General features: G+C 47.7%; 4 protein-coding genes across 9 annotated transcripts; 2 read left to right on the plus strand and 2 right to left on the minus strand.

Moving 5' to 3' along the window:
- The first annotated feature begins 40,845 nt into the window (after positions 1-40,845).
- PSMB2 (proteasome 20S subunit beta 2) lies at positions 40,846-79,383 on the plus strand. The gene is made up of 6 exons (XM_002720693.5): positions 40,846-41,173; positions 46,013-46,135; positions 48,318-48,388; positions 75,227-75,389; positions 76,848-76,897; positions 79,148-79,383. The coding sequence occupies exons 1-6, from the start codon at positions 41,083-41,085 to the stop codon at positions 79,253-79,255; spliced, it is 606 nt and encodes a 201-aa protein (XP_002720739.1). The 5' UTR covers positions 40,846-41,082; the 3' UTR covers positions 79,256-79,383.
- Positions 79,384-87,918: 8,535 nt separating this feature from the next.
- TFAP2E (transcription factor AP-2 epsilon) lies at positions 87,919-105,009 on the minus strand. Its single transcript, XM_051832042.2, has 7 exons — positions 104,670-105,009; positions 103,922-104,398; positions 103,336-103,387; positions 92,289-92,511; positions 90,908-91,026; positions 90,335-90,476; positions 87,919-88,345 (listed from the first exon to the last, which is right to left on the minus strand). Exons 1-7 carry the CDS (start codon positions 104,694-104,696, stop codon positions 88,063-88,065), a joined length of 1,323 nt encoding a protein of 440 aa, XP_051688002.2. The 5' UTR covers positions 104,697-105,009; the 3' UTR covers positions 87,919-88,062.
- Positions 105,010-110,702: 5,693 nt separating this feature from the next.
- NCDN (neurochondrin) lies at positions 110,703-119,477 on the minus strand. Of its 3 annotated transcripts, none has more exons than XM_051832167.2 (7): positions 119,338-119,477; positions 118,020-118,160; positions 115,955-116,923; positions 114,710-114,951; positions 113,999-114,223; positions 113,484-113,626; positions 110,703-112,230 (listed from the first exon to the last, which is right to left on the minus strand). In XM_051832167.2, exons 2-7 carry the CDS (start codon positions 118,140-118,142, stop codon positions 111,794-111,796), a joined length of 2,139 nt encoding a protein of 712 aa, XP_051688127.1. In that variant the 5' UTR covers positions 118,143-118,160; positions 119,338-119,477; the 3' UTR covers positions 110,703-111,793. The 3 variants fall into 3 exon arrangements, with proteins under 3 accessions (XP_051688127.1, XP_002720740.1, XP_051688128.1); XM_002720694.5 differs by having other exon boundaries at positions 118,997-119,456; XM_051832168.2 differs by lacking the exon at positions 119,338-119,477 and adding an exon at positions 119,172-119,331.
- Positions 119,478-119,536: 59 nt separating this feature from the next.
- Positions 119,537-241,398, plus strand: KIAA0319L (KIAA0319 like). Of its 4 annotated transcripts, none has more exons than XM_051832163.2 (21): positions 119,537-119,673; positions 122,979-123,148; positions 160,818-161,341; positions 194,948-195,194; positions 197,422-197,523; positions 202,869-202,966; positions 206,059-206,146; positions 208,007-208,099; positions 209,846-209,978; positions 214,268-214,496; positions 216,104-216,227; positions 216,798-216,930; positions 218,966-219,114; positions 220,499-220,650; positions 221,300-221,438; positions 222,878-223,037; positions 227,772-227,914; positions 228,570-228,692; positions 229,182-229,272; positions 231,673-231,764; positions 240,369-241,398. In XM_051832163.2, the coding sequence occupies exons 2-21, from the start codon at positions 123,007-123,009 to the stop codon at positions 240,554-240,556; spliced, it is 3,150 nt and encodes a 1,049-aa protein (XP_051688123.1). In that variant the 5' UTR covers positions 119,537-119,673; positions 122,979-123,006; the 3' UTR covers positions 240,557-241,398. The 4 variants fall into 4 exon arrangements, with proteins under 4 accessions (XP_051688123.1, XP_069934876.1, XP_069934875.1 ...); XM_070078775.1 differs by having other exon boundaries at positions 119,549-119,566; XM_070078774.1 differs by lacking the exon at positions 119,537-119,673 and adding an exon at positions 119,781-119,896.
- The last annotated feature ends 2,395 nt before the right edge of the window (positions 241,399-243,793 follow it).

Here is a 243,793-nt window from a genome sequence, read left to right on the forward strand (position 1 = left end):
CTATGCAATGACTGACCAAGATAAGGCTATAAGGGCCGGACCCTCTTGCTGTGTGTCTGGAGGCCATCCAGGTTCCAGAGCTCATCATGGAATTGGTTGAGGCTTTTGGTTTGACCACTCAGTTCCTTAATCTGCCCAATCCTACTTCCTCCTGGTGGCCGCTGCATTGGCCTGTGAACGACCCACCTGCAGATCTCCATGTCAGAGTCTGTTTTCAGAGAGCCAACTGTAGACAGTTGGAAATCCATGTCCAGGTTTGGGAGGGAAGTCTGTTTGGAAAATAGAAATTTTGGGACCATTTGTTCTGGCAAGGATGGTGGGCAGTGGTGGGAGATGAAGGGCCAGAGGGAAGAGGCTGCACCTTAGCAAACAAAGGCCTACATTTGGGGGTTGGGAGAGGGAAGACCAGACAGAAGGCAGCAGAGGCATGGCCGTGCAGGGCTCAGATGGGTGCTTTCAGGAGCAGCGGCCAGTCAGGGCCTCTTAGAGGTTGACACTTTTGTTTACTTGAGGGTCCAAGGTACACTTAAAAATGTCATTTAAGTGTACATTTAAAATGTCAAGGGGCAGGACCGGTGCTGTGGTGTAGCGGGTAAAGCATCCCAAATGGGCACTGGTTTGAGTCCCGGCTGCTCCACTTCCAATCCAGCTCTCTGCTATGGCCTGGGAAAGCAGTGGAAGATGACCTGAGTGCTTAGGCCCCTGCACCCGCATGGGAGACCCGGAAGAATCTCCTGGCTCCTGGCTTCTGATTGGCCCAGCTCTAGCCATTGCGGTCATTTGGGGAATGAACCAGTGGATGGAAGACCTCTCTCTCTCTCTCTCTCTCTCTCTGCTTCTGCCTCTCTGTAACTCTGCCTTTCAAATAAATAAATAAATCTTTTTAAAAAATGTCAAGTGGCTAAAATGCTGGTTAGGACACCCGTGCCCCATATCAGAGTGCCTGGGTTCAATGTCAGGCTCTGATCATGACTCAAGCTTCCTTGGAGGCAGGGTGATGACTCAAGTCCTTGGGTCCTTGCCACCCAAATGGAGAATTGGAATTCTTGGTTCCTGGCTTTGGCCTGGCCCAGTCTTCATCATTGTGGGCATCTGGGAGTAACCCAGCAGAGGGGAACTCTCTCTGTTTCTGTCTTTCAAAGAAATAATTTGTAAAAAGCTCTTTTAAAAAGATAGTATGTATTTAAGAATACCAAAAAAAGTCTAATGCCAACACAGTGTATTTTAAATAAAGTATTAATTTAATTAATTTTTTATTTATTTATTTTCATTTTATTTGAAAGGGTGAGAGAGAGAGCATGAATGAGTGCAAGAGAGATCATTTTTCTTTCTTTTTTTAAATATTTTTTTAAAAAGATTTTAATTAGGGGTCAGCACTGTGGTGCAGTAGGTTTATCCTCTGCCTACTATCTGTAACCCCACCTCTCAAGTAAATAAGAGAGATAAAGTTACAGAGAGAGAGACAGAGAGAGAGAGAGAGAGAGGTCTTCCATCCGCTGGTCCACTCCCCAGATGGCCACAATGGCTGGAGCTGTGCCAATCAGAAGCCAGGAGTCAGGAGCTTCTTCCAGGTCTCCCATGCAGGTGCAGGGTCCCAAGGACTTGGAGCATCCTCCACTGCTTTCCCAGGCCACAGCAGACTTGTATTGGAAGTGGAGCAGCCAGGATTAGAATCGGCACCTGTAAGTGATTCCGGCACAGCAGGCAGAGGATTATCCTACTGTGCCACAGCACTGGTCCCCTAAAGATTTATTTATTTGTTTGAAAGGCAGAGTTATAGAGAGACAGAAGCAGAGAGGTCTTCCATCCACTGGTTCACTCCCCGGATGGCTACAATGGCCACAGCTGGGCGATCCATAGCCAGGAGCCAGGAGGTTCTTCCAGGTCTCCCACACAGGTGCTTGGGCCATCTTTTACTGTTTTCCCAGGCCATAGTAGAGAGAGAGAGGGATTGGAAGTGGATCAGCTGGGACTCGAACCTGTGCCCATATGAGATGCTGGTGCCGCAGGCAGAGGCCTAGCCCACTATGCCACAGCGCCAGCCCTGAAAAATGAATTTCTTGTGGCTGGTGACTGATAAAATTGGTATACACTACAAGCAACAAGGGCAGACTGCTTGAATCAGATGTTGCAAATGATTTTGGATGGATTCACCTCTTTAACCAGAGGAGACTGTGCTTTTTGGAAAGAAAAGAAGAACCTGAACTCTATGTCAGCAACCTGACAGCTGGTGGTGACTTAGTGCAGAACTGGTTATATTATCGTCATGGTTACAAGAATCGTACCTCTACTAGAGTTGTATAGTCTACAACCTATACAAACGAGTGAGCACCTTGATGGTGGTCTGTGGGTTAGGGAAACCTGTATACACCCTGTCCCCAACCAGAGTCCTCAAAAATACCCGGGGGAGGGGATGGGTCTCTGTGGCCCCCCATGATGGGGACTGGTGGTGGTGTTACTTGAACATGTGTGCTTATATAAAGGAGTCTTTGGCTGAATACAGGGCACTGAGTCAGTCTCCTAGCCTGTTCTGGGCTTTCCAGCCATGCTGGGCAGAGCCAGCCGGGTGGGCTGGGTATCCCCCAGGCAAGGGGCAGATAGCTGTAAAGCCCAGGGACGAAAGCAACCCCATTCCTTCACGTTCTTCTCAGGGGTCCTCCGTGGAAATGGAGTGAGAGCCAGAACAGAGGAAGCTTCTGGATCTTTATTAAAGGTCAGTGTGTGTGTGTGTGTGTGTGTGTGAAGGACAGCGAAGTGTGCTGAAAAATGAGTGTGTCCCTTTTCCAACTTCCCCACAGCTCCCTCCTCCCAGCCCTGCTCATCTGTGCAGGGGGACCCTGGGCTTGTCATTAAGTCTTTGTCTCTGACACCTCTGCAGCTTCCACACCTGGGGTGCTCTGCCTCTGCCTCCACCTCCGCTGTCCCTCACAGCTGCAGCTGCACACGGCTGCCCAGCACCCCTGAAGCCGCTCCCTCCCGCCCTGGTGCCAGCCTCAGAACCAGCCCTGCTGGTTCTCTCAGCCTTGGCACTGAGTGCTTAGATAATAGAAGACAGAAAGAGAGGAGGGATGCAGAGAACAGAACCAAGCTATGCTCAAGTTTAGGGAAGGATCAAGGTTAGGGAGGAGGGAGACAACTTCTTTGTCTAGACGTTCTTTTATTCATCAGTTCTCTTCCCTACCTGCCTGCCTTTCTGCTCCGTTTCTCTCTTTTCTGTGTTTTTCTTTGATATGTTTTATCTATAATTGATTCATTTAGTGTTTAAAAAAAATTACTAGAGAGCGAGCCAAAGAGAGCTCCTATCTGCCAGTTCACCTGCTGAATGCCCATTAACAGTGGGAGCCAGGCTGGGGCCAGGTTGTGGCCAAGCCAGGAGCCAAGAACTCAGTCCAGGTCTCCACCTGGGGTAGCAGGAAACAGTCTGAGCTCTCACCTCCTGCCTCCCAGGATCAGACTTATCAGGAAGCTAGAGTCAGGAGCTGGAGCCTGGAATCAAATCCAGCTGCCTCCAGCACTGTGGTGTAGCAGGTAAAGATGTCGCATATGGGCACTAGTTCAAGACCCAGCTGCTCCACTTCTGATCCAGCTCTCTGCTATGGCCTGGGAAAGCAGTAGAAGAAGGCCCAAGTCCTAGGGGCCCCTGAAACCACATTAGAGACCTGGAAGAAGCTCCTGGCTTTGGATCAGCTCAGCTCCTGTCGTTGCGGCCACCTGGAGAGTGAACCAGTGGATGGAAGACCTCTCTCTCTCTCTCTCTCCCTCTCTCTGCCTCTGCCTCTTTGTAACTCTGCCTTTCAAATAAATGAATAAATCTTTTTAAAAAATTCATCTGCCCCAATACACCACTTAGGCATTTAAGGAATCCCATGGGAGAAATTTTCCAGGCGATACATTCAGCAATAAAAATTACAAAACAACCTTTCTCTCTCTCTCCCTCTCCCTCTCCCTCCCTCTCTCTCTCTCTCTCTCTCTCTCTCTCTTTCTCTCTCTCTCTCTCCTTTTCTCTCTCTCTCACTTCTAGCTCTATCTGTCAAATAAATAAAAAATTTAAAAAAGGGGGGGGCCGGCTCCATGGCTCACTTGGTTAATCCTCCGCCTGTGGCACCGGCATCCCATATGGGCGCCGGGTTCTAGTCCCGGTTGCTCCTCTTCCAGTCCAGCTCTCTGCTGTGGCCAGGGAGTGCAGTGGAGGATGGCCCAGTGCTTGGGCCCTGCACCTGCATGGGAGACGAGGAGGAAGCACCTGGCTCCTGGCTTCGGATCAGCGCAGCACGCTGGCCATGGTGACCATTTGGGGAACCAACGAAGGAAGACCTTTCTCTCTGTCTCTTTCTCTCTCACTGTCTAACTCTGCCTGTCAAATAAATAAAAAATTCATAAAAAATCACAAAACAAGAAGCAGGCACTTGGCTTAGTGGTTAAGATGTCAGTTGAGATGCTTTAGTTCTTCATTGTTGTACGCAAGGCTGATACCCAGCTCTGGCTCCTGACCTCACTCTCCTGCTGATGCAGACCCTGGGAGGTGGCAGTGACGGCTCAGGTGGTTGGGTACCTGCCATCAACAGAGGAGACCTAGATTGAGTTCCTAGCTCCCTGGTTCAGCCTGACTCAGCCCTGGTCATTGTAGGTATTCGGGTTTTGAACAAGCAAATGGGAGCTTTTTCTCTCTCTGTCTCTCTGTTTCGTTTTCCCTCTCAAAGAAAAAAAAATACAGAACAAGTAAGGACATCTAATACCATAAGAGCTACTCTGCAAGCATGAGTAATACATAATCTAATGGGCTTTTAAAACATAATTTTTAGGGCCGGCGCCGTGGCTCAATAGGCTAATCCTCCACCTTGCGGCGCTGGCACACCGGGTTCTAGTCCCGGTCGGGGCGCCGGATTCTGTCCCGGTTGCCCCTCTTCCAGGCCAGCTCTCTGCTATGGCCAGGGAGTGCAGTGGAGGATGGCCCAGGTGCTTGGGCCCTGCACCCCATGGGAGACCAGGAAAAGCACCTGGATCCTGGCTCCTGCCATCGGATCAGCGCGGTGTGCCGGCTGCAGCGGCGGCCATTGGAGGGTGAACCAATGGCAAAGGAAGACCTTTCTCTCTCTGTCTCTCTCTCTCACTGTCCACTCTGCCTGTCAAAAAAAAAAAAAAAAACAAAAAAAAACATAATTTTTAAATTTTATTGTGGTAAAAACACAATGTGATCTACTCACTTAAAATTATTTTTAAATTTTATTTATTTATTTGAGAGAGAGAATGCATGAGCACTCCCATACACTGATTCACTTCCCAAATGCCTGCAGTAGTTGGGGCTGCGCTGGGCTGAAGGTGGGAGCTAGCTGGGAACTCAATCCAAGTCCTTCATGTGAGTGGCAAGAACCCAATCACCTGAGCCATCGCTGCTGTACCTTTTTGTTTGAGATTCCATTTGTCTAGTGTTGCTTTTGTCACCTGTACTTTTGGGATCTTAATAAAACAATCTTTGTCTATACCAATCCCTTGAAGTGAAGTGTTTCCTTTACAGTTTTGGGTCTTATGTCTATTTATATTTATTTGGAAGGCGGTGGGGGGAATCTTCCCTCTGCTCATTCTCTCATTCCCTCTCCAAATGGTCCAGGCTGAAGTCAGGAGCTCAGAGCTCCATGTGGGTCTTCTAGGTGGGACTCAGGGGCCCAAACATTTGAGCCACAATCTGCTGCCTTCAGGATGCATTGGCAGGAAGCTAGATCCAAAGCAGAGGAGCTAGTAGTTTGTTGCATAAAGGTGGTGAGAGTGAACATCCTTGCCTTGTTCCTGATTATAGAGATCAGACTAACAGATTTCTCAACAGCAAAAATAGATGCTAGAAGGCAATGGAAGAATATTATCAAAGTTCTGAGAACAGGCTGGCATTTGGCCTAATGGTTAAGTCACTGGTTAAGATGCCTGTGTCCCATATCAGAGTACCTGGGTTTGATACCCCATTCCAGCACCTGACTCCAGGTTCCTGCTAATACAGATCCTGGGAGACAGCAACAGTGACCCAAGTACTTAGGTTCCTGCCACCCATATGGGACACCTGGACTAAGTTCTTGACCCCTGACTTCAGTCTGGCCCAATCCAGGCTGTTGCTTGCACTTGGGAAGTGAATCAGTGGAAGGGAGCACACACACACACTCTCTCAGATAATCATACTTTTAAAAAGGTAAAAAGTACTGAAATAAAATACTCATCTACTTAGAGTTCTATGCCCAGCTGGTTTATCACAGAAAAGTGAGGGTAGGGGCCATTGTTGTGGGGTAGTGGGTTATTTATTTGAAAGGCAGAGCTATAGAGAGGCAGAGGCAGAGAGAGAGAGAGAGAGGGAGGGAGAGTGAGAGAGAGGTCTTTCATGGACTGGTTCACTCCCTAGATGGCTGCAATGGCCGGAGCTGGGCTGAACTGAAGCCAGGAAACAGGAGCCTCTTCCAGGTCTTCCAAGTGAGTGCAGGGGCCCAAGGACTTGGGCCATCCTCCATTGCCTTCCCAGACCATAGCAGAGAGCTGGATTGGAAGTAGAGCAGCCAGGACTAGAACCAGCACCCATATGGGATGCCGGCACAGCAGGTGGTGGCTTTAACTGCTCTGCCACAGCGCCAGCACCATGCTATACTTTTATACATGCACAGCAGTTTTGGTTAAACCGCTGTGGCTTAGCAGGTAAAGCTGCCACCTGCAGTGCCGGCATCCCATATGGGCGCCAGTTCGAGTCCTGGCAGCTCCACTTCTGATTCAGCTCTCTGCAATGGCCTGAGAAAGCAGTAGAAGATGGCCCAAGTCCCTGGGCCCCTGCACCCACATGGGAGACCCAGAAGAAGCTCCTGGCATCTGGCGTCGGATTGTCACAACTCCGGCCATTGTGGTCAATTGAGGAGTGAACCAGAGGATGGAAGACCTCTTTCTCTCTCTCTGCCTCTCCTTCTCTCTCTGTGTAACTCTAACTTTCAAATAAATAAATAACTCTTAAACAAACAAATAAACACTGTCTCCAGAAACAGGTGAGTAATGTGTTTCACTATGACATTATGACACCTATGATATCTCTATGCCATAGGAAGTTTTCAGCTTCATTGTAATCTCATGGGGCCATCTTCATACACATGGTCTGCTGTTGGCCGACATGTGGGGCAGTATGTTATTGTAAAATGTTTCTTAAACAGAAAATCAAGTTATAGCTGGACTGACGGCTGGAATCCCAAAAGAGCACAGCCTCCAAGGGGAGAAAGGAAAATTTCTCTTGTCCTTGGACAAACAGGTCACTGATTGGAACTTCAATTTGTTTATATTCATCTCCAAAATGGAGAACTAGCTTTTGGCAGTGTGCTCGCCAGGGATATGGTGGTGCTGACACAAGAGAAGGGGCAGGAAGGAGCTCAGCATCCCAGCCAAGCAGGGAGCTTCAGGAACAGGCTGTAGGCTCGCAGGGAAGCAAGTCCAAGGCTTGGGCAGAGGCAGTGGGGAAGGAGGAGAGGGTCGTGCCAGTATGCTGCACACCGAGGCAGGCTGACTCAGGACCCTGCCCTGGGACAGAAGGCAGCGACTCCTGACAGACGGCTTGTTGGAGCAGGGGTAGGCAGAGCTGACGGCCAAAGCCCTGGGACCTGGATGGCTTCCTTCTGACTCATCCTGCCCAGTGGAATCTCCTGGCAGAGCTGGACAGTTCCAAGGAGGTTGAAGGCGCCAGGGATCAGTAGCCTAGGATCTGGCTCCAGAGGACAGGGCCTCCCTCTGTACCCGTAGAGGGGGCCAGGCAGGCAGCAGCTCTCAGCCAGAGGGGGAAAGCGGCAGCTCTGGGCTGGAGGCGGTGAGCGCGTCCAGACTGAGCGTTCCTGCGCGCCTGGGCCCTGCTCTGCATTAATTACCCTCCGACATGGTTTGCGCTGTTCTCCCTTTGTGCTGTTTTAATTAACATAGATCTCCTCCGAGCAAACCAGCTGCTCTGTAAGTTGTCAGACTGTCAGCACACACAGGATGGGTGTGGGGACGCCAAGTGTGGCAGCGTCCGATGGGCTCTCATCTCTGTGAATCTACCCCAAACCCGCCCCAAGGTGGCAAAACAGGCTCAGGAAGGTCACGATCCAGAAGAGGGCTTGGGGTCCAAGTGAAGCTCTGAACTTTGACCCTGCCATGTGACTTGGGCAGATCACTTAACCTCTGACCCTTCCTCATTGGCAAGATGGGGTCCCGATGCTGAGCCACAAGCAATGCTGAGCTGCAAGTAGTTAAGCGATGATGTAAGATGCTTCACTCAGTACCTATGGAGCCTAACAAGCATGTAAGTTTCCTGTGCACCATCCTCCTGTGTGTAGTGGAGCCCAGACTTTTTTTTTAAAAAAAGATTTTATTTACTTATTTGAGAGGTAGAGTTATAGACAGAGACATGGAAAGACAGAGAGAAAGGTCTTCCATCTGCTGGTTCACTCCCCAAATGGTCACCATGGCCGGAGCTGTGCCAATCTGAAGCCAGGAGCCAGGAGGTTCTTCCAGGTCTCCCATGCGGGTGCAGGGGCCCAAGTGGTTGGGCCATCCTCTACTGCTTTCCCAAGCCATAACAGAGAGCTGGATCGGAAGTGAAGGAGCCAGGACTTGAACTGGAGCCCATATGGATGCAGAGGCAGCAGCTGATGGCTCAGGCAATTGGGTTATTGACTCCCCTATGGAAGACCCTGATTGAGATCTAGGCTCCCGGCTTCAGTCTAGTCAAGTACCAGTTCTTATGGGTATTTGGGGAGTGAATCAGTAGATGGAAAATTTCTCTTTACCTTTCAAATCAATATAAATAAATTAATTTAAATTTTTCAAAAATGCAGATATTAATATTTATTATCCATTCAAAATGCTTATCATTATTATTGGCAAATACATTCACACATACATAAGCCCTTGAACACATGCAGAGGCCCTCATACATCACACAGGTTCACATGCAAGCTCAGTATTTGGCTAGGGCAACCTAGCCTAATACAAAGGGTCATGAGGGAGCTGGCACTGTGGTGGCATCCCATATGGGTGCCGGCTCGAGTCCCGGCTGCTCCACTTCCAAACCAGCTCTCTGCTATGGTCTGCGAAAGCAGTAGAAGAAGGCTCAAGTCCTTGTAACCACGTGGAAGGCCTAGAAGAAGCTCCTGGCTCCTGGCTCCTGGCTCCTGGCCTTAGATCAGCACAGCTCTGGCCATTGCAGCCAATTGGGGAGTGAACCAGCAGATGGAAGACCTCTCTCTCTCTCTCTCTCTCTCTCTCTCTCTCTCTCTCTCTCCCCCTCTCCTCTCAGTGTAGCTCTTTCAAATGAATAAATAAATATTAAAAAAAATAGTCCATGAAAACCTTCAGACACCTTCACTCCCTTATAGGCCCACACCCAGTCCAGCCATCTAGAGATTCCCATAAAATCTCACACACCTCCAAGTTTTGTTTTGTTTAAGATTTATTTATTTATTCGAAAGGCACAGATACAGAGTTACATTTGTTTCAGCAGAGACTCAGTCTGTCTGGGGCAAGGCGGGGAGGTGTGTGTGAGTGTGTGTGTGTGGGGGGAGGGGTTGGAAGGGCAAACCAGGAGGCAGAAGGGAGAGATCTGCTCTTCTCCCACCTGGCTTGCCCTCCACCCACCCAAGGGCCCAGATACCCAGGGGCCCATACTTCCACGCCCCTGAGCAGAAGCTGGGATCCTCTGAGCTGCAGTTTCTGACCTTGGAGAGCCCTCATCCCCCAAGCTAATGCCACAGTCATCAAACCCCTCTCACGGGGACTTCACAAACTCAGCTGCTCCAGCGCCATTTCTTCCACTGCTGTGACCCCAGCAGGCAAGCTCTGCATAGATGGGTCCCCACTTGGGTGATGAAAAAATTGAGTTCAAGCTAAGAAGGTTTTTTTGTTTTTGTTGTCTCCTGAGGATCTCAACCCACACAAACCCACAATTGGCTGCATCGGTCAGAGCTTCAGTAGGCTGAAGCCAGGAACCATGAACTCCATCTAGGTCTCTCACATGGGTGTCAGGGGCACAAATACTTGAGCCATCATCTACTGCTTTTCCAGATGCATTAGCAAGGAGCAGGATAGGAAGTGGAGCAGCTGGAGCTCCAACCAGTGCTAATGTGGGATGCCCGCATTGTAGGTGGTGGGTTAGCCTGCTGTACCACAATGCCGACTTCTTGACAAGTCTTGATTCTCTTATCTCCCCCTTGGCTCTCTGTCCACCTCTTATTGGCCACTACTTCCTCTCCCCTTTTCCCTCAAGTCCTGTCAACATGAAGTATGTAGTATGTACTTCCTAAAGATCACTAAGAGAAGAGAACTCTACTTCTCCTCTTATCAAATGAGGCTCTCAGCTTAGCCTGAATTCAAGCAACACCCCCACAGCTGATTCCCTGCACTTACTCTCACCTTCCTAACTTACCATCTACACCTCATCTAAAGGGTCTTTGTTATAAAATACGAATCTGAATCTATCATTTCTGTTGCCTGCAACCTTCACTGGCTGAGGTCCAAACTCCCCAGGCCACCTGTGTTCACCCCACTTTCCTCTCTAGACCCGTCTGTCCCACCTACCCCCTTGTCTTCTGTGTGACTTGCTTTCCTCCGATACTGCGTGCTGATTTTGCCTCTGGACACGTGAACGTGGTGTGGTATTGTCTGCCTGGGACACCCTCGACCCCTCCCTCCTTCCCTTTAGCTAATGCCTACTTGTCCTCACCCCAGCCATCTCCTACTCCTTAAAACCACGCCCCCCTCAGCCACCCTTTTATTCGTTTGTGCAGATCTTCAGGAAGGGTTGCAGCACATGAACTTCAAGATCCTCCAAGAGAATGTCCAGTCCACTCAGGGACCTGGCAGTAGAGTGAGGAGACGGGAGATGAGGATTGCCAAGTCCTAATGCCTTGCAGAGCAGAAGCTGAGGGGCAAAGCTACTGAAAAGGCAAAAGTCTGGGCTCTGGGGCCAGCACTGTGCCGTAGTGGGTTAAGCTTCTGGCTGCGGCACCAGGCAAACCTTTCTCTCTGTCTCTCCCTCTCACTGTCTGTAACTCTACCTCTCAAATAAATAAAATCCTTAAAAAAAAAAAAAAAAAAAAAAAACTCCACATCTGTTGATGACGGGTGATCTGTGCAGGCAGTGTGTTGGGAAGGATACGTGTAGGGGTGTTGGGGGGTATATGTGGTTAACCTGAGTGTGGGTGGGGTGGACATGGTGTCATGAACTGAGTAGGACTTGTCATGCAGCTATTTAAATTCTGATGTCTTAATGTAAACAGTTGATTGGTTAAAGGCAGAGACTCGATCTAACAATGGCATCTGATTGGTGGAAAGTCACTGTGAGCATGCCCTTGGAGGGTGGCTCCCTTGAGAAGTTTGAGTATTTCAGTTCAAGTTCAGCTGAGTTTTTTTCTCTACTTCCTGCCTCACAATGTGATCCCGCCTCCACACTTGCCATTAAATGGCTTCCACCAGATGTCAGAATAGAGGGCTGCATGATCCTGTAACTCAGTCTGTGAGCTGAAATAAACCTTTTCTTTCCCAAGAAACTCCTCTCAGGTATTTTGATTAAAGGAACGAGAAGCCAACTAATACATGTGGACACCGACGTACTCCCCTTCACACCGACGTACTCCCCTTCACACCCACGTATGTCCAGGTCAAAGGGCAAGCTTGGGCACCTCTTGTTAGCACCAGTGGAGGCTGAGTTAGTCTGGGCTCTGATTGCATACAGAGAGGAGCATGGGATGCCAGAAGGGAGGCTGGACACAGCTGTCCTTGGACAACCCTCGGCTCTTGTGCACTTCAACCTGTGTCTTCACCCTTCCCCTGATCTACTGGTTTCTTTAGCCTAAAAGGTTTCCTCCACCCCAGACTGGGTTTACCTTTCTTTAAGGAGTTGTTCAAATCCCCTCCTTTCCTTCACTTCCAAAACTCTGCAGCTAGTGGAGACCCGTCCTCACTGCCAGTCTCTCTTCAACACACTTCTGCTTCACTACTCCTGATAAGGCTTCTGGTAGCCACGGACCCCTGCCTCCTCGCCAGGTCCCAGCGGCCTTTCTCCCCACCTGTCTGGAGCATCTGACTCTGGATCCTTGGGAACTGCCCCCTCCCTTAGCTCCTATGGTAGCTCCCTCGGCACCTCTGCTTCCTCCTCCATTCTTTGCCTTCCTGCACTCCTGCTTCTCTCTACCCATCCTTTTTTTTTTTTTTTTTTTGACAGGCAGAGTGGACAGTGAGAGAGAGAGAGAGACAGAGAGAAAGGTCTTCCTTTTGTCGTTGGTTCACCCTCCAATGGCCACCGCGGCCGGCGCGCTGCGGCCAGCGCACCGCGCTGATCTGAAGCCAGGAGCCAGGTGCTTCTCCTGGTCTCCCATGAGAGTGCAGGGCCCAAACACTTGGGCCATCCTCCACTGCACTCCCGGGCCACAGCAGAGAGCTGGACTGGAAGAGGAGCAACCGGGAGAGAGCCAGAGCCCCAGCCGGGACCAGAACCCGGAGTACCAGCGCTGCAGGCGGAGGATTAGCCTAGTGAGCCGCAGCGCCGGCCCTCCTTTTGTTTTAAGGCCTTCGAGATGCGATGCAAGCCTCATGCTCAGCTGCAGTGGAGACCTCAGACAGAGCAGAGTGGGGATCCTCCCAGGGCTCCTATCGTACAAGTTGTCACAAGTTCACCAGACAGAGTCTTTGAGCTTTGGGAGACCTGGCTCTGACCTTCGGACAGGGCCCTCAGAAGGAGAGGGGATGGGAAGTGTGGGCATTTCTAGCACGGAAGAGGGTTTTGTAGGATTTGAGCAGGAGGGTCCTTATGGATTTGTCAGACAGACCAGCAAGATGTTCAGTTGCGTTCCTCGGAAGCAAACTGTTCCAGATGGGATTTAAAAAGGGGGTGGAAGTGGGAGGCAGGAAAACACGGAGTGCTCTGCTGAGGCTGGCACAATTAGGTGCGGGCACAAATGACTGCAGACTCAGGTATGGACCTGCGTGTTAGGAAGTGCAGAGCCCTGTCCCCGGTCCAGAGAAGACCGGGAATCCCAAGCCATCTCAGCTACTGGGGAAGGACTCTCTGTGTCCACTCCCACCCCCATCCTGCCTGCAGAAGGAAGGCACACAGAGGACAGATCACATCACATCAGGACCTGGCACGGCCCGACTCCTGGCATCCTTGTCTTGCCCTGATGGAGGCCATCACAGAAGCCCCCTGGATGTTGCCTGGTGCCTCATTAATCGCACTGCTGAGCTCATTAAGTTAATCTTTTTCCTCTCCCTGGTCTCCTAGATCTGAGCTGTCACCTCACCCACTTGCAGCCTGGGGCTGAATTAACCATGGTTTCTCCTGCACCAAGGATCCTGCAGGATTCTTCAGAGGCTACTGTCAGTCCCTTGACATAGATTCAGAAAGACTGACCATGGGTCGGTGTTTGGTCTGGTGGGCAATATGTTGATTGAGATGCCTGCTTCCCACATGGGAATGCCTGGGTTCTCTTCCTGGCTCTGGTTTTCCATTACCACTTCCTGCCTGTTTGGATCTTGGGGGCAGCAGGGCATGGCTCAAGTAATTGGTTTTTGCCTCCCATGTGGGAGACCTGGATCCTGGCTTTGGCTTAACCTTGGCTCCAGTCATGCAGGCATTTGGGGATTGAATGAGCAAATGGGAGCTCTGTCTGTCTGTTTGTCTGTCTCTTGAATCAAAGAAAGACTGACCAGAGCTCACTGAAGGAATGTCTTAGTTTGCCAGGGCTGCTTCAGTAAAACATAGAGTGGCTTAAAAACCAGACATTTTTTCTTCTCACATTTCTCATGTCTGGAAGCCCAAGATCAAGGTTGGCAGCCCTTCTGAGGGCTTTAAAGGAGGATCTGCCCTGTGCCTCTCCTGAGGTTTCTGGTGTTTATGGGACATCTTTGGTGTTCTTTGCCTTGTAGATGTGTCTTGCTGTCTCTGCCAGATGTTTGCATGGTGCTCTCCCTGTGTGGGTGCAAGTCCAAATCTCCTTTTACAAGGACACTGGTCCCAATGCATTAGGGTCCACCCCAATAACTTCATTTTAACTTGATTACCTCTGCAAGGACAGTAGCTCTAGCTCAGTGAGTTAAGCTGACACTTGGCATCCTTTATCAGAGTGCCTGTTTGAGTCCCAGCTGCTCCACGTCTGGTCCAGCCATCTCCCCAGGTTTATTGGCAAGGAGGCAGCAGATGATGGCTCAGGTACTTGAGTCTCTGCCATCCAGGTGGGAGACCCGGATGGAGTTGCAGGCTCCTGGCTTCAGCCTGGGACCTCACCAGTTGTTTCAGCCATTTGGAGAGAGAACTCTGCTTTTCAGTTGAATCAAAGAAGTAAACGTTTTTAAATTATGAAAAACAACCTATAGAATGGGAAAATTGTTTAAAAAATGAATGAATTAATGAATAAAATAATTTCTTCCTTATTTTTCTTTTCCCCATGGCTCACCCCAGGGTGCTATCCAGTTCTCAGGCTGTTTCCATATTCTCTGTGCTCACAAATGAGAAATCGTACAGATGAAAGCATCTAACATGATGTCCAGCACATAACAGGTACTCAACAAAATTCAGATTCCCATGATGCACCTATGCACATCATATTCTGGGGATACAGAAGAAGTGGTGTCCAGAGATGACCTGAGATCCCTTCCTGTCTCCCAGTCATGGAGCATGAAGCCAGACCATGGGAGGAGAGGGGTGTTCAGGCTTTGGTGGAAAAATAGAAAAAAAAAAAACAACCAAGGACCCCATCCCCAGGAACAGCACACAGCCCAGCAGAAACCCCAAATCATAATTAAAAGATGCCCTGCAACTCCCTTGGCAGCATAAATTTTGAAGATGAAAGTAAATGATTAAAATAATTAAACACTTCAAGCTGACAAGCTGGAGCAGAATCTAGCCAGCGGACGTTTGTCAGTAATTAGCTAATTAATCCTGGCGCAGATTATAAGCCATAACAAACCAGTCAGGCTGAACAGAGCCGGCTGCTCAGAATTAGACTTTCAAAAAAGAAGAGAAGGGTGGGGGGAGGCGAGGGCAGATAAGAGGGGAGGCGTTAAAATAAGAAGCAGACGTGGCGTTTGTGGCCACCTGGCCTTGCCCTACCAGCCAGTGTGGAGCCCAGCCGGTGTGGGGCCTCCTGGAGCATTCTGAGCCAATGTGTAGGCTACAAACCCAGTGTCTGCTGGGACTTAACCAGAAGGGACGCAGGGAGGTGGAGAGGGAGCACTCTGTACCCTTGGCCCCCCACAGAGAAGGAATGGTGGGAAGGTGTCCCACGTCCGGCAGGTGCAGCTTTACTCCATTCAGCCAGGGACCGCCCTAATGACTAGAGTCTCATTTCTGCATCAGGGAATGGCAAGGTGCAGGTGGAAGACCAGGGCCCAGCCAAGCAGTCTGGAATCAGGGCTGGCTTTAGACTGGTGCTGTCTGATAGAAATAGGATGTGCGTCACAAACCTCACAAAATAAAGTGAAAAGAAGCACATGAAATTAATTTTAATAAAATATTTTTGGTGAGCCAGTATATCCAGAATGTTATCATTTCATCATAAAATCAATACAATTTTTCATTCTTTTTCCCTCCATTTCTTTAAGTTCAGTTATGTTTTTATACCTACAGCCTATGTAGACTCAGACTACTTATATCTCAAGTGCTCAAAAGCCACGCAGGACTAGTGACTTCTGAATTGGACAACAGGGCTCCAGGTATAAAAAGAAGTGGGGGAGAGGGAGCCCAAGTCTTTGGACCTCTGCAGCAGAGCGCCACTGTGACCTCCACGTGTCTTTCTCTCCGTCACCATGTTTCCACCTATCTGTTCCTGCTGGCTGTTTCTGGCCAAATAAAGCTTTCTAAAAATGAAAGGTCTGGGAAAGACAGAGAATCCAGAGCCACTGGACTTCTGTCCCGGTGCAAACCCATGGGGCAGGGCAGTGCCACTGCAGCAGCAGAAAGGTTGTACCCTGCAGTCTGGGAGGGCAGTTGTGTTTGCCTGTGCACCTGCTGGTTTCAGAGATGCCTGGGGACTGAGCGTTGGCCTTCAGAGAGTGCCCTGCAGCTGCAGGCAGCAGGAAAAGCTCAGTTTCCTTCATAATGATCACATCAGGCAAGGTGCAGGAGCCAGCACGTTTCCCGCTAATGGAATGTTCTGTAAAGACTGCCAGATAGGTCCAGTGCTGTGGCGCAGCGGGTTAACACCCTGGCCTGAAGCACCGGCATCCCATATGGGCGCTGGTTTGAGACCCGGCTACTCCACTTCCAATCCAGCTCTCTGCTATGGCCTGGGAAAGCAGTAGAAGATGGTCCAAGTCCTTGGGCCCCTGCACCCGCATGGGAGACCAGGAAGAAGCTCCTGGCTCCTGGCTTTGGATCAGTGCATCTCTGGCCGTTGCAGCCAACTGGGGAGTGAACCATCAGATGGAAGACCTCTGTCTCTCTGTCTCTGTCTCTGTCTCTCTCTCTCTCTCTCTCTGCCTCTCCTCCTCTCTCTCTGTGTAATTCTGACTTTCAAATAATAAATATATCTTAAAAAAAAAAAGACTGCCAGATGGACAGTCTTGGAAAATAATCAGATATTTGGGCCAGCGCCGCGGCTCACTAGGCTAATCCTCCGCCTTGTGGCACCAGCACTCCGGGTTCTAGTCCCGGTCGGGGCGCCGGATTCTGTCCCGGTTGCCCCTCTTCCAGGCCAGCTCTCTGCTGTGGCCAGGGAGTGCAGTGGAGGATGGCCCAAGTCCTTGGGCCCTGCACCCCATGGGAGACCAGGAGAAGCACCTGGCTCCTGCCTTCGGATTGGCGCAGTGCGCCAGCCGTGGCGGCTATTGGAGGGTGAACCAACGGCAAAGGAAGACCTTTCTCTCTGTCTCTCTCTCTCTCACTGTCCACTCTGCCTGTCAAAAAAAAAAAAATCAGATATTTGTGAGGTGGATATCAATGGCTTCTAACCAGACACTGATCCACCTTCCACCACAGTCCTGGTCTAACCTCTCTACAAATGTGAGTGGAATGTCTCATAACCCACAACAAAATGCTGGTAACAGAGAAGGTGCAAGGCACGGTCTCTGACAAATGGCACAGATTTGGTGGTGCAGTCACTGCCATCGGCCTCCTTGCCTGGAGGAAGGGAGAGGGTAGGGAAGAGGAGGCTGGAGGGAAAAGTGTGGGATGTGGAGCTCAGCCCACAGGAAGCAGAAGCCACTTTATTTTTTTAAAAGAAAGATTTATTTTACTTATTTGAAAGGTAGAGTGACACACAGAGAGAGGGAGAGACAGAGAAAAAGAGATCTTCTGTCTGCTGGTTCATTCCCCAAATGGCCACAATGATCAGGGCTGGGTCAAGTCGAAGTCAAGGGTCAGGGAATACATCTGGGCCTCCCACATGGGTGGCAGGGGTCCAAAGAAGTTTGGGCATCTTTCCAGGTGCATTAGCAGGGGGTTGGATTGGAAGTGGAGTAACTGAGACAGACATCACAGGGAGCAGCTAACCCTGTTATGCCACAACACTGGCTCCAGTCACTTTCTTTTCCTTTTTTTTAAAAGATTTATTTTATTTATTTGAAAGAGTTACACACAGAGAGAAGGAGAGGCAGAGAGAGAGAGAGAGAGAGAGAGGTCTTGCATCCGCTGGGTCACTCCCCAATTGGCCGCAAAGGCAGGAACTGTGCTGATCTGAAGCCAGGAGCCAGGAGCTTCTTCCAGGTCTCCCATGTGGGTGCAGGGGCCCAAGGACTTGGGCATCCTACATTGCTTTCCCAGGACATAGCAAAGAACTGAAGATCCTCATTTGATTATGCACCTTATCCAGCAGCTCCATGCCTGCAATAGATTAGAGCAGCATTGCACAGGAGCCAAGGGAGATGCAAAGAGGATCTTGTGGTGGTCAGGACTCAGGGACAGCTTTGTGAGCTGGATTGATAGGGAAGACCCCCCAGAAGGAGGTAAGCTTGAGCTGTACCTTGGAGGTGAGGAGGGACCAGAATAGAGGGAAGGAAGGAGGACACTTGGGCAGGGGAATGTGGCACACACCCTCTTGTTCACATAGCTCTTTAGAGCTTACAAAGTATGTTCGTGTGTGTAATCTCATTTCATCCTCGCTGGGCTGTAAGATCCCAGAGGTACTGTCTCATTTGAGAGGCAATATAGCGTAATAGTTAAGAGTGCAGTTTTTTTGTTTCTGGTTAAATGTGGCAGATGGAATACATGCATTTATATCTGGTCCCTCAACAAACCTCACAAAAGTAAAAGAAACATAAAGGAGCCCAGGGTAGACCAAAGATATCAACACATTTTTGGAAGATGGCAAGTGGATGGAGGGGTGGCAGAGCAGAGATAGCTGCATACCAAGTGCCAGAGTAAAGGGCACCGAGCAGAAGTCAGCCAATTGAACCAGGAAAGACTCGGAAACTGGAGGTGCCAGTTACTGCAGAAGGTGGGTGTGAGGTAAGGGCTAAGAACAAGGGAATGTGTTGAAGGTATGTTTCCTGGCATATGCAGACAGCCGACTATGTCTTCCACACCTTGGCAGGGACTGGAGGTTTTATTCTGTTTAATAAAATGAGGGGCCAGTGCCATGGCATAGTGAGTAAACCACTGCCTATAATGTTGGCATCCCATATGGGTGCTGGTTCAAGTCCCAGCTACTCCGCTTCTGATCCAGCCCCCTGCTAAGGTATCTGGGAGGGCAGCAGAAGATGGCCCAAGTGCTTGGGCCCCTGCACCTAAGTGGGAGACCCAGTGGCTTCTGTCTTTGGATGGGCCCAGCTCTTGTTGTTGAGGCCATTTGGGGAGTAAACCAGCAGATGGAAGATTTCTCTCTCTCTCTTTGTAATGCGGCCTTTCAAATAAATAAATAAATCTCTAAAAAAAAGTGAACCAGGGTGGGTGTTTAGTCTAGCAGTCAAGACTTCTGTGTTCCATATCAGAGCACCTGGGTTCGGTGTCAGGTCCTGTTCCTGACTCCAGTTTCTTGCTACTGCAATTCTGTAAAGCAGCAGTGATGGCCCAGTATAACCAGGTTTTTCCTTTTCCTTTGCCCTGCTTTAGATAATTCTCTGCAAGTGTGTTTGGTATACCTGTTTGGTGCTGGCAGATGCAAAATCAAAACTGTCTTCAGAGTGAGTATTTGACACAGTAGTTAAGCCACTACTTGAGACACTCGTATCCCATATTAGAGGACCTGGTTGGAGTCCTGGATACTCCATTTCCAATTCAGCTTCCTGCTAATGCACACCCTGAGAGAAGCAGGTGATGGCTCAAGTACTTGGGTCCCTGCCACCTACATGGGAGACCCAGATTGAGTTTCCACTGCCTGCTTCAGCCCTGTTCAGCCCCAGCTGTTACAGGCATTTGGGGAATAATCCGGAAGATGGGAGATCTCTGTTTGTCTCTCTGTTCTATGTTTCTACCTTCCAAAACAAATAGACATTTTAAATGAAAAACTCAATAAAGGAAAACACACAGGATCCAGCCTAGAAAAATGACAAGGAGAGACCTTGAACAACTTGTATATTGAGAGCCCAGAAGAAGATGGCAGGTTCCAAGCCTCCAGGAAAACCAAACAGGAAGTTAATCAATTACCTAATATGTTCCACCATGTGGAAATTAGCAGTGAGAAGGCATTTACAGTCTATGGAAGAGTTTGGGTTTGGGAAGAATTTCTAATAAGCATATGAAAAACTAAGAAGGGATGGTTCTGTGGCATAGTGAGTAAAGCCACTGCCTGCAATGCCAGCATCCCATATGGACACCGATTCAAATCCAGCTCCCTGCTAATGGCCTCAGAAAAGCAGCAGAAGGTGGCCCAAGTGCTTAGGTCCCTGCACCCATGTGGGAGACCTGGATGAAGATGAAGCTCCTGGCTCCTGGCTTTGGTCTGGCCCAGCCCTGGCTGCTGCAGTTCACCTGGGGAGTGAACCCGTGGATGGAAGATTCTCTGTCTCTCTCTCTCTCTCTCTCACTCTCTCTCTCTCTGTCTCTCCCTCCCTCCCTTCCTCCCTCTATGTCTGTAACTCTTTCAAATAAACAAATAAATCTTAAAAAAAGAAAAGCTAAGAAAGTGAGAGAAAGAAAAAAAATCCAAGACCACTAACATAAAGGAAGACAAAAATCTGTACAAGAAAGATAATGCAAGATTAGCTTCAGCAGCAAATCAGCTGTGTAAAATCAGTTACGCAAATGACAAACATTGGTTCCATAAAAATACTGTGATATAACTACACCGGAATAATAAATAGACGGAGTGTTATGAGTGGGGCGATGTAAGAATATTAAATGATCACATTCTGGGTGAACACCTGGCCTTTTGTTCTGCATTCGAGTGTCTGGGTTTGATTCCTGGCCCCAGCCGCTGATTCCAGCTTTCTGTCAATGCAGCCCCTGAGAGGCAGTGGTGCGCCTTCAAGTAGTTGGGCTCCTATTGCCCACATGGGACCTGGGTGGAGTTCCTGGCTTCAGCCCAGTCCAGTCCTGGCTGGTGTGTGTATTTGGGGAGTGAACCAGGGGATGGGAGTTTCTCTCTCTCTCTCTCTCTCTCTCTCTCTTTCTCTCTTTCCCCCCTCTCTCATAAATTATTAGAAAATTTTTAAAAAATAAATGGAATCTCCATCATTTCAATCTTGGTCTTCAGACTTCAAGTCCAGTGTTCCTCCCCAGCAGAGCAGCAGAAACATAGAGCTGAGAAATCACATATATTTAATGTGAATGACTGGGTTTATGCAGGGGAGGAGCAGGCATTGGCTCTGGAGATGTGACTGCTAGTCACACAGTGGAGGAGGGTGCTGACATGAAATGAAGGGGGCTGGAAATTATCCAGAAGAAATGTGAGCACTGAAAACCCTCAGAGGAAAGAGTCCATTTAGGAAGCTTCAGTGACAGCAGGGTGCAGAGGGCACTGGTGTGGGAACTTGGTCATGAGTCCCATGGAGGAAGCTGCTGCAGTGAAATGGTAATCCTCTGAACTGGGCTGTGGAGGCAATGGTAGGAATGATGGAAAATCAAGAAAACAGAGGAGGCTGGCACCGCGGCTCAATAGGCTAATCCTCCGCCTGCGGCGCTGGCACCCCAGGTTCTAGTCCCGGTCGGGGCGCCAGATTCTGTACCAGTTGCTCCTCTTCCAGTCCAGCTCTCTGCTATGGCCTGGGAGCGCAGTGGAGGATGGCACAAGGGCTTGGGCCCTGCACCCACATAGGAGACCAGGAGAAGCACCTGGCTCCTGGCTTCAGATCAGTGTGGTGCGCCAGCCGCAGCAGCCACTGGGGGGTGAACCAACGGAAAAAGGAAGATCTTTCTCTCTGTCTCTCTCTCTCACTGTCTACTCTGACTGTAAAACAAAAAAGAAAAAAAAGAAAAAAACAGAAAACAGAGGAACTTCTAGATAAACCAATCAGGAAAAAAAGGAGTTGAGATACAAATTACCAATCTCAGTATCAGCAGCCGGAGATAGGTTATCAATACAAAAGTCATAAAAATTAAAAGGATAATAATAGATACTATAAACAATTTTTTGACAACCAGGATAAAAAGATAGTTTCCTAAAGGGGAAGGCAGTTGGTTTAAAGGTTAAGACTCTCATCAATGGGGCTGGTGCTGTGGCATAGTGGGTAAAGCTGTTGTCTGTGGTGCCAGCATCCCATATGTACACCAGTTTGAGTCCCAGCTACTCCACTTCCCATCCAGCTCCCTGATAATGCACTTGGGAAAGCAATAGAGTATGGTCCAAGTGTTTGGGCCCCTGTACCCACATGGGAGACCTGGAAGAAGCTCCTGGCTCTTGCCTTTGGACTGGACCAGCTCCAGCCATTGTGATCACTTATAGAAAAACTGTAAGTTCTGATATAGACCCCCTGGGGCTTTAGAGCTGAAGATTGTAGTCAGGACAATGGACAGATACCATGAGTACCAGTGCCTGAAGTTGAGGATGAATTCAATGATCCTAACTCCATGCTGAAATGGTGTCTAGGGACACATTATCAGCACCATGGACAGATACCACAGGCAGTACTATCCTGAAGGGCAATCTTTAAGAACTTGGTTTAGTCAAAATACTTGTAATTATGAAAAGTAGAAATCTGGGGCCAGCATTGTGGCGGAGTAGGTTAACATGCCACTACGATATACCAGCATCCCATATGAGCGCCGCTGCTTGAGCCCCTGTTACTTATGTGGTAGACTAGATGGAGTTCCAAGCTCCTGACCTTGGCCTGGCCATTGTGACCATTTGGGGAGTGAACCAGTGGGTGGAAGATATCTCTCTGTACCCACCCACTCACATGGAAACCCCCAAGATGACTATGGCTTTCTGAAGGCCATCCACCCTCTACCAGTGTACCTTGTGTGACTGATTGAGGCGGCCACCAGTCATGCCCTTCTCCTCTAGTCAGCAGTGGCTGGAGGAACTCCAGGCACCCACTAGGACTGGGGGCTGGAGGAAGTCTGTAGATGGTTGCGGGAGGTCTGGCAGGGAGGTGGAGGGAACCTCTGTGGAGGGAGGATGCTGGTGGGAATGGGGGTGGGAGACGACTGGCTCCCTGCTGCTCTCAGAACGATTCTCACCTGCCAATCGATGGCTAGAGACTCACGCAAGTGCTAATCAGCTCCATTGACACGCACAGGCTGGGGCTACAATCCATTTTCACATGCAATGGCAGATCGATTCCTCATTCTCCACAGGCCCCAACCAGCCTCATCTGTCCTTGGGAGACCAAAAAGCTGGTTAACTCCCTGCACCTCTGGCCTCCTGCGATCTGTATCCTTCTCTGTATTCTCCCCCAGACACAATCTCTCCCCAGCCCACTTCCAGGCAGTGCAGCTCAGTGGATCTCTGGGCTGGGAGTCCCACAGGCCTGGGGTCTACTCTTAACCACCAGTTAATTATGTGACCCTGGAACAATCACTTTACCCATTCTAACTTCAATTTTCTCAGCTGAGAAATGGGGATACTAATGTCAGCTCTGCAGTTTCTTTTGGAAACTCACAGGCCCAACTAGACATAGTGACTGCTGGGAAGCACTGTGAAATGTAACCAATACAAATCACAGGCTGCAGCTGGAAGAACAGGTTCTTCCCCCAAATTCTGTCCTCCTCCCTGCACCCCAATCTTTGAGGCATGACAATGCTGGGAGGGCACTTCTCCTGACATAGACCTAGGGAAGGTTTTATCCTCACTCATATTATGTTAAATTGCCAAGAATATCTCACGAGCCCTGTTTTCCTTTCCCAATCAGACCTCTTGATGGGGGCTTCTGAGCTCTGGAAACTGAGCTTAGAGGCAGCAGAAACCAAGCAGGCAGGAGCTGGCCCCAGCCAGTCTAGGTATTGTGCCTGGGACACAGGTGTTTCCTGGGTAAATTTTTGAGCATTCTTCCTACTTCAGAAACAAGACCCTTTCCTTGTTGACTGATATTTCATCAGTGCACATCAGTTTTATTTCACTTCAGGAAAGAGGACCATGTCTCTGGACCCCTCGATCCCATGCCCTGGACATAGACACTTGGACAAGAGTAGGGGATATTTGCCCAAGCTGAGTTAGAGTCTCCCTTCCTCCCTCCCTCCCTCCCCCCTTCCTTCCTCCCTCCCTCCCTTTCTTCCTTCCCTTATCTGAGAAGCAGAGTTAAAGACAGACAGAGGGAGAGACATTCCACTGGTTCACTTCCCAAATGGCCGCAACAGCTGGAGCTGGGCTGAACCAAAGCTGGGAGTGCCAGTCTTTCTGGCACAGTTAACAGTGGTGGAGCTGGGATTGGAACCCAGTCTGCTTGGTGCCATCACATCATAATGCCTCTCAGTCTTTCTAACTTCTTCTTCTTCTTTTTTTTTTTTTTTTTTTTTTTTGACAGGCAGAGTGGACAGTGAGAGAGAGAGACAGAGAGAAAGGTCTTCCTTTACCGTTGGTTCACCTTCCAATGGCCGCCGCTGCTGGCGCACCATGCTAATCCAAAGCCAGGAGCCAGGTGCTTCTCCTGGTCTCCCATGCGGGTGCAGGGCCCAAGCACTTGGGCCATCCTCCACTGCACTCCCGGGCCACAGCAGAGAGTTGGCCTGGAAGAGGGGCAACCAGGACAGAATCCGGCACCCCGACCAGGACTAGAACCCGGTGTGCCGGCGCCACAAGGCGGAGGATTAACCTACTGAGCCGCGGCGCCAGCCTCTAACTTCTTGTGTATCTGGGAGAGGAGCTACCATTTGGGGAGAGCTGTACTATCACGAGAGAAAACAGAGAAATCAGTTTGTTGATAGGAGACTGAGAAAATAGGCAGAAAAACATAGAGGCAAGAATTCCCGAGTTCCTGAGAGAGAGTGGTGGGGAAGCTTTCTGCTCCATAATGTTTGAATTTTAGAGTGCAGAGCCTGTACTTGGGAGGGTTCAGCCAGCTCCCCCGTGTCCATCCACTGTCAACAAGCTTTATAAACCTTTTTGAAGCTGGCTTGTGTGCATGTCTGTTCTTTGCAGACCAACAGCCCTCTCTGTAGATCAGTGTGCAACTGCTGCGTTAAGCGTTTTTTTCTTTTTTTTAGCTACCTCGTGTTAATACTGACATGTTAAGTGGGGGTAATTACCAAAGACTGAATTAGAATTTGGCCAAGGCACAGGCCCCGCAAAGTGCTTCTGGATTAGCATTTCCACACTGTGCTGTATCCTGGAGTTAAATTGCTACTCATTTATTCATTTAAAAATATTCAATAAATATCAAGTAATTACTATGTTCCAGGTCCCATACCATGTACTGGACTCACACTGTGTGAGCCGTACAAAGGCTTTGCTCATATGAAGTGTGCTCTCTATTGAGCTAACTTTTCCTCATTATAAACTGAGAATTACAGTAATATTAAATATCCTAAGCACATTTAACTTAAACACATTAATCAAATTATTTAAATATGGGGTAGGCATTGTGGCACAGAGGGTGAAGCTGCCACGGGGGACGCCCACAGCCCATATCTGAGTGCTGGTTTGAGTCCCAGCTATTCTGCTTCTAATCCAGTTCTCTGTTAATGTGCCTAGGAGGCAGCAGATAATAGTTCAAGTGCTTAAGGTCCTGCCGCGCATGTAGGAGACTCAGATGGAGTTCCTGGCTCCTGGCTTTGGCTTGCCTAGCCCAGGCTATTGTGGACTTTTGGGGAGTGAACCAGTGGATGGAATATCTCTCTCTTCCCCCTCCCCGCCTTTCAAATAAATAAGTAAATCTTTAAAAATCTATTTAAACATATGTAGGACCTAATATTTCCTAGAAATTTTATACACTCACTTCACATATTAATTAATTCATCTAATTCTTGTATCACCCTTATGAAGCAGGTGCTACTATCACCTCTTTTCACAGATTAGAACATCAAAGCACCGAGAAGTTATGTAACCTGCTCAAAGTTTCACGGTTAACAGTGGTGGAGCTGGGATTGGAACCCAGTCTGCTTGGCGCCATCACATCATAATGCCTCTCAGTACAAATGAATAACATCCTCTGGTCAGGGATGAACCTGCACTGATCCCCCTGGTCTCTTCTGGGGCCATTTCTCAGAGGAAGGCCAGGAAGCTGAGCACATCTGACCATTTGCTAAGAGTCACTAAGGAAAGGCCCATCAATCACCTTGGGCACCAGAGCAGCACACTGGACTTGGGCCCAGGCTACTGGAAAGGAGTCCTAGCCGCTGCCCAGCCCACCCTGGGCTCTGCACAGCCATCTGAACGTCCTAGATGTACCAGCCTGCTGAGCTCTTCAGAGAGCTGGGGAGGGATGCCAGGTCTCTCCCATGGATAACTGTTGTACCAGTGCCTGCAGCCGGGAGCCTGCCCTGCTCAAGGCCTGCATCTCCTGACTGTGTCATGGTCATGTCTCTCCTAGAGCATCCGCAGCCATCTGCTCTGCTTCAGAAGTCTTCTCACACCCACACTTTCTGCTCCATATCCTGACTGCACCATTGCTCACTGGGATGATGCTAACTGTTCCCCCTGGGTCTGCTGGTGCCAAGTCTCTCGCACTTGCACAGTTTTCTACCCTGCCTGCCTATATCATGCTCTTGCTTTAAAAACCATGACTCTGGGCCGGTGCCATGGCTTACTTGGTTAATCCTCTGCCTGTGGCACTGGCATCCCACATGGGTGCTGGGTTCTAGTCCTGGTTGTTCCTCTTCCGGTCCAGCTCTCTGCTGTGGCCTGGGATGGCAGTGGAGGATGCCCCGGGTGCTTGGGCCCCTGCACCTGCATGGGAGACCAGGAGGAGACTCCTGGCTCCTGGCTTCGGATTGGCACAGCTCCGGCCGTTGCGGCCATTTGGAGAGTGAGCCAACAGAGGGAGGACCTTTCTCTCTGTCTCTCTCTCTCTCTCACAGTCTGTGAGAGACTGTCAAATAAATAAATAAATAAATAAATAAATAAATGTAATGGCTCCTGGGGCTGGTTAATTCAATATACCATATTGGACCCCTGCCCCTCACTGCCTTCCCACCACCATCCCTTGGTGAAACCATCCTTTTGTAAATCTCAATACCATTTAGTATTTAGAAAGCTCTTCTTCATGCCATTTACTTTCCACCCTGTTAGCTTCATGGACTCCTAACCAGTCTTATTTATCTACCAGGCACTTATGTAATATGTAACTGCATACTAGGCACTAAACAAAAAAATCAACTCATGTAGTCTTTACAACAATATCATAAGAAAGCTACTTTTTAAAAGTTTATTTACATGAAATGTAGAGGGAGAGAGGGAGGGAAGGAGAGAGGAAGGGAGAGAGGGAGAGAGGGAGAGAGGGAGAGAGAGGCTGACTTTCATCTACTGGTTTATTCCCCAAGTGCCTACAACAGCTGACATCTGGATCTCTGCATGGATGACAAGGACCCAAGTACTTACTTGGCGCATCATCTGTGGTCTCCGAGGTGCATTAGTAGGAAGATGGATCAGAAGTAGAGGTGGGAACCTGAACCCTGATATGGGATTGCAGACATTCCAAGCCGCAGGTTAACCCACTGTGCCATAAGGCCCACTCTAGGAGTTTCTTACTAACCATCTTTACAGATGCAGAAATCAAAGCACTGCACAGATAAGTTCAATAATGTGCCTCAAACCACATGCAGTTGGCATGCAAACTCAGGCAGTCTGGATCCAGACGCCACACTCTTAACCAGTACATGCTGCTGCCTTTTCAGCTTTCAGAATTCAGCTCCAGTGCCACCTCCTCTGGCAGCTTCCCTCATTTTCTTTCCAGCAAAGTTACTGTCAGATCCTATACTCTCATGTATATTTATTTCTTCTTTCAATATACATCAAAATGGATTTACTGAGCACTCACTATCCTGCTAGTGTTCAAGGCACAGGGAATTCACCTATAAACAGTCTGTATAATCCTATTTGGGAATCATGTGTTGATCTCAATCTCCCCTCTTGAAGAGGTTAACCTTTGTAACTTTGAATCTTGCAGAGTACCTGATATGGAGCTTGACCTAAGTAAATGTGCTTTGCAGGAATAAATAAATAGTTATCAAGAATTGTGATGACAGTAACGATAATGTCAACCAACCAGATGAATCTGATGTGGGAATGTGACAGCGTGGGCTGTGGGCCAGGGGCCAGGGACATCGTCATAATTGAGCCCTAGGCTAGGAGGTTCCTGGGGAGATGACAAGTGCCTTCTGCATGTAGACCAAGCCGCCGTTGTCATTGTAATTATTTCTGCCATTAGTGTTGGTGTTATGCTACAGTATGGCAGGTGCCAGTAGCAAGCTGGCTGGTCACACTTGCTCCTGGCAAGGGAGGCATCAGGGAAGCAGATGCTCCTTGAGGAGGAGCAGCAAGGAGAACCAGACATAGGCTGGGCTCTTAGCCCAGAGTCTCAGCAATCCAGACATCAGTTCTGGGTCACTGAGGCTGGGGCACATTTGCATTTTTCTTCTGTGCCTATAGACCAAAGCCCTAGATATATCAGGAGTGGGATAGAGAGAAAAGTGGGTGTGGTGGGGGCAGAAGTCACCAGATTAAAGTGACCTGAACAAGAGGGCTTATAAACTTGCATTGGATCAGAGCCTCAGTGGCATGATGGAGTAATTGTCAGGGAGCGCCAGATAGAAATTGGATTCGGGAAGGATGGAGAGAGAGAAGTGAGGCAGAGATTAACAGGGCCCTGAATTCCTTTGCAGCCCCAAATCCTGTGAGGAGGCACACCAGTCTTCTTCTTTTTTATTATTTGAGAGGCAGAGAAAGAGAAGACAAATAGACAAAGAAAAAGGCAGACTGTGAAAGAGAACTCCCACCCATTGGTTTACTACTCAGATGCAATGGCAGGGGCTAAATCAGATCAAAGCTGGGAGCCAGTAACTCAATTCAGGTCTCCCATGTGTGTGGCAGGGACTCAACCACTTACAGCATTACCTGGTGCATCCCAGGGTGTGAATTAACAGGAAGCTGGACCTAGGAGCTGGAACTAGGACTTGATATAGGATGCAAACATCCTAGCTGTATCTTAACTGCTAGGACAAAAGCCTGACCCACTAGAATTCTCAACTCTGAATGATCCCTTGGGGACCAGAAGTCAGATGGCATAAATGCTACTTCTGATGTTTATGTAAAATCCAAAGTCCTCTGCGACTTTTCCTAAAGGATACCAGAATCACTGTATTGGATGATTACAGGCTTCCTAAGTGAATGGAATTCTCTACAAGTCATTAGATCCATCTCCCTGCCTCTGGGCAAGAAGTTAAAAACAATTATAGATGGTGAATAACAGTTGATTGCCAGTCGTGTGCTTGGTGCCGTCAGTTTCAGACAGTGCAAGACAGCAACAAGTCTCAGATCATGGACCTGTTCAGTTCCACTGGGGGTGCATCAGCTCCTGTGGGACACACAAGAGGAGTGTTGTGTTTTTGGACATCTGCAGATGTGACTGCTCTGGTCTCTGGGGGTAATGCAAGGAGTTGGAAGGTATCATTTGTCTGAAAGCCCTGGGGATGCAGGAGCCTGCTGTCAAAGACACCAGCGAGCCCTTGTGTTTGATGTACACCTCGAAGGTGATGAAGGTGAAGACGAGATTTTCCAAGGAAATGTTTTCCTTTCCAGGTGGAGAAGTTAAGCCTAGAGTGCAAGACCCAAACACAAAGTTTATCCGATCTCAAGGATGCTGATTCTCAGTTTAACGTCTTCCCTGGGACTGGCCCCATTTCAAAGTCTTCTATCTAAAAGCCAAAGTGTAGGAGCAGAAGCAATGCTTTGACATGAAAGGCTTTTGTCTGCGCTAGCTCTAATTCTCTTGTCTCTGTTTCTATCGCCTTGGGTAACCTGGAACAGGAAACATACTGATTTTTATATTTATTCCACATCTGCACAGTTCACTCATTTATTCTTTAATCATGCTGCAGCAACCTCAAACACATCTCACCCGTCCCTGGCCTTCTTGCTTACCCTGCCTCTCCAGTTTACGCTTTGATGGGCTGCCTTCCCCTGTCCACACTTTGGTTTGGCACTTCCCTACCCTCTAGCCTGATCTCCCTCTGGCCCACCCTCTCTCGTAATGCAGTTCCTTCTGATACAACCCTGGGCCTCCCACACTGAGGTAGCACTCTGATGGGAAGTTTGCATGCGGAACTGCCTGCCTCTTTGCCTTCTAGACAGTGCTGGGTTTTGAATAGTGACCTTTGAAGGTGGTGAATAATAACATCTAATATTTTCTAATTTATTTATTTTTATTTTACATGAAAGGCACAGAGAGAGAGAGAGAGAGAGAGAGAGAGAGAGAGAGAGAGGGCGAGAGGATTTTGAATCTATGGGTTCACTCCCCACATGTCTGTATCAGCCAGGGCTGGGCCAGATCAAAGCTAGGAGCCTGGTACTTGATCTGGTGTTCCCACATGGGTGACAGGATCTCAAGTACTTGAGCCATCCTTTGTTTCTTCCCAGGATGCACATTAGCAGGAAGCTGGATTGGAAGCAAAGTAACCAGAACTTAAACCAGGAACTGTGGCATGGGTTGTGGAAATGCCAAGCTGCCATTTAAGCCACAGTGCCAAATGCCCAATCCAAATAATATCAACAACACTATTGAATGCCTACCAAATATTAGGCACAAAGCTAAGCAATTTGTTTATTTCATTACATTGTTACAACTATCCCATGAGGTTAATACTGTCTGTCATGATCATCTTCCATGCTATTTTAATTGAAACTGAGACTCAAAAAAGTTAAGCATTTTGGCCGATGTCCCCAAGATCATTAGTGGTGGAACCAGGATTCAGACACAGTCTTGTTTTATTCTAAATAGAAATTAGCCACCGAGGTAGACATTTGGCATAGTGGTTAAGACCCTGTTTGCAGGGCCAGTAGTAGGTAAGGCTGCCACCCGAAGTGCCGGCATCCCATATGGGTGCCGGTTCGAGTCCCAGCTGCTCCACTTCCAGTCCAGCTCTCTGATATAGCCCGGGAAAGCAGTAGAAGATGGCCCAAGTTATTGGGCCCCTGCACCCACTAGGGAGACCCAGAAGAAGCTCCTGGCTTCTGGGTTTGGATCAGCACAGCTCTGGCCATTGTGGCCATCTGGGGAGTGAACAGGCGGATGGAAAACCTCTCTCTCTCTCTTTCTCTCTGTGTAATTCTGACTTTCAAATAAATAAACAAATCTTTAAAAGACCCTGTTTGTAATGCCTACATCCCAAATAGGAGTGCCTGATTTGAGTCATGGTTCCGCTACCATTCCAGCTTCCTGCTAATGCACATCCCAGGATACAGCCGCTGATGGTTCAAGCAGTTGCGTCATTCAGAAATGCTGCTTATGACTTCATAAGAATATGGATGACACAAAATGAACTGGTAGTATTCATCAAGACTGAACAGAATGGAACAACTGAGTTGAGTATGGGAGGAAGTGTTGTATGCAAAGTGGGCCTGGTAAGTCCAAAATTTTGGAATACTGGAGCCTCTTCAGTGGGGTATGGCCCTTTAAACAACCATGATTCTGGCAAATGATGCCCTGCTAGCATGAGATTGCTTTTTATCTAGTTGTGGACTGCTCTAAAGTGCTGACTTGCACCTGGAAATGGAAAGACAGACTTATTTGAAATAAATTCACCTAATGGAAGGAGTGAGATGTAAACCATGTGATAAATTTTTGCTGTAATGTGGGTGAATTTGACTCTACCACATTCACAGGTAAGAAGTGGCACATTTTCTTTTCTTTTTAAAAGGGATTTATTTATCTAGTTGAAAGGCAAATAAATACAGGGAAAGAGCTGGGGGGGGAGGAGAAAGAGAGAGAGAGAGAGAGGGAGAGAGAATTTCTTCCATCTGCTGATTCAGGATCTCCCACATGAGCAGCAGGAGCCTAAGGGCTTGGACCATCTTCCACTGCCTTTCCCAGACCATTAGCAGGGAGTGGGATTGGAAGTGGAGCAACCAGGACTTGAACTGGCATCTATATGGGATGTGGGTGCTGCAGGCAGTGGCTTAATTCACTGTGCCATAGCACTTAAGAAGTGGCATATTTTCTACATTAGATAAATATTATTTATCTATGAAATTCAACTTCTGACATGTTTCGGGGCTATCTTTTTCTTAGATGATACGAAAATTCTGAACAAATGTACACTTTGAGTTGGGTTCCTTGGTAACAAAGTGTGAGACAGGGATTTTTGTTCCAGTGATTTATTAGGGGAGTGATTCCAGGAGGGAGGACGTGGGAGAAGCATGATGGGAGTGAAATGCTGGCCAGAACGCGCTCTCAGTTGATTCTCAAGAAAGCTGTGCAGCACAAACTGGACCGCAGAATTAGTTCCCCATTGTGGCAACAGGGCCAGGTTTTCATATCTCTGTTAATTAGTTATTGATCAAGGTAGGGTGCAGCCTCCCAGGTGAGGGGGATGACAATTCTTTAGGAGAGAGAGCAGCTGTGAGCTATTGTCAACCAACATCGCTGGGGGTGGTGCACTAATAGGTCTACTACAGCCCACTCCTTGCATCAACAAGCTCTGCTTGCTTCTCACGTTAAACTTATTGTGTGTAGGCACAGCTTCTCCTGGATCCTGGTCGGTCACAGATTCTGAGCAGAGGTACAACAGGAAGGTTTATGAAATGAAATACAGTACCCGTGGCTGCATTTTGTTTTGAGCCGAACTCCAATTTTAGATGCCCCTCCCTTCCGTTTGCCTGATGAGTTGACCCACACCCTCATTTTAATGTTACTTTTAAGTTGTTTTTCTCTCATTGTTATTTATTTATTTTTTTTTTTGATAGGCAGAGTGGACAGTGAGAGAGAGAGACAGAGAGAGAAAGGTCTTCCTTTGCCGTTGGTTCACCCTCCAATGGCCGCCGCTGCAGCCGGCGCACCGCGCTGATCCGATGGCAGGAGCCAGGATCCAGGTGCTTTTCCTGGTCTCCCATGGGGTGCAGGGCCCAAGCACCTGGGCCATCCTCCACTGCACTCCCTGGCCATAGCAGAGAGCTGGCCTGGAAGAGGGGCAACCGGGACAGAATCCGGTGCCCCGACCGGGACTAGAACCCGGTGTGCCGGCGCCGCAAGGTGGAGGATTAGCCTATTGAGCCACGGCGCCGGCTTCTCATTGTTATTTTTTAAAAAGTTATTTATTTATTTGAAAGGCAGAGTCACAGAGAGGCAGAGGCAGGGGCAGGGGTGTCTTCCACCTGCTGGTTCACTTCGCAAATGGCTACAATGGCGGGAGCTGAGCTGATCCAAAGCTAGGAGCCAGGAGTTTCTTCCGGTCTCTCATGTGGGTGCCAGGGGCCCAGGGACTTGGGCCATCTTCTACTCCTTTCCCAGGCCACAGCAGAGAGCTGGATTGGAAGTGGAGCAGCCGGGACTCGAATTGACACCCATATGCGATGGCGGCATTGCAGGTGGCAGCTTTACCTGCTACACCCCAGAGCTGGCCCCTACACTGTTATTTTTAAGGAGACTCTCATGGTCACCAGACATTTATCAGACTATGGTTGACAAAACTGCCCACTTCAAATGAACATGGGAAGGGCTGGCACTGTGGCATAGCGGGTAAAGCCCCCTCCTGCAGTGCCAGCATCCCATATGGGCGTTGGTTAGAGTCCTGGCTGCTCCACTTCTGATCCAGCTCTCTGCTGTGGCCTGGGAAAGCAGTGGAATATGGACCAAGTCCTTGGGCCCCTGCACCTGCGTGGGAGACCTGGCGGAGGCTCCTGGCTCCTGGCTTCAGATCTATGCAGCTCCAGCCACTGCAGCCAGTTGGGGAGCAAACCAGTGGATGGAAGACCTCTCTCTCTCTGCCTCTCCGTCTCTCTCAATGTAACTCTGACTTTTAAATAAATAAATCAAGCAAGCAAGTAAGCATGCGAGTACCAAGAGAAGTTCCAGTGGGTCAGCTAAATGTTAGATAGAGTCCTCTCTGCCCTCATTATGCATCTTTTGTGATGATTAGGATCAGTTACCCTTGCAGTTTACTTGTGCCTTTCTGGGGCTGCTTGGACTTGATCTCGAATGTACCACTTTGTATATAAATCCTCCATAATGAATACCTACACTTGAAGGTGTTACTGCTGATCCTACTTGATCTTATAATGTGATGAGTTTGATAGAATCAAGCAAAGTGGGAAAATCAAGGCACGTTATCATCCAATACTCTGGTCAGACACTTGTTTTCTATCAGGATGGGATACTCTCGGAGTTTGAACTAGACCTGTTCTATTACGGATTAACAGAAGTGCCATGAAGCACTTTTCCCTACCAAAGGCAATTCTAGTGACATCTGATCAGCTGAGTCAAATGGCCCACGTGGCAGGGCTGCTTACATTGTTGACTGATCACAACCAGAACTAGCAGCTTTCCCAGGGTGGGCATTTGTACAGGGCTTAAGTTGCTGCCTGGGGTACTCGCATTGGTTACTCCAGTTCTGATCTAGCTTCTTGCTAATATTCACTCTGGGAAGCAGCAGCCCTGTGCTATCAGAGAGATCAACCAGAATCATCTGGATATTTACTACTATTATTAATTTTTCTTTCAGATGAAGTTTCATTTGGAAAATATTCATTTTTAGTTTAAATGTCAATCAAGGAGCTGGCATTGTGGCACAGTGGGTTAAGCTGCCACTTGCCACATCAGCATCTCTAATTGGAGTGCCAATTCAAGTCCCAGCTACTCTGCTTCTGATCCAGATTCCTGAGAATGCACCTGGAAGGCAGTGGAAAACGGCCCAAGTACTTGGGTCCCTGCCACCTATGTGGGAAATCTGGATGGGGTTCAGGGCTCCTAACTTTGGCCTGACTCAGCCTTGGCCATTGTAGCCATTTGGGGAGTGAACCAGTGGATGCAAGATCTCTCTCTGTTTCTGTCTCTGTCTCCCTTTCTAACTCTGCCCTTCAAATAAATAATAAATAACTTAAAAAAAAACTATAGTAATATTGGAATAAAGCCCTGCTCACTTATTTATGTATTGTCTTTAGCTGCTTTCACAATCCAACATCATCATTGAACACTTATCACAGAGACAGTATTGTATGCAAAGCCAAAAATTATTTACTTTCAGATCCTTTACAGGAAAAAAATGAAATATATCATGCTGTTTCTGTGAACCTCTGCAGGCTTTTTTCTAACACTAACACTCAGTTATTCCAAGAATTACATTATTACAGGAGGCATTCTCCCTGATTCTTTGTGAGATAGCACAAGTTAGGTCTTTTTTTTTTTTTTTTTTTTTTTGACAGGCAGAGTGGATAGTGAGAGAGAGACAGACAGAGAGAAAGGTCTTCCTTTTGCTGTTGGTTCACCCTCCAATGTCCACCGCGGCCGGTGCACTGCGGCCGGCGCACCGCGCTGATCCGAAGGCAGGAGCCAGGTGCTTCTCCTGGTCTCCCATGGGGTGCAGGGCCCAAGCACTTGAGCCATCCTCCACTGCACTCCCGGCAGAGAGCTGGCCTGGAAGAGGGGCAACTGGAACAGAATCTGGTGCCCCGACCGGGATTAGAACCCGGTGTGCCGGCGCCACAAGGCGGAAGATTAGCCTATTGAGCCACGGCACCGGCTACAAGTTAGGTCTTAAAAATCCACCTTCTCCTATACTGACAAGAAATTGGGGCAGCTCTGGGGTTACCGAGCCAGAGGGTTCTTTCCAAAGTCCTGGGAAGGAAGGAAGAACAGCCAACTTCAAAGATCACTGTGTGTCTGTCTCTCTCTCCTCTTTAAGATTGCAGATCTTTCAGTCTAGAGTTCTGCAGCCTGCATGAATGAACAAAGGAATATTGGTATATACAAAAGGAAAGGTCTGGAAGTGTACAGACCTTTGGTGGGAGGGGGAGAGATACCTAACTTTTCACTCCTGTACTACGTGTGTGTGTGTGTATGTGTGTGTGTGTAATATAACTATGTACTTCTTTCATTAAACACACACACACACACACACAGAGAGAGAGAGAGAGAGAGAGAGCACTTCCCTAGTGGTGTTCAAGAAAAGAGTATCTCCAGGATGATGGATGCAGCTGTTTTCATAGTGAGATTGTTGACTTAATGACCTCACTTGCCTCTAGCACTGGTCCCTTGATAGATGGGCTGGCCCAAACTCCTCAGGCTGTTTGTTCCTTTGTGGACAGAGAGCTGGAAGACACATTCAGAATGAAATAAGTACTACAATTTTTGCAGAGGCAAATGAATTGCATAGCTGTGCTTAGAGATATGATTGCAACATTTTTTTTTCATTTCTCAGGAAGCTGGCATAAAGATTCAGCTGTGGATGTCAGAAACTAGCCATGGAATATTTCAGCTCTTTTCAGAATCACTGCAAGATACAAACATAAAGGGATGACATTTTCTTCCTATTAACAATTATGGGTAATACATGAGGATTGTAAAACATTCAGACAATACAGATGTGTATGATTCAAAAAGCGGAAGTCTTCCCTTCAAATCACATCCTCAGGATAATTACTGCATATAATTTGACACTGGAACATCTATAAATAGTCATTTTTCAACTCATATTCAAGTGTAGGCATTCATTAAAAAATAAAATGGAATAGTGCCACACATAGGAAAGCATTTTCATTTTCATCTGATAATGAGGTCTTCAAAAAGTTCATGAGAAATGCCTGTTGGGAAAAAACTATGTGGGGCCAGCATTGTGGTATAGTAGATAAAGCCACTGCCTGCCATGCTGGCATCCCGTATGGGCGCTGCTTGGAATCCTGGCTGTTCCACTTCTGATCCAGCTCCCTATTAATGTGTCTGGGAAAGCAGCAGAAGATGGACCAAGTGTTTGGGCCCCTGTATCCTTGTGGGAGATTTGGAAGAAGTTCCTGGCTCCTGGCTCTGGTTCTGTTTGTAATTCTTTCAAATAAATAAATAAAATCTTAAAAAAGAAAAAACTATACATATATTTTAAAAAAATTTCACCAAAATAAACTTATTCTCTAATTTCATTTTCTATGAACTTTTGGGAGTACTCTCATATCTTTTTAAAGGTTTACTTATTTGAAAAGAGTGACGAGAGAGAGAGAGAGAGAGAGAGAGAGGGAGAAAGAGAAATCTTCCTACTCCTATTCACTCCCTGATTGGCTGGAAGAATCAGGTGTCCCGCATGGGTGGTAGAAGTTCAAGTTCATGAGCCATCATCTGCTGCTTCAGGCACATTATCAGGGAGCTGCATTGGGAATGGAGTAACCGGGACCCAAACAGGCACTCTGGTACGGAATGTGGGTGTCTCAAGTGGCAGTTTATTCCACTGTAGCACAGTACCTGCTCTCCTCTTACATATTGAGCCATGAAATATATAGATATATTTATTTATTTTTAAAATATAGGTATATTTAGATTCATCCTATAACAGAGCCAGTTTAAGTCCTCGCTTCTCTGCTTCTGATCCAGCTTCCTGCTAATGTACCTGGGAAAGCAGCAGAAGGTGGCCCAAGTGCTTGAGCCCCTGTCAATCATGTTGGAGACCATCAGGGAGTTCTTGGCTCCTGGCTTTGTCCTGGACCAGTCCCGGCTGCTGTGGCCATTTGGGGAGTGAACAAGCAGATGCACCATCTCTGCGTCCAGCTCTTCCTTTCAAATAAACAAGTACATTTAAAAAGCTTATGTACACTGAAATGTTAATATATATCAAATTGTCCTCTTTAAAAGGTCTTACGGGGAAGGCAGTTAAGCTGCTGCTTGGGATACCTGAATCCATATTGGAGTGACTTGTTCAAGTCCAGTGTACTCTATGCTTCTGATCCAGCTTCCTGTTAATGCATCTGGGAGGCAGTGGATGATGGGCTAAGTATTTGGATCCCTGCCACTTCATCCAGACATGGAGTTCCTGACTCCTAGCTTCAGCCTGGCTCAGTTCTGGCTGTTGTGGGTATTTGGGAAGTTAACCAGTAGATGGAAGGTCTCTCTCTCTCTCTGTCATTCTGCCTTTCAAATAAATGAATAAATAAGCAAGTCTTTTTAAAATGTCATGTGATTTATAATATCAGCAATTCATAGCACTTAAAATATGATTTCTTTCAATTGATGCGATCATCAGGGTAGGATATAGACATGTTCTTGCCTCTGGACTCTGCTACCTCTCACATTCTGGGATACAGCCTGCAGAGACACAGACTCAACCTTTGTAGCTTTGATGAGAACACAATGGAAAACCCCACTCCCTTCTTTCAGGCAGAAAGTCCTCGGTATGGGGCTGGGCCAGGACAAAGCCAGGAGCCAGGAATTCCATCTAGGTCTCCATGTGGGTGGAACTTAAATACTCGAATCTCATCTGATGCTGCTTCCCAGGCACATTAACAGGGAACTGGATGGAAAGTGGAGTAGCTGGGACTCAAGTCGGCACTCCAGATATATGATATACACTTGATCTTAGCCAAAAGGCCGAGAAGCAATCATATATGATATCTGATGTGGGCATGGCAAGCAGGTTTATTACACTTCTGAAGTTACTGATTCAGACATCGTTCCCACCCCACTCTCTCCTGACCATACTCCTTTACCACTTAGCTGCTCGCACCTTCACTGGGGCCCCGAATGCACTCTTTCTTCTTGTCTGATTCCCCGTTGCCTTTACTTCCCCTCACTACCCACTTCAAATTCTATGAATTCAGAACTTCAGTGCCTTTCTTTCCAATATTCTCAATTCTCTTTCTATGCTTTTGCTTTTGGACACCTTCTTGAGGAGTTGAGAAGCCTACCTGGTTTAATCTATCTGATTCTCTGGGTGACTGAATGCTAGGGAAAAAATGTCCTATCACCTGTAGGACGGATACTGAATTAGTGGTCTGACCTCAACTCTATTCCAAACAGTACACACAGTACTCAGTATCTCTAAGAAATACTGTTTATCAGAGTGAAAAATTGAGAATAATCCAAATGCTTTAAAAGTATTTAGGGGAGGGTGTTGTGGTGCAGCAGATTAAGCTACTGCTTTGAACACCCACTTCCCATTTTGAGGTGCCAGTTTGAGTTCTGTTTCCTCTACTCTGATCCAGCTTCTTGTTAGTGTATCTGAGAGGCAACTGATGATGCCCTAAGAACTTGGGTTCCTGCCACCCATGTGGGAGACCAGGAGGGAGTTCCCGGTTCTTGATTGTAGCCTGGCTCTGCCCCAGCAATAGCAGGCATTTGAGCTAACCAGCTGATGAAAGATTTCTTTCTCTCTCTTGGTTTTCTCCCTCTCTTCCTGTCATTCTTTTAGAAAATCACATGAATAAACTTTCACAAGGAGGGATTGTCAGCAGATACAACAAAGACCACACTTACACACTCCCCACTAAGTTGCATATAATTTAAGGCAAAAAAGGACTCGGAATTCTAAAACAAGAGCAAAATACTGAAGAGCAGATGGTGAAAAAGGAGCAAAAATATAGAATGAAAAATATGGTCCTTGAAATAAGAGACTGAGTGGGCAAGGTAAACTTCAAATTAGATACTTCTTTCTCAAAGTGGAAACAAGGCATAGTGTTTCATTTGTACTTTAGGTGACACAACTAAGATTATCTGTAGCATTTGCAAGCCTGTTGCCTTAGATCACAATGCAAGATATCATTGCTCCCTACCAATCTTTTCTGAATTTCTGTATCTGGCCTTCTATGATACAAAATGGAGGTAAACCTGCTCTAACTTGCCCTGAGTTTTTCCATCTTTACCTAAACTGTAATAAATATTGGTGAGTTCATGTCCATTATTCTCAGAACAAAGAAATAAAACAAAAGTCCAGATCCAATGACAAAATACACCTAACTCTATTTAAATAACAAACAACATTTTCCTCTGGCTGTTCATTTCTCATTTCCTAATTACCATCAAAGTTGATGTTATTTTTATGCTTATTGGTCATTCATGTTGCTGCTTTTTTTTTAATAATTAAAAAAATTATTTGAAAGGCAGAGTTACAGAGAGAAGGAGAGACAGACAGAGATCTTCCACTTGCTGGTTCACTCCTCAAATGGCCACAACAGCCAGGGCCTGTGCCAGGCCAAAGCCAGGACCAGGAGCTTCTTCCAGATCTCCCATGTAGCTGCAGGGGCCCAAGCACTTGGGCCATCCTCTGCTGCTTTTCCAGGAGCATTAGTAGGGAGCTGCATTGGAAGTGGAGCAGACAGGACACAAACCAGTGCCCAACTGGGATGTTGGCATCGCAGGCAGATGCCAGCTTTACCCCCTAAGCCACAGTGCTAGCCCCTGCTTCTTTTTCTTCCTTTTCTTAAAATTTATTTTATTTATTTGAAAGGCAGAGTTACAAAGACATACACACATACATACACTCACAGATCAATCTTCTATCTGCTGGTTCACTCTTCAAATGCCCACAACAGACAGGGCTGGAAGCCAGGAGCCTGGAACTTCATCTGGGTCTCCCATGTGGATGGCAGGAGCCCAAGCACTTGTGCCATCCTCTGCTTTCCCAAGCACATTAGCTGGCAGCTGGACGGGAAGTGGAGCTGCCCAGACCAGAATTGGTGCTCATAACGACTCTGCTGTGGCAGGTGGCAACTTACAGTGCTGCACCAAAACGCAGGCCCCATGTCGCTTTCTTTGTGGATTGCTTTCCTTAATCTTTGGTCATTTTGAGATTGTGTTATTTTTCCCACATTGATTTATAGGAACATCATTTTAAAGTTACAAATGTCAACTATTTGTATATTGAAACATTCTCAGTTTGCATTTAATTTTGAACTTCAGGATGACTTTCACCGAACGGAGGCTTGTCATTCTGTGTAGTGAAGTTTGTCTACAGATGAGCATATTGCTTCCGGGTTCCCTGTCACGCTTACGATCACGTGCCTTCCAAAGATTCTAAACATACTTTTCTTCCACTATTCATTACTTTTTGCATTTGTGCTGATATCTCTAATACAACCACGTACCATTTCTGTGAGGGACGTAAATAGGGCTCCTCTCGAGTTAATTTTTCTCCAATCTGGCCTGCAGGGAGCGGGATTCTGGAGATTTTAACCGGCAAAAAGGGAAACCGCCACCTGGGAACTCACCCTTTTTTGGAACCCATATGGGCTCGGCATTTACCAGCAGTGATTTTATCCTCAAGCAAGGTCTTGGTTTTTTTTTTTTTCCCCAGGCAGAGTGGACAGTGAGAGAGAGAGACAGAGGTCTTCCTTTGCCATTGGTTCACCCTCCAATGGCCGCCGCGGCCCGCGCGCTGCGGCCGGCGCACCGCGCTGATCCGATGGCAGGAGCCAGGAGCCAGGTGCTTTTCCTGGTCTCCCATGGGGTGCAGGGCCCAAGCACCTGGGCCATCCTCCACTGCACTCCCTGGCCACAGCAGAGAGCTGGCCTGGAAGAGGGGCAACCGGGACAGAATCCGGCGCCCCGACCGGGACTAGAACCTGGTGTGCCGGCGCCGCTAGGCGGAGGATTAGCCTAGCGAGCCGCGGCGCCGGCCCAAGCAAGTTTTTAAATCCCAGTTTCCAGATAAAGAAACTTGGCGTTACGTAAGTAGCACAGTGGAAGAACAGGACAGCCCACTAAATGAGCGCAGAGTGTAACACGCCCAATGCCACGCCCACTTTCTAACCTCTCGCGACATTTTACGTCATCCGAGAGCGCCTGTGGCCGGGGCTGTCGCGCGGCTTACGTCGCGCCAAACTTCGCTCCGGCGGTGCTGTCTCACCGGCGAGGCCTGCGTTCACTCGGACCAGTAGTCCTCGACCTCTTGCCACCATGGAGTACCTCATTGGCATCCAGGGCCCAGACTACGTCCTTGTCGCCTCGGACCGGGTGGCCGCCAGCAATATTGTCCAGATGAAGGACGGTGAGAGGAAGCAGAGGAGGCCTGGCCTGGCCATAGGGGCAGCCGGAGGGTTCGGGGGCGTCCCGGGGAGGCCTGGGAGGTGAAACCCGGCCTGCACTGCCATTCGTGCACCTGTTTTGTAGAACTGAGGACACGGGCGGCGGAGCCTGGGGCCGTGGCGTTCGCTCTCCCCAGGGCTGCTGGGTCAGTGCTCCTGCTCTGGTCTTCGCTAACTGCTTCTTGCCTAAGGACATTGGCTTGGGAAGTGTTAAAGCACCTGCCGGCCTCCAGGTTGCTTGGATCCCCGAACTCCCACGTTTCCTTAGTTCGCTGGGGGCACAAAGCGGGCTCCCGGGGAGAGTGAACCTGTGGGACTCGCAGGTTGGCGTTTCTCTGCTTTTACCCGAGGCTCGGCCTGGATGCTCCTCTTCCGGCTTTCTAAGATATTGGCTGCTAAGCTTCCCTTATAGTTAAGTAGTTAATGAAGTTAGCAGACTGCAGCCCTGTCACCTGTTTGCTTAGTCAAGTTATTTCAAAATGCCCAGGCTTCTTCGTCTGTTACGTTATTACAGTAATGCCAAACTCACAAGCTTGTTGGGAGAATCGAATGAGTTGTATGCAAATACTTAGCACTTGACCGACATTTAGTAGTAAGAATGCCAAGGACTTAGGATGTACGAGGTGCCACGTTAACTCATGTTGAACCTTTTGAGACGGGCACTACTTCATCCCCATTTTACAGGTGTTAGTTTGAGGCCCAGAGGTTAAGTAACTTGCCTAAGTTCAGGTGCCAGAAGCAGTGTTCACACGTGTGCAGTCTGAGTTCAGCTCTTTTGCCCATAACTGCCAAACGGTACGATCTCTTTACAGTGAGTACTAAATGCATAATTTTTTAAAGATTTCAGTTATGGATCTGAAAAATCTAGGGCTATGTTTTCATGACTGATCAGACATGCTGCTATTGAGAAAGCCTGCTTTGACTGAAAGTTCATCTTGACAAGTAGGTTTTGGGCACTGTGTGCACTTGGCTTTGTACTTGCTGAGGATCTGCGAAGATTCAGATGTGACACCTACTTTAAAAGAAGTTACAATTCAATAAGAGATTCAGATATGTGTACAAATCATTATAACACAACTAGAAAGGGGTTTTGTCCTATGAAAAGTACAGTCAAGCTTCTCAGGTGATACAGAGGAAGAAGAAATTCTTGTGGAGATTAGGGAGAGCTGTGAGGGCAGATGAGAGTTCATCTTGGGTTTAAGGAGAGAAAAATTATTAAAGCTGGGGCTTCCCAGAGTACGTGGACAAAGGTGAACTGGTGTCCACCACTGCAGTTGTAAGCCACAGGCGTTTGATCGTGCGGCTGTGGGCCCATCTGGGGCGATGGAAACAACTCTAAGGAACTTTTGTTTTTTAAAAAATACACAGTATATACAGTAACAGGAAATGCAATATACTAGGTATAATCCATTAAAGAGATGAAGATATTAAAGTAAGGAAATAAATACTGCAAGATGATTTTATAGGATGAAAGAAGTTAATAATTGGTTACTTTTAAAATTCATGACTTCATGAGTAAATGCTAAGAGTATTCAGAGAAAAGACAGACCACTGTGGTATGGGAAAGAGAAAAATGAATTTGAGTTCCTGAAGAGTAGCTGGAAATAAGTGTGCTCAGTTCTGATTTTCCCTGTGGTCTTTTGTGGTATAGAAACAATACGAGTGTTAGAATTGTATGAGGACTTTTTACTAACTATTCATTGCGTGAAGGAAGTTGTATAGAGTAGTCAAGAATGCTGAAAAGTGATAAACTCTTAGGACTTATTTTCTCAGAGTATAAAATAATACTTCCATTCAGTTATTCAGATTGTCGCTTTGTGACCTATTTTGATTCTATAGAGAAGACATTTCCCAAAGATTGCTTGTTTATTAAAAAGTGGTGCAACTCTGGCCGGCGCCATGGCTCAGTAGGCTAATCCTCCACCTTGTGGCGCCGGCACACCAGGTTCTAGTCCCGGTCGGGGCGCCGGATTCTTTCCCGGTTGCCCCTCTTTCAGGCCAGCTCTCTGCTATGGCCAGAGAGTGCAGTGGAGGATGGCCCAAGTGCTTGGGCCCTGCACCCCATGGGAGACCAGGAGAAGCACCTGGCTCCTGGCTTTGGATCAGCACGATGTGCTGGCAGCAGCGTGCCGGCTGTGGCGGCCATTGGAGGGTGAACCAACAGCAAAGGAAGACCTTTCTCTCTGTCTCTCTCTCTCTCACTGTCCACTCTGCCTGTCCAAAAAAAAAAAAGTGGTGCAACTTTCAGTTTGGTTATATAGTATGGTACATTTTGTGCCAAGTTTACCCCCTTGGCCTATATAGAATTGCTTTTCTTTTCTTAAGATTTATTTATTTATTTGAAAGACAGAGCTACAGAGAGGCAGAGGCAGAGGCAGAGAGAGAGAGAGAGAGAGAGAGAGGTCTTCTATCCGCTGGTTCATGCCACAGATGGTTGCAATGGCCAGAGCTGTACCGATCCAAAGCTAGGAGCCAGGAGCTTCTTCCGGGTCTCCCACATGGGTGCAGGGGTCCAAGGACTTGGGCCATAGCAGAGAGCTGGATCAGAAGTGGAGCAACCAGGACTTGAACCAGTACCCATATGGGATGCCAGCATTGCAAGCGGTAGCTTTACCCGCTATGCCACAGTGCCCGCCCGTAGAATTGCTTTTAAGTTACTTAGATTACTACAGTGCACACTCAACTTTCTTTTACGAATTCTTCTAACAGTTATGATCTAAACTATATTACCCAACACTAAGAATACTATTGTATATGTATAGAATTTGTTACAGTTTCTCTCACTCGATAGTAAGGCAGTGGTAAGTGATTTTATTTTTTACACATTTGGAAAGTGAAGTATAATGAGACAAGTAATATGCCCAAGTTCAGAGTCTGAAGTCCAGATCCTAATGAAGTCTGTTGGGTATTAGTCTGATTGGCTTCCATGGTATTATACACTGATGCTCAATTCATTGTCTGTTTATTTCATGTATGTGGTTCTTGTAAGTTCTTCACCAAAGGATCAGAAATTCCCTAGAGCTGCAGAGGCTCTCAGGGAACAACTCAGGGAGACATTAGTGTCTATCACTTGTGGTTTTATGTCACCCTCCTTTATTCACTGGATAGGCTCAGTGTTTAAAAAAGATGTTTGACATTTTATGAAGTTTCTTTCCTTTTTTTTTTTTAAAGATTTATTTTATTTATTTGAAAGACAAAGTTACAAAGAGAGGTAGAGACAGATAGAGAGGTCTTCCCTCTGCTGGTTCACTCTCCAGATGGCCGCAATGACCAGAACTGCACCGATCCTAAGCCAGGAGCCAGGTGCTTCCTCTGGGTCTTCCACGGGGGTGCAGGGGCCCAAGAACCTGGGCCATCTTCTACTGTTTTCCCAGGCCATAGCAGAGAGCTGGATCGAAAGCGGAGCAGCCGGGACTCGAACCGGCGCCCATGTGGGATGCGGGCATTGCAGGTGGTGGCTTTACCCGCTATGCCACAGAGCTGGCCCCCAGCCTTTCTTCTAAATATGACAACTAAGCTCCCCTCCAAATAAGTGCAGCTTCTTTTTTCAAACTATAAAAATGATGTATTTTTTTTGTTTTGTTTTTATGAAAGTGGTACATATTAAGTGTAGAAATTTCAGGAAATACTGATAGGCAAAAAAGAAGGAAATAAAAATTGCCCATATGCTTAACACCTCCAAGAACTTGGACTATACCCTTCTGGTCCTTTTCTTTGCATGGATAATATATCTGTAAGTGAATTTTTTTCTTTTATAAACAAGTTTACAAACCCACAGTCTTTAAATCTCCTGTAGCCTGTAACAAATAAAAGTGAGCTTGTTTAGGAGTTTTAAGGCAATTTGATACTATCTGTAGGCACATTTTGTGTAGTTTTTCCCCAAAGTCTAAGAAGCCATATTATTGGTATCTCTAACTCTCAAACACTTGTAAAGTATTTGATAGTAGCATTTTGCTCTTTAATCCTATTAAGGGATTTTGACATTTCAGAAGCTTTCAAACTGGGAAACATGTCTCCCAGGGAAGATTATTCAGCACTATTTGAAAAAATGAAAAGTGAAAGTGAGAATAAGATGGGAAGATACAGGCTGTTTCTGAAGCCGCAGATTGAATATGAAGTTTTATCTTCCTTAGGCAGTAATTGCAATCTGAATATTTATTTATCTATCTAATCTGAGTCTGGTTCAGCTAGATAAGATTAGAGTATTTAGATTTTTGTGAGGTATTCTGTATAGCTTAATGTCAGAATTTCTGTTAGAACTTTTCTTTGGCAATCGTTTTAGGCTTTCTTTTTTGTTTTTTGTTTTTGCTTTGGAGATGGAGTTGGTTTACTTTCTAAGGTGATTTATATCACAGTCGATTTTCTATTTTGTGGAGCAGTTCTTTCTAATTGTAGCACTGGCCCTTTTCAAATACATGCTTTATATGTGTATAAATGTAATAACTACAATTTGTATCTGTAGGAACGTCTGAGGGCTTTGTAATTATGAACCTAAAGATAATCACCATTGGTTAGATTCCTTTAGTTTCCTCTACTGCTCCTTGCTTTCCAAATATCTTTAAATGTTGAAATTGTCATGTCATATCTGTTTTTGAGAATACATATGAAATTGACATTAATAACATGTTGATGTTTTAACATGGAGAGTGAAAGAAATTAATACTGTTGTGTATTAAAATCTGAAGACAATGATTAGTAAAATTATTCAAGATAGCAATTAATAAACCTACTTAGGTTGCATACATAATAGCTGTCTGTTTGTGTTAAGGCAGATTCTAACATAGTTTCTTTTCTTTGAGCAGATCATGACAAGATGTTTAAGATGAGTGAAAAAATATTACTTCTATGTGTTGGAGAAGCTGGAGACACTGTGCAGTTTGCAGAATATATTCAAAAAAATGTGCAACTTTATAAGATGCGAAATGGTGGGTAAGACTTAGAGAATAGCTGTGGTAGATAGGTTTTTCAGTGCTGCTATAACAAAGATTTACTTTAAGATTTATTTTAAAAGCAGAGTTACAGAGGTAAAGAGATCTTCTGTCTGCTGGCCAAGTGACTGCAATGGCTGAGGCAGAGCCAGGCTGAAGCCAAGAGCCTAGAACTCCATCTGGGTCTCCCACGTGGGTGACAGGGGCCAAACTACTTGGGCCATGTTCCACTGCTTTCCCAGATGCGTTAGTAAGAAGGTGGATCAGAATTGAAGCAGACGGAACTGGAACCACTACCTTTATGGATGTGGAAGGTGATGACTTAATCTGCTGTACTGTAATGCCAGCCCCACTTGGGGAGGTCTTAACAGAAATTTTTATTTTTTTTATTTGACAGAGTTATAGACAGTGAGAGACAGAGACAGAGAGAAAGGTCTTGCTTCCATTGGTTCACTTCCCAAGTGGCCGCTACGGCTGGCACTGTGCCGATCTGAAGCCAGGAGCCAGGTGCTTCTTCCTGGTCTCCCACGCGGGTGCAGGAGTCCAAGCACCTAGGCCATCCTCCACTGCCCTCCCGGGTCACAGCAGAGAGCTGGACTGGCAGAGGAGCAACTGGGACTAGAACTTGGCACCCATATGGGATGCTGGCGCCGCAGGCAGAGGATTAACCAAGTGATCCACAGTGCCAGCGTCCAGAAATGAGGTTTTCCCTAGTTCTGGAGACTAGAGGTCTGAGATGAAGGTGTCAGCAGGATAAACTTTTTTTTTTTTTTTTTAAGATTTTATTTATTTATTTAAGAGGTAGAGTTATAGACAGAGAGGGAGAGACAGAGAGAAAGGCCTTCCAACTGCTGGTTCACTTCCCAAGTGACCACAGAGCCTGGAGCTGGGCCTATCCAAAGCCATCAACCAGGAGCTTCTTCTGGATCTCCCACGTGGATGCAGGGGCCCAAACACTTGGGCCATCTTCTACTGCTTACCCAGGCCATAGCAGAGAGCTGGATCAGAAGAGGAGCAGCCGAGACTGGAACTGGTACCCATATAGGATGCTGGTGCCACAGGCAGAGGCTTAGCTTACTACGCCACAGTGCTGGCCCCTAGGATGGACTTCTTCCAAGGCCTGTGCCTTCCCATGATTTTTCCTCTGAACTGTCTGTGTCCAGAATTCTTATAATGACACCTGAATTAGGGCCCACTCTGATGACCTCATTTTAACTTAATTGCATCTTTAATGAATCTATCTCCAAATACAGTCACATTCTGAGGTACTGGGTGTTAAGACTTTAACTTATGAATTTTTGAAAAACACAGTACCACCTATAATTGTTGGTTTGTCTTTAAATGTGAACTAAAAGTTATTCTGTTGCAGTTCTACACATGAGCAGAACCATGTGATCACAAGACATTTGAGTTTTCCTATTTTAAAAAACTTTTCTAGACCCTAAAAATCTAATCCTTCTAATCTTAAAGATTTTCTGCAAAATTCCCAGAGCAGAGAACCATTGTAATACTGCTTCTTGGAAGATAAAACTAAAATAATCTTAGAGATGGGGGTGGTAATACCAGACGTTTTAAGTGTTGCATATTTCAGAGGAAATGGTTTCAGTTCAAGTATATCTGAATCTCAGAGCAAAAAGACATAAGTAAAGCTTGGCTTTACTGTTTTCTATGTGACAAGTTATCTATCCTCTCTAGGCCTTTATTTAATAATATTTATGAAAATGCTTTGTAAAACTCTAATTGTAAGCATTTATGGTACCTTAAAAGGGTTCTACCTTAGTTCTGTGGTAGGTTCCTGTCTAAAGAGATAATTAGGACATTTGTGTTTTGTGGGCTGTCTGCAGTTAAGAGCTTTTATCCACTGGGAAAGGCTCCCTGTTACATGATACTAGTTAACTTCCTGGAGTTTGTGGTGGTACTCTGTCAGAGAGAACCTTGTTTCTAGTTACTTCCTTAGTTCAGTAACACTGCTTCATACTGTACTGGTATAATATGGAGCTATAATAATTGCATGTATAAAATTACTAGATGAGGCCATTTCTATAATTTTTTTAAGGCGGTAGATTAAGCAGGCATAGTGAAGTGATTTGCGGTAGATTAAGCAGGCATAGTGAAGTGATTTGGGATACCGTTATTTCTTCTGCTTTGCTTTAAGTGTGACTCTTTATCTCTTGTCCAGGCTATGAATTGTCTCCCACAGCAGCAGCAAATTTCACACGGCGAAACCTGGCTGACTGTCTTCGGAGTCGGGTAAGCAGTCTAGCAGGTAGCCTTAGATAAGAACAGAAGAATATTCTGTACTTCTTTTACATTCCTGTTAGACATAAGTAGTATTTTTGCTTTTTTTGGCTTTCCTGAACCCTTCCTTGCTATTCCTTTATCCTTCACTCCCCTTAGATTTGTTTTTTTCTCTCTGCACAGTTGCTACTTAAAGCCAGTAGGACAAACACACATTCCCAGAGAATTTGTGGGCTTATGCCCATATGAAGACCTTTGACAGCTTTTTTTTCCTCTCTCTAAAAAGACTTTATTTTTTGGAGCAGTTTTAAGTTTACAGCAAAATTAAGAAGAGAGTACAAATATACTCCATATACTCCCTCCCCCATACCCATTATAACATTCCCTGTTACCAACATTCATGATATGCATCTTATAATTAGTGAACCTACATTGACATATCATAATTGCCAAACTCCATAGTTTATATCACTCAAGGTATTGTACATTCTATGGCTTTGGACAAATGTTTTATAACATGAACTCATCATTGTAGTATCATACAGAGTAGTTTCACTGTTCTGAAAATATTCTGTGCCCCAATCTGTTCATTCATGCCTACCTCTCCAGGTCCTGATATTTTTATTAATTCCATAATTTTACCTTTTCCAGAATGTCATATAGTTGGAATCACACCTTACATATCCTTTTCAGACTGACTTCATTTACTTAGTGGTATGCATTTAAAGTTCCTCCATGTCTTTCTATGGCTTGTTAGCTCATTTCTGTTTAGTGCTGAATAATTTTCCATTATCTGAATGTACCATAGTCTATCCATTCACTTCCTTCTTGTTTGCTTCCAAGTTTTACAATTGTGAATAAAGCTACCAAAAACATCCACATGCAGGTTTTTGTTTGAATGTAAGTTTTTAACTCCTTTGGGTGAATGCCTAGGAATGTGATTGTTGATTGTTGGTTGATATACTAAGAATAGATTTAGTTTTATAAGAAATTGCCAAAATTTTTTCTAAGTGTTTCCATAGGAAATCGTATTTCTTAATTCCTGTGACTAAAGTTTCCTGTATGATGCTGGAGGTGGAACCTTGAAAATAATAATGCAAATTTTCATCTTGAGATTATTTATCTTTGTTTCTCTGTAATTATTTTTGCTGAGCGTACAGAATTGGTCTTCCTTGCTTAATTTTGGCCTTGTTGCTATCTAAGAGCTGTCTTAATTCCATTGACAGCAAGTTAAAAGATGCAGCATTAAGTTCAGGATTGAATGCATTGAAGATTGTGTAGGATGTGCCAAGGTTTATTTGATTGCTAAAGGTGTGTGTTATTCCCTTCCCACAGGGACTAAGTAAATAGAGCCTTCTCTGTGACCTTACCTCCTGTGCCTGTCTACTCATCTATGAAATCGAGATAACTTCCCATCCCCACAGGAGTGCTAGGAAAATTAATGCTTGTAAATCACAATATTTAACATTCATATGACTTTTGCCCAAAGCATTTTGCTTAATAATTTAATCTACTCACTATTCCACTGAGACAGATAGTAGTTAATTCTGTCACTGATATGGAGTAAAAGCCATAAAGTGGCAGCAGGACTAGCTCCAGGTCACGCATCAGGTCAGACAAAGCTACAAATAATGATGGTGCCATCATTGACTGTTGTGCTGTAAGGTCAGTTCCTTGGCTCTTCAGTAGTGTATATGGTGCTGGTCATGGTTTTATTTTAAGCTACACTTTCTTAAACTAAGTTTAAAAAGAATCTACACAGGAGTTATGTTTTTAAAAAGTTACTATAGATCTTTAAAACAGTTTATTTTCTAGTATCTAGCAATACTGGACTGAGGACTTTTTGATAATAAATAGACTGTCAGCGATAACTTTAACCAAGGCATTATGCAGTCTGAAAGACTGAAGTTTAAAGAGAAGCTAGAGATAAGATAGATTGAGGGGAGGAGACAAATTTACTTACATTGTTTTGATCTAAGTGAAAGGTCAGTGATCTTCTCTTGCTCCCTGCTTGAGATGGAAAATGAGTCAAGTATTAGCTTTCATGCCACCTAGAAATTCTTTCAGTATTCAGCAAAGAGTATGCTGTGGCTTGTTCCTCTGACTTACCAGGCAGAAGTCAGCTTTGGACACAAAAAACACTTTGTCATAAATGCTGCAGACATTAAGTGAATTAAACTCCTTTTAAAAATTGAGATAAGAGTGACAATGTGCTTGATGCAATTGCAGTCAATCTAGTTAATCTTCTAGCAGAAATGTTTGATGTCTTAACAAATAAATATCCTTTGTAGACAATGGTATGAGGCTGTAGTAAATATTGACTACCTCTGCCTTATGCTTCTATGATAGGTCCAATCCCTGCTTCCCCAAGCCCCAATCAAAAATGAATTATTAGTTCTAAAATGTGAATTTATAATTTAGTCATTTTATTCTGAGATAGGTGACGATTGCTTGGTCAGTCTTCCTAATAAATATAGAGGAATTAAATTTGGAACATTTACACAGTTATACCAGTTGGCACATAAGACTTATTTTGGGTCAGCCAGATACTATACATAATTGTGTCTACATCTCAAATTATTTAATTTCCAATTTGCAGTGTATATGTGCATGCATTTATGTGTATGTGTTTGGGGGTTATGTTGGGTTAGGAGAACATTTATTTACCAAGGAGTATATAGTAGATCCTAGGTAAATTGGTTCATTAAGATGCAGGGCCAGTATTGTGGCAAAGCTGACATACCATAATGAAGGGCCTGTTCCAGTCCTGGATGCTTCACTTCTATCCAGCTCACTGCTATTGCACCTGGGAAGGCAACAGATGATGGCTGAAGTCTTGCCACTCATGTGGGAGACCTGGATGAAGTTCTGGACTCCTGGCTTTGACCTGGCCAAACCTGGGTGTTGTGGTCTTTTGAAGAGTGAACCGGCAGATGGGAGATCTCTCTGTCTCTCCCTCTGATATTATATCTTTCAAATAAGTACTTAAATAATCTTTTTTTAAATTCAGTACTATTTTCTTTCTTTCTCTCTCTCTCTCTCTCTTTTGAGATTTAATATATTTTATTTGAAAGAGTTACAGAGAGAGAAAGATCGATCTTCCTTCTGCTGGTTTGCTCCCCAAATGGCCACAATGGCTGGAACTGGGTTGATTCAAAGCCAGGAGCCAGGAGCTTCCTTCAGGTCTCCCATGTTGGTGCAGGGGCCCAAGTACCAGGGCCATCCTCTCTTGCTTTCCCAGGCACATCAGCAGGGAGCTGGATCAGAAGTGGAGCAACTGGGACTTCAACTGGCACCCATATGGGATGCTGGCACTGCAGGCTGTGGCCTTACCTGCTGTTGCCACAGCACTGGCGCCCATAAATAAATCTTAAAAAAAAAAAGATGCAGGCAGAGTGAATGTTAAGGTGCAGTGGATTAAGGAATGCCTACATGGGAATGCCTACATCCTATATCAGAGGGCCTGGGACTGAGTCCTGCTCCCAGTTGCAGTCCAGCTTCCTGCTAATGCACATCCTGAGAGGCAGCAGATGATGCCTCAAGTACTGAGCCCCTGCCACCCAAACGGGAAACTCAGATGGAGTTCCTGGCTCCTGGCTTTGGCCTGACCAGCCCTGGCTACACAGGCTTTTAAAGAGTGAACTGACAGTTGAAAGATCTCTCTCTTTGTCTCTTTCCCCCTTTCCCCTTCCTTCCTCCGTCCCTCCCTCTTTCTTGCCTTTCAAATAAATAAAAATAAGTAAATTTTTAAAAAGACATTGTGGTTAAGAGCGGTCTCTAGGATCAGGCTGTTTAAATAGATGTTTATTGACTTGCTAATGGTATGACTTGCTAATTGTATGTCTTTATACAAATTCTAAGTTTAATTTTTCTACTAGCAAAGTAATACCTATTTTATGGAATTATTATAAATATTAGGTAATTTTATAAAACTCTTACCACTGTATGTGGCACATATAACTTAAATCATTTTTGTTTTTATGCTACATTTGCTATTTAATTGAAGAAGCAATTTAATGGCTCTAAGTTAGCTCCCTATGTTGTTGTGCTATTTTTGATTGAACTGATCTGTTCGTAAAGAGAGATAGAGGACAGGGCCAGTACTGTGGTGTAGCGGGTGGGGCCGCCACCTCAGTGCCAGCATCCCATATGGGCACTGGTTTGGGTCCTGGCTGCTCCACTTCCGATCCAGCTCTCTACTGTGGCCTGGGAAGGCAGTGGAGGATGGCCCAAGTCCTTGGGTCCCTGCATCCACGTGATAGACCTGGAAGAAGTTCTTGGCTCCAGATCGGCCCAGTTCCAGCTGTTGCGGCCATTTGGGGAGTGAACCGGCAGATGGGAGACCTCCCTCTCCTCCCCTCCCCTCCCCTCCCCTCCCCTCTCCTCTCCTCTCCTCCCCTCCCCTCCCCTTTCCTCTCCTCTCCGCCTCTACGTTACTCTACTTTTCAAATAAATAAGTCTTGAGAGAGAGAGAGTAGAGCCAACTCCATGGCATAGTAGGTTAAGCCTCCACCTTTGGCACCCATATAGGCACCCGTTTGAGCCCCAGCTGCTTCATTTTTGATATAGCTCCCTGCCGATGCACCTGGGAAAGCAGCAGAGGATGGCCCCAGCTTGGGCCCCTGCACTCACATGGGAGATCTGAAGGAAGCTCCTGGCTCCTGGCTTTGGATCAGCCCAGCTCCAGCCATGCGGCCATTTGCAGAGTGAACCAACAGATGGAAGACCCTTCTCTTTCCCTGTCTCTTTAACTCTGCCTCTCAAATAAAATAATTAATTTTAAAAAGAGAGAAAATTGCCAATATTAATAGGAAAAATAGAAATAAACTAACACTGACCATCTATATTCAGTGGACTGAACAGGGCTATTTCCTTTTGGTTGCTTACTTTTAAAGATTTATTTTTTATTTATTTGAAAGGCAGAGTTACAGAGAGAGGGGTGGACAAAGAGAGAGGTCTTCCATCTGCTGGTGCACTCTCTAAATGGCTGCAACAGCCAGGACTGGGCAGGCTGAAGCCAGGAGCCAGGAACTTCTTCCAGATCTCCCACGAGGGTGCAGGGTCCCAAGTACTTGGGCCATCTGCTGCTTTGTCAGGTGCATTAGCAGGGAGCTGGATTGGAAGTGGAGCAGCTGGGACTTGTACCAGTGCGCATATGAGATGCTGGTGTCACAGGTGGCAGCTTTACCCACTATACCACAACACCGGGAATGGGATATTTCTTACTTGAAATGAATTATGTTGCATATATGGTGTATCCATCTGAATGTTGTAAAATTGTTAGTATCACTGTCCCCCATCTCTCCCCCCCTCCTTTTTTTTTTTTTAAGATTCATTTATTTGAAAGAGTTACATAAGGAGAAGGAGACACAAGAGATATTTTCCATCTGCTGGCTCATTCTCCAAATGGCTGCCGGTCTGGGCCAGGCCAAAGCCAGGAGATAGAGCTTTATCTAGGTCTCCTGCATGGGTGACAGGAGCCCAAGTACTTGGGCCATCATCTGCTGCTTTCCCAAGTACATTAGCAGGGAGCTGGATTGGAAGTGGAGCAGCCAGGACACAAAGTGGCACCCATATGCCCATGTTGTAGGTGGTGACTTTACCTGCTATGCCATAGTGCTGGTCCCTACTGTCTCATTTTACAGATGTGGAGACAGATATGAGCCAGTCAAATTTGATGTCCTAGTGAAATATGGAATTTGCTTAGAATAAAATACTGGCCTTTGTGGTATATAATCTTTAGGGCATTACTACTGATCACCAGCCAAAATATTTTCATTGAGTTTTTTTCTTAATTACTTGATGTCTTTGGTAATATTCTTAAAAGGCTACACTTGTAAGTGCTTAGCAGGCCGGTGCTGTGGCTCAATAGGCTAATCCTCCGCCTGTGGCGCCGGCACACCAGGTTCTAGTCCCGGTCAGGATGCCGGATTCTGTCCCGGTTGTTCCTCTTCCAGGCCAGCTCTCTGCTGTGGCCTGGGAGTGCAGTGGAGGATGGCCCAAGTGCTTGGGCCCTGCACCCACATGGGAGACCAGGAGAAGCACCTGGCTCCTGGCTTCGGATCAGCACGGTGCACCAGCTGCAGTAGCCATTGGAGGGTGAACCAACGGTAAAGGAAGACCTTTCTCTCTGTCTCTCTCTCTCACTGTCTCCTCTGCCTGTCAAAACGAAACAAAACAAAAAACCAAAAGTAAGTGCTTAGCAAATAAAAAGTGGAAATATTGGGAAAATATTCGGTCTGGTATAACGGTTTTCAAACTTAATTCCATGAAGCTGCCTCAGGAGACTAACCAAGGAAGACCAGTGTGGTAAAACGTCAGCTATTGTATACAGATTGAATCAGCTTTTATCTATTTTACATACAGGAATTCTATATTGTGTTTTATTTGAGAAGGTAGCTTCACTTGTTCCCTTCTCGTTTGAAAACTAGTGGGTAGAGTTGAGAAAACACTGCTACAGGAGGTTTAGCGCTACCTCTGCTGTTAGTTGAAAACTTTGGGGGAAAGAGCATTTGATTGAATTATTGTATGGTTTCTTTCTGAAGTGCCCAAATTGGATGACTTAAAGATCTGATGTCAAGACCATAATCATTCTTGAATTTATTTATTTATTATTTATTCTCAGTGAAAAGCAAAGAACATCTAGGAAAGAATTTCAGGGGTTAATCATTTCCAGATGTGACCACTGGTTGTCCTAGGGTTTCAGCCTAAATTAGAGTATGTTTTGTCTGGTTAGTATCAGGCGTATCTAGCATATTGTTGTCCTAGAAGAATATCATTACTTTGAGCCTTCTTCCCTTCACTAGAGTCATTCTCCTCTTGCCTTAGGTTGCTGGCACCAAAGACATCATGTGTTTATTGGTATCAGTACGGTCCTGTGACCTTGTGAACAGATGGCCCAGGTGAAACTTCGATGCGGGTCTTATACTCTAAACACAACCAACCATTTGTTACTTGTGATTAAAATATCACTAGCAAGAGTAATTTCACATGCTTTTTGGCAAAGGTGGTTAGCAGGATATGACATGACGCAGCACTGCCTTCCTCTCCATGTGCCATCTCCCTTGAGGCCTCATCTCTCCTGCTTGCGCCTGCCTCAGCCATGCCCAGGCTTGCCTTCCAGCTCACCTGCTCCAGATGGGCGGCACAGTGGGAGGACACTGGCAGAGGCAGATGTGTTTATTTTCCGGAGACAAAATGTTGTGTTGCTGCAGATGGCAATGCCTTGGAGCAAATGGCAGCCTTTGACACTGCTGCCGCACAGCCTGGGCACTTGACAGACAGGGCTGGCTTACTTTTGGTGATAGGGAAATTGAAAAACAGAAAAATCAAGACGTTTGTCATGTAGCTCCTGGACTTCTAGTGCAAGCGAAAGCTGCCTTAAGCCTGGAAAGCAGTTTTCCTCCTCTTCAGACCTATCAGCTAGCTGGCTAACTGGATTTTCACTGTGGGCCACAAGTTACATGCTTGTGTATTACCTTTGCTGCCTAGTCTTAATAGAAAATGAGGTAAAAACTGAAAACATATGGCTACATTTAGATGGATATTCAGTGGTATTGTAAAACTCATGTGGATCCCAGGTCACATATCACAGGAGTCTCTGAGGATTCAGAGTGGCTCATGTCTGCCCCATGGGAGATATGTTGTTCTGTTTTTAGTGGTCATTTTTACTATCCAAAAGCCCAGTGACAGATGTTCATTGAAATTGAGATGCCTTAATTATTATGACTTTGTGTTCATAGTATTTTCTTGTTTATTTGTTTCATTTTGTTTTTTACCATGAGGAGTAAGAATTTTGACTGCTGGCCATTTAAGCAACTTGTTTATGCAGTTATTGGGGCTTGACTAAGTCTGTTATTAGGAAGACAAAGATTGGCTGCTGACTGATTATACTTACTAGTCTCCCAAGGAAAAAATGGCCTGAGAAGATTCTTTGAAAGTTATTGGCTGTATTGGGAAACGTGTATGTATATATTAAATGTGTATGTGTATATATATTATATATATGTGTGTGTGTGTGTGTGTGTGTGTGTGTGTATATATATATATATATATATATATATATATAGCTGCTGTTTTTCCCAGTCCTAGTGCTGATAGAGTTAGAGATTGCAGGTGTAAAGTCCTCCCCCTCCCCTTTCCCATCTCTCTCCAGGGGGTTGTATGTGAGAAGGTGTTGCTTTCTCACTCTGAGAGCATATATGTGCTACCCTGTTGGATGCCTGCTGTGAGCAGAGAACCCCTGTTCTGGTTGAATGGAATGAGCCTATTGGATGGATGGAATTGTGCAGCCCCATAATGCCACTTTTCACTTAAAACATCTTTACTATCCACATCGGGGTAAAGTAATATAGGAAATTGGCCTAGATTTGTGTTCTTGTGAAACTTGTGTCTTATTAATGTGGTTTCCGATTAAGGTTTGTTTTAAGCCTGGAGCAACACAGCACTGTGCCTGCTTAGTTAGAATATGCTTCTGCTTTAAAAATATTTAACATTAGAAGGGCAAATTTAAGATTACTGTAAGTCAGTGTGTTGGCCTGGGTAGGCATAGTTGTGGACATGCCCTCACACACATTAATAGGTACAAACATACCCTGGCATCTTGGTGCTTCTTTTTATCCGCTCTGACCTAGTCTTGTGCATGGATTTGAATTCAGGGGCTGATCCCCAAACCCATGATGGTTTCTTTACTCTTTTCCAAAATGACTCCAAGAATGAAGGGCATTGGTGAAGGCTTTTCAGGGAAAGAAGGATCAACTGTTCTGTTTCTTGAACAAGAAATGGTTACATGTTACTCATTTAGCTGTGCATGTATATTTTATGCTCTTTTATATCTTTTTGTTATTTAATTAAAAGATGTAAGAAAATAGGCTAAAAAGGCAAGTAAACTTAACTTTTTTTTTTTTTAAGTTAAAAATAGGGGTGGACATTTAGCATAGCAGCTAAGCTACTAACTGGGATGCCTGTGTCCCTTATTGGAATGCCTGGGTTCACATCTCGGCTCCAGCTTCCTACTAGTGTGGATCACTCTGGGAGGCAGTAGGTGATGGCTTGGGTAGTTAGGGCCCTGCCACCCATGTGAGAGACTTGGATTGGGTTCCTGGCTCCCGGCTTTGGACCTGCTCTGTACCAGCTGTTACAGGCATTTGAGGAATAAACCAGTAGTTGAGAGCTGCTGTTGTACATCCTCTCCCTCCCCCTCTCCTCCCTCTCCCTCTCTCTGTCTCTGCCTCTCTCTGTGGGCAACAGAGCAAATAGGATTAACTAAACTGATAACCAGAACTTTCTACTTTCTCTCTCTTTTTTTAAAAAAGATTTATTTAATTGTTTGAAAGTCAGAGTTACACAGAGGAGAGGCAGAGAGAGAGAGAGGTCTTCCATCCGATGGTTCACTCCCATCTGCTTGATCACTTCCCAAATGGCCAGCTGGGGACTGGCATTGTGGTGCAGCAGGCCAAGCCACATTCTGCAGTGCTGGCATCCCATATGAGCGCTGGTTCAAGTCCCGGCTCCTCCACTTCTAAACCAGGTCCCTGCTGGTTTAAAGCATCAGAGGAAGGCCTAAGTGCTTGGGCCTCTGCACCCAGATGAGAGACTCCTAGCTCCTGGCTTCGGTCTGGCCCAGCCTTGGCCGTTGCTCTTATTTGGGGAGTGAACCAGTGGATAGAAGATCTCTCTATGTCTGTCTGTCTGTCTGTCTGTCTGTCTCTCTCTAATTCTGACTTTCAAATAAATAAATAAACCTTTTAAAAAAAATAAGTATGCAACTGGGGCTCAAACTGTTACCCCATATGGGATGCTGGTGCCATGGGTGGCAACTTAACCTACTGTACCACAGCACTAGCCTCAGGAGCAAACACTCTGTTGCACTGAGAGGTGATAAATGCTACCATAGCCATGTACACAGGTGCTCTGGGAACACAGAGCCTAATATGAGCCTTGGAAGAATAGCTGTTGACAAGAGAAAGATGACGAAAAAGGTGAAACTAGAGGTAAAGACCAAGTTGTATGAGAGAGTATGTTAGGTTAGGTGCAGTGTTTGCCAACTTGTTTGGTGCAGGGACAGGTAGTTCTCTTTGCCTCCTTCTGTTTTTACCAGTGGAATGCTGTATATAAACTGATTCTAGCAAGTAAAAAGCAAATATATATATATATATAGTTTATATACTACATATGTGAAACTCATAGTCTAAAATAATTTGTTAAATAAGTCTGAGCATTTTGGGGGAATAATAAGAAAAGGAAACTAGAAAAGTAGTCTAGTTCAAAGATGTTTATGAACGAGGTTTGCTTTAAAATCACTGGGGCTCGGGGACCAGTGCTGTGGCACAGTGGATTAAACCCCTGGCCATAAGCATCAACATCCCATATGGGCACTGCTTCTAGTGCCAGCTGCTCCTCTTCCAATCCCGCTCTCTGCTATGGCCTGGGAAAGCAGTAGAAGATGGCCCAAGTCCTTGGGCCCCTGCACCCACATGGGAGACCCAGAGGAAGCTCCTGGCTCTTGGCTTTGAATCAGCAAAGCTCCGGCTGTTGCAGCCATCTGGGGAGTGAACCATCAGATGGAAGACCTCTCTCTCTCTCTCTGCCTCTCCTCTCTCTGTGTAACTCTGGCTTTCAAATAAATAAATAAAATAAATCATTTTTTTAAAAAAAAGCATTGGGCCTCCCTGGGAACTGTTGACTTAGAGGAGCTTAGCATGATCAGATGAGATTTGGTTAGGTCATTGGCTGTTCTTTGGTGGTGTGTTAGGGGAAAGAATAAAGGAATTAGGGGCCGGCGCTGTGGTGCAGTGGGTTAAAGCCCTGGCCTGAAGTGCTGGCATCCCATACAGGCGCTGGTTCGAGTCCTGGCTGCTCCACTTCTGATCCCGCTCTCTGCTGTGGCCTGAGAAAGCAGTGGAGGATGGCCCAAGTCCTTGGGCTCCTGCACCCACATGGGAGACCCAGATGGAGCTCCTGGCTCCTGGCTTCGGATTGGCGCAGTCCTGGCCATTGCGGCCATCTGGGGAGTGAACCAGCAGATGGAAGACCTCTCTCTCTCTCTGTGTAACTCTGACTTTCAAATAAATAAATAAAAATCTAAAAAAACAAAAAACAAAAAAACAAAAAAAACAAAAAAACAAAAAAAAACAAAAACAAACACAAAACAGCTGGAACCCAGGGGCTTCTCACCACCCTAGCAATCTTTACAAAAAAAAAAAAAAAAAGAATAAAGGAATTAGGAGCACTTTCATATCCATTGAAGCTGTAGGAGTAACTGTGTTGGACTTGGAATACTAAGAAAACACTTTTTTTTTTTTTTTTAAAGATTATTTGAGAGGCAGGCTTACAGAGAGAGAGGTCTTCCATCTGCTGGTTCACTCCCCAGTGGCCACAACGGCTGAAGCTGGTCTGATCCAGAGCCAGGAGCTTCTTCTGGGTCTCATGTGGGTGTGGGGCCCAAGCAGCTGGGCCATCCTCTGCTGCTTTCCTAGGTGCATCATCAGGGAGCTGGGTTGGAAGAGGAGTAGCAGGGACTTGAACTAGCACCCATATGGGATGCTGGCACTGCAGGCGGCGGCGTTACCTGCTGTGCCACAGTGCCAGCCCCAGAACACTGTTTTAATAGAAGGATTCCTAACTAGTCTTTTTCCAGTACTTTCATAGTACTCTGAATGTAGTTGCTGTGGACATCTGAAAGCATGTGAAATCTTATATAGTCCTAAATACTCATCTGTAGCAGACCATCTTGTTTATTAACTCAAAAAGATGAAGGTACTGTGATGTTCAGCATCCATGGATATTCATGGGCATGCATAGCATGTGCAACTTAATAGATGCATTGTGGTAGCAAAGCCTGACTTCTGCATTTGAGCTTGTTAAGAACTGACTTAAAAGTCTATGAAATCTTCAAGTTTTCCTGGGAACTGTCGGCTCATGAAAAAGAATTCAAGTGGCCTCGTTGCAAACATGGTGTTGGTTTTACCATTGCACAATCAGCAATTTTATTTTGATGTTATTTGAAGGAGAGCAGTATTTTTGATTAGCAAGTAAAATTAATGTAGAAAACAAATACCGTGTTAACTAGTTGGTATAATAAGGCATCTGTGCCATGTTGCATTTCAACTCATTAAATTTCTAAACTTCTAATTATAAGAAAGTTACAACTTTAATTGGAGAACCAGTCAAATTTGGGGTTAGCAATGGCTTTAGATAAATAAAATTTAAACACTTTGAAATTATTAAAGGGAATTTTAAAAATTCAGTATTGTTAAAAATTGAAATATATACAATATTTAATGTTTTTTATTCTTAAAATTCAACTTAATAACCATCCTTCCAAGAACTTTATTTTTAAAGATTTATTTATTTATTTGCAAGGCAGAGTTAGAGAGAGATCGATGTTTGAGAGAGACAGAGAGAGAGAGAGAGAGAGATCTTCCGTCCACTGGTTAACTCCCCAAATGGTCATAATGGCCAGGGCTGGGCTAGTCTGAAGCCAGGGCTAGGAGCCAGGAGTTTCTTCCCCATGTGGGTGCAGGGGCCTAAGTACTTGGGCCATCTTCCATTGCTTTCTAGACCATTAGCAGAGAACTGGATTGAAAGTGGAGCAGCAGGGACATGAACTGGTACCCACATGGGATGCCAGCACCACAGGCAGTAGCTTTACCTGCTGTGTCACAGCGCCAGCCCTCTTCCAGGAACTTTAACACAGGTGAGCACTTTAATTCCTCAGAACCCTGTCAGGTAATCAGTACTGTCCCTGGTATTGCTTATGGGACACCAAGGCTCCAAATGTAAGGTATCTGTAATATAATATAACATGTAAGTGTAACATAACAACTCATATCATGTAACCGATCTTCATTGCTTTTTTTTTTTTTTTCACAAAAGCACATGCCTATCTTACATAATTTATAGTGTTTAGAAGCAGTTTTCTTAAATTGTAATTTAAAAGATGTCTTGTTTTTATTTGTTTATTTTAAAAAGATTTATTTATTTGACAGGCAGAGGGACCCAGAGGGAGGGAGAGACAGATCTTCCTTCTGCTAGTTCATTTCCCAGATAGCCACAACAGCTGGAACTGTGCCAGGCCGAAGCTAGAAGTCAGGAACTCCATTGAGGTCTTCTTCATGGGTTTCAGGGACCCAAATACTTGAGCCGTCATCTGCTGTCTCCTAGGGACATTAGTAAGAAGCTGGATTGGAAGTGTAAGAGTGGGATTCAAATCAGACATTCTGAAATGGGATGCAGGTGTCCCAAGTAGACTCTTAACCCATGTTCCCAAATGCCCACCATTGAGACCATTTTTATATTTTGGTTTTGCATTTGCTAGCATCAAACAGGTATACCAATCATACTTTCAGAGAATTATCTTAGGCAGGGAAAGAAAAAAGAAAAACTTAGACTGAGTTCTTTTATTTCATCTTGGGCTTCTGAAAATCAAACATGCCAGTGCCTTTATTTCTCAATTTAGTGTGAGAATTTACAAACATAGGTCAGTTTATTTTTAGTGCTACAAAAGATAAATGTATCTGAAACAGGAGAGAATAGGTCAGGCAGTCGGTTTAATTTCCTGTTAGTGAAGTATTCTGATTCTGATCAGTTTAAAATGTATTTTTTTTTTTCAGTCACAGGAAAAAAGAAACTTTTCCACTGCCAATTCTTTACTGTTTTGTCTTCTGCATGGCAACAGGTGGATAACAGTACCCTAACCTGCCATGTGTTCCATCTTGCATCTCTGTCCTTTCCCACCCACAGCTTTGCTTGTCATTCTTGCCTGAGTGTTCCTATGTCCCCATATGGCTACCTCTTTATTGCTGGTTAAACTCAGTTCAGGAGTTATTAGGGAAGCTTCCTTTGTACTTACCTCTGCCTGCTCTCTTCAACTTGTTTGTGTGCTCATGGCGACCTAGGACTACCTCTGCCATTGTGTCCTGTTGGGGTGGTTTCCTTCATTGTCTTTTGTGTGTATGTTTCATGAAAATAAAACCTAACGGGCTGGCTCTTCTGTCTCATGACTTTGACTGTACATTATTTTCTCTTTTCAGCTGTCTCAGCAGCTCTACTTAAGCTCATTGGGTTCAAATTGAGCTCTTTATGTTTGAATTGAACACTTTATTTTTTTTTTATTATTTTTATTTTTTTTGACAGAGTGGACAGTGAGAGAGAGAGACAGAGAGAAAGGTCTTCCTTTGCCGTTGGTTCACCCTCCAATGGCTGCTGCGACAGGTGTGCTGCGGCTGGCACATTGCGCTGATCCAAAGCCAGGAGCCAGGTGCTTCTCCTGGTCTCCCATGTGGGTGCAGGGCCCAAGCACTTGGGCCATCCTCCACTGCACTCCTGGGCCACAGCAGAGAGCTGGCCTGGAAGAGGGGCAACCGGGACAGAATCCGGCGCCCCGACCGGGACTAGAACCTGGTGTGCTGGTGCCGCAGGTAGAGGATTAGCCTAGTGAGCCGCGGGCACTGGCCTGAGCTCTTTATGTTTGTACTACCACTTTTCCCCTTTCCGAGAGTCCTCTCTGCTCCTTTTCCTCCCTTACTTCTGTTCTACTAGTTACTAAGTCCTGTCAGTTCTGCCTTTTAGATGCCGTGTTCCACGTTTCCCTCTCCTTCTCTTCTGCTTGTGCTTTAGTTTGGCCCTAATCTTCTATCTAGGCTATCTGTGTAGTATACTTTAACTGTTCTCCCTTTCTCTCTGTCCCAATCCCAGGGCTTTCGTGAAACTCAATTATCCTAAAATGGTGATCTGTTTTACTTCTGTATATAAAAAAATTCTACTTAAGAGAAGGGGGAAAATGACTGGGACCAGTGGAGTATCAATCCTGAAACTTCAGGGTTCTTAGGCACCAACTGTGTCCTATGACCTTAAAAAAGGCTTGGGTCAGCAAGGTGTGGAAGTGGTAAATTTTCACTGGTTACATACTGAGGTTTATATTCTTTAGTCTATGAGGCCAATGATAAATCATCCTAGTTTTTCTCTGCTTCCTGCTGAAATCACCTAATTCTCCAGGTACATGTAGCTCATATTTACCAGGACCCAAACATGTTGTGTTCCTCCGTGTTTCTTTACCTTTACATTTGTTGTCTCCTTTGTCTGGAATCCTACCTATCTACATCTACTGTGCTTTTATACTTAAGGCTACAAGAGATTGACTCTATACATGGATTTCCTTCAAAAAGAAGCATAACCAAGAAAATTAAAATCTGGATAATGAATGTTGCTTAGGTGTTAGGGATAGATAGTTCTCCATCCGTAGAACTATAATCTTTCAGAGCTAGAAAAGATGCTTAGATTATGGTAATTGTAAGTTGCTGAAATCTTGGAGTTTTTTGTTTGTTTGTTTGTTTTTTAAGATTTATTTATTTATTTGAAAGAGGTGTCCGGCGCCGCGGCTCAATAGGCTAATCCTCTGCCTGCGGTGCCGGCACACCAGGTTCTGGTCCTGGTCGGGGTGCCGGATTCTGTCCCGGTTGCTCCTCTTCCAGTCCAGCTCTCTGCTGTGGCCCAGGAGTGCAGTGGAGGATGGCCCAAGTGCTTGGGCCCTGCACCCACATGGGAGACCAGGAGAAGCACCTGGCTCCTGGCTTTGGATCAGCGCGGTGTGCCGGCTGAACCAACGGCAAAGGAAGACCTTTCTCTCTGTCTCTCTCTCACTGTCCACTCTGCCTATAAAAAAAAAAAAAAAAAAAAAAAAAAAAGAGGTACAGAGAGAAAGAAAGGGAGATACTGGTTCACTCTCCAAATGGCTACAATGGCCAGAGCTGGGCCAATCCAAATCCAGAAGCCAGGAGCTTCTTCTGAGTCTCTCATGTGGTTGGGCCATCTCCTGCAGCTTTCCCAGGTGCATTAACAGGGAGCTGGATGGGAAGTGGAGCAGCTGAGACTCAAACCAGCACCCATATGGGGTGCCAGTGCTCCAGGCCATGGGTACTATGTCACAGTGCCAGCCCTGAAATCTTGGAGGTTTAAAAAGATGTTTGAAATAGTGAATTCCAATATTTTTAAAATAAACATCATTTTAATTCTATTTTCACAAATTTTCTGAAGAATCTCACATGCTTATAGAGTTTCTTTTTTAAAATTTATTTTATTTATTTGAAAGGCGCAGTTACAGGGATAGAGGGGGAGAGACGGAGAGAGCAATAGAGTGATCTTCCATCTGCTGGTTCACTGCCCAAATGCCTGTGATGGCCAGAGCTGGGCCAGACTGAAGCCAGGAGTCAGGAGCTTCTAGGTCTCCCTTGTGAGTGCAGGGGCCGAAGGACTTGGACCATCTTCTGTGCCTACAGGCACATTAGCAGGGAGCTTGATTGGAAGTGGAGCAGCTGGACTCAAACCAGTGCGCACATGGGATGCTGGCACTGCAGGCAGTGGCTTTACCTACTGTGCCCTAATGCCAACTCCAAAATAGTACATTCTGAAATGTTTGATTGTGAAACTGACATTTACTGACCAAATCATATTATATTAATTTACATCTTGTGGAACTTTAACTGTGGTGTAGCGGGTTAAAGCCCCGGCCTGCAGCACTGGCATCCCATATGGGCGCTAGTTCAAGTCCTGGCTGCTCCATTTCTGATCCAGCTCCCTGCTAATGTGCCTGGGAAAGCAGCAGAGGATGGCCCAAGTGTTTGGGCCCCTGCACCCTTGTGGGAGAGCTGGAAGAAGCTCCTGGCTTCATGTCAGCTTAGCTCTGGCTATTTGGGGAGTGAACTAGTGCATGGAAGACCTCTCTCTCTCTGTCTCTGTCTCTACCTGTATCCATTACTCTGTAATTTAAAGATAATTTTTTTTTTTTTTTTTGACAGGCAGAGTTAGACAGTGAGAGAGAGAGACAGAGAGAAAGGTCTTCCTTTTTCCGTTGGTTCACCCCCCAAGTGGCTGCTACGGCTGGTGCGTTGTGGCTGTGCGCTGCGCCAATCCGAAGCCAGGAGCCAGGTGCTTCCTCCTGGTCTCCCATGCGGGTGCAGGGCCCAAGGACCTGGGCCATCCTCCACTGCACTCCCGGGCCACAGTAGAGAGCTGGCCTGGAAGAGGAGCAACCGGGACAGAATCTGGCGCCCTGACCGGGACTAGAACCTGGTGTGCCGGCGCCGCAGGCAGAGGATTAGCCTAGTGAGCCGTGGCGCCGGCAAACAAAATAAATTTTTAAGAAATTAATTTTTAAAAAAATTTCCATTTTGTAGAGGCGGCATGATTTCCTGGAAAAGAGTAAAAGACTTGGCGCTAGGAAGCCTGAATCCTGGTCCTGACTCTGAGGCTGATTACCTGTGTGATTTAGGGCAAGTTACTGTCTCCTCTTTGAGCTTCAGTCCCACATTTATGAAAGGGAAACTACTGAGTAAGTTAGTTTAGCCTTTAGGTCCCTTCCGATTCTATAAACTATATTTTTGTGAAATACTGTCATGGCGAAGATGGAATTTTAAGCAGCTTTGACAGTCAGCTGGACTAAAAGAAATAGCAGGTATGCTGTTCCTTTCAAAGTCCAGTCTGTGTTTAGTATATTTAAAAGTCTGTTGAAATTTATATTCATTAAATAAAAGTTTAAAAAAAAAGTCTGTTTATTAAAGTACTCATCTCTAGATAAACTCATGTCTCCTTGATGGCTCTGTATATTCTTCCCTAAAATTATTACCCACCACTGCTTAGCATTCTAAGGTGCAGTACATCAAAAGAGAATTTCTGCACCATTCTAAATGGCACCTTGCTCATAGCAGTGTCATCCCATTCAATTAGAGGTGGCAGAGCCTGGCCTGGCTCCAAAGGAAGACTGTCAATTCCTCTCTTTTTCTGTGTCCACGCTCTGCAGGATGCTTCCTCACGCCCACCTCTCTCCCCCACGCTGTGACTTTGGCTTCCGCCAGATGTCACACCGCTGCTTGTCACCGCCCAGACTCTCATCATCGCTGATTTTGTTGTTTCAGTGTATTTATCACAACTGTTCTCTTTAGCTGTAAAATTTATGGAATTTCACACTCTTCTTAATCACTGCAGTGTTTCTTTTTCATGAGAGAAGGAATGTATAAGGAGTGGTATGCTACATGAGAGTTGGGAAGTTTATAAGTCAATTTCAGTCCCAGGAAGAAGTTCTTAGAAGATGTATTTACTGGTTAAATCCTCTAGCGTAAATTTTATCCCTTTTAGCACCCGAAAGGAGGTAATTTTCTTGCCATTCTATGGTATATCATCTTGATCTTATTATTATGTAGTCAAATCTGTTAATAATGCAGTCAAATTCTAAAAATGTTGGTTATGGTGATGTAATAATAGCCATCTGTATCACTGTGTATCAGGCATTGCACAGAGTACTCCTTACATGTATTTATTTAAATCTTACCACAACCTTCATAATAATGAATCCATGTTGTATAGATGAGGAAATCTCAAAATGACTTTAAAGTTCTTCATTTTAAAAATTAGTTTAGCCTGGTTTAGACACCCAAGTCCCATCTGAAAATTCCTGGGTTCAGTATCCAGCTCTGGCTCCTGATTACAGCTTTCTGGTAATGGAACTTATCATCACCTGGGAGGTACCAGGTGCTGGCTCAAGTACTTGGGTGGCTGATCCAGCCCTGGCTGTTGAGGGCATTTAAGGAGTAAACCAGCAGGTGGAAGAACTGTGTCTCTCTGCTTTAAAAAAAAAAAAAATTGGGCCGGCGCCGTGGCTCAATAGGCTAATCCTCCACCTTGTGGCGCCGGCACACCGGGTTCTAGTCCCGGTCGGGGCGCCGGATTCTGTCCCGGTTGCCCCTCTTCCAGGCCAGCTCTCTGCTATGGCCAGGGAGTGCAGTGGAGGATGGCCCAGGTGCTTGGGCCCTGCACCCCATGGGAGACCAGGAAAAGCACCTGGCTCCTGGCTCCTGCCATCGGATCAGCGCCGTGCGCCGGCTGCAGCGGCGGCCATTGGAGGGTGAACCAACGGCAAAGGAAGACCTTTCTCTCTCTGTCTCTCTCTCTCACTGTCCACTCTGCCTGTCAAAAATTAAAAAAAAAAAAAAAAAAAAAAAAATTGGCAGGGAGCAGTGCTGTGGCATGGTATAGGCTAAGCCTCTGCCTGCAGCACTGTGGCATCCCATATGAGAGCTGGTTCGTGTCCAGGCTGTTCCTCTTCCCATCCAGCTCTCTGCTTATGGCCTGGGAAACCAGTGGAAGATGGTCCAAGTGCTTGGGCCCCTGCACCCATGTAGGAGTCCCAGAAGAAGCTCCTGGCCCCTGATGTCAGATCAGCTCAGCTCTGGCTGTTGCAGCCATTTGGGGAGTGAACCAGTGGATGGAAGACCTTTCTTTCTGTCTCTCCTTCTCTCTGTAACTCTACCTCTCAAGTAAATAAATAAAATCTTAAAATTTTTTGTTTTTATTTTTTAAAAGCACATGAAGAGAGCCGGCGCCGTGGCTCAATAGGCTAATCCTCCACCTTGCGGCGCCGGCACACCGGGTTCTAGTCCCGGTCGGGGCGCCGGATTCTGTCCCGGTTGCCCCTCTTCCAGGCCAGCTCTCTGCTATGGCCAGGGAGTGCAGTGGAGGATGGCCCAGGTGCTTGGGCCCTGCACCCCATGGGAGACCAGGAAAAAGCACCTGGATCCTGGCTCCTGCCATCGGATCAGCGCGGTGCGCCGGCTGCAGCGGCGGCCATTGGAGGGTGAACCAACGGCAAGGGAAGACCTTTCTCTCTGTCTCTCTCTCTCACTGTCCACTCTGCCTGTCAAAAAAAAAAAAAAAAAAAAAAAAAAAAAAAGCACATGAAGATACGTATTAAGAAAAAGCTATGGCCGGCGCTGCGGCTCACTAGGCTAATCCTCCACCTTGCGGCGCCAGCACACCGGGTTCTAGTCCCGGTCGGGGCGCTGGATTCTGTCCTGGTTGCCCCTCTTTCAGGCCAGCTCTCTGCTGTGGCCAGGGAGTGCAGTGGAGGATGGTCCAGGTGCTTGGGCCCTGCACCCCATGGGAGACCAGGATAAGTCTGCCATCGAATCAGCGTGGTGCGCCGGCCACAGCGCGCCGGCCGCAGCGGCCGTTGGAGGGTGAACCAATGGCAAAGGAAGACCTCTCTCTTTTTATTTTTTTTTATTTTTTTTGTTTTTTGACAGGCAGAGTGGACAGTGAGAGAGAGAGAGAGAGAGAGAGAGAGAAAGGTCTTCCTTTGCCGTTGGTTCACCCTCCAATGGCCGCCGCGGCCGGTGCACCGCGCTGATCCGATGGCAGGAGCCAGGAGCCAGGTGCTTTTTCCTGGTCTCCCATGGGGTGCAGGGCCCAAGCACCTGGGCCATCCTCCACTGCACTCCCTGGCCACAGCAGAGGGCTGGCCTGGAAGAGGGGCAACTGGGACAGAATCCGGCGCCCCGACCGGGACTAGAACCTGGTGTGCTGGCGCCGCTAGGCGGAGGATTAGCCTAGTGAGCCGCGGCGCCGGCCCTGGAAGACCTCTCTCTCTCTCTCTCTCTCACTGTGCACTCTGCCTGTCAAAAAAAAAAAAAAAAAAAAAAAAAGCTGTGTGTCTGTGTGTGGATTTTAAAAAATTTTTGCAGCAAAATAAACTTATCTTTTAATTCTACTTTTCCATGAACCTTTTTGAAGTGCCCTTGGATTTGTTAGAGAAAAAGATACCACTTTATTCTAATTTCCCATACTCCTATCCCTTATTATAAGAAGCAAAAGTTTGGTTATCCTCTATTTTAGAGGTTAAAATTAATTTTGAGTTTCCAAGACAGTTAATTTAAAAATTTTGGCTTTGTATATCAGTTGGACACAACTTAAACTAGCCTGTTGGGGGCCTACGCTGTGGCATAGCAAGTTAAGCTGCCACCTCTGGTGCCAGCATCCCATATGGGCACTGGTTCAAGCCTCAGCTGCTCTACTTCTGATCCAGCTCTTGGCTATGGCCTGGGAAGGCAGTAGAGGATGGTCTGAGTCCTTGGACCCCTGCATCCATGGGAGACCCAGAAGAGGCTCCTGGCTCCTGGCTTTGGATCATCCCAGCTCTGGCCATTACAGCTGTTTGGGAGTGAACCAGTATATGGAAGACCTCTCTCTCTCTCTGCACCTCTGCCTCTCTGTAACTCTGCCTTTCAAATAAATAAATAAATCTTGGGGTGGGGGGCGGAGCGAGTCTGTTAGTATTTGTACTGCACATTATTGGTAATCCTGAAGACCATTGGATAGAGTATCTTAACTGAATGTTTGGATTAATTACTGAGCATTCAAGGTTAGTTCAGAATTATATATAATATTAACCTTTTGCAGTAGAAGATGCAGTTGCTCTTCCTAGGGACCTCAGACTTTGTCTTATTGCTAGACTTGGTATCTAAATAATTAGAATAGTGCAGGCAACCAAAGGCTAGATTATATCATGCACAGAATAGAGATTTCTTTGTAATCTCTGTTGTGATTGGTGTGTGTGTTTCTTTAGAATAATTAGGCAGATTCTCACGTGTAATGCTGGTCATAGGAAAGAAAGGAACTGATAAAATGTCTAGAAAATGAATCTTAGCAGTCAGGATGGACACATCGATAAGAGAGGAAACAGTGTGAAGGCACGTAATACATGTTAATTTACTTTCCAAATCTGGATGTAGGTGTTTTTTAGGGAACTGGGATGGATTGACTGTGAAGCAGATATGCTCTAACTGCTTAATGTAAGTGCTTTCACTGGGCCACTTTTTTTTTTTTTTTTTTTTTTTTTTGACAGAGTGGACAGTGAGAGAGAGAGACAGAGAGAAAGGTCTTCCTTCGCCATTGGTTCACCCTCCAATGGCCGCTGCGCCGCGGCTGGCGCATTGCGCTGATCCAAAGCCAGGAGCCAGGTGCTTCTCCTGGTCTCCCATGGGGTGCAGGGCCCAAGCACTTGGGGACTGGGCCACTTTTGAAAGGGGTCTCAGGAGGGAGAGAAGAGGAGACTCCTTTACTGCTTTTCTGCCATGTGTCAGGCAGTACACTGGGCACTTTTTTCTGAGCATCCCTTTGTATCCTTTTATGAAGATACATGTGAGGAATTTATCTCGTGTCTCAGAGTGAGCTGTAGCAAGGGCTTCCTTTGAGTACTTGCATTGTTTATTTCATGGACAGTTCACGGATGATTGTATTTCCTTAGTATTTACCATTTATTGAGCCTTCTCTGTGTTTTAGGTATTGTGCTTATCATTTACCTGCGCTGACTCTGAATCGTTAAAGCAGCCTTGTTGCAGTAGGTATCGGAAGTTAGGTCTCTGTGTGACATAGCCCAGCTGTTTTTTCCTGAGATACTTAATTCATGTTGCTAATCTCTCTTATTTTGTTGTTGTTGTTTTTTTTTGAAGATTTATTCATTTATTTGAAAGGCAGAGTTACAGAGAGGCAGAGGCAGAGAGAGAGTGAGGTCTCCCATCTGCTGGTTCACTCCCCAGATGGCTACAACAGCCAAAGCTACTGGATCCAAAGCCGGGAGCTTCTTCTGGGTCTCCCTTGTGGGTCCAGGGGCCCAAGGTCTTGATCCATCTAACACTGCTTTCCCAGGCCACAGGAGAGCTGGATCGGAAGTGGAGCTGCTGGAACTAGAACCAGTGCCCATTATGGGATGGCAGCACTGCAGGCGGCGGCTTTACCTGCTACACCACAGTACTGGCCCCAACTGTTGATCTCTTTATTTGCTTCCAAATGGTTGACCTGTGTCCTAAGCTTTGCTTTTATTTAATAACTCATGTCTAAAGGGAGGTAGAAAGAGAAGGACCCAGAACCAGGCAAAAAATAGCAGTACATATGTATGTGGATTCATAGAAATGCTGGTAGTTAACTGAAACTTGAACTAATTCTCAAAAGTAGGGCCTATCACTTTGTGATATTGGTTTAGTGGTTTTCTTAGTCTTTTCTTGTGATACTAAGCATAAGCCTTATGTATTAAAATCTGTGTAATGCTTTGTGGCATGATTATTAGTACTCATTTATTCAGTATATATTTATTGAACATTTACTGTTTGCTTGTACATCATTGAAGAAGCCAGACATAGTCCTTGTAATTTGTAATTAGCACAGATGTTTGAACATGGATTGTGCCACATATTTTTTCTAAACAAACTACAAGCAGTCACACCTGTGTATGCTGTTAAGACTAGCACAAAATTGGATGTCTTAAAAGTTATCTGATTCCAGGAAAATACTAATGAATCAGGAACATGAGGAAGTGTAATATTCAAGAAACCCATAACCGTGGGTTTGTTGCTTTGGATGTCACAATTTCTAGAGGTGTGAGGGAGTGACAAACACAAGACTTTTTGGAAATAATAATAATTTAAAAAACTAGTGCGGCCAGCGCCGTGGCTCACTAGGCTAATCCTCCACCTTGCGGCGCCGGCACACCGGGTTCTAGTCCCGGTCGGGGCGCCGGATTCTGTCCCAGTTGCCCTTCTTCCAGGCCAGCTCTCTGCTGTGGCCCAGGAGTACAGTGGAGGATGGCCCAAGTGCTTGGGCCCTGCACCCCATGGGAGACCAGGATAAGTACCTGGCTGCTGCCATCGGATCAGTGCGGTGTGCCGGCCGCAGCGCGCCGACCACAGCGGCCATTGGAGGGTGAACCAACGGCAAAGGAAGACCTTTCTCTCTGTCTCTCTCTCTCACTGTCCACTCTGCCTGTCAAAAAAAAAAAAAAAAAAAAAAAAAAAACTAGTGATCTTTGATGGAGCATTGTCAGAATTTCAGAAACTGCAAGCTGTTGCACAGATATGTTGATTTAATTAGTCTGGATAGCATCATTTATTTATGCTTAAGCATCTCACACATGCAAAAGTTGGTAATTTGAAGTCACACAGTATTTGTGAGTTATTTTCTGTACCACAAGTGGTAGCTTCTGAACACCAACTTTGGTGAGTATGTGAATCAAATACTTGAGGATAAATGATGTTATATAGACCAGTTAAGCAAAACAGTTTGCTTCTGAAATTTTGTTGACAAAAGATTTCATGTAATATCTTCTGGCTTTTAAAAGAGCATTAATTATTTTAAGTACAATTTAACCTCATGATATAGGCAAAATGTTCATTAGGGACAGATAGTGGATTCTGCTGGTTAAGGCCTCTTTAGGTATCTGAGTGGATACTTAATATACTGTTGCAATGTGATAAAATTGTATTAGCTAACCTTGCAATGGGTGTTCAGTGGCCAGTGAGTGGAGAATAGAGTTGTACTCTTAGCAAAAGGATTGATTTATCTTGTGATAGGGAAGAGACTATTACTAATCTTTTAGAGAAGGAAACCAGTTGGAATCCATGTGCTATTCTCTCTATTCTAATTTTAACTGTAAGAACACCAAGGTATTTGGTATCTGCCAGATTTTGCAGTACTGTTTTCACACTTTCAAAAATGCTGTTATATATTTTATCTTTAGATAATGTAGACAAAGTTTTTGTTGTTTAAGTGGAAAGCTGTGGAAAGCAGACTAGGATATAGCTAGTATACTAGGAATTTAAGTAATTTTTTTCTTCCAGAGTTTGAAATATTTCACCTCTATTATTTTTTCTCACCCTACTCCCTAGAAGATAGAAAGGGAAAAGATTAATTAACCCAGTTTTACTCATAAGAAAAGAGGAGCTCATAGGGGTTAAGTGTCTTGCCTAAGGTCAGACTTACTAAGAAGGTAGTCAAGAGACTGTGACAGAATTCTAGAGCTTGGCAGAAGGCAGCACACTACCCACTGGGAAATGTGATAGGCAGGTAATTATTTTCTCAGAAGTCTTGACTACTGCTGTTCAATTCCTATTCCTCTGAGACTATCCACTATCTTATCCCCAGGACAGACACTTGTTTGAAGGTTAGGGCTCCTCTGTCATCTTCCAGAGGTGTTAACTCTACCTACTTACTAAGCAGAGCTGGATTGAAATTCCAAGTAAATAAAAAATATTTTCATGTGTTTTTTTAACATGAGTTTCTTCAGAGTGCCACATGCCCATGTTAATCAGTGTTCAAAGAATGCAAAATGCCACTTTTAGGACCATTGATTGTTATTATTTTATGTTCCATGCTAGGGAGTTCCATCTAATGTGCTATATACTAATAATATACCAGTGTGCTGTATGCTAATGTAATGGAATACATAAGTGTAGGGATGGGCACACAAACACAGGCAAGACCTGCCTGCTCACTACCCACTGAAACAAATGCAAGAGGAAAAATACATTCTGCAGAGGAAAATGAAGCCATAGAAAATGGGAGTGCCACTGCGAAGCCTGGGGTCACAGACAGACTGAATTTAATGTGGTAAATGATCCAGCTGATGTAGGAAAAAACCAAAACATCCCTTTGGAGAAGAGAAGAGCAAGGCAGATTTAGTTAAGATTCTCTATGATAACTTCGATTTTTATATTTGCAGGTTGCAATTCAATGGCAGGATACCTATAAGTGCAAGTTGTAATTACTCTATTTGTCTCAGTGACAAAAAAAAAAAAATACTAGGTTGTCTGTCTTAGGGAGCCTTCTTATGTTAGGAAAGTGTTAGCATTTCACCTAAAGCTACTGGCTCGTCTAGAGTTATCATGTATCTTAGTGTCTATGGATTTGCATTACTGTTGTCTTCATTAAAATTCTACCAATTTGACTTAAATACTTGAGGCCTCCTGTCCTTTCCCACCTCAAGAATTGTTTCTTTAATAGTATGGCATCCAGTGTACCATTTGTGGTTTTGGTCTAGATGCCAAGAGTGAGCTTTTATATCTTGGATGATGTGGTGGAACTTGGAACTGCTGCTTTCTTCTTTCTGTAGCATGGCACTTTCAAAATAGTGTTTTGTTGGTCTCACCAGTTAGGAATGGCACAAGAGCGACTATGTTTTGCCTTTGAAATGCTTTTGCAACAGGTTCTTGTTCATGGACTTTGAGAAGTGGGGCTCCCCCCCCCAAGATTTATTTATTTTATGTGAAAGAGTTAGAGAGAGGGAGAGACAGAGAAAGATGGCTGCCTCAGCCTGAGCTTTTTTTTTTTTTTTTTACAAGTATCACAATGTTTGTTGATAGATACAAGTATATAAAATCAGGGCATGAACATGACTTGATAAATTAAGTAGACTTAATTTCAATACTATAATAAGAGGGACCAATTCAAATTCTCACCACAAGAGCTTCTTCCATGTCTCCCATGTGGGTGCAGGGGCCCAAGCACTTGGGCCACCTTCCACTGCTTTCCTAGGTACATTATCAGGGAGCTGGCTCAGAAGTGGAACAGCCAGGACTGATACCAGCACCAAGATGGCAGTGGCTTTACCTGCTAGGCCACAGTGCTAGCCCCAGAAAGCAGCTTTTTCATATGCCTAAAAACTGTTCTTCTGTTCAGAGAAAACAAGTCTACCTCTCTACCTCTTAACACATCCCAGGTCCTCTAGATTTCTGGCTTTTTGTTTTGTTTTTGTTTTTTTCCTACTGTATTTCCTCATCTGGTGCTTATGTTTTCTTATTCATCAAGAGTTGAAAACTCCAGCCGGCGCCGTGGCTCAATAGGCTAATCCTCCACCTTGCGGCGCTGGCACACCGGGTTCTAGTCCCGGTCGGGGCGCCGGATTCTGTCCCGGTTGCCCCTCTTCCAGGCCAGCTCTCTGCTATGGCCAGGGAGTGCAGTGGAGGATGGCCCAGGTGCTTGGGCCCTGCACCCCATGGGAGACCAGGAAAAAGCACCTGGATCCTGGCTCCTGCCATCGGATCAGCGCGGTGCGCCGGCTGCAGCGGCGGCCATTGGAGGGTGAACCAACGGCAAAGGAAGACCTTTCTCTCTGTCTCTCTCTCTCTCACTGTCCACTCTGCCTGTCAAAAAAAAAAAAAAAAAAAAAAGGAGTTGAAAACTCCATTTGCCATGAGAAGAGCTGTTGGTGTTCTGCTTTAATCATTACTTTGCTACGTCTTTCCATTGCAGACCCCATATCATGTGAACCTCCTCCTGGCTGGCTATGATGAACATGAGGGGCCAGCACTTTACTACATGGACTACCTGGCAGCTTTGGCCAAGGCCCCTTTTGCAGCCCATGGCTATGGTGCCTTCCTGACTCTCAGTATCCTGGACCGATACTACACGCCCAGTAAGTATCAGCAGTCCAGCTAAGGAGCAGTGGCAGAGCTGTGCCTTCAGCTGCTTCTCCGTTTGGTCTACCCTTGGAGTTGGGTGACCCGGTCTTTAATAGAAGATGGTTTCTTAGAAGTACAAGCAGTGCCCTTTGGAAGCTGCTCTTTCCCTTAGCTCAGTATGGTCTTCTAAAAGTCCCTCTATTGCCATCCAAAATGCGATAGTGCATATTTGTGGAGGTGGGTTTTGTTCTGTTTGTTTTAAAAGAGAGTTGGAGTAGATGTCATAGTGAGTAAAACATTGTTATTAAGGTCTGTAGTTCCTCAGTTACTTACAAGTAAGCTTTTCATTAATTTGCTCTGCCTGGATGTTGATTAGCATCTCAGCTACCAAGAAGGAGCAAGTAATCCAAGTGATTGTGTATTTGTTTTGAACTTTGTGAGGCTGAATAGGTCCCCGGCGTGACAAGCTTGGCCTTGCCCTTAGTTCTTATCACCTGATGGCTGCTTCCTCCGGCCAGAAAAAGCTGTCTTTCTGCTTGTCCATAAGCTGTCAGCTTGGCAGGGTTCAGACCCAGGGACATTTCTGTGTTAAGTTCTATCTCCTGACCCCAGTCCCAACCTTGCCTTTAGCTGTAGGCAATCAGCACTTGGAATTCTTGGGTTTTACAAGCTGTAGGTACAGCACAGATAGCCAGTTCTCTCCTAATGTTCAGTTCATCCCTGTCAACATTATAAGACTCTGGCATATTCATTCTGTTTTGGTGTTGTCCTCTTTCTCATCCTCAGTCATGCTAGAGCTCCAGGCCTCATCCTGAACAGAATTAGCCTGGTCTCCTGGTGACTTTCTGGCTTTGGCATCTGTCATTAATACAGCTGATTTGCCTACCAAAAGAACCACCAGCAACCTCTGAAGCCTAACTGCATAATATGTCATCCAAGTTTGCCATGCCTTCAGACACTTCCTTTGCCTCCTATTTTAGGGGAGTCACAGCCCCTTGCTATTTATTTTACTTTTCCCATTGCGAAACTGCGACCCAGCTGGGAAAGTAAGGCTAAAACTCTGGCCCTGTCCTCCTTTCCCCTAATTTGCAGCTGTCCAGGGCAGATGGAATTGATTTAAACTCTGGATTAAAAGGGAATAGAGGAGGAATGGGCCATTAAAAAGAGAGGCAGGCCTCTGGACTTCCTAAGAGATGGGCCTTGGCCAGGGGAGGCAAAATTCCATCATGCTTACCTTCCTCTAGAGCAAATCAATTTGCAATGGCTTGTGGCTGCTGGAGCACAGGCTCTGGGGCACCCTCAGCTGCATATGGAGTAAATTTGCTACAGGCTAGAAGGTTGAACATTTTTTGCCTTTTCTGTTTGTGTGGCACTCAGACCTGAGAAGTTTGAAACTTAAATGCTGGAAGGAGTTAAAAGAGTTAGGCTTAATGTCAGCATGCTCAGTGCTTGGCCTCTGTGTTCTCTTCCAGCTATCTCTCGTGATAGGGCAGTGGAGCTGCTCAGGAAGTGTCTGGAGGAGGTGAGTAATGTCCATGGGATCCTGATGGGAATGTTGTCTCTGTTTGCTGCTCTGTTTGGTCTTGTCCTCAGTTTTAGTTGTTCTGATCCTTGCAGGAAGATGTAATAAATACCCACTAACCAGATGTGAAGTTGCTGCCAGGGTTGGTTTCATCTGGGTAACAAGATTGTTTTTCTCTTGTGGATTACCTCTTCACCCATGTCAGTTTCCACAGTGTAATTATCTTTCTGGGTCATTGGGACCAGTGGGTCTAAAACTTCATTGGTCTTAGGTGTTGTGGAGGGAACTTGTTTAAAAAGCAGATCCCTGTCTGTACCCCCTAATTCTGATACCACTGTCCTGAGGTCAAGGCTGAGAATCTTTTAACTGATAATCCCAGCTATTTTGATCTCTTTTTAACTAACAATCCCAGGCTATTTTGCTACAGGCAGTAGCTGGGACCATATTATAACTGTTCCGTTCTTGGACCACCTTTAATTGCCATACTGTCTGCTCCTGCAACAGTGCATGAGTCCCTGTCACCTGGAGTAAAAGCCATCCTGAGCATTTTGGAGCCATTAAAAGCAAACTGGGAAGCTTCAGGCAGAATGGGAGAGCAGCCTTTGATTTGTGGGTTCAGGAATATGAACCCCACCCATCCGATACTCTTCCTGAGAGTCTATAAAGCTTTGGGTGTGAATCTAGGATGAAGAGATCAAAAGGCAGCTCCATTAAACTTTTTTATATTCTTTTACTGTTCTTGTAGGCTGATGAGTGAGGGAGTAGGAGGTTAAGAGCAGATGGGAGCACTGGAAGTAATGTCAGTTTGCCTCTTAAACAAGCCTGTCATTTTCAGTCCACAGTGCCTCCCCTCTTCCTCCTTCCTCTTGTTTGCAAATCTCCTTTCCAAAACAGAAGCCAACAATAAACTCATGTGCTTTTCTTAACCATTCACCTGAGACTGTATTAGTCTGGTAGCCCCAAGAGTTGCAAGGAGCTTCCAGGAAGAAGCTATTGGAATATCAAGTGCTCTTGGAACTTTAGTCCCCAGGGTTCTAAATAAAGGGGTCCTGATCTGGACACGAGAGTCATCAGCCAGAGAGAACTCTGGAAATGGAATGGGCTGTTGCTAACCAGTCGTTAGCTGCAAAGGAAATGGCGTACATCAAGGGAGGGAGGGCTTAGGCCTGGGGAGGTGGGTGTTTCTGGGACAGGCTCCTAAGAGAGCAGGTAGAAAGCTTGGTGACTTCTCTCTGAAGACTTCTAGTGGGGTCCAGGAAGGGTTGCCACAGAAGCAAAGATGTCCTCATATGTCCTCAGTAATCACCAACCAGGTTAGTGGGGCTGTCTGCTTCCAGGCGTGTAGACCACAGCTCCTTTGGAACAGCCTCTCAAGCAGGGCCTTAGGTGAGTACAGAGACCTGGATGACAGGTCAGCCTGGACTGAGACAGCAGCAGAGCAATTGTGTTTACATCTTCCTACCACCCCTCCGCTGCACACACACACACACACACTTACCCGGGCCTTATAATTTGGGTGGGTGATTGGAGCAAACTTTTGGGACCCAGGAGTGCACTGCTTTCATCTGGAGCTTGTTCCTAGATCAGGCATTCCACATTAGCTCACTACCCACATACCCACAATAGCCTACTGCTCACCTTGAGAGATTTTGAGAGGTCTGTTTACCAGACTAATTGGTAGCAGACTGTCGGGATGAGAAGATTGAATTGTCTCATTCTTTCATCAGCTGACTGACAGAGACAGGCTCCCAGCTGCACCTCCCATTTTTTTTTTAAGCTTTATTTATTTATTTGAAAGGCAGACTTGTGCAGAGAGAGAGAGGTTTTCCATCTGCTGGTTCAGTCCCCAGTTGGCTGCAACAGGTGGAGCTGTGCCAACCCAAAGCCAGGAGCTTCTTCCGGGTCTCCATGCGGGTGCTCTACTGCTTTCCCAGGCCATAGCAAAGAGCTGAATCAGAAGTGGAGCAGCCGGGACTCAAACTGGCACCTGCATGGGATGCCAGCACTGCAGCTTTACCCACTACACCACAGCACCGGCCCTACATCTCCCATTTCACACTCGCTGCCTTCCGGTCAGGCCCCAGCTAGCATTTGGGCTTTCCTCAGTGCCCATAGCAGCCGCCCCCAGTAGGGTGTCAGTCTACTAAAGCAACATTGCGTATGTTCTTGTGTCCCTGGCATCTAGAACAAGGCTTGGCACGTGGCTGATGCTCCGCAATTTTGACTAATTTCCTTCATATCTCTCTGCAGCTCCAAAAGCGCTTCATCCTGAATCTGCCGACCTTCAGTGTTCGAATCATTGACAAAGATGGCATCCATGACTTGGACAACATTTCCTTCCCTAAGCAGGGCTCCTAACGTCATGCCTTCCCTCCCACTTGTCAGGAAACTTTTTTGATGTGCTCCTTTATTTTTTTTCTACTCTTTTGACGTTGCACTCTTGATAGATGGTTAATTCAGAATAAAACTGAATATGGATAAATTCAGCTCTTTGGTTTGGGTCTGAGTTTGCCTATCACCCAAGAAAGGAACTGGAAGAAGAATTATCTTTTTACCAGGGCTGTCTTTCTCCTTACTTGACTTTTAAGAAATTCTGTTCCTGTATAAAGTATGCATACACATGCATACAGAGACACATCTCCTTTTTGTTTTGTTTTGTTTTTTAAGATTTATTTTATTTGAAAGAGCTACTGAGAGAGGTAGAGACAAGAGATCTTCCATCTGCTGGTTCAGTCTCCAAATCGCTGCAATGGCCAAAGCTGAACTGATCTGAAATCAGGAGCCAGGAGCCTCCTCCAGGTGTCTCATGTGGGCTCAGGGGTCCAGGGACTTGGGCCATCCTCCACTGCTTTCCCAGGTACATTGACAGGGAGCTGGATCAGAAATGGAGCAGCTGGGACTTGAACCAGTGTCTATATAGGACACCGGTGCCACTGAATGGGGCTTCAACCCGCTGTGCCTCAGCACCAACCCCTCACAAATCTCCTTTAAAAAATATTTAAATGTTCTACATGTTGCTTATTTCATTTAAAACTATATTAGAGTTTTTTTTTAAAGATTTTATTTATTTGAGAAGTAGAGTTACAGACAGAGGGAGAGAGAGCAAGGTCTTCCATCTACTGGTTCACTCCCCAAATGGCCATAACGGCCAGAGCTGGGCTGATCTGAAGCCAGAAGCCAGGAGCTTCCTCCAGGTCATCCACCTGAGTGCAGGGGCCCAAGCACTTAGGCCATCTTCCACTGCTCTCCCAGGCCACAACAGAGAGCTGGATCGGAGGAGGAGCAGCTGGGACACAAACCAGCTCCCATATGGGACTGGTGCTGCAGGTGGAGGCTTAGCCCATTACACCAGCCCCCAGAATTGTTTTATATCAGTACAAACAGATCAATAAAAGATTTGCATAATATTCTATTAAGTTGGTATACCGTGGGCTTTATTTTTCTAAAGATTTATTTACTTATTTGAAAGACAGAGTGACAGAGAAAGGGAGACAAAAGAGATCTTACATCCTTTAGTTCACTCTCTAGATGTATGCAACAGACAGAGTTAGGCCGGGCTGCAGCCAGAAGCCAGGATCTCCATCCTGGTCTTCCTCATGGGTGGCAGGGTCCCAAGCACGTGGCCATCTGCTGCTGCTTTCCCAGATACATTAGGGAACTTGATTAGAAGCAGAGCACTCAGGACTTCAGTGTGGGATACTAGCATCACAAATAGTGGCTTAACCTACTGCACCACGATGCCAGCCTTATCCCATGGGCATTTCATTAAATATATTTTACTCCTAATCTAGCTTTTTGGGAATGATGTACCTTCTTGTGATTGGGGCCACTAAAAGCGGTTTTTGTTTTTTTGGGGGGTAGGGGAGGGCGTTAAAGGCATAAAGAGAGATAAAGATCTCTTATTTGCTGGTTTACTGCCCCAGTGCCTGCAACAGCCAGAGCTGGGACAGGCTGAAACCATGAGCCAGCAATTCACTCCAGGTTTCCCACGTAGGTGACAGAGACCCATGTACTTGAGCCATCACCTGCCACCTTAGGTGCATTAGCAAGAAGTTGGAATCAGGAACTTTGCTGGGACTTGAACTAACAGTGCCACAATGATTGCCCATCCCCCCTCAAAACAGTAGTAGATCTTAACTAGGTGTTTTTTTTTGTTTGTTTGTTTTTTTTTTATCAGAACTACCAAAGGAGTTTTCTTTTTTAGTGTATATGATTAGACTGTACTTCTAGGTTCTTGGCTTTGGGACTTAAACATAGGGATTTTTTTAAAAAAAAAAGATTATTTATTTGAGGGCCAGCACTGTGGCATGGAGGCTAAGCCTCCACCTGCAGCGCTGGCATTCCATATGGGCGCTGGTTCGTGTCCTGGCTGCTCCTCTTCTGATCCAGCTCTCTGCTATGGCCTGCGAAAGCAGTGGAGGATGGCCCAAGTGCTTGGGCCCCTGTACCCAGGTGGGAGACCCAGAGGAGGCTCATGGCTTTGGATTGGCCCTCATGGCCATTTGGAGAGTGAACCAGCGGATGGAAGACCTTTTTGTCTTTCCCTCTCTCTGTCTGTAACTGCCTCTCAAATAAATAAATAAGTAAATATTTGAAAGGCAGAGTTACAGAGAGAGGGAGGGAGGGATGGGGAGAGATCTTCTGTCTGCTGGTTTACTCCCCAGATGGCTGCAACAGCCAAGGCTGGGCCAGGCTAAAGCCAGGAGCTAGGACTTCTGGATCTCTCATGTGGGTGGCAGTAGCCCAAGCACTTGGGCCATCATCCATTGCTTTCCCAGGTGCACTATCAGGGAGCTGGATCGGAAGTAGAGCAACCAGGACTTGAACCTGCATCCATATGGAGGTCTGTGTCACTGGTAGTGGCTTGAACGGTTGGTTGTCCCATAACTCTGGCCCCAGGAATTTCTTTGAAAACTTACCAAGTAATGTTTACACACACACACAGGACTAAAGATTCTTTGGAGCTGTGGTTCTAACTTTAGTTTTCATCTAGTGTGCAACTTTGGGGCTTATTGAAACATGGTTTACTGGCCCCTATGCCGCAGTTGATGCTACATAGTTATTTTAGACTAAGACCCTGCTTTATCCAATTTGTGCTACTCTTCATACCATATACTGGTAGGTTTTTGGTTTGTCTGAGGTGAAATACATCCTCTGTCTAGGATACTACATACAGATCTTAACATTCATATTAATTGTACTGGGTTAACGTCAGGTTTAAGTGTCTTCGATTTTTTTTTTTTTTTAAACAGGCAGAGTGGACAGTGAGAGAGAGAGACAGAGAAAGGTCTTCTTTTGCCGTTGGTTCACCCTCCAATGGCCACCGTGGCCGGCGCACCCCGCTGATCCAAAGCCAGGAGCCAGGTACTTCTCCTGGTCTCCCATGTGGGTGCAGGGCCCAAGCACTTGGGCCATCCTCCACTGCACTCCCAGGCCACAGCAGAGAGCTGGCCTGGAAGAGGGGCAACCGGGACAGAATCCGGCGGCCCGACCGGGACTAGAACCCGGTGTGCCGGCGCCGCAAGGCGGAGGATCAGCCTAGTGAGCCACGGCGCCGGCCTTAGACATATTTTAATATACCAATAGTAAGGCTGGCCAGGGAGTGCAGTGGAGGATGGCCCAAGTGCTTGGGCCCTGCACCCCATGGGAGACCAGGAGAAGTACCTGGCTCCTGCCATCGGATCAGCGGGGTGCGCCGGCTGCAGCGCACCAGCCATGGCGGCCATTGGAGGGTGAACCAATGGCAAAAGAAGACCTTTCTCTCTGTCTCTCTCTCACTGTCCACTCTGCCTGTCCAAAAAAAAAAAAAAAAAAAAAAAGTAAATGCTTTAAACCATAAGAAAGCTAATCATTGAATAAATGGGGAAAAGATGATTCATATCATCAATCTCTAGAACCCCTGTGAATATGCATAATTTGGGCTTTTAGCTCTATTCCAAGTCATTTTTAAGTCATTTTTTTTAAAGATTTATTTATTTATGTGAGGGGTGGCACTGTGGCTCAGTGGGTTAACGCCCTGGCCTGAAGTGCTGGCATGCCTTTTGGGTGCTAGTTTGAGATCTGGCTGCTCGACTTCCGATCCGGCTCTCTGCTATGGTCTGGGAAAGCAGTAGAAGATGGCCCAAGTCCTTGGGCCCCTGTACCCATGTGGGAAACCAGGAGGCGGCTTCTGGCTCCTGGCTTCTGATCGCAGCCAATTGGGGAGTGAACCAGCGGATGGAAGACTTTCTCTCTGCCTCTTCTCTTTCTGTGTAACTCTTTCAAATAAATCTTTATATGAAAAAAATTTTATTTATTTATGTGAAAGAGTGACAGAAAGAGAAGTCTTGCATCCACTGGTTCACTCCCCAAATGGCCTCAATGGCTGGAGCTGGGGTGATCCGAAGCCAGGAGCTTCTTCCAGGTCTCCCACGTGCATGCAGGAGCCTGTTCTCCCAGGCCATAGCAGAGAGCTGCTTCAAAAGTTCACAGAAAAATTGATTCTATATATATGCACTATAAGAGAGTAAGCATTGCTTTGTGGAACTTTTCTTACAGTTCTATATATGTGTGTGTTGAATCATGCTTCTGCTTTCTGATATTTTCTGTTGTGTTTGCTTCTGCTGGGTTTTATTTATTTTTTAATGCCAGCTGTGTCCTAAACCAATTTCTTGAAGTTTGAAAAATACCAGGAAGGTTTTAATTCTTTAATACTCCTGGCCAAATGCTGCTCAGAACAGTCCTCCGATTGTCTTCCATCTGCTTTAGGTGCATGATACACAGAAAACAATTTATTTCTGCCCAGGTTTGTGGTAGGAAGGGGTTAGGTTGGCAAAGAGCAGCTGTTTTGCCTCAGGGTAGGGAAGCTCAGCCTGGCCTAGTGAAGAGACAGATGACAAGGCCGACAAGGAGCCTCTGAGGGCCGGGGGAGAGGGTGCTGAGATGGCTTGAGCAGCTCTGGGTGTTGCCAGCTGAACAGCAGCAGCGGAGGCTGCTCTGCCTGAACTGAAGCCAGGGTCCCGTCACCATCTCCTGCGCTGGCCCTCTGCTGGAAGCAGCAGCAGTGCTCAGGCAAGACAGGGACATTCTCAGGATTCTCTCCAGATGTCTGCCTCTGCCTAGTCCTGTGTGTGAGTACAGTAGTCCCTCCCTTACCTGTAGGGGATACATCCCAGGCTTCCAGTGGGAGGTCGGAAGCCATGACTAGTATGGAACCTTATGTTTGTTACGGTTTTTCTTGTGTGCCTGGCCAGGGTTGCTATATAGCCCCAGAGTTGATCTGTCTTTCCAGGTTTTGTTCCCTGGTTCCTCCTTTGCATTGCTCCTCTAGTCCTTTGGGGCCGTTGTTAAGTGGAATAAAGGTCGTTTGAACATAAGCACTGCCATACTGTGACATTCTGACAACTAAAACAGCTGCTCTCTGACTAATGGGCGGGTAGTGTATACAGTGTGGACACTCCGGACAAAGGGATGATTTACATCCCAGGCAGGATAGAGCAGAATGGTGAATTTCATCACACGACTTGGAATTTAAAACTTGAAATTTAAAACTTATGTTTTTTCTGGAATTTTCCATTTACTATTTTCAGATCTCAGTTGACTGTATGTGACTGAAACTGGAAGATGAAGCTGTGGCTAATCGGGAGGGGCTACCTATGTGTGTCTGGGAAGAGAAAATCCCATAGCTTGCCCTCACCTTCCTTCAGGAGGTTTGAGGGAGAGAAGGTTTTCAATGGCTGCTCTTTTCTTATTCCTGGAAGACTATGACCATTAAAACAACAAAGTCTTGTCTTTAAGGGAGTATAAAATTCTTGAGCTCCCTAATCAGCATCTACTTTCCTTATAGCTAAGCCCAACTAGTCAGGGGATAAAGGGATAAAACAGTTTATTTGGCTAAGGGGTTAAAAAAAAAAAAACTACATTAGAAGAATAAAACACTTGAGACCTCATTAGAAGGTTCTTAGACCATTTACACTGTCTCCACACTGAACTTCTTCTGTACATTAATGACTGGCTCATGTCCTGGCATAGCAGAGCTTGAGGGCACAGGGGCTGGGAGGACCTGCCTCCCCTTGTTGGGGTCAGGCCCATGAGCCTCTCTGCAGAGGGCCAGGTGGTGCCCTGGAAATGGAGTGCTGGAGTAGATAGACACTGTGAGGCTGACTTGCCACGTGACCTTGGCAAACAAATAGGACTTGGTGAGGACAGCCTGGTCCTTGCCTTAGGGAAAGTTGCCCAGCACTGAAAAGTTCTTGGTAAACTGGTTTCTGTTTACCTTCTGGATATTCGCAACCCTTTATTTATTTGTTACTGTATTCTGGGCATTGCCTAAGTGCTGTCTGTCGGTTATCTCATTTGGTCCCCTCAGCTTCCCAGAGCCCAAGGTAGTAGTGGAGACTCTTGCTGGGTCTGGCCTTCAGTTAAAGCAGAGCATACTTCCAGCCTTCCTGCCATGTGCCCTTTCATATGGGTGGAGTGAGGCTTTGAAACTTCTTGGGAAATCACCTTGAGTGGGGATGTCGAGACTCTGTTCCTAGCACACCCTTCACTTCTGCCACACACCTCAACATCTGTCCCTCACAGCACCCCTGCAAAAAAGGAGGACATTCCAGGTCAAGGGAAGAGTGAGTGCACCAGTCCTGAGGCACAGAGCAAAGTGGTAGTTTGAGGGACAGAAGGGAAGCTAGTGTGCCTGGGGCAAAGTGAGTGGCAAACAACAGTTTGAGATTGAAGTAGGCAATGTGCAGATTGTGCAAAGCCTTAGCATGAAAATGCACCAGTGATAGGGAGACCAGTTGGGGGCTATTGCAGTAGACCAGAGGACTAGGTGATGGCCATGGCGATGGAAAGAGGAAGAGGGACTTGGAGTCAGTAAAACTTGTAGAGGAATTGAGCACACGGGAAGAGCCAAATGAGACTCCAGTTTCCTGGTCTGGGCAGCTGGTGTAAGGTGGTGCTATTCACTACAGTGAGACAGTTGAGGAGTGAAGATTTGACTGCTTGAATCAAGTACTCCATTTGGGCATAAGTTTGAGATGCCCATTAGACAATCCAGTGTAGACATCAGGCAGACAGTTGTAAGCCCAGGCCTAGAATTCAGAGAGCAATTGAGGCTGCAAATATAAATTCAGGAGTTAGCAGCACATAGATGATATATAGAGCTGCAGAATTGAATGAGACCATCTAGGGAGAGAGTGTGGATTGAGAAGAGAAGCTGTGAGGAAGGCCAGCATTTAGAAGTCAAAGAGAAGGAAGCTCCAATGATGAGAGTTGGAATCAGTGAGGTCAGGGGAAACCGGAAGTTGGGAAACACAGAAGAGAGCGTTTCAGAAAAGCCATGTCAAATGCTGCTGTGAAACCTAGAAGAAAGGCCTTTATTTTGACATTGTGGTCGTTGACAGCTGAGCTGCATGGATTTCAGTAGACCGGTATAGAGAGAAGCTAGACTAAAGCAAACTGAAGAGTGGATTGGGGGTGAGTTAGGGGAACAGTTTTTCAACACCTTAAACTGCAAAGGAAATGGAGAAAGGATTTGTTTTATAAATTTGAGCAGTGAACCAGCAGATGGAGATTCTCTCTCCCTCTCTGCCTCACAAATACATTTTTAAAAAACATTTATTTATTTGAAAGAGTTGCAGGAAGAGAGGGGGAAGACAGACAGATCTTCCATCTGCCAGTTCACTGCCCAAATTCCCACAATAGCCAGGGCTGGGCCAGGCTGGAGCCAGGATCCAGGAGCCATGAGCTTCATCTGGGTTTCCCACTTGGGTGGCAGGGGCCCAGACACTTGGGCCATCTTCTGCTTTTTCCAAGATATTTTCAGGGAGCAGGATTGGAAGTGAGGCAGCCAGGACACAAACCACCCATATGCGATCCCAGCACCACAGGACACAATGCTGGCCCCTCAGACTTTTAAAACAATGCTTTAAGGAGCTACATTAGAATTTTCATCACACACACACACAGACTTACCACAGTTAGGGTAACATATCAGTCACATAGACCTAACAGCCTGACTGGCACACTTACCCACAGGCCCACAGTCACTGATCACTTGACACACATCTGTCACACAAACCAGTAGGCACATGAGAATCCAAACAGACCCACCAACATCTGCATCCCCTCTTGGAGCTGCCCACAGCCCCCTCCTAAAGTCTCCGCTTACAGGCTTCTTTTATCCCAGTGTGACCTCTTATTTTCCAGGGTTTGCCTCTCCCCAGTGACTTTGTCCTCTTAGGAGACAAATCTAGGCCTGGGCTGAAGGAGGACAGGGAGGCTTCCATATGAAAAAGTTTTATTAAGAGAATGAGAAAGCGACATGAGAGCTAGGGAGGCACATCACCTGCAGGGCAAGAGAAACCACAGCAAATACAAAATCCCAGTGACAGCCTCGGGGTGCCTGACACACCCCTAGTGACAGTCTTAGGGTACCTGACACACCCATCATCCTTCCCGGGCCACCCCAACGCCCTCTGCAAGCAAAAGCACCCCCTCCCTCCTGGTCCAGCCAAAAACAGTGAAATAAGTCCCCACTGACTGTGATAAATAAGTCGCACTGGACATCTTTAAACTTTCAAATTTAATGACAACATACATAAATAAATAGGACAGACAGCAGTAGTACCAAGATGAGCAGCCTGGATTCAGGTTCTGCAATTTGTGCTTTATGTTCTTTGTTTCTTGAGGGCCCCTCCTGCCTGCTTTTCTCCACATGTGGGAAAGGCCCAAAAAGCCCACTGGGCTCTCCTGCCAGCACCATTTTCTGTGGGTAGGAGATTCTGGGAGAAGGGGCGCCAGCTCCTCAGCACCTCTGTTTTGTTAACAGCTCCCTCCTGCCATCAATAAAAAACAGGAAGGTGTCAGCCCCTAGGCGTACCCACTGCTGCGCAGGCATCCCAGTGGGAAGGACTCTGCTCCGGGAGCCAGAGTTTTCACAATTTCTTGTCCAAGCCCTTCTCAGCCATCAAGGGAGAGAAAATTGCACACATGAGATAGACACCTGGGCCTTAACTTAGCAAGAAATGCCGACAGAGGCCACCCTCCCTTGATCCAGCACAGATCCCTGACTCTGTGGACGAATGCCTGACTTGAATCCCACCTTTTAGTCTTTTCAGGTCCACCCTCAGGAGCTGAGACTCTTTTCTGGCCTTGGGAGCCCCCTAGGGATGGGGCAGGGAAAGCGGTTATTTCCGATGCTTGGCGTCCTTCTCCGAAGCCTTGCTTTCACCCTGCCCACTGCTCGCACTGCTTAGAAACATCTTGTCCAGCCCCTTGAGTGACTCCAGCAAGTAGTTCTGGAAGGCAGTTAGGGCAGCACAGATGGCGGGCCCGCCAAAGCCGTGGGTGATGAGGCTAAAGTGGGTCAGGCAGCTCTGGACTCCGGGTTCCAGGATGAGTGCTGGGCGGCTGTTGCCCAATGGTGAGCGGTCCTGTGCCATCAAGTCTGCAAACTCCTTGCAGATCTGCCTGGTGCGGAAAGAGGGTCAGAGGTTTAAAAACAAAGGCTTGAGCCCAGAGAAGGACCTGCTGCACGCTGGGCACTTTCTATGCATTATCTATACAATTGCTTACCCTCCCGACAATCTGCAAGTTTTACAGAAAAGAAACAAGTTCAGAGGAGTTAAGTGACTAGCCCCGTAGCACACAGTTAGTAAATGGCACATGCCAATACCCTACCGTCTCTCTCCCTGTGGATGACCTGTCCTCACTGCCTTATCCAGGAGGGTCTCCTTGATCCCCCTGCCTACACAAGCACCTAGTGCTTCCCAGAAGTTTGTCTTTGAAATAATTAGGGAACAATCTAGAATCTGCCTTATACATCTGAAATAATAGCTGGCAGCAAACACTGAGGCCTAGATGCTGTGCTGAGCACACTGAACGCATGAGCTAGCTTGAACCCTGCCAGTGTCTCAAACACACCTGGGACCCAGGAAGAGCTCCACTCGTGAGCTGGTTAATGCCTGAGGCAAGCCCGCCCTAGGGCCCTAGGTATGCATCTTCAGCTACAGCCCTAGCGGCCGGCCGCAGCCTCAGTGCTATCTCGGCTTGGAAGTCCTGTGAAGCTGTGATTTCCCCCTGCTTCAGGGACTGGAGGAAAGCCTCCACAGAGGGACAGTACAGCTGTGACCCGAAGGGCTGGATTAGGTGGGGGACCTGGCCGGTGTCCTAAGCGGGAGCAGAAGGGCAAGCCCAAGGAGGTGTGGTCAGCCAGGGCGGGTGGGGGTGGTGGGGCCCTCCTGTGAGGAGCTTGGATCAGTCTACAGATTGGGGGTTCTCGATTCCACAATGGATCTCCTGTGGTCTGAATGTTTGCATCCTCAAATTCCTCTGCTGAAGCCCTGCCCTGCAAGGCGATGAGAACAGGTGGGGCTTTGGTGGGGTGACTAGGTCATGGGAGTGCAGCCCTCAAGAATGGGATTGCTGCCCTAAAAAGAGGCCAGAGACCCTGACTCCTTCTACCACGTGAGGACACGGCAGAAAGGTGCCATTGACCAGAAAGCGAGCCCTCAGCAGATTCTGACCCTGCCTTGATCTTGGACTTCCCAGCCTCCAGAACTGTGAGAAATAAACTGGCTATTTTTTTTTTTTTTTTTTTGACAGGCAGAGTGGACAGTGAGAGAGAGAGACAGAAAGGTCTTCCTTTTGCCGTTGGTTCACCCTCCAATGGCCACTGCGGCCGGCGCGCTGCGGCCGGCGCACCGCGCTGATCCGATGGCAGGAGCCAGGTGCTTTTCCTGGTCTCCCATGCGGGTGCAGGGCCCAAGCACCTGGGCCATCCTCCACTGCACTCCCTGGCCACAGCAGAGAGCTGGCCTGGAAGAGGGGCAACCGGGACAGAATCCGGCGCCCCGACCAGGACTAGAACCCGGTGTGCCGGCGCCGCTAGGTGGAGGATTAGCCTAGTGAGCCGCAGCGCCGGCCGTAACTCTACCTTTCAAATAAATAAAATAAATCTTAGAAAAAGCTAAGTCTTAGTGGACTCTTCACTCATGAAACAGACCCCGAGGTACCTACCCCCAGCACCTTGTTTGAAAATCAATGCAGTAGCAGTGTGAGCCAGGGGATATTCTTGGGCAGAGGCGCTGTGCATGTGCAGTGAGGTGGAGGGGGACTCGGGGTGAAGGCCCAGGAGTGAGAGGAAGAGGCCTGAGCTGAGGTCACAGGAGTCAGGTAAGGCCTGGGGCCTGATGGTGGTCACTGGAGCTAGGAGGTGCTGGGCAGGGCTCAGGTGGTACAGGGGAGGTTCGGGGCTTGGGGAGGCCCAGACTGGTGCTGCCATGGGGCAGTGAGTGTAGTGCCCAACATGGCCTCTGCTAGCCTGTATGTGACACTGTCTACTGCTACATGGAACCCACAGATGGTCACATATGGTACCATATGTGGTGTCATATGTCTGCTCAGGAGTGGTGTCCATTGTACCTGTGTATGGTGCCTGTGCGTGGTGCCCTCACTCACTTGGCAGCCAGCAGCATGCTCTTGCGGCTGTGCAGTCCCCCGGGGTCGGCATGCTGTCGGCACAGGTACTCAGCGGCTGCCTTGGCTGGGAACTCTGTCTCACAGACGTAGCTGAAGTCTCGGGCCAGGTGCACAGCCTCTCCTGCGGGGAAGGGAGCTGTTGTTACTGCCAGGTGTGCTCTGAGCCTGGAGCCCAGCCTCGAGCCTCCAAGGCCCTGAAGGGGGCATCCTGCTTCTACAGACGCTGCCCTCTGATTTCCCTTGCAGCCCACCGGCAGCCCCCATTCCACTGCCCTCCCCTGGGGCCTCCAGGGCTGGGCTCCGAGCTCAGAGACCGGAGCCTGGCCCACAGTGTATCCCAAAGCCAGTCACCGGCCTCAGAGAAGTGGGCTCCTACCTCCTCATTCCTTTACCACATTCAAACCCTTTACTGCACATGCATGTGTGTGCATTGTACAAACAGGACGACCAGACATACACCTTACTCTCATGCTACACAGAGCACACACACAGATACCATAACACTACACACATCTCGCAGTCATGCTCATGCCCGCCCAAGGCCTCCCTCACCTTCTACCAACGAGGTAAGCAAGGTCACGTTGGCAGCCTTGCGACGGCCAGCAGGCAGGTTGAGCCCAATCTTCTCTAGCCGTTCCCGCAGGCACCGGCCCCCATTCTTGGACTTGGCCCTTGACATGATAGGGAGAGACAGACATACAACTATGAAGACAAGAGAGAAGCATGTAGGCTAAGTGACCCCAAAGGACCTTGTTCCCCCCACCAAGCCCTGTCAAGGCTTAGGTCTGGCCCTGGGCTGCTCTGGGGACTCTGAGCAAGCTCCCAACCTCTTCTGACCTCACATATTTTGCAGCCAAGACAGGATAAGGAGCTCCTCAATTCTCCATCCTCTCAGCAGGAGGAACCAAGGCTGGGGAAGGATGGGCCAGCCCCTGTGGTCCTTTCCCCACAACTCAGCATGCCAGCTGCACCATCACCGGCCACCCAGGCACACACAGGCCTATATGCAGACATGCAGTGAGACACATAGGGTGACAGGTGCACACAACCACCTGGGACCTCCAGACACACAGATGAACACGCACTGAGGGCAAAGAACACAGAGACAGACACTGATGAGACAGATGTATGCAGAGCCAACGGACACCAGGGACAGCAGGAACACAGAGACATTCACCCCAAGTCAGGATCCCAGGGACTCACACAGGTCCCTCCAGGGTGCTCAGAAAGACCAGGAATGAGGAGCTGGCCCCCATAACTACACAAATGCAGCCCCACACAGAGGTGCAGACGTGGCATGGACGCATGAGGGCTCCAATTGCACATGCACACACACGGAGTAGGAAATACTCCTGCCCTACAGGTCACTCACGCGGGAACCCTGCTGGCCACCCCTCACTATGTACACACGTGTGCGTGCACACACACCTGGGTGGATGTACACACTATCCTCAGACTCATCAAAACTCACAGTCCTGAAGCAGAAATACTCTTCCCAGGCACAAGGACAGGCACAGAGAGGACACACAGCTATGAAGACAAACCATCGGCTACCATGCTCCCCACCCCAAAACAACAAAACACACCCCAGCAAGGCCTGTGCAGCAATGGGGAAGGGGCCTTAGGTCTGGGGGGAGGGGTGGAAATCAGCTCCCTCTCTCCCCCAGACCCAGCCATGTCTGTCCTGCCCAATGTGGGCAAGTCCTCCCATCCCGTCTCTGTGCCTAGGCTCTGCCCCCTCCCTACCCACAAGACCACAGACCTGTGGAAGCTGCTGGGGACCCAGGCCTGCCCCCAGAGCATGCACAATCCAGAGTTCCCGGGCCCTCGTCTCCCAGGGAGACCGAGGCAGGGATGATGCAGTGGACTGGAGAGAGGTGGCTCTCGGATGCCCTGAGGAGCCCGTGTGGGGACTGTGGGCTGGCCTTCCTACCTGCGGAGGACACCTCCCAGGAGGGAAGCGTTGAGGCACTCGGGAGGTGAGAGTCGCCGCTGCACCTCCCCCACCGTCACCTTGTACTTGGACGTCGAGCTGAGCAGCGAGAGCCGACCAGGCACGGAGCAGAAGACCTCACTGGGGTTGGTGATGCCGCCAACCAGGCTGTCTTTGGCCAGTGAGATGGCCGAAAGGCTGCTGGCTTTGGAGGGAATGGGGACTGTGGAGCAGAAGCAAGGGCAAGAGAGAGAGAGAGAGGGCGACACTGAGCCGGCGGCCACAGCACATGGCACAGGCCAGCTGTGGAGCAGGTGTACTGACGACGTACCAGCTGCACACACGAAAGGTCCCAGTGTCTTTCAGAGGGAGGCCCTGTTGCTCTGCTTTACAAAGGGAGAAACCAAGGCCTGCTGAGGTTACAGTGCCTCGCCCAGGTTCATGCAGCCAACAGGTGTGGAAACTGAACCACAGACCCCTCCCATAACTAGGCTTGTTCCTCTAACGCTTGGGCAGCTTCGCAGAGTCTCAGGGTTTGGCAGGTGCCACCAGAGAAGCCTGAGCTTGTGTGGGACTCCTGGGTCACTATGGCAGGGCCTACCTAGCTGGTTTGAGCAGCCCCAGGGAGCCCCCAACCTCTCCTTTCCCACTTATGACCCCCAAACTCCCACCCTCCAAGATCGGTGAGGGGCCTGGGGGCTCGGTGTAGGGCCCTGCTGGACCTCCAGCCCTGGCTCCTTCCTGCCGAGTCACTCTGGGACGCTCAGGAAGAAGGAGACCGGCTCTGGAGTCATCTCCTTCCAACACTCCCTAATTATCTACTAATTATTGATTGTCTTGGCTCTAAAACAAAGTTCTTCCTGCAGTCTGGCCTCCATCTTCCTGCTTCGCTGCTGGGGGTTGAGCATCTGCATCTTCAGAGGAAGCCCTTGGCCTTTTCAGGGCTGAGAAAGCCTTTGTGTGGGGAATGGGGCTAAGCCTGCTGAGCACCCACTGGGTGGCCCACCAAGGGGCTACACTTATTGTTGGCACTTCACAGATGAGGGGTGGAGGAGATGGACGCCTAGAAAGGTGAAGAATCCGGCCTGGCAGACTGAGACCCAGCTGTAAGCCCCAGGACTTCAGTCTCAAAGACAGTGAGTGCTTCGTCTTCCAGCCGTGCAGCAACTGTGCGCTAAGCACCTGTGTGACAGGAGCTGGGCCAGGCCTCAGCACACAGAGAGGTTTGGTCCCTCCACCCTTCCCCTGTCTGGACGAGAGTCCCCACCCTCCACCAGGCCGGGGACATCTCCTCTCCACCCCGTCCTTCCATCACCGTGTCCTGTGGCCTGGGATGTAGCCCATTCTCTGCGCACCTCGCCTTGCTGCCTCCTCCATGCACTCTGCACAGCCTCTGCTCCGGGCTCCCTTTCTTTCTGAAATGTGCATGAGTCCACAGTTCACAGCCCAGTGCCCAGTCAGTTCCCTGAGGGTCAGATCCAAGCTGTGTAGCTGGGCAGAATGAGGTCACCTCTCCACCAATGAGTGCCCACAATACACCACGGGGTTTATGAGAACAGCTCTGTGGAGTGGATGCTTTCTTTTATCCTTGTCCCAGGTCAGAATGAAGAAACTAAGGGCGAGCATTGTGGGTTTAAGCCTCCTGCCCATACTGGAGTGCCTGGTTCTGGTCCTGGCTACTCCGCGCTTCTGATCCGACTCCCTGCTAATGCTCCTGGGAGACGGCAGGTGATGGTCCAGGTACTTCGTTCCTAGTACCTGGTTCCTCGTGAGATTGGGACTTCCTGGCTCCTGGCTTCAGCCTGGCTTAGCCTTGACTGTTGAGGCATTTAGGGAGTGAACCAGCAGATCTCTCTCTGCCTCTCCTTTTCTCTCTTTCTGCATTTATTTTTATTTTTATATTATTTGACCGGTAGAGTTATAGACAGTGAGGGAGAAACAGAAAGGTCTTCTTTCCGTTGGTTCACTCCCCTAATGGCCGCTATGGCCGGCACTGCGCCAATCCAAAGCCAGGAGCCGGGTGCTTCCTCCTGGCCTCCCATGCGGGTACAGGGCCCAAGCACTTGGGCCATCCTCCACTGCCCTCCCGGGCCACGGCAGAGAGCTGGACAGGAAGAGGAGCAACCGAGACAAGTACCCGGCACCCCAACCGGGACTAGAACCCCGGGGTGCTGGCGCCGCAGGCGGAGGATTAGCCAATTGAGCCACGGCACCGGCTCTGCATTTTTTTTTAAAGATTTATTTATTTATTTGAAAATCAGAGTTACACAAAGAGAGAAGGAGGGGCGAGGGGAGAGAGCAAGTGAGCGAGCGTCTTCCATGTGCTGGTTCACTCCCCAAGTGGCCGCAACAGCCAGAGCTGTGCTGATCTGAAGCCAGGAGCCAGGAGCTTCTTCCTGGTCTCCCATGTGAGTGCAGGGGCCCAAGGACTTGGGCCATATTCCACTGCTTTCCCAGGCCATAGCAGAGAGCTGGATCAGAAGAGGAGCAACCGGGTCTTGAACCAGCACCCATATGGGATGCCAGCAAGCAGGCGGCAGCTTTACCTGCTACACCATGGCACCAGCCCTTCTGCTTTTCAAATAAATAAGTAAGTCTCTTTTTTAAAAATGAAGAAACTGAAAATGCAGAGGTTACAATGGCACAGCACTTAAGAAGCAGAAATGGGTCTTCGGCCTGACTGCTGGCTCTGCAGTTCCCCTCCTTAACCATCGCACTCCATCATCTCTCCCAGCTGTGTTCTGGCTGCTGCTTAGCCCTCTTGCCTGCTCCCCACTTGTCCTCTGGGCTCAAGACCCAGGCTGCCAGTGGAAATCCCATGTGGGCCACGTGTACATTTCCTGGTAAGCACACTGTCCACTTAGAGCCCATCTCAGTCCAAATATGCAGCAGCCACTCACAGTTAGAGGCCACCAGAGTGGATGGCACAGCTGTAGAAGTCCAAGGGCAGGAGGGAGATGACAGGCAATGTAAGTGAGATGTGGACACCAGGCTCAAGCGGCCACTCTGTATAAAGCCACAAACCCAGCATTCCCCTGAGTAGGGCCCTTGCTCCCCTCGGCCTCGGTAGGGACCGTCCCAGACCCCTCAATCCCATCCCTGTCCTGACTGTCCTGTCTGTCCCATACCGTCTTCACCCAGCCAAGGCAGGGTCGTGGCACAGGTGGCCTTCGGTGAATAAATGAGTGAATCAAGGGCCCTCGGAACCAACGTGGGAACAGGGCGGCGCCCACAGCTCAAATGTCAGGGTGGCCATGAGGGGAGCATCATTCCTTTGTTAGCAGCTGAGCACAAAGCCACCCTTCCTCCAGACCCCCTGTTCAGGCCCCAGCTAGGGTAGGTGGGGAATGAGCACAGCCCCACCCCAGGCCGGCTCTCTGTCTCTAGGACAGGGCCAGAGCTGGGGTAACCTGGGAATCAAGGCACACGGCATTTTAATACAATCTTCTTGAAAACTAATGTTGTGGCAGCATTGTGGTGTGATGAGTTAAGCTGCCGCCTGTGGTGCCAGCATCCCATATGAGAGCTGGTTTGAGTCCCAGCTGCTCCACTTCCCATTCAGCTCCCTGCTAATGGCCTGGGAAAGCAGCAGAAGATGACCCAAGTGCTTAGGCCTCAGCCACCACGTGGGAGACCCGGAAGAAGCTCCTGGCTCCTGGTTTCTGCTCCTGGCCCAGCCCTGACTGTTGCAGACATTTTGGGGAGTAAACCAATGATGGAAGATCTCTCTCTCTCTCTGTCTCTCCCTCTCTGTCTTTCAAATAAATAGTAAATTGAAAAAAATAATAATGGAAAAATCTATGATGAACAAAACATCAAAATTTCCCATCAAGGCAGGCTCTGCCTCACTCACCTCAACCTAAGCCTGCCCCTGCCCCTGCCCCTGCCCAGCATGAGGGCCAGGATGTCCCGACTCAGCGGGCACCAGTGCCCTCCTTCTCTGCCCTCAGTTGCATCTCCCAGGCCTGCACACACCATCCCCAGGTTGTCTCTTAGCTTTGTCCCTTTGCCCTGAGGGGACTTTCTGGGGTGATGGAGTTAGTCTGTATCTTGGTATTTTAGTGGTTACATTTATCAAAATTCACAGAAATGTACATCTAAAAAGGATAAACTGTACTGTATATAAATTATATCTCAGGTTTGACTTCAAAAACATAAAACTACAGGGGCAGGCATTTGGCCTAGAGGTTCAGACACCCACATCCCCCACTGGAGTGCCTAGGCTGGATCTCTGGCTCCACCCCTGACTCCAGCTTCCTGCTGATGCAGACGCTGGGAGGTTCCTGCCACTCACAAGCGAGACCTAGCTTGAACCCCTGGCTCCCAGCTTCAGCCCCAGCCAGGGGTTGTTACTGCCATCTGGGGAGTCAACCAGGGGGTGGGATATCTTTATCTACCTCTGTTGCTCTGCCTTGCAAATAAACAAAACTACATAAAACCACACACTAATAGTTAGAAATAAAAAGGGCAAGGTGACTGTCTTCCCTCCCATCAGCCCTAGCCAGAAGAAGGGGTCAAGGGAAAAGGAAATTCTCTCCTCCAGCAGCCTCCTCCATCCAACTTCAACTAAGTACAGAAAAAGGTATGTTCTCGTCATACACACACCAATGATGCTGTGTATACCGGCACTTATTCAGCAGACAGACACAGCCTCTGCCCTCCGTGAGCATGTGAGAACGTGGGCGTGTGAGAACGTGGTAGTGTGCACATGGCCATCTGCAAGGGTTTCTCCTGCGGATGCCTCTGCAAACAGGTGCGGCTGAGAGCGAGTGCATGATGTGACACAGGGACATGTGTTCGTGTATATGAATGACAGACCATGCTGCTTTCCCCACTTTCCCCTTTTCCTTAGAGCTTCTTCTTTCAAAAATGGCAAGGCAGGGAATGGGGGCCAGTGTTGTGGCACAGCAGGTTAAGCTGCCACTGGCAATGCCAGCATCCTCTATCAGTGTGCCAGTTCGGCTCCCTGCTACTTGGCTTCTGATCCAGCTCCCCACTAATGTGTGTGGGAAGGCAGTAGAAGATGGTCCAAGTACTTGGAGCCCTGCCACCCATGTGGGAGATCAGGATGGAGTTCCAGGCTCCTGGCTTTGGCCTGGCCCAGCTCTGGCTATTGTAGCCATTTAGGAAGAGAACTGGCAAATGGAAAATCTCTTTGTCTCTGTCTGTCTCTCTTTCTGTCACTCTCCCTTTCAAATTAATTAAATAAGTAAATCATAAAAAAAAAAATGAAGCCCAAGGTTAGGGAAGCAGGTGGGCTAGGAAAGGGGTAGACAAGGAGGTAGGAATTAAACTAACACGCACTGCAGAAGGGAGCTGGAGTTCATCCCCGACATCCACAGGACAGCCCTTCCCATGGCGACTCCTGAGCTGAAATGAGCTACTCGTGGTGTCCCCAGGTCACACACACAGCAGCCATTAACAGACATAAGAGCTCCCAACCTGTCAGACAACACACACATTTATGCACTTTGTCCACACATGGTGGATATAACCTGGGGAGTGTACAACAGACTCTCCGGGAGGCCTGTTAAGATTGCAATTCCTTGTAAAGGAAAACAGAGGAGAAATTTTTACGACTCTGGGCTAAGTAATGAGTACCTTAGATAGAACACCAAAAGCATGGCTCTAAAGGAGAATACTGAGAAATTGTACTTCATCCAAAAATTTAAAATGCTTGCACCTCAAAGACACTATGAGGGGGCCGGTGCCGTGGCTCACTTGGTTAATCCTCCGCCTGCGGCACTGGCATCCTATATGGGCGCCAGGTTCTAGTCCCGGTTGCTCCTCTTCCAGTCCAGCTCTCTGCTGTGGCCCGGGAAGGCAGGAGGATGGCCCAGGTGCTTGGGCCCCTGCACCCACATGGGAGACTGGGAGGAAGCTCCTGGCTCCTGGCTTTGGATCAGCTCAGCACCGGCCATTGCGGCCATTTGGGGGGTGAACCAACGGAAGGAAGACCTTTCTCTGTCTCTCCCTCTCAACTGTCTAACTCTGTCAAATAAATAAATAAATATCTTTTAAAAAAAGACACTATGAAGAAAATGAAAAGACAAACCACAGACTGGAAGAAAATATTTTTAAATCATATATCCGATGATATATATCCAGAATATATAAAGAATCCTTACAACTCAATGACAGTCTAATCAGGAAACCATCAACTATGTGAGCAGAGATTTCATTCAGACAGATGAGCACGAACAAGTGCTCAACACCACGAGTCATTAGGAAAATGCAAATGAAAACTGTACTGAGATGCCACAAGATGTTTATAATAACAGAGGCAGCCAATGCCAAGTGTCGGTGAGGATCTGGAGAAACTGGAGCACTCCCACGTGGCTGCTGGGAATGTTAGTACCCTCACTTTAGAAAGCGGCTGGGTAGCTTCATAAACATTAAATATAAACTCCTGATACAATCCAGCAATTCCACTCCCAGGAATTTACCCAAGAGCAATGAAAACATATGTCCACACAAAGGCATGTCTATGAATCATAGCAACATTATCTGTGATAGCCAAAAAGTAGAAACAACCCATCAACTGAACAGTACATCAACAAAATGTGTGACAGCCATACCATGGGGTACTACAGAGCTGTAAAACGAAACAGACTCAGCAAATACAACAGGGATGAGCCTCAACACCAGTATACTAAGTAAAAGAAGCTAGATGCAGGATTTGACTTATGTAACAGGTCCAGAAGATGCAAATTTATAGACAGAAAGCACATCAGTAGTTGCCTAAGGCTTGGGGTGTGAATGGGAATTAACTATAAATGAGAAGGAAGAACTGTAGGGAGTGATGGAAATGTCCAAAATGGACAGTGGTGATAGTTAATGTAACACTGCGCATTTACCAAAAAGCATCAGATTGCATATTCTCCCAGTGGGAGAATTCCTGGCCTGTAAATTTTACCTCAATGACCCAGCTTAAAGATGCAAGTTGTAGGGCCACAGTTCCAGGGGACTCCCACTCTGCAGACGTGAGGTGGTGCCAGAGAAATCCGCTCTTCTCAACAGCTCCTCTCTGGGCATCCTGATACAGACGGCTCCCTGGCCTGCACTTAGGGGACCGCTGGTCCAAAGCCTGGGAGTGGGGACAGTGGAGGAAGGCAGACAGGAGGGAGGGACTCTACCCCAGCCCAGCTGAGTCTCCTCAGGTCCCAGAGGTGTTTGTTAAGCTTCCTTCTCATTAGCTGCCAGAAAGTTGCTTTTAAATATACCTTTTATTTATGTGTATATGTATGTATTTAAAAGGCAAAGTTACAAAGAGAGGGAGAGACAGACAGGAGAGAGATCTTCCATTTGCTGGTTCACTCTCCAAAAGGCTGCACTGCAGTGGCTGGCCCAAAGCCAGGACTCCATCTGGGCCTGGCACATGCATGGCAAGGACCCTTTTAGCAGGGAGCTGGATCGGAAGTGCAGCAGCCAGGACTCAAACCACTGCACATACGGGATACCCGTGTTGCCGACTGCTACTTAACCCACTGCGCCACAAGGCTGCCCGCCCCAAAATCTAGCTTTTCACTCACCCTGCTCTGAGCTCTTCTACGGCTCCCACCATCCTCAGATAAAGTTCCAACTCAATCTGCTAGGGCATTGTTCTTTTTGTTGCTTTCTGGGGCAGACCATAGCCTGGGGGGCAAGTGAGGAAGGGTTGTGGAAGTAAAACAACAGATTCTGTCTTTATGAAATTTTTTTATATTTTGCTTATCAACAATTTGTTTAATTATTTATTTTTAACTGCTGCATTATTACTTATCTTGGAGTGGGCATTTGGCACAGAAGTTAAGACTTGGGATGCCCGCATGCCATCCTGGAGTGCCTGGGTTCAAGTCCCACCTCCACTCCTGATTCCAGCTTCCTGTGGAAGTGCACCCTGGGAGGCAGCAGGTGATGGCTCAAGCACTTGGGTCCCTGTCATGCATGTGGGAGGGCCGTGCTGGGTCGCCAGCTTTTGGAGAGTGAGCCAGTGGATGGAAGATCTGTCTCTGTCTCTCTGCCTTTCAAATAAAATGAAAATAAATTAAAAATGTAAGAACACATATTATTTGATTAGGAAGCTTTTTGACATCCTCTTCATGACCTCACCCACATCCTGGACTCTGCTTGGAGATGCAGGCAGGAGCCCAGACCCTGGCACCCCCCTTCTCCTTCCCCAGAGCCTGGGGAGGGTGACAGTCTACATCAGCCCCTGGCCTGAAGACCCCCTGAGATAGGACAATGTCGCCTGCCGACAAGAATTCCCCAAACCCCCCCCCCCAGAAGGGGAGGGGAAATACATCCCAATTCTCATCCGTAAGCCACTCCCCTCCAGCTGCGACCCTGTAATCTTTGTAACCAGCGGCTGCCACCTGCGTGTGCTGTGCCTAAAAGGGTGAAAGCAACTTTTTCAACACCTTCTCTCCCAAGGCAGTCAGGCTTCAAAATCTGCCACTCAGTCATTCAACAAGCACCTACCACGCACCTGAGACGGTCCAAACGTCCCTTGTTTAGGAGGCGGCCCAACCGCTGGCTCTCAAGCCCCTCCCCGAGCTCTCCCGGTGTCCTGTGCTGACCGCTCACTGCACTTCTCAGCTGGGGAACATGCCTGGCCCAGCTCCACCCCGCCTACCACCCATCCACCTGCTTTCCGTGTCGCTGGAGCTGTTGCAAAACTAGAGATGACAATGCAGGCAAAAACCAGGGGTCAGCCTCTGCCCTGCCTGCCACCCCTGACCCACACTGGGGCTGCCAGGGGCGGCGAACCTGGAAGGGTGGGGTGGGGTGGGGTGGGGGCTTTGCAGTATCGGAGTCAGCGGAGATTTTACGCGCCTGGTCTGGGATCGCAGAGCTTCCAGTCCCCTCTCTGCTATACTGGCCATGACCAGGCCCCGGGCCCCCGGGCAGAAGGGAGGATGCTTGCGATGTGGGGCGGTTCAGCCTCGGTTTCGTACGCAGGACCCCGAATGACAGCGTCGCAGCTGCCCCCGCCACCAAGGCCAGGAGGACCCAGAGCGATGCCCCTTCAATGCCGGGGCGCCTGCGGGGTAGAGTCCACAGGGTGCACCGGAGCCTCTGGTGCCATCCATTGGAAGGGCCTGAGGACGAAGGGCATTAAGCCATCGGCCCGACGATGACCCGAGAGGTTGCGGAGGGTCAGAGTGGACACTGCCTGCCACGGAGCTGCAACCGGGCATGCCCTCAGGGCTGCAAGGCTCAACCAGCTGCGGGGCGCCGGGCTATCCGCACAACAAGCACAACGAGCAGTGCGAGTTCGCCGTCTGAGAAGCAAGCCTCCTGCCGCTTCCCCCTTTGCTGCGGAACCTCGGGCGGGGATTCCACGTCCCGAGTGGGGCGCCCAGGTGCAGCCTCTCGCTTGGGTTTGGCGCAGCCTCTCGCTTGGGGTTCGGGTCGCCCACGCTCCTCCCCGCCGCCCGCGGCCACCGACCCGCTGCGCCCTGCTGGTGTGCGCGCTCGCAGCAGTCTGAGATGCGCAGCGCAGGGGACGCTCCCCGGCCGCTTGCTGTGGTTCTCGGGACTGCCTGTGGGGATCCCGGCGCACGTTCAAGGACCAGGGAATCCTGGAAGTTGATGTCTTTGGAAAGAAATCAACTCTGGGGCAATTCCAGTCTCTCCTCACGTCCTGCCTCCTGGCCGGGATCACGGTGCTCAGAGCAAGAGGCGATCCTTCTCCAGGGCAGAGGTCTCCCAAGTCCCTTCCCAAAATGCAGTCTTAGCTCCCTAGGGAGTCAAGGGAACTAGGTCCCAGCCTCTTGAGCTCAGCTGGAGTTGGGATGGAAGAGGGGGCGGGAGGGGAGCCCCTGGGGCGGCAGATCCAGCTCTCCCTTCCTCCGTGGGGTTGCAGAAGAGCTGGGTCCAGTGCCAGCGTCCTCCCTGTGGCCCTCTCCACGACAGCCTCAATTTGCAGACACCCTCCCCACCACACCCCCACCCAAGTTCAGGGCACCCTGTCCCTTCATCCACCTACTCCAACCTCCAGGCCTTTCAGCCACCTCCCAGCCGCTGCCCCCCCCCCCCACCCTGAGCCTCCCCGGAGAGCAGGTGGAGGGCAAACAGCCTGGGCTTGAATTCACTTGTTTGAAAGCACTGGCCGCGGGGCTCTGGTGGGCTTGGAATCCCCTCTTGCACGGACCCAGAGCTAGGGAGCTGGCCCACTTCCCGGGGCCCTTTCTGAGTCTGTGCCCCTTCCTGTCTCTGTGTGTCTCTCCTTTCCCAGGGAACCACAAGAACTTGGTCCTTGGGGGAAAATCCACTCGGTGGGTCTCTCACCCTGGCTTTTGCAAAGGTAAACACCCCTGGAAATACACAGGGAGGGACCTCACGTTTGTAGACGCCCTCAAAGAACACATTCCAGGTCACACGGAGAACCTTCACGCACGTGGAGACCCCCAAACACGGAGCAATGTGTCCCAGCACACACAGAGAGCAGCACACACACACTCACATCAGACATCCACGCGCCAGGAAACGCAAAGCCACGCAGGAGAGGAGCATGGAGCCACACGCAGGCCCCTGACGGAGGCCTACAGCAGCAGCCGCCACCCGGCCTCGCGAGCCACACTCTCACACCAGCTTCCCTCCTCCCAAATGGCCAGCAGCTCCGGCTGAGAGCAAACGGCCTGGGGAGATCAGAACACGCGCCCACCCATCAGCCCAGCGGGGCCAAGCTGGCAAGGAACGGGCACAAAGCGATACCAAGGCCCTGTAAGCTGGAAATCGTTTACCCAAACCCACGAGAACAGCGCTCCCGTTCCCACCTCCGAGGACACGCGGAAGTGGCTCAACTCGTTCTGCATCCACAAGAGCGCCCTCCACCCAGAACCGTTAGGCTCAGGCCCACCCGGGCGGCTCGCCCCGGGACCAGCTTGCCAAGCCAAGCCCGCGCCGCTGCCCGCACCTGGCCGGGCCCACAGCCTCGCCGCCCCTTTGCTGGGCTGGAACAAGCTCCCGGCGGCGGCCCCCCGCGGAAAACGTGGGTCCGTGCGTCTGGGGCCTGCGGCGTCTCACCCGGCACTGCCCCCGCGGACGCACAGGCATTCCTTACCTTTTTTGATCACCGACTGGTCCAGGAGGCTCATTCCCGGCTCGTCCACGGCCTGCAAGCAGAAAAGGGCGGCGTGGATCGCGTGGCCATCGCTTCCCAAGCCCGCGCTGCGCCGCATCCCTATGGGCTCTGCCTAATGCGCACCTGCGGCCGCTACGAGCGGGACCGAGAATCGCCGCGCTTCGGCCCCATCTGCGGGCGGGCTGGTGGCCTGGGAACCTCGCCTTAGACGGGCAACTACCGCGCGCCTCTTCGCACCAGGTGTGGCTGCCCCAGCAGCAGCCCGGGCCTGGGCAGGGATGCCCCGTGAGGCTCAACCGCACAGAGGGTAAGGAGGGAAGCAGCCCGGTCCCACCGAGGTATGCCGCCTTCGGGCACTGCTCGCGGACCTGGGGCCGGGCCGCCTGAAGGGCCAGACCCTGTCTAACCCAGGCTGTGGGGCGCATCCTCGGAGTCACGAGGGAAGCAATGCGGGCCCGGAGGAAATTCGGGGGGGCGTTTGCACGGATCGCTGTTTTGGTCCCCAGCCAGGCTGCAGAATCACCACGGCCTGTCCTCTGCACATCCCCAAGCTCTCCGGCCTCACCTGCAGGTCCTCCAGGCCAGGCGGAGCTGCCAGCCCCGGAAGGCCGAGGGGCGCGTCAGCCAGGCCGTGCGCGCCGTCGGCCAGGCCGTGCAGGAGCCTGGGCACAGCGGCGGCGTAGTCGCGGCGCGGGTCGAGGCCCAGGGCCCGGGCAGGCGGCGCCAGCAAGCCGGGCGGCTCATCGTGGGCGCGGGCGGTGGCGCGGGGCGCGGCCCAGGCGGCTTGCGGGGGCTGCGGCTGCGCCAGCGGCGCCAGGCCGCCGTACGGGTCTCCGGCCAGGTGCGGAAAGGCGGCGGCGGCGGCGTCGGGCGCTTGGCCGTAGGGCAGCGGCGGTTGCGGGTAGGGCGGCGGGAAGTAGGGCGGCTGGAAATCGGCGGCGGCCGGCGTGTGACAGAGCGGCGGCGCCGGTCCATAGGCCGCCTGCGGCAGGGACGACAGACGGGCCCCGCCGGCCGCTGCGCCCAGCCCGTCGGGGCGCTCCTGGGGACGGAGAGGGGCGCGTTAGACGACGCAGTGGCACTGAAACGACCAAGCCCGAGGGAGTCCTCCTAAGCTCGCGTGGGCCCCGCTGCCGTCCCTTCTCGGGGGCCCAAGTCCGTCTCAGAATGACCCGCGGGGCGAACGGGCGAGCGCTCTCAGCTGGCGGAGTCTCCGCGGCGCCCGCCCGCCCAGAGTTCGTTGGTGCGGGGACGGGAACCCGTGGAGGGCCTGGCGCTCCGGCTCCTCGACCCCCCGGTGCGGGGCTACTCACCATGGCGGAGTAAGTGTGCACCAGCATGGGGCGGCTGGGGCGCGGGCGCGGGGCGTGGCGGCGGCGGAGCCCTCGCCCGACGGCGAGCGCTGTGGGCAGGCGGCCCGGCCCGCGGGACTCTCGGGGCGGCGGCCAGGTGCACCCGGGCTCAGGGACCCGCAAGCATTCGTTCCTCAGCAGTAGGTGCCCCCGGGCGTATCCATGGAGGCGGGACTGACGGGCGCCGCTCGCACTTGGGGAAAGTCGGCGGGCGGGTGCCCAACGCCCGCCCTTGGCTCTCTGAGAGCAGCCCGCTCCATGCACTCCAGTTATAGTGGCGGGGGCGCGCCGGGCCTCCGGGGGCGCGCATTAAAGAGACAAGCTGTGGCCGCTCTCTCCCTTTTCCCCAGCGACCGCCAAGGAGGAGGTATGGCTTTGGCGAGACCAGCGGGGGTGTGTGTGTGTGGTGGGGGGGAGGCGTGAATTCGACCCCTGCTGGTCTAAGCCGCCTTGTGGGCTCACAGCTGGCAGTTGAGGCTGAGGCTCAGATGCTCTACGTTTTCTACTTCCATGACATCCTTGCCTTTGAGCAAAGCGCCACACTTGGCTGGCCTCAGTTTCATCGTCTGTAAAATGGGCATCCGCCATTTCTCGACCCAGCCCACCGGCCTTGGGATGCGATGGGCCCAGGGGAATGTGGAGGAAGTCCGCAGGCTGCAGACTCAGGCCCCCAGTTCGTGTGCACATGCATGCTGAGGGCCCATCGCGGTCTCCCGGAAGGGTTCCAGATCAGAACTCCTCCGAGGGTGCCCACTTCTTTCAGTACTCACAATGACTTGAGCCAGGATCTGGAAGGAGGTTGGAATCATGGACGGGCCAGAGAGAGTTGCCTGGGGTGGGGTTGGCATGAGGTGCACCTGACAAGGCACCAGGATGTTCCTGGGCTGATTGGGGGTAGCACTGGGATGTCCAGAGGCTGTGGAGGGAATCTGCCGTGACTTAGGCATATGGCTGGGCGCCCGGGGATTGCACTGACATGCACGGGTCCTGTGTTTGTGTGTTGCTAAGGCTGTCAGGTGTGTTCCCCACTTCTGCAGTCCCTCCCTCCTTCTCTCTCCTAAAATCCAACCTTCCTTTCTGGAGAGGCCAAGACAAGAATCCAAGAAAGGAAAATGAGAGGGAGGCTGGGGAGAATGGGCGTGAAGCAGGAAGACGCACAGGTAGTGGTTGTGGCAGCGAAGCACTGATTACATAACGTTGGCTGTTATGTTGGCTGTTTGGGGAGTGAACCAGCAGATGGAAGATTCTCAACCCCCCCCCCCCCAACTCTGTTTTTCAAATAAATAAATAAATAAATAAATAGATTTATTTATTATTTGGAACTGGGCCAGGCTGAAACCAGGAGCCAGGAACTTTTTCTGGGTCTCTGGCTTGGACGCAGGGGCCCACGCACTGGGGCCATCTGCTGCTGCTTTCCCAGGGACATTAGCGGGGAGCTGGATCGGAAGTGGAGACACTGGGACTTGAACCGGTGCCCACAAAGGATGCCAGCCCCAAGGAGTCGTCATTGGGAACTTTCCCCTGGGTGGTGTTGTGGCGCAGATCAAGCCACTGCTTTCAATGCTAGCATCTCATATCGGAGGACAGATTTGAGTCCTGGCTGCTTTGCTTTCCCATCCAGCTCCCTGCTGATGTGCCTGGGAAAGCAGTGGGAGATGGCCCAAGTACCTGGGCCACTGTCACCCCCATGGGGGACCTGGGTGTGGGGTTCTGGGCTCTTGGCTTCAGCTTCAGTTTGGCCCAGCCCCGACCGTAGCAGCCATTTGGGGAAATGAACCAGCAGATGGAAGACCTCCATTTCCCTCTGTGTCTCTACCTTTCAAAGAAATGAGTAACATCTGAGAACTTTGCGGAGACTGAAGTCACCGTGGAGGGTGGTGGGTGAAGCAGGCTTGGCAGCTCGGGCAGCTTCCTGTGCAGTCTGGATCTGAGGCCCGGGTGCGTGCGCGAGTGTGTGTGATTTTCTCAAGCTGCCGGCGAGGCCTCGGTGCCTGGCACGCGGGCTGTTGGGCTCCCCTGGGAGAAGTCCAGGAGGACAGAGGAGGAGGACGTCCTCTCTCCCGTGCTCTCTCCAGCAGGCGTGGGAAGGCCAGAGTGACAGCTGGGACTCTGCCTGGTGGCTTCCTGGGGTTTCTTCTCCCTACTTTCTGCAGCTAAGACACTGGTTTGTTGTCTCACTCCCCTCCTCCCCTCCTCCTACTCTGACCACTGTCTCCTCTCTTCACCCCGTCCTTGACGTCAGTTACTCACTGGCAGAGTAGAAGCGTTTGCCTTTTCTTCCTATCTGTGCCTTCTGAGAGAATCCCTTCCTCTCAAGTCTTTCAGGACCCTCTGTCTGCTGTTGCCTCCCAGCCGTGCCATTCCCCAGTCTGCACCTCTCCCTGCAGCCCCGGAGCCACAGTCCCAGCTGTCAGTGGGCTGGTCCCTCCAGGTGTCTCCTTGCAGCCACCTGAAACTTTCCAAGTCCCAAAATTGCACTCCCTATCCCAGCCACGCCCACTGCCGACCCCAACCTGCTTTGCTGCCTGTGTGCTTTGGTTCTGTGAATGGCACCACCAGCCTTCACGTTCACAACTTGCCAATTGTGCCTGAAGAGTCTTGGATCTTTCCATCACCCCCTCTGAGCTAGTCCTCATGGAACATCGCCATTTCTGACCCATAAGCACCCGCCCATGGTATGCCCATGCAGGAGACTTGAGGGATCCCAGAAGGCACTCAGCACTCGGCTCTCAGCACCTTACCCTGCCTTATTCTTTCTCACGGAACAGGAGTTCTCCAAGGGTGGATCTTGGACCAGCATCAGCAGTAATACCGGGGAGCTTGTTGGAAGTGACAGTTCTTGGAGCCCATCCCAGACCCACTGGATCGGCAGATATGGGGTAGAACTCGACAGTTTTTTTTTTTTTTTTGACAGGCAGAGTGGACAGTGAGAGAGGGAGACAGAGAGAAAGGTCTTCCTTTGCCGTTGGTTCACCCTCCAATGGCAGCCGCGCTGCGGCCAGCGCACCGCGCTGATCCGATGGCAGGAGCCAGGAGCCAGGTGCTTTTCCTGGTCTCCCATGGGGTGCAGGGCCCAAGCACCTGGGCCATCCTCCACTGCAATCCCTGGCCACAACAGAGAGCTGGCCTGGAAGAGGGGCAACCGGGACAGAATCCGGCGCCCCGACCGGGACTAGAACCCGGTGTGCCGGCACCGCTAGGCGGAGGATTAGCCTAGTGAGCCGCGGCGCCGGCCGACAGTTTGTTTTAATAAATCCTTAAGGAGATCTGGAAGCACACTAGCATTCGAGAACCCCTGGTTTGGCCATTGCCATTGCTGCTCTCCTGACTTCATTCACGTCCCTTTCTGTATAGTTCTAACTCCAGTCAGTGACAAGAGTGGCTGGCCTGTGTTCCCTCCCTCCTGAAAACTCTCCTGGGGTTCCCCATGGCTCATCTTCAGGAACGAGGGTTCGAACACCCTAATCAGCCTTCCAGACTCTGCGGTGGTGACTAACTTTGCTTTCCTGTCTCATAAACTACTTTGTGAAAAAAAAAAAAAAAAAAAAACAACTTGAAGGAAACACAGGAAAGTATTTCTATCAGTGTGGCTGGTGTTCAGATGGTCGGTCAGTAAATGCTTACCGGATCAATGATGAATGAGTGCCTCCGGCTTTGAAGAAAGGCTCCACGTGAAGCTGACCCTGGGTAGCCAGACATGGAACCCAAACACAGTCTGCAGGAACTCTGACACATGAGTGATGTGGGGTGTGGCCACTAGGGAGGGGCGGTCTCATGATTGGCTGCTGCTCTAGAGCTCCCCCAAAGCCCAGGGTCCCATGTTTTCAGACTCTGGGGTCCTCGCTTTCTGGGACATGGAGGTTGCACACCTCCTTGTCAGGGACACATGCACACATGTGACGGCTGTGGGTACACACAGTTACATGTGCAGACATTGCTGGGATCCTGTGGGCACACAACATCCACAGGAACATTTATGGGGAACACAAGTACACATGGGAACACAGGGCATGAATTGACATGGGTGTGCATGCTCACAACATATGCTGACTCCCATTGGGCACAGCTGGCATATCTCTCTCCTACTAGGCTCTATTCCCCCATCTCCCCTTTTCAGTGATCTTGAGTTTGGACTTTATGTTAAGAAAAAACTCAGTTCTGCCCATCCTTTGATAACCTGTTTTGGACCCAGTTGTATGTGCAAGGTGGGGAAATCTGGCAGAAGGCGGTGCTCAGGCGCCACCTCGTGGTTTTATCTCACAACTGCAGCTCAGATCTTTCCCACTTGCAACTTAATTAGCAGAAGCAAGGTGTCTCTGCAAATTAGCCTAGCCCCCTTCCAGCTCCGGAGCCCACACTTCACTCAAGTCCAGAACTTGGTCTGCCTTGTATTAATGGAGCTTTTCTGGCTCTGGGTCCCCCGTGCACAAGGGAAGCACCTTGCCAGCAGGGACACAAGTGGTTGTCATTTGCTTCGGGTCCCTCCCTTCTCTCTTCACTTCTCCAGGTGAGCTCAGTTGCTTCCATGACTTGAAGAGCCCTCTGTATCTGACAACCTCCACATCTGCCGCTTGCCCAGACTGCAGAAAGCAGCTGTCCCTTGGTTGTTACACAAGCACAAGTTCACCATTTGCCAAACAAGTACATTTCTGCCCCAGTGTTTCTTGGGCCAGTGAACGGCCCCATTGTCCATGCACTCAGTGGCCCTGACCAGGAATCTGGGAGTTATCCTTGGACCCCTGCCCCCTTTTCCTTTATCCGTCTTCACTTCCAATCAATCACCGACTCCAGCAGACTAACTCCTACCTCGCTCTCTCCCATCCTCACTGCGGCTGGTATGGCACAGACTCTCTTTCCCCCTGAGCTCCCTCAGTCGTCCCTCCTAGGGCCAGCCATCTTTCTCAAATGCAAACTGGAACACATGCAGCCTGCCCCCAGATCTGCAGGCTGGTGCCTCAGCATGATCCTATTATGGGTGCTTCAGAGCTTGGCATGCCAGGCCCGTCCCCTCCGGGCCTTGCCCACTGGTCCAGTGGCATCTCCCACCACTCCCCGCTCCAGCTCCACCCCGCAGCATAAATGAACGCTGGCCGTTTGGAAGCTTGCGTGCCTTCATGTCAGCTGTCCCTCTGCTTGTCGACCTGGCTCACACTGCTTCCCCTTGGCTCCCAGAGCAGAGGCTGGCTCCAAGTTTGTCTGCACTTGTTCAGTTGGGCTGAGGGCAACTGAGCTGCAGCTGCAGAGCCCAACTGGTGCTTCCTGTTAGTGTGGACTCCCCTCTAGATTGTAAGCGGCTTGAGGGCAGGGTCTGACTTTTCCTATTTACCACCGGAGAATCATGCTAATTTGGCTTTTAATACATACAGGACTCTTCGCAGCCACACAGGCAGAGCCAACCCCACGGAGGCAACAGGACATGCTCAGGGCAACGCAGGCTGGTCTGAGGGCCCAGGTGGAGGTGTGTCCGGGGTGTGTGCTTGGGGCTGGCCTGGCTCTAACGGGGCTTAGAGGTGAGGTGAGTAGTGGGTGCTGTGCTCCTCTCCTGCTCTGTCTCACAGACCCCTGCTCTTCCCACTCGGCATGGGACAGAGGCCAGGCGGTAACTTGATGGCCACGTGTGACCTGCAGGCTTATTTAAAACATGAGCTACCAACACGCAAAAGCCAGATTTCACATACAACTGAGGATTTCTGGGGCGGTGCTTTATGTGGATCCCACAGCACCAGAGCCACCCCAGGCTGGCCACGGCAGCATGACTTTGTGAACCTGAAGCTGGGGAGTTGATGGCCTGCATGGAGCCCTGGAGTAAATCACTTGTCCATGCCTCAGTCTCCTCTCTGGAAGACTGGGCTACAGTGCTTTCTTCCTGGTATTCTTGGGAGGGCCGACTGAGGCGGTACTCACTCCAGCAGGGTGCTGGCAGCGCATGTGCTCACTGCACGGCGAGTCCCTGATGGGGAAGAGGGCAGGTGCAGTGCGGACCACTCGCATGGCTTCTTGTCACCAATGAACGTTTATTGAGTGTCCACATGTGCACAGCTTTGAACTTGGCAGTCACAGAGCGCGCTGGGGGAGGGTGGGGAAAGGGGAAAGCAAAGAATCAGGTGTGTGTGTGTTGGGGGGGTTCCCCCTGGGTTTGTAACCAAGGTAGGTCCTGCTGGAGCCGCCAGGCGCGTCTCTCTGCAGAGAGGACTCGGAGGAGGGGTGGGGGTTTAAGCCAGGCACCACGGTGGCAGTGGGGTGCAATCACCAGGGAAACATGCGGATTCCAGGGAAGTGCCCCTCCTGTTCCTGGCTCCTGCCAGGTGAGACAGCACAGGGATCAGACGCTCAGGTGTCCAAGCAGGGATAAGGACAGGCAAAATAAATAACCCCCCCGACCCCCACGGTCACTCTGCTGCAACACGATACAAAAGTGTAGAGACCCAGGTCCAGCGACTCCTGGGTCCTCTCCAGGAAGCTCAGGTGGGAGGAGGTTTCCCACCCTTCCCCAGGCCGGTCCTCCCCAAGCTACCCTGAAAGACGGGGCCAGTTTAGACCCTGGGTCACTGAAGTCGATGGGAAGCACTGTGATGGCAACGGCCTGAGCCTGCTCTCTGCCCAAGAGGCCAAGGGCAGGAGCCGTAGGGCCAATTTGAAGGACGTGGACCTGGGGGGCCAGCGGGGGCACCACAGCCTAGGGGAGCCCACGCCCTGGCCGGCAGGGCACATGGGCCAAGGCAGTCAGCTCCTGCCAGCCCTGTCCTAGCCTGGGGCCTCCCCTCCTGCGGGGGAGCCAGACATCGGGCACAATAACACCTAGTGCCCCCCTCCCTGGGGGCTGCTCCAACCTTCCCCGGCCTGGCGGGGACAACCACGTTGATTTCCAAGCCGATCCCTGCCCCCAAGGGGGCCTGGGGGACGGAACGCAGTTCCTTACACTTGAGGGGTGGGCAACTGTACCCTTGTCCTCGGAAAAGCCAGAAAGCTGGGGTGTTTGGGGGGAGATGTCTGGGGAGGGGGTCCAGTTTGGGGGCTTCAGGGAAGATGCCTCCTCCCTCCTTCCCTCGCTGCCCGCCCCCGGGTCTGTCCCCAGCGGACACCCCTCAGGGCTCTGACAGGCACTGCTCCAGGGCGGCCATGCGGTAGTGGCTGGCCGTCTCCTCGCCCGCCTGCAGCCTCATAGCCTCCCGGCACAGCCGGTTGGCCCGCGCCAGCTCCACCAGGACACCCTGATAGGCGGCCACCATCTCAGGCTTGACGGAGTTGGGACTGACGCTGCCCAGTAGCTGCAGCAGCTCCTGCGGCCAGCGGGAACGCAGGGCGGCGGGGGCCAGCCAGGGCAGCAGCGGCACGCAGCCCGTGAAGGCCTGCATGCCGAGGAACCAGAGCTCCTGCAGATCGGCCCAGATGCCCTCGTAGTCGGGCGACAGGGCCAGCACCGCCTGGTCTGAGCCAGGGGTGGCCCGCGCCACGTGGGACTGAGACAGGAAGAGGATGGCGGCGGCGAAGAAACCTCGGGATGCTGGGGTTCCCTGAAGAGCTGGAAGACAGGGAGGGAGAGAAGGCATGAAGTGGGTGCTGGTGGGGAGCTGGCGCCTTGCCTGCGTTTGGACCACCTGGCTGCACTCCCCACCGCTGATGCCTCCTATGTGTCCTTGGGTCAGGGAGGGGTCTCAGTCTCTTCGCTTATACAATGGGGCCAGTTGTGCTACTCCTAGAACGTTTTGTTGTGAGGATTAAAAGTGATCATTTCGGTACTCTCAGTCATCGAGACCTCTGTAGGAACCGGGAGTAGGAGGGGACTACAAGGTCCGACGCTACCGAGGACCTTCCTTGGGGTTCTCACAGCAGTGGCACAGCCTAGAGGGCTTCGCCAGGCTAAGGCGGCTGCACCAGTTTGATTCGTGGGCCAGGAGAGGGCACCATGAGGGGAGCAGGCGTGTGCGCCCAGCTTTTGTTGACCCGACGGGCGCCCACCAGGCAGGGCTCTCCAGGAGGCTCTTAGTCTAACCCGGTGGCATTCCTGGGTGATGACATGGCGCTTCTAGTAGGGAGCTGCCCCAGAGTGCCCGGGGCTCTGGGTCCACAGGGACACGCTCTCCTTCGCGCTGTGGGTACCCTGCTGGGATCCTCACACGGGGAACGCAGAGGCAGCTGAGGGGATGGGCACGTTACACCCTGTTCCCGGGCATCTGCTCAGCTCCTCCACCCTGACAGATGGGGCACAGGGAACAGGCGGGGACAGAGGGACCCAAGCAGACACCCACGGCCAAAGTGGGAGACACAGGGGGCTGCCAGGGGCTGGAGGAGGCCCTTCCCCCTGCACACAGCCAGGAGGCAGGGGTGGGAGAAGGCGTGTGCAGAGGCCTCGGAGTGCTGGTGCCTGTCACTGGGGTAGGGGCTTGGGGGGCGTTGATGTGCTGAGCATAGGAAAAACCTCAATGGAGGAAAGTCAGGGTTCCTACTCAAGGCCTGGCTGGGGGTGGCTGCTCCACCTTGAAGCACAGGATTCGGATTCCTAGGGCTGCAGGGATCCCAGGTGCCTCTGCCAGTGCCTCTAAGCAGGCCTGTGCTTAACACCCACCAGGCCTTGCCTTAAAAGCCTTCAGAAGAGAATGTTAGCGTTTTGGGAAGGAGGGTGGGGGCGGGGCCGGCTGGGTGCTGCAGAGACTGCCTCTTGCCTGGGAAATCCTGCGAAATCATCTGCTGCAGATGCTGACTGGTGCCCAGAGCTCGGCAGTCCCACCCAGCTCTTCTGCCCTCGCCCACGAGGCCCGGAGCCCCAGGGCTTACCTGGAGAGGTGCTGAGGAGCCGGGCCATGAGGAGGCCCAGGGTGGCCACGTTGGCAGCCAGAAGTAGCCGGCCCTGTTGCTGCACTAGCGCAGGGAGCGACGTCATCAGGGTGTTCATAAGGGACGTGAAGCAGGCGTCGCGCCTGGGAAGAAAGGGAGGCATGGATGAGAACACAGCTAGACCAGGCCCTGTGCAAAGCCTGTGTTCTGGGGCTCCCAGCTCCACCAGGCCAGGATCTGGCCAGCTATTAGGCAGCAGTGAGAGTTCCCCTTGGGCCCCACAGCCATGGCGTCTGGGGACCAGAGACTGGGTTTCGGATGCTGCGGGCAGATGCGCCCAGAGACAACACTTGGCGTGCCGGGTGTGCCAGATCCTCGTGTGGAACTGGCTTTGTCTATCTGTAGATTCAGAACCCCATGGGTGCCTGGCAGCAGCAGGCAGCCGAGACTGGAAGCGACCGTGCAGCCCTCTTTGCTTTCCTGTGACCTCTCCCCAGCCTCCCCGAGCCCCTCACTTGATCAGCCCTGGAGCAGTGACCACGAGGTTGAGGAAGATGTGGCAGCAGGTCTGCAGGCCGATCTCCACGCTGTCAGGCAGCACTGAGGTGTCGTGGCCGGGGGACGTGAGCTCCCACTGCTGCAGGAAGTACTTGCAGAGGAGTGAAGGGGCCCCCTCCTTGATCAGGATCTCCCGGGGCCCATCTTCCACCGTCAGGTGGCACCAGCCGGGCAGGAGGAGCCTAGGGGTGGGGTGGGGGGACAGATGTGCAGGTTAGGAGATGAGAAGGCACAAAGAATCCCTTTCCAAGGGCACCCTGCCTAAGAGGAGATGGGAGAGGAGGAAGGGCGTGCCCTCACAGCACCAGCACAGAGCTGCACAGGCCCAGGATTGAACTTGGGCCCTGCCGCACGGTCAGACCATGATCAAGCTCAGTTTCCTCATCTTTCAAATATGGATGAGGCTTCTGTCCCATCTGCCCTGGGGACCAAACGAGGTCATTTTGGTGCAGGGCAGGACTAAATACCTGGCTCCAAGCAGATGCTCAATACACTGCCCAAGTTCTCTTTTCATTGAGAAATCTGGGGTCACGGCCCGCCCCGGGAACAAGCCCCCCAAACCAACAGAAACAACGCTGAGTGAACTCTTCTGGTACAGTCAGGAAGCCGGGCCAGTTTCGGGGGATGCAGTGTCCCTGCGTGACGCTTTTCTTCAGGACGGAACTCACCGGAGAGCGTCCCCTGGCCAGGTGGGTCCTGGGGTGCTGGGGGAGATGGCCAGGGTCGCCACCTGCTGGGAAAGGTCGTTGGCCTCCTCAGCCTCCTCGTAGAGGGTCTTGGCGTAGCGGACGAGGAAGGGCAGCAGCTGGCACACTTCCTTACGCAGGGAGGAGGTCTCCTCGGCCAGCCAGGCACCCAGGATCCGCACCGAGGCAAACACAAAGGGCTCCTTCTGCTTCTCGGACCCCACCTGTTGCCACAAGAACCCTCTGAGATGGAGAAGGTTCCAGAGGCCCTCCCCAGCCCTGCCAGGCTGCAGCCCAGCCCAGAAATGTCCCAAGCAGAAGGGAATGCTGGTCTGCTAAGGCCTTCTGAGGCATTAACCAAGCCTTGTGCCACCCAGTGCACCAGGCACCCAGCACCCCCGGCAGGGGCCTGACCCAGAGCAGGCCCTCCGTGTGCATCTGCTGGTGGAGCTGGACCTCACAGGCTCCACCCCTGCCCTGGCTGAGACTGCAGTCGCACCGCCATCTCCCCAGCTCTAAAGCAGCTCAAGGCTAGGAGGAAGCTCACAGGTAAAAGCCGAGCAAACCCTCCTGGACCGCAGCTCCGACCCAGGCCAGGGGGATGGACTTCCAGCTACTGTGTAAACATGTGCAGTGGGAGGAACTGGAAAATGGGCAAGAGCGCCGAGTGCACTGTGTGGAATATATGGCTGGTGAGTTCAGTGGCTGGGGCCGGCCGTTAAATAGATCACGGTTCTGACTGAATCCTTGTGGGACAGGATGGCTGGCTGCTCAGACAGGAAGAGACGTGATGGGGGGGGGGCAGTCAAACGTATTCAGCAGAACCTCTGCAGAGGCAGGCACCAGGCAGCCCTGAGCCTTTCATTGCGTCATGACAAGTGCACGCGTGTGTAAAACAATGCTGGAGTAAGCACAACAGACTCCTTGACTTGGTGTGTGGCGTGTAGTGTGTGTCTATCCGGGGAGCGCTGTGAGTGGGAGGTTACCGTGTTGCGTGTGCGCGTGTGGCATGCTGGGATGCAAGTGCACATATGGTGTGTGGTATGGTGCTTGTGTGCAGGCTCAGGGCGGGAGGGAGCGGGAGGGAGACTCGGTCACACACTACTCCCCAGAGTGCTGGCTGTGGTAGCCGCGTGCACCTGCAGCTGCGCCATCTCTCCATGACCCCCTTTCCCCTCACCGGGTGGCTCCCGCTCTGGCTCCCTCTGTGGGCCACTACCCCCTTACCTGCTGCAGGTAGTGGATGACGGCCCCGATGGCCTCCTTCATGATGCTCACGAGCTGCACCTTCTGGGGCTCCTTAAGCAGTGACTGCTCGCAGCGGGTGCACTCCTGGATCCCCAACTCCATGAGGGCATAGCAGGCCGTCACCACATCCTCTTTCACCTCCGTGCCCGTCTCTTCCAGTGCCAGCCGTACCTCCACGCATGCCAGGTTTACCAGCAGGGACAGGAACTTGCTCCCGGAGTTGCCCGCCGGGATCCAGTCGGAGCCGCAGGCATGCGCCAGGCGAGCGGCCAGCTTCAGCGCAGGGTTGCGCTGCCAGGAGCTCAGCTTGCTTCCCAGGATGCGTGCCAGGCCGGCCTGCAGATCCCGGAGGCATTCAGGGGGCACGGTTGTCGGGGGCAGAAAGATGGGCAGCAGCTGGCAGAGCTCGAACTTGCTGGCATCCTCAGCTTTCTGGAAATCCTCGCTGAGACCCCGCAACACGGCTAGTAGGTCGGGCTCCGCCTCCTTCCAGCACTGTGTCTCGGCAGCAGCCAGCAGCCCTACCAGCAGTGCCAGGGCCTGGTCGAAGCCATAGCCATGCCCTAGGTATGCTTGGCACAGGGCAGACACGGTGCCACCAGCAATGAGGTGCCGGGGCCCTCGGGGGGTGCCTGCTACAGCTGTCAGACACTGGTAGGTGTCGTCGACCATGGAGCGGCGGGCAGCGTCATCAGGGTCGCCCCTGGCTGTCAGGAAGGTGCTAAGGATAGGGATCTTGTTCAGGACCTGGGGATGGGCAGCCAGTTCAGGGTCGCTGCAGAAGCAAGCCAGCAGGGCCACGCCCAGGGCCCGGAGAACATGGTCGGGGCAGCCATCCGGTGCCTCCTTAGTGGTCAGGAGGCGATTGGGAAAGGTGAAGCCGACGGCGTCGAAAATCCGCCGCCGGGTTTTGGCATCGATGTCACCTGCTTTGACTGCCTTGGTCACCTACGTGGAGAGGAGTATGTGCTATCAGCAAGAGAAACGGAAGAAGTAGCAGAGACTGTGCCTTCCTTGCACCCTGGGGTGTTGAGGGCTAGCAGGCTTGGGTTATGCAACGGAACTCACTCTGGGGTCATCTCCTCCAGCTCCCCTTTCTCCTTGGAGGGACAGGGGTGACCTCTGAGAGCCCTTTCAGCTAGGATTATGCCAGGGGAGGAAGGGTCTAACCCTCTTCAGCCACTCACTTGGGCATTTCACCACCTGGCCCGTGCAGTTCTTCGGAAGCCTCATCTAGATGCCCACAGACTGGGCTGGAAGGGGCTCAGAAGTCAGTATTTCAAGTCCCCCAAAGATTTGGGGTCTTTCCCTAACTGCTCCCTCCAGAGAAGTCTCTGAGCTGTTTCCGCCACCTTCTCGGGGGAAATGGCTCCTGTGTCTTGCCGCTCTGCCTGTCAAAACATTTCCCCTTACATTTCACCTAAACACCTCCTCTGCTGCAGTGTGAGCCCTTGACTCCAGAGCCTTCTCCCTGTTGCCATGGCAAACAAGCAGCGGCTGTACTCCCTCCTCCCTGCACCCCCCCACATCAACACCCCCCCCCCCAGCACTGCAGCTCTTGCTCTGCTGTCCCCAGCCTGGGTTCCTCCAATAGGCTGAGCTCTGAACCCACTCCCTTACCTTAACCTACCTTCTGCTGTCCTGACCATCCCCTGGGACCCCTCCCCAGTCACCTCCAGTCCTGTGACTCTCCAGAACAACCATCCCCAGCCCTCGAAAACTCTGCACATTACTACCTGCTGCTGTTACCCTATGAGTCAGCTCCCATCTGCTCTGGGACGCCCCGGAAAGCAGATCCAGGCAGCCTCCTCCAAGGCCCCCAGTGCTGCCACTGCTTTATTCACCCCCTTTATCCCTTCTGCGCACATCCTCGGGGAAGTAAAAACAAGAAAAGAATAAAGTACAAGATAGGGGTCTTGGGCCTTCTTTGCTGCCTCCAGGGCTGCCAGCACCACCTGCATATCCCTGGGGACTCACTGACCCCATTCCTTGGGGGCCCAACCACCCAGCCCTTCCCACCTCCCAATTTCAGCCAGTTCCTTACTAGCAGCAGGGCTGCAAACTGCTCGCTGTCATTCTTGGCCTCACGGAGGGCTCCCAGGTAGCGCTCCAGGGTGGGGTTTCGGCTCTCTGCCTGGTTCAGAGCTGGCTCACAATCCGAGGCCATGATGCCCGCCTTGCCCAACTGTGAACACAAGAGGGACTGAGCATCCCTCTGCAGAGGAGGGGCGGAGGTGGGGGTGGGGGTGGGAGTGGAGGATGCAGGGAGGGATTAGCACAGAGGGAGGGGAGGGGAGGATCTGGAGGGGTGGCTTCCTCAGGACTGACCCCTCCTTAGGGGAGCTCTTCTAGGGGGCTGGACCTGCAAATCTCTAGGGATGAAGAAGGGACCCAGGTCCAAGGTCACCTACAGGAAGTGGGAGAGAAGAGCTGTTAAGCTGGACAGCTCTCCTCACTAGTCTCCTGGGGTGGGAGGGGGCTGGCCCCTGGCACCAGAGGCCAGGTTCGGCAGAGGCACACAGGGAATGAGCGGGGAGGACAGACAGGAAGGAATGGAGACACAGATGGTTCACGAGAAGTTGGATTATCCGGCCTCAGGCTGACACGGTGGGGTGGGGGGTCGGGAAAGGGCGCCCTGGGCTTCAGCAACAGTGAGAATATGAGGTCTCAGCAGGGAAGGCTTGGGGGCCCCTCCGGGGACCCCACCCCTCCAGCCAGAACTCTCAGCCGCCCCCGCAGGCTCCTTGCCTCCTCTCCTTTCCCTCCCTCGGGCAGAGGCTGCAGCAGCAGCAGCGGCGGCGGCGGCGGCGGCAGCGGCAGAAGCAGCAGAAGCGGCAGAATTAACCCCTTGCCCGCCCTCCCCATCCCACTCCCAGCCTGTGGGTGCCGGCAGGGGCTGGAGAAGCAAGGAGGGGTCCCAGGTAGCTCCCGGGACAACAGAGAATCCAAGAGCCGGATAATCAAAGCGGGGCTGCTGAGATGGGGAGATGAGGAGGGAGGAGGGTTCCTGGCGGTCACCACCTGTCCCGCCGCAGCCAGGTCACAACACGACATTGATGAAGTCACGACAGAGCAGCGATGAGATCACACTTCACGATGGCGCGGTGATGTCACGGAGAGATCACAGCAAAAATCACGACATGGGGGGGCAGCCCCCGAAGATGACAGGGCAAATTATTTTTAGAAAGATATATACTGAAAAGGGCTGTGACAAAATGGAGTCTTGACAGGGCACGATGATGTCGCGATATGGCGCGATGGAGTCGCGATAGGGTCCCCAGGGTGTGTCGGCATCGATCAGCGCCGGCTCCGAGAGGCTCTGGCTGGGATGCACGGGAGGGTCTGAAGGGGGCTGAGCTCACCAGGCTGCGGCCCCGAGCAGCAGCGAAGTCTCCTCCGGGCGCGATGCTCCAGGAGCCTGGGGCCGCTGCTCACGCCGCGTTGCCCACTCCGGGCTCCGGGCTGCTGCAGCTCCACCCCCACCCCCGCAGCGCTCTCGACCAATCCGTGGCCGCTTCACTCCGGGCGCTGGCCAATGGCACGGCTGGGCGCTAAGCCGCAGGGGCAGCCGCCGTGACCGCCATCTTGCTTGTGGGTATTGCCCGAGTCTGGGACTTGGGGCTCGTGCAAAGGACCAGGGTGTAGACTTCCTTTGGAGAGCGGGAGGCGAGAGTCTGGGGGCCCAGAGTCCTTCGTCTGTGCGTAATCTTATCCCTTCTAGACAGCCCCTCCTCCCCTCCGGCTCGCGGCTGAATTGCGCTTCCGGGGGTGGGCATGGAAGGGTGTGCTTCCGGGTTGAGCCCGGCAAGGTGGGAGGAGGCTGCGTTTCCGGCCTCCGTCGCTGTCCAGGGAGGCTGAGGCGAGAGGGAGCTGTCCGGGTGGGGAGGCCGCACTGGTTTCATCCTCTTCCTCCTTCTCGGGGTGAGGGGAGCGAAGGTTGGGGGCCCCGAGCCCATGGACCGGAAGGAGGCGGAGGCCGCCGAGAGCCGGGGCCCCGCTATGTGGCCGTGAGCCCCGGTAGGTGGCCGGGGGCGGCTAGCTGCCGGGCCGAGGACCATGAGCTCAGGGGAGGGCAGGCGGGACGGGCGATGTCTGGGGGTGCGCTGGCCGGGTGTTGGGACCCGGAGGTGGCGCTCCTGGCTCGGGCAGAGCAGCCTGCTGTTTCTGGCCTTGCAGGCGCGGAGCTTGGGTCCCCGGCAGGAGCCCGACTCTTTCGTGTCCGGGCCTGATCATGCAGCTCCCTCCGTCTCTTTTCAAACAGTCGGGCTCGTCCACCTTCGACCTCTGCAGCCTGGCCCTGAGCTACCGTCCCTGGTGTTGGGTCTCCCTCCCACTTCCCACCCCCCATCCCCCGCCCCCGATATAGAAGTTGATGCAGAATAAGGGCGTGTGCGGGGGGATATTGAGCACAATGTGGAACATCTGATGCGAAACCTGCCTCATTGAGGCTTTTGTAAACGATGCCCCTCCGAGGGTTCTGATGCGGCTGCAGTGAGCACAGAGGTGACATGAGGGAAGCCAAATGGAAAACCTCAGGCGTGGCGCTAGGAATGCTTTGTCTGCTCTCACTTAGGGGTGGTTGTGCCCAGCCGACCGTAGATGCAATTGGTGAAGAGCATTAGCCGACTCGCCTTGTGCTTTCTTGTGTGACGAACAGTCTGGAAACTAGGAACAAACTGGAAAGACAACCTCCCAGAACAATCTGTTCATTTTTCCAGCTATTTGGAAAACAATGTCTGCAAATATAAGCAAAGCTATTCATGGCAGTCTGTTCTGTGACTTTCCCAAATATCCGAGACTTTTTTCTTTAAAGCTTTATTCTTGATTACTCATACCAGCTAAATAGGCTGTTTCAGACGTGCGCTGTCGTTATTCAAACATATCTTATCGCTGTGTACATAAATGGAGTTCCACGTATGTAGCTGACAGACTGAACTATGATACATCCCCCATCAACCTGAAGTATTAAGTAAACATTACCCCCTGCTCTGTCTGAACAGCTGCTGCAACAGAGAGTGCTTTTATTTCGGGTGTACTTGTAACGCCCTAAATGCCAGAACCATCGGGAGCTTTGAGATTTTCATTTGTCAAGTGTTGTGGGGGTGTGTGTTCTCTCCCTGGGTTGTTACCCTTTGATTTGATAACAAACTGTTTGGATCTTGGTGGTGTGGTGTTGTTCCTGCTTCTGGTCAGCAAGCCTTTGCCTGGACCCTAGCAGGGATTTGTGCCCTTCGGCAATTGCAGGTTTCAGAGGAATGACTGGGAGTTCCCATGATATTAGCTGCTGTTCTTATGCACCATTTGTAAGACATTGCCCTTGTAATCAGCTTGCTAGTCCAATGGTGTTTATTACGCCTGTTTTCAAAACCTATCCACTTCTTTTCTGCGTTGCCCTCCTACCTGCCAGGCTATTGATGACAGGTGTTGAGTCACCTTGAGTTTTAAATCCTGTGGTAGGCAGTAATGTGTGTTGGGTAAGATACATACACACGGGCACACTCCCCCATTCTCTCTTGGGAGAGTGGAGAAGTTGCTGGGTGTACTTTCTAACTCAGCTCCATTTCATGATCTCTTGAACGGGTCTGGCCCACACACCTCCTTTCTACTCCATCCCGCCCTGCTCCCTCACTTCCAACTCCAAAACAGTTAGAAATAGCAATGGATGGTAGTGAATGAGAAAAATGGAGTCTGACAGATGCTTATGGCTCAGTGGAAACTTTTTCTTGGGTGGGCTGCACCTCAGTTTTGCAGCTGTGTGTGTCTGCTTCCTGGTGTTTGCGTTGATATCCCGTGCAGGCAGTGCTAATCTCTGTACATGCTGGCCAAGCGGTTGTGAGCCTGTGCCATTTGCCGGATGTGGAGGATGGGTGCATATTTAGGATAGATGTTTGAATAGCCACTTTAGAACTCATCCAACCCTCATAATGTTGCTATGCTTTATGTAACTTATACAGTATATAGCCACGTTGTGTAAACAGGCAGAAACTTCTGGAAAAATCAGTTTTTCTACTGGAAGGGACCTAAATCGTCCAGCTCCTAGATTCTAAAGTAGCCAGCACAGTGCTTGACATAAATATTTGTTGAACGTGTGTATGAATTTAAAGCAGGAATTCTAAATGACTCTTAGGGAGAGGAGGGAGTAACAGGGAAATATAAATCGGGTAGATTTTAAAGATAGTAGTGTGTGTAAGGGGGGGGGAGGACAGTAGCACACTGGAGGCTGCATGTCCTGTGTAAACATCAATCCCATTGGAGCTGGAATTGTGGTAGAGTGGGTATAACAGCTGCCTGTGATGCCAGCATCTCACATGGGTACCGGTTCATGTCCCGGCTGCTCCGCTGTGATCCAGCTCCCTGCTAATGGCTTGGGAAAAGTGGCAGAAGATGGTCCAAGTATTAGGGTACGTGCCACCCACGTGGAAGACCCGGATGAAGTTCTGGCTCCTGGCTTTGACCTGGCCCTGCGCTGGCCATTGTGGCTATCTGGGGAGTGAGCCAGCAAATGGAAGATCTCTTTCTGTCTCTTTCTCTCTCTTTCAAAATAAATAAATAATTTATTTTAATAAACCAATCCCATTGAAACAATTTAACAATACTGGGCCAGATAAAATCCTCAGGTTGATTTAGTTAAAAGAGGTCCAGCCTCTTCTTTTCATAGAGTATTTGGTCAAAGTCACAAAGCTGTTAGTAGCAGAACTGGAACTTGAACTCAGGTGTGGTGCTTTTTCCATTCTGCCACGTAGATAAATTACTGTTAGACTATAATGGAACACAAAGTGTTTCAGTTTTAAGGTAGATTCATTTCATATCCTTATGTTGTTATTCTGATAATTATAGGCTATGTCAAAGCACAGGTTTAACATTTATGGGCAGGGATGAGCACTGAAAGACGAATTTGAAGTTTCTCTTCTCCGCAGCCTGTCACGCTGTCTAGCACTCCACATTTCCAGGAATCAATTATTAATTACTTGGCATATCATTTCTTCTCTTTCTGTCTTTCTAGTGTACTGATTCTGCTCATCTGGAAGGCCATGGAGAAGAGGCTGGGAGTGATGCCAGTTCCTGCTTCCTGGATTTTATCAGGATATTGTTGGCAGTCAACCGTGAAGTGGTTGAGAAGCTTGTACCTGTGTTATGCTTGCTTCTGTTTCAGCGCTCTGTGGTTGTCAACAGGTACCATTTTCTTTGAAGATTCTAGATAAAAGAAGGGCACTCTGTGTGAGTCCCTCAGTCAACTTTCAACGCTGTTAAGAGGCAGAAAAACAATATGCTGATTAACAGAAATAGCATCTTTTTGGTGGATACTTTGTTGGGTTTGTTTACTTTTAGAACCAAAGTTTAAATCAGATTCTATCTCATAAGGGGAAATGGGTGTAATCATTTTGAGATTTGATAAAGATGTGGTGAAAAGAAAAAATCTTTCAGAGTTGGACATACCTGGGTCCTGGAACTGGATGTTTCTGTTTAATGACTATAAAACCTTGGCAGGTCACCTCATAGTGTCTCTGAGGAGGGGTAAGATCTACTCCATCACTTGATTTGAGGACTAGTGGTCAGCATGAACTTAGGTTATTAATAAATGTTTTGCTTCCTTTTCTAAAGAAGCCTCCTCTTACAGGGCGCCTGTGCTCCTTGCTTTTTCTGTGCAGAAGGGCTATGTTTCTAGGTTTCGTGGAGTTTGCCTTCCTCCTTCATCCTGCTAGAGCCTCTTGCCAGGAATCAGTGCCAAGAAGGCTACATTTCAGAGAAAATGTCCTTTCTTTCTGTCTTTTCTTCTTTGAGTTCTTTTGTTGACATTGTGCCTCTCAGAGTATGGAGTGTGAGAAAACAGCAATTTGAGAAAGGACTTCTGAATACACGGCCATTCTGCCCAGTGACCAAAAGCCTTCTGCTATAGAGACCACTGTCTGTGATAACTAGTCAGCCTTTTGCTCCTATAATTATAAAGGTTTCTATTGCTTTCCTAAAGGATTGGTGGTCATGATCTTGAGAACCAAGTAATTACTGCATTTAGCAATTTCAGTAGCATCAGCTTTGTGGTTTTTGTTGTTCTGAGTGGTGGTTAGTGATTACATAATTATAGCAATGGAAATGGCAGTTGACAGAAAGCTGACCTGGATACTTTTTACCCTGGTTGATGCTTTGCTGGGACAGCTGACTATTTCAAGCCAACATTTTATATAAAGTCATTCAAATTAAGTAAGTAACTGATTTAGCACCATCAGAGCAGGAAAACCACACCTGTCACATGCCAGGCTCCTGATTATAAACATTATGCATCTCATTTATTCCTCACGAGAACTCTAAAACAGATAGTTTTATTTTCATTTTATAGAAAAGGAAGTTGAGGCCCAGAGACAAAAATGGCTTGACTAAGGTCACACAGTAAGAACATTTCAGAGCCAGGATTCTAAATCCAGGTTTGTCCGCTCTAGAGTCTGCTGTTTGTCTTCTGCTGCTCTGCCCGGCAGGCATAGGTGGTTTTTTGGAAGGCCACTTGAGAAATTCAAAGTACAAGGGAGGTCAAAAAGCCAAAACAAAAGCAAAAACAGAAAACACGTGCTGGCAAGGGTGTGGAAAAAAGGGAAACTCTTATGAATTTGATGAGACTGTAAATTAGTATAGCATTGTGGGAAATAGTATGGAGGGTCCTCAGAAAACTAAAAGTAGATCTACCATATGATTCGCCTGTCCTACTTCTGGCTTTATATCCAAGGGAGAGGAAATGAGCATATCAAAGTAATATCTTCACTTTCATGTTCATTGCTGTACTGTTCTCAACAGCCAAGATGTGAAATCAACCTAGGTACCCATCAGTGGGTGAATGCATAAAAAAAAAACTGCAGTGTATATTTATATATACAATGGAGTATTAGTCAGCCAACATTTGCAGCAAAATGGATGGAGCTGGGGAACATGATGTTAAGTGAACTAAGTCAGGCACAGAAAGACAAATACTGCATGTTCTGTCTCATAATGTGAAAGCTAAAAAAGTTAATCTGAATGTTGAGTAGCGATAACCAGAGGCTGGGAAGGGTGTGGTGGGCAGGGAGAGTAGAGGGAGGTTGGATAAAGGGTACCAAAACACAGTTAGATAGAGGGAATTAGTTCTGGTGTTCTGTAGCACAGCAGGTGGTCATAGTTCAAAAGAATCTATTATCTACTTTATGAAGAATTAGTAGAAAGGAGCTCAGAGTCTCCAAACAAAAGGAAAGGACATGGAGATGGAAAGGCTAATTAACCTGATTTGATTAGTACACATTGAATAATTGTATTAAAATGCTACACTGTTTTTATAAATATGTACAGTTATTTTTTGTTAATCATAAATGAACGAAAGGACCAAGTGCAGGGGAAGAAGAAGCAACTCTGAGTCTTTCTATATTTACCAGTCTAGCACTTGGCTAAGCATTGCATGTTGGCTCATTGGGCAGTCTTGAAATTTGAAAACAGCATCCTGGTAAATAGATTGTGTATAAAGATGCAGAGGGAGAGTTGTTATAGGTGGTTCTGGTGGGTGTTAGGTTGTATCCATTCCATTTTAGAAAAGTGTAGAGCTTTTTTTTTTAAATTTATTTATTTATCTATTTGAAAGAGAGACAGAAAAAGAGGGAAGGAGAAAGAAAGAGAGGTAGAGAGAGAAAGAGATCTTCCATCCATTGGTTCATTACTCAAATGGCCACAACAGTCAGGTTGGGGCCAGGCCAAACCCAGGAGCTTGGAATTCCATCCAGGTTTCCCACAGGTGCATTAGCAGGGAGCTGGATTATAAGCGGAGCAGCCAGGATTCAAACCGGTGCTCATATCAGATGCTGGCATCTCAGGTGGCTGCTCAACCTGCTGCACAATACCAGCCCCCAATTTGGAGCTTTTGCCATGGAAATTAAAGATCAGGAGCCATGTGTGTTCAAACTATGGGAACATGTAACCAACATGACAGACACTTTTGTTATATGTTTTAATTTATCAGGCTTTTTCATATCAGTTTGTTAAAAAAAATCCTAACAAAAAGATGCATAAAGGTCATAAACAGGGAGTTCCAAAAATAAGAAAATAAAAGGGGGACCGACACTATGGCACAGAAGGTTAAAGTCCTAGTCTGCAGTGCTGGCATCCCATATGGGCACCAGTACGAGTCCAGGCTGCTCCACTTCTGATCCAGCTCTCTGCTGTGGCCTAGGAAAGCAGTGGAAGATGGCCCAAGGTCGTTGGGCCTCTGCACCCGCGTGGGAGGTGTGGAAGAAGTTCTAGATTCCTGGTTTCGGATCGGTGCAACTCCAGCCGTTGCAGCCATCTGGGGGATGAACCAGCAGATGGAAGACCTCTCTCTCTTTGCCTCTGCCTCTCTGTAGCTCTGCCTTTCAAATAAATAAATAAATAAATAAGTCTTTAAAGGAAAGAAAAAGAAATTAAAAGAAACAGAACTTGAGTCCCAGCTCCACTTCTGATTCCCACTTCCTGCTAAATGTGTACCATGGCAGGCAGCAGGTAATGCTTCAAGTACTTGGGTCTTTGACACCCATGTGGGAGGCTCAAATTGCGTTTTTTTTTTTTTTTAATTTTTTTTAGGATTGATTTATTTATTTATTTGAGAGGCAGGGGGAGGGAGAAAGAGGTCTTCCATCTGCTTGTTCACTCCCCAAGTGGCTGCAATGGCTGTAGCTGGGCTGATCCGAAGCCAGGAGCCAGGAGCTTCCTGGTCTCCCACACGGGTACAGGGGCCCAAGGTCTTGAGCCATCTTCTGCTGCTTTCCCAGGCCATAGCAGAGAGCCTGATTGGAAGTGGAGCAGCTGGGACTCAAACCGATGCCCATATGGGATGCCTACACTGCAGGTGGTGGCTTTACCTGCTACAGTGCTGGCTCCAAATTGAGTTTCAGGTTCCTGACTTGGCCTGGCCCAGCCATGGCTGTTGTGGGCATTTGGGGAGTGAACCAGCAGATAGAAAATCTCCATCTCTATCTCTGAAATAAATTAATTAACCAAAAATGAAAAGGAACATATTTAAATGTATACAAAAACATATATGAGAAGATTAAGTTCTGATTTTCTATAGCACAGTAGGGTGACTGCAGTTAGCAAGAATTTTTTGAATATTTCAAAATGGCTTGAAGAGATATTTTGAACGTTTTCAACACAAAGAAACAATGTGTTTGAGGTGATAGATATGCTAATTACCTTGATTTGATCTTACACATTGAATGCATATATCAAAATATCATACTATCCCATAAATGTGTACAATTGTGTCAATTAAAAATAAAAAATATAGGGGTTGGTGCTGTGGTGTAGTAGGTTAAGCATCTGCCTGCAGCACCGGCATCCCATGCCAAGTACCAATTCAAGTCCTGGCTGCTCCACTTCAGATCCAGCTTCTTGCTGATGGCCTGGGAAAGCAGTGGAAGATGGCCCAGGTGCTTAGGCCCCTGCACCCACGTGGGAGACCTGGAAGAAGCTCCTGGCTCCTGGCTTCGGATCAGCCCAGCTCTGGCCATTGCCGTCATTTGGGGAGTGAACTAGCAGATGGAAGACCTCTCTGTCTGTAACTCTGCCTCTCAAGTAAATAAATAAATTTTTTAAAAAATACAAAATAAAGTATATAGGAGAAAAAAAATTATATTTGAAGTGTTTATTCTCATTACTAACCAAAGATTTACAGATTAAGATGAGAAATCCTTTTTAATCTATCCCATTGATAAAGATTGAAGTAAAGTATCTAGTGCTCCTAAAGGATGATGCAGTTGCCCTCAGATAGATAATGCTGGGGAGTTTGAACAGAGAACTTAAAATTTTTGAGTATTTATTTTAGTTTTTTCAAAAGGAAGAGTGAGAGAGACTGAGACAAAGAGAAATCTTGCATATGCTGCTTCACTCCCTGGATACTTGGAATAGCCGGGGCTGGGCCAGGAAGAAGCCAGGAGCCTAGAACCCAATCCAGATCTCCCTCGTAGGTGGAAGGAACCCAGTTGCTGAGCCGCCTGCTGCCTCTGAGGATGTGCCTTAGCAGGAAGCTGGAAATTGGAAGTGGAGTGGGGACTTGAATCCAGGCACTCTCCTGTGGGAACCAGTGACCTTCCCAGTTGGACACCTTGGCTTTTTAGCTTACTTAACAGCTCTCCCACACTTGGTACCTTTCACTGCTTTCTTGAGACCCTTCCTTGCTTGCCTTAAGTTGTACCATTCTTGCCTTGGTTCTCCTTGTAGTTGGTGTGCTGTATTTCTTCATTATTTCTCCTTCACTTTCTTCCCAGTGTGTCCTTTCAATGTCTTGTTCTTCAGGGTTTTGTTTGAAGCCTTTCTTGTCCTGTTCTTGTGTGCAAGAACAATCTCATTCATGCCACAGTTGTAACCTGTGTGCTCACTACTGCCAAATCTATAAATATTTCTGAGCTGCAGACAACATAGCCACCTTTATGTTACACATCTCCAACTAGATAACTCTTAGCTGCCTCTGACTTGATGTACTGAACCTGCGGCGGCTGACATTGCAGTGTGATGGGTTAAGCCCCACCTGTAATGCCAGCATCCCACATGGGCACTGGTTAGAGTCCTGGCTGCTCCACTTCTGATCCAGCTCCCTGCTAATCCACCTGGGAAAGCAGCGGAAGATGGCCATGTCCTTGGACCCCTGTACCCACATGGGAGACCGATGAAGCTCCTGACTCCTGGCTGTGGCCTGGCAGGGGACCCTCTCCACAGCTTTTGCCTCTCCAATGTCTCACTCCTTAAATTCTAGCGAAGCTCATATGTCTGCTTCCTGGGCTCAGTAAGGCCCCCCTGTCTTCTGTTTGGGTTCCAGCTTTCTATGCCATGGGAAACTGTGGGATGCAGTTCTAATTTCCCCTCTCTCAGGACTGCAGCCTTGCACTGCTCGCTATCTCCTGACTAAAAGTAATTGTCTTTCAGATTCTGTCCATTTTTTAAAAGATTTATTTATTTGAGAGGCAGAGTTGCAGAGAGAGGGAAACACACACAAGGTGGGGGTAGGGGGAGAGAAAGAAATGTTCCATCCACTGGTTCACTCCCCAAATGGCCACAATGGCTAGAGCTGGACTGATCTGAAGCGAGGAGCTAGAAGCTTCTTCCAGGTCTCCGACATGGATGCAGGGGCCTGAGCACTTGGGCAATCTTCCACTGCTTTCCCAGGTCATTAGCAGGAAGCTGGATCACAAGTGGAGCAGCCAAGACTTGAACCTGGAGTCCATATGGGATGCCAGTGCTACAGGCAGAGACTTAACTTACTATGCCACAACGCCAGCTCCTCTGTCCAGTTTTGTAGTTATCTACGGCAAGATGGTGAGTCTGGATGGGAGAAGTCTACTCTAATTACTTGTTTATGTGCCTGTCTGCTGCACAAAACCTCTAGCATCTAGCAGATAGTAAGCAACATTGAAAGTTTATTGGTTTAACCTAAAGGTAATACTGGAAAGAGTATCACCTTGGAATATACATGTTTGAAAGAATCAACCCTTCCTCCCTCCCTTCCTCTCTTCCTTCCTTCCTTCCTCTCCTTCCTCTTCTTCCTCTCCTTCCTTCCTCTCCTTTCTCTCTTTCCTCTCCTTCCTCTCCTTCTCTCCTCTCCTTCTCTCTCCTAAAGATTTATTTCTTTATTTGAAGGTCAGAGTTACACAGAGAGAGAAGGAGAAGCAGAGAGAGAGAGGTCTTCCTTCCGCTGGTTCACTCCCCATTTGACCGCAATGGCCAGAGCTGCACTGATCCAAAGCCAGGAGCCAGGAACTTCTTCCAGGTTTCTCACGGGTGCAGGGGCCCAAGGACTTGGGTCATCCTTTACTGCTTTCCCAGGCCATAGCAGAGAGCTGGATCGGAAGTGGAGCAGCCAGGACTCGGACTGGTGCCCATATGGGAGGTCAGCACTGCAGGCGGCCTGCATTCTTTCTTGCCCTGTTTTTCAATTTTGGTCCAATAAGTGGGTACTTTAGGAGGGAGCAACATTTGGAAAGTAAATTCTGCTCTTTTCTCTGAACTGGCTATGACTGGCAGAGTATTCTTCCCGATTGATGTCACTGGATGGTAATCTTGCGGTATGGAATGGCCAGCCTTCAGGATATACATATTTTCTCTCCCCTCCATGCTTTAACTGGTCTGCATTCATCGACATGTGTAAATTTACTCCAGTAGAAGAAAGCAGAAGAAAAACCATGTGTGTTTACACATCCCTGACATGGTCTCCAGTCACCCTCACCATCTCTTGTAAAGATGGTGTTCCAGCCTCCATGTACTGCTAAGTGACATGTTTTAGATTTTAATTACTCCCAGTTCTGAGTGGCAGAGATTGGTTATCACCCTCAACCTCAGCAGAGACTGCAGATGGGACAGAGATATCCTCTGGCTTAGCGAGAAGCTCCTTCCCCACTAGTTGCCATTATTCTTGTTCTCAAACCTGCTTGCTGTCATGAGCCCAAGTAATGACCCTGGCAGACTGAAGGTCCCTGTGGGCCCCAACATCACTTTCTCCTTTGCCCTTACCCTTTGGTTCTACTTTGAGGACTGTATTAGTCAGCCTATAGTGAGATCTGAGACAGGTTAACTTTATGAAGAAAAGAGGTTTATTTTGGTTCAGAGCTCTGGAAATACAAGGTGCACAGGCTTCCTTTGCTGATGACCTTCTTGCTGACAGAGTCCTGAGGTGATGCAGAGCATCAAATGGCAAGGGGCAGGGAGTGCATGTGTCTGTCACTATCCACGTGGTCTTCCGCCCCACCTTCTTCTAAAGCCACCAGAATTCAGTTGTGGGGGCTACATCCTAATGATCTCATCTAATCACTTTATGAAGGCCCCGGCTCTGAACACCATAGTTAATAAGTTTCTACCCTTTTAATGCTGCTAACAAGACTTTAGGAGTTAAACTCCTGTGTGAGTTCAGGGGCAAATCATATCAAACTGTAGCAAGGGCTGTAGCCCCTGTTATACCAGTCACAGTGGTGTCTTTTTTTCTTTAAGAGAATGATACACTTTGAACATGCTTTAGTCTTGTCTTCAGGAAAAAAGCATTTGCAGGAGACTTTCTAAGTGGTATTATATCCCCGCTCTTCTTGTATCTGCTGGGCACCTAATTTGAGGTCGATGACTAATGGAATATATCTTCCAGCAGTGAGCCTTCAACAGGAACTTTGTGCTGCCAAACTGGCCTATATTCTTAACTACATTGCAGCACAGGAAGGTACTAAATTATTAATCCTAAATCTGTCTCTTCAGATTGTAGGATAATGACTTGAGTATGTGGCAGCTGAGGGAAGGTAGACTTTTCTGGTTGTTAACACAAACTATGCAAGATATTTGATTCTAAAATTCAGCCAGCATTAAGCAAATCTATAGGCTCTTGTTACATTGCAGTTTAATTGACATAATCATGATTCCCAAAGTTAGCCTCTCTCCCCATGAAATTGAATCATTATCTTTTGCTTAATCATTTTTCAGTAAGAGATAATCATTCCCTTTGTCTTAGAAAACTATACTATAATTTTTGGTTCTTTTTTCCCTTTAGAAAAACTATGCAGACATGAATTTATTTTTTTAACTTGTATGACAAAGTGAAGAGAGATGAGAAAATGGCAAAATTGGCAGTAAATCCAAATCATCTTGAAAGCTATCTTAAATTGTCTCTCCTCAGGAATTCTTTAAGGCAAAAAGTAATAAGACAGCAGAGGAATTTATAACAATCAAAATAACAATTATAGGCAAAGCATAGCTGTTTGGCTTATTTTGGAGATTTTATGAAAATCTCAGTAATAGAGGTCAGTGTTGTGGCACAGTGGGTAAGCTGCCACCTCCAATGCATGCACCCCATATTAGAACTCTGGTTGGAGTCCCAGATATTCCTCTTCTGATCCAGCTCCTGGAATTGGATCCAGCTCACTAAAAGCAGTGGAAGATGGTCCAAGTGCTTGGACCCACTGTCACTCGAGTGAGAAACCCTGATGGAGTTCCAGGCTTCTGGCTGTGGTCTGGCCCAAGGTCACTGCAGTCATCTGGGGAGTGAACCATTGGATAGAAGATCTCTTTCTCTCTTTCACCCCCTATCTTTGTCACTCTGCCATTCAACTAATTAAATCTTAAAAAAATAAAAAGCTTAGTAATTGGAACCACTTGTAATTGAAGGCTTTTGGTGGAATTGGCAGGAATGTGGTCAAGAACTATGTGTATGGTCACTGTTTGGACATCTATTCTCAGGTGAGCAGTATTAGAGTTTGGGTTCGAATGGATAGCTCTTTATTGAGGACCTGCCTTTTAAACATTCTGATCCTTCATTCATTCAAGAACTTCCTTAGGAAAAGGCAGCTCGTGTGGTTAAGATCCTGTTGCCATTTTTAATTTCCAGACAGTTCTGTGTAAGTTTCAGAGAGAAGTTGTAAGAACTGATGGCCGGCGCCGCGGCTCACTAGGCTAATCCTCCGCCTTGTGGTGCCGGCACACCAGGTTCTAGTCCCGGTCGGGGCGCCGGATTCTGTCCCGGTTGCCCCTCTTCCAGGCCAGCTCTCTGCTGTGGCCAGGGAGTGCAGTGGAGGATGGCCCAGGTGCTTGGGCCCTGCACCCCATGGGAGACCAGGAAAAGCACCTGGCTCCTGCCATCGGATCATGCGGTGCGCCAGCCGCAGCGCACCAGCCATGGCGGCCATTGGAGGGTGAACCAATGGCAAAGGAAGACCTTTCTCTCCGTCTCTCCCTCTCACTGTCCACTCTGCCTGTCCAAAAAAAAAAAAAAAAAGGAACTGATCTTAACCCGCTGCCTATTCAGCCGACGATCAAAGGTGGGAGATAGTTGCCAAGAGGATGGAGCATGGACTTGAGGGTCAGACAGGCCTGAGTCTGAGGCCTGGTTTTATCATAGCCTGAGGGATGTGACTACAACCCACCCCATCAGGTTCTTCATCTGTAAAATAGGAATGACAATACCTCGTATAGAATTATTATGAGATATTCATGCAGAGGACTTACTGTACTCCCAGGTACATAAATAAAACCTAGCAAATGTTAACAATAGTTACTGTAATTAACAAAGTACAATTTGGTTAAACTCTTGTCTAAACGTAGGATAACTCAGCAATCAGCTTCTTTTTGTTAATTTTTTTTTTTTTTTGACAGGCAGAGTGGACAGTGAGAGAGAGAGACAGAGAGAAAGGTTTTCCTTTGCCGTTGGTTCACCCTCCAATGGCCGCCGCGGCCAGCGCGCTGCGGCCGGCGCACCGCGCTGATCCGATGGCAGGAGCCAGGAGCCAGGTGCTTTTTCCTGGTCTCCCATGGGGTGCAGGGCCCAAGCACCTGGGCCATCCTCCACTGCACTCCCTGGCCACAGCAGAGAGCTGGCCTGGAAGAGGGGCAACCAGGACAGAATCCGGCACCCCAACCGGGACTAGAACCTGGTGTGCCGGCACCGCTAGGCGGAGGATTAGCCTAGTGAGCCACGGCGCCGGCCCTAGTTTTGTTTTTTTAAAGATTTATTTATTTGAAAGAACATCAGAGAGATTGGCTGAGTGCAGGGTGGAGGGTTGGCAGTAGGGTTGGGGATAGAGATATCTACCGTCTGCTGGTTCATTCCCCAAATGGCTGCAACAGCTAAGGCTGGCCCAAGCTAACGCCAGAAGCTAGAAACTTCATCCAGGTCTCCAGCATAGATGGCAAGGACCCAAGTACTTGGGCCATCATCTGCTGCCTTCCCAGGTCCTGGCTAAACTGGCACTCTGATATGGGGTGCTGGAGTCAAAAGCGGTGACTTAACCTAATGTGGCCCCTCTGCTGGCTTCTTAAACCTCTGTCCAGTGGGATCTCAGCCCCCACATTTTTTTTTTTTTTTTTTTTGACAGGCAGAGTGGACAGTGAGAGAGAGAGACCGAGAAAGGTCTTCCTTTGCCGTTGGTTCACCCTCCAATGGCCGCCGCGGCCAGTGCGCTGCGGCCGGCGCACCGCGCTGATCCGATGGCAGGAGCCAGGAGCCAGGTGCTTTTCCTGGTCTCCCATGGGGTGCAGGGCCCAAGCACCTGGGCCATCCTCCACTGCACTCCCTGGCCACAGCAGAGAGCTGGCCTGGAAGAGGGGCAACCGGGACAGAATCCGGCGCCCCGACCGGGACTAGAACCCGGTGTGCCGGCGCCACAAGGCGGAGGATTAGCCTAGTGAGCCGCGGCGCCAGCCCCCACATTATTGAATATAAAGTAGACAGCTGGCCTTTCTGTACTATCAGAGAAAGTGCGCTGCCATTCCTAGAGCTTAACATGCCTGACGAGATTGATTGAAATCTGTGACAGAGTGAACTGTGCAGGACAGGCCTTTGTTCTGCTGCCGTGACATCAACTTTCCCTCTGCCCTGGTTCACTTCCCTCAACACTGATGATGTGCCCAGGCTTGGCAAGGCCTGGGGCCAGGCCAGGTTGACTCTTGTCTTTTCGTCAGAACAGTGTTTTGGCTGGGGCAGATTGAGTAGTGCTTTGGATGTTGTGTCAGAAGTAGCTTGGGGAATTAGTCTGTCCTTCTCTCAAAATGTATTTATTGGGTGGCTACTATTCCAAGCATTAATACTACGAGATGAGCAATACAGAAAGGTTCTCTGTCCTCATGGAGCTTGCAGCCTATTGATAGGATTGTCATTTGTGGACAACAGAAATTCTCTTTCAGAGGGGCAATGTTACTGTACCAAGATTTCCCCCAAAAAGTCTGAAGCCCTCTCTAAGTCCCAGAGTAGTATGGTGATGACAGAGACCCAGTCTTCCTGTAGAATCCGAGGAATGTAAGGGACTAGGCAAGTTGGTATCTCAGGCTGGTCTCAATAGTTAACCACCTGCTAAGAATTTTATAGGTAAAGCCCTGTGCATGGTACAGTGCATCTCCAGCTTTCTTTTCAATCCAGCCTACTCTCTTGCCCTGAATAAGCAGTGAGAGTGCTTATCTGGAGATAAGGAAAGAGTGCTACAGCTTCAGCCTTTGTCCCTAATTTTTTTTTCTAAAGATTTATTTATTTATTTGAGAGGCAGAGTTATAGAGAGAGGAAGAGACAGAGAGAAAGGTCTTCCATCTGCTCGTTCGCTACCCAAATGGCTGCAACGGCCGGAGCTGAGCAGATCCAAAGCCAGGAGTCAGGAGCTTCCTCCAGGTCTCCTGTGCGGGTGTAGGTTCCTGGGTCCCTACACCCAAGTGCTTGGGCCATTTTCCATTGCTCTCTCAGACCATAGCAGAGAGCTCAATCTGAAAAGGAGCAGCCAGGACTCAAACCAGCGCCCATATGGGATGCCGTGGCACAGGCGGAGGCTTAGCCGACTAGGCCACAACACCGGCTCCCTTGTCCCTAATTTTTCAAGATTTGCTTATTTGAGGGGCCAGTGCTGAGGCACAGCAGGTTAAACTGCTGCCTGCAGCACCAGCATCCCATATGGATGTTGGTTTGAGTCCTGGTTGCTCTACTTCTGATGAAATTCCCTGCTAATGTACCTGGGAAAGCAGCGGAAGATCCAAGTGCTTGGACCCCTGCATTCATGTGGGAAACATGGATGAAGCTCCTGGCTCCTGGCTTTGGTCTGGCTCAGCCATGGCCATTTGTGGCCATTTAGGAAGTGAACCAGTGGATGGAAGATATCTCTTTCTCTCTCTGCCTCTGCCTCTCTGTCAGAGAGAGAAAGAGAGAGCCCACGCGAGAGCACTTTTCTCCTGCTGATTAACTCCCCAAATGGCTACAGTGGCTAGGGTTGGGCCAGGTGGAAGCCAGGAGCTGAAAACTCCATCTGACATTCAAGTACTTGAGCCATCATGTGCTCCCCAGGCTGGATTAGAAGTAGAGTAGCCAGGATTTGAACCAGCATTCCAATCGATATGGAAGCGGGTGTCCTAAATGCTGGCTTAACCCTCTTTGCCACAGTGCTGATACCCTTTGCCCACAGTTTGGAAGTGTGTGTCCTCTGGCAGTTTTCTAGAGATTAGATTTAGTCAAATTCTAAATTTCCTTGATCAATTACAGTCAAATACCTCAAGGTAAGAAGGAATTATGAATGTTCCTGAATGATGAGCTAACCTTCTGCAGAGAAACCGAAGCAGGAAGAATGCTGGTCCAGGTCTCTCTGAAACTCTAACTACTATGGACTCTGCCCCTAAACCTAAAGAGGAGTGTTAGTAAAATGATGCAGTCTTATCTATGGCGCAGTCTACACCCTGACACCATCCGAGCTCTAGCCTCCCCCCCTCCCCCCATTACTGGAAGCCTGGTAGCCACATGGCCCAACCACCAGTGTCAGCCCCACCTCCATCCTAATGGGATTCGCTGCTCCTACTTCCCTGCCTGCCAACCCCCCTCCCCCGCCAAAGTTAACCCATGGCGCGCTCTCTCTCTCTTTGTCTCCTGACCTCTGTCTCTGTCTCTCTTACGTTTTCCTCCCTCTTCTTTACCTTCTTCGCCCCTTCCCTCCGGTCTGTTGGGTTTCCCCCAATAAACTCTTTCCCTTACTCCAGTGTTTGGTGTGTTTTGTGGCGGCCTTACAATGGGTGCCCAGTGGTGTTTAGGCCCCATTCCCCTTTTTAAACTAACCCAGCAGATGACATGATTTTTAGGAATGCTGTCTTTCTCCCAGCTGACTTAGCCTTATGCGTTGATTCTAATCCAGCAGCACATTTGAGTCTGAAGTAAATGTGTGCTCGTGGATTCTCTCACTTCTGGGTAATAAGGGAACCACTGGTATTAACAGCCCTGGAAGATGGGGTGGGGTGGGGACTACTGATTTGGTTTTGCTTCTGTAGCCTTGATTTAAGGTTTGGGATTATAGTTTCAAGAGGACTGCCATCCCACTTATTAAGAAATGACTCCTCTGGTTTTTGTTTTGATACTGATCAGTGTTTATTGTCCTTAACTGAGGGCAACCTGGGTCAGATGGAAGCTTATGGAAGTGGGCCTGCTAGAGTGAATGAGTCTTAATCAGAATAAATGAAGCAACCTTGTGGAGAGGTACTGAAGAGCCATATTCCATTTCAGAAAGCTGAGTAATCTGCACCCTGCTGGGTCAGTCTGTGGCATCTGGCCTGACAAAACAGCCCCGTATATACGCAGAAGCAGTGCTAAGCTTCTCTTCTACCTGTGCCTTCTGCTTCATCAGTTTCTTACTGCTTGGCTTTCAGAACTGCTCTCAGCTGCATTCCCCAGTGTATGCTTAAATGCTGCACTGTGACATTTCTCACAATGTACTTTTCATATTACCCCTTTCGTGAAAGGTTAAAGGGAAGGCTTGGCATTGAAGCTCAGGTAAGCAGATCAAGCAGGGTTATTTACCCAGGATGGTCAGGGCAGAAGCAAAAGTTTTCTGCCCTATCCCTGGAGACTTTCTCTGACAAGCATACCCCACTTCCCTTTTCCAAGCTGTTTTGATTGAGCTGTTTCGCCTCCACTCTTTCGAATTTCATGTGGGGGTTGCTGCCTTGGTAGCATGGCTGCCTTTGTCAGTAAGGAAGAGTGGTGGGGAGTGAGGACTTGTATGGCACATTCCAGCGGTTTCCTGTGTGTTTATGGTGCGTGTGTGTGTGTGTGTGTGAGAGAGAGAGAGAGAGAGAGGTGGAGAGAAAGAGAGATGGTGAGGCACATTTGGTGTGCTTCTCTGAAGCAGCAGAGAAATGTTGCCATTTTACAGATGAGGCTAAGGAAAGGCCGGTTTCTCTGGGTAGAGCCATTGTTATATAATTGGGTAGTCAGGAGTGTTGACCAATTTGTTCAGATTTTCATTTCTGTAGTAGATTGTATAAAGTATGATCAACTTGTAGGTAGAGCTATAAAAGAAAGATGCATGTAAATACATGTTATAAAAATGAGATCTGTTAAAAAAAAATCACGTCTGTAGTAAATAAACCCAACCATACTGAATTATCTGAATGCCAGTGCTGCACTAGATGATGACTTGAATTAAATTATGCTTTTCCAGTGTTTGTGATCTTTGGTTCTTTAGTTGTGAGTCTCACATGCAGTGCCTTATAAGTCGTTAACCTGGGCTGGCGTTGTGGCATTAACAGGTTAAGCCGCCACTTTTACTGCTAGCATCCCAGTTCCTGCTGCTCTGCTTCCAATCCAGCTCCCAGCTAATGCAACTGGGAAAGCAGTGGAAGATGGCTGGGTTTCTTGGGCTCCTGCCATCCACATGGAGACCCAGATGGAGCTCCTGGCTCCTGGCATCACCCTGGCCCAACTCTGTTGCAGCCATTTGGGGAGTGAACCAGAGGATGGAAGATCAATCTCTCTTCCGCTCTCTCTCTCCCCCTCCTTCTTTCTGTAATTCTGTCTTTCAAATGTATAATATAAATCTTAAAAAAAGTTACAATACTATAGAAAAAATGTTGTAACCACTTAGCTATTTTTTTTTTAAGTTGTGTTTATTTATTTGAGGGAGTTGAGGGAGAGAGGGAGCTCCCAACTACCAGTTCACTCCCCACATGCCTGCAACAATCAGGGCCAAGACTGGAGCCGGGAACTCCATCCAGGTCTTCCATGTGGGTGGCAGGAAGCCAATTACTTAAGCCATCAACTGCACCCTCCTAGGGTCTGCATTAGCAGGAAGCTGGAATCAAGAACCAGAGCCAGGAATTGAACCTAAGTGCTCTTATATGGGACATGGGCATCTTAATTGGTGTCTTAGCTGTTAGGCTAAAAACCCATTTGTAACTACATTTTTAATACCTTCTTTAGGCTACTTAATTTATATATTTTTTGATTTATTTATTTATTTGAAAGTCAGAGTTATACAGAGAGAGAAGGAGAGGCAGAGAGAGAGAGGTCTTCCATCCACTGGTTCACTCCCCAATTGGCAGCAATGGCCGGAGCTGCGTTGAGCTGAAGCCCGGATCCAGGAACTTCTTCGGGTCTCCGATGTGGGTGCAGGGGCCCAAGGATTTGGGCCATCTTCTACTGCTTTCCCAGGCCACAGCAGAGAGCTGGATAGGAAGTGGAGCTGCCGGGTCTCGAACTGGCATTCATATGGGATGCCGGCACTGCAGGCAGCAGTTTAACCTACTATGCCACAGTGCTGGCCCCTAATTTATATCTTTAGTGATCATTAATATCTAAGTGTTATATATATATATATATATACTATAGATAAGTACATTTTAGGCCAACAAATACTGTACCAGGCTAAATAAAACCCAGTTCCTACCACAGAGAGTTCACAGTATGGAGGTAGAGAATGAGGTAAAAGCATAAAGAAGGGTGATAAATCCCAAGATGTACTGTGGGAGCACAAAGAATGGGGCAGAGAAGAGCTGAACCCTATTCTATAGCAGGGTGGTGAAACATGGCATATTCTGCTTTCTTTGAACCTCCCTCTTGCAGATTTATTTGAAGTGGTTTTTAACCTGCAGAGCTCTTTTCACATCTTTGTCTCAGAGGGAGAAACAGAGGGAATGGAGTATATACAGCTCTGAACAGGCTAGAGAAGACGAGCCCTAAGAAAATTATTTCTGTACGGATACAGATTGGCTTTGACTTAATTTAAATAAACTTGCTCGCAAAAATTCTAAGAATACTAACTACTCACACAGTTTCGCTTTCATTTACACACAGATGAGAAAGCATCTGTAGCTCTGCATTTTATTTGCTATAAGCAAAAAATGAAAGTGGTTCGAGATATTTAAGTATCTGAAGCTTGGTTGTATTGAGTCCTCATATGTCCCAGTTCAGCCCACTGCAGCTTTTTTTTTTTTAATTTTTAACAATTTTTTTATGACACTTACATAATGCTCCAAAAAGAGACTTTCAGTGGACAAATTGACATAAACTTTTCCTCTCTTGGCCTTATCTATTGAAGTAACACCTCATGGCTAGCTGTGTTATTTCCTCCCAAGTTTACTGCTCTTATTTAATTTATGTAACACTCTACCTCAACCCTCTGAAAGACCTTTTTCTTTAGAAACAACCAAACAAACCAACCAAAAAAAAAAAAAAAAAAAAAAAAAGAAAAGAAAAAGGAAAAGGGAAAAAAATCTTCCCCCAAACAAAACAGCTCTCTGATTCAAGGTTTTTTGTGTGGGTTTCAAAAGGAGGTTGGCACGATCATGGTGAATGCAAATAATTTATCAGCCCGTAATGACTGCAGTCAGAGATGGCAATCAACTGCAGATTCTTAACAATAACATCTACAAGTGGGCTTTACACAGAATTGTTACATTCACGACATCGTATTTAGGTGCTTTTCTCTCCGGAAAAAACATTTTTTCTTTTATGCTTTTATGTGCTGAAAAACTAACGTTTATCTGTTATCATTTGATACCTGTGCCTTGTGAAGTACAAAGACAGTATTACATAGAGCGGTGTGGGCTCCTTCACGCTGCGGCTTGGAGGCGTGCTCTTCTTGCTGACAGCATTCTCCAGAGTCTTTTAGTCATAAGGTGGTGGGAGAGGAAGCGAAGCAGGATTCAGAGTACATCAGATGCGCAGTGTAACCTCCTAGTTGCAGGTTGTTTTTTCTCTTTTCTTTAAAGTACATGATTTAATCATTTGCTTTCAATCTGTCTTTAAATGTTATGAATCTCTTGATGACTGGCTCATTTCTGAGCAGGTGACTTTATGGTAGGAGAGCTATTTTAAGTGACATTAATGATTCGATTAATACTTGGTTGTGAAAAATGGCTTTGGGCTAAACCTTTGCAGATGAGTCTTTAGAAACGTAATAGCAAACATATTCAATTAATACAAACTTTTGATTTTTTTTTCAGATTTATTTATTTGTTTATTTGAAAGGCAGAGTTACAGAGAATGGAGAGACAGTATCCTCCATCTGCTGGATTACTTCTGCAAATGACTACTATGGCTGGGGCTGGGCCAGGCCAAAGCAAGGAGCCAAGAGTTTCTTCTGGGTCTCCCATGTGGTTGCAAAAGCCCAAGGACTTGGGTCATATTCCACTGCTTTCTCAGGGGCATTAGCAGGGAGCTGGATCAGAAGTGTGGCAGCTGGGACTTGAATTAGCTCCTATATGGGACACTGGTGTTATAGGCAGAGGCTTAACCCACTGCACCACAACACCAGCCCGAACTTTTGAATTATTAATAAGTTCCAGGTAGAAACTAAAGGGATGAGAATTGAGGTAGAGTAGTGTCCGTATTTTCATTTGAGTGACTAGAACTTTGAAGTATTTCTTTTTTTGTTTAAAGATTTATTTTATTTGAAAGGCAGAGTGACACAGAGGAAGAGACAGACACAGAGAGAGATAGCTTCCATTCACTGGTTCACCCCCAGATTGTCTTAGCCACCAGAGCTGGGCTAGGCTGAAAGCAGAAGGCAGAAGCCAGAAATGGGTGGCAGGAACCCAAGTACTAGGACCATCATCTGCTGCCTCCTAGGCACACTAGCAAGAATTTGAATCAGAAGCAGAGTAACTTAAACTGCTGTGCTTTGATGCCTGCCCTTGTTTCTTTTCCTTCTCACCATTGCTCAGGAGAAGGGAAGGTGAGTAGATCTGTATGTCACTAGTGATGGATGGCTATTTGCCTTGGTGAACTGGGAAGCTATTCTCCACTGTTGCTTTGTTCAGAAATTTCCATGGTGAAAGCTTATCTTGCCTTTGAGTAAGGTGAAGTGGTCTGAAATAGCGCAGGGAACTGAAATTTGGCTGATCTTTTCCTGAGGAAAGATTTCTTTGTGATTTGAAAGGATTTTCCAATCTAGGGTTTAGGTAGGAAAGGCTTTATTTTTTCAGTTTCTCTCGGCATGTCTCTCACCATATTTCTTTCCCATTCAGTACTTTGCCCAGTTTAATTCCAATAACTGTTTCTAATGTCTTAGTGAATTGAGAACTTTACTTTTCTCTCCAGCCTCCCCTTCTTTTAGCCCGGGAAATTAATTAACATTAGGAGCTGACTCAAGTGACTCAAACTCAAGTGATTCCATATTGGAGCTGACATCTACTGCTTTCATTAGTTTTTAAAAATAACATAAATTTATTTAAAAATTGAGAGAACTTTTAAAATTAACTTGAATTTTTAAGATTAATTTCTTGAATGCCTATCTATTGTGTGCCAAGCATCTTGCTGTGTCTACAAACACAAAGATATAAGATAACAGTCCCACCACTTATAGAGGGCAGAATGTATGAGGTAAACAAAGGAATGGGATCTAGGGAGAGAAATACTGTCATCCAGGTGTGTGCACAGAGGGAGGAGAGGCTGTGCCAGAGGTGTGTGTGGATTGCACAGAGCAGTGGTGTCTTGAGGTGAAGGTGTCATCAGGAAGCCTTCCTGGAAAAAGTGGCGGCTGAGCCGATGCTAAGTACAGGAGTAATCTCTACAGCAGAAAGATGGCAAGTAACAATTATGGAACTTTTACCATATGCCAGGCTTGTGGTAAGTACTTTGCTTAGATTATTTCCTTTAATAACCCTGTGAGTTAGGTACTGCTGACATCACTCCTGTTTTACACATGAAGAAACAAATAGATTGATCCATATTACTTAGTTTGAAAGTGACTATGTTGAAGTTCCAATGCAGGCAGCCTTATTTCAGGAGCCAAAGCATTAACTACAGATTTTTGGGGTGGAGGCCAGAAGATAGAGTGAGAATGGGGATATTGATCTTGATATGAGATTTTCTGTGAGAACAAATTTTAACTCCATCTTTTGAAGGCTCTATATTAATATCACCTTGGGGACCTTGACAACGCTTTCTCATTAAACCTAGATTAAACAAAGGTAGTTTTTATATTTCCTTTAACCTGTGAAGAATATTTGTTGTGCTGAGTATAGGTAGTTTAAAAGGCCTCTTTCCCAGCTCTGCCTATAAATATTACTCTTTTCTAAGGAGATGTGATGGTACTGTTTGTCTCTTCAGCAGTTTGTCATGATCCACACTTGATCTTAGTCAGAAGGCCGAGAAGCAGTTGTTATGACCCAACACCTTTGAGGCTTCCTTAGGGACAGTATTATAGGAGAGGACTTGGTCTTCCAAGTACTCTTAGCCAACCAAGGGCTTTGGGACTCAAGTTGTGTGATTGAGTCCTTGGAAACTTGTTCTCCATCTAGCAGGTGTTCAAGAGTTAATAGCTGAGATGTATCTGTTGGGCAGCTAGTTCCATAGGGAATTTGTGATCCCAGTAGCCTGTGAGAAAATGAAAACCTGGAGTCAGGGAGAGGAGTCAGAATATGGACACAAAGCCTATTAATTCTTGTTTAGCAGTTAGTTTCATTATAGCAAATCACCTACACCATTTTCTTTAACAAACTGTGCTCTTAACAAAGTTAGGCACACAGCAAAGGCAATGAATAGTAATTATTTTCTTTTCAAAGGACTGCTTTGTGAGGCAGCTGCCACCTTTCCGTCCTACCTATGTGCAGTTGAGGAAAAACATATTGGCCCTTTTGAAAAGGAGAGAGCAATGGTTATTAATTACCCTGGCCTTTTCCAAACTTCATAATACCTGATTGTGCCCTTCAAAGGATTTTGTTACCTCCTCTGCCTTGCTTTCTGAATATACCAACCCCCGCAGGGGAGAACTGGTGTGAAGAGTAATATGGGGCCATTTTTGTCTGTTTATCAGTGGGTGTGCAGGTAGCAGACATGCTGACAGTCAAAAGGAAAGTGGAGGGTGCCCTCTAAGGGGATTTGGTTTTGAACGGTTTCTGAGAGCTGTTTTTGAGATTGATAATATACCTGCTTATATCATTTTCATATGGTAGCCATCTTGGCAAAGTCTGCTGCTTCTTAGAAAATGCATACTATTTTTTTAAAAGATTTGTTTATTTATTTGAGAGGCAGATTCACAAACAGAGAGAAGTCTTCCATCTGCTGGTCCACCCCCCAGATGGCCCCAATGGCCAGGGCTGGGCAGATCCAAAGCCAGGAGCCAGGAGCTTCTTCCAGGTCTCTCATGCCAGTGCAGGGGCCTAAGCACTTGGGCCATCTTTCACTACTTTCACAGGTCATAGCAGAGAAATGGATCAGAAGTTGAGCAACTGGGACTTGAACTGGTGTCTATAGGGGATGCTGGCATTGTAGGTGGAGGCTTAACCTACTGTGAGATAGCACTGGCCCCAAGAAGGCAAGCTTTTGATGATAGCTGCAGGAGGACTTATGTTGAGTTATTGCTCACTGACTCCAACCTTGGATTTAAGGCTTCTACCTAACCACCTGATAATGGTTTATTATGGGTGTAATTATCAAAGGAAAGTGCTGAGTGAACCCCCCCTTTTTTTTTTTTTGGTTAATATTTATTTATTTATTTGAAAAGCAGAGTTACAGAGAGAGAAGGAGAGATAGCTTCCATTCTCTGGTTCATTTCCCAAATGGCCGCAACAGCTGGAGCTGGGCCAGTCTGAAACCAGGAGCTGGGAGCTTCATCTGGGTCTCCCCTGTGGGTGCAGGAACCCAAGCACTTGGGCCATCTGCTTTCCCAGGCCATAACAGAGAGCTGGATGGGAAGAGGAGCACTGGGACTAGAACCGATGCCCATATAGAGATGCTGGTGCTTCAGGCCAGGGCTTTAACCTGATGCGCCACAGCGCCGGCCCCAGCCTCGGCCCCATGAATTCTTAACTATATTATAAAATTATGAGATTTCAATTAAAGAATTTTAGTTTTAGCTTTGATGAATACTAAAAATTAGTGCAAATTTTGTGAAATACCCTGACCACATCTTTATAAAATATTTATTTTTTAGAGATGTATGTATGTATTTGAATGGCAGAGTTATGTAGAGTGGGGGGCAGCGGGGAGAGATATCCTCCATCTGCTGGTACATTCCCCCAATGGCTGGAACAGCCAGGCTGGGCCAGGCTGAAGCCAGGAGCCAAGGGCTTCTTTTGGGTCTCCCACATGGGTGCAGGGGCCCAAGAACTTGGGCCATTCTCCACTGTTTTCTTAGGTGCATTAGCAGTGCACTGGATCGGAAGTGGAGCAGCTGGGTCTCAGACTGATGAAATTGGTTAGAGGGTAAATTTTTAACTACTTTAACAGTACGGCTCCTAATTAGTGGGCGATGTGTCTCTGCTTCCTACTTGGTTGCCAGCCAGTGTAGTTTCCGAGTTTGTTCACGCAGTCAAGCTTGTTACCTGAGATTTAAGAATGCCAGAGGCAATAGCACTGTCTCTAAATATTTCCAGGATTGTTCACAGCTTTATAAAAGTATTAAATGAATTTCCTTCTGGCAATAATTCATGTATTCAGTAGACTTCTCTACTCTGCTGCTTGGCATTATGAAACCTGGTCTAGATTTTGTGCCAGATTTATTAGAATTCTTTCTTTTGAGGGGTGGTGATGTAAGTCAGCATTGGTAGTTGCAGAGCCTCCTGTTTTGGGGATCCTCCAGGTAATACACACGGGAGCCCTGTCTGCTCTACTTACCACGGCTTTGGAAGGAAAGGGATTAGGGCTGGGGTTGTGGTGTAGCAAGTAAAGCTGCCACTGTGACGCAGGGCATCCCATATAGATACCGGTTTGAGTCCCCGATGCTCCACTTCCCATCCAGCTCCCTGCTAATGGCCTGGGAAAAGCACAGGAAGATGGCTCAAGTATTTGGGCCCCTGCACCCATGATGAAGCTTCTTTGGCCTGGCCCAGCCCTAGCCATTGTAGCAATCTGGGGAGCAAACCAGTGGATGGAAGAGCTGTGTGTGTGTGTGTATGCGTGCGTGTGTGTGTCTAAATAAATAAATCTTAAAAAAAGGGATTGGTTTTGTTACCTTGTTCTTACCCTGGGTAAGCTTTCTACAGCTCTACTCACTTTTAACCATGAGTTCCAGACTTTCCCAAAGGGTTTTCAGTCTGAGGTTCTACCAACTGTAAGCCCTTTTTTGTAAAGATTTAATATTGCTTTTGCTTGGGTCCTGGGAGCAGAGCCAGGCTATGGTGGCGTGGGCCGAGAGGAGAACTGATCTAAAATTGGAGTTTATTTTCATTTTACCTTTCATCCAAGTTACTTCTAGAATCCAATATTGACTCTACCAGTGCTTTCCTACTTCCAAGAGTAACAGCAGTGAAAACGGTCAAGATTGAGTCTTGGAGAGGTTAAATTATTCCTTACAGGTTACATTTCTAGTAAATGATGGCCTTAGAACTAAAATTAGAACCCATGATTATTAACCATTTAAACTGGTTAATCATCTTTTTTAAAAGATTTATTTATTTTTATTTGAAAGGCAGAGTTATAGAGAGGCAGAGGCAGAGGCAGAGAGAGAGAGAGAGAGAGGGAGGGAGGGAGGGAGGGAGGTCGTCCATCTGGTGGTTCACTCTCCAGAAGACTGCAACTGCCAGAGCCGTACTGATCTGAAGCCAGGAGTCAGGAGCTTCTTACGGGTCTCCCATGTGGGTGAAGGGGCCCAAGCACTTGGACATCTTCCACTGCTTTCCCAGGCCATAGCAGAGAGCTGGATCAGAAGTGGAGCAGCTGGGTCTCGAACCAGCACCCATAAGGGATGCCGGCATTTCAAGTGGTTGCTTTACCTGCTACACCACAGTACCGATTCTGGTTAATCATCTTTTAGCCATCTAAGAGGAAGAACTGTGATCCAGTGAATGGATAAAAAAAAAAAAAAAAAAAAAAAAACCCAAAAAAACATGTTTTGAACTCAATATTAAGTAATATTTTAAAAAATGAAATAAAAATCCTAGTAACTAAACATGTGAACCAGAGATCAACATACTTCTTCCCCTTATTGGGATGATTGAGATTAACTTTCTCAGTAACACTATAGTCAGCTAACCTATCCCAGGCCTCACACTTCTTTTACTCCTGGCCACTGTCAAAGATACAAATGCTTCTGATCATCTGTCCTCTCCCAGGCTTTGTTCTCTTGAGGGAAGACAAAGAATCCAGTTGTCAGATAAGACTCATGTGAATCAGAGCTCTTACTCATTGCTAAGCTTTAGTAATAATTTTAAGAGTACTGCAATCAATAGCTGTGGTGGACTAGGGAGAATCTGGGACATTCTGTATGTCTCCCCAGGTTCTTTTTTGCCTTGCTGTACCTGTTCACTTGGGCTGGGTTTCTCCTAAGAGAAACTTCCAGGTCACCTGACAAAGTATGAACAGTGTTTGGGTTATGAAGCATTTTCCTTTCATACCCCCAGATAGTTGTGTATCTGACATTTTGCAGGGAGCCACAGAAGCAAAAGATGACCTTTGCAGGACAAACCAGTCTTAAAGCTTTCTCTGTGCTTTTATCTCCACTCAAAGGTCTGGATTTTACCAGAGCTGCTCCAACAACCAGGGAATAGAATATTTTGTTATCTTTCCTTTGACCTTGAAATCTCCATGAATCTTCTTGACCATTTCCCCTGAGTCTAAACCTGTTTCCTCCAAGTTTCATCAGTAAGATATTCCTCGTGATTTGCCTCAGAGCTTTTGCTGTTTTGTACCAAGGATGAATAGGCAGCCGTCCTGTCATCAGTTCCTCATATTTTTCCATTTTCTTTTTTTTCTTGTTATAAAGTGCCTTAACCATTATGATTTGCGTGAGTCTGATTTGACATTTTTGTATAACTTCTTGCTTTTTGACTCACTTGCACTTATCATACCTCCCCTCCCAACTTAAAAACTGTGACAAGAATCCATTGAGTTAATAAACCGTGTCTATTCTCAAACCTGTTAGTTAAGACATCAGAATGTTCTGAGACTGGCTTTCTCTTGGAAAAAGTCACTGTTTTCCTTCTAGGCTGCAGGCAATGGCCTATTCATTCTGTTATATCCGTGTGCCCTGATTAGAGGTATGGTAGAAGTCCTTATCACTCCTCACTGTCACTTCGTGACTATTACTTCTCTACTTTCATGTAAAAACTTTGACGCTTTGGCATTAGCTCCACCTTCGGCCCCTAATCATTGTTTGTCTACTTCCCTCGTTTATTGTGGCATACAGGCCTCATCTCCTTTCAAAGTCCTGTCATTGACCTGGATTTCTTTCTTCTTCTTTTTTAAACAAGTAGCATTTTATTTTATTTTAAGATTTTATTTATTTGAGAGAAAGAGTTACAGATGGGGGAGGGGTGAGAGGTCTTCCATCCACTGTTTCATTCCCCAAATGGCTACAATGGCTGGAGGTGGGCCAATCTGAAGCCAGGACCCAGGAGCCAGGAGCTTCTTCTGGGTCTCCCACATGGGTGCAGGGGCCCAAGCACTTGGGTCATCTTTCATTGCTTTCCCAGGCAATAAACAGAGAGCTGGTTTGGAAGAAGAGCAGCTGGGACATGAACCAGCACCCATATGAGATGCTGGCACCACAGGTAGAGGCTTAGCTTAGTACCACCAGTACCACCATAGCACCTGCCCCAACCTGGATATCTTTTGTTTGAGCCATCTATACCTGGTTCCCTGGTTTCCTGACAGTTTTTTTGTTTGTTGATTCTCTCCATAATTTATTCAGGCATATGCACACGTGCACTTTTTCAAGTATTGATTTTAAAAGATTTTTTTGACCACTTACCATGTAGTATGCCAAGCGTATGATAGAATTGAAGATACAGTGATGAAAGAAAATAAAAACAAAAACAAGCAAAAACAAACCAAACAATCCTGGAGCTTACAATATAGTTAGGGGAAAAGATATTGAGCAAATGGAGGAATTTCTAAGAACTGATGATTGAGCTGAGACCTCATAGGAGAAGTAAACTAAATGGAGAAGGGAGTCAAGAGAGATCTGCATAGAGGGGCAGCACATGCCCAGGTTGACTGAGGGAGGGAGAATGGTCATATAGTGAGTGGAGAAAGCTGGCGGGTTGAACCGGAGAAGGTAATTTTCCATATTTTGTGGGCTCTGTAAGTCAATGTGAAGCTTTTGTGTGTTTCAGAGTATATACATTTCAAAAACTTAGACATTGTTCTCACAAATGTAAAGGGAGTGTGTCAGAGCTTTATTTATTTCATGAATAAGGGAATCAGGGCATGGTAAAACTGATTCTGAGGAACACCAATTTATGTCATTGGTCAGAATAGAAATGAAGAAGTAAGCTTATAAGTTAGATATAGAATATTAATATCTTATGGGACAATAAAATCCAAACTTTTTAATAAAAAGATTTATTATATTTATTTGATGGGTGGGCGGGGGTGGGGGGGGAGAGAGACAGAGAGAGAGAGAGATCTTCTATATGCTGGTTCACTCCCTAAATGGCCATAATGGCTGAGGCTGGGGCAGGCCAAAGCCAGGAGCCAGGAGCTCCGTCCAGGCCTGCCACGGGAGTCCAGGGGGCCCAAACACTTGGGCCATCTTCCACAGCTTTCCCAGGCAATTAGCAGGGAGGTGGATTGCAAGTGGAGCAGCTGGAACTTGAACCGGTACCCATATGGGATGCCAGTGTTAGAGGTGGCAGCTTAACCTGTTACACCACAACGCCAGCCCCAAAACCAAAACTTTTGAGGTTATCTTTTATACTGGACAGAAGTAATTTGTATCTCTAAGAAAGTAAAAGTTATTTGCAACTAATTTTCCTTAATTTAGCATCTAAATTTAGATTCTACTCAATAGTAAATAATAAGTCAAACTGTCCAACTTTTTCTTTATATTTTTTAAAAGATTTATTTATTTAGTTGAAAGGCAAGAGCTACAGAGAGAGGCTACAGAGAGAGAAGGGGAGAGAGAAAGTCTTCCATCCGCTGGTTCAGTCCCCAAATGGCTGCAATAGCTGAGGCTGCTAGAGCCAGGAGCCAGGAGCTTCATCCGGGTCTCCCACGTGGGTACAGGGACCCAGGGACTTGGGCCATTTTCTGCTCCTTTCCCAGGTGCATTAGCAGGGAACTGGATCAGAAGTGGAGCAACCAGGACTCGAACCAATGCGCATACAGGTTGCTGGCACTACAGGCCGTGGCTTAACATGCTGTGCCACCGGGTTGGCCCTCTAACTTTTTCTTTCTTAAAGGATCATATAAGACATATTTCAGGCTTTATGACCCTTAAGTTTTCTGTTATAACTACTTAACTCTACTGTGATAAAGCAAAGTAAAAGCAGCTATAAACAATACATAAATGATTGAGTATGATTCTGTTCCAAAAAACTTTATTATATTTATGAAAACAGGTAGTAGGGGCAGGCATACTGACCCAGCAGATTGAGCTGCTGCTTGGAATGTCCACATCCCATAGTGGAGTGCTGATTTGAGTCTTAGCTACTTCACTTCTGATCCCTCTCCCTGCTTATGCATATTGGGAGACAGCAGATGGTGGCTTAAGTTCTTAGATTTCTACTGCCCACTTGGTAGACCTGAATGGAGCTCTGAGCTCCTGACTTTGACTTGGTCCATTCCCTCCTATTGCGGGCATTTGAGAAGTGAACCAGTGGATAGAGGATCTCTATTTCTCTGTCACTCTGTCTTTCAAACAAATAAATACATCTTCCGAAGCAAACAGACAGACAAACAGGGAACAGGTTAGTTTGACCTCTGGGTCATAGTTTTTGGTTGATGGTTTATTGAGTCTAGAGTGATATCCCTTCTTTCGTTCCTTTTCTTCTTTTTAAAAATATTTGTTTATTTATTTATTTGAGAGAGATAGTCCTTCCATTGGTTTATTTTCCAAATGTCTATGATGGAGGGGGCTGGGACAGGCTGAAGTTAGAAGCCAGGAACTCCATCTATCCCTTTTATTTATTTGAGAGAGATAGTCCTTCCATTGGTTTATTTTCCAAATGTCTATGATGGAGGGGGCTGGGACAGGCTGAAGTTAGAAGCCAGGAACTCCATCTATCCCTTGTGGGTGCCAGGAGCTCAAGTCCTGGGGTCATCATCTGCTGCTTTGCAGGCACATTAGTAGGAAGCTGGAATGAAAGGGGAGTAACTGGGACTCAAACCGGCATTCCTGCATGGGGTGCAGATGAGCCATGTAGCATCTTAACCTGCAGACCCACAACATCCACCCCACTTATTTCATTCTTGATAATTTGTGACATTTGTCTTTTTTTTTGTTAAACTGTCTTACAGAGCTTTAACAGTTTTTATTGATCTGTTGATCTTTCAAACAACCAGATTTTAGTTTCTTTGATTTTTCTCTCATTGTTTTTTGTTTCATTGAAGTTCTTAGCTTATTACTCTTATTCTGCTTATTTTGGGTTTAATTTATTCTTCTTTTTCAAGTTTTTATGATGGAATGTATAATTGATTTTTAAAAATTTATTTATTTATTTGACAAGCAGAGTTTTACACACACACACACACACACACACAGATCTTTCATCTGTACTTCACTCCACAGATGGCTGCAATGGCCATGACTGTGCCAGGCTGAAGCCAGGAGCTTCTTCCCAGTCTCTCACGTGGGTGGCAGGGGCCCAAGCACTTGGGCCATTTTCTACTGCCTTCCCAGGCACATTAGCAGGGAGCTAGATTAGAAGTGAAGCAGCCAGGACTTGGACTGGTACCCATTTGCTGCAGGCAGTGGCTTAACCTGCTATGCCACAATATCAGCCCCTGTTGATTTTTTTTTAAAGATTTATTTATTTGAAAAAGACATACAAAGGGAAAGAGGAAGAGAGAGAGAAGAGTGATCCTCCATTTTACTAGTTCACTCCCCAAATGGCCCCAACAGCTGGAGTTGGGCCAGGCTGAAGCCAGGATTCAGGAACTCCATTGTAGATCTCTCATTTGAGCAACAAGAACCCAAGTACTGGAGCTATTATTTGCTGCCTCTGAGGTGCACCAGCAGGAAGCTGGATTGGAAGTGGAGTAGCCAGTACTTGAACTGGCACCCTGACATGGAATGCTGGTATCTCAAACAGCAGCTTAACTCACTGTGCTGTGGTGCTGGCCCTGGTCTTTGTTTTAAGAACACAATTGGCTGGCATTGTGTTGCAGCAGATGCTGGCATCCTATGTGAGTGTTGGTGCAAGTGCTGGCTACTCTGCTTCCCTTCCAGCTCCCTGGTAATGCTCCTAGGAAATCAGCAGAAGATGGCCCAAGTGCTTGGGTCCCTGCCACCCTTGTGAGAGACTTGTGTGGAGTTCCAGGCTCCTGGCCCAGCCCTGGCTGTTGTGACCATTTAGGGAGTGAACCAGTGAATAGTTAGCGCTCTCTCTTCTCTCTCTCTCCCTCTCTGTAACTCAGCCTCTCAAATCCATCCTTTTTTTTTAAAGTCCAACTTTTTTTTTTTTTGACAGGCAGAGTAGACAGAGAGAGAGACAGAGAGAAAGGTCTTCTTCTACCGTTGGTTCACCCTCCAATGGTGCTACGGCCGGCGCACTGCACTGATCCGAAGCCAGGAGCCAGGTGCTTATCCTTGGTCTCCCATGGGGTGCAGGGCCCAAGCACTTGGGCCATCCTCCACTGCACTCCCGGGCCATAGCAGAGAGCTGGCCTGGAAGAGGGGCAACCGGGACAGAATCTGGCGCCCCGACTGGGACTAGAATCCAGTGTGCCTAGTGAGCTGCAGCACCGGCCTAAAGTCCAACTTTTAAAAAAATTTTTTATTTGTTTGAAAGAGAGACAGAAAGAGGCAGAGACAGACAGAGATTGATGTACTGTCTGGAGGCTGACTTCCCACATGTCAGCACTAGCCAGGACTGGGCCATACCAAAACCAGGAACTCCAAACTCAATCCAGGTCTCCTCTGTGGGTGGCAGGGAAGTAAGTACTTGAGCCATTACTTGCTATCTCCCAAGTTGTGCATTAGCCGGAAGCTGGAACCAGGAGCAGTCAGGATTCAAGTTCAGGCACTCTGATGTGGGATGGTCATGTCTCAAGCTGTGTCTTAACCATCTGAGCCAAATGTCTGCCCTGATCTTTGATGATTATTGTTAAAATTTGGCTTTATTTTTATATATCTTTTTAATTATATACTGTTCAAGCTATTATAGGTTTGTTTTTAAAAATATAAATAAGACAATAATTTGTAGATTTTCTCCAACTTGCTTTTTACCTTAAAATGTGTCATAGGGATATGTCTATGGCTATATATAGAATTCTACCTTGTTCTTTTTGTAGTTGCTACATAGTATTCTCTAACTATTTCCATTTTGATATTTAGGGTCTTCAGATATTTCACTAATGCAAACCATGTTACAGTGGACATCCTCAGAAATGAGGTGGTTTCCAGGATAGAGGTACAGAAGATATTTTGGTTAAACATGTAATTTATTGAGTAATTGAGTATCTCCTCTTTGATGATCACAAGTAATAAACTACTTTTCCTTGATTTACCACACTATGTTTGATAACTCATTCTTTGTTAGCAATTTTCTTATGTTGTTTAAGGGCAGAACTTTGGGGATAAACCTTGCCACATTCATTACATGCATAAGGTTTGGATTCTGTGATGTTTACCAAGGCCTGAGTTGTACCTGCAGGCTTTTGCACATTTCTTACCAAGATTGGATTTTTCTTCAGTATGTTGAATAATGATTATGCTCTTTGTAAAGTCTTTGCCATAGTCCTTACACTGATAAGATTTTTTTACACTGTGAATTTTCTAATGAAGAGCAAAGGATAAGCTATACCTTAAAGGTTTTCCACTCTTACTTCAGCAATGAGGTTTCTTTCCTGTATGCATTCTTTGATGACTAGTAAGAATTGAGCTTTTCCACATTTATTATATATGGTTTCTCATCAGAATAAATTATCTGATATTCCAACAGTTTTCTCTGAAATATTTCATATATTCTTTAAAGATTTATTTATTTGAAAGGCAGAGAGGGAGAGTAAAGAGGGAGGGAAGGAAGGAGGGAAGGAGGGAAGGAGGGAGGGAGGGAGGAAGGGAGGATGATAGTGAATTTCTTCCCCCAAATATTTGCAACCGCCAAGGCTTGTTGTGACCAAAGCCAGGAGCCAGGAACACCACCTGGGTCTCCCATGTGGGTGGCAAGAACCCAAGTACTTGAGCCATCATCACCTCCCAAGCACATAAGCAGGACTGGAAGCTGAATCAGAAGCAGAGCCAGGACTTAAACCAGCTCTCTGATTTGGTGTGTGGACATCCTAAGCAGTGACTTAACTCGCTGTGCTACAGTGCTCACCCCTATTCATTACATTTGAAAGACTTTTCTCGATTATGTATTCTCTCAAGATGAGTAAGGACTATCTTTTGAACAAAGGCTTTCTCACATTAATTCTACTGTAGGGTTTCTGACTGTTATTAATTCCCTGATGGCTTGAAAGGATAGAGTTCTTTGAAAAGCATTTTCATGTTCACTGCATTTTTTATTCACTTTTTTTAAGATTTATTTTTATTTATTTGAAAGACAGAATTACAGAGAGAGGAGAGGCAGAGAGAGAGAGGTCTTCCATCCACTGGTTCACTCCCCAGATGGCCACAACGGCCAGAGCTGCGCCTATCCGAAGCCAGGAGCCAGGAGCTTCCTCTGGGTCTCCCACGTGGGTTCAGGGGCCCAAGGACTTGGGCCATCTTCTACTGCTTTCCCAGGCCATAGCAGAGAGCTGGATCAGAAGAGGAGCAGCTGGAATTAGAACCGGCATCCATATGGGTTGCCAGCGCTTCAGGCCAGGGCTTTAACCCACTGTGCCACAGCGCCGGCCCCTCATTGCATTTTTTTAAAAAAGATTTACTTATTTATTTGAGTGTCAGAGTTACAGAGCAGGAGAGGCAAAGAAAGAGATCTTCCATCCACTAGTTCACTCCCCTGTTGGCTGCAACATTGGGGGCTGGGCCAGGCTAAAGGCAGGAGGCAGGAGCTTCTTCCAGGTCTCCCATGTGGATAGCAGGGACCCAAGCACACGGACCATCTTCTGCTGCTTTTCCCATGCCATTAGCAGGGAGCTGGATTGGAAGTGAAGCAGCCAGGTCACAAACTGGCACCTACATGGTATATCAGTGTCACAGGCGGTGGCTTTACCCACTACACACAGTGCCCACCCCCTCCATATCCATTGCATTTATGGTTTTTTTTCTAACATGAATTCTTTGCTTATTATAATTGTTGAGTGCTTCTTAAGGAATTTCCCACATTCAATACATTGATAAAGTTGGTTGCCTATATGAATTTTATGATAATTTAAGAGAGATGACAGTGATATAGCTTGTTTATAGCTATCTCACATTCTTTACTTATATGGGGTTTTGTCCAGTGTGATTTCTTTGATGCCTAACAAAGAAGGAATTATATTTGGAGATTTTTCCACATTTCTTTTTTTTTTTTTTTTTTTTGACAGGCAGAGTGGACAGTGTGAGAGAGAGACAGAGAGAAAGGTCTTCCTTTTTGCCGTTGGTTCACCCTCCAATGGCCGCCGCTGCAGCCGGCGCACCGCGCTGATCCGATGGCAGGAGCCAGGATCCAGGTGCTTTTCCTGGTCTCCCATGGGGTGCAGGGCCCAAGCACCTGGGCCATCCTCCACTGCACTCCCTGGCCATAGCAGAGAGCTGGCCTGGAAGAGGGGCAACCGGGACAGAATCCGGCGCCCTGACCGGGACTAGAACCCGGTGTGCCGGCGCCGCAAGGCGGAGGATTAGCCTATTGAGCCACGGCGCCGGTGATTTTTCCACATTTCTTTCATTTGTGTTCCAGTTCTCTGTGGAGCCTCTACCTTCTCAGTCCAGGACTCCTTCCAACATGGCATGCTTTTTTTCTTTTCTATAATAGAGCCTTCAGAAGTATTTTGCTTTGTTTCAAACCAGTACTCCTGGAATGCACATGAACCTAATGAACTTCTCATCCCTCCATCCAAGGCTCTGCTTCTTGCTCCAGTTAGGTGATTAGTTTTGTTTTAAAAGAAAGAAGCCCATGGATGCCAGATTCCTATAATTTTTCAGTATCACATCCTTGTCCAGGTCCATTGAGTAGCATTCAAATGTCTCTATTCAAAAATTTGGCTAAAGGTCACAGCCACATTCCTAATGTCAGTGATCCCAGAATCTGTGCTCTTGGTAGTTTTGGGAACATCTCTCTCCTGAGCATCTGTTCTCATAGGCAAGGGCAGAGGATTCTGTGTCCATCAATAGTTCTTGAGACTAGAAGTTCAAAATCAAGGTGTGAGTAGAGTTGGTTTCTTCTGAGACTCTGTGTAAAGTCTTTCTTTGTTCCCTTAGCTTCTGATGATTGCTGTCAACCTTGGCATTCCTTGACTTGTGGCTGTATCACAATTTCTGCCTCTGTCATCACATGGCATTTTCCTTCAGTTCAACATAATTTACTAAATTTCCCTCAGGCAGTTTCAACTTATATTTGTGTAAAGTAGTATTCCTCCAAAGACTGAAGGGAAGGGCCAGCATTGTGACATAGTGGGCTAAGCCACCACCTTCAACACTGGCACCCATATCGGATGGGTGAGTCCTGGCTGCTCTGCTTCTGATCCAGCTCGCTGATAATGTGCCTGGGACAGCAGAGGAAGAAGGCCCAGGTGCTTGGGTCCTGTACCCACGTGGGAGACCCAGAAGAAGCTCCTGGCTCCTGGGTTTGGCCTGGCCCAGCTCTATCTGTTGTGACCATTTAGGGGAGTGAACCAGTGAATGGAAAATATCTTTCTCCCTCTCTCTGTTACTCCCTTTCTCTGTAACTCTTCTTTTCAAATCAATTAATCAGTCAATCAATCTTAAAAAAAGACTGAAGGGAACCACTCTCTAGATTTCTGGAGCTCTTTCTCTATGTAGCTTCCTTCTTTCAGGTACTTTATTGGAACATTCTAGCTATCACAGCCACCCCGAATTCTGTCTCCTTTACCCAGCAAGACCTCTCTATTCTGCTTGGATTCTCCCAGCCTGTGCCACAGTTTAAAGCAAGCCTCCAGCCAAAGGTCAGGGTGATTGTAGCGGTCATCTGGTTTGCTTCCTTTCTCAGGGATCACAATCCTGCACTCCTGTTGCCCAGTCTGAAAGAAGCTGTGTCCTGTATTTTGTTTAGTTTTCTAGTTGCTCGTGGTTGGGGGGTAAGTCTTATATTAGAGCAAGTCCTCCTTTGGACAGAAATGGAAATCATAATGCATTTAAAAATTAAATAGAATGGTGGGTTATAAAAAGTACAAGTTATTTTCATTTGTGTCAGCCTCTTCACTATGTTAATTATGAGAGAATTGTTCTGAGAAAAATGAGAGAAAGCTGATATACAGGTAGTTGCTGATGTGACTGTCTTAGTTTCAGCAAAGTCTGTACAGCCAGGCTACTATTGGCAGAATTTGTTAATAAGGTAGCAATATGGGAAGGTGATTAAGGAAATGGGTATTTCTGTAATTTTTATAGCTTCATTTTTTCATAATTGCTGTTTCTTCATCCTTTCTTAAGGAAGTTCTGTCTTATCTGGCCTTCTAAGATATTTGATTTAGGTCTGTGCCAGTGTATCTTTGTTTCCTTCCTTCCTTCCTTCCTTCCTTCCTTCCTTCCTTCCTTCCTTCCTTCCTTTCGTTTGTTTGTTTGTTTGTTTGTTTTTAAAGACTATTTGAATGACAGAGTTACAGAGAGGCAGAGGCAGAGAGAGAGAGAGATCTTCCAACTACTGGTTCACTCCCCAAATGGCCGCAATGGCCAGAGCTGTGCCGATTCGAAGCCAGGAGCTTCTTCTGGGTCTACCACATGGGTGCAGGGTTCCAAGGACTTGGGCCATCTTATACCACTTTCCCAGGCCATAGCAGAGAACTGCATCAAAAGTGGAGCAGCCGGGTCTCAGACCTGCGCCCATATGGGATGCCAGCATTGCAGACAGTGGCTTTACCCATTGTGCCACAGCACTGGCCCCATATTTTGTATTTTTTGATGTATTGTGAAGTATCATGGGAATTTTTGTGTGTGACCTTTTTAGAAGATGCTGGCAGCTAAGGCTGAATTTATGCATCAGGAATATAGATTCTTTGTTTCACAAATTAGGAAAATGGAAAACCTAAGATTTCCTACAGCCCAGAGGAAGGTATTAACATATAGGGTATTGCAGTGATTTCTGGGAGTTTCCGACTTTGTATGAGAATGGAGTTGTGAGCATTTCTCCGAGAGGGTAGCATATTTTCTGTTTGGTAAGGATCAGAATGGGGGTGCACTTTGACATCTGACTGAGATTTGTGCTTTTATCCCTCTCATACACTGACTTAGGTCAGTTGTTGACTGACAATACACTATACTTCAGCTTTTATTTAGACACTAACCCTAGGAGGGTCTTTGCCAAGAACCATTTAATGAATCTTTGTTTTCAAGATCGGTGGCAGGGTGGCTTCTATAGAATTCCTGACTCAGGAGTCCAGAAACCTACCTTTATCTTCCTTCTATCTTCCAGTAATTATGTCCACATTGAATCTGTTGGACATTTACTAGTTCACAGGAGTCAGATTCACTGTCACTGATTATAGGATTGTTGCTTTAAAGTCTTTTATCAGTTTTTGTATGTGCAGACATTATTATCCATCTTTTCAATGCTTTGAGTCTATTGCCTGTTTTCTTTAAGTAATTCCAATGTATATTTTATGTGAGGTGAGGAAAGATGGGCCCAGAGCTTGGTATTTAAAGTGGCACTCAGTAACTAGGTTGTGTAACCCTGCACTCACATGATTCTGAGATTGAGCCCCTCTTTTTATTTTTTTAAGATTTATTTATTTATTTGAAAGGCAGAATTAAGGCCGGCGCCGCGGCTCACTAGGCTAATCCTCCGCCTAGCGGCGCCGGCACACCGGGTTCTAGTCCCGGTCGGGGCGCCGGATTCTGTCCCGGTTGCCCCTCTTCCAGGCCAGCCCTCTGCTGTGGCCCGGGAGTGCAGTGGAGGATGGCCCAGGTGCTTGGGCCCTGCACCCCATGGGAGACCAGGAAAAGCACCTGGCTCCTGGCTCCTGCCATCGGATCAGCGCGGTGCGCCGGCCGCAGCGCGCCGGCCGCGGCGGCCATTGGAGGGTGAACCAACGGCAAAAGGAAGACCTTTCTCTCTGTCTCTCTCTCTCACTGTCCACTCTGCCTGTCAAAAAAAATAAAAAAAAAAAAAAAAAAAGAAAGGCAGAATTATAGAGGTGCACAGGCAGAGAGAGAGGGGTCTTCTATCCACTGGTTTACTCCCAAAATGGCCACAACAGCTGGAGCTGTGCTGATCTGAAGCCAGGAGCCAGGAGCTTCTTCTGGATCCCTTTAAATTTTGTGCCCAAGGTTTCTTTCTTGCCTTATTCTCTTATTCTGGTTCTGTTTTTTTGTTTTGTTTTGTTTTAAGACATATTATTTGAAAGGCAGAATTACAGAGAGGGAGAGGCAGTAGAGAGAGAGACAGAGACAGAGACAGAGACAGAGACAGAGAGAAACAGAGAGACAGAGAGAGACAGAGGGGAGGAAGAGAGATCTATCCATTGGTTTGCTGCTTTCCCAGGTGCATTAGCAGGGAGCTGAATTGAAAGTGGAACAGCTGGGACTCAGACTAGCGCCCATATGGGATGCCAGTGTCTCAGGCAGTGGATTTACCCACTACACCACATTGCCGTCCCCTGGTTTTGTTTCTATATAGCTCTGACCACAGCTAATAGACTATGATCTTAAAATGAACAATTTTCATTTAGAACATTTTTTTAAAAGATTTATTTACTTGAGAGGCATAAGCAGAGATACACAGAGAGAGACAGAGGTGGGGGAGGGGGAGGAGCGGAGATCTTCCATATGCTGGTTCACTCACCAAGTGGCTGCAATGCCCAGAGCTGGGCTGATCTAAAGCCAGGAGCCAGGAGCTTCCAGGTCTCCTTTGTGTATACAAGACCCCAAGCACTTGGGCTGTCTTCTGCTGCTTTCCCAGGCAAATTAGCTGGGAGCTGGATTGGAAGTGAAGCAGCCAGAACTCGAACCAGTACCCATATGGGATGCTGACACTTCAGATGGAGGCTTAACCTTCTATGCCACAGTGCCAGTCCCTAGAACATGTTTTGACTTTACTTTGTCTAAGAGAACAGAGGTGAGGTAATATTTCAGGAAAATCATTACCATGCTTGAAATAACACAACAGCCAAAAATTTATCCATAAGCAATATTATCTAGAAGTTTGGACTGTATTATCTAGATTACACACAGTAAATCACTATTATATTTCCATTCCTTTTATTTAAAAAAAATTATTTATTTACTTGAGAGGTAGAGTTACAGAGAGAGGGAGAGACAGAGATAAAGGCCTTCCATCCATTGGTTCACTCTCCAAATGGCCACAACGGCTGGAGCTGAGCTGATCCAAAGTCAGGAGCCAGGAGCTTCTGGGTCTCTGATGCGGTTGCAGGGGCCCAAGCACTTGGGCCATCTTCTACTGCTTTCCCAGGCCACAGCAGTGAGCTGGATGGGGAAGAGGAGCAGCCACATCACTCACCGGTGCCCATATGGGATTTCTGTGCTGCTGTCAGAAGCCTAGCCTACTTCGCCATAGTGCTGGCCCCTCCTTTATCTCTTACTATAATCTGACTTTATTATTAAGAATTTCCTTCTAGCAGAGTCCCTCTCATGATTAAAGTTTTTGGTAATCTTGACTACTACTCTGGCTGATACCATGGTATGCAAAACCATATCGAATGGTGACCTGCATGAAGTCAAGGTGCTCAGTTTGTGTTGTTGCCAGTTCATGGGGTGAAATGTTCGAGGAACTTATTGAGCTACCTGTTGTTTTGGTTTCATAGTCTTCACATTGTCCTGGAGAAATGCCTTGGAAATCAGTGGGAGGTCAAGTGTTGGGACTCTGTCTCCATGTTCCCTGTACTCTCACATCAGCATAGTTCGTTTTTTTTTTTTTTTTTTTTTTTTTTTTTTTTTTTTTTTTTTTTTTTTTTTGTCTCATGAATGGGAATTTTGTGCAAAAGCTCTGCATTGTTTGATCTCATTGAGCAGGGGAACCACTGATGAATGTGGAGCAGTTCTTCTAGAAACTAAAATGTCCTGAGCCACCAACTACTCTTAGAGTCACCAGACAGCTTTCTCACCTTCTTAGAAACCTGTCTTCAAACTAGCCTCAACTGTTGGTATTCAAGGCTCTTTACAGAGCAGTTGACTCTGTTTTTATTTCACTTTAAAATGTTTTCATTGTTTGTTTTTAGATGCCAGTGAGAGCCAGTGCCAGCAAAGGAAGACACAGTTTGGAGCTGGCCTGAGACCTGGGGGAGAAAATCCCCTCCGGCTTCTTGAGGGATCCCTCTCTTTCCAGTCGTGTTGGGCTGCCTGCTGCCAGGACTCTGCCTGCCATGCCTTTTGGTGGCTGGAAGGGATGTGTATTCAGGCAGACTGCAGCAAGTCACGGAGCTGCCAGGCTTTTAGGACAGACTCTTCCAATTCTGTGCTGGTGTTTTTAAAAAAATTCCAAACTGAAGATGATTTGGGTTTTCCACCTGAAGATGATGTACCACATCTTCTGGGACTGGGATGGAGCAGAGCATCTTGGAGGAGACAGGGGCCACCCAGAGCTCCACTCAGACTTGCTGTATCTTCCAATGACCAGCGGAACTTAATCAGGAAGCTTCAGAAGAGAGAGAATCCCAGTGAAGTTATTCCTTTAATGACACAGCATTCTAAAGTGAATGATTCAAAGGAGCTACCTGATCTAACTGCCAGTGGTTCTACAGAGGTAAGCATGGTATGAAGAAGGAGCAGAGAAAGTGTTCAGTCTGCTCTTACATTTGACACTTTGCCAGCATTGAGGCTGATGCTTTGGGCAGTGCTCATAGGCCAAGGCGTGTGTGTATAAAGCTGCTCAGTGTCAACCTAGTTGCTGCTGCCGGGATGTACAAGGGTCATTTGCCCTTAGAGATGTTGGTTCACTGATGCATTTCTGACCATTGTTTGGTAAAAGCAGAAAGCTGCTCATTATCTAGTCTAGGCTCGTTCTTGGCTACAGGTAAGTGTAGTTGTGTGGGTGTCAGTCTCCACCAACGGTTCTGCAGTGTTTCTGCCAGATTGCAAAACAGTTGATTGATATGGTTGCAGTCAAGTTCTCCTCCTCCATCTCCCGCTTGTAAATACATTCTTTATGAGGTAGTTTCTATTCTAGTCTGAATTAACCTTGCCTGGTACAGCAAACCAAGATGTGACCTGCTGGGCCGGGGAGCAGGATGTGGCCATTAGCCAAGAGGTCTCTAAGGGTGAATTCTCACCAAGCTGTGTATGCCAAAGGAGATACCATCAGTAGAATTTATTCAGCTTATTGTGTTTCTTCATTGTTGATCTTCCTGGGCAAATGATTAAAAGGAATGACTCACTCTTTGCTCAGTCTGCCTTGATTACTGTGACTTATTTTTGTATTTGTTTTGTCCTGTTTGTCTCTATCAAGTTGAAGCCAGAGTGGGGAGGCTACTGCAAGCCAGGCCCTATGTATGCTAATCATTATATTTTGTCATTTTGTTTAATTTTCACAGCAACATTTCCAAGGTAGGTATTATTAATTCCTTGTTGCTAGTGAGGAAAATGAGGCTCAAACAGGTTAAACAACTTGCCCATCCATGATCGTGTAACTAATGAGTAAATGCTGGAATTGAGACCTAGATTTAATATTTAAAAAAAAAAAAAAAAACAGTGCAATAGTCGAGAACAGTCATAAGTGTACTATGCTCATCAAGATTTATGAAAACCTGTCAATGTCAGTTTTTTTTTTTATTTTTTATTTATTTGAGAGGTAGAGTTACAGACAGTGAGAGGAAGAGACAGAGAGAAAGGTCTTCCTTCTGCTGGCTCACTCCCCAGATGCCGCAATGGCTGGAGCTGTGCCAATGTGAAACCAGGAGCTTCTTCCTGGTCTCCCACATGGGTGAGGGGCCCAAGGACTTGGGACATCTTCTACTGCTTTCCCAGGCCATAGCAGAGAGCTGGATTGGAAGAGGAGCAGCCAGGACTAGAACCGGTGCCCATATGGGATGCCGGCGCCGCAGGCAGAGGATTAACCTACTGCGCCATGGCACCAGCCCAGTGTCGGGTACTTTTCTAAGCATTAAAGTTACAAAGGTGAACAAGACATGGTCCATGCCCTCAGGGAGTTTATAGTCTTACAGAAACTAAGAAGTGGATGTGGATATTTATAACAGTGTATAATTACTGCATTAACAGATATATGTACATGATACAATAGGAACACAATGAGGAAGTGATTCACTTGAGCTGGTAGGTGGTATGTATATGCAGGTAAAACTTGACAGAGATATTCAACATTTCTTAAAGGATGTATTAGGATTTCACTAGGGGGGTTAAAGGTAGTTAAAAAACATTCTGGACAGAGGCACAGTGTTTGCAGACTCAGTGAGTCTAAGTGTATATTGTGCATTTACTATGGTAATGAATACTATAGAGAAGCTGAACATGATATCTGACCTAATAGAACTTATAGTCTAGCAAGGAAAATAGACATTAGATTTATAATAATTAAATCATTATAAGCTTGATGTAGGTTGTAAGAGGATAAATACAGAGGGCTGTGACAGCATGTAACAAGAACTTTAAATAGAGATGAAGGTGTAAGGTTAGGTTTCCCCAAGGAAAGGAAGTTTTGAGACCTATAATAAGGGTTAGAGGAAGAGTATTTTAGGCAGAGGAAATAGTTTCTTTATTTTTTTTTAAAAATTTATTTTATTTATTTCAAAGACAGAGTTACAGAGAGAGGTAGAGACAGAGAGAGAGGTCTTCCATCCGCTGGTTCACTCCCCAGATGGCCACAACGGTTAGAGCTGCGCTGATCCAAAGTCAGGAGCCAGGAGCTTCTTCCGGGTCTCCCACCTGGGTGCATAGACCCAAGGACTTGGGCCATCTTCTGCTGCTTTCCCAGGCCATAGCAGAGAGCTGGATTGGAAGAGGAGCAGCCAGGACTAGAACCGGCGCTCACATGGGATGCTGGTGCTTCAGGTCAGGGCTTTAACCCACTGTGCCACAGCACTGGCCCCAAGGAAATAGTTTCAAAGTGTGTTAAGTACTGTAGAGTATGGGAAGATCAGGAATTTGAAAGAGCTAGTGATGAAAGAAGAGACTTAAGAGGTGTACAGAGCCTTGAGGCTTAAGGTACTAGCCATTATCTCAAGATCTGGAGGAAGTCATTAGAGAATTTTAGGCAAGAATGATATGGAGTAATGTCCCCCATTATCAATGGGGGACATATTCCAGGGCCCTCAGTGGATGCTGAAACTGTGGATCAGATGAACCTTATATATACTATATTTCATTGTCACTGTATATCTTAGCAACCTTAATATAGGATTTTTTTTATTAAATCTAGAAGTTCACTTTTTCACATAAAGGAAGCACTTCACAGCTTCTCTGGTGTATCTGAATTGAAAACATCACTATTCTTGTGCTTTGTGGCCTTTAAGTAAAATAAGGGTTATTTGAATATAAGCACTGCAATATCAGACAGTTGATCTGATAACCTAGCCAACTACTAAATAACTAATGGGTGAGTAGCAGTTACAGTGTGGGTATACTGAACAAAGGGATGGTTTATATTCTGAGTGGGATTGAGTGGGATGGTTCAAGATTCCATCATGCTACTTAGAATGCATGCAATATAAAACTTATGAATTGTTTATTTCTTGAATTCTCCATTTAGTATTTTCAGACCAGTTTGGGAATAACTGAAACCATGGAAAGCAAAACCTCACATAATGGTAGACTACTGTATTCAGATATATTGCTGTGTAATGAACAGACTGGAAAAGTGCAAGAATGTATATGGGCCCATGAAGTAGGAGGCTTTTCAGGCAAGAGAACCATTGCAATAGAGGTGATTAAAGGTTCAGGAAGGGAGATAGACAACAGATAATCCCTCAGAACTATGGAGTTTAGAATGTACTGGACTCACTTTGAGGCTTTGTTGAACAAAGGTCATTGGGCACAACTCTATAGTCTGATTCAGTAGGTCAGCAGGCCTGAGAATTTGCATTTTTTAAAAAAATTTATTTGACAGATAGAGTTAGACAGTGAGAGAGAGAGAGACAGAGAGAAAGGTCTTCCCTTCGTTGGTTCACACCCCAAATGGCCGCCATGGCCGGAACTACACCGATCCGAAGCCAGGAACCAGATGCCTCCTCCTGGTCTCCCATGCAGGTGCAGGGGCCCAAGCACCCTGGCCATCTCCACTGCCCTCCCGGGCCACAGCAGAGCTGGACTGGAGGAGGAGCAACTGGGACTAGAACCCAGTGCCCATATGGGATCCTGGCGCTGCAGGTGGAGGATTAACCAAGTGAACCAAGGTGCTGCCCTGAGAATTTGCATTTTAATAAGTTCCTGGAGTGAGTGCCAATGCTACTAGACTTTGAGATCACATTCTGAGAACCACTGCCTCTTAAGTCTTAGTTTAAGCAGGATACCTCTTCCTTGTGTTAGGGAGGAAGGATTGGGAGGGAGGCAGCTAAAGTAGGTATATAGGTTCCGTAGAAGGGAGTTATAGCAGTTCTCTCATTCCTGCTTCTTCTGAAGTGTAGTAAATCGTTTATGGAGAGTAGAAGCAGAAATAAGTGGGCTAGGGTTAGGTGGGTAATTGGCTGGAAAATCAGAAGTTTGGAGAGAGTGATTAGGATTTGAAATAACCGTTTTTGAAGGATAAGAGATGGCAAGCTATGTAAGGAATAAGGAGATGGCTAGCCTTGAATATGGAGACCATGCATTTATAACATTGGTACTGGTGTTTAGAGTTTTATGAGTCTCCTTAGTAGCTGTCAAAAAATGGCTCAAAGGGGTAGGTATTGTAGTGCAGCAGGTTAAGGTGTGGCTTGGGACACCACATTCCCATTTTGGAATACTTGGGATCAAGTCTCACTTCTGCTTCTGATCCAGCTTCCTGCAAATGTTTGTGGAAGGCAGCAGATGATGGCCCAGGTACTTGGATTTCCCCCCACCCATGTGGGAGACCCAGATGGAGTTACTGGCTGCTGGTTTCAGCCTGGCCAAGCCCCAGCTGTTGTAGGTATTTGGGCAGTGAACCAGCAGATGAAAGAGCGCTCTCTCTGTTACCCTGCCATCCAAAGAAATACATCTTAAAAGAAATGGCTGATAATTGGACTCATCCAAGATAGGAGCTTTGCTAGGTGGTTTGTGCATAAAGAAATTGGGCATGGAAATTTAGGTGGTCATTAAAAGAGTAGATGAAAGAGTATGAGATAAGAAAAGGGTAAGGGCAGGCATTTAGTCTAGTGATTAAGACGCTCACCTTCCAAATCAAAGTATCTGGGTTTGGTCACTGGCTCTGATTTCAGCTTTTAGCTGATACAGACTCTGGGAGGCACTGGTGATGCCTTGGTAAGTGGGCTCCTGCTACCCATGTGGAAGACCTGGACTGAGTTCCCAGCTCTTGGCTTCTGCCCACCCCAGTCCTGGCAATAGAGACATTTGGGATGTGAGTCAGAGGATTGAAGCACTCTCTGTCTGTCTGTCTGTGCCTTTCAAATAAATAAAATACACAATAATCATCTTACTGAGAAAAAGAGGCAAATCTAAGAGGGGGCTGACAGAGAAAGAAGTTAAAGGAGTTTGGCATTTATGTATTTCTGTGATGGGGAAGCAGATGTGGGGATGAGGAGACAGGTAAATATGAGTCTAGGAAGGACAGAAAGTCCTTGGCAAAGCCTGGGATATTTGAATTTAAAGTTTTGGAGGTGGAGATTTTTTTAAAAATATTTATTTATTTATGTATTTAAAAGGCAGAGGTACAGATAAATGGAGAGAGAGAGAGACAGAGACAGAGAGAATCTTCCATCTTCTGGTTCACTTCCCAAATGGCAGTAGCTGGGGCTGGACCAGCCCAAAGCCAGGATCCTGGAACTCCATCTGGGTCTCCCACATGAGTGGCAGTGGCCCAAGCACTTGAGCCATCTTCTGCTGCTTTTTCAGGTGCATTAGCAGGGAGCTGGATGAGAAGTGGAGCAGCCAGGACTTCAACCAGCACTCCTTTGGGATGCTGGCATTACAGGTGGTAACTTAACCTGCTACACCACAATGCCAGCCCTGGAGATGTTCTTGTGATGATACAATCTATGGTGTAGCTGTGGAAGAGGGCTGCTGAGTAGAGTGGAGCTGTTTATGTAGACCAGGAACTGGAAGAACTCAGCAAGCCTAACAAACATGTTGAATTTGTTACACAGTGGACATTGAGAGTTTCTAATAATGATGACAGTAGTAGCAATGGCTCATGTTTTCTGAGTGTGAACTATGTGTCAGATACCATTCTGAGCCCTTTCCGTACATTAACTATACAACAAATCCTATGAAGTACTGTAACTATCCCTATTTTCTAAATAAAGGCACAAAAAAAAAAAAAAAAAGAAAAAAAAAAAGAAAGAAAGAAAGGTAGGTAGGTAGGTAGGTAGGTTAAGGAACATGGCCAAAGCAACATGGGCAGTATATAGTAGAACCAAGACTTGATCCCAGGCAGCCTAATTCTGTCCAGAGTCTGTCCCCTTAACCCCTTTACTCTTCAGGCAGGACTTGGGATAAAGAGGAATTTTGAGAGCCAGATGTCAAAGCCATCTGTAAAGTAGGAGGAGTGATGAGTAAGTTGGAAGATGACAACTATGATGAGAGTTGAAATATAGTGCAGCAAGATGGCAAAGGAGAGGAGGATTTTACAAGAAGGTAGGAGAGTAATGATTTGCAAAGGGCATTAGGAAGGGGGAGCAGAGGAAATAGCTTAGTGCACCACAGGATAATTATCTCCAGTGAAATTAGAAATGGACCAGTAAAATTAGAAATGTAGATTTAAACCTGACAGCCTCCTGGAAGATGGTGAAAACTGAAACTTGGGCCTTACAGAATTTTGTGTGTGCTGGAAGGAATGTCTTGAAATTGTGGCTGGTTAGTTCTTTTTCCTTTTCTCAGCAGTGGGCAGTGGTAATAAATTACTGTCAGTGAGCAGGATTTCACAGGCTTTGTGGTCCAACATGGGGGGAGTGGGTGGGCCTGGGGGGTGGGGAGGAATACTGAACTTGAACTGTGAACCACAAGAGTGGGAATGGGCTTTCACTGCAGGTAGTGTTGCCCAGAGACATGACACATTTTGGCATCACTTATTGAGAACTGAAAATATTGCTAAAAAATGGGACAAAGTGAAGTCTTCATATCTATACCAGTTATTTTTGACCTTGCATGCCATGCTTAGGAGTGTCATTCTTACCCTGAAGGTTATGGATAGTTCTGGAAGGTCACCTTGTACATTCAGGATACTTAAAGGGTAAACATTTCTTTTGGGAGAGAACTTGGAGTTCCAACTTCTGCTTACTGCACCAGGGAAAGAAAGAGAAATGTATGCACTGCAGATTTCCTAATTAGGGATGACTGGCTAGCAGCACTGGTTTCTAGTTTGTGCTCTTTTCACTAAGGTAGGTCAAGCAACTCTGCATCTAAAATTGTAGCATAAATTGCTCTTGTCTTGCTTGAAATACCTGCAGAGCTGCAATGGCATTGGGTTGTCACTATGCATATTTCATTTTTTTAGAGACATATGAGGCTTCTTCAGAAAGTTCATGGAAAATAGAATTAAAAGATAAATTTATTTTGGTGCAAAAGTTTTGAAATCCATGCATACAAGGGGTCTTTAAAAAGTTCATGAAAATGCATGTTATGAGAAAATGGTGCTTGGATTTCAATTTTTTTGTACCCAAATAAACTTACCTTGCTGCCATTTTTTTCCCACAAACTTTTTGAAGTACTCTCCAGTACACACAAATACACACACACACATATACACACACTAATAGCAAGTATTGTGGACCTTTTGCAATTCCAGAAGTGGAAAAGAGTGCCATCGGTTTATTCCCTTTTCCCACCTTCAAGAGAGAGAAGCTTGTCCTGCTGGTTTAAGTACTGGCACCTTTCTGCACCATGATCCTCTGGATTATTGGCAGCAGAGGCGTGGAGCCTTGTTGACAGGGTCCTGGAACATGTACAGTACTAGAAGTTCTGCCTTTGGCAATTAATTGCTGCCAGTCCTGCTTTGTGAAGGAGGAGGGAGTGTTTCCTTTGAACCCAGAAAATGAAGGTCCACTTAGCTATCCCCACAGGTGAGATTTGACTTTAGGAAGCCTGAGCTGTTCTCTCTACCACTCATTTTCTCCCCATTTCTCAACAGTAATCACAACATTTTCTTTCTTTTTAAAGTTTATTTACTCATTTTTTATTTATTTGAAAGGCAGAAAGAGAGAGTGGTAGGGAGAGAGAGAGAGAGAGAGAGAGAGAGAGAGAGAGATTGATTGATTGATCCTCTGGCTACTGCTTCGTTCCCCAAATGCCCACAACAACCAGTGCTGGGCTAGGTGAAGCCTAGAGCAGGAACTCTTCCCATGTGGGTGACAGGGCCTCAAGTACTTGAGCCATCATCTGCTGTATCCTAAGACTATTAGGAGGAAGCTGGATTAGAAGGTGGGGGTGGGACCCAGTCCCAGATACTCTAATATGGGATGTGGCAGCTGAACCCACCGTGCCTCATGGCAGGCCCAGTCATAGCAAATGGCTGAGGAGATTTAAGTAAGCTCCTGGACATCCTTCTGTTGCCTTTTGTCGCTAGGGAGGCTCCTGTGCTTACTCCTCATAATGCCTGCGCTTACTCGTAGCAGAAGACAGAGGCTTGCAGTGTGCGCAGCAGCAGAGCAGAGCCTTACATAAGCAAGGGCAGAACCCCAGCACTTCTTGTTCCCTTCTTGTTTTTGTTTTTGTTTTTCAGGATTTTTTTACTTGCTTGCTTTTGGTTTTTGTTTTTAAAGTTTCCTTTAAATCCTTTAGGCTTGTAAAATTTTTATCAAGGATTTATTTATTCTGGCTGTTACTTCCTGATGAATTTGGAATCTCTCAGAGCCTAGTTTTCCCCAAATTCACCTCAGTTACTTGACAGACTGGTTAAAAACCTTCACTAACATTTTTTTAGCCCTAGGCCCCCTTCTAGGCTTCTGGCTTGTATAATTTGCATGGTTTTCTTAACTTTCAATGACTTAGATTCTCCCAGTACTGCCCATGCATAGTGCACATATACTTACTAAAGCACTACCCCTCCCCCAGCCTGACAGTTTGCACCAGCAGAATAACTGGAAGCCTGTTTCCCTGTTGTATGCGAACAGGAGGCCCTGCAATTGTAGTATTCCTTTTATTACAAATATTAGTTCCTGAACTACAATCCCTTTCCAACTGCCTACTTTCTGCTTCTTTATTATATGGTTTTTACTATGCACAGTGAATTTGAAACTATGTTGGTTACTTTGTAAGTTAACATTATTTTAGTCCTTTGGGGCTACTATAACAAAATGCCATAAATTGAATGGTTTATAAACAGCAGAAATTTATTTCTTACGGTTCTGGATACTGAGAAGTCTCAAGATGAAAAGTGTGGGCAGACATATCTGACGAGGGGCCTGTTCCTTGTAGATGGTACGTTCTAGCTATGTCCTCACATGGTAGAAGAGGCAAATAAACAACCTCAGATCCCCTTTTTAAAAAATTTTTTTTTAAAGATTTATTTCTTTATTTGAAAGAAAGAATTACAGAGAAGCAGAGAGAGAGAGGTCTCCCATCCACTGGTTTGCACCCCAGATGGCTGCAACTACTGGAGCTGGGCCAATACGAAGCCAGGAGCTAGGAGTTTCTTCTGGGTCTCCCATGTGGATGCAGGGGCCCAAGGACCTGGGCCATCTTCTACTGCTTTCCCAGGCCATAGCAGAGAGCTGGATCAGAAGTGGAACAGCCAGGACTTGAACTGGCACACATATGGGATACTGGCACTCCAGGTGGCAGCTTTACCTGCTATGCCACAGTGGTGGCCCCATCAGATCTGCTTTATAAAAGCATTTTGAATGGCCCCTCTACCTAGCACCATCACCCTGAAGGTTAGAATTTCTTCCTTTTTATTAAATTTTAAAAATGTATTTGAGCGGTAAGTGTTGAGATACAATGGGTTAAGCAGCTGCTTGGGACACATACATGCCTTATCAGAGTACCTGGTTCAAGTCCTGGCTACTCTGCTTCCGATCCAGCTTCCTGTTAATGCACCCGGGAAAGCAGCAAATGATGGCTCAAGTACTTGAGCCCTTTCCACCCATGTGGGAAATTCAGACAGAGTTCTCACTCTTGGTTTTGGCCTGGTCCAGCTGATGCACGCATTTGGGGAATGAACCAGTAGATGGAAACTCTTTCTTTCTTTCTCTGTCATTCTGCCTTTCAGATAAATAAATCTTTAAAAAAATTTGTTTGAAAAGCATAGAGAATTGCAGGTGGAGAGCTCCCATCTGCTAGTCCACTCCCCAAATGACCGTGATGGCCAGGGCTGGGCTGGGGCTGGAGCAAAGTTGGAAACTCAATCCAGGTGTCCCATAAGGGTGGCAGGAACCCAGTTACTTGAGCCACTGCTGCTTCCCAGGGTCTTCACTGGCCTGAAGCTGGAGTCAGCAGCTAGAGCTGGGAATTGAACCCAGGTACTCCAATGTGGTATGCAGGCATCTTAACTGGTAGGCTAAACGCCTGCTCCTGGGATTTCAACATAGGAATTTTCAAACCATAGTTCTTATGACACGAGATAATGAGGGGGGCTGGTGTTGTGGCTCAACGGGTAAGGCTACCTCCTGTGATGCAGGCATCCCAGATGGGCACCAGTTCAAGTCCTGGCTGCTCCACTATTACTACTACTACTACTACTACTACTACTACTACTACTACTACTACTACTTCTTCTTCTTCTTCTTCTTCTTCTTCTTCTTCTTCTTCTTCTTCTTCTTTTTAATGATTTATTTATTTATTTGAAAGTCAGAGTTACACAGAAAGAGGAGAGGCAGAGAGAGAGAGAGGGGTTTTCCATCTGCTGGTTCACTCCCTAATTGGCCTCACTGGCTGGAGCTGTGGTGATCCAAAGCCAGGAGCCAGGAGCTTCCTCGGGGTCTCCCATGAGGGTGCAGGGGCCTAAGGACTTGGGCCATCTTCTACTGCTGTCCCAGGCCATAGCAGAGAGCTGCTTTGGAAGTGGAGCAGCTAGGTCTTGAACTGGCATCCGTATGGGATGGGGTGCCGGCGCTTCAGGCCAGGGCGTTAACCCTCTGTGCCACAGCACTGGCCCCCTGTTCTACTTCTGATCCAGCTCCCTGCTGATACACCTGGGAAGGCAGCAGAGGATGGTTCAAGTGCTTGGGCCCCTACATGCATGTGGAAGACCTGAAGAAAGCTCCTGGTTCTTGGCTTCACTCTGGCCCAGCCCCTGCCATTGTGGCCATTTGGGGAATAAACCAGCAGATGGAAGATTCATTCATTCATTCTCCCCCCACGCCAATAACTGTACCTTTCAAATAAATAAAAATATAATTTTGGAGAAAAAAGAAGAGACAATGAGGGTTTTGATATGAATTCAATGATAGATCTCGCTAACTGACAGAACTTGAGCCATGGGGGAAAATATCTTAAAACTAGCCATATCTTTTACCACCATAGGCTGCCATCCTTCCCTCTTTCCTGCTTCCTGGATGGTTTTAGTTTCTCTAAGGAGACTCATGAGATGTAACTTTGTAACTAACTGTTACAAAGAAATACCTTGCCACATTGTCCAGCCCCAGCTTCAGTTGCTGAGAATTGGGTGTGTGTGTGTGTGTGTGTGTGTGTGTTTTAAGATTGATTTATTTACTTTGAAAGTCAGAGTTAAACAGAGAGAGGAGAGGCCGAGAGAGAAAGAGAGAGGTCTTCCATTCGATGGTTCACTCCCCAATTGGCCGCGATGGCTGGAGCTGCACCAATCCGAAGCCAGCAGCTTCTTCCGGGTCTCCCATGTGGGGACCAGGGGCCCAAGGACTTGGGCCAGTCCCATCTTCTACGCTATCCCAGGCCATAGCAGAGAGCTGGATCGGAAGTGGAGCAGCCGAGACTTGAACCGGCGTCCATATGAGATGCTGGTGCTTCAGGCCAGGGTGTTAACCTGCTGCACCACAGCGTTGGCCCCTGGGGATGTGTTTTTAAAACCCGCTGGCTTTAGCTACTGCAGGGAGACGTTGTCTATCCTCTGGTGGGATTTTTATTATGATCATGTGGCTTTTTGTTTTGTTTCATACACTTCTCTCTCAGTGTATGTTGAAAGCTGAATTTTTCTAAATTATTTGTTAATATTAAGTGGAAACCAGAGTAGCATGTATTTCACACAGGAGGACAACTCTAGGACCAGGATAATGTAACCCAGCTAAGTGTGAACATCCTGTGAATGCCCTGTGGGCTCCTACTCAGAATGGAGTAGATAGTGATAGAGAATCTTGCTTGGGCATTCTGAATTTTTTTATTTTTTTGAGATTTATTTATTTGAAAGGCAGAGTTACAGAAAGGCAGAGGCAGAGAGAGGTCTTCCATTCACTGGTTCAGTCTCCAGATGGCCATAACAGCTGGAGCTGTGCTAATCTGAAGCCAGGAACCCCCTCAAGGTCTCCCACCCGGGTACAGGGGCCCAGGGACCTGGGCCATCTTCCACTGCTTTCCCAGGCCATAGCAGAGAGCTGGATAGGAAGTGGAGCAGACAGAACTCGAACTGGCACCCACATGGGATGTTGGCAATGCAGGCGGTGGCTCTACCTGCTACACTACAGTGCCAGCCTAGAATTATGGTGTTTATCACTGGGTTTGGATGTCTTGATTTGTAGAAGGTGGTCACAGAGTGGGGGCAGAGAATAAGGGAGAAAGAGGAAAAGAAGAGAGATGGAGATTTAGAGAAAGAGAATGAAAAATTAAACCTTTCACCATTCTGAATAAGGCTCCTTTGAAGAAGAAACAGGTGTATTCAGCTGGGGCAAAATTTTATAACATATGGTATATTCACAATTGCATTATCTTTTATGATTTCTGTCAGGTATTAGAGAAAATTGCCCAAGGAGATTCCATCCAACTATATCATTCCCTAAAAATTGTTAGTATTACTTCATAATTTCTGAAGTAGAATAATTTATTCCATGTTTCCTTAAAAATAAATGCATAATAAATAGATGATAAACTGTTTCTTTCAAAATAATTTGCCTAGGGCCTGGTGCTGTGGCGCAGTGGGTTAATGGCCTGGCCTTAAGCGCTGGCATCCCATATGGGTGCCAGTTCAAATCCTGGCTGCTCCTCTTCTGATCCAGCTCTCTGCTATTGCCTGAGAAAGCAGTAGAAGATGGCCCAAGTCCTTGGGCCCCTGCACCCACACAAGAGACCCAGAGGAAGCTCCTGGCTCCTGGCTTCGGATTGGTGCAGCTCTGGCCGTTGTGGCCATCTGGGGAGTGAACCATTAGGTGGAAGACCTCCCTCTCTCTCTCTCTCTCTCTCTCTCTCTCTCTCTGCCTCTCCTCTCTCTGTAATTCTGACTTTCAAATAAATAAATAAATCTTTAAAAAAATAATTTGCCTAACTTTCTACATCTAGTAATCTATTTTAAAGCAGTAACTCCTAAAGGAAGAGCATTGTACACAATGAGGAGATGTTATTTATTTAATGAAAAAAGTGAAAGCAATCTAATAAGGAGAAAATGGGCATTGTGCAAACATTAAAAAAATTTTTTTGGGTCTGTGGACGACTCTTTTGTTACTCCATTTTACTTTCCACTCCAGCCAGAATGAATGCTCGCTTTTCTAGGGACACCATACTTTTTTTTTTTTTTTTTTTAAGATTTATTTATTTATTTGAAAGTCAGAGAAAGAGAAGGAGAGGCAGGGAGAGAGAGATCTTCCATCCACTGGTTCACTCCCCAAATGGGCAGAGCTGTGCTGATCTGAAGCCAGGAGCCAGAAGCTTCCTCCAGGTCTCCCACATGGGTGCAGGGGCCCAAGGACCTGGGTCATCTTCCATTGCTTTCCCAGGCCACAGCAGAGAGCTGGATCAGAAGTGGAGCATCCAGGACTTGAACCGGCACCCATGTGGGATGTGGGCACTGCAGGCGGCAGCTTTACCTACTATGCCACAGTGCCAACCCTGACACCATACTTTTTAAAAACAGCTAATTGCCATATTATAAATTATAAATGTTTAAAGTGTAGAATTTGGTTAGTTTCGACATGTGTGTGTATATATATGTGTATATATATATATATATGTATATGTGTGTGTGTGTGTATTCACATATATATTCTCATGTATACCCATAAAGCCGTCACCATGAAAAAGAACATATCCATCAAATATCCATCAACCCCAGCCCTTTTGGAATCCATCTACCTCACTTCTCCTTTGTCCTCAACAACTGAATCTGCTTTTAGTCATTATAGATTTTCTAGAATTTTACATAAATGGAATTATACATTATGTATATATTTTAATGACTTTATTGAGGTCTAATTTACATGCCATAAAACTCATTCCTGGCCAGCGCCGCGGCTCACTAGGCTAATCCTCCGCCTTGCGGCGCTGGCACACCGGGTTCTAGTCCCGGTCGGGGCGCCGGATTCTGTCCCGGTTGCCCCTCTTCCAGGCCAGCTCTCTGCTGTGGCCAGGGAGTGCAGTGGAGGATGGCCCAAGTACTTGGGCCCTGCACCTGCATGGGAGACCAGGATAAGTACCTGGCTCCTGCCATCGGATCAGCGCAGTGCGCCAAGCGCAGTGCACCAGCTGCAGTGGCCATTGGAGGGTGAACCAACGGCAAAGGAAGACCTTTCTGTCTGTTTCTCTCTCTCACTGTCCATTCTGCCTGTCAAAAAACAAAAACAAAAACAAAAACAAAAAACCTCATTCCTTTTCTTTTAAGCATATAGTTCAATGATGTTAGTAAATGTGTAGAGTTGTCATGACAATCCAGTTTGGTAACAGTTCTGTCACTCCCAAAACTTCCCTTGTTTGCCCAAAAGTTCCTGTGTGTCATCTCTATTTTCACCCCCAGCCCAAGGTTGCTGTCTCTGTAAATTTGTATTTTCTGGACATTGCATATAAATGAAATCACGTAATACATACTCTTTTGTGTCTGGCTTCTTTTTTTTTTTTTAAGATTTTTTTTTTTTGAAAGAGTTACAGAGAGAGGTCTTCCATCCACTGGTTCACTCCCCAGATGGCTGCCGTGGCTGGAGCTTCATTAATCCGAAGCCAGGAGCCAGGAGCTTATACCAGGTCTCCCATGTGGGTGCAGGGGCCCAAGTACCTGGGCCATCTTCTACTGCTTTCCCAGGCCATAGCAGAGAGCTGGATCAAGAGGAGATGCTGGGACTAGAACTGGCACTGATATGGGATGCTGGTGCTTCAGGCCAGGGCATTAACCTGCTGCACCACAACGGCTGCCCCCATGGCTGCTGCTGCTTCTTTTTTTTTTTTTTTTTTTTTTAATTATTTATTTATTTGAAAGTCTGAGTTACACAGGGAGAGAAGGAGAGGTAGAGAGAGGTCTTCCATCCACTGGGTCACTCCCCAGTTGGCCAGAACGGCCAGAGCTAATCTGATCCAAAGCCAGGAGTCAGGAGCTTCTTCCAGGTCTCCCACGCAGGTGCAGGGGCCCAAGGATGGGCCATCTTCTGCTGCCTTCCCAGGCCATAGCAGAGAGCTGGATCAGAAGTGGAGCAGCCAGGACTCAAACCAGTGTCCATATGGGATGCTGGCACTGCAGGCGGTGGCTTTACCTGCCACTCCACAGTGCAGGCCCTCATTATTTTCTTTCTTTCTTTCTTTCTCTCTCTCTTTTTTTTTTTTTTTTTTTTTTTTTTGACAGGCAGAGTGGATAGAGAGAGAGAGAGACAGAGAGAAAGGTCTTCCTTTTGCCATTGGTTCACCCTCCAATGGCCGCCACGGCTGGCGCACTGCGGCCGGCACACCGCGCTGATCTGAAGGTAGGAGCCAGGTGCTTCTCCTGGTCTCCCATGGGGTGCAGGGCCCAAGCACTTGGGCCATCCTCCACTGCCTTCCCGGGCCACAGCAGAGAGCTGGCCTGAAAGAGGGGCAACCGGGAAAGAATCCGGCACCCCGACCAGGACTAGAACCCGGTGTGCCGGTGCCGCTAGGTGGAGGATTAGCCTATTGAGCCACGGCGCCGGCCTCTCATTATTTTCGTTTAATCACTAAGTAACATTCGTTGTATTGATATATTATAACTCGTGTATACCCATTCATATGGTTCTAGATATTGGATTGTTCCCAGATTTTGGTTATTACAGATAAAGCTGCTAGGAATGTTTCTGTACAAGTCTTTGCATGGGCAAATACTTTATTTTCTCTTCAGTAAATACCTGGGAGTGGAAAAGCTAGGTAGATACATATTTAATTTTTAAAGTAACTGCCCATATGTTTTCCAGAGTGATTGCAGATTATATATTCTTATGAGTAATATATAAAATTTTGAGTTATTCTGCATTCTTGCCAGTACTTGGTATGGTGAGTCTTTTTAATTTTATACATTGTAGTAGGTATGTCACTGTGGTTTTGATTTACATGTTGAACATTTTTCACATACTTTTCTGTCATCCATTTTTCTTTGGTGTAAAGTATTCCTATTTTCTCCCATTTTAATTTAAAATATTTATTTGTTTTCATCTATTTGAAAGGCAAAGACAAAGAGACAGAAATCTTCCTCTTGCTGGTTCACTGCCCAGATGGTTGAAACAGCCAGGTCTGGGCCAGGCCTCAGACAGGAGCCAGGACCTGCATTCTGATCTCCCACATGAGTGGCAGCGGCACAAGTGCTTGGACCTTTCTCCACTGCATTCCCAGGTACATTAGGTTACTGGATTGGAAGTGGAGCAGCTAGAACTCAATCCAGCACATTGATATGAGATGCTGGCATTACAAGTGGTGGCTTAAACCACTGTGCCACACGCCAGCCCCAGGATGCAAGTTTTTGCTTTTATTTATTTTTTTTTGCGTGTGAATATCCATTTGTTCTAGCACTATATTTTTTCCATCCTTTTTCCACTGAATTGCCTTTTCATCTTTATTGAAAATTGGTTAACTATGTGTTGATGGGTCTATTTCTGGTCTCTTTAGTTCTGTTAGTCTATTTGTATTGACATCAGTACTACACTGTTTTATTACTATATTTTGTAATAAGTTTTTAAATTAGATAATGGAGGGGCTGGTGCCATGGTATAGCAGGATAAGTCACCGCCTGCAGTGCCAGCATCCCATATGGGTGCCAATTTCAGTCCTAGCTGCTCTACTTCCAATCCTGCTCCCTGGTAATGCACCTGGGAAAGCAGTAGAAGATGGCTGAAGTGCTTGGGCCTTTGCACCCACATGGGAGACCAGGAAGATGCTCCTGGCTCCTGGCTTTGGATCTGCCCAGCTCAGGCTGTTGCAACTACCTAGGGAGTGAACCAGCAGCTGGAAGAGCTCTCTCTCTGTTCTCCCTCTCTTTCTCTCTCTCTCTCCCTCTCTGTAACTTTGCCTTTCAAATAATAAAAAAATTTTTTTTAAATAAGATAATGTAAATCTTACAACTTTTTAAAAAAATCAAGCTTGTTTTGCTGATTTTTAGTCCTTTGCATTTCTGTATAAATTTAAGAATCAGGAGTCAGTGTTTGGTGCAGTGGTTAGCTTCCTGCTTGGGATATCTTCACTCTCATATCAGAATGCCTGGCTCAAGTTCTGTCTCCCCTTCTTCCAATCCAGTTTTGTACATTAGCGCAAATGTAAAGCAGATGATGATTCTCAAATACTTGGTCCCTGCCACCTATGTGGGAGACCTAGATCCTGGCTTTGACCAGGCCCAGTCTTGGCTGTTGTAGGCATTTGGGTAGTAAACCAGTGAATGGAAGATCTCAGTCTCTCCTCTGTCATTCTGCTTTTCAAATAAAGTAAACATTTTTTAAATGAAAACCTTTTAAATATATAAGAATCATCTTACCAATTTATGTGAAAACACCTTCTAGAGTTTTGATTTGGATTGTCTTGAGGAGTAGATCAATTTGGAGAGAATCAGTAGTCTAATAACCATATTGAGTTTATGGGTCCACAAGCTATCTATTTAATTAAATGTTTTAAAATTTCTTATGATTGTGTGTTGTATTTTTTCTGTGTACAGCATTTGCACATTTTTAGTCAGCTTTTTCCCTAAGTATATCATATTTTTTTTTAAAAGATTTATTTATTTTACTTGAAAGTCACAGAGAGAGAGAGAGAGAGGGAGAGAGAGAGGGGTCTTCTGTCCGCTGGTTCACTCCCCAGATGGCCACAACAGCAGGAGCTGTGCCGATCCGAAGCCAGGAGCCCGGAGTCTCCTCCAAGCCTCCCACGTGGGTGCAGGGGCCCAAGGACCTGGGCCATCCTCCACTGCTTTCTCAGGCCATAGCAGAGAGCTGGACCGAAAGTGGAGCAGCCGGGTCTCGAACTGGCGCCCACATGGAATGCCTACACTGCAGGCGGAGGCCTTACCCGCTATGCCACAGCACTGGCCCTGTATCATATTTTTAAAAACATTTATTTGCGGGGTGGCATTGTGGCGCTGTAGGTTAATCCTTTGCCTGTGGCGCCAGCATCCCATATGGGTGCTGGTTCTAGTCCTGGCTGCTTCTCTTCTAGGGTCCTTGGGCCCCCGCACCCATGTGGAAGACCAGAAAGAAGCTCCTGGCTCCTGGCTTTGGATTGGCACAACTCCGGCCATTGCAGCCATTTGGGGAGTGAACCAGTGCAAGGAAGACCTTTCTCTCTGTCTCTCCCTCTCACTGTCTATAACTCTACCTCTCAAATAAATAAATAAATAAAATCTTTAAAAAAAAAAAAAAAAACCACGGCTATTTGCAAGGCAGAGAGACAGAGAGAGACAGAGATCTTCCATCTGCTGGATCACACTCAAATGGCTGCAACTGGCAGGGCGAGGCCAAGCCAGAGCCAGGAGCAAGGAACTCCATCTGGATCCCTGACATGGGTGGCAGGAGCTCAAATACTTGAGTCATTATCTGCTGCTTACCAGGCACATTAGCAGGGTGCTGGACTGGAAGCAGAGCTGAGACTTGAACCAGCACTTTGATATAGATATGGGATGCAGGCATCCCAAGCAGTGGTTTTACCCATTGTGCCACACACTTATCCCAGTATTTCATGTTTTTAATGCTATTGTAATTGGTATTTTAAAAATTCACTTTCTAATTATTGATAGTGTATACAAATACAATTGCTTTTTTTTAAAAAAAAAAAGATTTATTTATTTTCAAAGAGTTACAGAGAGGGGGGAGAGACACAGATAGAGAGATCTTCCATCTCTTGATACACTCCCCAGATGGCTGTAATGGCCAGCGTTGGGCCAGGCCCAAGCCAGGACCAGGAGCTTCATCTGGGTCTCCCACATTTTCCTTTAAACATGATGTCTTTTAATTTTTTACACAGATTTTTAACAGCTTCTTTGAAGTAATTTTCCACTCAGAATTCATTTTTTAAAAAAGATTATGTATTTGAAAGGTAGAGTTACAGAAAGAGAAGGAGAGACAGCAACAGAGATCTTCCATCCACTGGTTCATTCTTTAAATGGCCTCAACCACCAGGGCTGGCTAGGCAGAATCCAGGAGCTTCATCCAAGTCTCCCACATAGGTCGCAGGGTCCCAAACACTTGTTCCATCTGCTACTGCTTTTCCCGGGCCATTAGCAGTGAGTTGGATCAGAAATGGAGCAGCCGGGACACAAACCAGTGCCCATATGGGATACCAGTGTTGCAGGTGGTGGCTTTGCCCACTATCCTACAACACCCCCCTCTGCAGTTGCTTTTTATATATTGATCTTGCTAAACTTACTCATTCTGCTAGTGTTTTTAGATTTTATAGTGTTTTTTTTTTCTTTGTAATCATATCATCTTTGAATGAAGAGTTTTACTTCTTCATTTACAGCCTGGGTATATTTTATTTCTTTTTCTTGCCTTACCACACTGACTAGAGCCTCCAGTATAATATTGAACAGAAGTGATGAGAATGTACATTCTTTCATGTTCTTCATCTTAGTGGGGAAGCATTCAATCTTTGACTACTAAATATGATGTTGACTATAGGTTTTGTTAGAAAAATATTTCCTGGGGCCGGCGCCGCGTCTCACTAGGCTAATCCTCCTCCTGCGGCGCCAGCATCCCGGGTTCTAGTCCCGGTTGGGGCGCCTGATTCTGTCCCAGTTGCTCCTCTTCCAGTCCAGTTCTCTGCTGTGGCCCGGGAGTGCAGTGGAGGATGGCCCAGGTCCTTGGGCCCTGCACCTGCATGGGAGACCAGGAGGAAGCACCTGGCTCCTGGCTTTGGATTGGTGACCGGCCGGCCATAGCGGCCACTTGGGGGGTGAACCAACGGAAAAAGGAAGACTTTTCTCTCTATCTGTCTCTCTCTCACTGTCTAACTCTGCCTGTCAAAAAAAAAAAAAAAAAAAAAAAATTTCCTGGGGTGGGCACTGTGGCTTCAGGGCTTTAAGCTGGCATTCTATATGGGTGCTGGTTCACGTCCCGGCTGCTCCTCTTCTGATCCAGCTTTCTGCTATGGCCTGGGAAAGCAGTAGAAGATGGCCCAAGTGTTTAGGCCCCTGTACCCATGTGGGAGACCCAGAAAAAGCCCGTGGCTCCTGACTTTGTATCAGCCCAGCTCTGGCCATTTGGAGAGTGAACTAGGGGATAGAAAACCTTTCTCACTGTCTCTCCCTTTCTCTCTAACTCTGCCTTTCAAATAAATTAATACAATCTTTAAAATAATATATTTCATGTCACATCTGTTTTTCTATTTTCTATTTATCTAATATTTTCTATTTCTAGCTTGATGTGAATTTTTATCAAGAGTAAATGTTAGATTTTTGTCAAATGGTTTTTCTACATTTCTCTGATTCTTAAGTAAAACAAAAGTAAATTTAAAAAACTTTGAACATTTAAGAACCATCAATTTCTTTAGAAAAAGCCTTTTAGGATTTTGATTGAGATTGTATTGGAGGTGTAGATTGAGATAGATTTTGAGGTGGTTATATGATGTTTTATTTTTAATATGGTGAATAACATGATTAATTTGGAAAGTTAAATCAACCTTGCATTCCTGGGATAAACCCCACCTGGTTATAATAATATCCTTTTTATATGTTGTTATACATTATTTATTAAAATTTGATTATGAATTTTTACTTCAGTGTTCATTCAGTTATTGGCTTATAGTTTTCTTGTTTTATTTTTTAATCAGAGAAACAAATAGAAAGAGCACTGCTGTCCACTGATTATTTCCCAGATGCCTGCAACAGCTAGAGCAGGATCAGAGCCAACGCTGGGAGTTGGGAACTAGTCTGGGTCTCCCATATGGGTAGCATTAACTCAATTACTTGAGTGATCACTGCCGCCTCCTAGGGTTTGCATTAGTAGCAAGCCAAAATCGAGAACTGCAGTTGAAAATTGAACCTAGGCACTCCATTGTGAAACAGGAGCATCTTAACCAGTGTCTTTTTAAAGGTTGATTTATTTGAAGGCAGAATGACACACAGAAAGAGATCTTTTTTCCAGTGGTTTACTGTCCAAATGGCCTCAACAGTCAGGGTGAAGCCAGAAACCTGGAACCCCATTTGGGTCTCCCATAGGTGTGGCAGGGCAGGGGCCCAAGCACTTGGACCATCTTTTGCTGCTTTCCCAAGTGCATTAGCAGGGAGCTGAATCAGAAGTGGAGCAGCCAGGACTAAAATTTACAGCATAATATGGGATGCCTGTATTGCAAGTGGTGGCTTAAACTGCTGTGCTACAATTATAATCCTAGGCCCCCACCTCTGGAATTTTAAATAAAATTTATTTATTTATTTATTTGGAAAGGAGAGAGTGTGTGTACACGTCTGTGTGCTGATTCATGCACCCAATGTCTGCAGTAGTTAGGAGTCCAAAGCTGGGAGCAACTAGTTCAACCTAGGTGTCCCACATAGGTAACAGAAACCTAGTACTTGAGGCATTACTGCTACCACCCAGGATTCACATTAGCAGGAAGCTGGAATCAGGATTTGAACTTAGATTCTATTGTGTGTGTCCTAACTAGCAGCGGATCTCCTAGGCCAAACACCTGCCCTCTATTCAGGTTTTTTTTTTTTTTTTTTTTTTTTTTTTTTTTTTTTTTGACAGGCAGAGTTAGAGAGACAGAGAGAAAGGTCTTCCTTCTGTTGGTTCACCTCCCAAATGGTCGCTATGGCCGGCACGCTGCGCCAATCCAAAGCCAGAAGCCAGGTGCTTCCCCCTGGTCTCCCATGTGGGTGCAGGGCCCAAGCACTTGGGCCATCCTCCACTGCCTTCCTGGGCCACAGCAGAGAGCTGGACTGGAAGAGGAACAACCGGGACTAGAACCCGGGGTGCCGGTGCCGCAGGCGGAGGATTAGCCTAGTGAGCCGCTGCGCCGGCCTCTCTTCAGTTTTAATATCAGAGCAATGTTGGCTTCATAGAATGAGTTGGAAGTTTTTCTCTTTTTCATTTTTCTGGAAAAGTTTTTGTAGAATTGGTATTATTTATTCCTTAGATGTTCAGTATAATTCTCCAATGAAGCCATCTGTGCTTGGAGTTTTCTTTGTTGGAAAGTTTTAAACTAGAAATTTAATTTATGTAATAGGTACATAGCTATTTAGTTTCTCTCTTTCTTCTTGAATGAGTTTCACTGGTTTGTATCTTTCATGACATTTGTCTTCTCTTCTGTTCTCTTTTCTTCTGTTCTCTTCTGTTCTGTTCTCTTCTCTGACAGGTGGAGTGGACAGTGAGAAAGAGAGACAGAGAGAAAGGTCTTCCTTTGCTATTGGTTCACCCTTCAGTGGCCCCTGCAGCTGGCGCGCTGCGCTGATCCGAAGGCAGAAGCCAGGTGCTTCTCCTGGTCTCCCATGCGGGTGCAGGGCCCAAGGACCTGGGCCATCCTCCACTGTACTCCTGGGCCACAGCAGAGAGCTGGACTGGAAGAGGGGCAACCGGGACAGAATCCGGTGCCCCGACCGGGACTAGAACCCGCTGCGCCGGTGCCGCAGGCGGAGGATTAGCTATTGAGCTGCGGTGCCAGCTTGTTTCTTTTCATCTCAGTATTTGAATTTATTGGCATAATATTGTTCATAATATTTCCTTATTACCTTTTTATATCTGTAGAACCTATAATTATATCATCTGTCTCATTCCTGATATTGGTAATTTGTGTTCTCTTACTGGTTCTCTCTTTTCTCTCTCTCTCTCTCTCTCTTTTTTTTTTTTTTTTTTTTTTTTGACAGGCAGAGTGGACAGTGAGAGAGAGAGACAGAGAGAAAGGTCTTCCTTTTGCCGTTGGTTCACCCTCCAATGGCTGCCACGGCCGGCGCGCTGCGGCCGGCGCACCATGCTGATCTGATGGCAGGAGCCAGGTACTTATCCTGGTCTCCCAAGGGGTGCAGGGCCCAAGTACTTGGGCCATCCTCCACTGCACTCCCTGGCCACAGCAGAGAGCTGGCCTGGAAGGTGGGCAACCGGGACAGAATCCTGTGCCCCGACCGGGACTAGAACCCGGTGTGCCGGCGCCACTAGCCGGAGGATTAGCCTGTTGAGCCGCGGCGCCAGTCTCTCTCTCATTCTTGCTCTGGCTCTTTCTTTTCTCCCGGTCAGATTGGTCAGATTTTCTCAAAAAACTGTGGTTTCATTAATTTTTTTCTATATTATTTTTCTGTTTTCTATTTTATTGATTTTTGCTCTAATCTTTTTTATTGCATTACTTCAATCTAATTTGTATTTTATTTGCTCTTATTTTTCTAGTTTATTAAATTGGATTTTTTTTTTTTGGCCAGGGAGAGTTAGACAGTGAGAGAGACACAGAGAGAGAGTTATAGACAGTGAGAGTGAGACAGAGAGAAAGGTCTTCCTTCTGTTGGTTCACTCCCCAAATGGCCACTACGGCTGGTGTTACGCCGATCCGAAGCCAGGAGCCAGGTACTTCTTCCCCATCTCCCATGCAGGTGCAGGGGCCCAAGCACTTGGGACATCCTCCACTGCCCTCCCAAACCACAGCAGAGAGCTGGACTGGAAGAGGAGCAACCGGGACTAGTACCTGGCGCCCCAACCGGGACTAGAATCTGGGGTACCGGTGCCATAGTTGGAAGATTAGCCAAGTGAGCCACAGTGCCAACCCCCGAGACTTTTTAAAATTATTTTATTATTTATTTAAAAGGCAGAGTTACAGAGCACAAGAGAGACAGATCATCCATCTGCTGGTTCTGTCTCCAAATGGCCTCAGTGGCTGGTGCTGGACCAGGCTGAAGCCAGATCCTATAATTCCATTTGAGTCTCCCACATGGGTAGCAGGGACCCAAGCACTTGTGCCATCTCTGCTTTCCTAGCACATTAGCAGGGAGCTGTATTGGAAGTTGAGCGGCTGGGATTGGGATGGTACTGGCACCCATATGGGATACTAGCATTCATTTGGGATGCTGGCATTGCAGGCGGTAACTTAACCCACTGTGTCCTAACACTAGCACCAAGACTTTCTTCTTTTCTAAAGTGGACTTTTTAGTGCTATAAATTTACCTCTAAGTACTAGGATAGTTGCATCCCACACATTTTGATATTTTGTCTTTACAGTTTCATTCAATTCAAAATACTTTTTAGTTTTCCTTCTGATTATTCCTGTGGCCCTTGGGTTATTTAGAGATGTGTTTTGTAGATTCCAAATATTTAGAAGAATTATTTTAGATATTCATTGGATTATTGATTGGTAAATTAGTTGTTGTCAGAGAACATTGTATGATTTAAATTCTTTTGAATTTGAGCTCTTTTATGGCTCAGAATATGCCCTATACTGATAAATCTTCCAAGTACATCTGAAAAGGCTGTGGTCTGCTATTGGCTGAGTGTTCTGTGAACATCATTTGGTTTAAGTTGGTTAGTGTTGTTCAGATCTGCCATATTCTTATTGATTTTCTGTCTCATCAGTTATTTAGAAAGGGTGATGAAATGTTCCACTATAATTATAGATATGTCTGTTTCTCCTCATTATTTTATCCATATTTGCTTCATATATTTTGAAATGTGTTATTAGATGTATAAATGTTTAGGATTATTATATCCTACTGATGAATTGATCCCTTTATCATTATGAAACAATTATCTTTATCTCTGCTGGTAATCTTTGCACTGAAATCTGTCTTGTATTAATATAGTCATTCAAGCTTTCTTTTGATATTAGCATAATATGTATTTTTGTGTCCTTTTACCTTTTTTTTTTTTGGACAGGCATAGTGGACAGTGAGAAAGAGAGACAGAGAGAAAGATCTTCCTTTTCCGTTGGTTCACCCCACAATGGCCACTGCGGCCAGTGCGCTGCGCTGATCTGAAGCCAGGAGCCAGGTCCTTCTCCTGGTCTCCCATGCAGGTGCAGGGCCCAAGGACTTGGGCCATCCTCCACTGCACTCCCACGCCACAGCAGAGAGGTGGGCTGGAGGAGAAGCAACTGGGACAGAATCTGGCGCCCCAACTGGGACTAGAACCCAGTGTGCCGGCACTGCAGGTGGAGGATTAGCCTATTGAGCCACGGCGCTGGCCTGTGTCCTTTTACTTTTTTTCTATGTGTGTCTTTATATTTAAAGTAGATTTTTAAAAAAGATTTATTTATTTATTTGAAAGGCAGAGCTACAGAGAGGCAGAGGCAGAGACAGAGGTCTTCCATCCGCTGGTTCATTCCCCAGATGGCTGCAGTGGCCGGAACTGAGCCAATCCGAAGCCAGAAGCCAGGAGCTTCTTCTAGTCTCCCTTGCAGGTGCAGGGGCCCAAGGACTTGGGCCATCTTTTATGGCTTTCCCAGGCCACAGCAGAGACTGGATTGGAAGTAGAGCAGCCGGGACTCAAACCGGTACCCATATGGGATGCCAGCACTGCAGGCAGTGGCTTTAACCGCTATGTCATGGTGTCGGCCCCCCTAAAGTAGATTTTTTTTAATAGACTGCAGGTAGCTGAGTTGCTTTTTATGTAGCCTGACAATCTCTATCAATTAATTGGAATTAGACTGCTTACATTTAATATTATTAACATGACTGGATTGAAATCTACCAACTTAGTATTTGTTTTTTTGATTGTCTTCTATGTTCTTTGTACATTTATTCTGTTTTTATACTTTCCTGTGGATTAATTAGCACTTTTTTATTCCATTTTGCTTTCTTTGTTGACTTATTAGTTATGGTAGGCAAGATAATGGCTCCTAAAGTTACCAACATCTTGATTCAAGAAATCTGTGACTATGTTGTTAGATGGCAAAGAGGAATAGAGGATGCTGACAGCTGACCTTAAAATAGAAAGATGGTCTTGTGTTACCTCTGTAGGTCCCCATGTAAACACAAGAGTCCTTTAAAGTGGGAGAGGAACATCTAAGTATGTACAGAGGACAGAGAGATGTAATATTGCTTGCTTTGTAAGTGAGGAAGGAGGCCTTGAATCAAGGAAGGTAGGGAGACTTCTAGAAACTAGAAAAGACAAGGAAATTAATTCTCCCAAGTTTCTAGACAGGAACACAGCCCTGCCAATCTCTTGATTTTAGCCCAGTGAGATCCATGTTAGATTCCTATCCTACAGAACTGAAAGATAATAAATTTGCATTGTTTAAGCCACTAAATTTGTAGTAATTTATTTAGCAATCATAAAAAATATAATGGAGAATTACAATTCTTTGTGGTGTAGTTTTAGTGGTTGATATAGTGTTTATATTATACCTCTGTAGCATATCAAGAAATAACATGATGTCATTTCACCTGCATTTTTGAAAAATATTTTCACTGTTTAAATAAATCTGTCAAGTTTCTTTTTTGCTTCATGTTGAGAAGTCTGCTGTAATTTTAATCTCTGTTCTATATATAATGTATCTTTTTTTCCTCTGATTCCTTTTAAGATTTTTTTTTTAAATTGTTTAATGCAGTTTGATGATGTTATTCCTTTGTATAGTTTTCTTTATATTTTGTGTGTTTGGCACTTTTTCAACTTTTTGTTTTTTAAGATTTGTTTTTATTTATGTGAAAGGCAGAATTGCAGAGAGAGAGAGATCTTCCATCCGCTGGTTCACTCTCCAAATATTTTCAACGGCTAGGGCTGTGTCAGGCCAAATGCAGGAGCTCAGAACTTCTGGGTCTCCCATGTAGGTGCAGGGGCCGAAGCACTTGGGCCATCTTCTGCACTTTTTTTCAGGCACATTATCAGGGAGTTGGATGGGAAGTGGAGCAGCGAGGTCTTGAACTGGAGCCCATATGGCATGCTGGTGTAACAGGGAACAGTGCTGTGCCGCTATTCTGGCCCCTCAGCTTTTCTAATCTGGATTGGAATGTGGATTGATTTAATCAGATTTGGAAACCTGTTGACCGTTATTTCTTCAAATATTTTCCTGTCCTCACATTCTTTGAGAAATCTAATTATAAGCATATTTATTTATTTATTTGAAAGGTGGAGTTACAGAGAGGCAGAGGTAGAAAGAGAGGTCTTCCATCACTGGTTCACTCTCCAGATGGCCACAATGGCTGCAGCCGTGCCGATCCAAAAGCAAGAGCCAGGAGCTTCTTCCTGCTTTCCCTGGCCACAGCAGAGAGCTGGATTAGAAGTGGAGTAGCCAGGACTTGAACTGTCACTCATATGGGATGCCGGACTGCTATGCCACAGTGCCAGTCCCTATAAGCACATTTAACCTTTGAATTTTTTTGTTTGCTGATCCTCTGCTCAGTTCTTTTCAATCTTTTTGCCCCCTGTGTTTCATTAAAAAAATTTTTTTTTTGCTGGTGCCACGGCTCAGTAGGCTCCTCCACCTAGCGGCGCTGGCACACCAGGTTCTAGTCCCGGTCAGGGTGCCGGATTCTGTCCCGGTTGCCCCTCTTCCAGGCCAGCTCTCTGCTATGGCCCGGGAAGGCAGTGGTGGATGGCCCAAGTGCTAGGGCCTTGCTCCCCATGGGAGACCAGGAGAAGCACCTGGCTCCTGCCTTTGGATCAGCGTGGTGCACCGGCTGCAGCGCGCCAGCCGTGGCGGCCGTTGGAGGGTGAACCAACGGCAAAGGAAGACCTTTCTCTCTGTCTCTCTCTCTCTCACTATCCACTCTGCCTGTCAAAAAAAATTTTTTTTTGAAAAGATTTATTAATTTGAAAGAGAGTGAGAGAAGAGATCTTTCATTCACTAGTTCACTCCCCAAATGGTCACTGCTCCATTTGAATCTGCCACATGGGTGGCAGGGGCCCAAGTCCTTGGACTATCTTCTGTTGTCTTCCCAGGCATATTAGCAGAGAGCTGGATCAGAAGCAGAGGAGCCAGGACTACAACTGACATTCATTTGGGGTGCCAGTGTCAGAGGTCGTGGCTTAATCCCTGGTCTACAATGCCAGCCCCCGTTTCAAACTTCTGTTGAAGTTCTTCAGGTTCACTAATTTTTTCTTATGTATTGCTTAATCTGCTGTTAAATCCCTACAGAGTATTTTTTTTTTTTTTTTTTTTTTGACAGGCAGAGTGGACAGTGAGAGAGGGAGACAGAGAGAAAGGTCTTCCTTTGCTGTTGGTTCACCCTCCAACGGCCGCCGCGGCCGGCGCGCTGCAGCCGGCGCACCATGCGGATCTGATGGCAGGAGCCAGGTGCTTCTCCTGGTCTCCCATGGGGTGCAGGGCCCAAGTACTTGGGCCATCCTCCACTGCACTCCTGGGCCACAGCAGAGAGCTGGCCTGGAAGAGGGGCAACCGGGACAGAATCTGGCACCCTGACCGGGACTAGAACCTGGTGTGCCGGCGCCACAAGGCAGAGGATTAGCCTACTGAGCCGCAGCGCCGGCCCCTACAGAGTATTTTTCATCTCAGATGTTATACTGTTCATCTCCAGAAGCTTGATGTGGATCATTCTTTTTGTCTTCTGTGTCTCTGTTTCATGCTGCAGACCCCTGTTGTCTGCAGGGTATATTTCCAAGATCCCTAGTAGATGCCTGAAACAGTGGTTAGGAGCAAACGGAAAGAAGAATCCATAGCCTGAGGCTGTAATGTCTGTTGGGGCGACAGTAGACCTGCCAGAAACTTAATGTCAGAGAACCATAGTCAAGCCATGTGGTAAGCTGACTGGGAAGCTACCTGCATGTGCAGGAGGGAGCCAGGAGTAACAGAAAGTAGGAATCAGGGAGACTGGAGAGCTGATGCAACTTTGAATGTATTCCTCAAGCAGCACACAAATGGATGGGAATAGGCAGAGCTTTATGAGCTCAAAGTGTGTGAGCAACCTCTGCCCAGATCCCTGTCAGTGCCAGCATACTATGGGGGAGTCGGATTGTGCAGTTTATGTACAGAGAAGTCACTAAAATTAATCAACAGCTCATCAGGAAAATAAAACAATCTAATTGTTAAAATATATTATCTAAAATGTTTAGGCCGGCGCCGCGGCTCACTAGGCTAATCCTCTGCCTAGCGGCGCCGGCACACCGGGTTCTAGTCCCGGTCGGGGTGCCGGATTCTGTCCCGGTTGCCCCTCTTCCAGGCCAGCCCTCTGCTGTGGCCAGGGAGTGCAGTGGAGGATGGTCCAGGTGCTTGGGCCCTGCACCCCATGGGAGACCAGGAAAAGCACCTAGCTCCTGGCTCCTGCCATCGGATCAGCGCGGTGCGCCGGCTGCGGTGCGCTGGCCGCGGCGGCCATTGGAGGGTGAACCAACGGCAAAGGAAGACCTTTCTCACTGTCCACTCTGCCTGTCCAAAAAAAAAATATATATATATATATATATAATCTAAAATGTTCAGTCTTCAACCAGATATTATGAGATTTGCAAGGAAACAATCAGGAAAGTGTGACTCATGTTCAGGGGAAAAATAATTAATAAAAATGAATTCTGGGGCTAGCATTGTGGCATGGCTGGTAAAGCTGCAGCCTATGATGCCGGCATCCCGTGTGGGCGCTGGTTTGTGTCCTGGCTGCTCCACTTCTGATCCAGCTCCCTACTAATGGCCTGAGAAGGCAGCGGAAAATGGCCCAAGTGTTTAGGCCCCTGTCACTCATGTGGGAGACCTGAATGAAGTTCTTGGCTCCTGACTTCTGTCTGGCCCAGTCCTGGTGGTTGAGGCCATTTGAAGAGTGAACCAACCAATGGATGGAAGATCTCAATCTCTATCTCTCCCTCTCTCTCTGTAACTCTTTCTTCCTTCCTCCCTCTCCCTCTCTCCTTCCCTCCTTCCCTCCTTCCCTCCATCCCTCCCTCCCTCCCTTCCTTTCTTTCTTTCACAGGCAGAGTTAGAGAGAGACAGAGAGAAAGGTCTTCCTTTTCCATTGGTTCACCCCCCAAATGGCCGCTACGGCCAGTGCTGCGCGGATCTGAAGCCAGGAGCCAGGTGCTTCCTCCTGGTCTCTCATGTGGGTGCAGGGCCCAAGCACTTGGGCCATCCTCCACTGCCCTCCCGGGCCACAGCAGAGAGCTGGACTGGAAAAGAAGCAACCGGGACAGAATCCAGCGCCCTGACCAGGACTAGAACCCGGGGTGCTGGCGCCGCAGGTGGAGGATTAGCCTAATGAGCCGCTGTGCCGGCCTTTTTTTTTTTTTGACAGGCAGAGTTAAACAGAGAGACAGAGAGAAAGATCTTGCTTTTTCTATTGGTTCACCCCCCAAGTGGCCACTACGGCTAGCGCGCTGCGCCGTTCCGAAGCCAAGAGCCAGGTGCTTCCTCCTGGTCTCCCATGCAGATGCAGGGCCCAAGCACTTGGGCCATCCTCCACTGCCTTCCTGGGCCACAGCAGAGAGCTGGCCTGGAAGAGGAGCAACCAGGACAGAATCCGGTGCCCCAACCGGGACTAGAACCCGGTGTGCCGGCGCCGGAGGCGGAGGATTAGCCTAGTGAGCTAATGAAGTTGTGTAGCAGTCGGAAGTATCATATAATTGGGTAATAGTTTAGTTTCCTGTATACTTAAAAATCCATTTATATACAACCCATGATTGTATTCCTAAGCATGTACTGCATATAAGACACATTTATAGAAACATTTATATTCAAACATTCATAGACATTTTATTTATAACTGATAACTGAAAACAACTTAAATCTTCTTCAATAGAGCAATGGAAAACAAATTTAGATGTGTGTCTAGTGGAATACTACTCAGTAATAAAAAGTAATGTGCTACTGCTACACATAATGCCTTAGGTGGATCTCAGAAGCATGTTGAGTGAAAGTAGCCATAAGCAAAAGCTGTATGTATAGGATTCCTTTCGTGAAATACAGGAAAACTCAAGCCAGTCGAACCATGACAGAAAGAAATCAGTGGTTGCCTGAACCTGGAGGTGGAGGCAGGGACTTATTGCGAAGGGGCATGAATGAATTTTTAGTGCTCTTCCTAGAAATGTTCTCTCCTTTAATAGTGGTTATGTGGGTGTATACACTTGTCAAACATTGACCTTATACTTGAATTTTGTGCAGTTTATTTTCTGTGAATTACACTTCAGCTAAGTTGATTTAAGAAAAAAAATCTGTACCACTACCATTTATCCATGCAACATTTCTCATTTGGATGAATGCCACAGCTTCCTAAGTGGAGTTCCTGCTGTTGGCTTTACTTTTCCAAACCCATACACTAAGAAGTGACCTGTAAAACAGAAGCCTGACCTTATATAACCCTTTGAATGCTCACTGTGACTTGGTTCCTAAAAGGAGCATGTAACATCATCTTCTGTCTGGTCCTTGCCTGTCTTTGACGTTTATCTTCCATTACTTCCCACCTCACATATTGCTTTTGGCTCTCAAAATATACCTTGTTCAATTAATTTCTTTGTTTTTAAGGTAATACATTGTTTAATTTTCATTTTATTTGAAAGGCAGAGGTGGGGGGAGGGGAGACAGAGACATACAAAGACATCTTCCATCCACTGGTTGACTCCCAAATGCCTGCAGTTTGCCAGGGCTTGGCCAGGCCAATGCCAGGAGCCCAGAACTGAATCCAGGTCTCCCATGTGGGTGACAGGAACCCAAATACTTGAAAATCTCCTGCTCTCTCCCACAGTGTGAAGTAACACAAAGCTGGACTGGAATGGAGAAGCTGGGACTCAAGCTAGGTGCTCCTGTTTGGAATGTGGGCATCCCCAGTGGTGTCTGAACCACTGTGCCAAATGCCTCCCTGTGTGCATTCTCCCCTCTCAGTCTTCTCTCTAGTGAACAACTGTTTAACCTTTAAAGCTAGCTTAGGACATTGCTCCTCTAGGAAACCTGTGTGTGTGTGTGTGTGTGTGTATAAATCACCCTTTTCCACACCCTCCCTTTCTCTAAGGGATAGAGCTCAAATATCCTCAGATTGTGTTTCTTTGGTTTATTATAACTTTTATAGGTATCTTTACTATTTTGGCTTAGTGTTTTTTCTTTTTTTTAATAATTCTTTTTTTTTTTTTTTTTAATTTTATTTTTTTGACAGGCAGAATGGATAGTGAGAGAGAGAGACAGAGAGAAAGGTCTTCCTTTGCCGTTGGTTCACCCCCCATGGCCGCCACGGCTGGCGCACCGCGCTGATCCGAAGGCAGGAGCCAGGTGCTTCTCCTGGTCTCCCATGGGGTGCAGGGCCCAAGGACTTGGGCCATCCTCCACTGCACTTCCAGGCCACAGCAGAGAGCTGGCCTGGAAGAGGGGCAACCGGGACAGAATCTGGCGCCCCGACCGGAACTAAAACCCAGGGTGATGGCGCTGCGGTTGGAAGATTAGCCTGGGAGCCACGGCGCCAGCCCGGCTTAGTGTTTTTTCTTCTCTCTTCCCATATGTTGAACACAGTGGTTAGTTTTATTTATACTTTGGATCCACAAGGTCTGATCCATAATAGGTGCTCAGTAAGTATTTGTAAGAAGATTGACTATCAGTGTTAAGAATAGAAGATAGCGGTTCAGTGCTGTGGCACAGAGGGTTAAAGTCCCTGCCTTCTGTGCAGGCATCCCATATGGGTGCCAGTTCAAGTCCTAGCTGCTCCACTTCTGATCCAGCTCCCTGCTAATGCACCTTGGAAAGCAACAGAGGATGGCCCAAGTTCTTGGGCCGCTGCACCCACGTAGGAGACCTGGAAGAAGCTGGCTCCTGGCTTCAGATTGGCCCAACACCGGCTGTTGAGGCCATTTGGGGAGTAAGCCAGCAGGTAGAAGACCTCTCTCTCTCTCTGTGTCTCTCCCTCTCTCTGTAACTCTTTCAAATAAATGAAATAAATCTTTTTTTTTTTTTTTTGACAGGCAGAGTGGACAGTGAGAGAGAGAGAGAGACAGAGAGAAAGGTCTTCCTTTGCTGTTGGTTCACCCTCCAATGGCTGCCACGGCCGGTGCACTGTGGCCGGCACACCGCGCTGATCCGAAGCCAGGAGCCAGGTGCTTATCCTTGGTCTCCCATGGGGTGCAGGGCCCAAGCACTTGGGCCATCCTCCACTGCACTCCCTGGCCACAGCAGAGAGCTGGCCTGGAAGAGGGGCAACCCGGACAGAATCCGGCGCCCCGACTGGGGCTAGAACCCGGTGTGCCGGCGCCGCTAGGCGGAGGATTAGCCTGTTGAGCCGTGGCGCCGGCCATGAAATAAATCTTTTAAAAGGTATAGAAGATAAAAAGTATGCATAGTATGGTTATTACTATTTTTATTAAAACTGCATAGAGGAACCAGCGCCGTGGCAAACTAGGTTAATCCTCTGTGGTGCCAGCATCCCATATGGGCGCTGGTTCTAGTACTGGTTGCTACTCTTCCAGTTCAGCTCTCTGCTGTGGCCTGGGAAAGAAGTAGAAGATGGCCCAAGTTCTTGGGCCCCTGTACGCACATGGGAGACCAGGAAGAAGCTCCTGGCTCCTGGCTTCAGATCGGAGCAGCTCTGGCCGTTGCGGCCATTTGGGGTGTGAACCAATGAAAGACCTTTCTCTGTCTATCTGTCTGTCTGTCTCTGTAATTCTACCTGTCAAATAAATAAATAAAATCTTTTAAAAAAACTGCATAGAAAAAGCTGAGAAGATTTATATCAGCATTTTAACACCATTTTTTGTAGAGATTAGTTTTAAAATTTTTTTAAAATTAATTTATTTATTTGAAAGGCAACGAGGTGGAGGGGAGAGAGACAGACAGAGATATTTTCCATCCTCTGGTTAACTTCCCTATTGCCTACAACAGCCAGGACTAAGCCAGGCTGAAGCCAGGAGCCAGGAACTCCATCTGGGTCTCTCACAAGGGTGGCAAGGACTCAGGTCTTTGGACCTTCATCCTCCGTCTCCTAGGAGTATTAGCAGGAAGCTGCATTGGAAGCATGGAATAGCTGACACGGGATGCAGGCATCCTGAGGGGTGGCCTAACCTGCTGCACCACAATGCCTGCCCCAAGTTTCTTTAATATTTTTTGGCAAGTTTGCAGTTTTCAAAAAATATTTCATGAGATATAAGCTGAAAAACTGTATAACTTTTGCCTATTCAGATGAATTTTTGCATTTCTTTAGGTCCACAAGGCAGTTACAGTTTCCAGTCCCTCAACCACAGTCCTGACTGCAGAGATTCCTGATGGGCCAAAGAACCTATCCGTTCAACCTGAAATACCAGCAGATCCTGGAACTACAGCCAGTACTCCGCAAGTGAAAAGCCCTGGGACAATGCAGGTTGCTACCCCTCTGCCAGTAGCTCCCTCTTACAGTTATGCTACCCTCACCCCCAAGGCCTCTTTCCAGAGCACCTCAGCACCGTACCCAGGTGAGGCCCCTTGCTTCTGCCCTTGGAGATGAGATGGAAAGTAGAACATTTGATGAAAATGCTCCCTTTTAGAAGGAAGAAGGGTGGGAAGGAAGCATGTCTTGAATACTGTATGTTAGAGAGAAAATAACCTTGTCTGTGGACTTGGGACTCTATATCCCTTTTTCAGCCAGCCCCTTGCTGGTAGAAGTTTATGAGGCTCATTTTCTCAGAGCCAGATTCCACTTCCTTAAAGGCACAAGGTTCAATAAATGTTTGAGGCATCAAGTAAACAGAGCCTGGGGGGGAAGTTGGGGAAAGTTGGATCAGTATACCTGCTTGCCTTCTGAAAGGCTGGTTGTAGGCCAGATGTTTGTCTCTGATTTTTACAGCATCTTTATTTTTAAAGGAGCCCACAGGAAAGAGACTTACACTTAGAATGTGGTCCTAACAGCTCACTCTACTGTTCTAAGGCATTAAGAGGGAATGATCAATCAATGCAACTCAGTTGATCTTTATCCTTTTAAAAAGTTAAAAGTGTGAAGCAAAGCTAGTAGAAATGAATTTCTGCCAATTTTTAATGTCCTAGTACCTCCTTTAGTGGTAATATAACATGAAAATTTACAGCTTTTCCATCCTGAGACACCAAAGTAATTTTTCTATTCAGGCAGAACACCTGTAATTTTTGGTATAATTTTGAAAGGTTTGAGTTGTACTGTATTGAACATTTTTTTGTCCATGATACTTTCTCTGAGTATAATGGTTTCTGTCTTTCTTATCTCTTTATTTTCTTTCTTTTTTTTGAAAATCACTTCAGAGCACTGTTATTCCTTCTCCTGGGGCATCTACATGCTGAAGCTTCCATAAAGAATGGTTTCATTTCTCTCCAAGCGCAGTGTTCCCAGGCAGAGGCAGATAAATCTCAAGTTTCATATTTGTCCAGGAAGCCATTCTCACCTCTCAGTCTTGAAATACGAGAGTTGCCCAGTCTGTTGTTTGCTTTAAGCTCTCCTACTGTCGAGGTCTCCTACCAAATGAACAATTATTGTCAGAGAAAAAAGATTTATATAATCAATGATTCTCGATGGCCTGCAAATGCCTTTGGCTCTTAACAACGTTGGGGAGTGTGGTGTGGTGGTGCTGCTGACATCTGGTGGATAAAGGCTAGGGATACTGCAGAGCATCCCAGGACCGTCTCCCTCACAACAGAGAATTATCTGGTGCAAAATGTCAGTAGAGTTGAGGTGGAGACACCCTGACATGTATGAAATAGCTGGTGAATAATATTAAGACAGCATCTAGCTATTTGTTGACTTGTGTATTCCAAACTCAAGGAGTAGAAGAGTTTGAACTGAGATGCTTCGAACTGGGGTGAATTCTTGGAGAGGAGACAGTCTTTAAGCTACAAACAATGTGCTGTATTTAAAGAAAGGCAGACACCTCATTTGAAGAAAATAGCGTTAGGCAAGCCCCCAAGAGTAAACTATGGCTTCTGTGGAGCACAAGAGGAAAAATTAATGTGACTTGGGTAGCAAAGAGGACAATGCGATCAGATGATGGTTTCTCTACTGCCCGGTTAGAGGTTTGGCCTCAAACATGGTGTGGGAATGTGGGACTTAAATGAGAAAGTAACATTGGAAGGTGAGTATTGTCCCAAGATTATGGTGGTGAGTATCTTAGGAAGACAGAATTAGTTAAAATGGGGAGAGCTAGCAGAGGTAGCAATTAGAATAGAGAAGGAATAGGGCAGGCCTGGTGACCGATAGATGCCTTTCCTTCTGGGAACTTTATATATGTATCTTGTAAGAAAATTATTTGTCAGCATAAAGGTGATCCTTAAGCAGAATTTGAGCTCTGTGGAAAGTAGTATATAAAGAGGGCTTTATGACTGAACATAGTTAAAGTACAGGGGAGGGAAAGGAAGGAAAGTAGAATAATACAGTGTCATGACAGCCAAGAGGTTTCAGCAGTAGTGGATGCCACTGAGGTGAAGGATGAAGGTTGAGACAGAGCTGTTAGATTTTCTAAGAAGCAGTTCATTGAGGACCTTGGAAGATCCTTTTCCATGGAAAAGTAGGGGCAGAACCAAATTGCAGAGGACTACAGCATAGAAAAATGATGAAGGAAATAAACAAATGAAGGCAATAACTGAATATCATTTATAGAAGGAGTTTTATTGCAATCAAAAGAGAAGTGGGGAGGCAGTTGGATCTGTTTCTAATTTGTGATATATTTGCTTTGTTTCCAGTTATAAAGGAACTGGTGGTATCTGCTGGAGAGAGTGTCCAGATAACCCTGCCCAAGAATGAAGTTCAGTTAAATGCGTACGTTCTCCAAGAACCACTTGATGGTAAAAATCCTTACAATTGGGTAATGTTTTAATTTATAGTGATATCTACATACCTCAACTGATTTATTCCTTACAATAGTCCTGTGAGGAGAGAAGGTAGCATGAGGATGCATAAGTACTTATGTACTATGAGAGGCAATGCAAGATAGGTTTGAGATTGCTAGCTTTGATGTCAAGCCTGGGTTCACATCCCAGCTCAGCCTGTCATTAGTGGAATGATTTTAAACAAATAACTTCTTTGAGTTTCCATTTTTCTTGGTAAAATGGGAGTAATATTTCCTCTCTTCAACCTAGTTAATTTATTTATTTATTTATTTATTTTTGGACAGGCAGAGTGGACAGTGAGAGAGAGAGACAGAGAGAGAAAGGTCTTCCTTTTGCCGTTGGTTCACCCTCCAATGGCCGCCGCTGCAGCCGGCGCACCGCGCTGATCCGATGGCAGGAGCCAGGATCCAGGTGCTTTTTCCTGGTCTCCCATGGGGTGCAGGGCCCAAGCACCTGGGCCATCCTCCACTGCACTCCCTGGCCATAGCAGAGAGCTGGCCTGGAAGAGGGGCAACCGGGACAGAATCCGGCGCCCTGACCGGGACTAGAACCCGGTGTGCCGGTGCCGCAAGGTGGAGGATTAGCCTATTGAGCCACAGCGCCGGCAGTTAATTTATTTTTAAAACTTACCTTTTAATTCCATTTTCTGTGAACTATTAAAAATGTATTTATTTATTTAACTTACTTGAAAGGCAGAGAGACACAGAATGATCTTGCTTCTTTTGGTTCAATCCCCAAATGCCCGCAATAGCTAGAGCTGAGTCAGCCTGAAGCCAGGAGCCAGGAACTCAGTCCAGATCTCCCAAGAAAGTAGCGGAGACCCAAGTACTTGAGTCATCACCTGCTACTTCCCAGAGTGCCTGTCAACAGGAAACTGGAATCAGGAGTGGAAGCAGGACTCAGACTCCAGCACTGATGTGGGATGCTGGCATCCCAAATGGTGCCTTAACCTCTGTGCCAGATGCCAGCATCATCAGAAGGTTACATTAAGAAATAGTGTATGTGCTATCTAATTCAATGTCTGGCATATGGTTGATGATTGTTAATGTAGATCTTAGTTAGGAGGTTGTATTATACCCATTTAAAGAGGAAGAAACTAAGGCTCAGATTAACCTATTTATTTTAGTCAAGCAACTGGTAAAAAATAGCAGTTAGAGAACTTAGCAATTATGCAGAACTACAGCTAATATAGATTTATCACTTAAAAAAAAAAAAAGACAACAGGCAAGCATTGTGGTATAGTGGGTTAAGCCACCACTTGAAAGGCCTGCATCCCCTATCGGAGCACTGGTTCAAGTCCTGGCTGCTTTGCTTCCAATTCAGCTTCCTGCTAATGTTCTGGAAAGCAGCGGAAGATGGCTCAAGTATTTGAATTCCTGCCACCTCTGTGAGAGACCTAGGTGGGGTTCCTGGATCATAGCTTCAGCCTGTCTAGCCCAGGCTGTGGAGGCATTTGGAAAGTGACCCAGCAGATGGAAGATCTCTCTCTATCTCTGTAACACTTTCAAATAAACAAATTTTTTGAAAAAATTAAAAATACAGCCCAATGTGATTTACATAACTCAAATTTGTAAAATATACAGAAGGTGGGGGCTAGCACTGTGGCATAGCAGGTAAAGCCTCTGCCTGAGTGCTGGCATCCCACATGGGCACCGATTTGAGTCCCAGCTACTCCACTTCCTATCTAGCTCTCTGCAGTGGCCTGGGAAAGCAATAGAAGATGGCCCAAGTCCTTGGGCCCCTGCACCCATGTGGGAGACCTGGAAGAAGCTCCTGGCTCCTGGCTTCAGATCGACCCAGCTCTAGCCATTGTGGCTATTTGGGGAGTGAACCATCGGATGGAAGACCTCTCTCTGCCTCTGCCTCTCTGTAACTCTACGTTTCAAATAAATAAATAAGTCATTTAAAAAATACGTAGAGGATGAATAATTCATTTAATAATAATTTGTTGGGGTGGCATTGTGGCACAGCTCTTCCCTCTCTGCCTCTCCCTCTCTGTAATTCTGCCTTTCAAATAAATAAATACATCTTTAAGAAAAAAAAATAAAACTTTTATAATTATAGTATCCCTTTCACCCTTGAAATATAAGTTAATATACCAATGTTTGACTTACAAACACAGATGTATTTTCTTAAGACTCTTTATGATGTGAGTGAAGCATACTATGATGGCAAATGACTGGGTTGGCTTTGTGTTTCTCTCATTAAAAGCTTAGGCAAGCAGAATGCCCTTCCTCATTCAGGATGGGGTCCTTCTACTTTAGTTACACACATTTCCAATACAATATTCCTGATTCATGGGTCTCATACCACATAGTGTATTAATGCAAAAAGCACTTTTTCAGAACCTAAATGTCCTCTGTGTTTTTATATTCATGTTCTCAAATTGAGGTTTCCTTGTCAGTTCAATCCACCCCCCTTTAGAGAAGCCTTTTCTGTCTCTGGTGGGAAGTTAAGATGAAGGTTTTTGGTAGCCTCTGAAGACGCAGTGAGGTGAGAGCCGTCGGTGTGCCATAGTGGGTTAAGCTGCCACTTGTAACATTGAAATCCTATATTGGAGCACTGGTTCACATCCCAGCTGTTCTACTTCTGATCTTGCTTCCTACTAATGTGCTTGCCAGGGAAGGCAGCAGAGGTTGGCCCTAGTACTTGGGTCCCTGCCACCCATATGGGAGACCAGGATGAAGTCTGGTGTCCTGGTTTCAACCTGGTCTACCCCGGCTGTTTTTGCTATTTTGAGAAGTGAACCAGCAAATGAAAGATCTCTCTCTTTTGATGGTCTGCCTTTTAAGCAAATGAATGAATAAATCCTACAGAAAAAAAATGCTGTTAAGGAAAGAACTTTCTTGAGCTGTGATAACTTCTCTTACGAAAGATTTGTTAGATTCTACTGTATTTTCTTTCCTTTTTTTTTTTTTTAAAGATTTATTTATTTATTTGAAAGTCAGAGTTACACAGAGAGGAGAGGCAGAGAGAGAGGTCTTCCATCAACTGGTTCACTCCCCAGATGGCCGCAACGGCCGGAGCTATGCCGATCTGAAGCCAGGAGCCAGGAGCTTCCTCCAGGTCTCCCACATGGGTGCAGGGGCCCAAGGGCTTGGGCCATTTTCTACTGCTTTCTCAGGCCATAGCAGAGAGCTGGATCAGAAGAGGAGCAGCCGGGATTAGAACTGGTGCCTATATAGGATGCCGGCACTTCAGGTCAGGGCGTTAACCTGCTGCGCCACAGCGTCGGCCCCTGTATTTTCTTTCCTAACCTACCTGTACATATACATTTCTTTGAGTTACTGTTATATTGTAGATTGGCAGTCCAAAAAACATCAGCTCAGACACAGATTCTTTTCAACTATCCTTTCCCCAGCTTCTTCCACCTTTATCAGATGGGTGATTTCACACTCTTAGGGACTGAGGTGGTGAGACAGGACCAACTGCATGCTCTTGAACCCTGCCTGTCCTCTGGAAGCCATTGGCACCCCTCTCAGGTTTATAGTTCCCAGTTTCAAAACCACTGCCCTCAATCATTGCAGTCAGCCTTCTGTATAACAGACTCAGTTGGTTGTTCCTGTCCTTGGCCAATTTCTGCCTATAAGGTGAATTTCATCTGACATTTTGTCTCCAACAAATATTGTCCTTTTTGAAATTTGTGTTGATAGCCTTAGGTATTATTAGCAAAATTATCAGTTCTCAAACTAATGTGAATTTGTTTTCTATGTAGAAAAAAGTTTCCAACTACAGTTAGAAGAAATGTCTCATAGCATGCTGTCTCTTTTTTGCTTCTCTCCTCACCTGACTTCTACATGCACATTTCTGAGACCTATTGGGAGTGGCACCTGGCCAGAACAATACTAGTTTTAGGGGGAAGGAGAGAGGGAGGGAGCGAAGAATGTAGGGGAGGGAGACGGAGGAAGGAAATCTTGGATTTAGGTTCTAACATTCACATTTGAACTCATGTAACCCGGAAAAGGATTACTGCTAGAAGGAAGGAAGCAGGCAAGCAAAGAGGAAAGGAGGGAGGAAGGAGATCTTAGAATTAGGTTCTGTGTTATAACTTTGCCATTTGAATTTATGAAATAAGAAAGAGATGACTACAGGAAGGAAGAGAAAGGAAGGAAAGAAGGAGGAAGGAAATGTTGGAATTGGGTCTGTGTGCTGACTTTCATGTTTTAACGTATGAAATAAGGAAAAGATGACTACTCTCTGCTAAACAGTTGCTGTTTGATTTTTCTCTCTTGGGTGATAGCTTAAGCTAAACCTTCCTACCACATCCCATCCATCCTTAGCTGGAAATGCCTTTTGACTCCCCCAAAATTTAAGACCACTTTTACTGGAGAGGGATTCCATTAGGATAATAGGATTCTACCCTTACCCTACCTAGTGCTACAGTTTGAGCTGCAAATGAGGACCATTTAGTGCTTCATTTGATCTTAATTAATTTCAGTGGGGCCTGTTTTAAATGGGCCATCCCCTACCATCTTCTGCAGTGTATTATTTAGCTCAGTAGGAATGAAGTAGCTCTTTTAACTCACCAGGGTGTGATGACCTCAGTGAGACGAGCATTGTTAGCACTCTGTAAAAAGCTATTTTTGAACCATGTTATTTAGAAGTCATTGCTGTTCTTTGTTGCAAAAAAAGTTTTGCAAGAAAATGGCCTTTGTTCCCAATGAGTTCATCTGTAGTGGTTGGTAGGGTATGTATTTTCAGTAGGATGCCACACCAGGAACAACCTGACTTTATTTTTTTAAAGGAGGATTGAGGCGGATTGACCCTGGGGAAGGTAGGTATGAGATAGGGATGAGCATTGTTGAGAGAGAGAGAAAGAAACCTTTATTGTAACTGAATCAGAAGAACCTGCCCTTTCTTTCAGTAAATTGTTTGGTTTCCGTACAGGCTCTAAAGTACAATTTTTTAAAAAAAGATTTATTTATTTATTTGAAAGGCAGAGTTACAGAGAGAGAGAGAGAGAGAGAGAGATCTTCCTGGTTCACTCTCCAAATGGCCACAATGGCTAGGGCTGAGCCAGACCAAAGCCAGGAACCAGGAGCTTCATCCAGGTCTCCCATGTGGATGCAGGGAGCTGGGACACGAGCAGCCAGGATAGGAACTGACACCCATGTAGGATGCCAGCGTCATAGGTGGTGGTTTAACCCACTGTACCACAACGCTGGCCCCTGTAGGGTACATTCTTGAAAAACTGAGGCCTTGTCAAGATTTAGAAGAGGGTTGTTATTGGCAGGCTGTGAAGCTGTCATCTTTGTGTGTAGGTGTGTGTTTTCATGATTTTTGTAACTGCCCTTCTATAGGAGAAACCTACACCTACGACTGGCAGCTGATTACTCATCCTAAAGACTACAGTGGAGAAATGGAAGGGAAATATTCCAAGGTCCTCAAACTATCCAAGGTGAATTTGTCTCCTTTCATTTGTATGGCTAAGATAGAGGCGTTGACTACTTCCTAAAATGTGTAACACAGTATTTTCTGTCCATATTGAAGCTGGGAATGATCTTTCAGAAATGAATTCTCCAAAAGTCTCACTGGCTGACATCCAGTGTTTGTTAGTGTATGATTCTCAAATTTTCATTTATGGTGAGAAGACTGTACCAGCATGGTAGTGATAGCTGAAAATACACACAAAACAGCTTTAAGGGTAACATAAGGATTTTAGAATTTGGGAGATGAACTAGGTTATTTGTGGCCACATGACTGTACTTTGGCTCACTCCTTTTGAGATTCATTGTAGTTATTAAGAGCCATAAAAATGATCATATTCTTTGGCCCAGCAGTCTCATTGATTCAGCAACTGTTCATTGTGCACAGGCTAAGTGGTAGGCATTGGTGATTTACCAGTGAGTTAATCATAAGCTTAATGTTCAAGGACAATAGAGTCTTGTAGGTGCTACTGGTGGGAAGCAGGTGAGTATAACAGGTCAGTGCAGGAGTATTGAAGTCCTGGGGTACTAGAGTAGATTTTTTCAAGTTTGCCTACTCGGGCAATAAAAGGTGGTTAATTTACTGCGTGGAGGGATAATATCTCAAACAGAATCAACATCTCCACTGGGTCAAAAATGAGAGAGAAAGTGTGGAGGAAGGAATGGTATGTGTGTGGTTCAGCTTGACTGAGCCCTAAGTTTTCAGAAGACCCACGGCTCAAGTAAGTTGGAGAGATGCAGGGGCCAGATCGAGCAGAACCTTGTAAGTAGGATTAAGTACTTTGAATCTTATCCAGAGGAAATAGCGTTGGAAAGATTCTGTATAGAAGAAAGACATGTTCAGATTTCTAGTTCAGAAAGATCCATCCTGATTGAAGAGTGGAGGACATAAATAGGGAGACCAGTAAGGAATCTGTTGAAAATTTGAGTGCAAAATGATAGTAGCCTGAGTAAAACAACAGAAGTAAAATAGAAATGTAAAATCATCTGTTGAGTTCATGCCATGTGCCAGATGTGATGTAAGTATTTTATGCAGCTAAAAAGAACTTCATAAAACCCCCAAGATGTGGGTATTAATATTTCCTTTACAAGTGACAAAATGAAAAGTTGGAAAACTGAAGTGATTTGGCCAGAGTTCACTAAGCTATTAAATGGTTGTTTGGGGCTATATAGAGCTTTCTATCTCCAGAACTCTCTCTTTTTTTTTTTTTTTTTTTTTTTTTTGACAGGCAGAGTGGACAGTGAGAGAGACAGAAAGGTCTTCCTTTTGCCGTTGGTTCACCCTCCAATGGCCGCCACGGCTGGCGAGCTGCAGCCGGCGCACCATGCTGATCCAATGGCAGGAGCCAGGTACTTATCCTGGTCTCCCATGGGGTGCAGGGCCCAAGGACCTGGGCCATCCACCACTGCCTTCCCGGGCCACAGCAGAGAGCTGGCCTGGAAGAGGGGCAACCGGGACAGAATCTGGCGCCCTGACCGGGACTAGAACCCGGTGTGCCGGCGCCACAAGGCGGAGGATTAGCCTAGTGAGCCGCGGCACCGGCCCAGAACTCATTTTAATAACTGCTGTGAGGAGTGGTTGAGAACCAAGGTGATGGCAGTGTGGCTGGAGACAAGTGAGTGGATGTGAGCAGTAAAATGGAGGGCAGCTGGATAAAATGTAATGATCAGTGAGTTGGATGGAGGTGTTGGGGAGGGAGGTCTGGGATAACCCTAGCCTTTTGGTTGGGTACCTGCATGGATGTTTCCTGAAACGAGGAGCATAGAAGAGGGAACAGCTTTGGGGGAGGTTTGCAGATGATGAGTTCATTTTTGGACAGGATGAGTTTGAGGTACCTGTGAAACATTTGAGTGGAGTTATCCATTTAGTAGCTGGGGGTGAGGGGCTAGGGATCAGGAGACAGCTCTGAGCAAGAGAGATAAATTTGCATGTCAACCCCAAACAGATGATAATTGAAGCCATAGTTATAGATAAGACCTACGGAGGAGAGTGTAGAGTGAAGGAGACTGAGGATAGAATCCTGGGTACACTGTCATCCTAAGGGTAGAGAGTGAGGAAGCAGAAGGAAATGAGTATGGCAGAGAGGTAAAACCCAGCAGGAAAGCATTAAAAGGAGATGGAAGTAATGAAAAATGCTACCTGCATCAATTAGTATTTACTCAAAGAAGGTAATCTTCAAGAAAAAACCACATCCTCCTGGAAGATGTTCACTACAGTATTAGTCATAATAGTAAAAAAGTGGAAAGAACTCAGGTATCCAACAATGTAGAATGCATATGTGAATTAGGACACATTTATTCATGGGCTATTCTGCAGTCATTAAAAGGCATATTAAAAAGATTGTGTGACAAAATGGGGAAAGTGTTCATACTAAATGAATGGGAGGAATAGCATTGAAAAGTTTGATACTTTCATTTTAGCTTGACCTTGAATACCACTGAAGTATGAGCTCTTCGAAGGTGGTAGAGATCTTACCTTGTTGCTCTGCCAACCCAAAGTCTGGGGTAGTGACTGGTACATGATTGGGTCTCAACAAATGTTTGTTGAACAAATGAGCTACTTTTTGTATGTAGTCAGGATAGGAAGAAAATAGAGGAATATAATGGATTGATGTGTTATAATATAGTGCGATAGTGGGTGATTTTATTTTTTTTTTCCCCATTTATGCAGTTAGTGAAAATGGTGATAGTGGGGAATTATTTGTTATTTTTACAAAATGTTTTTCTTTGAGGAACTGATTATTTTAATTTCATAACTCTGTGAAGTAGGCTGTTTGGGCCCTTAATGTTCTTCTGAAAAGAAAATGGGAGTACAGAGATATTGAAATCCCTTCTGTTCCGGAGTCAGCTAGTAATAAGATGCACATTAAAAGCTCTGTTTTTTTGTTTGTTTGTTTGTTGTTTTAGTTTAATTTATTGTTTCATTTCCTTAGCTAGTTTATACTTTTTTCCATTTCAGAAGCAGAGCAAAAGAATGAAAGGTTAAGCCTGGGAAAACTCAGATGTATGTATTCAATGTAATTGCTACGTTTTGTGGCTAACAGGTTTTCTCTTGCTTCCACAGCTCACTCCCGGCCTGTATGAATTTAAAGTGATTGTAGATGGTCAAAATGCCCACGGGGAAGGCTATGTGAATGTGACTGTAGAGCCAGGTATGTGTTGCCAGCTCCAGCTATGTCTCCATTGCTCCCTCTGCAGGCCTCCCAAGGAGATGAAGATTTGACTTCGGGGTTTTTAATTCCCAATCTTTTTTTGTACATATTAAATTTATCGAGCAATTCCTAGTTCAGTGTAGCAAAAGATTATAGTAGCAAGATATGTACTTTGTTCCAAGTGTTCTAATGGGAACAGTGGGCTTGGCAGGGGAGCATTAGTTAGGCAGCCCACAGAGCAGTGTGGCCTGAGCAATAGCCTGTCTCCCTGAGAACTACTCCCCCAAGTGGGCCAAGCTGAGAGCGCACCATGTGCTGTAATTAAGAGATAGGAAGAAACCAGAAGCCTTGGAGAAACATGCAGGAGAGCCAGCCAAGTGATAGGTCCTTTCTGATCTTCCAGAGTTCCTCATTGAAACCCTACCGTCCCTTCCACCTTGGAAACCAAATCCTGTCATTCTTTTTAAATGAGCCACTGTGGGTAGGTCACAGTGTAGTAGCAAGGTGTCTTGTTTTGGATTTTCAGAGAAATTTGGGAGAAGTTGAAGAGTGGCACTTACACTGGTAGAAATTCCTAATACTGTTTTTTTTTTTTTTTGATATTTATTTATTTGAAAGGCAAAATTACAGAGAGGCAGAGAGAGAAAGAGAGGTCTTCCATCTGCTGGTTCCCTCCCTAGATGGCTGCAATGGCCAGAGCTGTGCCAATCCGAAGCCAGGAGCCAGGAGCTTCTTCTAGGTCTCCCACGTGGGTTCAGGGGCCCAAGGACTTGGGCCATCTTCCACTGCTTTCTCAGGCTACAGCAGAGAGCTGGATTGTAAGTGGAGCAGCCGGGACTTGAACCAGTACCCATGTGGGATGCTGGCACTGTAGGCTGAGGCTTTATCTGCTACACCACAGTGCTGGTCCCCCAATACTGTTTTTTATCTTTGTTGGTACTTGATTCTCTTTTCATTTCCTAAACTTTGTAGCCAAAGTAATCATTTCACCTCCTTTAAAATGTATTAGCACTGGGGCATCACTGTGCCAGTAGCACAGTGGCACAGTGGGTTAGGCTGCTGCCTGTCAAGCTGACTTCACATATGAGTGCTGCTTCAAGTCTTGGCTGCTCCATTTCCAATCCAGTTCCCTGCTAATGTGCCAGGGAAAGCAGTGAATGATGGCCCAAATGCTTGGGCCCCTGCCACCCACATGGGAGACCCAGATGGAGTTCTAGGCTCCTGGCTTCAGCCTGACCCAGCCCTGGCCATTGTGGCCATTTTGGGAGTGAACAGATGGATGGACGATCTCTCTCTCTCTCATCTCTCTCTCTCTCTCTCCCCTCTCTAACTCTGCCTTTCAAATAAATAAGTGAATCTTTTAAAGAAATGTAATAAAATGAACACCATTTGACATTCCTCAAGGACAAAGTCATTGGGTTTGTAGCTCAGTCTTTTGGGTGGACCAGAGTGGTTTGTAACCTTCCTATCACTTAGCTATGGCAACCCCACACACAGCTCAGTGATGGCTGAGCTTTCCACCACAGTCTGTGCCAAGGGATGGTTTGCTTGCCAAGGCCTGTATCACACAAAGCTTGTGTGTTGTCCTGCTCCAGGCAGACTTGCCCCAAAGTAGTCACTTGCTGCTAAAGTGCTTTTTGTAAACTAGACAACACCTGAACATTGAAATTCAGAGTGCATAGGAATGGTCAGGTTTGGAAGTGACTTTTATCATCCCAGGGGTGTTGGTTTAGAATGGCAGCCTGGTCTTGAGACTTTCACATCTGGTGATGCCTCAACCATCTGTTAAGTATCCACTCAGATGTAGCTTTCTTCTATTAAATCCCCTTTCCCAATCTCTCCCTTGTCACCTTGTTACAGAACCCCGTAAGAATCAGCCTCCTGTTGCTATTGTGTCACCTCAGTTTCAGGAGATCTCTCTGCCAACCACGTCTACGGTCATAGATGGCAGCCGTGAGTACTGGTCTAAACGTGATGTTTTAGAAGACATTCACTGTGTTTCCTGGGTGGAACACCCTGGTGGAAGATTTGGGGCTGGACATGTCTGCATTCTGGTTAGGCCATTATCTTAGCCAAGTCACGGGAAGACCACGCATCTGGAAGCAACTGTTAGGAAGTAATAAACCAGACAGGTCCTGTTTCAAATTTCTATGTGATGTGTATGAAGTAGTATTTCTTTGAGAAGATAAGACAATGTATTTAGCATTATTTTAGTTGAAATTCCTTGTTCAGATTTGCTTACACAGAGTTGCCTTTCTTGGTTATGGAAACAAAATTCCTACGTAAATGAGAAACCTGACTGAAGTGCTCTCACCGCCATTATTGCCCACAAGATTGTTGTCTGTTCTATTGGAGGACTCAGAGAATGCTCTCTACACCCTTGCCTGCACTCATTAATGTTTTCCTCTTCAGAGTCATGTCACCTAATGAGTGCCATGAAAAGATTTCTGGGTCTTTGTTCTGTGAGTGTGCAGGTTTCAGCCTATCCTCTCACCAGTATTTGCTTGATCTCTTTTGAGACCCCCTAAAGGCCTGTTACAGTGACTGTTGGCACCAACAATGGTTTTTGGCAGAGAGTCACTGCTTTATCCAAGGACTTTCTAGCAAGATTAAGCATTTCATGTCAGTGATTGTGGCAAGAAGAGGAGACTAGGAAGATGGAAGGCCAAGAGGGAAGAGAGAGAATGTGTAGAAACCCTTATGATAGCATGTGGTATAAAGGGTTCCTATTTACCATATTACTTGTAGGTTTGAAGAGATCAAAGTTAAATAATACATAGAAGGACACAGTGAGAAGAATTATAGCATCCCAGTCTCTCAGCTCTCCAGTTTTCCTCTAGGCAACCAATAATGTTATTTTATATATCCTTCCAGAGATAGCTTATGTACATATTAAGAAAATATATACATAGTCATTATCCCCTTTGTTTATGCAAATGATAATATATTATTTTCACTTAGCTATGGTGCTTGTTTCTGTATGATGCAGGAGTTTTCTGAATCAGTTCTCATACATGAAGTGCTTATTCACTCTTTTTTTAGAACAACTATATAGCATTCCATTATATGAATGTGTAATTTCGTTGTGTGAATGTTTGCTTATTTATAGTCAATATTCATGACTATTTAGATTGCTTTCACTTTTTTGCTATTAACAGTGTTACCACATTAATAATGTTGTAAAACTTGATGTTTAATGCCTGCCCTAGTGTATGCACAACAGATTTCTAGAAGAATTGCAGGGGCAAAGATAAATATTGCCAAATTACTCATTATAGAGGGTCTATCAGTTTATATGTCCATCATGACTAGTGAGAGGACCTCTTTCTCCACACTTATACCCATCCATCTGATAGGTTAAAAAATGATGTTTCAAATATAACTTTAATTTGCATTTATTTTAAGTGAGGTTGAGTATCTTTTCTTGTGGTTAAGAATTATAGATTTTCCTTTATTCATACAGTAGCATTTTAACCAGAGATTGCCTGTGTTGGAATCCTTGGAAAACTAGGCAGTGGAATATTCATAGAGAGGCAGAATGACCCGTTATTCCTAGGAAAGAAACACTCTGGAGGATAGTCTGTGATCTCACGGAGTTTTCCTAGCTTCAAATCTCTGGGTAGTTGCCCTGGTTTGTTTAAGGTGGATGAGTGCTGAGACCCAGCATTCTTTTGTAACTGATGTTTCCTTATGATCAAGAAAGCACTGATGATGATAAAATCGTCCAGTACCACTGGGAGGAACTAAAAGGGCCTCTGAGAGAAGAGAAGATTTCTGAAGATACAGCCATATTAAAACTAAGTAAGCTCGTCCCTGGGAACTACACTTTCAGGTAAATTAGGATCTAGATTCACATTTAACCGATGCCATGTTTGTTTGCTTGTTTATTTGTTTTTCTCTCAGGGGCTTTACATTCTTTTTTTTTTTTTTTTTTTTTAAGATTTATTTATTTGTTTGAAAGGCAGAGTTCCAGAGAGAGAGAGAGAGAGAGAGAGACAGACAGACCTTTTATCCGCTGGTTCATCCCCAAAATGGCTGCAATGGCTGGAGCTAGGCCTACCCAAAGTCAGGAACCAGGGACTTCTTTCGAGTCACCCATGTGGGTGCAGGGGCCCAAGGACTTGGACCATCCTCCACTGCTTTTCCAGATGCATTAGCAGGGAGTTGGATCAGAAATGGAGCAGATGGGACTTGAACCAGTGCCCGTATGGGATGCTGGAGACACAGGCAGCGGCTTTACCACAGCACTGGACCTGGGACTTTACAGTCTTATAGGAATAATTCACATTTCCTCTGGATTTGGTTGATAATATAGTCATCTCTTGGTATCCACAGGGGATTGGTTCCAGGACCCCCACCCCCCAAGATATCAAAATCCATGGGTGCTCAGTTTCCTTATTTATATAAATTGTATAGTGTTTGCATATAACCTTCCTACAGCCTCTGGTATACTTTAGTAAAAGGTGAAAGATTTATATGATCTGAAGAGAAACCAGTGTATTCTCTGGTATACAAATCATCTCTAGCTTGCTTATAATACCTAATGCAATGTAGATGCTATGTAAATAGTTGTTATATTTTATTATTTAAGAAATAATGATAAGGAAAAGGCTGTATGTATTCAGGACAGCCATAATTTTTTTTTTTGACAGGCAGAGTTAGACAGTGAGAGAGAGAGACAGAGAGAAATGTCTTCCGTTTCCATTGGTTCACCCCCTAAATGGCCGCGATGGCCGGCGCGCTGCACTGATCCAAAGCCAGGAGCCAGGTGCTTGCTTCCTCCTGGTCTCCTATGCGGGTGCAGGGCCCAAGCACTTGGGCCATCCTCCACTGCCTTCTTTTCTGCCACAGCAGAGAGCTGGCCTGGAAGAGGAGCAACCGGGACAGAATCTGGTGCCCCAACAGGGACTAGAACTAAGGGTGCTGGCGCCACAGGTGGAGGATTAGCCTAGTGAGCCGCAGCGCTGGCCCAGACATAATTTTTTAAAAGTGCAATAGTTGCTCTCTGAGGTTGGTTGAATCTGTGGATGTGGGACCTTTGGCTAGGAAGAGCTGACTGCACAGCCTTTGGTTCCGTTGGTTTTTTGAGTCCTGTGATGATGGTAATGCCATCCGCGGCAAACGTCTTGTGTAGTAGCTCACAATCTACCACAGTTAATCTCTTTTGAAGCCTTATGTGGCAGATCTTCCAAATTTTTTCCAGATTTCTATCACCAAGTGAAAAGGCCCAATCATCCTTTGCCTTTTCTCAGGCACCATCTAGTAGGAACCTATCCCCATGCTGTCTCTTCCTCTTTACATGCTGTCTCAGCGAGGGGACCTCAGAATCTTCACTTTTGACTAGTGGTTTGCTCAGCTACAGTTTGTAGGCTCTTTCTCTACTAGGGCTTTTGGGAGGATTTTTAAAAAATTTATGTGTTTCAAAGGCAAAATGACACGGAGAGGGAGGGAGAGAGAGAAAGGGACAGAGAAGTATCTTTTATCTACTGGTTCACACCCCAAATACCTACAGTAGCCAGGGCTGGCCCAGACAGAAGCCGGGAGCCAGGAACTCCATCCAGGTCTCCTGAGTGGGTGCAGGCTTAACCTGCTGCTCCATAATACCTGCCCCCTTTCTTGTGAATTTGATTCAAACAAAGTCCTTTTGGGAATTATGGGTGATTAATAAGGCTTTAAGGCAGACTCTAGAGTAATCCCTGTATTTGCATAATTCCTCACATGTTATTTCTACATAGGTGTCATTCAGACATGATATGTAGATGATACGTTGTCTTTTTACAGCTGAGGAAAATGAGTATTCAGTAACTTCTTGTATTTAGGAACGTCTCTAAGGTCACACAGCTGGAATTGAAATGCGAATTTTCTGACACCCAAGTCAGGGCTCAATTCTGCCTTGCTTCTTTACTTGGTCCTTGTATGACCAAAAAGCCCTAAGAAAATGAAATTAAAAGATAAAGTTTATTTGGGTACAACAAGTTTTAAATCCATGCATTTTTTCCATAATATGAATTTCCATGAACTTTTTGAAGACCTCTTGTATATTTTGTTTCTGCCTCTTTGAATACTCTTCTCAAGCTGTTGAAATTTTGACTGTTCTTAAGGACCTGCTCCATTTCTCCAGAGAGGAAAAGCTGTGGCTCTCCTCTTTCCTGTTGCTCTCATTGCCTTACCGTGCGTGGTATGACATATGACAGCTTATTCCTAGGTGTCTGTCTTCCCATGAATCTGAGATTAATCAAGTTTTAGACACTATTAAGGACAGAGAGATGAGTGTCCTAGCACAACACCTACATAGAAATCAATATGCAAGTTCTGAATTACAGCACTCCCACTGATTCAAGACTTCAGATGAGTGAAAAGTAGCTGCCAGTACAAATTAGAGCCTTCTAGTTGGCTTATCAGGGAAATTTGTTTTTTTTTTCTTCAATTTCTAATATCAGACATTTTTTACTTAGTTTTTAAAAAATCATAATAATATTTCTTGAAAATATTTACTATATGATAAATACTATTCTGAGCTACTTCCTCACAGTATCTCATTTAATTCTTTTAACAGGTATTATGATTATTTTCATTTTATATATTAGAAAGTTTTAGCACAAAGATGTTAAGTAACTTGCCCAAGGTCACACAGCAGTCTGACTCCAGATTCTAGGCATTTGACCCCAGTGTTGGCCTGTACCTTTTTTGGTAGATTGGGGTCTTGGGAGCAATTTTATTTCCCTAACCTTTAGTTATTTTTCCTGTGTGATGATGGGATTGGATTAAAGTAGCAGCAAGAGCCAGTCTGGTTGCGCCTCACTCACTTTTTCCTCTCTGCTACATTTACACAGTGAAGGCCTCTTTCTCCAGCCTTGTGGTCAGCTACTGTTTGGCTCTGGGATCCCTTTGGGCAGTCCAGGAAGTGCCTGAGGTGAAAGTCACAGCAGTGGGCACTGTGAAAACTATATGGACATTGGGAAAAGAGTCAAAACTTCTTCAAATTTTTCTGTTTCTGATACTTGCTGGTTTGTGCACGTATGTGTATCTGAAGCTTTTGTGATTTTTTTTTCCAAAGAGTTTAATACCAAAAATCCCCTTCAGACCCTAGGTAAAAGGTGAGATCGTGGGATGAAATCTCACAGATGTCTGGCTCTGTCTGTGGTTGGTGGTGAGATTTAAACAAACCGCATGTCTTTTCTATGCTTATCCTCTTTCTGTCAGCAAAATGGAAGGAGCCCAAACCTCCTTGCTTGCTTATGCTCACATTTTAAGGTGGCATGAGAAGCTTTAGGCTGTTCAGCTGGAAGGCATCATTTAGGTAAAAGTCTGCTCTTAAAAGAACATTTTTTTTTCTCTTGCAAATCCTGTTTCTCACTGGCACAAACTGTGGAACTGTTGCGTAGGAGAATTCATTTCCATCACAAGCTCCTGCCTTACTGTAGCCAGGCTTCCTGGTTCATCCCAGGCTCAGTCTGCCCAGGATATCCATCCTTGTGATCTGTACAGGGCTTAACCAGCTTGATGGCAGGACAGCCCGCTGCAGACAGAGCTTGCTGTATTTAGTGCAGTGTCTTTGAACTCCTCAAGACTGGGGCCAGGGACAGTATCTTCTTAAGATGTGGTTTTTGAGCTTTGGAATTAGGCTCACCATGTAACCCTGGGTACTGTGCTTGGCTCCTTTAAGCCTCCTGTAACGTGCAAAGACACCTCCCCCAGGGTGGTTGTGAGAACCATTTCAGGTGCTTAAAAGACCTCAGCAGACAGGAGAACAAAATGGTGCTGGAGACATACTACTTGCATCCAATCCCAACGCACAGCTGCCAAGTTCTGTGAGCCTGGGCAAGTTACTGTGCCTCTCCTTACCTCAGTTTCCTTATACATGTAAGGAATCAAAGGAGGAAGAGACTTTGTAGAACTGTAGCTGTCATGCACATTTAATGAGCTACTTACTACACACTTGGATCAGTGTCTGGCACATGGTAAGCACTCAGTGTTATCTTCTAGTGTTACTCTCTGCTTTCCACAGAGGAATGGATGAGAATTGGTAACCTTCCCACCGTGGTACCTCTTAGCCCTGTCATGTTTATTCCTCTTTCCTTAAACCCACTTCTAATTGTACTCCTCTGTTTGCTCCAACAGCTTGACTGTGGTAGACTCTGATGGAGCTACCAATTCTACCACTGCCAACCTGACAGTGAACAAAGCTGTGGATTACCCTCCTGTGGCCAATGCAGGCCCTAACCAAGTGATCACCCTACCCCAAAACTCCATCACCCTCTTTGGGAACCAGAGTACCGATGATCATGGCATCAGCAGTTATGAGTGGTCACTCAGCCCAAATAGCAAAGGGAAAGTGGTGGAGATGCAGGTAGGAGGGTGATTCCTGCCTTTTCTCTCTCAGGGGAAGTAGAGTTGCTGGACTCAGTTACCTATCCAAGGCTTATTTCTGCTGCATTTGTACTGCCAAAGTCAGGTTTGCGCATAGGCCATTTAGATTGTAAGAAAATAATAATAGTAAACAAATTCAGAAAGCTTTAGGAAACTTTGGTTAGCATGTTCAGGAACTTTTTTTTTTTTTTTAAGATTTATTTATTTATTTTGAAGAGTTGCAGAGAGAGAGTGAGTGAGTGCAAGCACTAGCTTCCATTCACTAGTTTATTCTCCAGATGGACATAATGGCCAGGGCTGGGCCAGGTTGAAGCCAGAGCCAGGAAGTTTCATCCAGATCTCCCATGTGGGTGGCAGGGACCTAAACACTTGGGCCATCTTCTGCTGCTTTTTCCACTCACATTAGCAGGGAGCTGGATCAGAAGTGGAGCAGCCAGGACTCAAACCAGCACCCATATAGGATGCCGGCATTGCAGGTAGCAGCTTTGGCTTCACCCGCTATGCTACAATGCCAGCCCCTCAGGAAAATCTTTGTCTTAAACATTCAGCATTAGAAGAAAAGACTAAATGAGAAATGTGGCTGTTTTGGATGACTCCAGACAGTCAAATAATTTGGGAGCTACAAGGGTACAAATCTGAATGAGCTCTGTTACAAATTGGAATAGATTGTTTTACTATAGGTTGAGTACCTTCTTTCTGGGAAGGTCAGATTAGACAAATAAATAAAAGGCACTGGGCGGGGGGGTAGTTGTGGTGAGCCAGAAAGTATGTGAATGGGCGGTGGGGGGATGGTTGTGGTGAGCCAGAAAGCATGTGAAGGGGGGGGGATGGTTGTGGTGAGCCAGAAAGCATGTGAATGGGGGGAGGGTGGGGGGATGGTTATGGTGAACCAGAAAGCATGTGAATGGGGGGGGGGGTGGTGGTTGTGGTGAGCCAGAAAGCATGTGAGTGGGGGGTGTGGGGGATGGTTATGGTGAGCCAGAAAGCATGTGAACGGGGGTGGGGGGTTGGAGGGGTGGGGTATGGGGGATGGTTGTAGAGAGCCAGAAAGCACAAGCCCTGATGAATGGGTCCATCCTACTCCTCGGGACCAGCCAGTTGTTGCCACATGGAAGTGTGGTACCAATATTGCTTAATAGTCTGATGTTTCAAGAGAAGACAGAGTGGAGAACTTTATGTAAAATTTCTAACTTTTAAAACACTGCAGGCCAAGCTGTGTTCAACCCACAGGCTGCCAGCTTTTGCCCACTGTTCTACAGGAAGTTCCTGCATTGGGAGTTTGCCCTAAATTATTTATGATGTTCCTGCTGATACTCAGGATTCTCTGTTTCTCGATTTGAGGCTTGACTTAGAGCCCACATGTTAACTGTCAGGTTTCCCTGCTGTTGTAGAATCTGTGCAAAGTCTTAGTAAGACGACTCATGGTGTCTGATTGAGGGTCACTAATTAGACTGAATTGGGAGGTAATAGCCTAATACAAATTTGGGTTTAGAAAACTGAGTAAATCACTTCTACCAGAGTAGGGGTTATTGTGGGATATTGTGCTTATGGCAGTCCATTTTCCCACTTCTGTATTGACACGTATAGGGTGTTAGAACACCGATCCTGCAGCTCTCTGCAATGCAAGAAGGAGACTACACCTACCAACTCATGGTGACCGACACCATAGGACAGCAGGCCACTGCTCAAGTGACTGTTATTGTGCAGCCTGGTGAGTTCCAACCTTGTGGCTTGTGTGTTCAGCCTTGGTGGGGGGTCCATGGGGCCCTTAGCTCCGAGGTGTATGAGGAGACAAGCAGAATGCGCCATCCGTGGAGCTTCTGTTGTCCATTTCCCCTGTGCTTTCTTGATAGCTGGAGATAAAACGTTCTTCCCAGCCTCTGTGTGTGACCTTGCTTTGGATACTTACTGTGCCTTTACAGGCACCCAGGAGATAGGCTCTATGCCACCCCAAATCCTGCCATGTTTTCCAGTGGCTGGGATAAAACCCACTTCCACAGAAAAGCCCTGTCTCGCCACTCACATCCTTTCATTGAACTGGTGTAACATTAGATTTCAGACATAACATGGCATTGTAACTACTCTTTTTCTTTCAGAATTGTTTGGTACTTAGTCTATGTTCCCTGTGAGTTCCCTGCTGGTATCCATCTCTCCCAGGGATCCGACAGTCCTGTGGACTGAGAGGCAGGGTTCCCATAGCTTCCAGAACATGTGTCCCATTGGGTCTTCCCCTTTCCCATCCAGATGGACTGCTTTTGACCTCTGCATCTCTGTCTCCTAGAGAACAACAAGCCTCCTCAAGCAGATGCCGGCCCAGACAAAGAGCTGACCTTGCCTGTGGACAGCACAACCCTGGATGGCAGCAAGAGCTCAGATGACCAGAGAATTGCTTCATACCTCTGGGAGAAAACACAGTGAGTGTTGACGGGGAGCCCTCATCCACACACAGCCTCTAGGCCTCGGAAGAGCCGAGTTGTGTCTGCTTATAAGAACTGAGTTGCTCTGTGAGCTCACGCAGTGGGGTTATTGAGAAAGAAATGTTTGCAATCCCCAATGTCACTGCAAAGAAAATGGCATTAAAAGAAATTTTTATAAGAAAAAGAAGACTGCTTACCATCAGCTACCCCAGAGAGTACCATGTGATCATGGTGCTTTTGCAGGTACAATCCCTCTGCTGAAACACATAGTGTAATTACACGTGAGAGGCAGGGTGGAAGGGGCAATGGAGCAGAAAAGTACTGTTGTTCAAAATTAACAAGGTAATGCTGGTGGGGAGAAGGGGCAGAGCAGCTGTTAAGAGGAACTGAAAATTCCTGTACAAAATGAAAGCATCACTCTGTTATTGTTTCCTTGAAGACATCATTTAGCAATTAAGTTAGCCAGAGGCCAAAGTCTTTACCAAAATAATACTGATTAAACTGAAATTACCTAATTGGACCATTCCTGGTTCTCACAGTTTCTTTTAGCTTCTTTAAACCATAACAAATGGAACTTAAATTATATGCAGGATCCCACAGGAAGCAAGAGAATCCCAAGGGAAAGTTAAAAGCATTCTTGATTTCCAAAGGTAGCAGCCATTGAACAGACTCAGTTTTCTGTTTTGTTTTGTTGTTTTGGCTAGGTATATTAGAGATCGGTGGAACAGGTTTAATTTGACTATAGAAACCATTTGATTGGTGGTTGCTGTGTTGGTTTCTAGAAATTATTTCCCTCAGCTCTTATTTCTCTTATTACAGTGAGACAGCTCTTCCGCAGCCCAGCATGTTTTTGTTACAATTGCTTATTGAAGATATAGCTGATAAACCTTTTAGCTGACTTTTGTTAGTGCTTACAGCAGGGATCAAGCTTAATATTGCTTCTTGGAGGAGACTGTTGCAGGAGACACTACTTGGCTCAGAGGCTCTGAATTTAAAAAGCAAAACCAAAGAAAGCAAACTCGAGTCCACAGATTTCACCGGCTCTCCTGTAGTTTAAGCAAAGCTTGGGGCATTTGGATCCTTGAGCAGAAGGGCTCTCTGGCTCCCTGCAAGCCTTGTGGTTGGTGTTGGCACAGAGCTCAGTGCCCTGTCTAAGCTGCTCTCAGGTCCCAAGGGGAGAAGAAAGGATGCAGGCATCCTGTCCGCTCTGGCCCTGTCCCGGAACTGCAGGGAGCTTTGCTGATAGAGCTGCGGAGAAGTGGCTGTGTCCCTAGAGTTCTTCTGCAGCCCTGGCCCGTTGCCTTCCCTTGCCTCTTCACCAGGAGGGATTTGGGCATGTGATGAAGGAATGCATTTTGCCTCTTTACTGGCAAGAGCCAAGCCAGCTATGGGCCAGAAATGCTTTTCAGAAACATCACTTTTTTTTTTTTTTTTTTTTTTTAAATGGGAGAGGCAGAGAGTGATATAGAGACAGAGAGAAATGGCCCATCTACTAGTTTACTCCCCAAATGCCCACAACGGCTGGGACTAGGCTAGGTCAGTGCCAGGAGCCAGAACTCAATCCAGATCTTCCACGCAGGTGGAGGAACTCAATTTCTGAGCCATCCCCTGCTGCCTGCCACAGTCCACATTAGCAGAATGTAGGATATGGGCCTCTGAACCACCGAACTGAATGTCCACCCAGAAACCTCACTCTGAATTCATCCTGTTGATCAGATACCTGCTCAGAGAATTTTCTTCTTTTTATAAACTGAAATAGTTAAGAGTCCTAATTTATAGAAGCTGATATAAAGGATAAGGCTACATGTATTTTGAACACTGGTGCATGGAATTTTGTGATCAGCAGGTAACTTGAATTTTGGGACCAAATGATACTTTGTCCACACGGAATATTTTTAAATGTGTCCTGTTAAAGCCGAGACACAACAGTTGGTGTCTTAGCAGAGGCGATAACTGTTTCTCCCTGCTGTGTCAGGAACGGAAGAGCAGTACATAGGTAGAGCTCCACCCTCCGATTGCTGTCTTCCTCCAGGGGACCTGATGGAGTGCAGCTTGAGAACGCCAACAGCAGTGTCGCCACGGTGACCGGGCTGCAAGTGGGGACCTACGTTTTCACCTTGACTGTCAAAGATGAGAGGAATCTGCAGAGCCAGAGCTCTGTGAATGTCATTGTCAGAGAAGGTACTTCCCTGCCTCTAGTTTGTGCAGCACCTTTTTGGGTCTGATAGCTGAGGAATCTCTCTTGCTTTATTGGCTACAGAAATTTATTAGAGACAAGAGGTGGGAAAGAAGGGCAGGGCAGGGGCAGCTGTTACTTTCCTTCCTCCCTTCCTCCCTTCCTCCCTTCCTCCCTCCCTCCCTCCCTTCCTCTCTTCCTTCCTCTTCTTCCAGAGGTACAGTTGTAGACAGAGAGAGGGAGAGACAGAAAGAAAGGTCTTCCATCCACTGGTTCACTCCCAAAATGGCCACAGTGACCATCACTGGCCAATCCAAAGCCAGGATCCCAGGAGCTTCTTCTGGGTCTCTCATATGGTTGCAGTGGCCCAAGTGGCCCAATTGGCCCAAGCACTTGGGCCATCTTCCAGTTTTCCCAGGCTATAAGCAGAGAGCTGGATCAGAAAAGGAGTAACCAGGACACGAACCGGCACCCATATGGGAATGCTGGCACTCATGGGATGCCAGCACCACAGGCAGAGGCTTAGCCTACTGTGCCACAGCATCAGCCCCTGTTATTTGCTTTTCTAAAACAACTTTTAAGTGAGAGTGACTGCAAAGTGAGTTTTTGTTTCCCTCCTTCTCTCCCCTCCCTGTCTCCCAACTCTTTATGTCTTTCTTTTAAATTGAACTGGGAAAGGATTGAGGGCTGTTTCTTTGTATTTTTATTTTGCTTTTGTGCCAAGACCAGTGGTGTCTGTGACTCTGCCTCTGGTTACAGTGACACCTGCTGTCAGGCCTGAGAATGACTGTGCCGCACTGCAGCCTCCTGTTGCCTGTGTGCTGAGGCTGACTAAATGCAAGGGCTTGATTGGCCTTGCTCTGCTTTGCAGGCACAGTGGCTAATGAGGGCCAGAAGCTGAGAGTCAGAAAAACCACTGGGTGTGCAGGCCTGGTACCTTGAGCTCCAGACACAGTATACTGAGCAAACAAAGTGTCAAGCAGGCCCAGGATAAGAGAGTTCCCTCTCCTTTGTCTCTCATGAAGTACCAAGGGAGGAATCAAAAGTAAATAACACTTTAAGAGATTTTGAAGGAGAATTTTTGGTATCAGTTGATGAAACCCAAACTCTGAAGCTTTAAGTCACCTTGGGTCTTTATTTTCCCCTTCCTCTTAGGACGGCTGCCATGAGAGCACCGGAGGAATGCACACTTGCCCCTGTGTGCTGGTGCCAGGAGCACATTTCTGTGGTGGGACAGGAGCCTGGGGACATGCACACTGGCATGGACAGGCACTGGAAATAGTTCTCCATTTAAAGTGCTCTTGATGTTTAATTTCCCAAAAGCACCATGAAGATGGCTTCCTTCTTTTCTAGAATGTCATATTATTTCAATGTTTTCTCTTTGGCTAGAAATGAACAAACCACCTACAGCCAGGATAACTGGGAATGTGGTGATTACCCTGCCCATAAACACAGCAGAGCTGGATGGCTCCAAGTCCTCAGATGACAAGGGAATCGTCAGTTACCACTGGACTCGAGATGAGGGGAGCCCAGCAGCAGGGGTAAGTGTGCCGGGAGCTGAGGAGCCACAGAGGTTGAGGCAACAACACAGAGAGGAGGAGGAGGTGCAGCATTTCAGTATCTTTTGTTTGTTTTTAAGATTTAATTATTTATTTGAATGTCAGAGTTACAGAGAGAGGAGGAGAGACAGATTCATTCCCCAAATGGCCACAATGGCCAGGGCTGGGCCAAGCTGCAGACAGGAGCAAGGAGCTTCATCTGGGTCTCCGACATGGGTAGCTGGGGCCCAAGTCTTGGGCCATCCTCCACTGCTTTCCCTGGCATATTATACAGGAAGTCGGGCAGCCAGGACTCAAACTGGTACCCATATGGGATGCCAGCATTGTAGGAGTGGCTTTACCCACTACACTGGCCCTGTCAGTATCTGTTTAACCGAAAAGCCCCTCGTGTCAAGCCTGGGTTGTTCTCTGAATGACCTGTTCGGTGTTAACCTGCATGCTTGAGTGAGTTAGAATGGGTTTCTCTCCCCTGACCCTAGCAGCTGTGGCCTGCAGTGCTGTTAGAGGTCATGAGCTGCCCAGCATTGACAGTGCAGCCCAGTGGGGCTTGATCCTGGCAGGAGCAGCAGCTGACTCCAAGAAAGGAGTGGTGTTTTGTCCTGCAATTGAGCCTTGTTGTTCAATCCTACAGGAGGTGTTAAACCACTCTGACCATCACCCTGTCCTCTTTCTTTCCAACCTGGTTGAGGGAACCTACACATTTCACCTGAAAGTGACTGACGCAAAGGGTGAGAGTGACACAGACCGGACCACTGTGGAGGTGAAACCTGGTGAGTTCATTCTGTGGCAAGATGATTGCTGGATTAGCCAGCCAGGGCCCCTCTCCTGAGACTCCTTCCCCTCGGCAAAGACAGAGCTAAATGGCATATCTGCTTTTATCCAAAATCTAGAGACTTCAGGCTGAGAAGTCCTCAGAGACTGTTCCAACAGTGCCCTCCTACCCGTGCAGAAGCACAGACCTCTCCCTGCTCAGTTCAGATGGAGAAGCTGAAACTCAGAGAGGCAGGGCTTGCTCAGTGTCACACAGCAGTTGTGTCAGAGCCAGGCCTTTGTGCCCTGGTCCAGCACTTGATTGCAGAGGACCGGGCTGCTCTGGGGATGTGAGCATAGGGACAGCTTGAGTCACGATGTCGCATCAGCTCCCAGGTGCAGAAACCGTGTATGTTTTTAAGTGGAGCCTCAGGCCTTTTCGGACAGCTCTGGGAAGGTAAAGCAGCTGATGTCCTGATGTGTTTTAGATTTTCAGAAATAAAATTTCCTTCTTAAATAGAACCATGTTTTTGTTTTGCTTCAAGGCTAATTTGGTGATAGGGAGGAATAAGGTTGAAGGTGGGGAAAACTTTATAAATTCCTGAGCTTCTGATAAGAAGGCATTAACTTCAGACCTCCTGTTTATTATGTAGGCCAAGCTCCTGTACAGGCTGTCTTAGATGGGAAGGGGTCTCTGTCTTTGTCCTGCCTCTAGGGAGGACAACAGCCGAGACACTGCAAAGTCGCTTTAGTTTTTAGAATCACAGATAGTCTGCTAATTATGTAAATTACACACCAGAACAGGCAAATGGTGGTATGTGATTTAACACATTCCGAACAATCAGCTTTAACTTCCAAGTTTCGAGCAGTCTTTAGGGCATGTCCAGAAGTGGAGCTGTAGGCCCGGTGGCGGAGCTTCGCAGAGCAGCGCAGCTCGATGCTGCTCTAGGAGCTCCCAGTTTCCTGGCTGCCTGGATTTGCTTGCTGTGCTGAAATCTGGAGGGACAGTTGCACCTCCCCTTCCTGAGAAGATGGTTGAGATGGATGTTTTCCCTTCCCCCGCTGCATACGAAGCTCAGACAATCAGACTGAGTCAGGAGAGAGGGCCTGCTTTCCCCCACTTGGCTTGGAGGGCCCAGCAATGCCAACCTAGCAGAGGCTTTTTGGAATAAATGCTGAGTGTTTCTCTCTTCCCTCCACTGACCTCTCGAGGCATTGCTGCTCTCACCCTGTCCCAGCACGTGCGTGGCCACTCTTAGGTTGATGGGAAGACTGGACTGTTTTAGAAGGTGTCCAAGCCAGCCCGTTACTGATCAGCAATTCAGCATTGTTCCCCTCCATCTGAAGGAGGGCTGAATGCCTTCACTCCTTTCTCTTCAGAGCCGAAGCAAATGCACAGTGGCAGGTCTGTGTTAACTCTCCCACTTCTGAAGCCATGACTGATCCACGTGCTTTCCAGATCCCAGGAAAAACAACCTGGTGGAGATCATCTTGGATGTCAACGTCAGTCAGCTAACTGAGAGGCTGAAGGGGATGTTCATCCGCCAGATTGGGGTCCTCCTGGGGGTGCTGGATTCCGACATCATTGTGCAAAAGATTCAGCCGTACACGGAGCAGAGGTAGCTGGGCAATGAATGGGGGGAGAAAAGGAAAGACCAGGAGCTCCCTGGGCTTCTTGAATGAGCTGAGAAATAGCATGGATAGGTAGAAAAGGGTGGGCTTTCTGGCCAGGAGCCACTCACGGTGTCCATTTCTGTCCTGAGCTTTGCTAGTCCAGGTCACTCACTCTGTCCCGCTCAGTGGGGTATGGGCAAGGTTGGAAGAGACCCATTATGGTTTTAGGCCTACAGTCTGGTTGGAGACAATCAGGTGCCCACAGCACATGTGATATCAGTACACGTTCAACACAATGTATGGCATTGTAGAAACACATGGGTGGGGACAGTTCATTCTTCACCGAGAGTTGGAGTGAAACTCGCATGGACCAGGCTGAGGGGAGCTAGGAGCAAATTCAGATCCGGGCGCAGGCTTTCTTCAGGAAGAAGTCATTTGGTTGAGACCCTAGGGTAGAAGGTGAGGCTGACTGTGGAGCCCAAGGACAGAGATATGCACGCAGGCAAGGGATTTAGTTGTAATTGTTTGGGTAGGAGGACCACCTTGGTTAACTTTATGTGTATGAAGTGTTTGTTTTTAAAGCAAGGAAATTACTTTTTTTTGGGGGGTGGGTAGGGGATCAGTAATGTAAAGCCTAGACTAAAACAGGGAGAGACTGAAGGCTGGGAGACCAGTCAGGGAGCCTCTGGACTAGTCCAGTGAGAATAGGATAAAACCTGAATTAGGATAGTGGCAGAGGGGAAAAAGAAAGTAGAAGAAATTTGGGGGTCCATCAGCGGGTCACGGTAGCCCCAGGAGTGTGCTGTTGAGCAAAGCCGCAGATGTGAAGGCTTGGTTGAAAGCTGGGGAGATGGGCCAGGCCATCCACCGAGACTGCAGAAGCGAAGGCAGCCTGCGTCTTTGACAGGCTCGTGAGGAGATATGCCTTCAGATAGCTCCAAGAGGAGTCTGGAACTTGGGTGGAAGGAGGAACCAGAGATGTGGGGTCACCAGCATACGGGCAGGAGTCAGAGCCCTGCGGGACAGTGGTGAGGGGGAGGACAGAACTCTGCAGAACACTGCTTCCTCCGAGAGGGCCGAGAAAGAGGCGGCAGAAGAAACTAAGAAAAAGCATGAGAGAGGTGGGCGGAAGGCCAGGAAGGAGCAGCCGGCGGGGAGCCGAGGGGGCTCAGACGCGCGGGGGTGGTGGTGTGGGGCACGTGCAGAGCAGGCCTTTGGGTTGTGCTCCGCAGGTCGACAGACCATGGTGGAGGCAGTGCGCGGAGACGGTCTGCTCAGCACAGGACAGAGTGCGTGGTGTGAGGAGACAAAGGTGGTGACTGTAACCTCTTTGTAGGCACTGGTAGAAAGGAAGGTGGGAAATCAGGAGGATGCCATTTAAAGATAGGGATTCGTGAGCATTGGGGTGGATTGCTAGGAAGTTGCAGAGGAAAAGGTCCCGGGGGCTGGGGGGAGGAGAGGAAAGTAGTAGACGGAAGTGGGTCTGGGGGGCCAGCGCAGGAGAAAGGAGGGCAACGTGCAGGTGTGGGTGTGAGTGTGTTGGTCCAGTGTCGTGGGTTCTGTTTGTGGGGGTGGAGACAGAGCCATCTGCTCTGCGGAACGTAGTAAGAGTTGGGAGCAGCTCCAGGAAAGGATGCAGTACTGGGGTCACAGCCAAGGGTAGAAGCAGGAGGTGAGCAGTGGTTCCCAACCCTAACTCTGCAGTAGAAATGCTAGTTTTATGAGCATACCATCTCCCCAGCCTGCCCCTGCCAGAGGTCACGGTTCAGTTGGAAACGGGGCTGTGCGCCTAAAATTTGAAAGCTCCCCAGGTAAATCTGATGTGCTTTCGGGCTCACTGGGTCAGAAGCAGCATGAGGAGGCCTTTTTGTTTTTCCTTAAGCTGCGCTCAGCAGCCTGGAAGTAGGAACAAGATAAACTGCTTGTATTGATCGAAGTCAGTGGGAACTGGCTGGGTAGAAGCAGTGAGAGTTTGTTAGCTGGTGAGGGCATCGTTGACTAGTGGATTCTTTTTATATATATATAATAATTTTTTTTTTTTATTTGAAAGGCAGAGTTAACAGAGAGGGAGAAACAGAGAAGGAGATGTCTTCCATCTGCAGGTTCATTCTCCAGGTTACTGCCATGGCTGGGGCCAGACTAGGCCAAAGCCAGTAAGCTGGAACTCCATCCTGGTCTCCCGGATGGCAAGGGTCCAAGCGCTTGGGCCATCTTCTGCCCTTCTCAGTCATATTAGCAGGGAGCTGGATGGGAAGTGGAGCAGCAGGACTTGAGCCAGCATTCATATGGGATGCTGGCGTTGCAGGCAGCTGCTTAACCTGCTGTGCCACAGTGCCAGTGCTGACCGGTAGGCTCTTGCATCACTGCACATGGGGTTTGAGGAAGAGAGAAGTTTATGGGTTGCTTTGGATTTCTGATTTGGGCCGGATTGGCTTGGCTTAGGAACCCAGGAGGAGCATTTGACAGGAGCAAGAAAATACACCAGTGTGGGCAAGTCTGTGGACCTCCCCCGCACAGACAGTGCTTCTGAACCTTGCCTACCAGAGAGTCTGTGGCTGTGGGAAAGTCACTTACCTCTCAGGGCCTGGGTTTTCTCCTGTGAAAGCACAGGCACCTGCTTTACAGGCTTGTTAGGAGGATTAAGTGATACCACCTTTGTGTGGTCCCTAACACATGGTGCTCAATTTAAAGTGTTTAATGTGCCCCATGTTGGAGCTGAGCTACCACGGAGATCTGGGGTCCATGTTGTTGTTAGCATTTGTGGGTGTAGATTGGCCACTCAGGAGAGATGTGGGGGAAGGAGATAAAGATTGGAGGAGCTTTGATGTAAGTACAGGAATTGAAACCGCAAGCATGGCTTAGGTAACTGGGAGAGAACAGGGGGAAACTGACCACAGATCTTGGATGGTAAAAGCAGCTTTCTCCATTTTGTAATTTGCAGCCACACAGTCAGCCTCACTGTGCAGCAGGCTTTCAGAAAATCAGGGGAAATGCTGCCCAAACTTTTATGTCACACACGTAGGAAATAATACTATTCATGTGGGACCTTAGGATAAAGAGACAAGGCTCCTCACCCCAGAAGCCACTGATCCAGGGCTGTAGAATACACAGGACCCACCCAGTCGTGCTGTCTGTGAGGGGATTGAGATCTTGATTACCCCTTTAAATCCAGGGTGACCCACAAAAATTTAGGCTGAGGCATGGAGAACAGATTTTGTGCTCCCCAGATGTGAGTTCACACATGGTCTGTCCTAGACAGGAAGTGACAATCAAACCAGGTTATGGGCGTAGAGCAATATCATTTTGCACCAGCTGCACCATGATATTGAGTTGTTTTTGTTGTTGTTGTCATCGTAACCATCGTTTTGGCTATGTTTTGACTTGTGGATATTCTTTAATGCACTTTACAAAGCTTAGCAGTTTGTCTTACAAGCAACCCAGACACAAATCCAGCAGCACCACTGTCTTAGTGATAAAAAGGCTGGCAACAGGAATGTAGCCACAGCCCAATCCCTACTTTTCTTTTCTTTCTTTTTTTTTTTTTTTTTTAGGTGTCAAGAGGTCTTTATTGAAATAATAGCACAGTTACACTTCTAATACCCTTTCCACTTCTGTACAATAGATTAAAAATGCTTGCTACATACATTGCACAGACAGTTCAATAATTAGAACCAAATACAACTGCATTTGAACAATCCCTACTTTTCTCATCCTGCAGGTGGCCATTTGGAATGGGTTGTCTTGTTAGCTGGGCCAGCTAAGGGCATTTTTCAAAAAGTGTATGTATTTATTGGAAGGTAGAAAGAGAGAGAGGGCAAAAGGGGAGAGATACTGATCTTCCAAATGCCTGCAATAGCTAGGGCTGGGCCAGGCTGCAATTCAGAGCCAGGAACTTCATCCAGGTTTCCATGTGGGTGGCAGCGACCCAAGTGTTTGAGCTGTTACCTGCTGCTTCCCAGGGTGCACATTAGCAAGAAGCTGGATTGGAAGCAGAGCTGGGACTTGAACCTGCACTCTGATATGGGATGGGGGGTGGGTGGTTCCTAATGGCAGCTTAACTGTTGTACCATATATCTGCCCCAGCCTAGGGTGTTTTCAAAAGAATAGGCTTTGGGGTGGCCATTATGGCACAGCAGGTTAAAGCCACCTCTTAGGACTCCTGTGTGCCGTATTAGGATGCCCTTTTCAGTCCTGGCTACTCTACTCCTCATCCAGCTCCCTGCTAATGGGCCTGGCAGCAGCAGGTGATGGCTCAGGTACTTGAGTTCCTGCCACCCATATGGGGGGCCCAGATAGAGCTCTCTAGCTGCTGGCTTCAGCCTGGCCCAGTCCTGACTGTTACAGGCCTTTTTAAGAGGTGGATCAATGGATTGAAGATTTCTTTCTCTGTCTTCCTCTGTCACTCTGCCTTTTGTAAATAAATAAATAAACAAATAAATAAGTCTCTAAAAAAGAAATAGAGTAATGGGCTTTGGAGTCAGACATAGCAGAGTTGGGATCTGGCTCTGCCGTAACTAACTGTGTGACCTTGGGCAAGTTACCTAACCCCTCTGAGTTCTAGTGTTGTCTCTGTAACGGAGACGACGCTGCTAACGCGTTCCTCGTGGGCTTGCCGCGGCGGGGTGTGCATGTACTTAGCACAGCGTCCGGCACAAACAGAGGGTGCTGGGCGAATGGTGGCTGCTGCTGCTGTGGTCCTGGACAGCCTCAGCTCATTCACGCTGTTGGTGTCTCCACAGCACCAAGATGGTGTTTTTTGTTCAGAACGAGCCTGCCCACCAGATCTTCAAAGGCCATCAGGTGGCAGCGATGCTCAAGAGCGAGCTGCGGAAGCAGAAGGCCGACTTCCTGATATTCGGAGCCCTGGAGATCAGCACCGTCAGTGAGTGCCCCGCCCCGCCTTCTCCCCTTTCCCCGGGAACACGGACTCAGTCATTTTCCTCCACTGCCATTGTCCTGAGAGTCCTGGTTTGCTGCGGGTGCCTGAGCCCAGGGCTGTGGGCCGCTTGGGAAAGCTCAGAGGGGCTCCAGCGGGGGCTCCCTGGGGGAGGGGGTCCCTCTGTACTCTCACTCACTTCACACTCCCTCCATCACGAAGGTAGGCATCAGGCACAGAAGACGTGGCTTTGAGACAACAGACCACAGATAGCTGCATGTCACATCATGTGACAGTGTCATCTTTACTCATTCACTCCTAGATCTTGTTACTTAATGTTTTATTGGACACACACATATGATTTCAAATATTTGTGTTCTTAAGTATCTCAAAACCATGTTCCATATACTTTCTTTCCTTTGTAATATGATACGTGTTTTATTTTTGTAATTGTATTCTTCTCTGAAGGGGTGGCAGTTGGGGGATGGGGAGTGCCTGGCCAGCGGCCTCTGACTGTTCGCGTTGTACATCTCTGGGGCCATGCTGATGGGCGCCTGGGTCAGATGTCCAGGCAGCTTCCCCGAGGAACATTAGGCCCTGCATGCTGGCGACCCCCTGCCTGTGACCCTTGTTGGCCTTTTCCCTCCCCTGCCACCATCAGCGTGTCAGCTCAACTGTTCAGACCATGGCCACTGCGACTCGTTCACCAAGCGCTGTATCTGTGACCCGTTTTGGATGGAGAATTTCATCAAGGTGCAGCTGAGAGATGGAGACAGCAACTGTGGTGAGCTGCTGGGCGGCGCTGGGCCCACTGGTTTGGCAGGGAGGGTGGTTCTGCACCCAGTGGGTGGGTGTGGCGCTTCTGAGGCTCAGGAGTCAGCAAGGAGAGGAACTTCGTGTGCTTTTTGTTTGCAGAGGACTTTTATTTCCCTCCTCTGCACCTGCTCAAGGTTAGAGGAGAGCCCTGAGGCAGGACCAACTGCGAGGGCGCCTGTCTCTGGGAGGCCTGCACATTGCAGCCTGAGGGAGGCCTCCTTCCCCTCTCCTCAGCTCCTCGCAGGCTCTATCCCTGCTGGGAGTCTTAGAGCTCACCCAAAGCGGGGCCATCTCAGAAGGGTTAAGCCCTTAGCTGTCCTGAATGCCAGTGGTTCACCTATCCTGGGGAGCCTGGGAACGTTCTTGTCTGCGGGGTGAAGCCACACCCTGCCCAAAGTGGGGCGGCCCACACCTCCCTTCCGACCTCTTGCCCGGCCCTCGATGGTTTTCCTGGCAGAGTGGAGCGTGCTGTATGTTATCATCGCCACCTTTGTCATCATCGTTGCCTTGGGAATCCTGTCTTGGACCATGATCTGCTGCTGCAAGAGGTAAGATGGCTCTCCTGTGGAATCCATCTATGAGGTCGTTAGCCCCGTCCACATGGACTGACTGTGCTGGTCCCCAGTCAAAGTTAGGGTTGGTTTGGACACTACCCCCATCCTGTACCCAAGACATGGACTGGCAAGTTTTTCCACTTCAACACTGCCAAGGCCAGAAGCACATCCTGCAGTCCCGTGGCTGTCTCCACTGTGGTTTGTGGCCACCTGGGAACCATGTCTGGGGCCACAGTGAGCAGCAGGGCCTGGGTCAGCTCTCTAAGGTGTGTGTCCTTGCACGCTGCACACTCAGCACAGCCACAGGCGTTCTGTGTCTGCCTTCCGCTCTGCAGGAGCGCGGGCTCACGCTTCTCACACTGGCGAGCGAGGGCCTGGGTTCCTGAGGATGAGCTGTCCTAGTGTCTCATTTGAGCCTTCCTATCTACTTGGACAGTAGTTCAGTTAACAGCTACAACATTTTCTTCCTTCTTTTTTTGTTTAATGTGAAATTCATAGGACAAGCTAATCTGTATAATGTTTTTAAAATATATTTATTTATTTGAAATGCAGAGTTATAGAGAGGCAGAGAGAGAGAGAGGTCTTCCATCCTCTGGTTTACTCCCCAAATGGCCACAATGGCTGGGAGTGGGCCAATCTGAAGCCAGGAGCTTCTTCTGAGCCTCCCGTGTAGGGTGCAGGGGCCCAAGGACTTGGGCCACCTTGTACTGCTTTCCCAGGTTATCAGCAAGGAGTTGAATCGGCAGTAGAGCAGCCAGGACTTGAACCGGTCGGTGCCTGTATGGGATGCCAGCACTGCAGGTGGTGGCTTTACCTGGCCCTGTCTTTTTCATCATTGATGATAGTGTGGTTTCTGTGTCTGCTGTGTGCCACAGTAACACTTTTTTTTTTTTTTTTTTTTAAGATTTATTTATTTGAAAGGCAGAGTTACAGAGAGGCAGAGAGAGAGAGAGACAGAGAGGTCTTCCATCTGCTGATTCACTCCCAAGATGGCTGCAATGGCCAGAGCTGTGCTGATCTGAAGCCAGGAGCCAGGAGCTTCTTCTGGGTCTCCCACATGGGTGCAAGAGCACAAGGACTTAAGACATTTTCTACTGCTTTCCTAGGCCATAGCAGAGAGCTGGATCAGAAGTTAGCAGCGGGGTCTCGAGCTGGGCCCTGTATGGGATGCCAGCACTGCAGGCTGCGGCTTTACCCACTACGCCACAGCACTGGCCCCAGCGCCTTGTTTATTAGTGCACAGCACCTTTTCCCGTTTTATAGATGAGAGAGCTTCGGCTTAGCAAAATTGTATCACCTGTCCAAGGACAAAGTTGGTAAGTGACAGGGCCAGGATTCGCCCTGCAGTATAATCTCCCAGACAGCTTAGAAAATTAAAAGAATGAAGGCAGATGTCCACCAGCTGAAGACAATCACCACTTAGGATTTGGTTGGGCTAATGGGTACCTTCTCACACCCCCTCAAGCAGAAGGTTTTGTTTTCTTTACTCTCTCTCTCTCTAATTTACTTATTTGAAAGGCAGAGAGGCCGGCGCCATGGCTCACTAGGCTAATCCTCCTCCTGTGGCGCCAGCACACCGGGTTCTAGTCCCGGTCGGGGCGCCGGATTCTGTCCCAGTTGCTCCTCTTCCAGGCCAGCTCTCTGCTGTGGCCTGGGAGGGCAGTGGAGGATGGCCCAGGTGCTTGGGCCCTGCACCCCATGGGAGACCAGGAGAAGCACCTGGCTCCTGCTTCAGATCTGCGCAGCACGCTGGCCGTGGCAGCCATTTGGGGGGTGAACCAACGGAAGGAAGACCTTTCTCTCTCTCACTGTCCACTCTGCCTGTCCAAAAATAAAATAAAATAAAATAAAAAAGGCAGAGAGAGACATAGCTCTAGAGAGAGCACTCACATCTGCTGGTTCACTCCTGAAATGCCCACAATGACTGGGACTGGACCGGGAACAAAGCCAAGAGCCAAAAACTCAACCCACGCCTCTCATGTGGGTGGCAGGAACCCAGTCACTTGAGACATCACTGTCGCCTCCTGGGCTCTGCACCAGTAGAACGTCACTGAGGAGCAGGAGCCGGAGGCTGAACCCCAGCGCTCTCACGGGGCGTGGGTGGCCTAAGTGGCGTCTTAACCGCTAGGCCAAATACCTGCCCCACTTTACATTCTGATGGCTCTGACCGCCTGTGCCGCGGTGGAGCGGTCAGTTTGTACTGAGATGGTCACAGTTCCCTTGCCTTTCCCCAGGATTGAAGGGCAAATCCCAGGTGCTGCCTTCCCTGACGGAGAAGTGCAGAGACCCCTCCTCCCACTGGGCAGCCCGAGACAGCTGCTTGTGCATCTGGCCCTCATCCTGAGTCTCACATGGAACCACTTTCTCAAGCAGGGTGGGAATTATGTTTTTTAGGCAAAAAGGAAAACCCAAGAGGAAAAGCAGGTACAAGATCCTGGATGCCACTGATCAGGAGAGCCTGGAGCTGAAGCCGACCTCCCGAGCAGGTAGGGCCCTGGACACTGGGAGCTCTGCCTGCGGTCCTCCTCGTGGGGTTGCCTCCATCTGTGCTGGGAAAACGTGTTGTTCCCTTGCTTGGGGGGCAGGGCTGCATTCACCCTGGCTTGCAGGACTCAGGCACAGAACAGGCTGGCTCCAGGGGTCCCTGTTCAGTGCCCCGTCAGTTTGCAGGGGGCCAGGCCTCCTGCTTTCCTTTGCTTGCTCCTTCTTGGTTTCTCACCCGGGTTCTGGGGCCCTGGTCTCTCATGCCTGATGACAGTGACAGGAGCACAGGCAGCAACTGCCGGCTCACTTCCTCTTCTGCCAGCCTTCCCCTCCTGTCTTCCTCGCGCCAGTGTGTCCCCAGCCTCCGTCAGGTGAGCAGGTGCATTGGGCTCAACTGAAGCCTGCCTCCCACTGCAGGGATTTCCTGCTGCACAAGCACTGAGATGACTTGGGGCGGCGGGGCTGGGGGAAATGGGACAGGCAGTGGCCTCTCTCCCTTACTGGGCTCAGACACGTGGTGGGGTTCCCACCATCAAGGATGCCACAGGACAGGCATCAGTCTGCTTATGGGAGCAAGTAGTTGGGAAAGTCTCTCCGGTCCTGAAAACTTTGTTTTGGGGAGAGGCTGTGGACACAGTGTCCTCAGCCCAGGCCCTGCCCTCACAGAAGCGGAACCTAGAAAGGAAGCAAAGGCGCCTCTGCAGAGGCTCTGCCCCTGCACTTCCCTGCAGCTCAGGTAGTGTCCCTGTGGCCGGGGGCTTCAGGGAGTCCCAGAAAAGCAGAGCGCTCAGCACAGACATCCTGAGGATGAAGGCCCAGAGGCGCAGGTGTGTGCAGGCTGTGCCCACACAGTGCCAGGGTCATCTTTTTTTTTTTTTTTCTTAATATTTTATTTATTTATTTATTTTTAATTTATTTTTATTTTATTTTTTTTACAGGCAGAATGGACAGTGAGAGAGAGAGACAGAGAGAAAGGTCTTCCTTTTTGCCGTTGGTTCACCCTCCAATGGCCGCCACGGCCAGTGTGCTGTGGCCAGCACACTGCGCTGATCTGAAGGCAGGAGCCAGGTGCTTCTCCTGGTCTCCCATGGGGTGCAGGGCCCAAGCACTTGGGCCATCCTCCACTGCACTCCCGGGCCACAGCAGAGAGCTGGCCTGGAAGAGGGGCAACCGGGACAGAATCCGGCGCCCCGACCAGGACTAGAACACGGTGTGCCGGCGCCACAGGCAGAGGATTAGCCTAGTGAGCCGCGGCGCCGGCCCTAAGATCTATTTTCAATTGACTTTATACACGTATGATTAATTCTATGTTAAGTGTTCAACAAATAGAATGAAGAAAAAAAGATGAAAAAAAAAATGAAACTGTTCTCGACAGTCAAAACAAGGGCAGCTCAAATCATCATTTAGACCTTTAATCCATGTTGAATGGATTTTTTTGTAAGGCACAGGGTAGGGGTCCTGCTTCACACCCTGCCTGTGGAAATCCAGTTTTCCCAACACCATTTGTGGAAGAGACTGTCCTTGCTCCAGGGATTGGTGTTAGCTCCTTGGTCAAATATAAGTTGGTTGTAGATGTTTGGATTGATTTCTGGTGTTTCTGTTCTGTTCCATTGGTCTGTTTTTGTACCAGTACCAGGCTGTTTTGATTATAACTGCCTTGTAGTATGTCTTGAAATCTAGTACTGTGAAGCCTCTAGCTTTGGTTTTGTGGTATAAGATTGCTTTAGCTATTCGAGGTCTCCTGTGCCTCCATATGAATTTCAGCATCATTTTTTTTCTAGATCTGAGAAGAATGTCTTTGGTATTTTGATTGGTATCACATTGAATCTGTAAATTGCTTTCAGAAGAATGGACATTTTGATGATATTGATTCTTCCAATCCATGAACATGGAAGATTTTTCCATGTAGGTCTGCTGTGTCCCTTTAATTTAGGTAGTTTCCTCTGCCATTTTCTCTGTAACTCTTCCTGAGACTGCCTTCTCCCCAGTTTTTTTAAACTATCTTTTCTCAGACTAGAGCATTAAGCTCCCTCCCTACTCTACCATCTTGGAATCCCCTCCTCTTTTTTAAAAATATTTATTTTATTTTGAAAGGGAGAGTTACAGAGAGGCAGAGGCAGAGGCAGAGAGAGAGAGAGAGAGAGAGAGAGAGAGGTGTCTTCCATCCACTGGTTCACTCCCCAGTTGGCCTCAGTGGCTGGAGCTGTGCCGATCCAAAGCCAGGAGCCAGGACCTTCTTCTGGGTCTCCCATGCGGCCTTGGGCTTTTCTGGGATGTTTGTTTCTGCTGATTTCCCTCTCCCGAGAACTCGGTCTCTGCACAGGAAGCTCCTTCGGACCCGCGCCCCTACCCTCCGGGAGTTCTGCACTCGCTCTTTACCCGCCTCGGGCTCGGCCTTGGTCTCACGCTGTAGTGATGCGTTAGGTGTCTGTCTGACGTCTTACCAGTGAAGTCAGTGAAGCCTCGAGGACAGGACTGCCCCTCATTCATCTGTGAATGCAGCGCGAGACCACTGCGTGCAGGCCCTGGCCCCACTCTGCTCCCTCCTTGAGAACAACAGACTCTGCTCTTGTGTAGCGTGTGTCAGCGACATTAAATATGTCGCTCCCCCTCTTCGTGGAGGAGCAACACAGGACCCTGCGCTGTTCTTTCGTCTGCTCGGCCCTCCCCGGGTTTGCTGCTGGTTCTTCCCGGGTTGGCTACTATCCCTTCCACCTCCGTGGAAGGGTAGTTCCCCCTGGCCACATTCCCCACTTCCGCAGGGGAGCGGCACACCGCCGGCCGGTTTTCTCGGGGGCTGCACGGGTTCCCTTAGATGTTCCCCATAGATGTTCCTGATGCATGCCGTCTCTCTCCTCCTTTATAGTCCTCCTCCGCCAATCCTAACTCGGCTGCCCACACGCCGAGTACGCTGCTCTCCAATCAGGAGCAGGTCCTACAGTTTATTAGTTGAACTGGAGGCAGCTGTGCAGAAGCTGTTTACTTCTCTCCCAGCGCCATATTGTGGGAGAGCAGATGCATAGAATAAGTCTTAATTCCAGTAACTCAGTCTAGTCCGGGCTGCTCCCCACAGATCCCCCTTTCTTTTTATTTTTGACGTTGATACGCGCCTGTCTTCGGTGTCCCGCGGCACACACTCTGCTCTACTTGCTAGAGTTGCCACAGGCTCTTACAAGTCCTATAATCAGGCAAACCGAATCCGGGTCCTCTCTTCGCCATGTTGTGAGGAGGTTTTTAGGCGCTGATGCGTGCCTGTGTTCGGTGACCTGCGGCTCACACTCTGGTCGAGCTGCTTGCTGGCGCTTACCGCCTTAATCAGGCAGACCGAATCCAAGCCTCCTAATTGTTGTATTGTGGGGGAAGCCTTACTGATGTTAATTCGTGCCTGTCTTCGGTGACCTGCGGCGCATAAGCTGCTAGCCGCCCAGGTGCTCATCGCCTCACTTAATCAGGCAGACCGAATCCAAACTTTCTCGTTGCCATGTTGAGGGGAGGCCTTTCTATTTCTCTATCTCCGGGCATTCCTATTTCTCCCATTTTACTTCTGTCTGCCAACATTCCCATTTCTCTCACTCCACTTCCAAACTTTTGTTTCTCTTATCCCCGCAGCTTCCCGCTGCCCGCCCCGAGGCTACTTCTCGGCGGCTTCCCAGCTGAGCTGCTTCAGCCCGTGCCTCTTTCATCTGCGCAGCTTCCCGGCTTTGCGCGGCTTGGCTTCGCGCGCTCCGCGGTCTCCACGCCCTTTGCGTCTGCACCACGGCCTACGCCAGCCCCGTTCCCTATCTATTCACGCCCCGTGCTCTCTCTGCACGCGGCGGCTTCCGCGAGTAACACAGCGTAGCTTACGTGTCCGCCACTAGCATTCAATCTAAGTTCCCCGGGCTAGCCTGGCGAATTCAACCCAGCGTACGTCTCCGCCCCACGGTTTGGCTTCCCGTCCTTTGCTCCCCGGGCTAATCAGACGGATCCCAACCAGGCTCACGTTTCAGCTTCTGGTTTCAACTTTTCGCCCCCTATTCCCGGGCTAACTTGAGAACCCCAAAGTGGCTTCCGTTTCCGCCTCGGCCTGCCCCCCGCGGCTTCAATTTCCCTAACATTTTTCTCTACCCGGTATGTTTCCCCAAGCTTTCCTCCAACGATATTCCTCCCTCATTTCTCCTGGCCTCTCCCCACAGTCCGCGTCCGAGTCTGTTTGTTCTAGCTTTCACTTTCGCTTTCGCCCTTAGAGATTTCTCCCAGCTTCCCCCCGTAGTCCGTATCTGAGTCTATGCCTAGGCTTTCAATAGCTTCTTCCGGCTCCTTTTTCGTCCGGCTTTTCCCTAGGCTGTTTGCTAGTCTCTCTCTCCGATATTTTCCCCTTCTTCCCGTTTCTTCCCTCCTAAGTTTCATATCCGTCCTAGGTTTCCTATCCGAGTCACGGCACCATTATGTCGCTCCCCCTCTTCGTGGAGGAACGACACTAAGCCCTGCCTAGGCTTCATATCCGAGTCACGGCACCATTATGTCGCTCCCCCTCTTCGTGGAGGAGCAACACAGGACCCTGCGCTGTTCTTTCGTCTGCTCGGCCCTCCCCGGGTTTGCTGCTGGTTCTTCCCGGGTTGGCTACTATCCCTTCCACCTCCGTGGAAGGGCAGTTCCCCCTGGCCACATTCCCCACTTCCGCAGGGGAGCGGCACACCGCCGGCCGGTTTTCTCGGGGGCTGCACGGGTTCCCTTAGATGTTCCCCATAGATGTTCCTGATGCATGCCGTCTCTCTCCTCCTTTATAGTCCTCCTCCGCCAATCCTAACTCGGCTGCCCACACGCCGAGTACACTGCTCTCCAATCAGGAGCAGGTCCTACAGTTTATTAGTTGAACTGGAGGCAGCTGTGCAGAAGCTGTTTACTTCTCTCCCAGCGCCATATTGTGGGAGAGCAGATGCATAGAATAAGTCTTAATTCCAGTAACTCAGTCTAGTCCGGGCTGCTCCCCACAAAATACACTCACACATACATGAAACATGACAGCGGAAGGGCTTTATGAATTATGCTTAAGGAGTGAGGCAGGCAGAGACTCCAGGAAATTGCACTGTGGGCAGAGTAGCAAAGTCAGGGGAGGCCCAGCTGCTGGAAGGAGCGGAGCACGTCTGTGAGCCGGGGCAGAGTGGCCTGAGGCCGCAAGGGTGAGCGGGCACCTCGCCCACAGTTCCTCTGAGAGCAGTGGGAGCCAGCGGCCGTTTGTTCAGGGGTGGATGGTGTGACTTGATTTACATTTATATATACATATTTTATATATATATATATATATTTTTTAAATATTTACTTGAGAGGCAGAGTTACAGTTGGAGAGAGAGAAAGAGAAAGAGGTCTTCCATCTGCTGGTTCACTCCCCAAATGGCCGTGATGGCTGGAGCTGGGCTAATCTGAACCAGGAGCCAGGAGCCTCTCCCCAATCTCCCATGCAGGTGCAGGGGCCCAAGGACTTGGGCCATCGTCCACTGCTTTCCCAGGCCATATAGCTGGGAGCTGGATCAGAAGTTGAGCAGCTGAGACTGAACTGGATCCCACTCATAGGGGATGCCGGTGTCACAGGAGGAGGCTGAGCCTAGCACACCACAGCACCAGCCTGGATTGGATTTGTGTTTTTAAAAAGAGACCTGTGGCTGATGTGTGAAGGACTGCAGACGGCAGGAGGAGCGAAAGGAGACAGGACAAGATGTGCCTGTGGGAGAAGGAGACGGGACAAGATGTGCCTGTGGGAGAAGGAGACGGGACAAGATATGCCCGTGGGAGAGGGAGACGGGACAAGATGTGCCTGTGGGAGAGGGTGGGGAGATAGGCAGACGAGGGGCAGTCCAGACATGCTGGAGGAAGACTTGATGAGGCTGTGATGTGTTGGCCAAGTGGGGAGAGAGGAAAGGAGACGTGAGGGGCGGCTCCCAAGCTTCTGCTTGGGCTGGAACGGCTGGAGAGGAGGTGCAGAAGGCCAGTGTGTGGTTTAGGAGTTACAGAGGGAGTTGAGGACATGAGGCTGGAGGGTTGATGGGGCCGATTGTGGAAAATTCGGAAAATCGGCTGAGCAGGCAGTCCTTTGTCCTGATGCTGATGAGATGTGATGTCTTGAAGGTGCTGGCTTGGGAAACCACAAAGCCTTCTTAGGCAGGGAGGCCAGCAAGGGGATTTTTGCAGTGGCTGGAGGAGGAGGTAGTGATGGGGGAAGTAGTGTGGTGTCAGTGAGGCGGAGGGGCAGGAGAGTGAAGGCTGACTTCCGCCAGGAGAGAAGATGACGGCACCATTGACAGCATCAGGACCTGGGGGCGGTGTTTGGGTTAGAGTAGATGAGTTAAACTGAACTCAGCAGAACAGTCCGGACTGCAAGTGTAGACGGGGGAATCTCCTTCCCGCTGGTGAGGGTCACACCCCAGAAGTGGGTCATGTCCCTGTAGCAGGGTGAGGAACTCGGGAGACCCATCAGCCATGCTGCTGCCACAGGGTCACTCCGGTCACCAGGGCCAGAGTGGACAGTGAGTGAGGGCGGGGGGCAGGCAGAGGCTCAGGATGTTTCAGAGCCCTTGCTAAAGCTGAGCAGTGAAAATGGAGAAGCAGGACAAGGGCAGAGGTGTCCTGGGTGGGGGGTCCTGGCCAGGTCCTGTGGGCAGGCAGTGAGCAGGCGCTGTGGGAGAGGGCTGTTCCGAGGGGCGCAGCCCAGCAGGGAGGCGGGGAGCACTGGGCAGCCCGCTCTCTGGGCTCTGTGGATACGGCCTGGTCACTAACAGGACGAGCTCAGGACTCGGGACCCTGTCCCCTGTCGTGGGAAGTGAAGGCATGCAGTGTGGAGCAGCCGGCAGGGGGCGTGTTGCTGACACTCAGCGGCCTTGTTTTGGGTTGGTTTGGTTTGGTTTTTCTTTTCTATCGATATTTTCAAGACATTCAAAACATTCTGTTCAAGTATTTCAGGTTGAACCAAATGAAATTACTGATGCTTGATTTTTCTTTTGCCTTGTAAGAATGGCCCTTTTAATGGGGTTCAGCCTGATCTGAACAGAAAAGCAGCAACGTCGCTTGCTGGGTTTTCACAGTGAACACCCCCGCAGAATCGCCGCCCAGAGCCCCTTTTGTGCTTCCAGTGCTGTTCCCACCTCCCCCGGTCACAGGTACTGCCCCAGGCTGGTGAGGAGTAAGCAGTGTCCGCGCTGTCATGCGCATGGCTAAGTCGTGTGTGGGGATGTGTTTATTTGTGGCGCACACTGGTGACAGGCGTTGAGTTCTTTCAGTTTTCTTTTTTTAAACTTATTTATTTGGAAGGCAGCATGAGAGAGGGGGAGAGCGAGAGCGAGCGAGAGTGCACTTCAGTCTGCTGGTTCACTCCCCAGACGGCCATACCAGCTGGGACTGCGCCAGACCGAAGCCAGGAGCCTAGAACTCCATGTGGGTCTCCCACAGGGGTGCAGGGGCCCAAGCCCTTCGGCCATTCTCCGCGGCTTTACTAGGCCCATTGGCAGGGGCTGGATTGGAAGTGGAGCAGCCAGCACTCACGCTGGTACTGCATATCACAGACGGAGGCTTCATCCACTAGCCCACAGCGCCGGCCCCTCTCCATTTTCTGTCAGATGTGCTGAAGGGTGCTCAGTGCCACAGGCCGAGCGAGCAGGAGCGAGTGGTGGGAGGGCCTTGGGGAGCCAGGAGGAGCCCCTCTTCCTGTGTGGTTCCTCCTTTGCAGCTCTGGCCAAGAGGCTGCTAGTGCACACTGGGAGAACTGGGTGGGGTTCCATGCACCTGGCCTGGTTCGCACACTTGTCACTGTCCCCACCCCATCGGACAGCCCCAGGCTGCCCCTGCTCTTCTGTGGCCTGGTATTCTGCCATCCTGAGACTGGGGCAGATGGCTGCACAGGCCTGTCCCAGAACTGTACGGACAGGGCCGGGGCCGTGCAGGCTCCTTGCCGGAGCCCCAGCCTGTGCTGTACCCCGCGGGAGGGGGTGGTTCCGGGTGACAGGTGCAGTCAGCGTCTGGGTGTCCTCAGCCTGAGGAGCCCCGAACGTGCGAACTGTGCCTTTAAGGCGGGCGGAAGAGAACGGCCGCGAACCCCTCGACCTCTTCAGTGTCCTGGGGAGTGACGGCTGCGTGACTCGCTAGATCACGTTGCCTGGGTCACATGCGCCTCACGCGGCCACTGTGGCGTTGTTTTATGTGAAAACGTAAGAGATGGCCATCAGAACAGTGACCTTCCCTTCACTAGATGACTCCCCAAATGCCTGCAACAGCCAGGGCTGGGCCAGGCCCAAACCAGGAGCCTGGAACTCAATCTGGGTCTCCCACGTGAGGGGCAGGCCCTGGGCGCTTGCGCCATCAGCTGCTGCCTCCCAGGGTGTGCATTCGCAGGAAGTTACCGGAAGCTGAGGAGCCGAGACTTGAACCGGGCCCTGCGATACAGGATGTGGGCGTCCCGAGCAGCTTCTAACTACCGTGCCAAGTGCCCACCTGCCTGGTCACCTTTTTAAGAAAGGAGGGAGGCCAGCTCCCAAGGCCTGTGACTTTCCCTGTGCCTTGGCGCCTGCCCAGACTGCTGGAAGGTGCAGGGCAGACGCGTTGGCCCCTGACGCCAGGTCTCCTCGTCTTCCTTGCAGGCATCAAACAGAAAGGCCCAGTGCTGAGCAGCAGCCTGATGCACTCCGAGTCCGAGCTGGACAGCGATGACGCCATCTTCACGTGGCCAGACCGAGAGAAGGGCAAGCTCCTGCATGGCCAGAATGGCTCTGTGCCCAACGGACAGACCCCACTGAAGACCAGGAGTCCTCGAGAGGAGGTCTTGTAGCCACCTGGTCTGTGTCCTCAGGGTAGGCATTGGCAGCGCCATGGCCCAGCGCCTGCTGGCCACTCCACCCCAACCCCCACCGGAATTGCTGGTACTTGAACCCACACGCTCTCCAGGAACCCTGAACGAAGCTGTGAAGGAGAGCTTGTCTCTAAACCTGCCCCGTAGGCCCCGACACCCCAACACGTCCACACCTCAGGGCCTCCCGTTTTGTGGCAGAACTGCCCCTGCCCGAAGGCAGACATTGCCAGCCGAGGCTGCTCCCAGGGCACCGCACACGCCCGGGCACCGGACCGAGCAGAGCCCCGGCCCTGCCCCCTGGCACGGAGCACGCCCTGTCACTGGTGGGGAGCAGGTGCACCCCCTGTGCTCAGCACTGCTGCTGGCGCCCTGCAGACCCAGCTCCTGTCTGGCTGGGGTGGGGGAGACTGGCTCAGGGGAGAGGGATCCTGGCTGCGGGGCCTGGCGGGGGGCCACCCGCTCTCCTCTGGCCAGCACTTGCTGCTGCAGGACTGAACCCCTGCTCCCGGCCTGAGACTACAGGAGACCCACGGCGGCGACACGGGGGGCATATGTGTGACTGCCCGCCGTGGCCCTGTGCCACTGACTGTCTGCTCCCCGGGCCTTCGCATGTGGGCATCAGCTCCTCGCAGGGCTCTCGGCTGCACACTGGGCAACCTCGACTTGGAGACTGCGCCCCCAGATCAGAGCCCCTTGGCTCCTCCACTGAGGTGTCTGCGTGTTGAGCACTGGGAGCTTGGGGGAGTGACTTTCTAAAGAGAAACAATTTCTACTACTGCACTACTGTTGTCGTGAGATGATTAAACAGCTATTGAATTGTGTGCCTGCCTACACTGCTTGACACCACGCCTTAGGCTCCACCCTGGCCCCCACCTGTTGCTCGGGGATGGGTGGGGCCCTGCTGTGCCCTGTGCCTTGTTACCTCCTTAGAGGAGAGTTTGGTCCATCCCTCCCATATCTTTTATGAACACTTTAAAGTAAAGTCAGTCCATGTTCTCCCAGCGCTGGAGCCAGCGCCCTCGGGTCTGTGTGGCCTGTGCGGTTTCTGGCCACCTCTCTTCCCTGGGCTCCCAGGCCAGTCTCAGGGGGCCGCGTGCCCCGATGCGCTCCCTGTGACTGTTCACACAGCACTGGCGTGCGGAGGAGCAGGAGGGCTGGGTGGTCTTGGGTGCTTGAGGAAGCGAGGGGCGGGGTCAGGCACAGTGGGCCCACAGAGGGTGATGGGCCAGGCAGCAGCACAGCCCTCCCATGCCAGCACGGGGTCGCTGGGTCTCACTCAGCAGGTCTCGAGTGGGAGCGGGCAGCCTGCCTCCCTAACATCCGGAAGCCTACTCCAAGAACCCGCAGCCAAAACGCACACGTGCAGTGCCACGGGGTCCCCTCTGGGTAAGGACTGTGGCAGTCCAGGGGTGCACCCGTGCCCAAACAGCCACGGGGCTGGGCTCGGTGAAGGGCGCCTGGGACAGAGTGGCCACATGGCAGCTGGCCTGGACGGAGCTGAAGCAGGCGGCGACGGTGGCGGCCCTGGGCGCCTGCTGCCTTGGGGTGCTCTGGGGGCTGCCGCGAGGTCCTGGTCCCTGGCCCGCAGGAGGCTTCTCGTGGCCACCAGGCCTCACTTCTGTGTCTTGTTTATCTCAGCCACAGCCCACTGAAGGGGACGTGTTTCTCTCAGTGTGAAGGTGAAATAAGTAACTTCTCATCCCCTACTTCGCCTGCCCCTGCTCCATGGCACCAAGTAGGAACCAGTTCCGCTTTCCAGGCTCGGCGCTTGGCGGCTGACTGGGGAGCTGCTTAGGGGAGCCAGGCTGTCAGGGCTCACGACAACCCTTGTCATCCCCAACGCCACCCTCCCAAGATCCTGCCGAGTCCTGGGGCCTTAGCTTGCCAGACTCTCCTCTTCCCTTGCCAAGTCTGATTTCCTAGGAGGCCAGGAGAGGAAATCCTTGTCTGTCTCAGCTCACAGGAAACGCAGTACCACGGGGCTGGAAGCTGCAGCTTCGGTCTTCCTGTTGGTGCCATCGGAACACTGCTGCTCCCGCTCCCAGCTTCCCTTGGCTAATCTGGTAAGTGAAGGTGCTGACGAGGTCCACGCCCTCTGGAAACAGCAGGTGCGTGCCCAGAAGCCCTCAGTCCACACAGCGGGGCCCTGGGCTCCTGCACGATGAGTACTGCCCGGTTTGAGGGCCGCAGCTCTAACTCCCCCTCCCTCACCTCCAGTCTGTGGTGGGTGGGGTGCGGGCGGTAGCTTCCTAATGCGCCAGATTCCCAGGACCTGGGCTGCCCACTCCTGTGCCTCCCCACAGAGGCCTGGGCAGGGCAGACCCAGTGTGCTGGTGCTACTGGAACAGGAAAATCCGCCATGTGCTGCGTGGCACGAGGATACCAACAAGGAACAGCCCGAAGTGGCCACTCGTGGCAAGGTCGGGCCTGACCAGTGTCTCCGCCAACTCCCGGTGCAGACAGAAAGCACCCCTGCAGGGTCCTCCTCACCTTCCCCTTAAGGCTTTGTTTTCCTTTGCTTTTTTTATCTGAAAGGCAGTTGGAAAGCGAGCACTTCCATTCGTTGGTTCAGCCCGCTAAAGGCCCCAATGGCCAGGGCTGGGCCAGGCCCAAGTCAGGAGCCCAAACAATCCAGTGTCCCTGTGGGCGACAGGAACCCAAGTGCTTGGGCCACCCCTGCTGCTCCTGGGCTGCGCACCAAGACCTTCAGCAGCCGCCCGCGGCACTGGTGTGCGCAGCAGGCTGAGCCGCCGCTTGGAGCACGCGTCTCCTTAGGGGCAGTTCCAGTCTCCGCTGCTCGCCTTCTGCTCATGCGCCTGGGAAGGCAGCGGCAGATGGCCCAGAGACTGGGGCCCCTGCGCCCCTGTGGGACATCAGGATGCCTTGTGGCTCCCAGTTCAGCCTTGGGGGTGAACCCGTGGGTGGAAGAGCGCTCTCCTCTGCGGTCACACATGAGCCTGGGGACCTCACCCCCGAAGGAGGCTACTCCGTTTAACAGCTCGTGGACGCCCGAGCAGCGTGTGCGGCCACACGCCCTCTGCAGCACGGCTCCAAGACGGAGCTGGGTTTGGGCGGACGAGGAGGGAAAGCGCCAGGCCCGTCTCCTCCTCAGCTCTGGCAGAGTCGCTGCTGGCAAAGTGGGTTCCGTGTCCGGGACACGCAGTCCACGCTCGCAGCCTTCTCACACAGACGAGAGGTGGCTTCCGTTCTCAGACG

Source organism: Oryctolagus cuniculus, chromosome 7 (genome assembly GCF_964237555.1).
Source record: "Oryctolagus cuniculus chromosome 7, mOryCun1.1, whole genome shotgun sequence".
Lineage (NCBI taxonomy): Eukaryota > Metazoa > Chordata > Mammalia > Lagomorpha > Leporidae > Oryctolagus > Oryctolagus cuniculus.

What these genes read in the sequence shown, in the direction of transcription:
- NCDN (XM_002720694.5), bottom strand. Translation starts at nt 119,029, where the DNA reads ATGTCGTGTTGTGACCTGGCTGCGGCGGGACAG. An exon ending in ACTGCTCCAGGGCTGATCAA is followed by an intron (nt 113,627 to 113,998) that starts GTGAGGGGCTCG and finishes CTTTCTTCCCAG; the next exon opens with GCGCGACGCCTGCTTCACGT. An exon ending in GCTCCTCAGCACCTCTCCAG is followed by an intron (nt 112,231 to 113,483) that starts GTAAGCCCTGGG and finishes CCTGTCTTCCAG; the next exon opens with CTCTTCAGGGAACCCCAGCA.
- TFAP2E (XM_051832042.2), bottom strand. Translation starts at nt 104,696, where the DNA reads ATGCTGGTGCACACTTACTCCGCCATG. An exon ending in GCTTACCTCGTTGGTAGAAG is followed by an intron (nt 90,477 to 90,907) that starts GTGAGGGAGGCC and finishes CCTTCCCCGCAG; the next exon opens with GAGAGGCTGTGCACCTGGCC. An exon ending in AGCATGCTGCTGGCTGCCAA is followed by an intron (nt 88,346 to 90,334) that starts GTGAGTGAGGGC and finishes TTTCCGCACCAG; the next exon opens with GCAGATCTGCAAGGAGTTTG.
- PSMB2 (XM_002720693.5), top strand. Translation starts at nt 41,083, where the DNA reads ATGGAGTACCTCATTGGCATCCAGGGCCCAGACTACGTCCTTGTCGCC. An exon ending in TATTGTCCAGATGAAGGACG is followed by an intron (nt 41,174 to 46,012) that starts GTGAGAGGAAGC and finishes TTCTTTGAGCAG; the next exon opens with ATCATGACAAGATGTTTAAG. An exon ending in CTGACTGTCTTCGGAGTCGG is followed by an intron (nt 48,389 to 75,226) that starts GTAAGCAGTCTA and finishes TTTCCATTGCAG; the next exon opens with ACCCCATATCATGTGAACCT.
- KIAA0319L (XM_051832163.2), top strand. Translation starts at nt 123,007, where the DNA reads ATGGAGAAGAGGCTGGGAGTGATGCCAGTTCCTGCTTCCTGGATTTTA. An exon ending in CACCTCAGCACCGTACCCAG is followed by an intron (nt 195,195 to 197,421) that starts GTGAGGCCCCTT and finishes CTTTGTTTCCAG; the next exon opens with TTATAAAGGAACTGGTGGTA. An exon ending in AGATGGAGACAGCAACTGTG is followed by an intron (nt 228,693 to 229,181) that starts GTGAGCTGCTGG and finishes TTTTCCTGGCAG; the next exon opens with AGTGGAGCGTGCTGTATGTT.